Raw genomic sequence first — 223,684 nt, 5'->3', positions numbered from 1 at the left:
ACAAAAGAAAGGAGAAAAATCATCCAATGGTTCCTCACATTGATATCGTTATGGTGTCAGTGGGTAGCACTCGCCTCTGAGTCAGAAGGTCGTGGGTTCAAGTCCCACTTCAGAGACCTGAGCACATAATCCTGTCTGACCTCACAGGAGGATAATTAATATCCCACGGCACTATTTGAAGAGGAGCAGGGAAATTCTCCCAGTGTCCTGGCAAATATTTATCCCTCAACCAACATCATCACAGATTATTTGGTCATTTATCTCTTTTTTTTGTGGAATCTGGCTGTGTGCAATTTGACTTCCCTACATTATAACAGTGACTAGGAGTGCACAGATGGTTGTCTTACCATTACTGGGGTTTATTGGGTTATTCTTTTTGTACAGCTTAAGAGGAAGGGTAGTGTGCTCTCATTTTCAGAATCCCAACAAAACAATGTCTCTTTTAAAGAAGATGGTTTAGTATTCAAATTTACAAGTTCCCTCTCCCATGTGCACACATTGAAGACTATCTTTGGGTTACTTTCTCATTTAGTTCCTATTGCTGGCTCAGCACCTCAACAATTATTAAAATAACACAATCAGTCTCTTACGAAAGTGATGGAAATCTAAAGCCTCTCACGGTAGCACTGTGTGTTGAATTTCCAGTGCGTTGCTTCACAGAATGATGGGCCATGGATTCTTGCCAGCTGTTTCCCCACATGAAAAGTTTGTGATTTCAGCAGTGGGATTGGGGACGGACACCAAACTCAAGGCTAGGTGTTTCCTCTGAGCAAGGAAGGGAAAGGAGCAGCCATAGATTCTGTACTTTCTAGCAGCTGGCTTAAGAATGACTGGTTTAGATTGCTCACCACATTGGCTCGGAAGTAATGTATTTCAAGGAGATCTAAAGAGGATCTTGTATTTTGTTTGGCTAATAGGGGAGGAAGATCTTTAGGTGTATTATCTAGTCAAATGCCTATGTGGGAATAGAATCATAAGAACACAAGAAATGGGAGCAGGAGTAGGCCATCGGCCCCTCAAGCCTGCTCCGCCAGTCAACAAGATCATGGCTGATCTTCTACCTCAATGCCATTTTCCTGCACCATCCCCATATCCCTTGATGCCTTTAATATCTAGAAATCTATCGATCTCTGTTTTGAATATATTCAATGTCTAAGCCTCCACAACCCTCTGGGGTAGAGAATTCCAAAGATTCACCACCCTCTGAAGAAATTTCTTCTCATCTCAGTCCAAAATGGCCTACCCCTTATTCTGAGACTGTGACTCCTGGTTCTAGACTCTCCAGACAGGGGAAACATCTTCCCTGCATCTACCCTGTCGAGCCCTGTAAGAATTTTGTATGTTTCAATGAGATCACCTCTCATTCTTCTAAGCTCTATAGAGAATGCAGGCTTAGTCTACTCGATCTCTCCTCATATGACAATCCTGCCATCCCAGGAATCAATCTGGTGAACCTTCGTTGCCTTCCCTCTATGGCAAGTGTATCCTTTCTTAGGTAAGGAGACCAAAATTGTACACAATACCCCAGGTGCGGTCTCACCAAGGCCCTATATAATTGCAGTAAGATACCTTTACTCTTGTACTCAAATCCTCTTGTAATAAAGGCCAACATACCATCTGTCTTCCTAATTGCTTGCTGCACCTGCATGTTAGCTTTCAGTGATTCATGTACAAAGACAAGGTCCCTTTGAACATCAACATTTCCCAATCTCTCACCATTTAAAAAATACTCTGCATTTCTGTTTTTCCTACCAAAGTGGATAACTTCACATTTTTCCACATTATACTCCATCTGCCATGTTCTTGCCCACTCACTTAGCCTGTCTATATCCCCTTGAAGCCTCTTTGCATCCTCCTCACAACTCACATTCCCACCTAGTTTTGTATCATCAGCCAACTTGGAAATATTACATTTGGTCCCCTCATCGAAATCACAAATCAAAGATTGTGAATAGCTGGGGCCCAAGCACCGATCCCTGCGGTGCCCCACTGGTCACAGTCTGCCAACCTGAAAAAGACCCGTTTATTCCTACTCTCTGTTTTCTGTCTGTTAACCAATTCTCAATCCATGCTAGTACATTACCCCCAATTCCATGTGCTCTAACTTTGTTCACCAACCTCCTGAAAGGTTACAGCAAGGAAGGAGGCCTTTCGGCCCATCAAGTCTGCGCCGGCTCTATGCAAGAGCAATCCAGCTGGTCCCACTCCCCTGCCCTTTCCCGGAGCCCTGCAATTTGTTTCCATTCAAGTAATTATCCTGTTCCCTTTTGAAGGCCATGATTGAATCTGCCTCCACCACCCCCTCGGGCAGTGCATTCCAGATCCTAACCACTCACTGTATAAAAAAGTTTTTCCTCAAGTCACCTATGGTTCTTTTAATCACCTTACATCTATGACCTCTGGCTCTTGACCCTTCCGCCAATGGGAACAGTTTCTCTCTATCTATTCTGTCCAGACCCTTCATGATTTTGAATATCTTTATCAAATCTCCTCGCAACCATCTCTGTTCCAAGGAGAACAACCCCCGCTTCTCCAGTCTATCCACTTAACTAAAGTCTCTCATCCCTGGAATCATTCTAGTAAATCTCGTTTGCACCCTCGCTAAAGCCTTCACATTTTTCCTGAGGTACCGTGCCCAGAACTGGACACTCCAGTTGTGGCTGAACCAGTGTTTTATAAAGGTTCATCATGACTTCCATACTTTTGTCCTCTATGCCTCTACTTATAAAGCCCAGGATCCTGATGATTTTTAACCTCCTTTCTCAACCTTCCCTGCCATCTTCAACGATTTGTGCACATATAACCCTAGATCTCTCTGTTCCTGTACCCCTTTTAGAGTTGTGCCCTCTAGTTTATATTGCCTCTCCTCGTTCTTCCTACTGAAATGTATCACTTTGCATTTTTCTATGTTAAATTTCATCTGCCACGTGTCCGTCCCTGCCACCAGCCTGTCTATATCCTCTTGAAGTCTATCATATGAATATATGATAGACTTCAAGAGGAAAATATAAATCAGGAAATAAGGGGGGCTTGTAAAAAAGGTAATACAATAATCATGGGCAATTTTAACTTTCACATAGATTGGACAAATCAAATTGGCAAAAATAGCCCTGAGGAGGAGTTCATAGAGTGTATTAGGGACTGTTTCTTAGACCAATATGTCGGGGAACCATCCAGGGAACAGGTCATTTTGGATCTGGTAATGAAAAAGGATTAATTAATGATCTCAAAGTAAAGGATCCCTTGGGAAGCAGTGATCATAACATGATAGAATTTCACATCCAGTTTGAGAGCGAGGATCTTGGGTCTGAAACTACTGTATTAAACTTAAATAAGGGCAATTAAAAGAATGAGGGTGGAATTGGCTAAAGTGGACTGGGTAAACAGATTAGATGGTATGATGGTGGATAAGCAGTGACAAACATTTAAAAAGATATTTTATGACTCACAACAAAAATATATCCCTGTGAGGAGGAAAGACTCCACAAAAAGGGTGAACCAACCATGGCTAACTAAGGAAGTCAAGGATGGTATCAGGTTAAAAGAAAAAGCATACAACATGGCAAAGATTACTGGTAAGCCCGAAGATTGGGAAAACTTTAAAAACCAGCAAAGGATGACTAAAAGAATAATAAAGAGGGAGAAAATAAATGATGAGGGTAAACTGAAATATAAAAACTGACAGTAAAAGCTTTTACAAGTATATAAAAAGGAAGAGGGTAGCTAAAGTAAACATTGGTCCCTTAGAGGATGAGATTGGGGAAATAATAATGGAAAATAAGGAAATGGCAGAGGAATTGAACAGATATTTTGTATCTGTCTTCACAGTAGAAGACACTAATAATATACCAATAATATGAGAAAATCAAGGGGCAATGGGGAGGGAGGAACTAAAAACAATCACTATCACTAGAGAAAAAGTACTAGGTAAACTAATGGGTCTAAAGGCTGACAAGTCCCCTGGACCTGATGGCTTGCATCCGAGGGTCTTAAAGGAAGTGGCTACAAAGATAGTGGATACATTGGTTGTAATCTTCCAGAATTCGCTAGATTCTGGAAAGGTCCCAGCGGATTGGAAAACCGCAAACTTAACACCCCTATTCAAGAAGGGGGTGAGACAGAAAGCAAATACTTATAGACCAGTTAGCTTAACATCAGTCATTGGGAAAATGCTAGAATCCATTATTAAGGAAGTAGTAGCAGGACATTTGGAGACTCATAATACAACCAAGGAGAGTCAACATGGTTTTATGAAGGGGAAATCATGTCTGACAAATTTATTAGAGTTCTTTGAGGAAGTAACGGGCAGGGTGGATAACCAATGGATGCAGTATATTTGGATTTCCAAAAGGCAATCAATAAGGTGCCACATAAAAGATTACTGCACAAGATAAGAGCTCATGGTGTTGGGGTAATATACTGGCATGGATAGAGGATTGGCTAACTAACAGAAAATAAAGAGTCGGGATAAAAGGGTCTTTTTCAAAATGGCAATCTGTAACTAGTGGGGTGCCGCAGGGATCAGTGCTGGGCTCTCAACTATTTACAATATGTATCAATGACTTGGATGATGGAACAGAGTGTCTTGTGGTCAAATTTGCTGATGATACAAAGATAGGTGTGAAAGCAAGTTGCGATGAGGACACAAAGTGTCTGCAAAGGGATGTTGACAGGTTAAGTGAATGGGCAAAAATTTGGTAGATGGAATATAATGTGGGAAAATGTGAATTCGTCCACTTTGGGAGGAAAAATAAAAAAGCAAAATATTATTTGAATGGAGAAATACTACAAAATGCTGTGGTACAGAGGGATCTGGGTGTCCTCGTACATGAAACACAAAAAATCAACATACAGGTGCAGCAGGTAATCCAGCAGGCAAACAGAATATTGGCCTTTATTTCTAGGGGGATGGAGTATAAAAGCAGGGAAGTCATGCTACAACTGTACAGGGTGCTGGTGAGACCACACCTGGAGTACTGCGTACAGTTCTGGTGCCCTTATTTAAGGAAGGACATACTTGCATTGAAGGCAGTTCAGAGAAGGTTCACTCGGTTGATTCCGGGTATGGAAGGGTTGTCTTATGAGGAAAGATTGAACAGGTTGGGTCTATACTCATTGGAGATCAGAAGAATTAGAGGAGATCTTATTGAAACATACAAGATTCTGAGGGGACTCGATAGGGTAGATGCTGAGAGGATGTTACCCCTCATGGGGGAATCTAAAACTAGGAGACATAGTCTCAGAATAAGGGGTCGCCCGTTTAAGATGGAAAAGAGGAGGAATTTCTTCTCCCAGAGGGTCATGAATCTTTGGAATTCTTTACCCCAAAAATTTGTGGAGGCTGAGTCATTGAATACATTCAAGGTTGAGTTAGACAAATTTTTGATTAGCAAGGGAGTCAAAGGATATGGGGAAAAGGCGGGAAAGATCAGATCAGCCATGATCTCATTAAACGGTGGAGCAGGCTCGAGGGGCCGTATGGCCTACTCCTGCTCCTATCTTTTATGGTCTTATATGTACGAACATACGAATTAAGAGAATTTAAGCCATTTGGCCTCTCGAGCCTGCTCTCTGCATACCGTGCAGCACTTTATCAAATGCCTTTTGAAGGTTCATATGCACCACATCAACTGCATTGCCCTCATCGACCCTCTCTGTTACCTCATCAAAAAACTCTGTCAGGTTAGTTAAATACAATTTGCTTTTAACAAATCCATGCTGGCTTTCCCTAATCAATCCACCCTCGTCCAAGTGACTGTTAATTTTGTCCTGGATTATCGTTTCTAAAAGTTTCCCCACCACTGAGGTTAAACTGACTGGCCTATAGTTGCTGGGTTTATCTTTACACACGTTTTTGAACAAGGATGTAACATTTGCAATTCTCCAGTCCTCTGGCACCACCCCCCCATATCTACGGATGTTTGGAAGATTATGGCCAATACCTCCGCAATTTCCACCCTTACTTCCCTCAGCAACCTAGGATGCATCCCATCCTGACCAGGTGATTTATCTACTTTAAGTACAGCTAACCTTTCAAGTACCTCTTTATCAATTTTTAGCCCACCCAGTATCTTAACTATATCTTCATAAGAACATAAGAAATAGGAGCAGGAGTAGGCCATCGGCCCCCCAAGCTTGCTCCGCCATTCAACAAGATCATGGCTGATCTTCTACCTCAACGCCATTTTCCTTCACTATCCCCATATCCCTTGATGCCTTTAATATCTAGAAATCTATCGATCTGTGTTTTGAATGTACTCAATGACTGAGCCTCCACAGCCCTCTGGGATAGAGAATTCCAAAGATTCACCACCCTCTGACTGAAGAAATTTCTCCTCATCTCAGTTCTAAATGGCCTACCCCTTATTCTGAAACTGTGACTCCTGGTTCTAGACTCCCCAGCGTGGTTCTCACTTGTGTTATCAACCTGACATCTGTCATATGCCCCTTTTTTGCGTTTCATCTTACTCACTCTCTCTTACGTGATCCAGGGAGCTCTGGCTTTAGTTGCCCTACCTTTCTGCCTCATGGGAATGTGCCTAGACTGTACCTGAACCATCTTCTCCTTAAAGGCCACCCACTGTTCAATTACAGTTTTGCCTGCCAATCTTTGATTCCAATTTACCCAGGCCAGGTCTGTTCTCAGCCCATTGAAATTGGCTCTCCTCCAATTGAGTATTTTTACTTTAGAGTGGTCCGTGTCTTTTTCCATAGCTATTCTAAACCTTATGATACCATGATTGCTGTTCCCTAAATGCTCCTCCACTGACACTTGCTCCACTTGGCCCACCTCATTCCCTAAAACCAAGACCAGCAATGTCTCCTTCCTCATTGGGCTGGAAACATACTGGTTAAGAAAGTTCTCCTGAATACATTTCAACAATTCCTCCCCCTCTGTGCCTCTTATATTATTATTGTTATCCCAGTCTATATTAGGATAGTTGAAGTCCCCATTTTCACTACTCTGTAGGTTTTGCACCTCTCTCTAACTTCCCTGCAAATTTGCTCCTCTATATTCTTCCTGCTAGTTAGTGGCCTATAGAATACGCCCAGTAGTGTAATGGCACCTCTTTTATTTCTTATTCTAACCGAATAGATTCTGTCCTTGACCTCTCCAGGACATCCTCTCCCTCCAGTATGGAAATATTCTCCTTTTTCAATACTGCCACCCCCCTCTTTTCTTTCCTTCCCTATCTTTCCTGAACACTTTGTATCCAGGAATATTTAGTACCCAATCCTGTATTTTGAGCCAGGTCTCCGTTATCACCATGACATCGTATTCCCATGTGGCTATTTGTGCCTGCAGCTCACCGACCTTGTTTACCATGCTTTGTGTGTTTACACACATGCACTGCAAATCTGTCTTAGACTTTCTTGTACTCTCTCTTAGTCTGATCCCACCTAATACTGTACTACTATTGCTCTAGTGCTATCTTTCTCCCCTGATCCTTTGTGCCCCTTGTTTCTCCTTTCCATTGCTACATCCCACTGCCCATCCCCCTGCAAAATTAGTTTAAATCCCACCCCCCCCCACAGCACTAGCAAACCTCCCCGCGAGGAAATTTGTCCCAGCTCTGTGGAGGTGCAATCCGTCCGGCCTGTGCAGGTCCCACCTTCCCCAGAACTGGTCCCAATGCCCCAGGAATCTAAAGCCCTTCCTCCTTCTGAACCATGTCTCCAGCCACGCACTCATCTGCTCTATCCTCCTATTTCTATGCTCACTTGCACGTGGCACCGGGAGTAATCCAGAGATTACTACCTTTGAGGTCCTGCTTTTTAATCACTTTCCTAACTCCTCAAAATCTGCCTGCAGGACCTCATCCCTCTTTCTACCAATGTCGTCGGTACTGATATGGACCATAACCTCTGGCTGTTCACCCTCCCCCCACCCCCAGAATTTTCTGCAGCCGCTAGTGACATCCTTGAACCTGGCACCAGGGAGGCAGCATACCATCCTGGAATCAGGTCTGTGGCCACAGAAACGCCTGTCTGCTCCTCTAACAATAGAATCCCCTATCACTATCGCTCTCCTGACCTTTCTCCTCCCCCCCTGTACAGCTGAGCCACCCATGGTGCTGTGCACTTGGTCTGGCTGCTCTCTGCAGAGGAACCCTCTCCCTCACCAGTATTGAGAACACTGGTTCGAGAGTGAGATGCACTCAGGGCACTCCTGCACGGACTTTAAAGTACAATACCATTATGCAGAAGTAAAACCTTCAAATTCGCTGTCTAATAAAGACTGGGTATTTTGGGTCCCCTCCCTCTGAGGCACACTGGTGATGTCACTCATAGGGAGTAGTTCCCTGTATCCAGGAGTGATTCAGACTACCTTGGGAAACAGTCTGGAGTCATTTGATCCTTGGGAAATAGGTTACTGGACCGTACCTTGCTTCCCCAAAGTCAAGGTGACAGTCACATGCAAAAGCATAGTATCTTTCTAACTTTTTTAATGTTAATTTTAGTTGTCATTTCTTTAGCTGGTTTCTCTGCAACATTGAAAATAGTTAAGGATAGAGCCACCATACGGGAAGGTGGGAACAGCAGAGGCTTTGGATGTTGACCCTGTTCACCCATTTTCTTTTGCTCATACAGAAAGCTAAATTGTATTGAAGTCAGTGTTTAAGTTCAGCGGGTTTAATTTAAAAAGTTGAGTGTTAATTCTTTATTTGTCCAAAGTTGTGTACAATTCTGAACTCTTGTAAATTAAATGAGTATTAAAGGCAGAGGAAGCACAACATCATGTTAAAATGTCCCAGCCTTTGTGCTCTCTCTGTCCCACCCCCTTGGGAGCTCTCTATCCGTCCGACCCTCTGGTGCTGTATCTCTGTCCCACCCCCTGGGGATCTCTCTCTCTCTGTCCCACCCCCGGGGGATCTCTCTCGCTCTCTCTGTCCCACCTCCTGGGGATCTCTCTCTCTATCTCTCTGTCCCACCCCCTGGGGATCTCTCTCTCTCTCTCTGTACCACCCCCTGGGGATCTCTCTCTCTCTGTGTACCACTCCCTGGGGATCTCTCTCTCCATCTCTCTGTCCCACCCCCTGGGATCTCTCTCTCTCTCTCTCTGTCCCACCCCCTGGGATCTCTCTCTCTGTGTCCCTCTCTGTCCCACCCCCTGGGGATCTCTCTCTCTCTGTCCCACCCCCTGGGATCTCTCTCTCTGTGTCCCTCTCTGTCCCACCCCCTGGGGGATCTCTCTCTCTATCTCTCTGTCCCACCCCCTGGGGATCTCTCTGTCCCACCCCCTGGGGATCTCTCTCTCTATCTCTCTGTCCCACCCCCTGGGGATCTCTCTGTCCCACCCCCTGGGGATCTCTCTCTCTCTCTGTCCCACCCCCTGGGGATCTCTCTCTCTCTCTGTCCCACCCCCTGGGGATCTCTCTGTCCCACCCCCTGGGGATCTCTCTCTCTCTGTGTCCCACCCCCTGGGGATCTTTCTCTCTCCCTCTCTGCCCCCTGAACCCGCTGACCCGGGGCCGGATGTCCGTCTGGGCCCCGGTTGTTCCGCCCGAGTGTCCCTGCGATGAGCGCGGGGGAGCGGGCGGCGGGCGGCGCCTGACCGCAGCCCAGAGCGAGGAGGCCGGGCCCGGGGCCGCCCCGCCCTCCACCCCCGCGGCCCGACGCCGAGCCCGAGCAGGACGCAGGCGGATGGCGGAAAGCGGCCGGGCTTTGCTGCCCCGACTCAGGGAGCCGCATAGCGGCAACAGCCCCAACTCCAGCCCACTGTCGGGCCGCAGAACGGGCGGCCACCGGCGGCACCTGGGCCACGGCCACCGGCTCAAGAAAGTCACGCTGACAAAACCCACCTTCTGCCAACATTGTACCGACTTCATCTGGGGGCTGGGCGGCTTCCAGTGCGACCGTGAGTCCGGGGACTGGGCCGGGGGTCCGGGGACTGGGCCGGGGGTTGGGTCGGGGGTCCGGGGTTGGGTCGGGGTTGGGTCGGGTACTGGGCCGGGGTTGGGTCGGGGGGCCGGGGGTTGCTCCGGGGACTGGGCCGGGGTTGGGCCGGGGGTCCGGGGTTGGGCCGGGGTTGGGTCGGGGTTGGGCCGGGGGTCCGGGGACTGGGCCGGGGTTGGGCCGGGGGTTGGGTCGGGGGCTGGGCCGGGGTTGGGCCGGGGGTCCGGGGACTGGGCCGGGGTTGGGCCGGGGGTCCGGGGACTGGGCCGGGGTTGGTCCGGGGACTGGGCCTGTGTTTTTTGGGGGGGATTCGGTTTAATCGGGAAATCTTCAGATTTTTAATGATCCGAATTAAATGACGGTTTTTTTTGTCGCCGCATTTTGCTCAATTGCCGCAAATAATCATCGAAGAAAGAGATAGCACGGGCTGGATGGGCCGAGCGGCCAACCAGCGCCCCCATTCTCTGCGGGTATTCGCCCCCCGGGGAGTGAGTCCCGGCCCCGGCCAGAAAACACCGAGGGATCGCTGGGGGCCCCGGACCGGCCGCGGGGTCACTTTATTATATTTATATTCCGGCCCAGTGGGTTCGGTTCCAAGTCCGGGCCGGGGCCGGGGCCGGGGGTTGGGCCGGGGCCTGGGCCGGGGGTCCGGGGGGCCGGGGACTGGGCCGGGGCCGGTTTTGTGTGAATTGAGTCCAGGGCGCGCCGTGATTTCGGAGCGATGGTCAGGAGCGGGAGCCTCTCTTCACTTTGCACTGAGGTCGGGCCTCGACTCCCGATTTATTGACATGAGTTTAGTGTCGGTGCAAACTCTAAAAAGCTTCACACCGACGCCAGGTTTTTGTTCAAAGGCTCTGTGAAAATGGCGGAAAAAGAGACGCGAGCATTCGGCCCTCAGCATTCTGTCACAGCAGTTTTGTAAATTCTGAACCTAATTCTGGATATTTTGTTGTCTGCAGGCTTCATGCCAGAGTTAGTGACTTTTGATTCTTTAAAAAAATTCATTCATGGGATGTGGGCGTCGCTGGTGAGGCCGGCGTTTATTGCCCATCCCTAATTGCCCTTGAGAAGGTGGTGGTGAGCCGCCTTCTTGAACCGCTGCAGTCCGTGTGGTGACGGTTCTCCCACAGTGCTGTTAGGAAGGGAGTTCCAGGATTTTGGCCCAGCGACGATGAAGGAACGGCGATATATTTCCAAGTCGGGATGGTGTGTGACTTGGAGGGGAACGTGCAGGTGGTGTTGTTCCCATGTGCCTGCTGCTCTTGTCCTTCTAGGTGGTAGAGGTCGCGGGTTTGGGAGGTGCTGTCGAAGAAGCCTTGGCGAGTTGCTGCAGTGCATCCTGTGGATGGTGCACACTGCAGCCACAGTGCGCCGGTGGTGAAGGGAGTGAATGTTTAGCGTGGTGGATGGGGTGCCAATCAAGTGGGCTGCTTTGTCCTGGATGGTGTCGAGCTTCTTGAGTGTTGTTGGAGCTGCACTCATCCAGGCAAGTGGAGAGTATTCCATCACACTCCTGACTTGTGCCTTGTAGATGGTGGAAAGGCTTTGGGGAGTCACTCACCGCAGAATACCCAGTCTCTGACCTGCTCTCGTAGCCACAGTATTTACGCGGCTGGATGTTGATGGTGGGGGATTCGGTGATGGTAATGCTGTTGAATGTCAAAGGGAGACGGTTAGACTCTCTCTTGTTGGAGATGGTCATTGCCTGGCACTTGTGTGGCGGGAATGTTACTTGCCATTTATCAGCCCAAGCCTGGATGTTGTCCAGGTTTTGCTGCACGCAGGCACGGACTGCTTCGTTATCTGAGGGGTTGGGAATGGAACTGAACGCTGTGCAATCATCAGCGAACATTCCCACTTCTGACCTAATGATAGAGGGAAGGTCATTGATGAAGCAGCTGAAGGTGGCTGGGCCATTATCCACCAAGTGATTCCTTATCACTTGGGGTGTAAAGTCTTTGAAAAACTGTGATGTTTCACGGTGCGTATTATTAACGAACACAATCAATTCTAATCAAAGGTGGAAGAGAATCTCACACACTGTGACCCAGCAGATAGGGTAATATATGGCTGCTGTGCCCCCAGTTATTCCTGCCCTTCTGTAGGCAGTTACTGTACACCAAGTATAGTCCATATGCTGAACTTGTTGATGTGTTTGTAGAGGCTTGCTTTGGTCAGTGTGTTTCCATCTATCAGAATGCTCATCACCAGTATCAATATCCAAATCGCTGGTTTGGGGAAAGTTCTGACTTGTCTGAAAATTCTGACAACTCTGATGCTCTGCAGATTAATTCCTTGGGAACTCCAGACAGTGAATTGGCAGAGTCCCCTCAGCTGTGGAAATTAAACTGAGAAACAGGTGTCCTGAGGGGAAAGCATACACTTGACCATCTACTGTATTTATTTTCTGATTTTTATCCCTTAATTTTATTCTTTTTTTTGCAATCACATATGTTATGAATCATTGAATTGTTATAGCACAGAAGGAGGCTATTCGGCCCATCGAGCCCGCGTTGGCTCTTTGTAAGAGCAATCCAATTAGTCCCATTCTCTGGCTGCATCCCCGTAGCCCTGCAAATTTTTTTCCCTTCAAGTATTTATCCAATTCCTCTTTGAAAGTCAAATGTAGGGACTTGCACAACACCAGGTTATAGTCCAACAGTTTTATTTTAAATCACAAGCTTTCGGAGCTTACCTCCTTCGTCAGGTGAGTGAAGGGTTCTAAAAACGCATAGCATATATAGGCTGGGAGACGATCACAGCAATCAAAGGTGTCGTTGGTGTTCAGACAGGTTAGCCACGGAAAACATTACATCCCAGTATACTGAATACACAATGGGTCAGATTACAAATGATGTGGAGATGCCGGTGATGGACTGGGGTTGACAATTGTAAACAATTTTACAACACCAAGTTATAGTCCAGCAATTTTATTTTAAATTCACAAGCTTTCGGAGGCTTCCTCCTTCGTCACCCTAACCACATCAAAGAGGCCATCCCTTATGGACAGGCCATGCGAATACACAGGATCTGCTCAGACGAGGAGGAACGCGATGGACACCTACAGACGCCCTTGTAAGAACGGAATATGACGCTCGACTCGTCGATCGACAGTTCCGACGGGCCACAGCGAAAAATCGCATAGACCTCCTCAGAAGACAAACACGGGACACAACCAACAGAGTACCCTTCGTCGTCCAGTACTTCCCTGGAGCGGAGAAACTACGCCATGTTCTCCGCAGCCTTCAACATGTCATCGATGACGACGAACACCTCGCTAAGGCCATCCCCACACCTCCACTACTCGCCTTCAAACAGCCACCCAACCTCAAACAGACCATCGTTCGCAGCAAATTACCCAGCTTTCAGGAGAACAGCGTCCACGACACCACACAACCCTGCCACGGCAACCTCTGCAAGACATGCCAGATCATCGACACAGATACCACCATCACACGAGGGGACACCACCCACCAGGTACATGGTTCATACTCCTGCGACTCGGCCAACGTTGTCTACCTCATACATTGCGGGAAAGGATGCCCCGGAGCATGGTACATTGGCGAGACCATGCAGACACTGCGACAACGCATGAACGGACACCGCACAACAATCGCCAGACAGGAGGGTTCCCTCCCAGTCGGGGAACACTTCAGCAGTCAAGGACATTCAGCCTCCGATCTTCAGGTAAGCGTTCTCCAAGGCGGCCTTCGAGACACACGACAACGCAAAATTGTCGAGCAGAAATTGATAGCCAAGTTCCGCACCCATGAGGACGGCCTCAACCGGGATCTTGGGTTCATGTCACGCTACATGTAACCCCACCAGCGAAAAAAAGTTATCTGTTTTTAATACAACTGGACATTCTCTCTCTCTCTCTCTCTCTCTCTCTCTGCCTTTCGGGTCTCTTTCTCTCTCTGTCTTTGTAATCTGACCCATTGTGTATTCAGTATACTGGGATGTAATGTTTTCCGTGGCTAACCTGTCTGAACACCAACGACACCTTTGATTGCTGTGATCGTCTCCCAGCCTATATATGCTATGCGTTTTTAGAACCCTTCACTCACCTGACGAAGGAGGTAAGCTCCGAAAGCTTGTGATTTAAAATAAAACTGTTGGACTATAACCTGGTGTTGTGCAAGTCCCTACATTTGTCCACCCCAGTCCATCACTGGCATCTCCACATCTTTGAAAGTCATGATTGAATCTGCTTCTGCCACCCTTTCAGGCAGCGCATTCCAGATCATAACTATTCGCTGCATAAAGAAGTTTTTCCTCATCTCGCCTTTGGTTCATTTGCCAGTCACCTTAAATCTGTGTTCTCTGGTTCTCGACCTTTCCGCCAATGGGAACAGTTTCTCTTTATTTACTTCATCTAATCCCTTCATGATTTTGAACACTTCTATCAAATCTCCTCTCAACCTTCTCGGCTCTAAGGATAACAACCCAAGCCTCTCCAGTCTATCCACGTAACTAAAGTCCCTCATTCCTGGAAACATTCTAATCTTTTCTGCACCCTCGCTAAGACCTTCACATCCTTCCTAAAGTGCGGTGCCCAGAATTGGACACAATACTCCAGTTGTGGCCGAACCAGTGTTTTATAAAGTGCAACATAATTTCCTTGCTTTTGTACTCTATTACTCTATTTATAAAGCCCAGGATCCCGTATGCTTTTTTAACCGCTTTCTCAACCTGCCCAGCCACCTTCAAAGATTTGTGCACATATACCCCCAGATCTCTCTGTTCCTGCACCCCCTATAGAATTGTACCATTTAGTTTATATTGCCTCTCCTCATTCTTCCTGCCAAAATGTATCGCTTTGCATTTCATCTGCAACGTGTCCGTCCATTCCACCAGCCTGTCTATATCCTCTTGAAGTCTATCACTATCGTCCTCACTGTTCACTACTCTTTCAAGTTTTGTGTCATCTGCAGATTTTGAAATTGTGCCCTGTACACCCAAGTCCAAGTCATTAATAGATATCAAAAAAAGCAGTGGTCCCAGCACTGACCCCTGAGGAACACCACTGTATACCTTCCTCCAGTCTGAAAAACAACCATTCACCACTACCCTCTGTTTTCTGTCCCTTAGCCAATTTCGTATCCATGCTGCCACTGCCCCTTTTATTCCATGGGCTTCAACTTTGCTGACAAGTTATGTGGCACTTTATCAAACGCCTTTTGAAAGTCCATATACACAATATCAACTGCACTGCACTCATCAACCTGCTCTGTTCCCTCAACAAAAAAACTCAATCAAGTTAGTTAAACACGATTTCATAAAATGATAGAAATTTATGGCACAGTAGGAGGCCGTTCGGCCCATCGTGTCTATGCCAGCCGAAAGTTCTATCCAACCCAATCCTACTTTCCAGTTCTTGATCCGTAGCCGTGTAGGTTACGGCACTTCAAGTGCATATCCAAGTACTTTTTAAATGTGATGAGGGTTTCTGCCTCTACCACCCTTTCAGGCAGTGAGTTCCAGACCCCCACCACCCTCTGGGTTAAAAAAAATTCTCCTCAACTCCCCTCTAATCCTTCTACCAATTACTTTAAATCTGTGCTCCCTGGTTATTGACCTCTCTGCTAAGGGAAATAGGTCCTTCCTATCCATTCTATCTGGGCCCCTCATAATTTTATACACCTCAATTAAATCTCCCCTCAGCCTCCTCTGATCCAAAGAAAAAAAACCCAGACTATCCAGTCTCTCCTCACAATTTGCCTTTAACAAATTCGTGCTGGCTTTCCTTTATTAATCCATACTTGTCAAAGTTACTATTAATTTTGTTCTGGATTATTGTTTCTAAAAATGTCTCCACCACTGAGGTTTATCCTTACATCCTTTTTTGAACAAGGGTGTAACATTTGGAATCCTCCAGTCCTCTGGCACCACCCCCATATCTAAGGAGGATTGGAAGATTAAGGCCAGCACCTCCGCAATTTCCACCCTTAACTTCCCTCAGCAACCTTGGATGCATCCCATTCAGACTGGGTGACTTATTTACTTTAAGTACAGCTAGCCTTTCTAGTACTTCCTCCTTATCAATTTTTAGCCCATCCAGTATCTCAACTACCTCCTCTTTTACTGTGACTTTGGCAGCATCTTCTTCCTTGATAAAGACAGATACAAAGTACTCATTTAGTACCTTGACCATGCCCTCTGCCTCCATGCGTAGATCTTTTTGGTCCATAATCGGCCCCACACCTCCTCTTACTGCCCGTTTACCAATTAGAATCATAGAAGTTTACAACATGGAAACAGGCCCTTCGGCCCAACATGTCCATGTCGCCCAGTTTATACCACTAAGCTAGTCCCAATTGCCTGCACTTGGCCCATATCCCTCTATACCCATCTTACCCATGTAACTGTCCAAATGCTTTTTAAAAGACAAAATTGTACCCGCCTCTACTACTGCCTCTGGCAGCTCGTTCCAGACACTCACCACCCTTTGAGTGAAAAAATTGCCCCTCTGGATCCTTTTGTATCTCTCCCCTCTCACCTTAAATCTATGCCCCCTCGTTATAGACTCCCCTACCTTTGGGAAAAGATTTTGACTATCTACCTTATTTATGCCCCTCATTATTTTATAGACTTCTATAAGATCACCCCTTAACCTCCTACTCTCCAGGGAAAAAAAGTCTCAGTCTATCCGACCTCTCCCTATAATTCAAGCCATCAAGTCCCGGTAGCACCCTAGTAAATCTTTTCTGCACTCTTTCTAGTTTAATAATATCCTTTCTATAATAGGGTGACCAGAACTGTACACAGTATTCCAAGTGTGGCCTTACTAATGTCTTGTACAACTTCAACAAGACATCCCAACTCCTGTATTCAATGTTCTGACCAATGAAACCAAGCATGCCGAATGCCTTCTTCACCACCCTATCCACCTGTGCCTCCACTTTCAAGGAGCTATGAACCTGTACTCCCAGATCTCTTTGTTCTATAACTCTCCCCAACGCCCTACCATTAACGGAGTAGGTCCTGGCCCGATTCGATCTACCAAAATGCATCACCTCACATTTATCTAAATTAAACTCCATCTGCCATTCATCGGCCCACTGGCCCAATTTATCAAGATCCCGTTGCAATCCCAGATAACCTTCTTCACTGTCCACAATGCCACCAATCTTGGTGTCATCTGCAACCTTATATGCCTATAGAAGACTTTTGGATTTCCTTTTATGTTAGCCGGCAGTCTATTCTCGTACTCTGTCTTTGCCCCTCTTATTTCCTTTTTCACGTCCTGGATAGTTTATGTAGTCACTATATTTTGAATTCTTTTTGCTGCTGCTTAATGCAGAAGCCGAGGATAAAACTGGCTAAGAACAGAATTGGAGCAGGAATAGGCCACACAGCCCCTTGAGCCTGCTCCGCCATTCAGTAAGATCACGGTTGATCTTCGCCCTCAATTCCACTTTCCCGCCCAAAAGGCGACCAAAGGACAGGAGCAGTTGGAAATAATGGCCATTTGTTGTAACCTTCCTCCTCACTCTTGAAACCACATTTGCATAAATACAACGCTGGCCCAATCTGGTGTAAAGTTCATGCAGCGTCCAGTACCAAGCAAAATTGGTTGTAATATGTTTTCCATTTGCTGCATGTCCAAGGCTGTATATGAGGATAGATCCTGCTGGTATCAGTGGACTGAGTCTGGTTGTGAACTGGTCAGTGGTGCAGATTCTCTGATAAGTTGTTTATTTCATTTAATGGTTCTTTATGCAAGGCTTTCCTTTATTCATCTTTCCTATTTCTCAGTTTAATTTTGGCGCAAATAGAGATAAATGGGTTTGATCTAATAGCCATTACAGAGCCATGACCAAGGTTGGAAACTAAATATTCCAGGGTACTTGATGTTTCGGAAAGATAGGCAGAATGGAAAAGGAGGGGGTGTAGCCCTGATAATAAAGGATGAGATAAGGACAGTAGTGAGAAAGGATCTTGGCTTGGAAGACCAGGAAGTAGAATCAGTCTGGGTGCAGATAAGAAATAACAAGGGGCAGAAAACACTGGTGGGAGTAGTTTATAGGCCCCTGACAGTAGCTATACTGTTGGACAGAGTATTAATCGAGAAGCTTGTAACAAAGATAATGCAGTAATCGTGGAGGACATTAATCTTCATATAGACTGGGCAAATCAAATTGGCAAAAGTAGTTTGGAGGACGAGTTCATGGAATGGATTTGAGACAGTTTCCTAGAGCAATACGTCATGGAACCAACCAGGGAACAGGCTATTTTAGATCTTGTATTTCGTAATGAGGCAGGGTTAATTAATAATCTCATTGTAAGGGATCCTCTGGGGAAGAGTGGTCATAATATGATAGCATTTCACAATAAGTCCGAAACTAGAACCTTAAACTTTAATAAAGCCAATTACATAGGTATGAGGGGCGAGCTGGCTAAGGTAGATTGGGAAATTAGAGTAAAGGGTTTGACGGTAGAGAAGCAATGGCAAACATTTAAAGAAATATTTCATAATTCTCAATGAATATACATTCCATTGAGAAATAAAAATTCCATGGGAGAAGTGATCCATCCATGGCTAACTAAAGAAGTTAAGGATACTATTGGATTAAAAGAAGAAGCCTATAATGTTGCCAAGAAGAGTAGAATGCCTGAGGATTGGTAGAGTTTTGGAAACCAGCAAAGGATGACCAAAAAATTGATAAAGAGGGAGAAAATAGAATATGAGAGTAAACTAGCAAGAAATATAAAAACAGATTGTAAGACCTTCTACAAGTATGTAAAAAGGAAGAGAGTAGCAAAAGTAAACGTTGGTCCCTTAGAGGCTGAGACAGGAGAAATTATAATGGGGAATAAGGAAATGGCAGAGACATCAAACAAATATATTGTATCTGTCTTCACAGTAGAAGACACAAAAAACATACCAGAAATAGTGGGGAATCAAGGGTCTAATGAGAGTAAGGAACTTTAATATTTGTAAAGAAAAAGTACTGGAGAAATTAATGGGACTAAAAGCCGACAAATCTCCTGGACCTGATGGCCCACATCCTAGGGTTCTAAAAGAGGTGGCTGCAGAGATAGTGGATGCATTGGTTTTGATCTTCCAAAATTCCCTAAATTCTCGAACGGTCCCCGTGGATTGGAAGGTAGCAAATGTAACCCAGCTATTCAAGAAATGAAGAAGAGAGAAAACAGGGAATTACAGGTCAGTTAGCCTGACATCAGTCGTTGGGAAAATGCTGGAATCCATTATTAAGGGAAGTAGTAACAGGGCACTTAGAAAATCATAATATGATTAGGCAGAGTCAACATGGTTTTATGAAAGGGAAATCGTGTTTGACAAAACTATTAGTTTTTTGAGGATGTAACTAGCAGGCTAGATAAAGGGGAACCAGTGGATGTAGTATATTTGGATTTCAAAAGGAATTTGATAAGGTGCCACACAAGAGGTTGTTACACAAGATAAGGGCTCATGGGGTTGGGGGTAATATATTAGCATGGATGGATGATTGGTTAAAGGACAGAAAACAGAGAGTCGGGATAAATGGGCCATTTTCAGGTTGGCAGGCTGTAACTAGTGGGGTGCTGCAATCTATATTAATGACTTAGATGAAGGGACCGAGTGTAATGTATCCAAGTTTGCTGACGTTACAAAGCTAGGTGGGAAAGTAAGCTGTGAGGAGGACACAAAGAGTCTGCAAAGGGATATAGACAGGTTAAGTGAGTGGGCAAGAAGGTGGCAGATGGAGTATAATGTGGGGAAATGTGAGGTTATTCACTTTGGTAGTGAATACCTCACCCTGGGATGAGAGGGTTGTCCTATGAAGAGAGGTTGAGTAGAATGGGCCTTTACTCTCTGGAGTTCAGAAGAATGAGAGGTGATCTCATTGAAACATATAAAATTCTAAGAGGGCTTGACAGGGTAGATGCTGAGAGGCTGTTTCCCCGGCTGGAGAGTCTAGAACTAGGGGGCATAATTGCAGGATAAGGGATTGGCCATTTAGGACCGAGATGAGGAAAAATTTCTTTACTTGGTTGTAAATTTTTGGACTTCTCTACCCCAGAGGGCTGTAGATGCTCAGTCACTGAATATATTCAAGGCTGAGAGCGATAGATTTTTGGACTCTAGGGGAATCAAGGGATATGGGGATCGGGCGGGAAAGTGGAGTTGAGGTCAAAGATCAGCCATGATCATATTGAATGGCGGAGCAGGCTCGAGGGGCCATATGGCCTACTCCTGCTCCTATTTTTTATGTTCTTATGTTCTTTAGTCAGTAAAGTCAACAAAATTAAAATTCCCAGGAAAGTTTTGAATAATGAAAGAGAGGAGCCAATCATGGCCCTGTTCGAACTGCCAGATATGCTATTTATTTGTATGCTAATTACATATATATAAATCCAAGCAAGTTTAGTTTCTCAAATTGCACTTTAAGTTCAGTTTCTGTTGAATCTGTATTTTGGATTCATGGGATCCCCTTCTGTGTTTAACTTGCTGATACATGGAGCACTGGGTCACCTCCTGTTAAACATTTCAAAATGCAAACACTGTCATTTTGAAGTTTTGTGTTCCTGACACCAGTGATGATTTCAAAGTGCAGGTTTCTTTGCCTCAATTTCATTCAGTGCTGGTAGAAGATCAGGTCTCTTTAAGACCAAGTATTTTTGAATCACAAATTTAAAAAGTCGTGTTTTATTTTCATGTAAAGCCATTATTTAAGATTACATGGCTAAGAAGTCATTTTGCATTGATCAGAATATTTAAATCTACTTGTAAAAAAATCCTTAATTTAGTTGCAAAACTCGCAATTGAGCCATGTTCAGGGGGAACGGAGAGACAGATAGAGAGAGAGAACACCAGGGGGTAGGACAGAGAGAGTGTGAGAACACCAGGGGGTGGGACACAGAGAGAGAGAGAGAAAACACCAGGGGATGGGATAGAGAGAGAGAGAGACAGAGAGAACGAGAACAGCAGGGGCTGGGACACAGAGAGAGAGAGAGAGAAAACACCAGGGGGTGGGACAGAAAGAGAGAGCGCACCAGGGGGTGGGGCAGAGAGAGACAGAGAGAGCACTAGGGGGTGGGGCTGAACGAGAGAGCACCAGGGGTGGGGCAGAGAAAGAGAGAGCACCACGGGCTGGGACAGAGAGAGCACCAGGGGGTGGGGGAGAGCAAGAGAGCACCAGGGGTGAGGCAGAGAGAGAGTGCTTGCCTGCAAGAATCATAAAGATTTACGGAACAGAAGGAGGCCACCCAGACCATCGTATCTGTACCGGAAGTGTTCTAAAAACAAGCTGTTACTTGCATTGCGTCCGAGAAACCTGCTGTTGCCCAGGAAGTTATAGTTTCTGAAGAATAGGAGATGCTAACTGGGATTAAGCCCAGATAAGAATGTGAGACTAGTTCCTGTACATTTGTGATTTTGGTCCAGGGCTAAGAGAATTAATGTTTTGGCAGCAGTTGTTGTCCAACTATCTCTGTAACCTCCTCCAGCCCTAGAACCCTCCCATTCTGCTACTTGTCCCCTGACTCCACGTGCTCTGACCTTAGCCATGAGTCTACAATGCGGTACCATATCGAAGGCCTTTTGAAAATCCAAATATATTACATCTACTACATTACCCTTGTCTACTTTTTTTGTTACTTCTTCAAAGAATTCAGTAAGGTTGGTCAAGCATGACTTTCCCTTCAGCTTGCTCTGAAATACTGTATAAAAATATGGTTTTCTGCTCATAGCAGTGTTGCTGGGAAGATGCAGCATTGAGTGTGGGACTGTTAGAAACACATCTGTGATGAAAAGGTCCCGATCTGGATGTCATCACTCCTCATGTTTTTATATACGTACGTGCGCGCACCCCCCCGCGCACCCCCCCCGCGCACGCCCCCGCGCACCCCCCCCGCGCACCCCCCCCGCGCACCCCCCCCCCGCGCACCCCCCCCGCGCACCGCGCACCGCCCCCCACGCACCCCCCCGCGCACCCCCCCGCGCGCACCCCCCCCCCGCGCACCCCCCCGCGCACCCCCCCCGCGCACCCCCCGCCTCACACCCCCCCCGCGCGCCCCCCCGCGCGCGCCCCCCCCCCCACGCGCACCCCCCCCCCCCCCCACGCGCACCCCCCCCCCCCCCCCACGCGCACCCCCCCCCCGCGCACACCCCCCCGCACACCCCCCCGCACACACCCCCACACACCCCCACACACCCACACCCACACATATATAAATGACTACCCACCACCGGTACCAATTCAGATTTGGAGAGAAGTCGATAACTATTGAAAGGGACCCATTCTGATATAAAGTTCTCCTACAGCTAGTAATAGTCTCACCGTTCTCCCTGCTGTCCTGAATCAAGGAAGGAACTTCGTCTTTAAAATAATTTATGAAAAGAGGAATGAAAGTGTTGGGTTTGGTAAGCAGCTAATAGAATAGCTGGACATAACTTCCGGACAAAGTCAAAACGAAATTTTAAAATGTTTTAAAAAGGTGGAATTCATGGCTGTAAAATAATGAACTCTCCTTTCTTCAGCTGATTGAAGATCTTGGCATGTGATAGCTGGCCGTTATAATTCATTGGTGATTGCCTGTGGATTTTCCTATTCTCCCCGTGGGAAATGGCTTCCATCTCCTGACACTGCTGCCAGTGGGCATTGCCCGGGAGAGGGTCCCCTGTGGGCATTGCCCGGGAGAGGGTCCCCTGTGGGCATTGCCCGGGATAGGGTCCCCTGTGGGCATTGCCCGGGAGAGGGTCCCCTGTGGGCATTGCCCGAGAGAGGGTCCCCTGTGGGCATTGCCCAGGAGAGGGTCCCCTGTGGGCATTGCCCGGGAGAGGGTCCCCTGTGGGCATTGCCCGGGAGAGGGTCCCCTGTGGGCATTGCCCGGGAGAGGGTCCCCTGTGGGCATTGCCCGGGAGAGGGTCCCCTGTGGGCATTGCCCGAGAGAGGGTCCCCTGTGGGCAATACCCGGGAGAGGGCCCCCTGTGGGCAATGCCCGGGAGAGGGCCCCCTGTGGGCAATGCCCGGGAGAGGGTCCCCTGTGGGCATTGCCCGGGAGAGGGTCCCCTGTGGGCATTGCCCGGGAGAGGGTCCCCTGTGGGCATTGCCCGGGAGAGGGTCCCCTGTGGGCATTGCCCGAGAGAGGGTCCCCTGTGGGCAATGCCCGAGAGAGGGTCCCTTGTCGGCAATGCCCGGGAGAGGGTCCCCTGTGGGCGGGGCCCGGGAGAGGGTCCCCTGTGGGCGGGGCCCGGGAGAGGGTCCCCTGTGGGCGGGGCCCGGGAGAGGGTCCCCTGTGGGCGGGGCCCGGGAGAGGGTCCCCTGTGGGCGGGGCCCGGGAGAGGGTCCCCTGTGGGCGGGGCCCGGGAGAGGGTCCCCTGTGGGCGGGGCCCGGGAGAGGGTCCCCTGTGGGCGGGGCCCGGGTGAGGGTCCCCTGTGGGCGGGGCCCGGGTGAGGGTCCCCTGTGGGCGGGGCCCGGGAGAGGGTCTCCAGTGGGCAATGCCCGGGAGAGGGTCCCCTGTGGGCAATGCCCGGGAGAGGGCCCCCTGTGGGCAATGCCCGGGAGAGGGCCCCCTGTGGGCGGGGCCCGGGAGAGGGCCCCCTGTGGGCGGGGCCCGGGAGAGGGCCCCCTGTGGGCGGGGCCCGGGAGAGGGCCTCCAGTGGGCAATGCCAGGGAGAGGGCCCCCTGTGGGCAATGCCCGGGAGAGGGCCCCCTGTGGGCGGGGCCCGGGAGAGGGCCCCCTGTGGGCGGGGCCCGGGAGAGGGCCCCCTGTGGGCGGGGCCCGGGAGAGGGCCCCCTGTGGGCGGGGCCCGGGAGAGGGCCCCCTGCGGGCGGGGCCCGGGAGAGGGCCCCCTGCGGGCGGGGCCCGGGAGAGGGCCCCCTGCGGGCGGGGCCCGGGAGAGGGCCCCCTGCGGGCGGGGCCCGGGAGAGGGCCCCCTGCGGGCGGGGCCCGGGAGAGGGCCCCCTGCGGGCGGGGCCCGGGAGAGGGCCCCCTGCGGGCGGGGCCCGGGAGAGGGCCCCCTGCGGGCGGGGCCCGGGAGAGGGCCCCCTGCGGGCGGGGCCCGGGAGAGGGCCCCCTGCGGGCGGGGCCCGGGAGAGGGCCCCCTGGGGGAAATGGCTCATGTCAGCGAACTTGTGTGAGAGGTTTCATTTATGAACCTGCTCTGTACCACAATGTGTAGCTTTTTTTAAAACAAAATTAACGTGTAGCTCAAATGATAGAATTGTTTTCAGCATTAAATCTTTTTGGTCATAATTGACAAACTTGCTAAACTAGTTTTTGAGTGAAAAGCAACTCAAGGGTCGGCTTTGGGTCGCCATGTAGTGCATCGAAACGGAAACTCACCGAATGTGATGGTACAAAGAGATCTACTCTGAACGGGGCTGTTACACAACTTCTCTGGAGGAAGGTTTCATTTGCTTGAGTTATTTCACACGATCTCTTGAGTACGGCTACACCTGTGACATATGGTGTCGTTTTCCATTGAGTAACACGGGTTTCATTCTTTGTTATTTGTTGTGCGTGCTGGCTGTGGCAACACTAATAATAGTGAAACACAAGGAAAGTGATATTCACTCTTTCTCAGAGCTGCCTTTCCCAAATCTGCCATGGCTGAGTGTCGGGTTGTTTGGATTTTGCTTACTGATTTTGCACCATTTAGTTTATTGGTTTCCCAAAACCTAAACAATCAGTGCCCTCCCCTTCTCAGCCCCCTCCCCCCTTCTCTGTCTTTTTAACACACGAGCTCTGTTTTTGCATTGCTCATCACTTCAGTGAGGCTGTTTGGTCTTCCTGGCTAATCCCAGGGTCCTCCTTGCACAGTATTCCAAAACCATCTTCAGCGTGGTTTCCATAGTCAGTTCAAAAACTTTGAGAGGGTGTGTGACGACCTAATGGGTAAAGAGATAACCAGGTGTAACACTAAACCAGATGAACCAGAAGGTCCCTACCTGTACTGAGTTAGCTCATTTCAGCAGAAACTGAGATTGGCCTCAGCAGCTGTGGGCTGGGGAGAGGAAGGGAAACTCTGCTCCTGATCGCTATCCAGTGACTCCTGCTACAAAGTGTATGTGGATATCGGCTGAGGGCTTGATTGCAAGCAGCTTAGATTTCCTCCATGGATGAATGTGGTATGACTCTATGTTGAGAAAGTGCCTTCAGGAGAGGAGCCATGGAAAAAGCTAATTTCACAAAAAGAAACACTTGCACTTGGAGTATCTCTCTTTCCTGGACATACAATTCCTAGGTATACTTCTAATTCCCCATCAGTGTCTTGTTATTTCTTTCATTCTTCTTCCTCCTGAGATCCTTCTTGGTCTTTACGAAGTCAAAATTGAAATTCACTTCCTTCCTTCACCACCCAAGCTTGTGTATCATCAGGATCCAGCAATAAGGGCAGCATCACGGCTTTCCCTAACACCTCTGTTCTTAGCATCATTGATGTCTCTAGTTCTCATTGCCTCCTTTGTGATATACTCCGACAGAACTGAATGAGGTGGGTCATGATAGACTCCTGTCTTCACTTCAACCATCTTGACAATTTCCCTCCAATCACCACTTTAGTCTCTCCAGCCATTCACTGGAGTCCCAGCAAATCCCAAACATTGTTTCTTTACATTGAGTTGTATGTGTGCTCAGAAAAAAGTGTGAGAGTAAATTCCACAATAATCTGTGAATAACTCATTTGTTTTCATTCTCTTGGTAAAGGAGGGACAGTTTTGTCTAAATGGTGCCAGCAGATGTTGACTCAGTGCTAATGGTTGTGGTGTTGGAGCAGGATTCTTCCTTTACCTAAAGGGCACGCTCCATCATTTTGTGTCTTTTGGCCCACTTTGAAGAGAAAATTTATATTGGGAAGTGTAGGAAAGACCCGGCTGACTTTGGGAACATTTCCTGAGAGAACAGTTTTCGATTGTATGATGGTTCATTATTTTGAAACAAGGACTGTGAGTGAAGTGAAGTTCTGCAACCAAGTGAAACAGATTCCATAATGGCCAAAATGGAAGCTGAAACAAAATGGAACTGACTAAGGAAGAAAGAGTGTTCCAGTGGAAGCAGGAAGGAGAGGCCAAAGCCCATGTTAGAAATTCTTACATTTCTGCAGGGGTTCTCCCAATCTCTTGTAACACTGTTTAACACTATTACCTAATTAAAAAAATCTCTAGATGCTGTGACTAAATTATATCCCAAACTCCTGACATTGAGCAAAGGCTTTCTGTGCAGTAAACTGCTAGGCAGCTTTGGCTTTACAACACTTCACATCTCTGCTATTTGTGAGATATGGTGGTCACAACATCATTTTTTTTATATATATAATAATTTTAATGCCATTTGTTGTTATCAGTGTGAGTTAGTATTGTGCATGTGGTTCAGAGCAAACTGATACATGCAGGGTTTTTATTTGTTCTTGGGATGTGAGTGACACTGGCAAGAGAGAATATGTTGTTCATCCCGAGTTACCCTGAAGGTATTAATAGTCAACCACATAGTGTGGGACTGGAGTCAAGTAGGCCAGACCAGGTGGGGTAGGGTAAGTTCTTTTCTCTGAAGAACCTTAGTGAACTAGTTGGGTTTTTATGACAATCCAGTAGATTTTATGGTCATTTTCTGGTGCTAGCTCATAAAATTACCAGATTTATTGAATTCAGTTTTTCAACTTGCCATGATGGGATTTGAACTCATAACCTTTGGGTTGCTAGTGTGGCCCTGGCTATTTATGGAACTGTCGTGCTCGTATAGAATCATAGAATGGTTACAGCACAGAAGGAAGCCATTCGGCCCATTGAGCCCATGCCGGTTCTTTGTAAGAACAATCCAGTTAGTCCCAGTCCCCCGCTCTTTCCTCGTAGCCCCGCAAATTTTTTCCCTTCAAGTATTTATCCAATTCCTTTTTGAAAGCCACAATTGAATCTGCTTCCACCACCCTTTCAGGCAGCGCATTCCAGATCATAACTACTCGCTGCGTAAAGAAGTTTTCCCTCATGTCGCCTTTACTTCTTTTGCCAATCACCTTAAATCTGTGTCCTCTGGAGCTGGAACATATTGGGTAAAGTTGGGTGGAAAGTTTGATAAAACTCCCATTAATGACTATGATGGTGTTTTTGTCGGAGGTTGTGTGATCAGGGTTGACACAATCCAGTAAAATAATCATAGTTAAACATTCAAGGCAAAGAATAGGCATCTTTGGCATTTTTATGCAAAGTGATTGATGTGTACACCTTTTTGGAAGTTTGAATTCTACCAATTACTCAGGTGACACATTCAACAGGTCCAAAGTTTATTCCATCTGCATGTAACCTTGATAGTTAATTTGTAGTAGTATCCCAGTGGATGCAAATTGCTACCAAATCCCAATATCAGGTTGTCCAAGGTGTGGCCCATTCGCCACATGTAGCACCCAAGCCCTGGTAATTTGGCCATCCAGGCCCAGGCAGCTGTCCTATTTGCATTTATATTTCTTTTTTGCTGGTTTGTCCTGTTTTCTGTTCTTTCTAGTTTATCACATATAATCAGATTCTGCTATTTGCGTGAAATATTTATCACTGCTTACTGCGTATCTCAAAGTTTATGTGAATAGTGAATTAAAATTTTTTTAAAAATATGTATGCGTTTCAAAATATTAATTGAAGTATAATGATTAGTGTGAGCTAAATGGGGAGAGTTTCCACTCTGACAGGGGCAACGCAAAATCTCCTCCTCATTGCACTTTTACAAAAATCACTCAATCCCTAATTATTGGTACTTCCGCCTTTGATTATCATTTATTTCTTTTTTGTTTCTGTGCCTGGTTAAATGTTTTGTGTGTGCCTCTGGGACCTTTACATTTTCACTAGTAAAATCTAGTTTTGGATATGTTTTTGTTTAAAAAAAAGATGTTAGCAGAAATGGCTATATTTCATCTTATTTATCCTTTCACAGTTTGTAACTTCATGTGCCACGAGAAATGCCTGAGGAATGTGAAGACCCTTTGTTCATGTTTGGCACCAAACCTGGTAAAGGTAAGTGAATTCAGTGATTTTGGGGATGTAAAATTGGTTTAAGTCCTCTCAAAGCCTCAGTGCCCATTGGAGAGAGAAGTAGCATGTCATGTTTCATGGTCAGTGGCTTCAGAGCTGCAGTGACGCTGTCGCTGTCCGTGCCAATTGGATTATTGTTCATTTGCTGAATGTAAAAAAACAAACATCTTTCTGATGGGTTCATTCTGTTAAGCGCTTGTTAGAAGATAGGTTAGTGTTGCTGAAATACTTGTACATTATGGTTATTTTAAAAAAATGGATGTCCTATAAAGTACAATAAGAACATAATTCTGTGACTACTTATGGGAAGTGTTGCTGTGATATTATTTAAATCTATTTCATTTGCTGTTTTAGACAATTCTGAAATAGGTAACCACAAACACCCACACACTTTGCAGAATGTGTCTTGAAAACTAAAAAAATTCAAATCAATATTCTTTGAAGAATGGAAAGTAATACGACTGAAGTTGTAGTTTCAGTTAAGAGAAGGGAGCAAGGAAGGCTGATGCACAGCAACCTTCCAGAAATCAAATATATACAAAGAATTCTCTTGACGCTGACATTCTTTTTGTTTTTGTGATATGTTAGGTTTTTAATGAATAGTTTTGTTGAAACTGTGCATGCTGTGGGTTTTTATTGTGGGGAGCTTGGTAGAGATATTAGGACAAACATTCAGGTCACCATGGGTGATATTAGCAGGGCAGAATGGCGGCCGGAGAGCCAGATGGATTCTCATATTAACGATCTGTGCTCGTTCTGCATTGTATACAATCTTGTAGCCAGCCTAAAGTCCTCGCGCACCAACTGGGGAGAGCTTCATTTATATATTATAATGGTGTGATTTTCCATCCACTTAGGATGGGATTGGGCTGTGCAACGCGTTCGCCCATCAACAAGAGTGAACAAAAGAGGGGACAGGAAAAGAGGCTCTCACAATACAAACTTTCAGTGGTGCTGAGGGACTGATGAGGACTCACAGTTCAAACTGCTGTGAAATAATATATTCAGTGCACTTCAAAATCAACCTTTGGAATTCTTTACCCCAAAAAGCTGTGGAGGCTGAGTCATTGAATACATTCAAGGTTGAGTTAGACAAATTTTTGATCAGCAAGGGAGTTGAAGGATATGGGGAAAAGGCGGGAAAGTGGAGTTGAGGTAAAAATCAGATCAGCCATGCTCTCATTGAATGGTGGAGCAGGCTCGAGGGGCCGAATGGCCTACTCCTGCTCCTATCTCTTACGGTAACCTGCACCATTCATTTTAACTTGATATGCCAACTGCCACAGCTTGTGCCCCACCATGTCTATAGCCCACAAATAATGCTACTTGGCTCAGATTTGCCTGGAATCATTCAGAACACTTAATGCACCGTGTATTTGTGGAACGTAGAGTCCCATCAGCCACCCACTGGTTCCTCACTTGTGCTCACCATTTGTTTTTAATTTGTCGATGGTTCATAATTATTAATTTAATTCTCTTCTGCTTGGGATGTTCCTCTTTGTTTCTTTGCCACCGTATCTCTACCTGTTCAATTATATACTTCTTGCTGTTGAGGCCATTTCATGATTATTTTCTCAATTACTTTCACTCCCCATTAGAATCATAGCATGGAAGGAGGCCATTCGGCCCATTGAGTCCGTGCTGGCTCTATGCAAGAGCAATCCAGCTAGTCCCGTTCCGCGGCCCTATTCCTGTAGCCCTGCAATTCTTTTCCTTTCAAGTACTTATCCAGTTCCCTTTTGAAAGCCATGATTGAATCTGCCTCCACCACCCCCTCGGGCAGTGCATTCCAGATCCTAACCACTCACTGTGTAAAAAAGTTTTTCCTCATGTCACCTTTGGTTCTTTTGCCAATCACCTTAAATCTATGTCCTCTGGTTCTTGACCCTTCTACTAATGGGAACAGTTTCTCTGTGACCTATTCTGTCTAGACCCTTCATAATTTTAAATACCTTTATCAAATCTCCTCTCAATCTTCTCTGCTTTTCTTGATACACTTGGGTGTACAGAGCACAATTTCAGAATTTGCAGATGACTCAAAACTTGTAAGGGTAGTAAGCAGTGAGGTGGATAGTGATAGACTTGAAGAGGATATAGACAGGCTGGTGCCATGGGTGGACATGTAGCTGATGAAATTTAACGCAGTAAAATGTGAGGTGATACATTTCAGTAGGAAGAACGAGGAGAGGCAAATAAACTAGAGGGTACAACTCTAAAAGGGGGACAGGAACAGAGAGATCTGGGGGTATATGTGCACAAATCATTGAAGGTGGCAAGGCAGGTTGAGAAAGCGGTTAAAAAAGCATACGGGATCCTGGGCTTTATAGTGGCATAGAGTACAAAAGTATGGAAGTCATGATGAACCTTTATAAAACACTGGTTCAGCCATAACTGGAGTATTGTATCCAGTTCTGGGCATCACACTTTAGAAAAGATGTGAAGGCCTTAGAGAGGGTGCAGAGGAGATTTACTAGAATGATTCCAGGGATGAAGGACTTGAATTATGTGGATAGACTGGAGAAGCTGGGGTTGTTCTCCTTGGAACAGAGAAGGTTGTGAGGAGATTTGATAGAGGTATTCAAAATCATAAAGGGTCTAGTCAGAGAATATAGAGAGAAACTGTTTGCATTGGCAGAAGGGTCAAGAACCAGAGGACATAGATTTAAGGTGATTGGCAAAAGAACCAAAGGTGACATGAGGAAAAACTTTTTATACAGCGAGTGGTTAGGATCTGGAATGCACTGCCCGAGGGGGTGGTGGAGGCAGATTCAATCACGGCCTTCAACAGGAAACTGGATGAGTACTTGAAAGGAAAAAACCTGCAGGGCTATGGGGATAGGGCAGGGGAGTGGGATCAGCTGGATTGCTCTTGCACAGAGCCGGCGTAGACTTGATGGGCCAAATGGCCTCCCGTGCTGTAACCTTTCTACGATGCTAAGGAGAACAACCCCAGCTTCTCCAGTCTATCCACATAACTAAAGTCCCTCATTCCGGGAATCATTCTAGTAAATCTTTTCTGCACCCTCTCTAAGGCCTTCACATCTTTCCTAAAGTGCGGTGCCCGGAACTGGACACAATTCTCCAGTTGTGGTCGAACCAGTGTTTCATAAAGGTTCATCATGACTTGCTTGCTTTTGTACTCTGTGTCTCTATTTATAAAGCTCAGAATCTTGTATGCTTTTTTAACCGCTTTCTCAACCTGCCCTGCCACCTTCAATGATTTGTGCACATATACCCCAGATCGCTCTGATCATGTAGCCCTTTTAGAATTGTGCCCTGTAGTTTATATTGCCACTCCTCGTTCTTCCTACCGAAATGTATCACTTTGCATTTTTCTGCGTTAAATTTCATCTGCCACGTGTCCGCCCTTTCACCAGCCTGTCTATATCTTCTTGAAGTCTATCACTATCCTCCTCACTGATCACTACACTTCAAAGTTTTGTGTCATCTACTAATTTGGAAAAGCAGTGGTCCTAGTACCGACCCCTGGGGAACACCACTGTACACCTCCCTCCAGTCCGAGAAACAACCAGGTTCACCACTACTCTCTGCTTCCTGTTACTTAGCCAATTCTGTATCCATGCTGCTACTACCCCCTTTATTCCATGGGCTTCAATCTTGATGATAAGCCTACCGTGTGGCACTTTATCAAATGCCTTTTGAAAGTCCATATACACCACATCAACCGCTTTGCCCTCATCTACCCTCTCTATTACCTCATTAAAAAACTCTATCAAGTTAGTTAAACAAGATTTGCCTTTAACAAATCCGTGCTGGCTTTCCTTAATCAATTCACACTTGTCCAAGTGACTGTTAATTCTGTCCCAGATTATCATTTCTAAAAGTTTCCCCACCACCGAGGTTAAACTGACTGGCCTGTAGTTGCTGGGTTTATCCTTGCACCCTTTTTTGAAAAAGAGTGTAACATTTGCATTTCTCCAGTCCTCTGGCACCACTCCCATATCTAAGGATGTTTGGAAGATTATGGCCAGTATCTCTGCAATTTCCACCCTTATTTCCTTCAGCAACCTAGGATGCATCCCATCCCGACCGGATGACTTATCTACTTTAAGTACAGCCAGCCTTTCTACTACATCCTCTTTATCAATTTGTAGCCCATCCAGTATCTCAACTACATCTTCTTTTACTGAGACTCTGGCAGCATCATCTTCCTTGGTAAAGACAGATGCAAAGTACTCATTTAGTACCTTGGCCATTCCCTCTGCCTCCATGAGTAGATCTCCTTTATGGTCCCTAATCGCACCCCCCCTTTTTTTTATTCGTTGATGGGATGTGGGCGTCGCTGGCAAGGCCAGCATTTATTGCACATCCCTAATTGCCCTTGAGAAGTCTGTGCCTTACTACCCGTTTAATGTTTACATGCCTATAGAAGTTTTGGATTCCCTTTTATGTTGGCCGCCAGTCTATTCTCGTACTCTCTCTTTTGCCCCTCTTATTTCCTTTTTCACTTCCCCTCTGAACTTTCTATATTCAGCCTGGTTCTCACTTGTGTTATCAACCTGACGTCTGCCCCTTTTTTCTGCTTCATCTTACTCTCTATCCCTTTTGTCATCCAGGGAGCATTTAGGGATGGGCAATATATTCTGCCTTGCCAGTGTCATGCACAGCCCCAAGAAAAAATGGAAAAGAAAACCCAGTCTTTCATATTGATTTATCTTATTCCATATCCTGATCACTGGCCTCCTTCACCAGCCACCATTGGCAATCAACGCAACTATATGTTGACTATATAACTATATGTTTCGCTTCACACCACCTAACAGTCTTGTTGTTACAAACAACAACTTATATTCATAAAGTGCCTTAAATGTAATAAAATGCTCCATAGCGCTCACAGTTTAGGGTTGAACCTAAGCAGATGGGGAATTTGGGGAGGTAACTGAAAGTCAGTTGAGGACATTGGTTTTAATGAAGTTTTTGAAGGTGGGGAGAGACGTAGCAAGGGCGAGGAGTTTAAGAAGGGGGTCCCAGAACATAGGTGAGTGTAGGTTCTGCCACTGATGGTAGAGCAAGGGAGGGCGAATGTGGAGTAGGGAAGGGTTAAAAGAGTGGAGAAAGCAAGCATGGATATAGGGCTGGAGGAGGTTGTAGAGGTGGGGTAGAGCCCAACATCGGCATGCGCAATGGTATCAGAGATCCAACAATAATAATATAATCAGCAACAAAATTAATTTTAAAGAAAAATTTGAGCACCCAACAGCAGTGGAACTGACAATGATTTCATGAGTTCAGGATTTCGAATTGGTTGGAAGACCACCTTGACTAGATTTTCTCAAACTGCCTTGGGTACATCTGCAACCTCGCGAAGCCATCCTTTTAAGCTTAAAAATTTGCCCAGGTAACCTTCCGGATTCCTCTTAAAGTTTCAGTGTTATTAAAGAGCCGAAGACAGTTTGTCTTTTTATCAGCGTTAATACTTACAGTTTCGGACCTGAGGAAACAAAGTTCCATACATGTGATTAACAACACTTGCTTAGAACCCGGCATTTACCGATTTAACTGCAGTGCATGCAGGGCAGTATAACTCATTGCTACCAGCTCACACCATTCTCTAAATCTGTACTGGTGTCAAATAAAGGTGCCTCCCAGATTGGCAGTGTCTCTCGGGGAGATCGGAATGATGGCTGGTGTGAGAAATGAAAAAAGCCCACAGGTGCAGCTAAGGCACATTGGGCTGAAATTCCTCCTGACAATTTCTGACACAAAAATCAGCCTAAATACCAAACAGAATTTCCTTTTTTATACTAGGATTACTCCCAGTGCCACGTGCTAGTGAGTATAGAAATAGGAGGATAGAACAAATGAAGGTGTGTCTGGAGAGATGGTACAGGAGGGAGGGCTTCAGATTCCTGGGGCAAAGGCTTTTGACAAGGTCCCACGTGGCAGACTGGTCAAAAAAGTAAAAGCCCATGGGATCCAAGGGAAAGTGGCAAATTGGATCCAAAATTGGCTCAGTGGCAGGAAGCAAAGGGCAATGGTCGACGGGTGTTTTTACAACTGGAAGGCTATTTCCAGTGGGGTTCCACAAGCCTCAGTACTAGGTCCCTTGCTTTTTGTGGTATATATTAATGATTTGGACTTGAATGTGGGGGGCTTGATCAAGAAGTTTGCAGATGATACAAAAATTGGCCGTGTGGCTGATAGTGAGGAGGAAAGCTGTAGACTGCAGGAAGATATCATAGAATCATAGAATCATAGAAGTTACAACATGGAAACAGGCCCTTCGGCCCAACATGTCCATGTCGCCCAGTTTATACCACTAAGCTAGTCCCAATTGCCTGCACTTGGCCCATATCCCTCGATACCCATCTTCCCCATGTAACTGTCCAAATGCTTTTTAAAAGACAAAATTGTACCCGCCTCTACTACTGCCTCTGGCAGCTCGTTCCAGACACTCACCACCCTTTGAGTGAAAAAATTGCCCCTCTGGATCCTTTTGTATCTCTCCCCTCTCACCTTAAATCTGTGCCCCCTCGTTATAGACTCCCCTACCTTTGGGAAAAGATTTTGACTATCGACCTTATTTATGCCCCTCATTATTTTATAGACTTCTATAAGATCACCCCTTAACCTCCTACTCTCCAGGGAATAAAGTCCCAGTCTGTCTAACCTCTCCCTGTAAGTCAAACCATCAAGTCCCGGTAGCATCCTAGTAAATCTTTTCTGCACTCTTTCTAGTTTAATAATATCCTTTCTATAATAGGGTGACCAGAACTGTACACAGTACTCCAAGTGTGGCCTCACCAATGCCCTGTACAACTTCAACAAGACATCCCAACTCCTGCATTCAATGTTCTGACCAATGAAACCAAGCATGCTGAATGCCTTCTTCACCACCCTATCCACCTGTGACTCCACTTTCAAGGAGCTATGAATCTGTACTCCTAGATCTCTTTGTTCTATAACTCTCCCCAACGCCCTACCATTAACGGAGTAGGTCCTGGCCCGATTCGATCTACCAAAATGCATCACCTCACATTTATCTAAATTAAACTCCATCTGCCATTCATCGGCCCACTGGCCCAATTTATCAAGATCCCGTTGCAATCCTAGATAACCTTCTTCACTGTCCACAATGCCACCAATCTTGGTGTCATCTGCAAACTTACTAACCATGCCTCCTAAATTCTCATCCAAATCATTAATATAAATAACAAATAACAGCGGACCCAGCACCGATCCCTGAGGCACACCGCTGGACACAGGCATCCAGTTTGAAAAACAACCCTCGACAACCACCCTCTGTCTTCTGTCGTCAAGCCAATTTTGTATCCAATTGGCTACCTCACCTTGGATCCCATGAGATTTAACCTTATGTAACAACCTACCATGCGGTACCTTGTCAAATGCTTTGCTGAAGTCCATGTAGACCACGTCTACTGCACAGCCCTCATCTATCTTCTTGGTTACCCCTTCAAAAAACTCAATCAAATTCGTGAGACATGATTTTCCTCTCACAAAACCATGCTGACTGTTCCTAATTAGTCCCTGCCTCTCCAAATGCCTGTAGATCCTGTCCCTCAGAATACCCTCTAACAACTTACCCACTACAGATGTCAGGCTCACTGGTCTGTAGTTCCCAGGCTTTTCCCTGCCGCCCTTCTTAAACAAAGGCACAACATTTGCTACCCTCCAATCTTCAGGCACCTCACCTGTAGCGGTGGATGATTCAAATATCTCTGCTAGGGGACCCGCAATTTCCTCCCTAACCTCCCATAACGTCCTGGGATACATTTCATCAGGTCCCGGAGATTTATCTACCTTGATGCGCGTTAAGACTTCCAGCACCTCCCTCTCTGTAATATGTACACTCCTCAAGACATCACTATTTATTTCCCCAAGTTCCCTAACATCCATGCCTTTCTCAACCGTAAATACCGATGTGAAATATTCATTCAGGATCTCACCCATCTCTTGTGGTTCCGCACTTAGATGACCTTGTTGATCCTTAAGAGGCCCTACTCTCTCCCTAGTTACCCTTTTGCCCTTTATGTATATCAATGGACTGGTCAGGTGGGCAGAAAACTGGCAAATGGAATTCAATCCAGAGAAGTGTGAGATGATGCATTTGGGGAGGGCAAACAAGGCAAGGGAGTACACAATAAGTGGGAGGATACTGAGAGGTGTAGAGGAACAAAGGGATCTTGGAGTGCATGTCCACAGATCCCTGAAGGTAGCAGTACAGGTAGATAAGGTGGTTAAAAAGGTAAAGAGGATGCTTTCCTTTATTAGCCAAGGCATAGACTATAAGAGCAGGGAGGTTATGCTAGAACTGTATAAAACATTGGCAAGGCCACGGCTTGAGTACTGCATACAGTTCACCACTTTACAGGAAAGATATGATTGCACTAGAGAGAGTACAGAGGAGATTTACGAGGATATTGCCAGGACTGGAGAATTTTAGCTATGAGGAAAGATTGGATCGGCTAGAGTTGTTATCTTTGGAACAAAGGAGGCTGAGGGGAGATTTAATTGAGGTATATAAAATTATGACAGGACTAGATAGAATGGATAGGGAGGACCTATCTCCCTTAGCAGGGGGGCCTGTGACCAGGAGGCATAGATTTAAAGTAATTGGTAGGAGGATTAGAGGGGAGCTGAGGAGAATTTTTTTCACCCAGAGGGTGGTGGGGGTCTGGAACTCACTGCTTGAAAGGGTGGTAGAGGCAGAAAACCTCAACTCATTTAAAAAGTAATTGGATGAGCAGTTGAAGTGCCGTAACCTACAGGGCTACGGACCAAGTGCTGGAAAGTGGGATTTTTAAAAATTCGTTCATGGGATGTGGGCATCGCTGGCGAGGCCGGCATTTATTGCCCATCCCTAATTGCCCTTGAGAAGGTGGTGGTGAGCCGCCTTCTTGAACCGCTGCAGTCCGTGTGGTGAAGGTTCTCCCACAGTGCTGTTAGGTAGGGAGTTCCAGGATTTTGACCCAGCGATGATGAAGGAACAGCGATGTATTTCCAAGTTGGGATGGTGTGTGACTTGGAGGGGAACGTGCAGGTGGTGTTGTTCCTATGTGCCTGCTGCCTTTGTCTTTCTAAGTGGTAGAGGTCACGAGTTTGGGAGGTGCTGTAAGAAGTCTTGGCGAGTTGCTGCAGTGCATCCTGTGGATGGTACATACTGCAGCCACGGTGCGCCGGTGGTGAAGGGAATGAATGTTTAGGGTCGTGGGAGAGATGCCAATCAAGCGGGCTGCTTTGCCCTGGATGGTGTCGGGCTTCTTGAGTGTTGTTGGCGCTGGATAGCTCTTTTTCAGCTGGCATAGACATGATGGGCTGAATGACCTCCTTCTGTGTTGTAACTTTCTATGATTCTATAGTGATGCTGATTTTTTCACTAAAATTCTGGGCAGGCGGGATTTCATCCTGTTGTTGGGCAGTGTAGATTGGGCTGTGTGTTGTACAACACCTGGCCTACGACTAATGTCGCAAGAGTCAAAGGTTTGAAAAGGGGGTTCCAGAGTGTGGGACCAAGATGGATGAAGGTTCTGCCATCGATGGTGGAGCAGAGGAAGGGAGAAATGCGGAGTAGATACAGTTGGAAGAGTAGAGAGTGTGAACAAGACATGGGGCTTGAGGCTATAGAAGTGGGGAGGAATCCAACTGGAAGTGTTACATGTTCTACGAGTAACAACCCTCACCTTGGTGAGCACAAAGGAAAAGCAGAGAAGAGGGGAAATTCATTTTGGTTAGAATAGAGTGCATGCAGGTAAGTCATACCTTAGCTGTCATTATTGTAAAATCAGTGTCAATATAAGAACATAGGAATTGCTAGACGAGAAAAGACCAAGATCCATCTGGTTCGCCTTCTACCACTCTGGTAGTTGTATGATACAACGATACTGGAGTTGTTGACTAATCACTGCAATCAATCTCTATCAACAAACCCAGACATGACACGAGGAAACCCCAGTGGTGGAGAGCTTTGGGAACCATAGGTCCAAAGTCACCTGTTTCCCAACCCTGCTACACTTACCACATGTCATGGTTCGAATTACTCATCTATTGTATCCCAAAATGTTATTTTCTGAAAGCAATCTATCCAATTTGCATTTGAATGAACCAACATTATCTGCTTCTACTGTCGCCCTAGGGAAGTGTTGTCCAATAGAAAATACGCTGACCAGACAAAGGTGTGGCTACAGTGACACATGCACTAATTTTAGTTGAAAACGCCTTGCACACACTCACAAAATACAGGTAATTGTATTTCACATATATTTACTCAACAAACATTTACTCCATTCAGTAACCAAGGGAGTAAAATGGAATATTTCCAAGTTTGCTGACGACACAAAACTAGGTGGGGTTGTGAGTTGTGAGGAGGATGCAAAGAGGCTTCAAGGCGATTTAGACAAGTTGAGTGATGGGGAAATACATGGCAGATGCAGTATAATGTGGATAAATGTGAAGTTATCCACTTCAGAAGGAAAAACAGAAAGGCAGAGTATTATTTAAATGGTGATAGATTGGGGAATGTTGATGTACAAAGGGACCTGGGTGTCCTTGTACATCAGTCTCTGAAAGCAAACATGCCGGTACAGCAAGCAGTTAGGAAGGCAAATGGTATGTTGGCCTTCATTGCAAGAGGATTTGAGTACAGGAGCAAGGATGTCTTACTGCAGTTATACAGGGCTTTGGTGAGACCACGCCTGGAGTACTGTGTGCAGTTTTGGTCTCCTTACCTAAGAAAGGATATACTTGCCACAGAGGGAGTGCAACGAAGGTTCACCAGACTGATTCCTGGGATGGCAGGACTGTCATATGAGGAGAGATTGGGTCGACTCGGCCTGTATTCACTCGAGTTTAGAAGAATGAAAGGGGATCTCATTGAACCATATAAAATTCTGACAGGGCTAGACAGACTGGATACAGGGAGGATGTTTCCCCTGGCTGGGGGGTCCAGAACGAGGGGTCACAGTCTAAGGATACGAGGTAGGACATTTAGGACTGAGATGAGATATTTCTTCACTCAGAGGGTGGTGAACCTGTGGAATTCTCTACCACAGAAGGCTGTGGAGGCCAAGTCACTGAATATATTTAAGAAGGAGCTAGATAGATTTCTAGTTACAAAAGGCATCAAGGGGTATGGGGAGAGAGCAGGAAGATGGTATTGAGATAGAGGATCAGCCATGATGATATTGAATGGCAGAGCAGGCTCGAATGGCCGACTCCTGCTCCTATTTTCTTTGTTTCTATGTTAAAGCATTCACAGTGATCAAAAAACACTTAGCTTTTTGTCTTTCCATTTTACCAACAAACACACAAAAAGGTTAAAGTTCACATACATGCGCTGTGCGAATGTAAGAATTCCCAATCCTGGTGCTTAAAAAAAATTACTAACAAACGCAATTGGCCACATCTGGGTTCCTAATTAGCTACATGTGGATAGTATATTGGGAGCCTGTTCCATAGACTGACCACTCACTCCCTGAAATATTGTTTCTGCAGATTAGTTTTGAATTTACCCCCTTCAAGCGCAGGCCGTGAAGCTTGTCATGGTCAACATTGTCTAGTCCCTTTAGAATCCTAAAAACAGCAAACTTATCACCTCTCAACCTTCTCTTTTCCATTGAGAACGTGCCCAATTTATGTAATTTTCCAGACTCTTACTTTGCCATATATCTTCAGTGGATGATTGCAGAATGTTGACAGTAAGAGTTAGCTATATTTGCATGTAGCACTCAGCTCTACATTTTAACTATGCCTAATCTTTCCTGATTCTTACTGCTTAGACTTGGTAAATAGTTCAAGTGTGAGCATTCCTGACTTCTTTTGCACCTTTCAGAGTCATTAGAAAGTGGAAATTCTTTTTTATAGGACAATTAATTCTGCTATTCATCACAAAGTAAATTTTCATTTTGGTTTATTTGTATTTTGTTTATAAATAAATTGAAGCTCAGCGGCGAACTCGATAGTGGATATAGGAAATGGAAGTGGTCAGTGACATCAGGTGATTTTCTACTGATTTGTTTTTCCATGAACAATTGGCCACCTAGTCAGTGAAAGAATGCAACCCACACGGAACCAAATAACACGCCCACGACAGACTATTGCAGAACTGACTTTGAGGTTAGGAATGAGTGGGCAGTGTTCATAATCAACCATGGCAGTTTGTAGAGCTGTCTGATACAGTAATTCCAAGAACTAAAAGGGCTGGGTGACCCACAGTGCATTTGTGCAGTGAAGGCACAGCTCAGTTGTGTGTTGTTCTTTGGGTTGTATGAGGTCACATGATGAAGGGTTGATAGCAAGGAAGACAGGGCTGCAGTTTTAATTAGAAGAAGGATTGGGGGAAAAAAGGCAAGTGAGTAAATCATTGAAAAAGTAAAATTGAAATGGATTTTGGGAAAGAGCAGGGGAGTCGGACTAATTGGATAGCTCTTTTAGAGAGCCGGCACAGGCACGATGGACTGAGTGGCCTTCCTCTGTGCTGTATCATTCTATGAATTTAGGTGCAGTATCTTAATTTGATTATTTTCTGGTGGTGCATGCACAAGCCTGGCACATTCAAATTGACAGCATTAAAGTTTTACAAAAGTGAGAAGTGCTGCCAATGTGAAGACAGATTGCAAGACAGATGTGCTGCCAATGTGAGGACAGATTGCTTCCTAACCCCTGCCTGGAACTGTGTATTTTTATGGGCTGTTGTTTATATGACTGAAAAAAATTAACTACTCAAAAAGCTTTTATAATTTATTCAATTCTTACCTATGTGGCTCTGTTTGCACATCATGAAATGTCGTCTCTGATACAGGCTGATCGATCCAGGTCAACTACCATCTCTAAAGTTAGGAAACGCATAATTTTGTTTTGAGATACAATAAATTATCGATGTTCATACGGTAAAGATCTGAAACAATCTGATAAAGACGTTTGTACATTTACACTCCACTGCCGTGTGTCTAAAATTAGTGCTTGTGTTCTTTGGATTATTTATGTCATTTGGACTAATTAAAGAGTGCTGTTGGCTCATTATTTATTACACAATCTGGTAGATATGTGTGCATTGTCGCGCTGCTCTTAATCTATCGGACTAATTCCACGCTCCGAGTGGGAGCAGCACTTGCAGTGAAGTATCAGGACTCCAGTGGTAGGCTGTATTTCCAACCTGTGCTGCCTTCATGCTCCCCATTGCGAGTGAGGGGGTCACAGAATTAACCTTCATGCATTTCTATACAAATAATATACAGAGTTTTTAGTCAGCATGAACTTAGACATTTAATTAATAAATAACTAAAGGAATGTTGTTGCCATTTTTCCCTCCTTTAATGTGTGATATCTGCATTGGGTAGCATCTGGTCACCAAGTATATTGTAAAGCAAAAAAACTAAATACATCAGTTCTCCTCACCTCCGAAAAAAGAGCAATCTGTAGTACTGAGGGATGTAAAGATCCCATGGCACTATTCGAAGAAGAGCAGGGGAGTTCTCCCCGGTGTCCTGGTCAATATTTATCCCTCAACCAACACGTTTAAAAAAAAAACCCATGTTCTGGTCACTATCACATTGCTGTTTGCGGGATCTTGCTGTGCGCAAATTGGCTGCCACGTTTCCTGCATTACAACAGCGACTATACTCCAAAAGTACTTTGTTGGCTGTAAAGTGTTTTGGGATGTCCTGTGGTTGTGAGAGGCACGATAGAAATGCATGTCTGTCTTTCTATATATTTTTGAGATTAATTTTTTTAAATGAAAACTTATTAGTATAGCACATTTTCCTAGACTGTACAGCAAACTATATTTCTCTAGTCAGAGGTACATTTATAACATATGAAACAGAAATTATGATTTTATAGCTATGTCAAAACAGGTTCTCAAAACTTTTTAACTGATTTGGTGCATTAGGTCTTAAGACAAACAACCTTTATTCTTAACTAGCAAAGACCGTGTGGCATGTTCAGTGAGTCAGAGGCTACACTATCGCAAAGGAGGGGAGTGTGGGGGAGGACTTTGCAGTAAATGTTTTTTGATTGGTTCATGGACCACAAATGAATAGTCTTTTCTTTAACCACTGTTGGTATACAGATTGATGAATAAATACCACAATTATGTAAATAAATCTGTGTATGTAATTGGTAATCAGCTCTTTAACTTTATTGACTACCTGTTTTAGCCTGTGGCTTTTATATTGAACGCCAAAAAAGGTATTCTAGCGAATTCCGTTCTTGAAACGTTTCCAAACCATTGCAGTCGTCTTTCTTGGATCTTCTGTATAAGCGTTAATACCTGTCCAAGCCATGTTCTTATTATATCATTCTTGATTCTTTGAGTGCTGGATACAGCTAGTATTCCTCTCAAACCAACTCATCTTTGCTGTTGGTATGTTTTGTTTGTCAACTTTTCTCATGTTCCAACACTCCGATCCGTGTAATAATATCATAGAATCAAAGAAAATAGGAGCAAGAGTAGGCCATTCGGCCCTTCGGGCCTGCTCCACCATTCAAAATGATCATGGCTGATTGTCTAACTCAGTACCCTGTTCCCACTTTTTCCCCATATCCCTTGATCCCTTTAGCATTAAGAAATATATCTATCTCCTTCTTGAATATATTTAATGACTTGGCCTCCACTGCCTTCTGTGGTAGAGAATTCCACAGGTTCACCACCCTCTGAGTGAAGAAATTTCTCCTCATCTCTGTTCTACATGGCATACCCCGTATCCTGAGACTGTGACCCCTGGTTATGGATTCCCCATCGATTGGGAACATCCTTCCTGCATCTAGTCTGTCTAGTCCTGTTAGAATTTTATATATTTCGATGAGATCACCTCTCATTCTTCTAAACTCTAGTGAATATAGGCCTAGTCGACCCAATCTCTCCTCATCCCAGGAATCAGTCTGGTAAACCTTCGTTGCACTCGCTCCATGGCAAGGACATCCTTCCTCAGATAAGGAGACCAAAACTGCACACAATACTCCAGATGTGGTCTCACCAAGGCCCTGTACAACTCCAGTATGACATCCCTGCTCCTGTACTCAAATCCTCTTGCAATGAAGGCCAACATACCATTCACCTTCCTAACTGCTTGCTGCACCTGAATGCTCGCTTTCAGCGACTGGTGTACAAGGACACCCAGGTCACGTTGCACCTCCCGTTTTCCCAATCTATCACCATTCAGATAATAATCTGTCTTTCTGTTTTTACAACCAAAGTGGATAACCTCACATTTATCCACGTTATACTGCATCTGCCATGTTCTTGCCCACTCACCCAACTTGTCTAAATCACATTGGAGCCTCTTTGCATCCTCCTCACAGCTCACATTCCACCCCAGCTTTGTGTCGTCTGCAAACTTGGAAATGTTACATTTAGTTCCCTCATCCAAATCATTGATATATATTGTGAATAGCTGGGGCCCAAGCACTGATCCCTGCGGAACCCCACTAGTCACTGCCTGCCACCCGGAAAAAGACCCGTTTATTCCTACTCTCTGTTTCCTGTTTGTCAACAATTCTCAATCCATGCCAGTATATTCCCCCCAATCCCATGTGTTTTAATTTTGCACACTAACCTCTTGTGTGGGACCTTATCAAAAGCCTTCTGAAAATCCAAGTACACCACATCCACTGGTTCTCCCCTATCTACTCTACTAGTTACATCCTCAAAAAACTCCATTAGATTTGTTAAGCATGATTTCCCTTTCATAAACCCATGCTGACTTTGTCTAATCCCATTAATGCCTTCCAAGTGTTCTGTTATCACATCCTTTATAATAGACTCTAGCATTTTCCCCACTACTGATGTTAGGCTATGGGGATAACCATCGCTTCATAAGCTGTTATCTACGTTTTTACTGAAATGTCTTTAGCCTTCCATATCCTATTTAATCTCCCAAAAGCAGCAGAAACAAGTCCAATCCTTCTTTGGATGTCTTCTTCACAATTCCCATTCTCTGACACGAAGCCACCAAGAAATACAAACTTTTCCACCTGTTCTACTGCATCTCTTCTGACTGTAATCTGTAGATCTCCCTGATGCCTCACAAATGACATGACAGTTGTCTTCTTTATGTTATTGTGTAATCCAAATTTTCTACTCTTCACGTACACCTTGTCTGTTAGTCTCTGCAAATCTGTTTTAAACATTGCTATAAAGTCAATGTCATCAGCAAATCTGAGATTGTTTAAAGCCTGCTTCTACTAATGGTTTGTAAATAGTATTAAAGATATTGGATCTGACGCTTGTACTTTCAATATCAGTAAGGTGTATAATATTTTTATCTCATCAGTCATGTGATGTACTGCTTTAGTAAATTTATGGGTGAACTTTTTTCATGTTTAGCCTGCATAGGATTCCGGTAAACATCAGAAACCCCATTCAGGTCCTTGGCTTCCCATGTGAGCTCCTAGTCACTGAGAAATTGTTTACCATGGTCCCCAGAATGAAAACAAGGAGCATGGGATTGAGCTTAGACGAGTTAAGGTGAATGCACAGATCAGATATCATAACTTCATACATAGCCAGGTGATGGTTTGACATGTTCTGTCCAGGGAGTCAATCCAGACTGAAAACATTAAGGGGGCTTGAGCAGGGATTTGGTGGGAAAATCAATTGAGGATGTAGACAGTGAATGGTGTATTCTGTTTTTGAACTCTGGAACTGTCCAGATGAATTGAAATTGTTTTTTCCATTCCTGTACATTCCTGTGTTCCTAGGTAGTATAGACACGATGGGCTGAATGGCCTCCTCCTGGGCTGTACAATTCTATGATATACACTTAATATCAAACTCTATGGATAGTGAGAAGATCCAACTAGATTAGAGCAAACATCATTTTCTAACTTGTGGGGTCCTATCAGTAAAGTTTGATTATGTGAATGATATATAAATATGGAGAGGCACTCCATCAAGTATTCCCATCCGATTGATCCAACTGGAATAGTGGACAGTGGGTGAGTCTCTCGTGGCTGAGATGCACGTTGTTAAACAGATGGTGCAGCCGGGAGTGCTGGTCTGGGCGCTGGAATGTGCACCAACACCTGAGCCTTGGCTCAAGACATGGAGCAAAAATGTCTGTTCTAATAAGGAGGCTGACCAAGATGAGCAATTTAAAAATATTGGTTTCTCACCATGAAATGAATTAGATTTAAAACCTGACTAGTGCGGCATCACTGTTACAGCCTCACCTGCATTCCATCCTACCTCTGGCTCTGGGCTCCGGCCCTGGCCCCTGGCTCTGGGCTCCGGCCCTGGCCCCTGGCTCTGGGCTCCGGCCCTGGCCCCTGGCTCTGGGCTCCGGCCCTGGCCCCTGGCTCTGGGCTCCGGCCCTGGCCCCTGGCTCTGGGCTCCGGCCCTGGCCCCTGGCTCTGGGCTCCGGCCCTGGCCCCTGGCTCTGGGCTCCGGCCCTGGCCCCTGGCTCTGGGCTCCGGCCCTGGCTCTGGGCTCCGGCCCTGGCCCCTGGCTCTGGGCTCCGGCCCTGGCCCCTGGCCCCTGGCTCTGGGCTCTGGGCTCCGGCCCTGGCCCCTGGCTCTGGGCTCCGGCCCTGGCCCCTGGCTCTGGGCTCCGGCCCTGGCTCTGGGCTCCGGCCCTGGCCCCTGGCTCTGGGCTCCGGCCCTGGCTCTGGGCTCCGGCCCTGGCCCCTGGCTCTGGGCTCCGGCCCTGGCCCCTGGCTCTGGGCTCCGGCCCTGGCCCCTGGCTCTGGGCTCCGGCCCTGGCCCCTGGCTCTGGGCTCCGGCCCTGGCCCCTGGCTCTGGGCTCCGGCCCTGGCCCCTGGCTCTGGGCTCCGGCCCTGGCTCTGGGCTCCGGCCCTGGCCCCTGGCTCTGGGCTCCGGCCCTGGCCCCTGGCTCTGGGCTCCGGCCCTGGCCCCTGGCTCTGGGCTCCGGCCCTGGCCCCTGGCTCTGGGCTCCGGCCCTGGCCCCTGGCTCTGGGCTCCGGCCCTGGCTCTGGGCTCCGGCCCTGGCTCTGGGCTCCGGCCCTGGCCCCTGGCTCTGGGCTCCGGCCCTGGCCCCTGGCCCCTGGCTCTGGGCTCTGGGCTCCGGCCTCTGGCCCCTGGCTCTGGGCTCCGGCCCTCCGACTCCAGCCCCCCCCGGCTCCGGCTCCAGCCCTGGCCTCCGGCTCCGACCCCCTGACTCTGATCCTTCCCCCTCCCACCCCCCGGCTCCGGCCCTCAGCTCTTTGGCTTTTAGACTAGACTCTTTTCATTAGACTGCACAGATTATAAGAAGATCTGATAGAGGTGCTCAAAATTATGAGGGGTTTTGATAAAGTCAGTTGAGAAAAACTATTTGCAGTAGTCAGTGAGTCACTAACTAGAAAGCATTCATTTAAAACCATCACCAAAAGAGCGAAGCGATAGATGAGGAGGATCTTTTTCTGCAGAGAGTTGTTCGGATATGGAACACTCTGCCAGTAACAAATGTGGTAGCAGAATCCAGAATAGCTGTTAAAAGGGAAGTGAATGTATTTTTGGAAAAGAAAAATTAAAAGGGTGCTGGGAAGAGCAGAGGGATGGGACTAAGTAGATAGCTCTTTCAAAGAGGCAGCATTGGCCCATGGATCGAACAGCCTCCTTCTAACTTGTGAAACTCCAGCAGCTGATCTCGTCACACGTCTTCACTACATTCATTCTAATCCTGACCTTTCATTGTGACCTGTTCAAGTTTGGATGTACCTGGGCTCCTTTCTTACAAACAGCTGTACATGGAGGTGAAACCAGAATCCCATACTATTTAGTTATTTTCTGTGTACAGGTAAAGTATTGCTGAATAAAATGATGCATTCTATAATGTGCTGAGTTTTATTTCAAAAATGTTTTGTCAAATTAAATGTCTTGCAAAGCCATACATTATTAGATGATGTCATCAAGTCTTGCAAGCTACATCTTTGTTCTGCTGAAACATGATGAATGAAAGTCTCTTGTGTATAACCAAACTGAACTGGGGAGAATGATTCCCGACAAGCTTGGCCTGTCTAGCCAGAAAGTTGCTTAAAAACTCAGACCAAAATCACTTCCTGACTGGTGAATGTAGCCTTGGTTCACTTGAACCTGTACCTGTAAAGCTGTCACTACTTGTGTCGCTCATGTAGGTTATTTCTCAATGTTATGAGTTTTATCTCCCTGTTCATGTATCATTCCCCGGGTAGGAGAACCTGCTACCTGCTCTCTGCTAATGTTCCTTTCTATTATCGATTCATAGACATTACAGCAGAGAAGGAGACCATCAGCCCATCATATCTCTGCTGGTGGTAGTTCTTCAACTGGACTATCTACTCTGATCCAATTCCCTGCTCTTTTCCCGTTTCCTTTTATATTCTTCCTTTTGAAATACTAATTCTGTTCTGATGGGAATGAATGCGACCTCCTGGCTGGAATCTGCCTTCAACTTATTTTCTTTGGCCACTATTTATAGGCAAGTACTTTGACTCCAGTCAATTCATTTTCTGATGAACCAGCGGAGATTGGAAATGGACAGTGTAGCAAACACTGGGCACTAACCTGTGTCCTAACACCTGTTCCCCATCAGCCTCATTAACACCCTGCCTCAACCCATAAATCTGATTAACTATTGCCTGTAGTGGTGCTGAATTTTATTGGCTTGACACATTAATTTAGGTGCTTCCATGTTGCGTGTCACTGAGGGAGGTTGAATGTATACTTAGTTATACAATGGCGACTGATTGATATTCTCATTTTTCTAGATTCCTGTGGCACACTGTCTTGGAGCTCCTGCACAATACAAAAAGAAGTTTTGCTCTGTATGTAGAAGGCAGTTGGAGGAGAGTCCCGCAACTCGCTGTGAAGGTACAGAGAAATTCAGAATGACGAGTAATTTATCAGAATAGAATATCCTGGAACAGTAGTCTGTAAATGTGATGGATACGTAGGGAATAAAATATAAAACAGCCATCAAAAATGCAGACAGGTGATTAATTTCTGGTTTGTCATTTGTGAAGATTGATATTGTCAGAGCCAGAGACTAACACTCGATGAGTACCAACACTTTGAATCAAAGTGAACTTTTATTGCAGTTATTCAACAACAAGTGACACATTGCAGGATATTGTCAACATACGGAGATATAAATAAAACGACACACTATCTGCTTTGTGAATAATATAACCCAAGAAGTATGCTCTATAAGTGAATGAGTTGCTGATTCATTTATTTATTGTGAGATGTTTTTCTCCCTTTTACCCCTGATGTGTCTCTGCACCATTCACCTTCTCTGGTCAAGAAGTTGGTTTAGAGCCTTGATCCAGGACATTTGCCAGTCCTGCTTTATAACTGGGTGTTGAGAGAGGAGATTAAAGTTAGGGGATTCAATAATAGAGCATACTTCTCGGGTTATATTATTCACAAAGCACAGATGGTGTGACGTTCTATTTATGTCTTTGTATGTTGAAGATATCCTGCAATGTGTCACTTGTTGAGTAACTGCAGTAGAAGTTCACTCCTTAAGGTTCCTGGACTACCCACAAGGATGGCTAATTTCAGGGGATGTTCTTCTGAGGCCTGGTTTAAGGCAAACTGCTGAATCCTAGTTCCATTTTTATTATAAAATTGCAACAGGAAAGTGGTTCACCTTTGTATGAATAAGTCTGCTCTGTTCCACTTACGTTTGCTGCAGCGTTTCTCATCTGTGAAGCTTCACTAAGAGGCCAGAGCAGCATCAATGGAACACTTGATCTCCAGGAGAACTTAGCTAACACGGGGGAGTAGAATATTTGTGGGGCACAGGTTAATATTTTATAAACAGAAATTTTTGAGGAGGCAACAAGGAGGATCGATGAGGGGGTGCATTGGATGTAGTCTACATGGATTTTAGCAAGGCTTTTGACGAGGTCCACATGGCAGACTGGTCAAAAAAGTACAAGCCCATGGGATCCAAGGGAGTGCGGCAAATTGGATCTAAAATTGGCTCAGTGGCAGGAAGCAAAGGGTAATGGCCGACGGGTGTTTTTGTGACTGGAAGGCTGTTTCCAGTGGGGTTCCGCAGGGCTCAGTACTGGGTCCCTTGATTTTTGTGATATATGTAATGATTTGGACTTTTTTTTTATTCGTTCATGGGATGTGGGCGTCGTTGGCGAGGCCGGCATTTATTGCCCATCCCTAATTGCCCTTGAGAAGGTGGTGGTGAGCCGCCTTCTTGAACCGCTGCAGTCCGTGTGGTGAAGGTTCTCCCACAGTGCTGTTAGGAAGGGAGTTCCAGGATTTGACCCAGCGACGACGAAGGAACGGCGATATATTTCCAAGTCGGGATGGTGTGTGACTTGGAGGGGAACGTGCAGGTGGTGTTGTTCCCAAGTACCTGCTGCTCTTGTCCTTCTAGGTGGTAGAGGTCGCGGGTTTGGGAGGTGCTGTCGAAGAAGCCTTGGCGAGTTGCTGCAGTGCATCCTGTGGATGGTATACACTGCAACCACTGTGCGCCGGTGGTGAAGGGAGTGAATGTTTAGGGTGGTGGATGGGGTGCCAATCATGCGGACTGCTTTGTCCTGGATGGTGTCAAGCTTCTTGAGTGTTGTTGGAGCTGCACTCATCCAGGCAAGTGGAGAGTATTCCATCACATTCCTGACTTGTGCCTTGTAGATGGTGGAAAGGCTTTGGGGAGTCAGGAGGTGAGTCACTCGCCGCAGAATACCCAGCCTCTGACTTGCTCTTGTAGCCACAGTATTTATATGGCTGGTCCAGTTAAGTTTCTGGTCAGTGGTGACCCCCAGGATGTTGATGGTGGGGGATTTGGCGACGGTAATGCCGTTGAATGTCAAGGGGAGGTGGTTAGACTCTCTCTTGTTGGAGATGGTCATTGCCTGGCACTTGTCTGGCGCGAATGTTACTTGCCACTCATGAGCCCAAGCCTGGATGTTGTCCAGGTCTTGCTGCATGCGGGCTCGGACAACTTCATTATTTGAGGGGTTGCGAATGGAACTGAACACTGTGCAATCATCAGCAAATATCCCCATTTCTGACCTTATGATGGAGGGAAGGTCATTGATGAAGCAGCTGAAGGTGGTTGGGCCGAGGACACTGCCCTGAGGAACTCCTGCAGCAATGTCCTGGGGGTGAGATGATTGGCCTCCAACAACCATTACCATCTTCCTTTGTGCTAGGTATGACTTGAGCCACTGGAGAGTTTTCCCCCGATTCCCATTGACGTCAATTTTACTAGAGCTCCTTGGTCCCACACTCGGTCAAATGCTGCCTTGATATCAAGGGCAGTCACTCTCACCTCACCTCTGGAATTCAGCTCTTTTGTCCATGTTTGGACCAAGGCTGTAATGAGGTCTGGAGCCAAGCGGTCCTGGCGGAACCCAAACTGAGCATCGGTGAGCAGGTTATTGGTGAGTAAGTGCTGCTTGATAGCACTGTCGATGACACCTTCCATCACTTTGCTGCTGATGGGGAGTAGACTGATGGGGCGGTAATTGGCCGGATTGGATTTGTCCTGCTTTTTGTGGACAGGACTTAAATGTAGGGGGCATGATTATGAAGTTTGCAGATGATGCAAAAATTGGCTGTGTGGTTGTTAGTGAGGAGGAAAGCTGTAAAGTGCAGCAAGATATCAATGGACTGGTCAGGTGGGCAGAAAAGTGGCAAATGGAATTCAATCCGGAGAAGTGTGAGGGGAGGGCAAACAAGGCAAGTGAATACACAATAAATGGGAGGATACTGAAAGGTGTAGAGGAAGTGAGGGACCTTGGAGTGCATGTCCACAGATCCCTGAAGGTAGCAGAACAGGTAGATAAGGTGGTTAAGAACGCATATGAAATATTTTGCTTTAGTAGCCGAGGCATTGAATATAAGAGCAGGGGGTTTATGCTACAACTGTATAAAACACTAGTTAGGCCACAGCTTGAGTACAGTTCTGGTCACACATTACAGGAAAGATGTGATTGCACTAGAGAGGGTACAGAGGAGATTTACGAGGATGTTGCCAGGACTGGAGAATTTTAGCTATGAGGAAAGATTGGATAGGCTGGGGTTGTTCTCTTTGGAGCAGAGGAGGCTGAGGGGAGATTTAATTGAGGTGTATAAAATTATGAAGGGCCTAGATAGAGTGGATAGGAGAACCTATATGCCTTAGCAGAGAGGTGAATAACGAGGGGGGAAAGATTTAAAGTGATTGGTAGAAGGATTAGAGGGGAGCTGAGGTAAAATGTTTTCACCCAGAGGGTGGTGGGGGTCTGGAACTCACTGCCTGAAAGGGTGGTAGAGGCAGAAACCCTCAACTCATTTAAAAAGTACTTGGATGAGCACCTGAAGTGCCGTAACCCACAGGGCTACGGACCAAGAGCTGGAAAGTGGGATTAGGCTGCGTGGCTCATTTTCGACCAGCACCTACACAATGGGCCGAATGGCCTCCTTCTGTGCTACAAATTTTCTATGATTCTATGAAAAATGGCAAAACCCTCACCCGGCAAGATAAGTGTGCACAGATTCTTATTTTTTTTGATTATATGGCTTCTTTTGGGGAAAGATGGCCGTAGCTTTTGAGCTGTGCTGTTTGCAATCATTCCATCCCTGCCAATCTTTACATAGTGAATTCCACCTCTCTCATAGTTAAAATGCACTCAAGTATTACTCCAGGCTTTGCACCACTGAATGGTGAGAGGCAGAGGTTGTGAGATGTGAGACATGGTGTGAGATACGGTGTGTTCTAATCCACGCCAAGGTATTACTCAAAGATAGAAATAAAAACCGTGAGTGCTTGAAACACTCAGCAGGTCAGGCAGCATCAGTGGAGAGAGAAACAGATTTAACGTTTCAGGTGGGGGAGGTGTGGGGGCTGGTGCTTGGGGTGGGGGAGGTGTGGGGGCTGGTGCTTGGGGTGGGGGAGGTGTGGGGGCTGGTGCTTGGGGTGGGGGAGGTGTGGGGGCTGGTGCTTGGGGTGGGGGAGGTGTGGGGGCTGGTGCTTGGGGTGGGGGACGTGTTGGGTGTGGGGACTGGAGCTTGGGGTGGAGGAGGTATGGGCAGGTGTTGGGGGAGTAAATCCCCTATCGGTCCACGGCCGGTGGGGGGTCGGGGTGGGGGGTCCACACTACTGGGGTCTACCCACCTTTGTCCACCATTCCCAGGCCATGGGAACTTTCTCCTCTTTGCCAGATTTCCCGGGCTTCCCTCCCCCTCTGCTATTCTGCTGTAACCATCTACCTCCTCTGGACCCATCTTTTGTTTCTTTACTTGTCCCATTACCATCTTCCTTGCCTTGCACCATCATCCCTTTTGTCATTTAATCACTCCTGCCACCCAGCCTTTGTTTTTTTCCCTGCCCCACGTTCCCAGGCTCTGAATTTGCTTAAAAGCTCTCCCTTCTTCCAGCCCCCACACCTCCCCCACCCCAAGCTCCAGCCCCCACACCTCCCCCACCCCAAGCACCAGCCCCCACACCTCCCCCACCCCAAGCACCAGCCCCCACACCTCCCCCACCCCAAGCACCAGCCCCCACACCTCCCCCACCCCAAGCACCAGCCCCCACACCTCCCCCACCCCAAGCTCCAGCCCCCACAACTCCCCCACCCCAAGCACCAGCCCCCACACCTCCCCCACCCCAAGCACCAGCCCCCACACCTCCCCCACCCCAAGCTCCAGCCCCCACAACTCCCCCACCCCAAGCTCCAGCCCCCACACCTCCCCCACCCCAAGCACCAGCCCCCACACCTCCCCCACCCCAAGCACCAGCCCCCACACCTCCCCCACCCCAAGCTCCAGCCCCCACACCTCCCCCACCCCAAGCACCAGCCCCCACCTTCCCCCAATCCTGGTGCCTCTGGTGCAGACGAGTTCCATTACCAGAACCTGCTGTCTTGAGAAAATGGCAGTGGCAATTAAGATCTAAAGTTGTTAAACTCAAAGAATTAGTCAAATATCGAATTGATTTAATTCTTGAGGTGGTACCAGAGGGAGCTGTCCTCTGCTTTTGGTCAAACTGCTACTGATCTGGAAGTTTATGGTACAGAGACTGAGGGGCAAAGGTGGTAAAGTGTTCATTTCCCCCACACTTACCTTTAGCACAAAGGTTACCAGGAAAATGAGAGACTTCCTTTTAAATAATGGTGTTCTCCATGCTAGAGATAAGCATTAAACGTGAAACGAATGATGAAAGCCTAGCTTTCAGTGTCCGGCAGTGAACTCATGATGCGGTCATTCTGTTCACAGCATGTGTTGGATGACTGCCTAGACTGCGAAACTTTGTTTTTCTCGTTGTAACTTCCCTGTCCACATACTTGTAAAACCATCAAGGTTCAGTCTTGGGTGTTGAATATAATTTATGTAATATGTATGAAAGCACTGTGCTATTTAGCAAGTTCTAGCTTGTCTGCTAAACTCACCAAACAAGCTGAGCATATCTTGCTACTGTTATTGCTGTTCTAAAGGCATCAGTACTTAGTCGCCTATTCCCGTCACTAACAACTATTTCTTTGTTTTTTCCCATTTTAAAAAATATTTCCACAGCATAATTCAACAGTATTAGAATGTGAATGGATGAGTGAAGCTGACAAACCTGTTTTGACTATCCAAGATGTGTTTAAAACTCAGACCAGGGGACTTGTAGGAATTAAATGTTGCTCTAACTTTTCTGAAGTACGTCGAAAGGCGGTTTGTGTTCACTGATAGCCATTACCTGTGAATAACTAAATGCAGCCACAAAGATAAGTACAGATGAGGAGGCCACTCTTACAATGCTCATCCTTCCATAGAAATCTATGGTCCCCATCACCATGTCTGTCTCTTGAAATAACTCCAGAGATTTTCCCTCCACTCCGCTCCCATTCCATGTATTAATCACTCTTTGTACCAGGTGCATCCTGACATGAGTCCTGAACTTGCCTTTTACCAGCTTGGACCCATGTTCTCTTGTCCATTTTGGATCCAAGAAAGACAAATTGGATTTTTTTTGGTGAGTGACTAGGAACTCTGGAGGAGCAAAGGGATTTGGGTATCCAGGTGCACAGGTACAAAAAGCAATCAAAAAGGCTAATAAAAAGTTGGCCTTTATCTCAAGGGGCTGGAATACAAAGGGGAGGAAGTGATGCTTCAGTTGTACAGAGCCTTGGTTAGACCCCATTTGGAGACAGCATTCAGTTCTGGGCACTGTACCTCAGGAAGGATATATTGGCCTTGGAGGGGCTGCAGCGCAGATTCATCAGAATGATACCAGGATTTAAAGGGTTAAATAATGAGACCAGGTTGCATAAACTTGGCTTGTATTCCATTGAGTTTAGAAGGTTGAGGGGTGATCTAATTGAGGTGTTTAAAATGATAAAGGGATTTGATAGGGTAGATACAGAAAAGTTACTTCCTCTGGTGAGCAAATCCAGAACAAGGAGGCATAATCTTAAAATTAGTTATGGAGTGAAATCAGGAAGCACTTTTTCAAACAAAGGGTAATGGAAATCTGTAACTCTCTCCCCCAAAAGACTGTGAATACTAGGAGTCAATTGAAATTTTCAAGGCCGCGATCAACAGATTTTTGTTGGGTTAGGGTATCGAGGGATATGGGGCAAAGACGGGTAAATGGAGTTGAGGTACAGATCAGCCAATGGGCTTTCTTATGTGCAGCTCCAGATTCTTCATCATATTGTGGAATGACCATAACCAGGATGCCTTACATACCAGCTGCCTCATAAATCCCAGTGACTAAACATGTCTCAGTGATTAGTCATTAGTTTTAATATTTAAAGTTTAATAAACCAGTAAAGCAAAAAAGAAAATGAGTGCTAATCACTGACCCAACATTTAACCCCAGGTGGGTATTAATGTGATAAGATATTTATACCAACTCCTCAATCCAGTCAGACAAAACAGACTTTACGTATAAATATTTATCACTGTATAATTACTGCACTAGGGACCCATGTGTTACACTTTGTGATGAGTCCGGCTCACTGTATAAATGTCCTGTCACACTAGGACCCTTGTGTTACACTTTGTGACGAGTATAAATGTCCTGTCACTCCAGGACCCGTGTATTATACCCAATTTCTCATGAATTATTTGCTTACAGGTGCAGGAAAAACTATAATTTTGAAGTTTGCACTTGGCCAGTGAGGTGCAATGTGGACACAAAATGCTGATTTTGGCGCAGTTAGAGAGCAGATGCTTCACTTTTTTGCAAGTATCTCAGCCCAGAGATAGGGTTATGGCTAAACAGTGAAAAGTGCAGTGTGCTGAAGCAAAGCTAGCTTGAATGAATGTGTGTCTATCAAGCAATGGGGTTAAAAATCACCCCTAGACAAGCAAGCTTGTGTTCTTTGGGTGCACCTGCAAAAACTATTAGCTTTTTTTCTCTATGCATGTGGATAACAGCTTGGAGAAAAGCTCATATAACATTATAACACTGCAAACAGTATTTAAAATAGCACCGCAGTAAGGAGGGGTATCTATTAGTTACAGCACTGCGATATATGAGGGCAAGAAAGGAGTTGGGTCTTAACTGGCCGCAAGCTATTTTCCGACTTGATCTTGTAGAAGAATGTGTTTCTCTTGTATATAATAACGATTATAACCCTCAACAGAACACCCAGCTTTATTTGTGAGCTGGAATAAATCTGTGAGAATAATGATGACTCTGTCTCTTTCTTCCTGATTGCACAGTGTGTGAGCTACATGTCCACGCAGATTGTGCCTCCTTTGCCTGCAGTGACTGTCGACAATGCCACCAAGATGGGCAGCATGATCGGGTGAGTAATGTGGCACGGTGGGATCGGGTGAGTAATGAGGCACGGTGGGATCGGGTGAGTAATGAGGCACGGTGTTGATCGGGTGAGTAATGAGGCACGGTGGGATCGGGTGAGTAATGAGGCACGGTGGGATCGGGTGAGTAATGAGGCACGGTGGGATCGGGTGAGTAATGAGGCACGGTGAGATCGGGTGAGTAATGAGGCACGGTGGGATCGGGTGAGTAATGAGGCACGGTGGGATCGGGTGAGTAATGAGGCACGGTGGGATCGGGTGAGTAATGAGGCACGGTGTTGATCGGGTGAGTAATGAGGCACGGTGGGATCGGGTGAGTAATGAGGCACGGTGGGATCGGGTGAGTAATGAGGCACGGTGGGATCGGGTGAGTAATGAGGCACGGTGAGATCGGGTGAGTAATGAGGCACGGTGTTGATCGGGTGAGTAATGAGGCACGGTGGGATCGGGTGAGTAATGAGGCACGGTGGGATCGGGTGAGTAATGAGGCACGGTGGGATCGGGTGAGTAATGTGGCACGGTGGGATCGGGTGAGTAATGAGGCACGGTGTTGATCGGGTGAGTAATGAGGCACGGTGTTGATCGGGTGAGTAATGAGGCACGGTGGGATCGGGTGAGTAATGAGGCACGGTGGGATCGGGTGAGTAATGAGGCACGGTGGGATCGGGTGAGTAATGAGGCACGGTGGGATCGGGTGAGTAATGAGGCACGGTGGGATCGGGTGAGTAATGAGGCACGGTGGGATCGGGTGAGTAATGAGGCACGATGAGATCGGGTGAGTAATGAGGCACGGTGGGATCGGGTGAGTAATGAGGCACGGTGGGATCGGGTGAGTAATGAGGCACGGTGTTGATCGGGTGAGTAATGAGGCACGGTGTTGATCGGGTGAGTAATGAGGCACGGTGGGATCGGGTGAGTAATGAGGCACGGTGGGATCGGGTGAGTAATGAGGCACGGTGGGATCGGGTGAGTAATGAGGCACGGTGGGATCGGGTGAGTAATGAGGCACGGTGGGATCGGGTGAGTAATGAGGCACGGTGGGATCGGGTGAGTAATGAGGCACGGTGTTGATCGGGTGAGTAATGAGGCACGGTGGGATCGGGTGAGTAATGTGGCACGGTGGGATCGGGTGAGTAATGTGGCACGGTGGGATCGGGTGAGTAATGAGGCACGGTGGGATCGGGTGAGTAATGAGGCACGGTGGGATCGGGTGAGTAATGAGGCACGGTGTTGATCGGTTAGGAGTGAGTGACAGCCCAGATTCCACTGAGCAGTTTAACGATGTCATAATTAGCGAGTGCTAAAATCAAACATAGATCCCATTGCCCATTTTTATATATATATATAATATATAAACAATATTGGGCTTAGATGTATTGAAGCAGTGTAATCATAACAGTTATTATCACAGCAGTTATTATCACTTGGCAGTGTGAAATCTTTCCAAATAATTAACTCCAACTGATGATGTGAGAGCTTTGTTTCACAATATGACTAATACTATGATCTACAGTTATCACTCACTGACACACAATGGGGCTGAACTTGCTCCCGAAATAACGGAGAGCTCAACAGCGTTCTCCGGTTTTTATGGCGAATCAAAGGAGCAAGTTGCCGAATTTGCACATGCGCTGTAAAATGCGGAAGTCGTGAACTTGCTCCTATCGGTTCGCCGGTGATTTGACAGCTGCAAATTAAAGGACCATTGCACACTATAATCATAGAAATCACTGAAAAATCGCAAACTTGCTCATCTGCCCAGCTGAATCGTAACTAATTATGCCACCAAAAGGTATGCTAAAAATACCAGGTCTAAACTAAGTTTTAAAAGCACGATAACACTTTATGACTGCCAAACAACTAAAAATTAAATTAAAAAAATGTGAAGTCTTATATTACTCCTTATTTTAATAGTCTTTGATCATTTAAAAAAAAAAAATTTTTTTTTTAAGTTTCCCTTCTATCTCTCTAAATTAATTCAATTATTTCTTTGGCTTTTTGTTTAAAAAAAAATAATTTTTTGTTTACAATGACTTCCAGAATACTAACTTTAAATGAATGAAGTCTGCTTGCCTGCTTGTGGGCGTGAATTCTATTCCCACAGACATTTTCATGCAAATCAACTTACCCTGCTCAGAGGCTGGGCTGATAGGGCACAATTCTTTAAAAGTTCAAAATCACGCAGGTCGATGCCACTGAGCCCTCAGTAAGTATATTCGTAAATTTATTTCGCAGGAGCTGCAGTGATAGTTGCCTCGCTGCTCTACGCAAGTTCTGTCCCAATATAGAACATACTTTTACTCAAGTTATGACAAAGATCATTCATGTGTATAAGTAAGAACTTTTAATGGTGCTTTTCATAGTGAATTATGTTGCTTGTTTTTAAAGCATTATCCTCACCTCCTCCCTAACTCTTCCCTATAGAAAGGCCAACTTCTCCAAACGGAACATCCTGTCCTGTCCCAAGTCTAATTTAACCCTCACCTCCCCAGCACCCTGCCCCCCAGTGTACCAAATTCAAAAACCCTTATCCTGTGTACAAGTCCCTCCAGGGCCTCATCCTGCACAACTCTGCTTCCTCCTCCAGCCTGACAATCCAGGCAATGGTTTTACTCTACGATCCCCTGATGCTGGGCTCCTGTTCCTGTGCGTTACACCGCCTGCCATTCCTCCCTTGTTCAGCCACCTTCTGGAACTACCTCCCTACTTTTAAAAACCTCCTCAAAACCTATCTTTTAAACTGTGCCTTCAACAAACTCTTCTAGATCCTCTACCACCTGGCCCATCTTGTTCTGTTAAGTGCCTTGAGCTGTTTTCTTACATTAAAGGTGCTATCCGAATGCAGGTTGTTTAGTTATGAAATTCATGGTTACTGCAGATTTTGCAGACACTGACCCTGTATAAACACTGTCAGTGGCAAAGGACAGGGAGGAGTTTCTACAGTGTGTCCCCGACTGCTCTCTAGCCCAGTGTGTTTTTAGTTCTACAGGAAAAAGGCGATGCTGGATCTAGTTCTAGAAAATGAAGTGGGGGAAGTAGGTAATGTAAGGTAAGGAAACATCTAGGGAAGAGCAACCATAACATAATTAGGTTCAATATATAAAAATTGAAAGAGAGAGAGAACGGTTAAAGATAAAGGTACTTGATTGAGGGGAAAAAAGCCATTTCAATGAGATAGAAAGAGAGCTGGCCCAGAAAAACTAGAATGGAAAATTAGCAAATAACATAGTGTACAAATAATAGAAAACATTCAAACAGGAGATGATTAGAGTAGGAACGAGACAAGAGGTAAAGGTGATGCAGTAAAAGCCAGAGCTCCTTTGATGAATAGAGAAATTAAAATGAGATGTTTTTAAAAAAAAAAGCATGTGACAAATCTAGGGCTAATAATATAAAAGAAAATCAAGTTGAATGTAGAAAATATAGAGGGGAAGCAAAAAAGATTGAGATGGCATGAAGAGAGACTGGCAGGTGACATAAAGGGAAATAGTAGAGGATTTTATGAATCTATAAAAAGTAAAAGAATAGCTAAAGATCAGGTAGAGCTGATTAAAGATGAAAAAGGAAATCATCTTATGGGGGATGAAGGAATGGTGGAGATACTAAATGAGTGTATGCCTTGGTTTTCACAGGAGTGTGGTAGTGGGAATGAAAGGGTGCAAGAGGAGGAGGTAGAGAAATTAGGATAACTATAGTTAAGGAAGTAAAACTTGAAAAAATTGATCGAACTCAAATTGTAAGAGGCATTGGTCCTGAAAGCTCTGAACATAACCTCTCAAACATCCTTACGTATGGAATTTGTTGCAGAGGACTGGAGTGTTGCCAATGTTATAACTTTGTTCAGAAAAGGATAAATCAGGTAATTATAGACCAATCAGCCTAACATTGGTAGTGGGTGAGTTCCTAGTAGCCGGTGTACAGGATTAAATTATACTCACCTTGAAGGACATGAGTTAATTAGCACAACCAGCAAGGATTTGTAAAAGGCATATGTGTCTGACAAATGTCATAGAGTTTTTTGAGGAAATAATGGAGTGTATTGATGAAGAAAATACAGTGGATGTTGTGTATGTGGATTTTCAAAAGATGTTTGATAAAGCGCTGCATAGGAGACTTGATAAAGTTAAGGCACACGGCATTAAAGGGAATGTGGCAGCATTCTCCCAAAAAAATGTGTGAGCGACACTGCCTGGTACAAAAGGATGGAGCATTCGTGACGTTACAGCTGGCATTAAGAATCCGATTTAAACAGCTTCCCATCGGAAACGGGCTGGTTTTTCACAGGCACACCTGAAAATTCCATTGGGCAGGCCTTGGGCATCGATGGTTTCACTGAGTCTCATTAACCCCCTCCCTCCCCAGTTTTTCAGGCCAGAAACAGGTGGCTGACAGTTGAAAATCACCCCCATTGTGTCCATTATTGTGTAGGAAAGATGTCAAGGCTCATGGAGACAGTGCAGAAAACATTCACAAAGATGATAGCAGGGGTGAGAGGCTTTAGTTATGAGGAGAAACCAGAGAATCTGGAGCTCTTTTCACTAGAACAGAGAAGGTTAATAGGGGATGTGATGGAGCTGTTCAAAATTATGAGGAGTTTTCATAATTAAATGGGGAAAAACTATTTTCACTGATTGGTGAGTCAGTAGCTAGAAGGCTCAAATTTAACATAACCACCTCAAGAACAAAGGGAGAAGTTTAGGAGAAATGTATTTATATAGAGGATTATTAGAATATGGAAAGCCTGACCAGAAACAGTGGGGAAGCAGAATCCATATTTGTTTTTAAAAGGGAAGTGGATAAATATTTGAAGAAGAAAAATTTACATGAGTATGGGAGAGGGCAGGCGAATAGGACTAAGTGGATATCTGTATCAGAGAGCTGGCACAGATGTGATGGACCATATGACCTCCTCTTGTGCTATAATATTCTATGATTCTATGTACGGGGATCCAGGAGATAGTAGTGCAGGAGCCTCAGTCTCTGCACTTGTCCAATAGATTTTAAGTTCTGGCAACCTTTGTGGACAAGTGCAGGGACTGCGGGGAGGACGAGCAAACTGACCACGGCACTGTGGTACAGGAAGCCGTTCAAGTGGGGGAAGTAAAAAGGAAGGTGGTTGTAGTATAGTTAGGGGGAGAGACACTGTTCTCTGCAGCCAGGAGCATGAGTCCCAAAGGCTATGTTGCCTACCCGGTTAAGGACATCTCCTCCGGGCTGGAGAAGAACTTGGAGTGGGAGGGGGAGGATCCAGTTGTCGTAGTCCATGTAGGTACCAACGACATAGGTAGAACTAGGAATGAGGTTCAGCTGAGAGAGTTTGAGCAGCTAGGGACTAAATTAAAAAGCAGAACCGCAAAGGTAATAATCTCTGGATTATTATCTGAGCCACGAGCAAATTGGCACAGGGTAAATAAGATCAGAGAGATGAATGCGTGGCTCAAAGATTGGTGTGGGAGAAGTGGGTTTCGATTCATGGGACACTGGCACCAGTACTGGGGAAAGAGAAAGCTGTTCCGTTGGGACGGACTACACCGGAACCGTGGCGGGACTAGTGTTCCAGCGAATTGAATAACTAGGGAGGTAGATAGGGCTTTAAATTAAATAAGTGGGGGGAGGGTCCCAGTGGAGAGAAATCTAGAATGCTAAAGCGAAAAGACAAAGAAGCAGTGCAGGAAAGTGATAGGGGTAAGGATAACCGGATTGTGTCAGGAAGGGACAGAGTGTACAAACAAAAGACAACAAATAGGGTCCGAGTAAGAAAAAGTGGTAATAAGACAAATAGGGCCATAGTACAAAAAAATGATAAAAAGACAAATCCAAAGGCACTGTATCTGAATGCACAAAGCATTTGTAATAAGGTAGATGAATTAACAGCGCAAATAGGTTAAATGGATACGATATCATTGCAATTACAGAGACATGGCTGCAGGGTGAGCAAGACTGGGAGCTGAATATCCAAGGGTATTCGATATTTATGAAGAACAGGCAAAAAGGAAAAGGAGGTGGGGTGGCATTGTTAGTAAAGGATGAAATCAGAGCAATAGTGAGAAAGGATATTGGCTCAGAAAATCAAGATGTAGAATCAGTCTGGGTGGAGTTAAGAAGCTCCAAGGGGCAGAATACACTGGTGGGAGTTGTCTATAGGCCTCCAAACAGTAGTGGTAATGTAGGGGACGGCATCACACAGGAAATTAGAGATGCATGTAACAAGGTTACGACAGTAATCATGGGCTACTTTAACCTACATATAGACTGGCCAAACCAAATTAGCAATAATACTGTGGAGGATGAATTCCTGGATGTGCATGAGATGATTTTTTAGACCAGTACATTGAGGAGCCAACCAGGGCACAGGCTATCCTAGATTGGGTATCGTGCAATGAGAAGGGGTTAATTGATAATCTTGTTGTGTGGGGTCCTTTAGGAAAGAGTGACCATAACATGATAGAATTCTTCACTAAGATGGAAAGTGAAGTAGTCCAATCCAAAACTAGGGTCCTAAATCTAAACAAAGGAAACTACGAAGGTATGAGGAGTGAGTTGGCTATGATAGATTGGGAAGCTTCATTAAAAGGCATGATGGTGGACAGGCAATGGCTAACATTTGAGGAACGAATGCATGAATTGCAACAATTGTACATTCCTTTCTGGCGTAAAAACACAAAAGGAAAAGTGGCCCAACCATGGCGAACAAAAGAAATTAAGGATAGTATTAGATCCAAAGAGGAGTCATATAAAGTTGCCAGAAAAAGTAGCAAGTCTGAGGATTGGGAGCAGTTTAGAATTCAGCAAAAAAGGATCAAGAGATTGATTAATAGGGGAAAAATAGAGTATGAGAGTAAATTTGCAAGGAACAGTGGACTTAAAAGCTTCTACAAGTATGTAAAAAGAAAAAGATTAGTGAAGACAAATGTAGGTACTTACAGTCAGAAACGGGAGAATTTATAATTGGGAACAAGGAAATGGCAGAGCAATTAAACAAATACTTTTGTTCTGTCTTCACGGAAGAGGATACAAATAACTTCCCAGAAATGCTAGGGAACCAAGGGACTAGTGAGAAGGAGGAATTAAAGGAAATTAGTATTAGTAAAAAAATAGTGCTGGAGAAATTAATGGGACTGAAAGCCGATAAATCCCTAAGGCCTGATAATCTGCATCCCAGAGTACTAAAAGAGGTAGCCATGGAAATAGTGGATGCATTAGTTGTCATCTTCCAAAGTTCTATAGATTATGGAGCAGTTCCTGGAGATTGGAGGGTGGCAAATGTAACCCCACTATTTAAAAAAGGAGGGAGAGAGAAAACAGGGAACTACAGACCGGTTAGCCTAACATCAGTAGTATGGAAAATGCTAGAGTCTATTATAAAGGATGTGATAACAGGACACTTAGAAAATATCAACGGGATTAGACAAAGTCAACATGGATTTATGAAAGGGAAATCGTGTTTGACAAACCTACTGGAGTTTTTTGAGGATGTAACTGGTAGAATAGATAAGGGAGAATCAGTGGATCTGGTTTATTTAGATTTTCAGAAGGCCTTTGATAAAGTCCCACATAAGAGGTTAGTGTGCAAAATTAAAGCACATGGGATTGGGGGTAATATACTGGCATGGATTGAAAATTGGTTAACAGACAGGAAACAGAGTAGGAATAAATTGGTCTTTTTTGGGGTGGCAGGCAGTGACTAGTGGGGCACCGCAGGGATCAGTGCTTGGGCCCCAGCTATTCACAATATATATCAATGATTTGGATGAGGGAACCAAATGTAATATTTCCAAGTTTGCTGAAGACACAAAACTAGGTGGGATCGTGAGTTGTGAGGAGGATGCAAAGAGGCTTCAAGGCAATTCAGACAAGTTGAGTGATGGGGAAATACACGGCAGATGCAGTATAATGTGGATAAATGTGAAGTTAACCACTTTGGAAGGAAAAACACAAAGGTAGAGTATTATTTAAATGGTGATAGATTGGGAAATGTTGATGTACAAAGGAACCAGGGTGTCCTTGTACACCAGTCACTAAAAGCAAACATGCAGGTGCAGCAAGCAGTTAGGAAGGCAAATGGCATGTTGGCCTTCATTGCAAGAGGATTTGAGTACAGGAGCAAGGATGTCTTACTGCAGTTATACAGGGCCTTTGTGAGACTAAACCTGGAGTATTGTGTGCAGTTTTAGTCTCCTTACCTAAGAAAGGTTATACTTGCCACAGAGGGAGTGCAGCGAAGGTTCACCAGACTGATTCCTGGGATGGCAGGGCTGTCGTCTGAGGAGAGATTGGGTCGACTCGGCCTGTATTTACTCGAGTTTAGAAGAATGAGAGGGGATCTGATTGAAACGTATAAAATTCTGACAGGGCTAGACAGACTAGATGCAGGGAGGATGTTTACCCTGGCTGGGGGGGTTCCAGAACAAGGGGTCACAGTCTCAGGTTACGGGGTAGGACATTTAGGACTGAGATGAGAAGAAATTTCTTCGCTCAGAGGGTGATGAACCTGTGGAATTCTCTACCACAGAAGGCTGTGGGCTTGTTCAACACTAAATGCTTCACTAGTTCTTAGACAGCGCTGTGTGCAGTGTCACCAGACTCCTGATTCTTTTAGAAAATGGGTATGTGGAGAGGGTGGAGGGCTGTTGATCTTTTAAGGTATTTTCTCCTTTCCCTCTGTCTCGAGTCCTTGTACATCAGTTGAGAGCGTAAGGGGACCTGTTCACAGCCCGACTCAGAACCATCTGCATGAGGAGCACAGGGTGACTCTCCTGTTTCTCCCTCCTTCCCCATGGGAAGCTCTTGCAAGTCTGGAGTCTCCCACAGTGACTGATGCTGCTTTCAGATTGATTTCAAGCGACATGAGGGCCTTTATCTCCTCACGTGAAGCTCTCAGGCAGTGGTCAGCAACACAAAAGTGAACATGCTGACCCACCAAGGCCGGGAAAGCCCATTCTTTCACTGGGTCAATGCAGGCCGTAGTAAATTTGGCAGCTTTACTTTGATGTTGCCTGCAGCCTTGCAAGACCTGTGCACTAACACTACACTAAACCAATGGAGGAGCACCTAAAGATCAGAAACTCAGAGTGTGGGTACCGTGAGTGAATCTTTATCCTGCTCCTGGGTGACACAATGTGCTGTGCTATGCCCACTAAACACTGATCTGTTAGCTAATAGATCAAAAATCCTTTGGCGGTTAGTTTTGCATACTAATATAGTCCATTTTACATATTCTGATAGTTAATTATTTTGTAGTTTACATAAGCCAAAGTAATGCTAAGTGCTCACACCAGGTGAAGTTTACAGTCTGGGTAAAAATGCTAGAAACATACAGCAGGTCTATCAGCGTTTTGAAGGAGAAAGGAATGCTTAGTATTTTGGGCATGATGTGGAGATGCCGGTGATGGACTGGGGTGGACAAATGTAAGGAATCTTACAACACCAGGTTATAGTTCAACAAATTTATTTTAAAATCACAAGCTTTCGGAGATTATCCCCTTCGTCAGATGAATGTGTGAAAGGTTCTCAAATCGCATATCTTATACTATGTTGGGACAGCATCACACCAATCAAAAGGTGTCGTTGTTATTCAAACAGGCCAGTCACGGAGAACAGCACGTCCCAGTACACTGGATATACATTGTGTCGATTACACAGGCAGGCAGAAAGAAACTCAAAATGGCAGAGAGAGAGAGAGAGAGAATTTTAAAAAACATATAATTTTTTCCCCCCTTTTTGCTGGTGGGGTTACGTGTAGCGTGACATGAACCCAAGATCCCGGTTGAGGCCGTCCTCATGGGTGCGGAACTTGGCTATCAACTTCTGCTCAACTTCACCTTCGATAACCAGTTCTTTACCCAAACACACGGAACAGCCATGGGGACCAAATTCGCACCCCAATACGCCAACATTTTCATGCACAAGTTCGAGCACGACTTCTTCACTGCACAGGACCTCCAACCAACGCTAAACACCAGATACATCGATGACATTTTCTTCCTATGGACCCACGGCGAAGAATCAGTGAAGAGACTACACGATAACATCAACAAGTTCCATCCCACCATCAAACTCACCATGGACTACTCCTCAGAATCGGTTTCTTTCTTGGACACACAAATCTCCATCAAAGACGGGCACCTCAGCACCTCACTCTACCGCAAGCCCACGGACAACCTCACGATGCTCCGCTTTTCCAGCTTCCACCCCAACCACGTCAAAGAGGCCATCCCCTATGGACAGGCCCTGCGAATACACAGGATCTGCTCAGACGAGGAGGAACGCGATGGACACCTACAGACGCTGAAAGACGCCCTCGTAAGAACGGGATATGACGCTCGACTTGTCGATCGACAGTTCCGACGGGCCACAGCGAAGAATCGCATAGACCTCCTCAGAAGACAAACACGGGACGCAACCAACAGAGTACCCTTCGTCGTCCAGTACTTCCCTGGAGCGGAGAAACTACACCATGTTCTCCGCAGCCTTCAACATGTCATCGATGATGACGAACACCTCGCTAAGGCCATCCCCACGCCTCCACTGCTCGCCTTTAAACAGCCACCCAACCTCAAACAGACCATCGTTCGCAGCAAGTTACCCAATTTTCAGGAGAACAGCGTCCACGACACCACACAACCCTGCCACGGCAACCTCTGCAAGACATGCCAGATCATCGACACGGATACCACCATCACACGAGAGGACACCACCCACCAGGTACATGGTTCATACTCCTGTGACTCGGCCAACGTTGTCTACCTCATACGTTGCAGGAAAGGATGCCCCGGAGCATGGTACATTGGCGAGACCATGCAGACACTGCGACAACGGATGAACGGACACCGCGCAACAATCGCCAGACAGGAGGGTTCCCTCCCAGTCGGGGAACACTTTAGCAGTCAAGGACATTCAGCCACCGATCTTCGGGTAAGCGTTCTCCAAGGCGGCCTTCGAGACACACGACAACGCAAAATCGTCGAGCAGAAGTTGATAGCCAAGTTCCGCACCCATGAGGACGGCCTCAACCGGGATCTTGGGTTCATGTCACGCTACACGTAACCCCACCAGCAAAAAGGGGGAAAAAAATTATATGTTTTTTAAAATTCTCTCTCTCTCTCTCTGCCATTTTGAGTTTCTTTCTGCCTGCCTGTGTAATCGACACAATGTATATCCAGTGTACTGGGACGTGCTGTTCTCCGTGACTGGCCTGTTTGAATAACAACGACACCTTTTGATTGGTGTGATGCTGTCCCAACATAGTATAAGATATGCGATTTGAGAACCTTTCACTCATTCATCTGACGAAGGGGATAATCTCCGAAAGCTTGTGATTTTAAAATAAATTTGTTGGACTATAACCTGGTGTTGTAAGATTCCTAGTATTTTGAATGTAAAGCTTCATCAGAACTGGTCTCGCACTAACTGATTTCCTGAGGTGTCCCTCTTTCACTATGGGGTTTCGTGGGTACTGCTCATCTCTTACCTTTGTAATTGAGGCACTGGTTTATTTCACTATTGAATCAATCCTGGGAAAAGACACTTCATTCAACGTAATACTGTAACAGGATACAGTGTTCACATCTCATTTATAAAGGTAGTGATCTGATCGGGAGACTTAATGCACTATATTCATGTGTGGATTCTGATTGGAAATCATTAGGCATTTTAACACTTAATTGCATCTTTCAAAGTGTGAGATTAAATTTGTTTCATTTATCTTGTTCATTTGACAGGAGTCTTATCACCATCACTGGAGGGAAGGGAATCTCTCGTCCGGTGCGCGCTGTGATGTCTGTAAGAAGTCCTGCGCTTCTTCAGAAGTGTTATCGGGCATTCGATGTGACTGGTGTGGGACGACCGTAAGTAACGAGTTTGATTAGTTGCTAACTGCCTGCTTTTTATATGTCATAAAATAATGCAGAAACTGATGGGTGACTGGGTAAATGTATCTCTTGGAGTGAGTGCATAAAAAGCCACACCGACCATGATAGGTCACTGGACTCAGCCACTGTTCCCATCATCCAGTGACTCCCACTAAAAATAAATGATCCAGACGGTAATCTGTGAATGATGAATGAATTCTCATGATTCTGACTTGTAAATAATGATCTCTCCAACCTATAAATAAATAAATAATTCTCCAACTCATTTAATAATTGATGAATTTTCCTGATCCTGACATGCAAATAATTAATAAATTCTCCCACCTTTCGTAAATAATTAATGAATTCTCCCAAACAGTAAATAATTACTGAATTATTCTGAGTCTGACCTGTAAATAATTCATGAATTTTCCCAACCTGTAAATAACCAATGAATTCTCCTGACCTTGAACATTAATTTAACTTTTAATTTTGAACTTTAAAAAAAAATTAATCTAAGTTTGAATTTCTTCATTTTACTATGAGTTCTTTTTGCCTCCCCATTTATTTAATTATTTGATTTGCGACAAACCATTTCCCGCCATAGATTGTTTTTATTTATTTAATGTCAGGAAAACCCATTCTTTGAGGCCAAAACCACTTTTATTTTCTCTGTCTGTTTGGATCAACTATTTGATCCTGCACCTTATTAGAGCAGTGACGGGCTTCAGGAACGTGAGCAAACTCACAGAACTTCAGCTTCAGCTTGTTTTTAAACTCAGGCTACATTATTATCTAAAAAGTGTGACAAAGAAATGTCTTTCTCCCTCACAGGTTCATGCCGACTGCTACAGCAGCCTCACGCCAGAATGTAATTTTGGAAGATTGCAGAACATGATACTCCCTCCAAATTGTGTGCGTGTGTGTGCGCGCAATTTCAGCAAGTTCCAGTGTTTCCGTATATCAGAAAGTGCACAAATAGAACAAGGTAAGTAGGAGAAACAATCGAATTTCTGGTTATTTCTGTATTAAAACCATTACAATAAACAGTGGTAATATAATACTGGATGCTAATGCCTCATTGGCCATTTCTGGACATGACAAAATTATTCTTTAAACATTTCAGAGTTTGATTTTGAGAAAAATTGAATAACAAGTTTAAAACATGAGGAAACTTAGTAAAGGTTCTGAAGTGTTACTTCAGCGAAAGCTAAATAGATCAGAAAAGCTGAATTGCTCATTATTGGTGATAAGTCATCATTTTTCAAATTTAGATTTACTTCACAAGTCAGTTTTGTGTCGTGGCTGTTATTTCCCAGGTGTGTGCTTGTGTGTGAGCAGCTTTTTTTAAGATATGATTCTGTTTCATGTCCAATTTTTTTGTTCAATTTTTAAAAAACATTTCTGATTTTATTTAAAAAGCACGTGTAATGGCAAAAAAAATCTATAAGATTTGTTTTTTTTAACTAATCCAAGCTGTTGATTAAAGTGACAGAGGTCTCCTTCCTATATGTTACAAAGTAAATGGGGCCCTGCAGCCTGTTGCTCATCCTGATGGTTGGATCCCTGCTCATGTTGAAGAACTGAAGACCAGTAGGTTTGCCAGACATTGTCCAAGTTCTAGCATGTGCCTTTGGGCATGTGAAATGCAGTCTGCCGAAAGTAATCTCGCTGTGAAAGCCTGTGGCTGATGTGACTTTCTTTCCATAGTTGATTATGATGGTGATGATGATGATGTTGATACTGGATCATATAAAGATACACAGTCCCCTTCCACAACTGATTCAGGTAAATGACTACAGACACTATAATCCGATCTGATTGCTTTTGTTGAGATATACGTTTGAATCTCTTATATAAGATTAATAAGCCCTGACCAGACACAGCTAATTCCTTGATTTAAGAATAGTTAATGAATCATTCCCTGGGATCACACGATTCAACTCACAATAATGGCGTATCACAAATTCTGAAATGAAACCTATTTACCTGTTGTCAAATTGGTCCGTAGATGTGTACATGTGAAATCAATTTAGTGCTTCAGGTGGAATTTCATAGTAACAACATGATAAAATGATGCTCACTCATTATGCTTCACAAACCTGTCCCTTTAAGAGAATCCCTTTAACCGTTTTTTTGTTCTGATTATATATCCCTACGTAGGCATCATCTTTAGATGTTTTGCTCTCCCTGTTGGCATCAGTCAATCTCTGTGCTGATCTTTTGCTGACCACGGCTCCCCGCAGCAGCGACCGGCAGATTTGAACCTGTGCAGTGTCACATGGTCAATATCTCAGTGTTGGAAAGTTTTCCAACTGATTGTTCCAGCTTTGGCTTTCCCACAACTGACAGTAACACTATGGGCACTGCAGGCCTCTGACTGGCCACGGTCTTATGGTTGCAAATTTTGCCAGAACAAATATTCAGAATTATATTTTTCCAAGTTTTCTGCTCTTTTCTTTGCTCCTTTTGAAGACCCTAACTCATGCTAATGTGAAGCATTGGATAGGGTAGTGCCTTTGAAAAGGTGCTTGATTATAGAAATATTCTCCTTCTTTGACAACATGAGATGTTGAGGTAGGCCTGGATCTTGGAACTGATCTGACTCCTTCCTGCTACGTTTGGTATGTGTGTAGATGAGTTGTTTGTGGGAAAGTGAATTATTTCTTGATCTTCTCTGCCATGCATTTCCAGGATTCAGAGACCATATTGGCTATTTTGGATTTAACTAAGGCAGTTACTATGGTGCCTCAGGTACTGGCCCATTCTGATCAGAGAGCATTAAGTACAGGTCAAATGACTGCAGCTAGAAAATGCATATGTGTGGATTTATGTTAGAGTTAGGATCAGGCTTAACTGTCACACTTCCCAGGATTGGGCAGCTGCCAACACCCTCTGTATGGGCTCACGTGAAGACTAGCCCCTTGGGCAGGGTATCAGAGAGCTGCCAACACCATGGACCAGGTCGAGAGCCAGAGCTCAGATTAGGAGTAGAGGAAATTGGGAGGAAGTGAACGATAAGATGTGTTAGAAGCTGATTCATTGATATCTTCCACTCTTCATTAGTTTACAAATGATGTATTTATAGTTTTATGAAAATTGATGTACAGCAGGAAATATTGGGGTTCATGTTTTACTGCTTTAGAACTAACCCCTTAACAAGTTTTTCCCAAATTTTCTATTTAAATATAAGGGTAAACCAACCCCACCTCTGTTTTTCAATCTGGCTACACAACATCTATGATCTAAGGACAGTGGCAGGTGACTGTTCCCTAATCATTTCTGTGTGTTGTTTTGAGTTCTAGTAACTGATTTTACATAGGGTGGCACAACTCACACTTACTGACTGATCGGGGCTCCCCTTAATGCTCTGATTTCAGTAAGTTAACTGAGGTGATGCATGAAAGTGCTGTCAGACCTTATTAATGTCGAATTTTATTAATAGTGAAACTGCTTTTAGTGAATTTTCATTTATCAGAGCAAGTGCAAATCCTAGATGTGAGATCTTGGTTCCTTGGTCTAAGTCCAGAGTCAGTTCCCCACCCCCCTCCCCGTCCCCCCACCCCCTCCCTCGCCTTCCCTCCTCACCACTCAACCTTTCTCGCTCACCTCCTCTCCCCAATCCCTCTTCCCCTCCTTCTCCCTCTTCCCCATCCTTCTCCCTCTTCCCCATCCTTCTCCCTCTTCCCCATCCTTCTCCCTCTTCCCCCTCCTTCTCCCTCTTCCCCCTCCTTCTCCCTCCTTCCCCCTCCTTCCCCCTCCTTCCCCCTCCTTCCCCCTCCTTCCCCCTCCTTCCCCCTCTTTCTCCCTCCTTCTCCCTCCTTCTCCCTCTTTCTCCCTCCTTCTCCCTTTCTCCCTCCTTCTCCCTCTGCCCCCTCCTTCTCCCTCTGCCCCCTCCTTCTCCCTCTGCCCCCTCCTTCTCCCTCTGCCCCCTCCTTCTCCCTCTGCCCCCTCCTTCTCCCTCTGCCCCCTCCTTCTCCCTCTGCCCCCTCCTTCTCCCTCTGCCCCCTCCTTCTCCCTCTTCCCCATCCTTCTCCCTCTTCCCCCTCCTTCCCCTTCCCCATCCTTCTCCCTCTTCCCCCTCCTTCCCCTTCCCCCTCCTTCCCCCTCCTTCCCCCTCCTTCCCCCTCCTTCCCCCTCCTTCCCCCTCCTTCCCCCTCTTTCTCCCTCCTTCTCCCTCTGCCCCCTCCTTCCCCCTCCTTCCCCCTCCTTCTCCCTCTTTCTCCCTCCTTCTCCCTCCTTCTCCCTCTGCCCCCTCCTTCTCCCTCTGCCCCCTCCTTCTCCCTCTGCCCCCTCCTTCTCCCTCCTTCTCCCTCTTTCTCCCTCCTTCTCCCTCTTTCTCCCTCCTTCTCCCTCCTTCTCCCTCTGCCCCCTCCTTCTCCCTCTGCCCCCTCCTTCTCCCTCTGCCCCCTCCTTCTCCCTCTGCCCCCTCCTTCTCCCTCTGCCCCCTCCTTCTCCCTCTTCCCCCTCCTTCTCCCTCTTCCCCCTCCTTCTCCCTCTTCCCCCTCCTTCTCCCTCTTCCCCCTCCTTCTCCCTCCTTCTCCCCCTGCCCCCTCCTTCTCCCCCTGCCCCCTCCTTCTCCCCCTGCCCCCTCCTTCCCCACCCCCCCCCCCCCCAGTTATTTCCACTTCCTCGAACTACCCTGAGGTATAGTTTATTGATCCTGGAGATTTATTGGTTTCCAATCCCTTGAGCCTGTTCACTGCTTCGGTTTAGCTAATGTTAAACCCCGGAAGTTAACATGATGTGTGTTTGGTGAATGGTTTAATGCTCATGTCCTACCTGGTTCTAAAAAACTTCAAGAAGTAGTTGCTTGACAGGGAGATGACTATCACTGTATCATCAGCCAATGACTGCTTCCTTTTAGGAAATAACTTGTCTAATTCAGCAGTTGACTACACTTGGCAGGGCAGCTTGTCGATGAGTCTGTGAACTGGATCTTACTGAATACTTGTGAATTTTTAAGCAAAATATGTGGGATGATACTGTGACTTTACACCACAAATAGCCCCAGTTAGGGACCTTCACTCTGCCACTGATCTTTGCAATTTTAATACCTCCTCTAAAACAACAATTCCTACCGTGATGGTGAAAGAGAACATTTGGTGTTGGTGAATCTGAAATAGTTGGCTGACAGAATCATGCAGACCCAGTAGATGTGTATGTGGAAAATGGAGAACTGTTGGGTAAATGTTCCAGCTGTGCTGCTGTTGTGGAGCCTCTCCAGCGGGTGCATCTACCAGGAGAATCATGAGTTGCAGCCCAGGGCTTTCCATCCATTACCTTTGTATTTAATGAAAATAGGTCTGCCAGATATTTCTTTTATTTGGGGAGGGAGCTGAGATCCATAGACTTTTATTTGATTTCTCAATGATTGGAGTGTGATTTTATAGATAATTTTCAATACAGCATATTAGACAACTAGATGTTTTTTGTGTTTAACAAGACTTTTGATGGTTTTTATGTTGCTGTTTCATATCCTTTATGTTATGTTAATTCTTCTCAGGTAAACAGACCTTAAAGATATTTGATGGGAACGACACCGTGAAACGGAATCAATTTCGACTTATTACCGTTCCACGAATTTCAAAAATAGAAGAAGCAGTGGTGAGTGGATTCTTTTCAAAATCCCAAACTAGGAACAAAACCTCAAACTAAAGTTGAAATTCTGATTAAAACTTGGATTTTTTTGATCACATAACCTATGTAATAGATCATGTGACTTCCACATTGTGTCACCTGCAATGTTCATAATGGACTTCCCAAAAGCACGGCTGCGACTCGTCTCTTAGTGACTATCACTCACCAACTCGTTATTTCTGATCGTAGCCCTAGTCCTAACAGAGCTTTTGTGTAGCACCGATGGAATGTTCCATCAGCCATGTTCCTGAATTCTAGCAGTACCAGTCATACTGGCCAGTGGACTTCATGAGGGTAACCTATTGTGTACAACAACTACAATTTGCATTTATATAGCCTCTTCAACATAGAAAAATGACCCAGGTGCTTCACAGAGGCATAAGGAAAATGAACACTGAGCCAAAGAAGGAGGCTAGGAGTGATGACCAAGAGCTTAGTCAAAGAGGTAGTTTTAAGGAGGGTCTTAAAGGAGACGAGAAAGGATTAAAGAGGGAATTACGAACAGTTGGACTTGGGTGGCTAAAGGCACAGCCGTCAATGGTGGAGCAAAGAAGGGCAAGTTGAACAAGAAGTCAGAGTCAGTGGAACAGAGAGTATGGGGAGTTTTTAGGACAGGTGTAGGTTACAGAGATAGAGAGGCGAGGCCCTGGAGGGATTTAAACACAAGGATGAGGATTTTAAGTTTGAGGCATTGAAGGGCTGGGAGCCAGTATAAGTCTTAGGATGGGTATAATGTTGCAGCATAGAGGGGTGGAGGATGGGCGGCCGGTCAGGAGATCACTGGACTATCAAGCTTGGAGGTGACAAAGCCATGAATGAAAGTTTCAGTGGCAGGTGGGCTAATGTAGGGACAGAGGTAGGCAATGTTGCAGAGGTGGAAGTAGACATTCTTTGTCGTGGTCAAGATATGGGATTGGAAACGCAGCTTAGATTGGAACAGTGGCCGGGGAAGGAGAGGGAATTGGTAGCAAAGGTAGAGTTTGTGGCAGGGGCCGAAGATAATGGCTTCACTGTTCAGTTACGGCTCATCGAGGATTAGATGTTGGATGAGCAATCGGGCAGTATAGAGGCAGTGGAAAGGCGGAATGGGTGTCGCCAGCATTCATGTGGAAGTTGACCTCATGCCAAGGGTCATTGTGTAGATTAGGAAAAAGAGGGGGCCAGCCAAGGATGGAGCCTTTTGGGACACCCGAGGTTATGGTGCGTAGTGAGAAGAGAAGCCATTGGTAGAAAGGCCCTGGCTATGATTGGATAGATAGGAGTGGAACCAAGTGAGGGTAGTTCCACAGACCTGGATAGAGGTGGAGAGGCGTTAGAGGAATATAGTGTGATCCACTGTCTCAAGGTTGTAGATAGTCCACAAAAGATGAGGAAGGATAATGTACCACCGTCACAAAGAATGTCATTCGTGACTTTAGTTAGGGCCATTTTGGTGCAGTGGGAGGGGCGAAAACCTGAGTGGAGGGATTCAAACGTGGGCTGATAATTAACAGGTAACATTCACATTAAACAAGTGCCCAGCCACCTCCCCATGATCTTCAGTGGCACCATTGCTAAGTTTGCCACCATCAACATCCTGGGGGTCACCATTGACCAGAAGCTGAACAGGACCAGCTAAATCAACACCATGCCTACAAGCCCAGGGCAGAGCATGGGTACCCTGTGATAAGTAGCTCACCTCCTGATCCCTCAAAGCCTCTCCACCATCTACAAGGCCTAGGTCAGGCGTGTGATGGAATATTCACCACTTGCCTGGATGGTGCAGCTACAACACTCAAGAAGTTCAACACCAGCCTGGACAGAGCAGTGGCCCCTGCCATCAGACTCAGTATCCACCCCCTCCATCACCAGCACGCTGTGACTGCAGTGTGTATGATCTACAGGATAAACTGCAGCAACTCACCAAGGTTCCTACGACAGCACCTCCCTCCTCTGCCACCTCACAACCCAACTGAAATCTCCATGATATTCAGCAGTCCTCGAACCACTGCTCTCGCCGCTTCCCGAGATCCACGCTCAAGGCCATGCGCTGCCACATGCCTGCTCTGAACCTCTCTAGCAGCACCAACTCATTCTACTTCAGAGTTGTCCTGTTCCACGGTTCCATTTCATCCTTAGCCTCATCCGGCAATTTAACAAAAAACTTTTCTTTTTCCTTTCAGGTGTCAGGGACCACAAGCTTCAACAACTCTTAGATACCAACACTCTCCTGATCCTTCTTCCCCTTCACTTTCCTCTGACCACATCCCTCCCTCCAGTCTCACCCTTTGTCGTGTTTTTACCATTCCCTCTGACCTTCCCCTCTCTGATCCCGAATGATCAGTCCTCAGCAAAGGCCTTCGCTTCATCCCCTCACACCCCACCTCAATGGATTTCGAGCTCGACACGATGCTGAGCTCTTCTTCTGTTGCCTTCGCCTCCGCGCCCACATCTTTGCCAGGAGTCTTCCTCCCGCACAGTGGACCCTTTCTCCCATCTTCAGAATTCTCGTTCCCTGACTCCCTCCCTCTGGCCTGTTACCCTCACTTGATCTTTTCGTTACGAACTGCCGGCGTGACATTGGCCATCTCAATTTCTCTGCTCCCCCCACTCACTCTAACCTCCCTCCCTCTGAACTTGCAGCACTCCGTTCTCTCCGGTCCAACCCTGACATTGTTATTAAACCTGTGACAAGGGCGGAGTCTGTTGTGTGGCGAACGGACCTCTACCTTGAGGAGGCTGAACGCCAACTCTCTGACACCTCCTCCCACCTCCCCCTGGATCATGACCTCACTGCCGAATATCAAGCCATAGTTTCCCAGACTGTCACTGACCTCATCTCCTCACGGCCTCCTCCCCACGGCCTCCAACCTCATAATCCCCCAACACGCAAAGCCCACTTCTACCTCCTTTCCAAGATCCACAAACAGGACTGCCCCAGGAGACCCATCGTTTCAGCCTGTTCTTGCCCCACGGAACTTATTTCTTCCCATCTTGATTCTTTTTTTCTCCCTTTGTCCAGTCTCTTCCGACCTACATCCACGATTCTTCCGACGCCCTCCGCCACTTTAACAGTTTCCAGTTCCCGGCCCTAACCGTCTCCTTTTCACCATGGTCGTCCAGTCGCTCGACACCTCCATCCCCCACCAGGACAGCCTGCGGGCCCTTTGCTTCTTCCTTGAATGGAGGCCCAACCAATCCCCATCCACCACCACCCTCCTCCTCCAGGCTGAACTTGTTCTAATGTTGAACAACTTCTCCTTTGACTCCACTCACTTCCTCCAAATAAAAGGTGTTGCTATGGGAACCTGTATGGGTCCCAGCTATGCCTGCCTTTTTGTGGGATACATGGAACATTCCTTGTTCCAGTCCAACTCAGGTCCCCTCCCTCACCTCTTTTTCTGGTACATTGATGATTGTATCGTTGCTGCTTCCTACTCTCTGGAGATAGGCTGTCAACCAATATCTACTTACAGCTACCTTGATTACACTTCCTCCCAACCCGCTTCCAGTAAGGACTCTATTCCCTTCTCCCAGTTTTTCTGTCTCCGTCGCATCTGTTCTGACGATGCCACCTTCCACACCAGTGCTTCCGATATGTCTTCCTTTTTCCTCAACTGAGGATTCCCCTCCACTGTAGTTGACAGGGCCCTCGACCGTGTCCATCTCATTTCTCGCACTTCTGACCTCACCCCTTCCTCTCCCTCCCAGAACCATAATAGGGTCCCCCTTGTCCTCACCTTCCACCCCACCAGCCTCCACATTCAGTGGATCATAGAATCATAGAAAATTTACTGCATATGAGGAGGCCATTCAGCCCATCGTGTTCGTGCCGGCTGAAAATGAGCCCCCCAGCCTAATCCCACTTTCCAGCACTTGGTCCGTAGCCTTGTGGGTTACAGCACTTCAAGTGCATATCCAAGTACTTTTTAAATGAGTTGAGGGTTTCTGCCTCTCCCACCCTTTCAGGCAGTGAGTTCCAGACCCCCACCACCCTCTGGGTGAAAAAAAAATTCCTCAGCTCCCCTCTAATCCTTCTACCAATTACTTTAAATCTATGCCCCCTGGCTATGGACCTCTCTGCTATGGGAAATAGGTCCTTCCTATCCAGTCTATCCAGGCCCTTCATAATTTTGTACACCTCAATTAAATCTCCCCTCAGCCTCCTCTTCCAAAGAAAACAACCCCAGCCTATCCAATCTTTCCTCATAGTTAAAATTCTCCAGTCCTGGCAACATCCTCGTAAATCTCCTCTGTACATCCTCCGCCATTTCCGCCACCTCCAGCGCGATCCCACCACCAAACACATCTTCCCCTCCCCTTTCAGCATTCCGAAGGGACTGCTCCCTCCGCGACGCCCTGGTCCACTCTTCCATCACCCGCACTCCTCCCCACGTCACCTTCCCGTGTGAGGGCAGGAGATGCAACACCTGCCCTTTCACCTCCTCCCTTCCCACCGTCCAGGGCCCCAAACACTCCTTCCAGGTGAAACAGCGGTTTACTTGTACTTCTTTCAATTTACTATACTGTATTCGCCGCACACAATGCGGTCTCCTCTACATTGGGGAGACCAAACGCAGACTGGGTGATCGCTTTGCTGAACACCTCCGCTTTGTCCACAAGCATGACCCGACCCTGACCTGCCGGTCGCTTGCCATTTTAATTCCCTGTCCCACTCCTGGTCTGACCTCTCTGATCTCGGCCTCTTACGCCGTTCCAATGAAGCTCAACGGAAGCTCGAGGAACAGCACCTCATCTTTCGTTTAGGCACTTTACAACCTTCTGGACTCAACATTGATTTCAATAACTTCAGATCAGAACCACTGCTCCCATTTTTTCAGACAGCAGGTGCTGGTAATGGTTCTGCTGTTGCCATTTACAGCTACTCTTGACTCATTTTTTGTTTCTTAACCTGTCCCGTTACCACCTTCCTTGCCTTGCACCATCATCCCTTTTGTCATTTAATCACTCGTGCCCTCTACCCTATCATAAACCTTCCCTTTTGTTCTTTCCACCCCTCCCCTCCCCCCTTTCCCTGGCTCTGCACTTGCTTAAAAACTTTAACTCTTAACATGTTCCAGTTCTGACGAAAGGTCTTCGACCTGAAACATTAACTCTGTTTCTTTCTCCACAGACGCTGCCTCACTTGCTGAGTGTTTCCAGCATTTTCTCCTTTTATTTCAGATTTGCAGCATCTGCAGTATTTTGCTTTTGAGAAACCCACCAGCACCGCCCTGAGTCTGGAAGCCCATCACTCAGGCTATCTTTGCAATTCTGTTTCTCAGATGGCAACAAATTGCGATCGCTTAAAAAGCATTAGTCGGAAGGACCCCCCGGTCTTAATCTGATTGTCTACCTTCAAGTATGTAGCCCCCAACAAAATCCCGTGTTACTCTGACCATCCGTTCACTAAGTCACACAGATGTGCAACTCATAGACCACTAAAAATAACATTTGCAATATCTGTAACTTGTTCATTTTCCATTTTAAAAAGTCACGGTGAAATTAAACAAAACACTTTTTATGAAGAAAAGTGATGACTAGTGTACCAATATGTGAAAAAATCTTAGAATTTTACAGCACAGAAGGAGGCCATTTGGCCCATCGTGCCTGTGCTGGCGCTCTGTCAGATCTATCCCCTAGCCCCATTCCCCTGTCCTTTCCCCATGCTATTTAAAACATATATTTTTCAAATAGTTATCCAATTTCTTTTTAAAAGCTAGGTGTGAAGGCTTAAACTTCACCATGTTACGTTTAGGTAAAATGGATTGACTATAGCCCGCGAACTTAGAGTTAAACCATTTTTAGTTAGGATTTTACTTTGAAGTTTTCTAGTTTGATCAGTGTTTTGTGGCAATGATGAGGAAGTGATGTGGGTGGATTATAAGTCTGTGGTTCAATGATATATGTTTATGTGGATTTAACTGCAATCCCATTTTAATAGGAGGCTGCTCTGAGAATATACTATGTCCCAGATGATCCTCAGGATTATGAACTCCAAACATTTACCCAGGAAGTTCTGTACAGTGACGATATTATCAACCGAAATGGAGGCACCATGGAAAGCAAGAACCTTTCCGTGTTCCGGGACAGTATACCGGAGGCTTGGGTATTAAGAGCAAAGCCAAAAGATTGTGAAATAGTCAAAATTTATCCTGGATGGTTGAAGTGAGTTGCTTCTTACAGAGAAATGAAAGTATGAAATAATGTAGAAGGTGTTTGGTGATATTACTATACACAGTCAAATGGATAGGGTAATAGGTGGTGCACAGGATTAAGCAGTAATCTTTCACCTCTAGGACCTGGATTAAATCTAGCCCAGACTGGGCTTTACATGAAAGCTCAAGCAAATTCCTGATGGGCAGGTGCTCATAAAACAAAGTTGCCCCTAATTTTACACTGGTGGTAATCTCACTCAGAGAGGCTGATTGGTGAGTGAATTGGAAAATGTCTAACTGGTGCAGTGGGGAGAACTTTCTGAGGCTGGGACTGAGACACATTGTTGGGTTAGAGTAGAAGGAGATATAATTGGATCTAATGGTACTATACCTTGTCACTGACACTGGGTACCTGATAAGGGGAGATTTCCAGCACTAACATAAAGTAAAATTCAAAAATAATGTGAAGATTTCTTAGAATGATCATGTCTGACTAATTTGATTGAATTTTTTGAGGGGGTGACTAGGCGTGTGGATGAGGGTAACGCAGTGGATGTGGTATACATGGATTTCAGTAAGGCCTTCGATAAAGTCCCCCACAGGAGACTGGTCAAGAAGGTACGAGCCCATGGAATCCAGGGTGCCTTGGCACTTTGGATACAAAACTGGCTTAGTGGCAGAAGGCAGAGGGTGATGGTCGAAGGTTGTTTTTGTGACTGGAAGCCTGTGGCCAGTGGGGTACCACAGGGATCGGTGCTGGGTCCCTTGCTGTTTGTGGTCTACATTAATGACTTGGATATGAATGTAAAAGGTATGATCAGTAAGTTCGCTGAAGATACAAAGATTGGTAGGGTGGTAAATAGCGAGGAGGATAGCCTCAGTCTGCAGGACGATATAGATGGGTTGGTCAGATGGGCGGAACAGTGGCAAATGGAATTTAACCCGGAAAAGTGCGAGGTGATGCACTTTGGAGGGACTAACAAGGCAAGGGAATACACAATGAATGGGAGGACCCTAGGCAAGACAGAGGGTCAGAGGGACCTTGGTGTGCAAGTTCACAGATCCCTGAAGGCGGCGGAACAGGTAGATAAGGTGGTAAAGAAGGCATATGGGATACTTGCCTTTATTAGCCGAGGCATAGAATATAAGAGCAAGGAGGTTATGATGGAGCTGTATAAAACACTGGTTAGGCCACAGCTGGAGTACTGTGTGCAGTTCTGGTCGCCACACTACAGGAAGGATGTGATCGCTTTGGAGAGGGTGCAGAGGAGATTCACCAGGATGTTACCAGGGCTGGAGCGCTTCAGCTATGAAGAGAGACTGGGAAGATTGGGTTTGTTTTCCTTGGAGCAGAGGAGGCTGAGGGGGGACATGATTGAGGTGTACAAAATTATGAGGGGCACAGATAGGATGGATACTAAGGAGCTTTTTCCCTTCGTTGAGGGTTCTATAACAAGGGGACATAGATTCAAGGTAAAAGGCGGGAGGTTTAGAGGGGATTTGAGAAAGAACTTTTTCACCCAGAGGGTGGTTGGAGTCTGGAACTCACTGTCTGAAAGGGTTGTGGAGGCAGGAACCCTCACAACATTCAAGAAGCATTTGGATGAGCACTTGAAATGCCATAGCATACAAGGCTACGGACCAAATGCTGGAATATGGGATTAGAGTAGACAGGGCTGATGGCCGGCGCGGACACGATGGGCCGAAGGGCCTCTATCCGTGCTGTATAACTCTATGACTCTATGACTCTAAAAATACAGGTGTTTGGTGGCTCGGAATAGAGCGGGGAACTACTGTGAACTGGGCCCTGAGTCAAATTAATTCCAAATGGGAAACTTTAACTGGTTCTTGTGGTGCTTGGAGGAGAGGGAGAGGTTTGTGGTAGTGCAACATTTCATTTTCTTCTGTCAGGGTGACAGAAGTCAGGGCGAAGCTGTCACTGAAAGTACAGATCTTGTTAATGCAGAGCAGCACTGCCGGGGCCAGTGAGCAGCAGGTTCACCCAAACCTCGCAAATGGAAAGCAGGGAGTGGGTGGAGGTGGCATAACATTATTGTTACAAAGATAAAACCCCATCCTTACTAGCATGTACGTTATTACAAATGGACTGCAGTATTTTAAAGTTAAAGACTGTATTTTTGAATGTAAGGGATTCTTGAGTGTTCTGCTACATTGATATCATTTAGATTACAATGTAGAGATGACTTTGTTTCATATTTTAAAAGATTTGATTTTAAAAGCATCTCAAATTTGAAAAAGCCAAGAGCTGGTTTAGATTTTATTTTATACATTTAAACTTAAATTCCACTGTTATCACTTTTTGTTTAAAAAAAGAAATAGACTGCATATACATTAAGTTTTCCAAGAAATTCTGTGATTTCAAAGAGACAGCTAATATTTCTTTTTTTCGTATGTTGATCTACATGCGTTTCCATGTTTCAGGTTTGGAGTGGCCTATATCTCCCTTCCGATAAATATTGAGACTACAGTCAAAGCAGTTGTCCAGGAAGTTCTTCTACAACTGGGGCGTCAGGTCAGTTCCAATTACAAATGCTTCGATATTGACTTTGCTTAATGTCATTGATGAACAATGTACAGTAACTGTGATCAGGATAATCTAATGTGCTTTGTTTCTTTGCTGTAAGTACAGTGGTATATTGGTACCACTGAATCTCTCAGTCCATAAACTACAGGGATCCTTGTTATGTATTAGAGAGAACCAAAGGATATTCTTGTAACCTAATTTTGGCGTTATAGCAAAGCTGTACCATTATGAACTACATAATGTATAATAATAAATGTGTAGTTTTGACTCCCTGATTTGGAAAGGATATTAAATTTTGGGGACATGCAGAGAGAGCTACTAGTTTAAATCCATAGGGGACAGAGATAGGAGGAGAGGTAAACCCCCTGGGTGTCCTCTTTCTTAAAAAATAGAAGTCTGAAGACTAATTTAATAGAAGTTTTCAGATTCTGAAGGGTTTTGGTATGGATTCAGAAACGGTTTTCTGGTAATGAAAATGGTAAATTCAGGCCATTTTTCAGAAAAAGGCTAATAAACATGTGGAACAGATGTCCAGCTAGTGTGGTGGAATAAACTACTAGTAAGGGTAGTGAAATAGATTACCAGGGAATAGACTCCCAATAAGGATGGTAGAATGGACAACTAGCAGGGATAGTGCATTGGTCTGCTGGCTCCTAACCTTTGGATGGGTCCAAATTGTGGCTCTGTGTTTACAGCTTTTAACCAATTTTTACTGAAAATTACTGTTTTTCCCCTGACCCATTTTTTTAATAAAAATTTTTCATCTGATTATTCATGTTTTTAGGACATTACTGGGCTCTCAGTAAGCCCACCAGACACACGTTAAGGCCAAGCAGTACCTGTGCCTTCAGAAAGCAGGGCCGCAAGTGAGTCCCATCACAAAGAAAGGGAAGGGCAGTCCATCCCAAGTGTATCGATTGGTGTTTGATTTGGGGACCTGTCAGTGTTGGAGCAGCTCCTTAGATTATTGCAGCCAGAAATCTTCGGCCCAACCTCACTCTCCTCCCTTCAAACAGCAGAGTTCTGTTCTGAGATTTACGTTGCTCCATGGGGTTGGTGCCCTGTTGAGTCCCTATTTGCACAGGTGCCTGCACCTGTTATGGTAACGATCCTGACCTGCCATTTGTGATGGGGCTACGTGTCATTGAAAATTCTATCCTTAAATGTCCAAAGCTAACTTCACTTACCTGTGTTGGCATTAGTTTTATTTTAGAAGCAAATTAGAGGACAGCTTAACATTTTGTGCTTGAACGTGACATTTAAACTGTTTGCTTTTGCAGGATGAAAAAATTGAAGATTTTGAATTAGTTGAAGTGCTTATGGGTTGTAAACAGGGTAAGATTTTAACAAAATTGAATTTTTGCAACACTGCACAAGGTGGAGAAGGTGGTTCCTTGACCTCACTGGCCTCCCTCTATATGTGTATATCTGCCTTTCTGTTCAATGCCTGCATGTGAAAGTTCCTTCTGTACTTTTGGCATTGTCAGCAATAATATATTGTCCCTGCTAGATGGGAATTGTTTGTGTGACACCAGATTGTGGACAGGTTAACTTCAGACTCCACACCAATGACCACTTTGGAAAGCAAAATTAAACTTTAAAACAGTGAATGAGTCACTGTGTATCCCACAATTTACTTTCCTTCTGTCTGGTAGATTGATAAAGAGAAAAGATAAGGAAGTAGTACAGGAAAGTGATGGGGGTAATGATAAACAGAGTGTGTCAGGAAGGGACAGAGCGCACAAGCAAAGGGGGCCGGGGTAGGAAAGAATGGTAAAAAGACAAAATTAAAGGTTCTTTATCTGAATGCGCGCAGCATTCGTAATAAGATAGATGAATTGACGGTACAAATAGAAACAAATGGGTATGATCTCGTGGCCATTACAGAGACGTGGTTGCAAGGTGACCAAGCGTAGGAGCTAAATATTCAGGGTTATTTAACATTTCGGAAGGATAAGAAAAAAGGTAAAGGTGGTGGGGTAGCTCTGTTAATAAAGGATGAAATTGGTATAATAGTGAGAAATGATCTTGGCTCAGAAGATCAAGATGTTGAATCAATTTGGGTGGAGGTAAGAAATAGCAAGGGAAAGAAATCACTGGTGGGAGTAGTATATAGGTCCCCTAACAGTAGCTACACTGTAGGGCAAAATATAAATCAGGAAATAAGGGGGGCTTGTAAAAAAAAGTAATGCAATAATCATGGGCGATTTTAATTTTCACATAGATTGGACAAATCAAATTGGCAAAAATAGCCCTGAGCAGGAGTTCATAGAGTCTATTAGGGACTGTTTCTTAGACCAATACGTCGGGGAACCAACCAGGGAACAGGCCATTTTGGATCTGATAATGGGTAACGAAACAGGATTAATTAATGATCTCAAAGTAAGGGATCCCTTGGGAAGCAGTGATCATAACATGATAGAATTTCACATCCAGTTTGAGAGCGAGGATCTTGGGTCTGAAACTACTGTATTAAACTTAAATAAGGGCAATTAAAAGAATGAGGGTGGAATTGGCTAAAGTGGACTGGGTAAACAGATTAGATGGTATGATGGTGGATAAACAGTGGCAAACATTTAAAAAGATATTTTATGACTCGCAACAAAAATATATCCCTGTGAGGAGGAAAGACTCCACAAAAAGGGTGAACCAACCATGGCTAACTAAGGAAGTCAAGGATGGTATCAGGTTAAAAGAAAAAACATACAACATGGCAAAGATTACTGGTAAGCCTGAAGATTGGGAAAACTTTAAAAACCAGCAAAGGATGACTAAAAGAATAATAAAGAGGGAGAAAATAAATGATGAGGGTAAACTAGCAAGAAATATAAAAACTGACAGTAAAAGCTTCTACAAGTATATAAAAAGGAAGAGGGTAGCTAAAGTAAACATTGGTCCCTTAGAGGATGAGACTGGGGAAATAATAATGGAAAACAAGGAAATGGCAGAGGAATTGAACAGATATTTTGTATCTGTCTTCACAGTGGAAGACACTAATAATATACCAATAATATTAGAAAATCAAGGGGCAACGGGGAGGGAGGAACTAAAAACAATCACTATCACTAGAGAAAAAGTACTAGGTAAACTAATGGGTCTAGAGGCTGACAAGCCCCCTGGACCTGATGGCTTGCATCCGAGGGTCTTAAAGGAAGTGGCTACAAAGATAGTGGGTGCATTGTTTGTAATTTTCCAGAATTCACTAGATTCTGGAAAGGTCCCAGTGGATTGGAAAACCGCAAACTTAACACCCCTATTCAAGAAGGGAGTGAGACAGAATGCAGGTAACTATAGACCAGTTAGCCTAACATCTGTCATTGGGAAAATGCAAGAATCCATTATTAAGGAAGTAGTAGCAGGACATTTGGAGACTCATAATACAATCAAGGAGAGTCAACATGGTTTTATGAAGGGGAAATCGGATCTGACAAATTTATTAGAGTTCTTTGAGGAAGTAACGGGCAGGGTGGATAAAGGGGAACCAATGGATGCAGTATATTTGGATTTCCAAAAGGCTTTTGATAAGGTGCCACATAAAAGATTACTGCACAAGATAAGAGCTCATGGTGTTGAGGGTAATATACTGGCATGGATAGAGGATTGGCTAACTAACAGAAAACAAAGAGTTGGGATAAAAGGGTCATTTTCAAAATGGCAATCTGTAACTAGTGGGGTGCCTCAGGGATCAGTGCTGGGGCCTCAACTATTTACAATATATATCAATGACTTGGATGAAGGAACAGAGTGTCTTGTGGCCAAATTTGCTGATGATACAAAGATAGGTGGAAAAGCAAGTTGCGATGAGGACACAAAGTGTCTGCAAAGGGATATTGACAGGTTAAGTGAATGGGCAAAAATTTGGCAGATGGAATATAATGTGGGAAAATGTGAAGTCATCCACTTTGGGAGGAAAAATAAAAAAGCAAAATATTATTTGAATGGAGAAATTCTACAAAATGCTGCGGTACAGAGGGATCTGGGTGTCCTCGTACATGAAACACAAAAAATCAACATACAGGTGCAGCAGGTAATCCAGCAGGCAAACAGAATATTGGCCTTTATTTCTAGGGGGATGGAGTATGAAAGCAGGGAAGTCATGCTACAACTGTACAGGGTGCTGGTGAGACCACACCTGGAGTACCACGTACAGTTCTGGTGCCCTTATTTAAGGAAGGACATACTTGCATTGGAGGCAGTTCAGAGAAGGTTCACTAGGTTGATTCAGGGTATGGAAGGGTTGTCTTATGAGGAAAGATTGAACAGGTTGGGTCTATACTCATTGGAGTTTAGATGAATGAGAGGAGATCTTATTGAAACATACATGATTCTGAGTGGACTCGATAGGGTAGATGCTGAGAGGATGTTACTCCTCACGGGGGAATCTAAAACTAGGGGGCATAGTCTCAGAATAAGGGGTCGCCCGTTTAAGACAGAAATTAGAAGGAATTTCTTCTCCCAGAGGGTCGTGATTCTTTGGAATTCTTTACCCCAAAAAGCTGTGGAGGCTGAGTCATTGAATACATTCAAGGCTGAGTTAGACAAATTTTTGATCAGCAAGGGAGTCAAAGGATATGGGGAAAGGGCGGGAAAGTGGAGTTGAGGTAAAAATCAGATCAGCCATGATCTCATTAAATGGCGGAGCAGGCTCGATGTGCCTTCTCTATTGTAATCTCGACAACTTTGAATTTTTATTCATGATTCCGGTGATTTTTAAAAAAAATCTCATTTTAATAGTGTGGCGTGGCACTAGAGGAGTTAATGATGAATGCTGTAACAACAGATTCGAAGTTTCGCGCACTGGCGGTTCAGAACAAACTACAAGTTATGCATTCAGAACAAACTACAATTTGCATAAGCAGACATTCATCGTACTGAAGTGTTTGAATTAGTTTCACTCATACACCTCTCGTGTGTGGCTGTCTGTGCCATCCATTTAGTTCATTAAACTGAAAAGCCAGACTCACTGAGCTGATGCCATCCAATGACATCCACTTGGAGTCATGATGTGGAGATGCCGGTGATGGACTGGGGTGTACAAATGTAAGGAATCTTGCAACACCAGGTTATAGTCCAACAGTTTTATTTGAAAATCACAAGCTTTCGGAGGCTTTCTCCTGCCTCACCTGACGAAGGAGAAAGCCTCCGAAAGCTTGTGATTTTCAAATAAAACTGTTGGGCTATAACCTGGTGTTGTAAGATTCCTTACATCCACTTGGAGTATGCTTGCTCCACGTAAGAACATAAGAAACAGAAGCAGGAGTAGGCCATACTGTCCCTCGAGCCTGCTCCGCCATTCAATCAGGTTATGGTTAATCTTTGACCTCAACTCCACTTTCCCACCCGATCCCCATAATTCTTGATTCCCCGAGAGTCCAAAAATCTATTGATCTCAGCCTTGAATGTATTCATCGACTCAGCATCCACAGCCCTTTGGGATGGAGCGTTCCAAAGATTCACAACCCTCTGATTGAAGAAATTCCTCCTCATCTCAGTCTTGAATAGGAACATAGGAACAGGAGTAGGCCATTCAGCCCCTCGTGCCTGCTCCGCCATTTGATAAGATCATGGCTGATCTGTGATCTAACTCCATATACCTGCCTTTGGCCCATATCCCTTAATACCTTTGGTTGCCAAAAAGCTATCTATCTCAGATTTAAATTTAGCAATTGAGCTAGTATCAATTGCCGTTTGCGGAAGAGAGTTCCAAACTTCTACAACCCTTTGTGTGTAGAAATGTTTTCTAATCTCGCTCCTGAAAGGTCTGGCTCTAATTTTTAGACTGTGCCCCTTCTAGAATTCCCAACCAGCGGAAATAGTTTCTCTCTATCCACCCTATCCGTTCCCCTTAAATTCTTATAAACTTCGATCAGATCACCCCTTAACCTTCGAAACTCCAGAGAATACAACCCCAATTTGTGTAATATCTCCTCATAACTTAACCCTTGAAGTCCGGGTATCATTCTAGTAAACCTACGCTGCACACCCTCCAAGGCCAATATGTCCTTCCGAAGGTGCGGTGCCCAGAACTGCTCACAGTACTCCAGGTGCGGTCTAACCAGGGTTTTGTATAGCTGCAGCATAATTTCTGCCCCCTTGTACTCCAGTCCTCTAGATATAAACGCCAGCATTCCATTAGCCTTATTGATTATTTTCTGCACCTGTTCATGACACTTCAATGATCTATGTACCTGAACCCCGCATTCCCTTTGGACATCCACTGTTTTTAACTTTTTACCATTTAGAAAGTACCCTGTTCTATCCTTTTTTGATCCAAAGTGGATGACCTCACATTTGTCTACATTGAATTCCATTTGCCACAGTTTTGCCCATTCACCTAATCTATCAATATCGCTTTGTAATTTTATGTTCTCATCTCCACTGCTTACAATGCCACCAATCTTTGTGTCATCGGCAAACTTAGATATGAGACTTTCTATGCCTTCATCTAAGTCGTTAATAAATATTGTGAATAATTGAGGCCCCAAGACAGATCCCTGCGGGACTCCACTAGTCACATCCTGCCAATGTGAGTACCTACCCATTATCCCTACTCTCTGTTGCCTTTCGCTCAGCCAACTTCCTTGAATGGCCAACCCCGTATCCTGCGATTATTTTTTTTATTCGTTCATGGGATGTGGGCGTCGCTGGCGAGGCCGGCATTTATTGCCCATCCCTAATTGCCCTTGAGAAGGTGGTGGTGAGCCGCCTTCTTGAACCGCTGCAGTCCGTGTGGTGAAGGTTCTCCCACAGTGCTGTTAGGGAGGGAGTTTCAGGATTTTGACCCAGTGACAATGAATGAACGGCGATATATTTCCAAGTCGGGATGGTGTGTGACTTGGAGGGGAACGTGCAGGTGGTGTTGTTCCCATGTGCCAGCTGCCCTTGTCCTTCTAGGTGGTAGAGGTCGCGGGTTTGGGAGGTGCTGTTTAAGAAGCCTTGGCGAGTTGCTGCAGTGCATCCTGTGGATGGTACACACTGCAGCCACGATGCGCCAGTGGTCAAGGGAGTGAATGTTTAGGGTGGTGGATGGGGTGCCAATCAAGTGGGCTGCTTTGTCCTGGATGGTGTCGAGCTTCTTGAGTGTTGTTGGAGTTGCACTCATCCAGGCAAGTGGAGAGTATTCCATCACACTCCTGACTTGTGCCTTGTAGATGGCGGAAGGGGTTTGGGGAGTCAGGAGGTGAGTCCCTCACTGCATAATACCCAGTCTCTGACCTGCTCTTGTAGCCACAGTATTTATATGGCTGGTCCAGTTAAGTTTCTGGTCAATGGTGACCCCCAGGATGTTGATGGTGGGGGATTTGGCGATGGTAATGCCATTGAATGTCAAGGGGAGGTGGTTAGACTCTCTTATTGGAAATGGTCATTGCCTGGCACTTATCTGGCGCGAATGTTACTTGCCACTTATGAGCCCAAGCCTGGATGTTGTCCAGGTCTTGCTGCATGCGGGCACGGACTGCTTCATTATCTGAGGGGTTGCGAATGGAACTGAACACTTTGCAATCATCAGCGAACATCCCCATTTCTGACCTTATGATGGAGGGAAGGTCATTGATGAAGCAGCTGAAGATGGTTAAGTGAGTTGCCCATTCACCTTAACCTGTCTGCATCCCTTTGCAGACTCTTTGTGTCCTCCTCACAGCTTACTTTCCCACCTAGCTTTGTATCGTTAGCAAATTTGGATACATTACACTTGGTTCCTTCATCGAAGTCATTAATAAAGATTGTAAATGGGTGAGGCCCAAGCACTGATCCCTGCGGCACCCAACTCGTTACAGCCTGCCAACCTGAGAATGACCCGTTTATTCCTACTCTCTGTTTTCTGTCCTTTAACCAATCCTCTATTCGTTCTAATATATTACCCCCAACCCCATGAGCCCTTACCTTGTGTAACAACCTTTTATGTGGCACCTTATAGAATGCCTTTTGAAAATCTAAATACATCCACTGGTTCTCCTTTATGTACCCTGCTAGTTACATCCTCAAAAAACTCTAATAAATTTGTCAAACACGATTTCCCTTTTATAAAACCATGTTGACTCTGCCTAATCATATTATGATTTTCTAAGTGCCCTGTTACACTTCCTTAACAACAGAGTAAGTGCATTAGTCTCTCTGGATAGTGTGCTTGTGTATGTATATACGTACGTACATGATTGTGTGTACGTACGTATGTACGTGCGTGTGTGTGTCTAGTATGCATAGAAGAGAGGAGCTTGTGTACTTCTCTGCAAGATTTTAAATGTCCCGACACCTATCTGATACCAGAAAGAAACAAGTGCATCTTCAGCATGTAACTTGTAAAAGTAAATTTTGCTTCACGCTTCCTGACATCACCTCTGAACGGCCTAGCTCTAATTTTAAGGTTATATCCCCTTGTTCTGGAGTCCCGCACCAGGGGAAATAGTTTCTCTCTATCTACCCTATCAAATCCTTTAATCATCTTAAACACCTCAATTAGATCATTCCTTAATCTTCTATACTCAAGGGAATACAAGCCTAGCCTGTGCAACCTGTCCTCATAATTTAACCCTTTTAGCCCCGGTATCATTCTGGTGAATCTGCCCTGCACCCCCTCCAATGCCAATGTATCCTTCCTGAGGTGTGGTGTCCAGAACAGAACACATTACTCCAGGTAGGCAGGTAGTGCAGGAGTCCCCTGAGGGCATCTCACTCTCCAACCAGTATTCAGTTCTGAATACTGGTGAGGGAGAGGGTTCCTCTGGGGAGTGCAGCCAGAGCCAAGTCCACAGCACCATGGGTGGCTCAGCTGTACAGGGGTGGGGTGGGGGGGGGCTGGTGTGGAGGAGAAAGGTCAGGAGAGCGATAGCGATAGGGGATTCTATAGTTAGGGGAGCAGACAGGCGTTTCTGCTGCTGCAGGCGTGATTCCAGGATGGTATGTTGCCTCCCTGGTGCCAGGATCATGAACGTCACTGAGCGGCTGCAGAACATTCTGTGTGGGGGGAGGGTGAACAGCCAGAGGTCGTGGTCCATATCGGTACCAACGACATAGGTAGAAAGAGGGTTGAGGTCCTGCAGGCAGAGTTTAAGGAGTTAGGAAAGAGATTATCAAGCAGGACCTCAAGGGTAGTAATCTCCGGATTACTCCCAGTGCCAGGCGCTAGTGAGTATAGAAATAGGAAAATAGAGCAGATGAATGCATGGCTGGAGAGATGGTGCAGGAGGGAGGGCTTTAGATTCCTGGGGCATTGGAACCAGTCCTGGTGGAGGTGGGACCTGTACAAGCCGGACGGGTTGCACCTCAACAGGGCCGGGACCAATATCCTTGCGGGGAGGTTTGCTAGTGCTGTTGGGGATGGTTTAAATTAACTTGGCAGGGGGATGGGAACCTGAGAGGAGATACAGAAGGGAGAGTAACAAAGCTGGAAGTGGAAGGCAGAAAAGTAGTAAGTGAAATTGGAAGGCAGCGGAAACAAAGGCCAGCAGCAAATAAGGTCAAAATAGGAAAAAATGTTAAAAAGGCAAAATTAAAGGTACTTTACCTGAATGCACGCAGCATTCGCAACAAGGTAGATGAATTGACAGCACAAATAGAAGTAAATGGGTATGATCTGATTGCCAGAACCGAGACGTGGCTGCAGAGTGACCAAGGCTGGGAACTGAATATTCAAGGATATTCGACATTTGGGAAGGAGAGGCTAAAAGGAAAAGGAGGTGGGGCAGCGCTGTTAATAAAGGATGAGATCAGTACAATCGTGAGAAAGAATCTTGGCTCAGAAGATCAAGATGTAGAATCAGTTTGGGTGGAGCTAAGGAACAGTAATGGGCAGAAAAATATTGGTGGGAGTTGTTTATAGGCCACCAATCAGTAGTGGTAATGTAGGGCACGGTATAAAGCAGGAAATTAGAAGTGCATGTAACAAGGGTGATACAGTAATCATGGGGGGCTTTAATCTACATATAGATTGGGCAAACCAAATTAGCACTAATACTGAGGAGGACGAATTCCTGGAATGTAAACAAGATGGTTTTCTAGATCAGTATGTTGAGGAAACAACCAGGGAACAGGCTACTTTAGATCTCGTATTGTGCAATGAGACATGGTTAATTAATAATCTTGTTGTAAAGGAGCTCTTAGGGAAGAGTGACCATAATATGATAGAATTCTTCATTAAGTTTGAAAGTGATGTAGTTCAATCCGAAACTAGGGTCTTAAATCTAAACAAAGGAAACTACGAAGGTATGAGGCGCAAGTGGGCTGTGATTGATTGGGGAACGACATTAAAAGGTATGATGGTAGACAGGCAATCGCTAGCATTTAAAGAATTAATACATAATTTGCAACAAATTTATATTCCTTTAAGGCACAAAAACCTAACAGGAAAAGTGGTCCAACCGTGGCTAACAAGAGAAATTAAAGATAGTATTAAATCAAAGGAAGAGGCAGATAAAGTTGCCAGAAAAAGCAGTAAACCTGAGGATTGGGAGCATTTTAGAATTCAGCAAAGGAGGACCAAGAAATTGATAAAGAGGGAAAATAGAATGAGAGTAAACTAGCGAGAAACATAAAAACAGACTGTAAAAGCTTCTATAGGTATGTAAAAAGGAAAAGACTGGTGAAGGCAAATGTCAGTCCCTTACAGACAGAGACGGGAGAATTTATAATGGGGAATAAGGAAATGACAGAGAAATTAAACAAATACTTTGTGTCTGTCTTCACGGAAGAAGACACTAAAAACCTCCCAGAAATACTAGAGAACCAAGGGTCTGGCAAGAATGAGGAACTGAAAGAAATTAGTATTATTAAAAAAAAGAGAAATTAATGGGACGGAAAGTTGATAAATCCCAAGGACCTGATGATCTACATCCCAGGGTTTTGAAAGAGGTGGCTATAGAGATAGTGGATGCATTGGTTGTCATCTTCCAGAATCTGCAGAATTTTGGAACGATTCCTACAGATTGGAGGGTGGCAAGTGTAACCCCACTATTTAAGAAAGGAGGGAGAGAGAAAACAGGGAACTTACAGACCTATTAGCCTGACATCAGTAGTAGGGAAAATGCTTGAATCTATTATAAAGGAGGTGATAACAGGACACTTAGAAAATAATAATAGGATTTGGCAGAGTCAACATGGATTTATGAAAGGGAAATCATGTTTGACAAACCTATTGGAGTTCTTTGAGGATGCATAATAGGGGATAGATAAGAGAGAACCAGTGGATGTGGTGTATTTGGATTTTCAGAAGGCTTTCGATAAGGTCGCACACAGGAGGTTGGTGAACAAAGTTAGAGCACATGGAATTGAGGGTAATATACTGGTATGGATTGAGAATTGGTTAACAGACAGAAAACAGAGAGTAGGAATAAACGGGTCTTTTTCAGGTTGGCAGACTGTGATTAGTGGGGTGCCGCAGGGATCAGTGCTTGGGCCCCAGCTATACACAATCTATATCAATGATTTGGATGAGGGGACCAAATGTAATATTTCCAAGTTTGCTGATGACACAAAACTAGGTGGGAAAGTGAATTGTGAGGAGGATGCAAAGAGACTTCAAGGGGATACAGACAGGCTAAGTGAGTGGGTAAGAACATGGCAGATGGAATATAATGTGGAAAAATGTGAAGTTATCCACTTTGGGAGGTAAAACAGAAATGCAGAGTATTTTTTTAAATGGTGAGAGATTGGGAAATGTTGATGTTCAAAGGGACCTGGATGTCCTTGTACACGAGTCGCTGAAAGCTAACATGCAGGTGCAGCAAGCAATTAGGAAGGCAAATAGTATGTTGACCATTATTTTAAGAGGATTTGAGTACAGGAGTAAAGATGTCTTACTGCAATTATATAGGGCCTTGGTGAGACCGCACCTGGAGTATTGTGTACAATTTTGATCTAACCTAAGAAAAGATATACTTGCCATGGAGGGAGTGCAACAAAGGTTCACCAGACTGATTCCTGGGATGGCGAGATTGAGTAGACTAGGCCTGTATTCTCTAGAGTTTAGAAGAATGAGAGGTGATCTCATTGAAACTTACAAAATTCTTACAGGGCTCGACAGGGTAGATGCAGGGAGGATATTTCCCCTGGCTGGTGAGTCTAGAACCAGGGGTCACAGTCTCAGAATAAGGGGTGGGCCATTTAGGACTGAGGAGAAATTTCTTCACTCAGAGGGTGGTGAATCTTTGGAATTCTCTATCCCAGAGGGCTGTGGAGGCTCAGTCATTGAGTACATTCAAAACAGAGATCGATAGATTTCTAGATATTAAAGGTATCAAGGGATATGGGGATAGTGCAGGAAAATGGCGTTGAGGTAGAAGATCAGCCATGATCTTATTGAATGGCGGAGCAGGCTCGAGGGGCCGAATGGCCTACTCCTGCTCCTATCTCTTACGCGGTCTAACCAGAGCTCTGTACAGCTTTAACATAACTTTAGCATAACTCTAGAAAAGAGAAGGCTGAGGGATGACCTAATAGAGGTCTTTAAAATTATGAAAGGGTTTGATGGAGTAGATGTAGAGAAGATGTTTTGTCTCATGGGGGAGACCAAAACTAGGGGCCATAAATATAAAATAGTCACTAATAAATCCAATAAGGAATTCAGGAGAAACTTCTTTACTCAGAGAGTAGTGAGAATGTGGAACTTGCTATCACATGGAGTTGTTGAGGTGCATAGCATTGATGGATAGATAAATACAGAGGGAGAAAGGAACAGACGGATATGCTGATAGGGTTAAATGAAGAGGGGAGGGAGGAGGCTTGTGTGGAGCATAAATACCGGCATGGACCAGTTGGGCCGAATGGCCTGTTCCTGTGCTGTAAGTTCTATGTAAACGGATATGGGGAAATGGGATTAGAGCAGATAACTTGGTGAAGAATGAGCACAGGCATGATTCCATGAATGTGAGATTTCATTAAAATTACAGAAAATTTACTACTGAACTGATGTGGGTGGGAATGGAGGAAATTGATTGAGTTAACTAGTCCAATTTGGTGAGTTTAATTTAATAGGTGTGGAAAATAAATATTTTTCCCAAATAGTAAGATCTCATTGAGTTAGTATTTGGGCACATGCTATAGAGATCCTCGTTTGGAGAAACGGATTTATTGCTTTACTTAATTTTTTTTCCTTTTTGACACATTCCTTTCTAGTTCAGCGAGTGGTGCTACCTCGGTTTGAACTCTTGCTGAGCAGACTTCAGGATATTAGGAAGGTGAGAAATTTATTAAATGTACATTTCTGTACAATTTGTATCCAAGCAATTTTTTAATTCATGAAGGTGGTTAATATTAAGATCTTTATCAATTGAACAATCTCATTTATGCAGCTTTCTCTGATAAGCATTGTAATGAGAATTTCCGTGAAGATCTTTAATAAACCGAAACCTGCATTTTTACTCTGCGTGTGCTGCTGAGTTGACATAACCCTGATCTAACGATGAACCCCGGTGTAACGATGAACCCCGGTGTAACGATGAACCCCGGTGTAACGATGAACCCCGGTGTAACGATGAACCCCGGTCTAACGATGAACCCCGGTCTAACGATGAACCCTGCTCACAGTAATTTGGTTATGGAGAATGTGGAAGATACTCACTGCATCTCCTGTCAATCTGTAAGGCAGAAAACGTCACACTGGCAGACCACTGTTTTTAAAGGCTAAAAGTACTGATCAAATTTCATTACAGTTTAAAAAAAAAGTTTACAGTAGCAAATACGATATAAATATGCAAAATAGGTAACAATCAAGGAGGGATTACTCTACCTTGTTTGGCTGTCTGCGGTTAAATTTAAATCAGTACAGCAATGCTCTTTTAGCTTTTTTTTTTACAGTTCTTTGAAATGAAACAGTTTCTTTGAGTACTGTTTACCAAGAATTCAATCAGAGGATGAGGTGTTGCAAGTGGACATCCATAGGTTTGATGTATTCTAGACTTCATAAGTGGCCACTAAAATGATTACTTAAAAAAAAACTCGTCATGTATTTTGATTTCTTTGAAAACAGTGCTGTAAATGAAGCGCGATCGAAGGAACGTTTTAGACACCTGCAAAATCAAACCACACTAACATAGGAACAGGAGGAAGCCATTCAGCCCATCGGGCCTGTTCCACCATTCAGTTAAATCATGGCTGATCTGTACCTTAACTCCATTTACCCACCTTCAATCCGTATTCCTTGATACCCTTACTTAATAAAAATCTATCAATCTCAGTCTTGACAATGCCAAATGCCCCTCCAGCCTTTTTAGGGAGAGAGTTCCAGATTTCCAATCCCCTTTGTGAGAAAAAGTGCTTTTTGATTTCATCCCTGAACAGCCTGGCCCTAATTTTAAGGTAATGCCCCCTTGTTCTGAACTCCCCCACCAGAGGAAAAAGTTTCTCTATCTACCCTATCGAATCCTTCTATCATTTTAAACACCTCAATTAGATCACCCCTTTATCTTCTAAATACAAGCCTAGTCTATGCAACCTGTCCTCATAATTTAACCCTTTAAGCCTCCAGTATCGTTTTGGTGAACATGAAGACAGACCCCATGGATTGCTAATAAGAATTTAAACACCTGTTGTCAGAGACACAGCCTTTGCCAGAATAGAATTCGATTCACAGTCTTTATCTTAATTAATTCCTGATGAACCGGAATTTGCTTTTTTCTTGCAGTATGACTGTCTCCAATCCTCTACTTTAAGCCTAATTTCCAGCCTCCATCTTAAAACTGAATTGCTTTTAAAATATATTTAAAACAAGCAAGCCCACCATTCTGTTGGGTTACATTGCTGTTCCCTGGTCATTTGGGGAGGTTTTCCAGTAACTTGTGCAACTGAGCTTCTTTATCCCACTTGCCTTCAACTCTCTTGTGATCACTACATATGTGACACCACTAAAGTGTCTGGAGATTCTGATTGTTGTGTGGATAAGGAGGTATGAGTTGTACTTTCTCATGCTGCTTGTGCACTTGGATTCAGTAATTTAAGCAGCTGGTTGTAGGAGAGCTTCAGTTTCATACTTTGACTTCTCAAAGGACTCATTCTCACTGATGATGCCTGAAGTGAGGAAAGTCTTAGGAATCCAAGCTAAAAAAAGGAACACTTTCCCATTGCGTTATTTAACACGTGACATAGATTTTAATTTTTTTTCCTGGGATGTTGGTGACACTGTCAAGGCAGTATATATTTCCCATGTCTAGTTACCCTCGGGGCATAAAAGTAAACCATATTGTGTGGAAATAGGGTAGATAGAGGGAAACTATCAGTTCCCCTTGATATCTTGAAAACTTCGATCAAATCACTGCTTAATCTTCTATGTTCCAGGGAATACAACCCTAGTTTGTGTAATCTCTCCTTGTAATTTAACCCTTGGAGTCCAGGTATCAGTCTAATAAATTTACGCCGCACTCCCTCCAAGGCCAGTATATCCTTCCTAAGATGCGGTGCCCAGAACTGAACACAGTACTCCAGATGTGGCCCAACCAGGGCTTTGTATAGCTGTAGCATAGCTTCTACCCCCTTGTATTCTAGTCCTCTAGATATAAAGGCTAGCATTCCATTAGCCTTTTTGATTATTTTCTGTCCGTGACATTTTGATGATCTATGTACTTGGACCCCCTAAGTCTCTTTGGACCTTCACTGTGTAGACCAGACTGGGTAAGGACGGCAGGTTCCCTTCCCTGAAGGACATTAGTGAACCAGTTGGGTTTTTAACAATGATCTAGTAGATTTCATGGACATTTTCTGGTGCCAGGTCACAAATTACAAGATTTATTGAATTCATTGTCACAACTTGAAATGGTGGGATTTGAACCCACAATCTCTGGATTGCTGGTCCAATGTTATAACCAGTAGGATACTGTAAATGGCAGATATGGCACCTTGGGGGTGAAATTGGTCTTCAGCAGTGATGCCAAACCGGCCCTATCGAAACAGACTGATTTACACCCCACCAATTTTCCTTTCCGTTGGGCCTCGTGTAAAACGGGCGGCTGATTCATTATCAGCAGTTTCACAATGCCGCCTGTACCCAGTTTTACCCCCTAGTGATTAGTCAGATACCTGGTTCTGTGGTTCACTGAAGATTTCTGTTTTTAAGGATTAATCACAGTATAAATTGGATTGTATTGAAACATGTCATTATGATGAAAACATGCAGGAATCTTCTGGTACCTTTCCTTTCCCTACCTAAAAAGTGCCAGTTTTGTGATGAAGATGGAGCCCCTTTAATGTGACCTTAATTCAGACAAACTTTCACTTCGGGTCTTTGTAGTGCCTTGTAATTCTGCTTTGATGCTATCTCTCTGCTTTGTGTACATATTGAATGGTGATGTGTTGTCTCCTCTTGTCTTCCTGTCCTGTAGATTTCAGTTCGACAAATGAACCAGACGCGGTTTTATATCACAACGAACCTGAACTCTGTGGTGCAGGTGAATCTACTGCTCATGGCTCTTCCACTTCAGCTGTCTCAGGATGAGTACCTCTCACTCCTAAAGAGTTACTTAGAGATCAAAAGTAAGTAATGAGGTACAAGTGCTGAAAGTTACAGATAAAAGAATCAAGGATTTCATTTATTTGCTTGATTGGTTTTACCACAAATTGTTTTTATTTTTGATATATTTGACTGGAATTGACTGGTTGAGTTGGATCAAGTTGGCGTCTGAACCATCTCCTCTTTAAAGCCGCCCACTGTTCAATTGCAATTTGAAAAAGAATGATAAGAATAAACTTGTACTTATATAGTCGCTAATCATGTCTTCGGGCAGTCCCATGGTGTTTAAGATCCAGTGAATTACTTTTAGTGCAGTTGCTATTGTTATGCAGGTAAACATTGCAGCTAATTACTCCCCACAGAACAGTGGGGATGTGCCGTGGACTCTCAGCAACAAGCAATGTATTGATTCAACTTCTCGCAAAAGGAGCTGGAGAAATTTGCTTGGGACTGGGATTGGAGGTACAGGGATAGGTTTAGACTGAGATCATTAGATATCCACAGAGCACAGTGCTTTGTATATTGCTGGGAGGGAGGTTCTCTGTGGGGAATTGCAGGCCAGGCTTGAATAGTGGAGGTGTTGGGTATTTTATTTGATTACTGTTGGGGCCAGGAAGTATTTGTACAGTTTTCCTGCAGGAAATGAATCCTCAGATTGCCTGTTGCTCAGGTACAGTCTTGTCTGTCCTTGACTAACTGTCTTTTACTTACACTGTAACACTAGAAACACACAATTCAGCTTTGCAGCAGTAAAACCACCAAGCATCAGAGAGAGCTCCAGTACGGTAATATAACACGACTGAATTACAGTTCTCGTTACCAGTCATCTCATTGGATTTGTATCCATTTGGAGCAACTGAAAGTGAACAGGACAAAAAAGGCACACAAAGTCTGCTCGTAAAATTTGACACAGACCCCAACATTTTGTGCTATACTTATTACAAATCCTGTGTTTGTCAAGCACTCCAATATAAAATCTAAAATCTGTTTATCTTTTTTAAAAAAATTATATAAATTACCAAAAGATTTTAGGGATGATTCAGCAATCCCATGATTCCAAGGAAAGTTGTGCTTGTGATGAGTGTGGGCCAGAGAATCGGGACTACGTTGCGTAATGTTATCGCTGATCTGTGCTCCTGCCCAGCCAGACTTTCCCAGTCGGAGCACAGGATCGCAGAATTAACCCTTCCATCACTTCACCACTAAGAGTGCATTATTTGTCTCTGTCTCTGGTTCCATTTGTCTCCACTGATTTTCCAATTTATGGTGTTGCAGTTCCTAATTTAAGTCCCTTTTTGATGGTATCTGTGACTTTTGTCCTTTGTGCAGTACATGTAACTTATAAACAATGTATATGGATCAAAAACTGAGAAAGCTCAGTGAAGAAAGTAAACCCACTCCTTGCCACAAATGGTTCTACTGGTACGGTCATTAGCACGGAAACATTAAACACTTGTGTCAGACATTGATCTAAAATAAATAATGCTTTTTGTGTGACTATTAAACAAAACCCTGGTCAGTACTTCAGTGGATCGGAAAGACAAAAAAGTTGCATATGAACCAAACTTGAATCTAACTTTGTGTCTGTAATAATGAGAACCAGTTATCAGTAGCAAGTTGTGTTTATAGTCAAGCCCATTTCTAAGGTGATGTTACAAGAACATACGAAGCCTTTAAGCAAAATCCTAATTGTGATTGTTTGTTGAAACAGCTTTACCATTCTGTAAGTGTAGGAGCAATTTTCAGAATAATTGTAATATTATAAATGTAACAATGGTGATTTTGCTGCTTAGAATCTTAGTAAGAAGGATTCAGCAATTTCATAAGAACATAAGAAATAGGAGCAGGAGTCGGCCATCCGGCCCCTCGAGCCTGTTTTGCCATTCAACAAGATCATGGCTGATCTTCTACCTCAACGCCATTTTCCTGCTCTATCCCCATATCCCTTGATGCCTTTAATATCTAGAAATCTATCGATCTCTGTTTTGAATGTATTCAATGACTGAGCCTCCACAGCCCTCTGAGGTAGAGAATTCCAAAGATTCTCACCACCCTCTGAGTAAAGAGATTTCTCCTCATCTCATTCCTAACTGGCCTACCCCTTATTCTGAGACTGTGACCCCTGGTTCTAGACTCCCCAGCCAGGGGAAACATCCTCCCTGCATCTACCCTGTCGAGCCCTGTAAGAATTTTGTATGTTTCAATGAGATCACCTCTCATTCTTCTAAACTCTAGAAAATACAGGCCCAGTCGACTCAATCTCTCCAGTCTCAATGACAAAAAAGTTCTAATGTTTTTATCGTTCGTATTATTGGAACTCTGGAGTATCTGATAATTGCCACAAATTTGTTTATATCTCAATTTTATGTTTGTGGTTTCTGCTGTATAAAATATTCAATATGGATCTATACAAAAATGAATTGAAATAAATGTGTTTCTTTCACCAGGGAATCTGGTATCCCTTAGCTACGTTTACGCAGATCAAGGTAAGTTGACCTTTTATTTTAAATACCAAAAGAAGCCAAGGATTAATAGAAGTTATTTAATTGAAGTTTAAATAGTGAATTGCAATAGAGCTCTCATTCTTGGTACTTAATTACACTGTACTTTAGTTGTTTAATGACCGTGTTTACTGAGTGTTAGTGGCAGAGTTCTGCATTCTTCTTCCTTCACATTTACTGTCTCCTCTGTATTGGAGACCAAACGTGGAGCAGGTTTGATCAGTGTTAGTGGCCGTATTAATCTCCTCTGTATTAGAGACCAAACGTGGAGCAGGTTTGATCAGTGTTAGTGGCCGTATTAATCTCCTCTGTATTAGAGACCAAACGTGGAGCAGGTTTGATCAGTGTTAGTGGCCGTATTAATCTCCTCTGTATTAGAGACCAAACGTGGAGCAGGTTTGTTGAATATCTTTGCTCTAATTGGAAACACAATCCTGTCTTCCCGTCTGGCTTGTCATGTGATAATTTGATCTCTCGGTCTGTAGCCTCCTACAATTCTTTGACTGCCTGTGTTTTTGCTGATGGGTGCCTGGGCTCACCATGTTTGGTAATATTCACAACAGAGTATTGATGATGTAGGAGCTAGTGTTGGGAGCTGGATTTCCTGTAGTGTGTACATGTTGCACCAAAAATGTTATAAGTGTTAGTGGTGTCCTGACCCTAATTTGCTGCTGTTTTTCTCAGGTGCTGCTGTGCTGGAAATCTCATGTTTTGCTGAAGCAGAGAGGATTTATGCGCTAGTTAAAGATACTACTATCAATAACAAACAACTCACAACTGTTATAATCCCTGACATTCAGGTAAAGGCCCAAGAACGTTTTTATAAAAGGAGTTGGGGTGGAAGGTAGATAGAATGAGTGACTCCAAGACAGATCGCCTGGGTTTCACACAGCGTAGAAAATAAGATTAAAATCACTCTGCCCATTGAATGTAAGGTTCAGTGGATAGACTGTTGGATGAATGTGAACAAGGAGCAATTAACTAGACTGTCCTCACTTCCCTCTACAGTAATTAACACGATTACTAGTCTAGTAATTAACTAGACTGTCCTCACTTGCCTCTGCAGTAATTAACACGATTACTAGTCTAGTAATTAACTAGACTGTCCTCACTTGCCTCTACAGTAATTAACATGATTACTAGTCTAGTAATTAACTAGACTTTCTTCACTTGCCTTTACAGTAATTAACATGATTACTAGTCTAGTAATTAACTAGACTTTCTTCACTTCCCTCTACAGTAATTAACATGATTACTAGTCTAGTAATTAACTAGACTTTCTTCACTTGCCTCTACAGTAATTAACATGATTACTAGTCTAGTAATTAACTAGACTGTCCTCACTTGCCTCTACAGTAATTAACATGATTACTAGTCTAGTAATTAACATGATTACTAGTCTAGTAACTAACTAGACTTTCTTCACTTGCCTCTACAGCTCCCCTTTAGAAAGAAAGGAGAATGAACGTGCATATCTAGAGCACCTTTCACGACCTCATAAGAAGATAAGAAATAGGAGCAGGAGTAGGCCACATGGCCCCTCGAGCCTGCTCCGCCATTCAATCAGATCACGGCTGATCTTCAACCTCAACTCCACTTTCCCGCCCAATCCCCATATCCCTTGATTCCCCTAGAGTCCAAAAATCTATCCATCTCAGCCTTGAATATATTCAATGATTTAGCATCCACAGCCCTCTGGGGTAAAGAATTCCAAAGATTCACAACCCTCTGAGTGAAGAAATTCCTCCTCATCTCAGTCTTGAATGGCCGACCCCTTATCCTGAGACTATGTCCTCTAGTTCTAGACTCTCTAGCCAGGAGAAACAATCTCTCGGCATCTACCCTGTCAAGCCCGCAGGACATCCCAAAGTGCTTTACACCCAAATTTAACTGGAAATCTGAATTGAATACATCACAGCGAGGTCTGTCAGGAATCAGAAGTGACGCAGACAGAAGTCAGAACATTGAGGCTGCATTTCATTACTTGTTAATTACTTGTTTCATTTGAGGTGTAAAAGCTATTGAAATCTCAATTTATCTAAACAAAAAAGTGAGTTTATGCGAACGGCAATTAAATTATGTTCCCTGAAGCTGGTTTAAAAGGGCTGATAAACATTCACCAGTGGTAAAAGTGACTCTCTGGTGTTTTATAGATGTTTATTATTTATTATTTTTAAGTCTAAGTGGCAGTGGTGTGAAACTGGCTTAAACGCAGGAAAATAACGATCGCCATTGATGTAAATGAGGGGTGGAGTTATGATTACCTCCTATTCTTGGTTCGGGCAAAAGTCCCAGGAAAGTATGGAGTGTCATAATTAACATAATTCACTTACTCAACAATTTCCTCTTCCGCGCTGTTCAAGGGTCCCTACACTGTAGAGGTCCCCAGGAAAATCTGTGCCAATCTGTTTTTAATGGCTGAGGGATAAATGTTGACCAGGACACAGAGGAGAACTCCCCTGCTCTTCTTTGAATGGGATCTTTTATGTCCACCTGAGAGGGCAGGCGAGGCCTCAATTTAACATCTTATCCAAAAGATGGCACTTCAGACAGTGCAGCATTCGTTCAGTACTGCACTGGGAGTGTCAGACTGGATTATGTGCTCAAATCTCTGGAGTGGGACTTGAACCCACAACCTTCTGACACAGAGGTGAGAGTGCGACCCACTGAGCCACGGCTGCCACTTCAATATGTCCTTAGTATGTTAGTATTGTATTGTACCACTAGAGGACAGCACAGCACTGAGGAAAATCTTCCCTGAAAGTATTAAGTTGTGTGGGTGGCTGGAGTGGGCCCACAATGTGAAAGGTCACAAAAAGGGACAAACTCCTGTAAGATATCTTCTGACACCAAGAGAAGCCGGATATGACCATTTGTACTCATGCAGTGTGTGAAAGTGAGCCCATTTTTCCGAGCTTGCTAAAATGTTTAACAGTCTTGTGCAAGTACTCCAGAAAGTTGCTTGAAAAGAGGAACATTAAAGTTACGGGCAGTGAGCAGGAAAATGTGATTAGACTCTGTGGCTCGTGGAAGAAAGAACTGACACCAATTTGATGGTCCTGTTTCTATGCTGGTACATTCTATGATTCGATGTTTTTTTTATAAAATCTTTGTTGCAAAACTTGTAGAATCTTCTCCAGATAAATGTTTAGTCATCTTCATCTTTATCAGCACAGTCCTTCAAAATTCATCAAATTATTTTCATTGTCTTCAAAAAAAATAAGTTTCTTCGATTTAAAAAAAAGTCTCCACTGTGTGGGTTTCAGGCACAGTGTGATGAGCTCTCGTGCATTAACCATAGAAGGTTACCACACAGAAGGAGGCCATACGGCCCATCGTGTCTGTGCCAGCTCTAATCCCACTGCCCTGCCCTCTCCCCATTGCCCTGTATCTTCCTCTGCTTCAAATAATTATCCAATTTTTCATTAAATGATGCAATGGTCTCTGCCTGAACTTCGTGTGACAAAGCATTCCATGCACCTTCTGCATAAAGAAATTTCTCCTAACTCTCTCCTCACTCTCTCTTAATGACAATATTAAATTGATGATCATTATCACTAACTCCCCAACTATAGGAAATAGTCTTTCCCTATTGAATCTATCAGAGCCTTCATAATTTTAAAAACCTTTGATTAAATCTTTTCTTGGCCTTCTCTGCTCCAATGGGAATAGTCAATTTCAAGAGACTGGGAATGTTACCCATTGATTTCAATAGATTATAGATAGGGCATAGTCGCAGGATAAAGGGTCAGCCATTTAGGACTGAGATGAGGAGGAATTTCTTCACTCAGTGGGTTGTGAATCTTTGGAATTCTCTACCCCAGAGGGCTGTGGATGCTGAGTCATTGAGTATATTCAAGGTTGAGATCGATAGATTTTTGGACTCGAGGGGAATCAAGGGATATGGGGATCGGATGGGAAAGTGGAGTTGAGGTTGAAGATCAGACATGATCTTATTGAATGGCGGAGCAGGCTCGAGGGGCCGTATGGCCTACTCCTGCTCCTATTTCTTACGTTCTTAATGGGAGCGTTACCCATTGATTTCTATAGACTTCAGCTCACCCAAAGCTCTGCTGCCTGTATCCTGACTCGCACCAAGTCCCATCACCCATTATCCCTGTACTCGTTGACCTACGTTGGCTCCTGATCCGGGAATGCCTCGATTTTAAAATTCTCATCTTTGTTTTTAAATCACTCTGTGACCTCGCCTCTCTGTATCTCTGTAATCTCCTCCAGCCCTATAACCCTCCGAGATCTCTGCACGCTTTCAATTCTTGCCTTTTGCGCATCCCTGATTTTCATCGCCCCACCAGCTTTCAGCTGCCTAGTCCCTAAGCTCTGGAATTCCCTCCCTAAACCTCTCCACCTCTCTATTTATCTTTCCTTTAAGATGCTTCTTAAAACTTACCTCTTTGATCAAGCTTTTGGTCACCTGTCCGAATATCTCCTTATGTGACTCGGTGTCAAATTTTGTTTTATAAACAAAAGCAAAATACTGCGAATGGTGGAAATCTGAAGTAAAAACAGAAAATGCTGAAGAAGCTCAGCAAGTCAGGCAACATCTGTGAAGAAAGAAACAGAGTTAACGTTTCAGGTCGAAGACCTTTCATCAGAACTGGAAGATGTTAAAAGAGTTAAAGTTTTTAAGCAAGTACAGAGCCAGGGAAAGGGGAGGGGAGGGAGAGGACAGAACAAAAGGGAAGGTCTGCGATAGGGTGGAGGGCACCAGTGATTAAATGACAAAAAGGGATGATGGTGCAAGGCAAGGAGGGTGGTAACGGGACAGGTTAAGAAACAAAAGATTGATCAGGAGTAGCTGTAAATGGCAGCAGCAGAACCATTACCAGCACTTGCTGACTGAGAAAATGGGAGCAGTGGTTATGATCTGAAGTTATTGAAATCAGCGTTGAGTCTGGAAGGTTGTAAAGTGCCTAAATGAAAGATGAGGTGCTGTTCCTCGAGCTTCCATTGAGTTTCATTGGAACAGTATAAGAGGCCGAGGACAGAGAGGTCAGAGTAGCAGTGGGAAGGGGAATTAAAATGGCAAGCGACCGCAGGTCAAGGTCGGGGTCACACGTGCAGACAGAGCGGAGGTATTCAGCAAAGCGATCACCCAGTCTGCGTTTGGTCTCCCCAATGTAGAGGAGACCGCATTGTGTGCGGCGAATACAGTATAGTAAATTGAAAGAAGTACAAGTAAACCGCTGTTTCACCTGGAAGTGTTTGGGGCCCTGGACGGTGGGAAGGGAGGAGGTGAAAGGGCAGGTGTTGCATCTCCTGCCCTCACACAGTAAGGTGCCGTGGGGAGGAGTGCGGGTGTTGGATACATTAACTCGGTCGCATCATCTAAGTCATTAACATAGATTGTAAATAGCTGAGGCTCAAGCATTGATCCTTGCGGTACCCCACTAGTTACAGCCTGCCAACCTGAAGATGAGCCATTTATTCCTACTCCCTGTTTTGTGTCCATTAACTAAGCCTCAATCCATGCTAATATATTACCCCCAACCCCGTGAGCCCCTATCTTGTGTAACCACCTTTTATGTGGCACCTTATTGAGTGCCTTTTGAAAATCCAAATATACTACATCTACTGGTTTCCCTTTGTCTACCCTGCTAGATACATCCTCAAAAAAACTCTAATAAATTGCCAAACACGATTTCCCTTTCATAAAACCATGTTGACTCTGCCTAATCATATTATGGTTTTCTAAGTGCCCTGTTACCACTTCCTTAATAATGGATTCCAGCATTTTCCCGACGACTGATGTCAGGCTAACTGGCCTGTAATTCCTTGTTTTCTCTCTTCCTCCTATCTTGAATAGTGGGGCTACATTTGCTACCTTCCAATCCACTGGGAACATTCCAGAATCTAGGGAATTTTGGAAGATCAAAACTAATGCATCCACTATCTCTGCAGCATTCTCAAGGGGGAGGGTGAGCAGGCAGAGGTCGTGGTCCACATTGGGACCAACGACATAGGTAGGAAGGGAGATGAGGTCCTGCATCAAGAATTTAGGGAGCTAGGTAGCAGATTAAAGAGCAGGACCTCAAAGGTTGTAATCTCTGGATTACTCCCAGTGCCACGGGCTAGTGAGTATAGAAATAGGAGGATAGAACAGATGAATGCGTGGCTAAAGAGTTGGTGCAGGAGGGAGGGTTTCAGTTTCCTGGATCACTGGGCCTGCTTCTGGGGAAGGTGGGACTTGTACAAGTCGGACGGGTTGCATCTGAACCAGAGCGGGACAAATATCCTTGCGGGGAGGTTTGCTAGCACTGTTGGTGGGGGTTTAAACTAACTTGGCAGGGGGATGGGATACAGAGTGGAGCTACAATAGGGGGTGATGTGCAGCCAAATATTGAGAAAAAAACAAGTCAGCTTGGAAGACAGGGCAAATATGTAAGGGCAAGGCTGGATGGCATCTATTTTAATGCAAGGAGTCTTGCAAATAAGGTGGATGAACTGAAGGTGTTGATAAACACATGGGAGTATGATATTGTTGCTGTCACAGAGACATGGCTGAGGGAGGGGCAAGACTGGCAGCTCAATATTCCGGGGTACAGAATCTTCAGGCGAGACAGAGGGGGAGGTATAAGAGGAGGGGGGGTCGCAATATTAATTAAAGAATCAATTACTGCCATAAGGAGGGATGATATATTAGCAGGTTCCTCAAATGAGGCCATATGGGTGGAGCTTAAAAACAAAAAGGGGGCAAGCACTTTGATGGGAGTGTACTATAGACCCCCAAACAGTCAGGGGGAGATAGAGGAACAGATATGTAGGCAAATCTCAGAAAATTGTGCAAATAATAGGGTAATAATAGTGGGGGATTTCAACTTCCCCAATATTAACTGGGATACTCAGAGTGTAAAAGGCTTAGAGGGTACAAAATTCTTAACGTGCATCCAGGAGAGCTTTTTGAGCCAGCATGTAGAAAGTCCTACAAGAGAGGGGGCGGTACTGGACCTAATTCTAGGGAATGTGGCCGGCCAAGTGGAAGAAGTGCTAGTAGGTGAGCACTTTGGTGACAGTGACCATAATTCGGTGAGATTTAAGGTGGTCATGGAAAAGGACAGGGAGGGGCTGGAAATAAAGGTTCTAAATTGGGGGAAGGCCGATTTTAATAGGATAAGGCAGGATCTGGCCAAAATGGACTGGGATCAGCTGCTTGTAGGAAAATCCGCATCGGAGCAATGGGAGTCTTTCAGAAGGGAGATTGAGACCATACAATGGCAACATGTTCCCGTAAAGGTCAAGGGTGGTTCCAAGAACTCCAGGGAACCTTGGATGTCAGGGGATATACGAGAATGGATTAGGAAAAAAAGGAGGGCTTTTGGCAGATACAAAAGGCTAAGGATGGAGGAAGCCCTAGAGGAGTACAAAAAGTGCAGGGGGATACTTAAAAAGGAAATTAGGAGATCAAGGAGGGGCCATGAAAAAACACTGGCGAGCAAAATAAAGGAAAATCCTAAGATGTTTTATAAGTATATTAAGGGTAAGAGGATGACTAGGGAAAAAATAGGGCCCATTAGGGACAAAAATGGCAATCTGTGTGTGGAGCCGGAAGATGTAGGAGGGGTTCTAAATGAATTTTTTGCATCTGTTTTCACTATGGAGAAGGACGACGTAGACATAGAAATACGACAGGGGGACTGTGATATACTCGAACATATTAACATCGAGCGGGAGCAGGTATTGGCGGTATTAGCAGGCCTAAAAATGGATAAATCCCCAGGCCCGGACGAAATGTATCCCAGGCTATTGTGTGAGGCAAAGGAGGAGATTGCGGGGGCTCTAACACATATATTCAGAACCTCTCTGGCCACAGGGGATGTGCCAGAGGACTGGAGAACCGCTAATGTAGTACCATTATTCAAGAAGGGGAGTAGGGAAAAACCGGGGAACTACAGGCCAGTGAGCCTAACATCAGTGGTAGGAAAATTATTGGAAAAAATTCTGAAGGACAAAATTAGTCTCCACTTGGAGAAGCAAGGATTAATCAGGGATAGTCAACATGGCTTTGTCAAGGGAAGATCATGTCTGACTAATTTGATTGAATTTTTTGAGGGGGTGACTAGGCGTGTGGATGAGGGTAACGCAGTGGATGTGGTATACATGGATTTCAGTAAGGCCTTCGATAAAGTCCCGCACAGGAGACTGGTCAAAAAGGTACGAGCCCATGGAGTCCAGGGTGCCTTGGCACTTTGGATACAAAACTGGCTTTGTGGCAGAAGGCAGAGGGTGATGGTCGAAGGTTGTTTTTGTGACTGGAAGCCTGTGGCCAGTGGGGTACCACAGGGATCTGTGCTGGGGCCCTTGCTGTTTGTGGTCTACATTAACGATTTGGATATGAATGTGAAAGGTATGATCAGTAAGTTCGCTGATGATACAAAAATTGGTAGGGTGGTAAATAGCGAGGAGGATAGCCTCAGTCTGCAGGACGATATAGATGGGTTGGTCAGATGGGCGGAACAGTGGCAAATGGAATTTAACCCGGAAAAGTGCGAGGTGATGCACTTTGGAGGGACTAACAAGGCAAGGGAATACACAATGAATGGGAGGACCCTAGGCAAGACAGAGGGTCAGAGGGATCTTGGTGTGCAAGTTCACAGATCCCTGAAGGCGGCGGAACAGGTAGATAAGGTGGTAAAGAAGGCATATGGGATACTTGCCTTTATTAGCCGAGGCATAGAATATAAGAGCAAGGAGGTTATGATGGAGCTGTATAAAACACTGGTTAGGCCACAGCTGGAGTACTGTGTGCAGTTCTGGTCGCCACACTACAGGAAGGATGTGATCGCTTTGGAGAGGGTGCAGAGGAGATTCACCAGGATGTTACCAGGGCTGGAGCGCTTCAGCTATGAAGAGAGACTGGGAAGATTGGGTTTGTTTTCCTTGGAGCAGAGGAGGCTGAGGGGGGACATGATTGAGGTGTACAAAATTATGAGGGGCACAGATAGGATGGATACTAAGGAGCTTTTTCCCTTCGTTGAGGGTTCTATAACAAGGGGACATAGATTCAAGGTAAAAGGCGGGAGGTTTAGAGGGGATTTGAGAAAGAACTTTTTCACCCAGAGGGTGGTTGGAGTCTGGAACTCACTGCCTGAGAGGGTTGTGGAGGCAGGAACCCTCACAACATTCAAGAAGCATTTGGATGAGCACTTGAAATGCCATAGCATACAAGGCTACGGACCAAATGCTGGAATATGGGATTAGATTAGACTGGGCTTGATGGCCGGCGCGGACACGATGGGCCGAAGGGCCTCTATCCGTGCTGTATAACTCTATGACTCTATGACCTCTTTTAGAACCCTCTGATGTAGGCCATCAGGTCCAGGGGATTTATCAGCTTTTAGTTCCATTAGTTTTTTCAGTACTTTTTCTTTACTGATACTAATTACTTTAAATTCCTCACTCTCATTAACCCCTTGGTTCCCCACTATTTTTGGTATGTTTTTTGTGTCTTCTGCTGTGAAGACAGATACAAAATATTTGTTTAACGGCTCTGCCATTTCCTGATTCCCCATTATAATTTCTCCTGTCTCAGCCTCTAGGGGACCATTGTTTACTTTTGCTACTCTCTTCCTTTTTATATACTTGTAGAAGCTCTGATAATCTGTTTTTATATTTCTTGCTAGTTTACTTTCATATTCTGTTTTCTCCCTTTTTATCAATTTTTTGGTCATCCTTTGCCCGTTTCTAAAACTCTCCCAATCCTCGGGCTTACTAGTCTTCTTCGCAATAGTATAGGCCTCTTTTAATCTGATACTATCCATAAATTCTTCAGTAAGCCGCAACAAATCACTTTTCCCGTGGAGTTTTTAGTTCTCAATGGAATGTATATTCGTTGAGAATATTGAAATATTTCTTTAAATGTCAGCATTGCTTATCTACTGTCATACCTTTTAACCTGATTTCCCAATCAACCTTAGCCAACTTGCCCCTCATACCTATGTAATTGGCTTTGTTTAAGTTGTGTATAGGCCCCCTGGTAGCAGCTGTGAAGTGGCAGAATGTATAAATGCAGAGATTAGACAAGCATGTAGCAAAGGCAGAGTGGTTTAAATGGGGGATTTTAACTTTCATATAGATTGGGATAAGCAGATGAGCTCATGTTAGAAAGGTAATGAATTTCTTGAGTGTGTTCAAGACAGCTTTCTGCAACAATATGTCCTAGAACCAACAAGGGAACAGGCCATATTAGTCATAGAGTTATACAGCACGGATAGAGGCCCTTCGGCCCATCGTGCCCGCGCCGGCCATCAAGCCCTGTCTACTCTAATCTCATATTCCAGCATTTGGTCCGTAGCCTTGTATGCTATGGCATTTCAAGTGCTCATCCAAATGCTTCTTGAATGTTGTGAGGGTTCCTGCCTCCACAACCCTTTCAGGCAGTGAGTTCCAGACTCCAACCACCCTCTGGGTGAAAAAGTTCTTTCTCAAATCCCCTCTAAACCTCCCGCCTTTTACCTTGAATCTATGTCCCCTTGTTATAGAACCCTCGACGAAGGGAAAAAGGGGGAAAAAAAAATAAATAATGAGCAATGAGCCAGATTTTGTTAACAGCCTAATGGTGCATGAACAGCCTAATGGTGCATGAACATTTATCTAATAGTGATAACAATATGATCAAGTTCAACATTTTGTTTGAAAGGGAGAAACCCGTATCAGCTACTAAGATTTTAATTTAGGTAAGGCCGACTTCGATGTGATGAGATAGAGACTGTCCACAGTAAACTGGGCAAATCTGTTAATGGGTAAAACAACAGAAGATCAGTGGGAGGTTTTCAAAAAAGAATTAACGTGATGCAGAACCAGTTTATACCTCTAAGGGGCAAGAGCTCCACTTGCCAAAAAAAAACAACCATGGACGACGAAAGAGGTAAGGGACAACATAGAAATAAAAGAAAAAGCATACAAAAATACAAAGAATAGAACAGATCCTGCTGACTGGGAGAGATACAAAGAACAGCAAATGGTGACAAAACAAATAGTAAGAGCTACAAAAAGGGAGTATGAAAAGAAACATGTAAGGGATATCAAAATCAACACACATAATTTTTACAATTGTATTAGGAAAAAGAGGATGGTCAAGAGCAGTGTGGGCCCCTTAAAAACTGCTAGTGGTGATACTGTAAATGAAAATAAGGAAATGGTGGACATGTTAAATAATTACTTCGCGTCAGTATTTACAGTAGAGGAAGAGCATGCCGGACACCCAAGGAAACTAATTTTGAATCAGGGACGGGGACTCAACACAATTAATGTAAGCAAATTAACAATGAAGAAAATAATGGCACTAAAGAGTGACAAATCCCAAAGACCAGATGGTTTCCATCCCAGGGGTTTAAAGGAAGTAGGTGAGCACATTGCAGATGCCCTAACTATAATCTTCCAAAGTTCTCTCAATTCAGGAACCGTTCCTTTAGATTGGAATATTGCACATGTCATTCCGCTATTTAAGAAAGGTGAAAGAGGGAAACCAGGGAATTATAGTTGAGTTAGCCTAACATCTGTTGTTGGGAAATTAATGGAGTCTATAATTAAGGATAGACTGAACACCTTGAAAATTTTCAGCTGATCAGAGAGAGCCAGCATGGATTTGTAAAGGGTAGGTCATGCCTGACGAACTTGATTGAATTTTTTGAAGAGGCCACTAAAGTAGTAGTGAAATTGATAGCCAAGTTCCGCACCCATGAGGACGGCCTCAACCGGGATCTTGGGTTCATGTCACGCTACACGTTACCCCACCAGCGAACAAATGTTATCTGTTTTTAATATAACGGGTCAGTTGCTGTCTTTTCTATGTTTCTACCTCTCTATCTCTGTTTTTTTTTTTTGTTTGTTGTTTTTTTTGGTGATTTGTATATTCTGAGACCTGGCAGGTAACACCTGTCTGTCTGCACACTGATTGCCTTGGCAACGGGCAGTTGAAAAAACTGTCTGTTATCACCAGCATTGTTCTGTGAATTATAAATGCGACTTCATTTCGAGGACTTCATTTCCGCATCGTTCACCTGAGGAAGGAGGTAGCCTCCGAAAGCTTGTGAATTTAAAATAAAATTGCTGGACTATAACTTGGTGTTGTAAAATTGTTTACTAAAGTAGTAGACAGGGGAATGTCTACTACTATGGATGTTGTTTATATGGACTTCCAGAAGGCATAAGAGATGGATTGATTTCAATGGACTGGGCGTGTTATCCATTGATTTCAATGGTCTGGGAGTGTTATCCATTGATTTCAATGGTCTGGGAGTGTTATCCATTGATTTCAATGGTCTGGGAGTGTTATCCACTGATTTCAATGGTCTGGGAGTGTTATCCATTGATTTCAATGGTCTGGGAGTGTTAGTCATTGATTTCAATGGACTGGGAGTGTTTTTTTATTCGTTCATGGGATGTGGGCATCGCTGGCGAGGCCGGCATTTATTGCCCATCCCTAATTGCCCTTGAGAAGGTGGTGGTGAGCCGCCTTCTTGAACCGCTGCAGTCCGTGTGGTGAAGGTTCTCCCACAGTGCTGTTAGGAAGGGAGTTCCAGGATTTTGACCCAGCGACAATGAAGGAACGGTGATATATTTCCAGGTCGGGATGGTGTGTGACTTGGAGGGGAACGTGCAGGTGATGTTGTTCCCATGTGCCTGCTGCTCTTGTCCTTCTATTTTTGCCCTTATCCATTGATTTCAATGGACTGGGAGTGTTATCCATTGATTTCAATGGACTGGGCGTGTTATCCATTGATTTCAATGGACTGGGAGTGTTATCCATTGATTTCAATGGACTGGGAGTGTTATCCATTGATTTCAATGGACTGGGAGTGTTATCCATTGATTTCTACAGACTGGGAGTGTTATCCATTGATTTCAATGGACTGGGAGTGTTATCCATTGATTTCAATGGACTGGGAGTGTTATCCATTGATTTCTATAGACTGGGAGTGTTAGGATCCAAAGCACATTTTTACCCCAGTATCTCTGTGGATGAAATTCCTTTTGTCGATAATTTTACTGAAAAAAACTTCAGCACACATGCAAAGTGGGAAATATGAAAATGTTGACTTTTTCACTAAAATTATTGGTGGGAGAATTGGTTTTGGAAATGAAATGTAGGACATTGTCTTCAACCAGGGAGTGCATTATCTGCAGGAACGCCTAACTTCTAGTAAATACTCTCGAGACTCGAAGCAGGATCCCTAATTGAATGTTACAGGTGACTGGGAAATAATGTCCAATATATTCCCAGGAGACAAAGGAATTTTTATTTAAGGTACAGTGCTAAAACGTTACAATATTGAGTGTGACATTTCTTTTCTTTGTTCTGCCAATTTCTATTTTTGTCACTAGCTGCTTTCCCCAGAAACACCAGGTAAGTGTTAGTTGTAGAACATAGAATAGGGAGCCACGTACAGCCCTAGTGTCTGTCTTACCCCATGTGTGTCGAAGATGTATGCCCTCTGCCTTTCCTTTATTGCATACTGTATCTGTATTGTATCTGTGTACATGGAGCCACCTGTAACACTCTTGAAAAAGGCTGGACAACTTCGGCTTCAAAAGATTAAACGTTTGTATCTGAAGTGCCTCCAACATACAAGGATAAATGATAAATTCAATTAGGCTCCCCCTCTTTCCCCCCCCACCACCCCCCCAACCCTTGCAGATCGGAGAATTGGACCTGGAGAATCTCTGCCCCTGAGCTGCAGTTCTTTAACGATCTGAAAATTGGAAGTAGCACAAATCAAGCTGCTGACTTCCTCCTGCAATTCTCCAATCGGCACTCCTGCTGAGCAAAGCTCTGCACTAGAAACGGATTTACTTCATCGTATATAATATTATCAGCAGCTTCCAACAATATCTGAAACGATGTAAAAACAGTTAAAAGTATTTAAAGATATACTACTGCATTAATGTGCATTGGATTGATTTCCTCCTGTTTCTGTATTATGTGTTTGTGTTATATAATTGTGCTTAATTGTAAAGGAATTTGCATTTTGTGAAAGATTATTAAATGTGTAAAAAGATTATTTATATCATGCTGGAACATGAATGACTTTCAGCAGAATTTGCTCCATCTAAACATTTAAATTATGTTAATACACAGTGCACTAAATTGGCAGTTGAATTGGCTGGTGTGCATATTAATCCCTTCTGTATTTGCAAAATACCACCGTGTGCACTGATTCTGCTAAGAGCTGCAAAATAAGAACATTTTAATCAATTCTGGTTATGAACCCTTGGTTAGGATGCTTTTGCTGGGTTTCTGCCCCTGTTCCAGTGTGGAATCCTTACCTGCACAGTCTGAGGCTGATGTCACTTTCAGGCTTCAGGTGAGGCCAAATTACCTGTCATTACCAAATATCATATTTAGCTATAATTGAGAGCTCAATAACACGGATTAGCAGCAAATCCTTGTGTTGGCAAACTCATTGTGTCATTAAAATCTCCTTTGTTATAGCTTTTACATTTAGATAAATCCCCAGAATACCAAGAAAAGTGAATGATAAGAGTTGTATTTTTTATTTATGACTAGCGAACAGTATTCTCTGATAGTTAAGGTTAAGATTGTGTTCACCTGTTGTCACTCAGTAGGATCTACGTAGGTAAGACATTGCACTGCTCTTGATCAAACAACTGGCTCGGCATCAAGGTACTGAGTGCTATGGGCCTAACGATGGAATGCATTAAGACGAGCATAAGCATTCTATGTGGAAAGGAACATTGCAAAAAGCTGAAATGGAATATACCTGACACAAATTGCGTGTCGTTAGTTGGTTATGTCCACTGCTTCTGATATATATTGAGTGTCGTTAGTTGGTTATGTCCACTGCTTCTGATATATATTGAGTGTCGGTAGTTGGTTATGCTTGCTTTCCTAATATATATATCGAGTGTTATTAATACCTGACACATATCACATGTTGTTAGTTAGTTGTGCTCACTGTGTAGTCTTGTAATCAGTCAGTGTTTCTGGCTGTGTTCATTAATAACTTATTTAATTTATTTTTAATGTCAGGTCAAACATCTGCCACAGGATTCCTATCCTCTCCTTCTGTTTGTGAATCCAAAGAGTGGGGACCTTAAAGGGCGAGAACTTCTGTACAGCTTCCGGAAACTTCTGAATCCTCATCAGGTCTTTGACCTTTCTAATGGAGGGCCTCTATCTGGGTAATGTGTCATTTTGTACATGATAGATTTTGCAAACAAAGGATTACCATTCAGTGCAAGAATATTAATTTAACTTCCACTGAAACTCATTGCATTGTGGCCTACTTTTTAGGCTTTTGGTGTCCCTGTAGCTCACTGCTTATATGGGGCCGGAGCAGCTCCAGCTTATTTCTTGATGAGGCTTAAGAATGTTACATGACTTTCCAAGAACAGAAAAACTTGTATAAAATGGTGCAGTTGGAAATAATGCAGAAAACACGAGTCTGCTGGGGTAAAGATCACTCTGTCTCTTTACAAAATGTAATGTTGATGTCTTCAGAAAAATTTGACTTGTGGCTGTGGTGCTGATATAAGGTTACATCTAACATTCTAACACTAGGCTTAAAGAAAGAGCCTCAGAAATATATTGATGACAAATTAATGTAGTTCCACTTAAAATTTGCTCTTTCAAAATATAACTTGAAAATTCACTATTTTAACTGAAGTTGTTTTTAATGTGCATTAAACCACTTGTGCCTAATGGGTTTCCCGATTTAGTTATCAGCTCCTGCGATCCAACTAATAGTCTGTGTAGGCTGACACTTAATATGAATTCATCTCACCCACACAAAAGTCATGGCTCAGACAAGAGAACAAAGCCAGTATTGTAAATGAATGTAGAAGGACTGCACTTTTCAGCACTGTGTAATACACGGCACACACTGGCTTCTCAAAAAAGAAAGTCCAAGCTAGAGGGAGAGGTTCATTTTATTGAAATGAATTGAGCCTTTAAATAAAGCACAGGGATTCAGTGCCCTGCAGTACCTGTTTCTCTCAAGCTGCGAGTGGAGGTGTGATTCCAGACAAGGAGAGTCGTAAGGAGAAGATTGTCCCAGATAATACAACCCAGAGCACCCATAGGGAGAGAAGAGAGAGAGTGTGTGAGAGAGAGAAAGAGTCTCCCCTACTGGACAAGTCAATAGTTATAACACATGATACAGATACCTATGTGTATGAGGAACTTGATACGTAGATTGTTTCCTCAAATTCACGTACACAAGTCTTTGATGGTGGCAGGACAAGTTGAGAAGGCTGTAAAAAAGACATACAGGATCCTGGGCTTTATAAATAGAGGCATAGAGTACAAAAGCAAGGAAGTTATGCTGAACCTTTATAAATCACTGGTTAGGCCTCAGCTGCGGTAATGTGTCCAATTCTGGGCACCGCACTTTAGGAAGGATGTCAAGGCCTTGGAGAGGGTGCAGAGGAGATTTCCTAGACTGGTACCAGGGATGAGGGAATTCAATTATGAGGAGAGACTGGACAAACTGGGATTGTTCTCCTTAGAGCAGAGAGGTTAAGGGGAGAATTAATAGAAGTGTTCAAAATTATGAGGAATTTTAATAAGAGTACATAGGGAGAAACTGTTTCCACTGGCAGGCGGGTCGATAATGAGAGGACACAGATTTAAGATAATTGACAAAAAATCCAGGAGGAAAATAAGGAGAATTTTTTTCCGCAGCGAGTTGTTCTGATCTGGAATACACTGCCTGACAGGGCAGTGGAGGCAGATTCAGCAATGACTCTCAAAAGGGAATTGAATTAATACATAAAAGGAAAGATTTTCTGGGCTCTGGGGAAAGAGCAGGAGGAGTGGGACTAATTGGATAGCTCTTTCAAAGAGCCGGCAGAGGCACGATGGGCCGAATGTCCTCCTTTGCTGTATGATTCTATAATATGTCGAAGCTTGAAAAGCTGCCCCTGTAAGGTGGGGACTCCTCCGATAGAGCTCTGTGATCTGGTGAGACATGTCCTGTTGCTACTATTTATAAACCTTTGCCCTGGAAGATGCAACTTTGTCAAGCCAGGGATTTCACAGGGAGCATTTGAATTGTATAAAATACTAGCTGCCAGAGTAAGTAATAAAATATTCAGGGATGGGCAGGAGGAACTCGGGTAGTTTATACATATTTCATAGCACGAGGGAGCCTTGGGACTAGATTCCAGGAGCAGAAAATTTCCCTCAACTCATCCTGTTTTTTTTTTGCTTTAAATTATTCAGTGGGTGTTATATAAAAAATAAACCTGTGCCTTACTGCTTCATCTGCTGCACATATAGCTCACATCCCAAAGAGGAGGAATGTAGCAGCGCTGGCAACCCTTTGGAGTGGAACATCTTAACCTGTTTTTAAAAGTTTTTTTTAAGTACTTTGTATGGGAGCGACGACAAGAAAATTTGCCTGCTGCAGAATTGAAGTTCATTTAGGTATTTTATACATTTAAATGAAATCTCCACTGACACCAGCAGAGAGAATGAGTGGGTAGTACAGTAAACCAGTATCATTTGCCACTCTGAACTAAATCCCTTACATATAATCTTAAATCTATTACCATCTACAGAAATTATTTAAAGCTATACTGTCTCCGCATCTTTCCTTTTAAGTTTGAGTTCATGTCCCCTGGTTTGTGGCAATCTTTTACATATTATCGAGTTATCTGTTTCTTTAAGGATCTTGACTACAGATTCTGCCAGTCTGTTGGCTGTAATGTGCTGATGAACTAATGTGCTGGACCATTTATTTCGCTCTTACGTTCTTATATCTCTTTGCCCACCTTCGCCTACAGACTGCACACGTTCCGGCAGCTTCCATATTTTCGAATGCTGGTTTGCGGAGGAGATGGAACAGTTGGTTGGGTTCTGGGTGTTCTGGAAGAGATTCGATGCAAGCTGAACTGTCCAGTGCCCCCTGTCGCTGTGTTACCTTTGGGAACAGGTGAGATAGATGCTCTCCACCATTTTAACCAGACTTTGCGCAGTTTGATGTAGCCTGTAATCCTTCATCATGTTTATCACTAACTCCGGTCATTGAAAAATAAAGGAAGACTTGCATTTTTACAGCTCCTTTCACAGGAGGTTTGGGTCTGAGGGGACGTGGTGAGGGAATGTGGGTGGGGGTTGGGGGGGTGTCTTCATCCAATTTTCAAATTCGAGTGGCAGCTCCAGAGCTTCTGCCGACATAGAATGTACAGCACAAAAACAGGCCATTCGGCCCAACAGGTCTATGCTGGTCTTTGTGCTCCACACAAGCCTCCTCCCACCTTACTTCATCTCACCCTATCAGCATATCCTTCTATTCCTTTCTCCCTCATGTGTTTATCTAGCTTCCCCTTAAATATATCTATGCTATTCATCTCAACTACTCCTTGTGGTAGTGAGTTCCACATTCTCACCACTCTCTGAGTAAAGAAGTTTCTCCTTAATACAGATAAAGTGGAAACTAGAAGGCGTAAGGCGATTAACGCAGCATCAAAGCTGAAGGTCAGGCTAGGGTGTGTGGCCCAACTGAGAGTTCTATATACAAATGCACAGAGTATAAGGAATAAATTAAATGAACGACAGGTTCAAATTCAAATTGGAGGGTATGACATGATAGCTATTACTGAGACACGGCTGCAGGATGGTCAGGATTGGGAACTAAATATACCGGGTTATAAGGTCTACAGGAGAGATAGGGAAAATGGAAGAGGGGGAGGAGTAGCCTTAGTGATTAGAGATGAAATCACTTCAATGATAAAGGGGGATATAACGAGAGGTAAGCAGCCAACAGAGACCTTATGGGTTGAATTGAAAAATAGGAAAGGATCTACGACTATAGTGGGAGTTGTGTATAGAACATAAGAACATAAGAACATAAGAAATTGGAGCAGGAGTAGGCCAATCGGCCCCTCGAGCCTGCTCCGCCATTCAATAAGATCATGGCTGATCTGATCCCAACCACAAATCTAAAGAACACAAGAAGTCGGAGCAGGACCCGGCCACATAGCCCCTGGGCCCTCTCCGCCACCCACAGGGCATTGACCGATCCGAACTCAGCTTCATGTCCAATTTCCTGCCCGCTCCCCATAACCCCTAATTCCCTTTACTTCTAGGAAACTGTCTATTTCTGTTTTAAATTTATCTAATGATGTAGCTTCCACAGCTTCCTGGGGCAGCAAATTCCACAGACCTACCACCCTCTGAGTGAAGAAGTTTCTCCTCATCTCAGTTTTGAAAGAGCAGCCCCTTATTCTAAGATTATGCCCCCTAGTTCTAGTTTCACCCATCTTTGGGAACATCCTTACTGCATCCACCCGATCAAGACCCTTCACAATCTTATATGTTTCAATAAGATCGCCTCTCATTCTTCTGAACTCCAATGAGTAGAGTCCCAATCTACTCAACCTCTCCTCATATGTCCGCCCCCTCATCCCCGGGATTAACCGAGTGAACCTTCTTTGTACTGCCTCGAGAGCAAGTATGTCTTTTCTTAAGTATGGAGACCAAAACTGTATGCAGTATTCCAGGTGCGGTCTCACCAATACCTTATATAACTGCAGCAATACCTCCTTGTTTTTATATTCTATCCCCCTAGCAATAAAAGCCAACATTCCGTTGGCTTTCTTGATCACCTGCTGCACCTGCATACCAACTTTTTGATTTTCTTGCACTAGGACCCCCAGATCCCTTTGTACTGCAGTACTTTCCAGTCTCTCGCCATTAAGAAAATAACTTGCTCTCTGATTTTTCCTGCCAAAGTGCATAACCTCACATTTTCCAATATTATATTGCATCTGCCAAATCTCCGCCCACTCACCCAGCCTGTCTATATCCCATTGCAGGTTTTTTATGTCCTCCTCACTCTCTACTTTCCCTCCCATCTTTGTATCATCTGCAAATTTTGATATGTTGCACTCGGTCCCCTCCTCCAAATCGTTAATATAGATTGTAAAGAGTTGGGGACCCAGCACCGACCCCTGTGGAACACCACTGGTTACTGGTTGCCAGTCCGAAAATGAACCATTTATCCCAACTCTCTGCTTCCTGTTTGATAACCAATCCTCCACCCATGCCAGAATATTACCCCCAATCCCGTGATTTTTTATCTTAAGTAATAATCTTTTATGTGGCACCTTGTCGAATGCCTTCTGGAAGTCTAAATACACCTCGTCCACTGGTTCCCCTTTATCCACCCTATACGTTATATCCTCGAAGAACTCAAGCAAATTTGTCAGACATGACTTCCCCTTCATAAAGCCATGCTGACTTTGTCCTATTAAATTATGCTTATCTAAATGTTCCGTTACTGTCTCCTTAATAATAGACTCCAAAATTTTACCCACCACAGATGTTAAGCTAACTGGCCTATAATTTCCAGCCTTCTGCCTACTACCCTTTTTAAATAACGGTGTTACATTAGCAGTTTTCCAATCTGCCGGGACCTCTCCTGAGTCCAGGGAATTTTGGAAAACTATCACCAAAGCATCCACAATCCCTACTGCCACTTCCCTCAAGACCCTAGGATGGAAGCCATCAGGTCCAGGGGATTTATCCGCCTTGAGTCCCATTATTTTACTGAGTACCATCTCTTGAGTGATTTTAATCGTATTTAGCTCCTCCCCCCCGAGAGTCCCCTGTTTGTCCAGTGTTGGGATATTCTTAGTGTCCTCTACTGTAAAGACTGAAACAAAATATTTGTTCAGCATTTTTGCCATCTCCATGTTTCCCACCATTAATTTCCCGGTCTCATCCTCTAAGGGACCTAAGTTTGCCTTAGCCACCCTTTTTCTTTTTATATAACTATAGAAACTCTTGCTATCTGTTTTTATATTTTTTGCTAATTTCTTTTCATAATCTAACTTCCCTTTCTTAATCAATCCTTTAGTTACTTTTTGCTGTCTTTTGAAGAATTCCCAATCTTCTATCCTCCCACTAAGTTTGGCTACCTTATATGTCCTTGTTTTTAGTCGGATACTATCCTTGATTTCTTTACTTAGCCACGGGTGGCTGTCATTTCTTTTACACCCTTTTTTCCTCAGTGGAATATATTTATTTTGAAAGTTGTAAAATAACTCCCTAAATGAACACCACTGCTCATGTACCGTCTTACCCTTTAATCTATTTTCCCAGTCCACTTTAATCAATTCCGCTCTCATACCATCATAGTCTCCTTTATTCAAGCTCAGTACGCTTGTTTGAGAATCAACCTTCTCACCCTCTAATTGGATATGGAATTCAACCATGTTGTGGTCGCTCGTTCCAAGGGGATCCTTAACTAGGACATTATTAATTAATCCTGACTCATTACACAGGACCAGGTCCAAGGTTGCCTGCCCCCTTGTAGGATCAGTTACATACTGCTCAAGAAATCCATCCCTGATGCACTCAATGAACTCGTCCTCAAGGCTGCTCTGCCCAATTTGATTTGTCCAGTTAATATGATAATTAAAATCCCCCATAATTATGGCTGTTCCCTTATTACATGCCCCGACTATCTCCTGATTAATACTTCTTCCAGCAGAGTTGCAACTATTAGGAGGCCTATATACTACGCCCACTAATGTTTTTTTTCCCTTATTATTCCTTATCTCCACCCAAACTGTTTCATTATCTTGATGCTTTGTCCCAATATCATTTCTCTGTATTACAGTGATTCCTTCCTTTATTAACATAGCCACCCCACCTCCCCTTCCTTCCTGCCTGTCCTTCCTGATTGTTAAATACCCTGGCATATTTAATTCCCAGTCGTTGTCACCCTGCAGCCATGTTTCTGTAATGGCCACAAGATCATACCCATACGTAGTTATTTGTGCCGTTAACTCGTCCATTTTATTACGAATGCTACGTGCATTCAGATAAAGAACTTTCAAATCTGTTTTGTGACGCTTAGTTCCTGCTTTTTCCTTTTTTAACACTTTACCTATTACTCCATACCTTCTGTCCCTTCCTGTTACGCTTTCCTCTCTCTCCCTGCTCAGGTTCCCAACCCCCTGCCACTTTAGTTTAAACCCTCCCCAACAGCACTAGCAAACACTCCTCCTAGGACAGCGGTCCCGGCCCTGCCCAGGTGCAGACCGTCCGGTTTGTACTGGTCCCACCTCCCCCAGAACCGTTTCCAGTGTCCCAGGAATTTGAATCCCTCCCCCTTGCACCATTCCTCTAGCCACGTATTCATTTGAAATATCCTCCTATTTCTACTCTGACTAGCACGTGGCACTGGCAGCAATCCTGAGATTACTACCTTTGAGGTCCTATTTTTTAATTTACCTCCTAACTCCCTATATTCTGCTTTTAGGACCTCATCCCCTTTTTTACCTATATCGTTGGTGCCTATGTGCACCACGACAGCTGGCTGTTCGCCCTCCCCCTCCAAAATGTTCTGTAGCCGCTCCGAGACATCCTTGATCCTTGCACCAGGGAGGCAACACACCATCCTGGAGTCTCGGTTGCGGCCGCAGAAACGCCTGTCTATTCCCCTTACAATTGAGTCCCCTATCACTATAGCTCTGCCACTCTTTTTCCTCCCAGCCTGTGCAGCAGAGCTACCCGTGGTGCCAGGAAGTTGGCTGCTGCTGCCTTCCCCTGATAAGTCATCCCCCCCAACAGCATCCAAAGTGGCATATCTGTTTGAGAGGGGGATGGACACAGGGGACCCCTGCACTACCTGCCTGCATCTCTTACTCTTCCTGGTGGTCACCCATTCACTTCCTGCCTGTATACCCTTTACCTGCGGTGTGACCAACTCGCTAAACGTGCTATCCACGAGTTTCTCTGCATCGCGGAGCCCTGGCAGCAGCTCTGAAGTGCTAGATTGTGTAAATGCAGACATTAGACAAGCGTGTAAGAAAGGCATAGTGGTCTTAATGGGGGACTTTAACCTTCACATAGATTGGGAAAAGCAGACTAGCAACTGTCAGAAAGGTAGTGAATTTCTTGAGTGTGTCCGGGATAGTTTTCTACAGCAGTATGTCCGAGAGGCAAGAAGGGAGCAAGCCATACTAGATTTAGTAATGAGTAATGAACCAGATTTAGTTAACAGCTTAACTGTGCGTGAACATCTATCCAATAGTGATCATAACATGATCGAATTCAATGTAATGTTTGAAAGGGAAAAAAGTGAGTCAGCTGCTAAGATTCTAGACTTGGGTAAGGCCGACTTCAATGGGATGAGACAGAGACTGTCCACAGTAAACTGCGAAAATCTGTTAATGGATAAAACTACTGATGATCAATGGGAAATGTTTAAAGAAACATTTAACGTGATACAGAATCGGGTTATACCCCTGAGGGGCAAGAACTCTACCTGCCAAAAAAAACAGCCATGGACAACTAAAGAGGTAAGGGACAGTATAAAACATAAGGAAAGGGCATACAAAAAGGCAAAAAATGACACAGATCCTGGCGAATGGGAAAGATACAAAGATCAACAAAGGGTATTCTGAGGGACAGAATCTACAGGCATTTGGAGAGGCAGGGACTAATTAGGAACAGTCAGCATGGTTTTGTGAGAGGAAAATCATGTCTCACGAATTTGATTGAGTTTTTTGAAGGGGTAACCAAGAAGATAGATGAGGGCTGTGCAGTAGACGTGGTCTACATGGACTTCAGCAAAGCATTTGACAAGGTACCGCATGGTAGGTTGTTCCAGAGGGTTAAATCTCATGGGATCCAAGGTGAGGTAGCCAATTGGATACAAAATTGGCTTGACGACAGAAGACAGAGGGTGGTTGTCGAGGGTTGTTTTTCAAACTGGATGCCTGTGTCCAGCGGTGTGCCTCAGGGATCGGTGCTGGGTCCGCTGTTATTTGTTATTTATATTAATGATTTGGATGAGAATTTAGGAGGCATGGTTAGTAAGTTTGCAGATGATACCAAGATTGGTGGCATTGTGGACAGTGAAGAAGGTTATCTAGGATTGCAACGGGATCTTGATAAATTGGGCCAGTGGGCCGATGAATGGCAGATGGAGTTTAATTTAGATAAATGTGAGGTGATGCATTTTGGTAGATCGAATCGGGCCAGGACCTACTCCGTTAATGGTAGGGCGTTGGGGAGAGTTATAGAACAAAGAGATCTAGGAGTACAGATTCATAGCTCCTTGAAAGTGGAGTCACAGGTGGATAGGGTGGTGAAGAAGGCATTCAGCATGCTTGGTTTCATTGGTCAGAACATTGAATGCAGGAGTTGGGATGTCTTGTTGAAGTTGTACAGGGCATTGGTGAGGCCACACTTGGAGTACTGTGTACAGTTCTGGTCACCCTATTATAGAAAGGATATTATTAAACTAGAAAGAGTGCAGAAAAGATTTACTAGGATGCTACCGGGACTTGATGGTTTGACTTACAGGGAGAGGTTAGACAGACTGGGACTTTATTCCCTGGAGAGTAGGAGGTTAAGGGGTGATCTTATAGAAGTCTATAAAATAATGAGGGGCATAGATAAGGTCGATAGTCAAAATCTTTTCCCAAAGGTAGGGGAGTCTATAACGAGGGGGCACAGATTTAAGGTGAGAGGGGAGAGATACAAAAGGATCCAGAGGGGCAATTTTTTCACTCAAAGGGTGGTGAGTGTCTGGAACGAGCTGCCAGAGGCAGTAGTAGAGGCGGGTACAATTTTGTCTTTTAAAAAGCATTTGGACAGTTACATGGGGAAGATGGGTATCGAGGGATATGGGCCAAGTGCAGGCAATTGGGACTAGCTTAGTGGTATAAACTGGGCGACATGGACATGTTGGGCCGAAGGGCCTGTTTCCATGTTGTAACTTCTATGATTCTATGATTCTATAAACACTGGGGGTGAGAGAGAGGGAAACACTGGGGGGAGAGAGAGAGAGAGAAGCACTGGGGGTGAGAGAGAGAGAAACACTTGGGGGAGAGAGAGAGGGAGAGAGATGGTGAAACACTGGGGGGAGAGAGAGGAACACTGAGGGGAGAGAGAGAGAGAGACACTGGTGGGAGAGAGATGGAAACTGGGGGGAGAGAGAGAGAAACACTGGGAGGAGAGAGAGAAACACTGGGGTGAGAGAGAGAGAGAGACACTGGTGGGAGAGAGATGGACACTGGGGGGAAAGAGAGAGAGAAACACTGGGGGAGAGAGAGAGAAAAACACTGAGGGGAGAGAGAGAGGGAGAGAGAGAGAGAAACACTGGGGGGAGAGAGAGAGAGAGAAATACTGGGGAGAGAGAGGAACACTGTGGAGAGAGAAAGAGAGAGAAACACTGGGGGAGGAAAGAGAGAGAGAGAGAAACACTGTGGGGATGGAGAGAGACAGAGCAACACTGGGGGGAGATAGAGAAACACTGGGGGGAGAGAGAGAGAAACACTGGGGAGAGACAGAGAGAAACACTGTGGAGAGACAGAGAAACACTGGTGGGAGAGACAGAGAAACACTGGTGGGAGAGAGAGAATAACACTGGGAGGAGAGGGAGATAAACACTGGGGGGAGAGAGAGAGAAAAAATGGGGGGAGAGAGAGAGAAACACTGGGGGGAGAGAGAGAGCGAAAAAAAAAAAAAAAAAAAAAACAGATAGTAAGAGCTACAAGAAGAGAGTATGAAAAGAACCTTGCAAGGGATATCAAAACCAATACAAAGAACTTTTATAGTTATATTAGGAAAAAGAGGGTGGTCCCTCTTGGCCCCTTAAAAACTGAAAGTGGGGATATTGTCAATGACAATGGGGAAATGGCGGACATGTTGAACAATTACTTTGCGTCAGTATTTACAGTTGAAAAAGAGGATAGCATGCCGGAAATCCCAAGAAAACTAATATTGAATCGGGGACTCGATAAAATTAACATAAGTAAGGCAACAATTATGAAGAAAATAATAGCACTGAAGAGTGACATATCCCCAGGACCAGATGGTTTCCATCCCAGAGTTTTAAAGGAAGTAGGTGAGCACATTGCAGATGCCCTAACTATAATCTTTCAAAGTTCTCTAGATTGAGGAACTGTTCCTCTAGATTGGAAAATTGCACATGTCACTCTGCTTTTGAAGAAAGGAGAGAGGGGGAAACCAGGGAATTATAGACCAGTTAGCCTAACATCTGTTATGGGGGAAATGCTGTAGTCTATAATTAAGGATAGGGTGATTGAACACCTCGAGAATTTTCAGTTAATCAGAGAGAGCCAGCATGGATTTGTGAAAGGTAGGTCGTGCCTGACAAACCTGATTGAATTTTTTGAAGAGGTGACTAAAGTAGTGGACAGGGGAATGTCAATGGATGTTATTTATATGGACTTCCAGAAGGCATTTGATAAGGTCCCACATAAGAGACTGTTGGCTAAGATAGAAGCCCATGGAATCGAGGGACAAGTACGGACTTGGTTAGGAAGTTGGCTGAGCGAAAGGCGACAGAGAGTAGGGATAATGGGTAGGTACTTACATTGGCAGGATGTGACTAGTGGAGTCCTGCAGGGATCTGTCTTGGAGCCTCAATTATTCACAATATTTATTAACGACTCAGATGAAGGCATAGAAAGTCTCATATCTAAGTTTGCTGATGACACAAAGATTGGTGGCATTGTAAGCAGTGTGGATGGAAACATAAAATTACAAAGGGATATTGATAGATTAGGTGAATGGGCAAAACTGTGGCAAATGGAGTTCAATGTAGACAAATGTGAGGTCATCCACTTTGGATCAAAAAAGGATAGAACAGGGTACTTTCTAAATGGTAAAAAGTTAATAACAGTGGATGTCCAAAGGGACTTAGGGATACAGGTACATAGATCATTGAAGTGTCATGAACAGGTGCAGAAAATAATCAATAAGGCTAATGGAATGCTGGCCTTTGTATCTGGAGGACTAGAGTACAAGGGGGCAGACGTTATGCTGCAGCTATACAAAACCCTGGTTAGACCGCACCTGGAGTACTGTGAGCAGTTCTGGGCACCGCACCTTCGGAAGGACATATTGGCCTTGGAGGGAGTGCAGTGTCGGTTTACTGGAATGATACCAGGACTTCAAGGGTTAAGTTATGAGGAGAGGTTACACAAATTGGGGTTGTATTCTCTAGAGTTTCGAAGGTTATGGGGTGATCTGATCGAAGTTTATAAGATATTAAGGGGAACGGATAGGGTGGATAGAGAGAAACTATTTCCGCTGGTTGGGGATTCTAGGAGTAGGGGGCACAGTCTAAAAATTAGAGCCAGACCTTTCAGGAGTGAGATTAGAAACATTTCTACACACAAAGGGTGGTAGAAGTTTGGAACTCTCTTCCGCAAACGGCAATTGATACTAGCTCAATTGCTAAATTTAAATGTGATATAGATAGCTTTTTGGCAATCAAAGGTGTTAAGGGATATGGGCCAAAGGCAGGTATATGGAGTTAGATCACAGATCAGCCATGATCTTATCAAATGGCGGAGCAGGCACGAGGGGCTGAATGGCCTCCTCCTGTTCCGATGTTCCTATGAATTCCCTATTGGATTTATTAGTGACTATTTTAGTTTTGGTCTCCCCACAAGTGGAATCATCTTCTCTACATCTATCCTATCAAACCCATTCATAATTTTAAAGAACTCTATCAGGTCACCTCTCAGCCTTCTCTTTTCTAGAGAAAAGAGCCCCACAGCCCCAACCTGTTCATAGAATGGTTACAGCACAGAAGGAGGCCATTTGATCTATCGAGCCTGTGCTGGCTCTTTGTAAGTGCAATCCAGTTGGTCCTATTCCCCCGTAGCCCTGCAAATTTTTTCCCTTCAAGTATTTATCTAATTCCTTTTTGAAAGCCACGATTGAATCTGCTTCCACCGCCCTTTCAGGCAGCGCTTTTCAGATCAGAACTACTCACTGCGTAAAAAAGATTTTTCCCCTCATGTCGCCTTTGGTTCTTTTGTCAATCACCTTAAATCTGTGCCCTCTGGTTCTCGACCCTTCCGCCAATGGGAACAGTTTCTCTTTATTTACTTTATCCAAACCATTCGTGATTTTGAACACTTCTGTCAAATCTCCTCTTAAATACTCTGCTCTAAGGAGAATAACCCCAACTTCTCCGATTTATCCACGTAATTGAAGTCCCTCATCCTTGGAACCATTCTAGTAAATGTTTTCTGCACCCCCTCCAAGGCCTTCACATCCTTCCTAAAGTGCGTTGCCCAGAACCAGACACAATACTCCAGTTATTGTCGAACTAGTGTTTGATAAAGGTTCAACATAACTTCCTTGTTTTTGTACTCTATGCCTCTGTTTATAAAGCCCAGGATCGCATGTGCTTTTTTTACCACTTTCTCAACCTGTCCTGCCACCTTCAAAGATTTGTGCACATATACCCCCAGATCTCTCTGGTCCCGCACCCCCTTTAGAAATGTACCATTTAGTTTATATTGCCTCGCCTCATTCTTAAGAACGTAAGAAATAGGAGCCGGAGTAGGCCATTCGGCCCCTCGAGCCTGCTCCGCCATTCAATAAGATCTTGGCTGATTTTCGCCCTCAACTCCATTTTCCCGCCCGATCCCCATATCCCTTGATTCTTCTAGAGTCCAAAAATCTATCGATCTCAGGCATGAATATACTCAATGACTCAGCATCCACAGCCCTCTGGGGTAGAGAATTCCAAAGATTCACAACCCTCATTGAAGAAATTCCTCCTCATCTCAGTCCTGAATGTCCGACCCCTTATCCTGAGACTATGTCCCCTAGTTCTAGACTCTCCAGCCAGGAGAAACAACCTCTCGGCATCTACCCTGTCAAGCCCCCTCAGAATCTTTATATGTTTCAATATGTTCAATCTGTCCTGATATGAAAATATATCAAGGATTCTAGCTGGTAAATTGTTTATTATACCACATAGATACTTTACTGAGAGGCTGCTGAATTATTTTATGTGCCCATAATGTGCCCACATTACTGGGGGACGATGGGGGTGGGAGAGGGATGCAGTTTATTAGACACTGGTCTTTCACCTTGGACCTGGGTCCAAATCCAGCCCAGAATGAGGCATTGAAAGTCTCCTCTGGCTGTCAGAGTCCTATTTTGAATGAGTTTGGGCTGTCTCACTCTAGTCCCTAGAGAGCATTGGCTCCAGCATAAACTGCCCCTGATTCAGTACTGATTGCTCACAGGATGGTTGGTGTGGACAATGGAGAAAATGGCACAGTAGTGCAGGAGGAATCTGTCTGAGGCTGTTCCTCAATTGCCCAGCACCAACATCCCTCACATTGATCAGAACAAAAACATGGAGGGAAAATCCATGCTATCTGTAAAGTATTACTGTTTTCATTTTACACAGTATAGTGTAGAAAGATAAAAGATCCTTCATATGGACAAGGTTTTACCACACTTGAAATCTATAAATCTTCACATTGTATGGAGGTAGAATTATATTACACAGAATAATTTAAAGTACTTTTGATAAACCTCATTGAATTCTTTGATGAGGGAACAGACATGGTGGATGGAGATACAGTGGATGTTGTGTACATGGACTTTAGGAAAGCCTTTAATAAGGTACCACATAGGAGATTACTAGAGAAGATTAAGGGGCATGGAATTAGGCAGAGGATAGCAAACTGGATTAAGAATGAATTAGAAGTGAGAAAACAAGAGTACGAGTTAAGGAATTGGGTCGTGGTGTCCCACAGGGTTCTGTTCTGGGGCCACTTCTATTCACTGTGTATATCAATGATTTAGATATAGGCCCAGAGGGAGTGGTGTCAAAATTTGCATCTGATACCAAAATAAGAGATATAGTTAATTCTTTAGAAGACGAAAGGAAGTTGCAATGGGATGTTGCTAAAATGGGGGAATCAGCTTAAAACTGGCAGATGGAATTCTCTATCAGTGAGTGTGAAGTGATGTATTTTGGTAACAAAATACCAGCAGCAATGATACTGTGAATGGCAGTAGGCTCAGTGATGTAGAAGAGCAGAGGGATTTGGTGGGGGGACAGGTTCACAGGACATTAAAGGCAGCTCCTCACGATAAGGCTGAATAAAAAAAGTTAATGAATTCTAGGTTGCATCACGAGGTATAGAATATAAAAGCCCAGAGGTAATAATGAACCTGTATAAAACCTAAATAAGACCTCAGTTAGAGGACTGTGTGCAGTAATTGGGCTCCACCCTATAGGAAGCGTATTGAGGCTTTAGAGAGGGGACAACACTCGGATGCTGCCTGGTGTGAGGAAATACAAATATGCAGAAAGACTTGAAAAATGGTTTTGTTAGAACACAGATTATGGGGTGATATGATAGAAGTGCATAAAATGATGGAAGGATGGGACAGGGTAGATGGAGGCAGACTGTTTGCTGTAGTTGAGGGTTTAGAATGAGGGGCCATAGATAGAAGATTAAATGTAAGCGATTTAGAACAGAGGGCAGGAGAAACAGGGAGTTGTGAGGCTGTGGAATTCACTTCCAGGGTTAGTGATTGAGGCAGAGACTACGTCAATATTCAAGATTCGACTGGATAGGTGGATGAAGGAAAATGGGATAATAGGGAACAGGGAGGGTTAATGTGATTGGAATTATTTGCTTGTGTGGAGGGTATGGACTGATTGGGCCGAATGGCCTGTTTCCTTGCTGAAACTTCTAACTATTTCTATAGATATATTTATATGAAAATTAACAATACAATCTTCTCTGCTCAAAAATGAAAGTCATAATTTTCAATCTTGAAAAATATCATAATTCTGTTATCGATATATTAAAAGATTAAGCAGGTGCCAGAATTTACATCTGCAAATTTCATTAATGATAAAATGTTCTGTTTTTCTTATTTTAACTTCACTTTCCATCATTTCAAACTAATATGTTCTACACTAGTATTTCTTTAAAAATTAATTGTAGACAGTTTCTTGACTGTTTATCCCCCCTGTCTTGTTCTGTTGTCCATTTAGCCGCTGATTGTCTGAAAAATGGTTTAAAAGGTCAGTTTTTCAGCCATTTCGAGCCTCTCAGTCTGAGGATTGTCAGGGTAATTAATGGTGTGACCAGGGTCAACATTTGATGTAATTTTACCCATTAAGTACAGGAGTGTGTTTGCTGCAGGAGTTATTTAGGCTTCCTCCTTAACAGCATTGTGGGAGAACCTTCACCACACGGACTGCAGCGGTTCAAGAAGGAGGCTCACCACCACCTTCTCAAGGGCAGTTAGGGATGGGCAATAAATGCCGGCCTTGCCAGTGACGCCCACATCCCATGAACGAATAAAAAAAAATCTGACAAACCAGGTGAGATAACAGTTTACTGTTTAATTTTTCCTTTCACAGCAGACTCCATCCATTGGGAAAAATCCTTCTCCAATATCTGTTGCCCAGGCAAAGTGCTCACCCATAATGTCTTTACGTTTTACTGAGTGCCGTATAGGTGTAAAAACACTGGGTACCTGTGAGTTCTAAAGGGTTTAACCACCTCAGCAAGCATGAAATGGGCCGTATCTCTCAGCTGTTCACACAGAAGTGCCCACTGTTGTCACAGAAGATGAAATCCCAAAGTAGGCTGAAACTTCAGACCATCCACGTGTCCCATTATGTTGCCATTCGGTGTCAGTGCAAGCTACAGATGGAATGTCGCTGGCATTTAAAGAATCTTCACTACACTGACCCAATGTCTCACTACTTTCTTTCTGAAGGCAATGATCTGGCGAGGGTGTTACGTTGGGGACCTGGTTACAGCGGAGAAGATCCCTCCTCCATTCTGGTGGCAGTTGATGAAGCAGAAGAGGTCCTTATGGATCGCTGGACAATCCTTCTTGATAGCCCAGAGGTTGTTGATTGCACAGAAAACGGTGTCCCCGAGCTAGAACCACCAAAGGTACACTGGAATAGGAGCTGGTACGATGGTCACAGTAGTGTGTTCATATTCTCATTGGTATTAGATGGATGAGAAAGACTGAGGGCTTCTGACCGAAGGCATGATTTGGGTCCCTTATTACTGTAGGTCAAGTCAAGGTCACTTGCTTATGTCCAGCTGACAGGATGTACCTTATTTTCTTCTGCCTAGTAAGCTCCTTAAAATCATCTTAAATTTCAACCCGAGAATATAGTCAAAGCAGTGCTCTTAATCTAAATGTGCTGATGCGTGATGTAAATCTCGATTAGAATTATTCTGCCTCTTTCTTTCAACCTGGTTGTGGGATGAGTGCTCTGCAAAAATTACAATTATTATTAGAAGCATTTTTAGCTGAAATTTGATACTGTAGCTGAATGATTCGACTAACACATAAAACAGATGCTCTCAGCAGTCTGGGGGAGTCCTGGGACAGAGAGACCCAATTAACATGAGCCCTTTCTATTTGCATTGTAGATGTTGCACTGATGATAGCTCTGGTCCCAAATGTCATGGGGCAGAATATGATGTTATCACAGGAAAACACACATCACAGTGATTGACAGTTGCTGTCCACTAGCTCACAGTAACACACTTCTCTTTCCTTTGATTCCAAAAAATTTGCATCTATAAAATTACAGAACTGTAACTTTTTTTGTCTGGATCACATTATTTTGAATTCTGGTTATTAAATAATTTAAATGTAATAATAATGTTCTTTTTGAAGTGTCTGCACTGACTGCCCCAAAGCATCAGTCAGTGACTATCAACAGTCAAATGCAATATTATTCGGTGCCTCACAAATGAAAAGTTGACTACATTACAGTGCTAATTAAAAAGTAAAAAGTTAGACTGACCAGTATGAACACACTCTGCTGCTGCCCAAAGATTGTTTCTTGGGATTTTCTTCACTGTCCCTTCAAAAGTACCAATGGTGCCAGGTTTTTGGATATTATAGTTCATTGGATAGCTCTTCAAAGAGTCAGCACAGACATGATGGGCTGAATGACCTCCTTCTGTGCTGTATGATTCTATGATAGTAGATTCTAGAAATGTTCGGCCTACTTTCCATCTTACCACCAGGAGCTCCCATGGCAGTCTGATTCTTCAGGAATTAGTGGCTGTCCATCTAGTGTTGGGGTGAGGAGCTCAGTCCTGTCAGCCCCTGGTTGATGGTTATCATGACAAGTGATTGCGCCTGGAGCTGGCAGAGAGCATCAGATTCCTGTCCTCACTGGGTTTATGACCACCTGGATGCAACAGATGCTTACTTTGCTTCTTGGGATAGAGGCAGATGGGCCTTTTTGATTTGGAATCCCAGGAAAAGACTCTTCTCCTTAACCAGAGTCCTTATTTACACTCTTCAACTTTTGATGCATCTAGCTTTGAAGATCATGGGTTTCGAGGAGTCTGCCCAGGAGGTCTTAGGACAATCTCCCAGAAATGATGGTCAGTGAGATAATGTAAATATCGGCCGGTTCCTCTCACTGTAGTTTTCTGACATACTGGTTGAGATTTTGGAAGGAGTATCTCTCCCATCATAGATTGGTAACATTCATCATCATAAAGGAGGTCTAATTGCTATCAGTAACTGCCCACCTAAAGTTAATGGCTTAACACCTGACTGGTGTCCCTCAAATGCAGTTGGTGTCACATAAACTGGACAAGGAATTTCACACCAGGTTCTTTAGGCCTATTCCATGGTCTGAACAGCCCAGGTATGTGTTAAGAAACTTCCTTCAGTTGGTGGCGGATCGGATCCGGACCTTTTTACAGTTTGCCGATTGCAGGCCAGTGCTCTTAGCTGTGAATGTTGGCTCTCCCAGCACAATCTTCTTGTACTTGACCAGAACACCCTTTTACTGTTGGCAGATCGTACAAATGAACAACTACTGTGGGATTGGAATTGATGCTGAGCTGAGCCTAGAGTTCCATCAAGCAAGAAAAGAAGATCCAGACAAGTTCAGCAGCAGGTGAACAGTCCACTAATTTAAGACTTTCATTGCATGCAAAATTAAACCAGATTGGTCTGTATTTGGTTGACGATACTGTATAGGTGCCAACCTAGAAAACCAGCAAAAGCTGAGACACTGCTTCAAAAATCTGGCAACTCAGGATTGGTCATAATTCTAGGTCTATAATATGTGAAAACAAGTAGTTACTCAGGCTTTGCACCGGAAGTGGTGAGACACACAACATTCTTACACTTGTATCGGAAGAAATACAACTTAAGTACATGACAGCCTGAAGGGGAAGATCTGACTGCTGAAGGCACGGGATTGATGGCATATTTCTGGGGGAGATCTGAGGGACGATTCCCCCATAAAACGTTGAATTTTACACTAAAATACGCTATTCTGGTTAGTTTTAAGCCCTTCTGTATTTTACAAATAGATTTTGTAATCTAAAAAGGTGGCTTTTGAGTCAGAAGGTTGTGGGTTCAAGTCCTACTCCAGAGACTTGAGCACATAATCCAGGCTGACAGTACTGAGGGAGTACTGCACTGACGGAGGGGCCGTCTTTCGGATGAGACCTTAAACCGAGGCCCCGTCTGCGCTCAGGTGGATGTAAAAAATCCCATGGCACTATTCCGAAGAAGAGCAGGGGAGTTCTCCCCGGTGTCCTGGTCAATATTTATCCCTCAACCAACACCAATAAAGCAGATGACCTGGTCATTATCACATTGCTGTTTGTGGGACCTTGCTGTGTGCAAATTGGTTGCTGTATTTCCTACATTACAACAGTGACTACACATCAAAAGTATTTCATTAGCTGTAAAGCGCTTTGGGACTTCTTGAGGTTGTGAAAGGCACTATATAAATGCAAATCTGTCTTCCTTTTGGATTTTCAACAGACCATCACTTCCCCAAAAGTTGCCTCAACAGTGATATATCTAACCCCGTGCTGCCCAGTTCACAGAGATACTGTACCCTTCTAGAACCCTACACTTTCACAGAGACACTCTTCTCCAGGTACACAGAGGTGTTTAACTCAAGAGTTACCCAAATCTCAGTATACTGGATCCAAGGGTCCCCAGTGTTATTCACAGACTCGAGAGTGTACCTGTGTATAACATGCTATTCACAGACTTGGTGGCTTTTGGCCAGGACACCTCCTTTCAATAGTGCCATGGGATCTTTTACATCCATTTGAACAGGTAAACAGGGCCTCAGTCTAACACCTTATCTAGAACAAAGAAAGAAAGAAAGACTTGCATTTACATCGCACCTGTCATGATCTCAGGATGTCCCAAAGTGGTTTACAACCAATGAAGTATTTTTGAAGTGTAGTTACTGTTGTAACGTAAAAGACGGCACCTCTGACAGTGCAGCCCCTCTCAGTACTGCACTGGAGGGCCAGCCTAGATTACATGCCCAAGTCCTGGAGTTGGGGCTTGAACCCATAACCTTTGGATTCAGAGGTGAGATTTCTACCAATGTGACAACTTTCTCTTGTGTTACTGACAAACACTAGGATCAAATTTATGAGATACTTGACCTTGTTATAATCATCTCTGGGAGCATCTTGCTGCTAAACCTTCTAACATACCAATTAAAAAAAATATTGGCTGTAATAAAAGATCTTTATGCCCTACATTTTCTTCATTTGAGTCTTTGAGCCACCAGCCAATAAAATTCATCAAAGTATTGTAGGAATGGATTGGCAGCGGGGAACGTCAGTAGTTCCGATTCACTGATTGTTCTGTTTTATATTTGTCCAACCTTCAAAAATACAGGAGATGGAATTGGGATTTCTCTAACAATATTAATGCATTGATTCCTTAGGGGTTTGGTGATTCACTGCTCAGATAAAGATCTCCACTGACTTAACTATAAGACCATGGCCGAGAAATTCGTTAGGGCAGTTTTCAGGCACCAAATGGGCACAGGGAACGGTCCCTATGCTCCAACATGGAGGCCTGAGGATTGCAAGGAATTGGCCCTTGGGCCTCGTCTCAATAACTGTAGAAGGTTTCCAGCGCCTGACCTGGTTCCACAGGCAGCTCGCTCGACTCGAGAAGCATATTTCGGGCCACCTGCCTCACCAGCAGAGCCTCTCAGGTCCATCGGGGCGGGGGGGAAGAACAGCATGGGGCCTTGGGAGGGCTTTGGAGCAGGAAGAATCACTCCTCATCCTCCTCCCCCCACTCCTCCTCCTCCTCCCCCCACTCCTCCTCCCTCCACTCCTCCTCCTCCCCCTCCCTCTCCTCCTCCCCCCACTCCTCCTCCCTCCACTCCTCCTCCTCCTCCTCCTCCCCCTCCCTCTCCTCCTCCTCCTCCCCCCACTCCTCCTTCTCCCCCCCACTCCTCCTTCTCCCCCCCCACTCCTCCTTCTCCCCCCCCCACTCCTCCTTCTCCCCCCCCCACTCCTCCTTCTCCTCCCCCCACTCCTCCTCCTCCTCCCCCCACTCCTCCTCCTCCTCCCCCCACTCCTCCTCCTCCTCCCCCCCACTGCTCCTCCTCCTCCCCCCCACTGCTCCTCCTCCTCCCCCCCACTGCTCCTCCTCCTCCCCCTCCTCCTCCTCCCCCCTCCTCCTCCTCCCCCCTCCTCCTCCTCCCCCCCTCCTCCTCCCCCTCCCACTCCTCCTCCCCCTCCTCCTCCCCCTCCTACTCCTCTTCCCACTTCTACTCCCCCTCCTCCTCCTCCCTCCTCCTCCTCCTCCCCCACTCCTCCTCCCCCTCCTGCTCCTCTTCCCTCTTCTACTTCTACATCTCCTCCTCCTCCTCCCACTCCTCCTTCTCCTCTTCCTCCTCCATTGGAACTTTTTTTTATATCATTTTTTAAAGTCTATCTTTTGTTTGTTTAGGCTACAGAGGTTGCTAAAGAATCCTGAGTGGAGAATAACTCAAGGCCAGATCTGCTCATCATTGACCAATTTAGCAGAGGGGGCCTGAAACGGGTGTTAGGCCCCTCATTTCATAGAATACCGTAGCAAGAGTAGTCCATTCGGCCCTTTGGGCCTGCTCCGCCATTCCAAATGACCATGGCTGATCGTCTCGCTCCGTTCCCTGTTCCCGCTTTTTCCCCATATCCCTTGATCCCTTTAGCATTTACATATGTAAGGGGCCTAACGCCTGTTTTAGGCGGCTGAAGGGAAGCCTGAAATATTGCCTGACCTAATTTTGGGTGTGGCGCTTTTCAGGTGTCCTTGAGGTGTAGGGCTTTGGTCCCCGAAATCTTTCCTCATTGTGCCCGTTTTACGCCTGTGATTATCTGGAGATAATATGCAGATAGAAGATCCATCTTACATCACCTTTAGGAGTGGGTCAAAGATGCCAGGTGCAATATAACCTCCGTAATCAGAGACAACCTGTTAACTCCATATCCTGCCTACAAGTGTTGCTGAGGGAGGGCACTCAGATTAAACTGAACCAAAGGCATGCTGGTAGCTAAATGTGGGACTTTCCTCTGTCATGTTACCAAATTGAACCTCTGCTCTGTCTATATTATGAGCAAATATTAATATTATACAGGTTGTGTGCACAGTACTATTTTAAGTGGCCTTCCGGTCCTCTTTGGAGAAATTTTTGAGGAAAAGTTGATTTTTTTTTTTGCTTGACTGCATGTTGCACAGATGATTTATGTTGAGACTATCACCTCTATAACATCCATAAAAAAACAATTAGGGGCGTAGGCCTGAGTCAGAGATATTGTAATATGAGATGGCATCTTCAGAACACTATTTTCATTTATAATCCCACAGCAGCAACTTTAGTGACAGAGGTTTGCCTCCTCCTTTATATTGTTCTTCACTAATCTGCCTCCATGGGCTTTGATATAAGCTTTAGGATACATAAATAAAATATACAGTGATAGCTGTATTTCTGCCATTATGTATTTTTATATTCTATGTGATAAAATCTAATTATAAAAAGTTTTTTTTAAGTGGTACCTTTAAAGATCAGTCTTATCATCTCCTTCACTCCAACTCAAAAACATATCAGGCTGGAAATTGGTGTGAGCAGCAAACGACCCCACTCGCCTCTCCTTACATACGAACTTACCCACGTTGTATCCGCGGCCTTTACTGCGGGAACTTCCTCTAATGCGAACCTGGAAAGAGTTCAATGTTAACTCCCGGGAACCTTAGGACCAAGTGGCTCACGAGAGGAGTGCTCTGTCCCCTCGACCAGTCAGACTGCAGCATCGTTAACAAGCTGCAAATAATCAAAACCAGGAAGTGAAAGTTACAACAGTAAAATCACTGTAAAACCAGTTAGAGACAGTGAAATAAAGAGAGGGTAAGAAAAATCGAATTAAAAGACAGAGACAAATGAGATAAATAAAAAGTTAAAAAATTAAACTTTCAAAATTTTTTTAAAAAGTGTCCAACAGCTGTTAAAATTGCAATGAATGAGACTCCATATTTTTAAAGTTTAATTTTCAGTGCCAGAGAGGTTGTTTGGCAGTCACAAAGAGCTCGAATTTAATAATGTTAAAACATTAAATACCTAGGTGTAATATTACATACGATGTCAGTGGAGCACATCTATCATGGGAATGGTATCTGTTAACATAAGGGTGCATTTTCCATAGGAACATAGGAACAGGAGTAGGCCATTTAGCCCCTCATGCCTGCTCCGCCATTTGATAAGATCATGACTGATCTGTGATCTAACTCCATATACCCGCCTTTGGCCCATATCCCTTAATACCTTTGGTTGCCAAAAAGCTATCGATCTCAGATTTAAATTTAGCAATTGAGCTCGTACCAATTGCCGTTTGCGGAAGAGAGTTCCAAACTTCTACCACCCTTTGTGTGTAGAAATGTTTTCTAATCTCGCTCCTGAAAGGTCTGGCTCTAATTTTTAGACTGTGCCCCTTACTCCTAGAATCCCCAACCAGCGGAAATAGTTTCTCTCTATCCACCCTATCTGTTCCCCTTAACATCTTATAAACTTCGATCAGATCACCCCTTAACCTTCTAAACTCCAGAGAATACAACCCCAATTTGTGTAATCTCTCCTCGTAAATTAACCCTTGAAGTCCGGGTATCATTCGCTGCACTCCCTCCAAGGCCAATATGTCCTTCCAAAGGTGCGGTGCCCAGAACTGCTCACAGTACTCCAGGTGCGGTCTAACCAGGGTTTTGTATAGCTGCAGCATAACTTCTGCCCCCTTGTACTCTAGTCCTCCAGATACAAAGGCCAGCATTCCATTAGCCTTATTGATTATTTTCTGCACCTATTCATGACACTTCAATGATCTATGTACCTGAACCCCTAGGTCCCTTTGGACATCCACTGTTATTAACTTTTTACCATTTAGAAAGTACCCTGTTCTATCCTTTTTTGATCCAAAGTGGATGACCTCACATTTGTCTACAATGAATTCCATTTGCCACAGTTTTGCCCATTCACCTAATCTATCAATATCGCTTTGTAATTTTATGTTTTCATCTACACTGCTTACAATGCCACCAATCTTTGTGTCATCGGCAAACTTAGATATGAGACTTTCTATGCCTTCATCTAAGTCGTTAATAAATATTGTGAATAATTGAGGCTCCAAGACAGATCCCTGCGGGACTCCACTAGTCACATCCTGCCAATGTGAGTACCTTCCCATTATCCCTACTCTCTGTCGCCTTTCGCTCAGCCAACTTCCTAACCAAGTCCGTACTTGTCCCTCGATTCCATGGGCTTCCATCTTAGCTAACAGTCTCTTATGTGGGACCTAATCAAATGCCTTCTGGAAGTCCATATAAATAACATCCATTGACATTCCCCTGTCCACTACTTTAGTCACCTCTTCAAAAAATTCAATCAGGTTTGTCAGGCACGACCTACCTTTCACAAATTCATGCTGGCTCTCTCTGATTAAAAGAAAATTCTTGAGGTGTTCAATCACCCTATCCTTAATTATAGACTCCAGCATTTCCCCCATAACAGATGTTAGGCTAACTGGTCTATAATTCCCTGGTTTCCCCCTCTCTCCTTTCTTCAAAAGCAGAGTGACATGTGCAATTTTCCAATCTAGAGGAACAGTTCCTCAATCTAGAGAACTTTGAAAGATTATAGTTAGGGCATCTGCAATGTGCTCACCTACTTCCTTTAAAACCCTGGGATGGAAACCATCTGGTCCTGGGGATTTGTGACTCTTTAGTGCTATTATTTTCTTCATTACTGTTGCTTTACTTATATTAATTTTATCGAGTCCCTGTCCCTGATTCAATATTAGTTTTCTTGGGATTTCCGGCATGCTATCCTCTTTTTCTACTTTAAATACTGACGCAAAGTAATTGTTCAACATGTCCGCCATTTCCCCATTGTCAATGAAATACCCCCACTTTCAGTTTTTAAGGGGCCAACACTGCTCCTGACCACCCTCTTTTTCCTAATGTAACGATAAAAGTTCTTCGTATTGGTTTTGATATCCCTTGCAAGTTTATTTTCATACTCTCTTTTTGTAGCTCTTACTATGTTTTGTGACCCTTTGTTGATCTTTGTATCTTTCCCATTTGCCAGGATCTGTGCCATTTTTTGCCTTTTTGTATGCCCTTTCCTTATGTCTAATACTGTCCCTTACCTCTTTAGTTGTCCATGGCTGTTTTTTTTGGCAGGTAGAGTTCTTGCCCCTCAGGGGTATAACCCGATTCTGTATCACGTTAAAAGTTTCTTTAAACATTTCCCACTGATCATCAGTCGTTTTACCCATTAACAGATTTGCCCAGTTTACTGTGGACAGTCTCTGTCTCATCCCTTTGAAGTCGGCCTTACCCAAGTCTAGAATCTTAGCAGCTGACTCACTTTTTTCCCTTTCAAACACTACGTTGAACTCGATCATGTTATGATCACTATTGGATAGATGTTCACGCACAGTTAAGCCGCTAACTAAATCTGGTTCATTACTCATTACTAAATCTAGTATGGCTTGCTCCCTTGTTGCCTCTCGGACATACTGCTGTAGAAAACTATCCCGGACACACTCAAGAAATTCACTACCTTTCTGACAGTTGCTAGTCTGCTTTCCCCAATCTATGTGAAGGTTAAAGTCCCCCATTAAGACCACTATGCCTTTGTTACACGCTTGTCTAATCTCTGCATTTACACAATCTAGCACTTCAGAGCTGCTGCCAGGGGTCCTATACACAACTCCCACTATAGTCTTAGATCATTTCCTATTTTTCAATTCAACCCATAAGGTCTCTGTTGTCTGCTTACCTCTCGTTATATCCTCCTTTATCATTGAAGTGATTTCATCTCTAATCACTAAGGTACTCCCATCCCTCTTCCATTTTCCCTATCTCTCCTGTAGACCTTATAACCTGGTATATTTAGTTCCCAATCCTGACCATCCTGCAGCCATGTCTCAGTAATAGCTATCATGTCATACCCTCCAATTTGAATTTGAACCTGTAGTTCATTTAATTTATTCCTTATACTCTGCATTTGTATATAGAACTCTTAGTTGGGCCACACACCCCAGCCTGACCTTCAGCTTTGATGCTGGGTTAATCGCCTTACGCCTTCCAGTTTTTACTTTATCTGTAGTGCCTAAAGTACACTTTCTTTCTGCTGCTCTACGCTTTTCCCTTTCACTTGTTCTTGAACAACTGTTTGTACTATTTGTATTGTAAATTTCCCCTGGGTCTCCCCCTCTCTTGCTGCTCTCAACTTTACTCCCTTCTGACTCCCTGCTCAGGTTCCCATCCCGCTGCCACTCTTGTTTAAACCTTCCCCAACAGCACTAGCAAACACCCCCGCGAGGACATTGGTCCCGGTCCTGCTCGGGTGTAACCCGTCACGCTTGTACAGGTCCCACCTTCCCCAGAACCAGTCCCAATGTCCCAGGAATCTAAATCCCTCCCTCCTACACCATCCCTGCAGCCATGCAGTTATCCTGTCTATTCTCCTGTTCCTATACTCACTAGCACGTGGCACTGGTAGTAATCCTGAGATCACTACCTTTGAAGTCCTGCTTTTTAATTTATCTCCTAACTCCTTAAATTCACCTTGCAGGATCTCATCCCTTTTTATTTACCTATGTCGTTGGTACCAATATGGACCACGACTACTGGCTGTTCACCTTCCCCCTCCAGAATGTCCTGCAGCCGCACCGTGACATCCTTGACCCTAGCACCAGGGAGGCAACATACCATCCTGGAGTCACGTTTGCGGCCGCAGAAACGCCTATCTGTTCCCCTTACAATTGAATCCCCTATCACTATAGCCCTGCCACTCTTCTTCCTCCCCTTCTGTGCAGCAGAGCCACCTGTGGTGCCACGAACTTGGGTCTTGCTGCTTTCCCCTGATAGCCATCTCCCCCAACAGTATCCAAAGCGGTATATCTGTTTGAGAGGGAGATGGCCCCAGGGGACTCCTGCTCTACCTGCCTAGTCCTTTTACTCTGCCTGGCGGTCACCCATTTCCTTTCTGCCTGCGTAATCTTACCTGCGGTGTGACCACCTCACTGAACGTGCTATCCACGATCGTCTCAGCATCGCGGATGCTCCACAGTGAATCCACCCGCAGCTCCAGCTGGTCCTTGTCCACTGGATACTGGGAAAATCCTGGGCAGTGTGTCTGATACAAGCTGGGGTTGGGCAAGGAATAGAAAATCTGCCCTATAGTGTAACCTTTATACTCATTTGAGAAATGAGATTATGAATTTTGCAACCTTGACGTCCTATTTGATCGTGAGATGAGCTTCCAACCACATATCCGCTCCATCACCAAGACCGCCTACTTCCACCTCTGTAACATCGCCCATCTCTGCGTCTGCCTAGGCTCATCTGCTGCTGAAACCCTCATCCATGCCTTTGTTACCTCTCGACTTGACTACTCCAATGCTCTCCTGACCGTCCTTCCATCTTCCACCCTCTGTAAACTTGAGCTCACCCAAAGCTCTGCTGCCCGTATCGTAACTCGTACCAAGTCCCATTCACCCATCGCCCCCTGTGCTCACTGACCCCAATTGGCTCCCGGTCCGGCAACGCCTCGATTTTAAGATTCTCATCCTTGTTTTCAAATCCTCCATGGCCCGCCCCTCCCTATCTCTGTAACCTCCTCCAGCCCTGCAACCCTCTGACATCTCTGCGCTGCTCCAATTCTGGCCTCTTGCGCATCCCTGATTTTACCCGCTCCACCATTGGCGGCCATGCCTTCAGCTGTTTAGGGCCTGAGCTCTGGAATTCACCCCCTAAACCTCTCCGCCTCTCTACCTCTCTCCTCCTTTAAGTCACTCCTTAAAACCTACCTCTTTGACCTGTCCTAATATCTCCTTATGTGGCTCGTGTCAAATTTTGTTTGCTAATTGCTCCTATGAAGCGCCTTGGGACATTTTACTTCAAAAACTAGTTTAACACTGGCCTTATGTTATTTGTTCAGAAAATTCCGTTGTTTAAATGCCACAGTGATCATTTTAACTGAGAACTAACAAATCGTTCATGGCTCTGTCTATGGTCAGAGCTGATGAACCTGGACAAAGAGAGGGAAATAATTGTGCTGTTTTTCTGAAGCAATTTCTGTACTGTTAATTACACGCTTCAAAGTTTACTTCCTGCTCAACCCACATGTGCCCCGTCTGGAGAGGGTATGAGAATAGACTAGCAGACAACATAAAAGGGAATCCAAAAGTCTTCTACAGACATGTTAACAGTAAACGGGTAATAAGAGGAGGGGTGGGGCCGATTAGGGACCATAAAGGGGATCTACTCATGGAGGCAGTGGGCGAGTCTGAGGCACTAAATGAGTACTTTGCATCGGTCTTTACCAAGGAAGAATATGCTGCCGGAGTCTCAGTAAAGGAAGATATAGTTAAGATACTGGATGGGTGAAAAATTGATAAAGAAGAGGTACCAGAAAGGCTAGCTGTACTTAAAGTAGACAAATCACCCGGTCTGGATAGGATGAATCCTAGGTTGCTGAGGGAAGTAAGGGGGGAAATTGTGGAGGTACTGGCCATAATCTTCCAAACAGCCTTAGATACGGGGGTGGTGCCAGAGGACTGGAGAATTGCAAATGTTACACCCTTGTTCAAAAAAGGATAAACCCAGCAATTATAGGCCAGTCAGTTTAACCTCAGCGGTGGGGAAACTTTTGGAAATGATAATCTTTTGTCTCATGCGCTTAAGCCTGTGCATACGCTTCTTGGTCGAGTGTGGATTGATTCGGGGATACTAGCACGCATTTGTTATAAGCAAATCTGTGTTTAACCAACTCGATAGAGCTTTTTGATGAGGTAACAGAGAGGGTAGATGAGGGCAATGTAGTTGATGTGTATATGAACTTTCAAAAAGTGTTTGATAAAGTGCCACATGGTAGGCTTGCTATTAAGATTGCAGCCCATGGAATAAAGGGGGCAAATGCAACATGGATATAAAATTGGCTAAATGACAGGAAACAGAGAGTAGTGGTGAATGGTTGTTTTTCGGACTGGAGGGAGGTGTACAATGGTGTTCCCCAGGGGTCGGTGCTGGGACCACTGCTTTTCTTGAGGTAAATTAATGACTTGGACTTGGGTGTACAGGGAACAATTTCAAAATTTGTGGATGACACAAAACTTGGAAGGGTAGTGAAGAGTGAGGAGGATAGTGATAGACAAATATAGACAGGCTGGTGGCATGGGCGGACACGTGGCAGATGAAGTTTAACGCAGAAAAATGTGTGGTGATGCATTTCGGTAGGAAAAATGAGGAGAGGCAATATAAACTAGAGGGCACAATTCTAAAAGGGGTACAGGGGCAGAGGGATTGTTGAAGGTGGCAGGGCAGATTTGGAAAGTGGTTTAAAAAGTATACAGGGTCCTGGACAGTCCATCACCGGCATCTCCACATCATTATAAATAGAGGCATAGAGTACAAAAGCAAGGAAGTCATAATGAACCTTAATAAAACACTGGTTCTTTTTTATTCGTCATGCGATGTGGGCGTCGCTGGCAAGGCCAGCATTTATTGCCCATCCCTAATTGCCCTTGAGAAGGTGGTGGTGAGCTGCCTTCTTGAACTGCTGCAGTCGATGTGAAGGTTCTCCCACAGTACTGTTAGGAAGGGAGTTCCAGGATTTTGACCCAGCGATGATGAAGGAAAGTGATATATTTCCAAGTCAGGATGGAGTGTGACTTGGAGGGGAACGTGCAGGTGGTGTTGTTCCCATGTGCCTGCTGCCCTTGTCCTTCTCGGTGGTAGAGGTCGCGGGTTTGGGAGGTGCTGTTGAAGAAGCCTTAGCGAGTTGCTGCAGTTCATCCTGTAGATGGTACACACTGCAGCCACGGTGCGCCAGTGGTGAAGGGAGTGAATGTTTAGGGTGGTGGATGGGGTACCAATCAAGAGGGCTGCTTTGTCCTGGATGGTGTTGAGCTTCTTGAGTGTTGTTGGAGCTGTCTTCATCCAGGCAAGTGGAGAGTATTCCATCACACTCCTGACTTGTGCCTTGTAGATGGTGGAAAGGCTTTGGGGAGTCAGGAGGTGAGTCACTCGCCACAGAATACCCAGCCTCTGACCTGCTCTTGTAGCCACTGTATTTACGTGGCTGGTCCAGTTAAGTTTCTGGTCAACGGTGACCCCCAGAATGTTGATGGTGGGGGACTCGGCGATGGTAATGCCGTTGAATGTCAAGGGGAGGTGGTTGGACACTCTCTTGTTGGAGATGGTCATTGCCTGGCATTTAAGTGGCAAGTAACATTCCCACCACATATCAGCCCAAGCCTGGATGTTGTCCAGGTCTTGCTGCATGCGGGCACGGACTGCTTCATTATCTGAGGGGTTGCAAATGGAACTGAACACTGTGCAATCATCAGCGAGCATCCCCATTTCTGACCTTATGGAGGGAAGGTCATTGATGGAGCAGCTGAAGATGGTTGGGCCAAGGACACTGCCCTGAGGAACTTAGAACATAAGAAATAGGAGCAGGAGTAGGCCAATCGGCCCCTCGAGCCTGCTCCGCCATTCAATAAGATCATGGCTGATCTGATCCTAACCTCAAATCTAAAGAACACAAGAAGTAGGAGCAGGACCCGGACACTCAGTCCCTGGGCCCTCTCCGCCACCCACAGGGCATTGACCGATCCGAACTCAGCTTCATGTCCAATTTCCTGCTCTGTCCCCGTAACCCCTAATTCCCTTTACTTCTAGGAAACTGTCTATTTCTGTTTTAAATTTATTTATTTAATGATGTAGCTACCAAAAGTGGCCCACCAGGCACTTGCATTCCACGCCCGGCTCCAAGCCAGCGAGTCGGGCTTCTTCCCCATTTAAAGTTTGAGAATAGGCTGAGATCGTTTCGGCCCCAGACCTCTAATCATTCGCTTTACCAGATAAAACTTTGAGAGCAATGTCCTGGGGCTGAGATAATTGGCCTCCAACAACCACTACTATCTTCCTTTGTGCTAGGTAAGTTCGGCTTCAACTGGAGTATTGTGTGCAGTTCTGGGCACCGCACTTGAAGAAAGATGTGAGGGCCTTAGAGAGGGTGCAGAAGAGATTTACTGGAATGGTTCCAGGGATGAAGGACTTCAGTTACGTGGATAGACTGGAGAAGCTGAGATTGTTCTCCTTGGAACAGAGAAGGTTGAGAGGAGATTTGATAGAAGTGCTCAAAATCATGAAGGGTCTAGACCGAGTAGATAGAGAGAAACTGTTCCCATTGGCGGAAGGGTCAAGAACCAGAGGACATAGATTTAAGGTGATTGGCAAAAGAACCAAAGGTGACATGAGGAAAAACTTTTTTACACAGTGAGTGGTTAGGATCTGGAATGCACTGCCCGAGGGGGTGGTGGAGGCAGATTCAATCATGGCCTTCAACAGGAAACTGGATAAATACTTGAAAGGAAAAAATGTGCAGGGCTGCGGGGAAAGGGCAGGAGAGTGGGACTAGCTGGATTGATCGCGCATAGAGCCGGCGTGGACTCGATGGGCCGAATGGCCTCCTTCCGTGCTGTAACTTTTATGTGATTCTATGATTCTGCCCCCCGCGTGCCCCGGTCTACCCCCCCCCCCCCGCGTGCCCCGGTCTTCTACCCCCCCCCCCCCCCCCGCGTGCCCCGGTCTACCCCCCCCCCCCCCCCCCCCCCGCATGCCCCGGTCCACCCTCCCCCGCGTGCCCCGGTCTACCCCCCCCCCCCCCCCCCCCGCGTGCCCCGGTCCCCCCCCCCCCCCCCCCCCCCCCCCGCGTGCCCCGGTCTACCCCCCCCCCCCCCCCCCCCCCGCGTGCCCCGGTCCACCCCTCCCCCGCGTGCCCCGGTCTACTCCCCCCCCCCCCCCCCACGTGCCCCGGTCCACCCCCCCCCCGTGCCAGTCTGAGCTTACTGGAATGTTGTGAAAAACTATATTAAAAAACAACAGTTGCAGTTCCTGGTGATCTGACAGTGACCAGTGATTGGTCGGTTGATTAACTCTCTCTCAACAAGTAGTTTGTAGCAGGCTGATTGGGGGACACAATCACCGTAATATAATGTGAAACTACAAACATAATTAAAATGATTCACTCAATCACAGTAAATATATTAGATTTCCTTCAAAGTGTATATTTACTGACAAATATGTCTTATTTTTCACTTCAGATTTCATAACAAAGGAGTTTATGTAAAAGTTGGTTTGCAGAAGATTAGCCACACACGGTATCTGCACAACGATTTAAAGCTTCAGGTGGATGATCATGAAGTGGAACTTCCAAATATTGAAGGCCTCATCTTTCTTAACATTCCCAGGTAAACATTTAGAAACAAGGCTGGTTTCTCATTTTCCTACTGCGATGTTATCTTGCACCATTCTTCTCTTCTCCTTTCAGGTCTAATTAAGGACATTGAAATTGGACTAGATTTTCCAACTTGTTTCATGTTTAAGTATCTCTATAACTTCCTCCAATCCTACAACTGCCCAGAGTCCTCCACTGCCTCTGATTTTGTCCAATTAAACATTGGGAAGACTGAAGCCATTGTCTTTGACCCCTGCCACAAACTCCGTTCCCTAGCTATCGTAACCATCCCCCTCCCTGGCCACCGTCTCAGGTTGAAACAGACTGTTCGCAAGCTCAGTGTCCTGTTTGACCCTGAGCTAAGCTTCCGACCTCATATCAGACAGGTTAACACGTAGCTGGAGAAATGGTGGGGGAGGAAAGGCTTCAGTTTCCTGGGACATTGGGACCAGTAGTGGGGCAGGAGGGATCTGTTCAAGATGGACGGGTTGCACCTTGACAGAGCTGGTCCAATGAACCCGCGCGGAGTTTCATTGGTGCTGAGGGGGAGGGGCACCAGAGTGAAGCATTAGAGAGGAGAAACAAGGTGCACAGAGGACTGGGAGAGACGTACAATGTTAAAACAAAAATAGTTCAGAAATAGGAATCAGACAGGGTGGAAATGCGAGGCAGTCTAAGATGAGATTGGAGTGCATGTGTGTAAATGCAAGGACCGTGGTAAATAAGGTTGGTGATCTGCAGGTTCAAATTGCCACATGGGATTATGATATAGTGGCAATAACCTGGTTCAAAGAAAGAGAGGATTGGACACTTAATATTCCTGGCTACAACATAATCAGAAAAGATCGGGAAGAAAAGAGCGTGAGTGGCAGTATTGATGAAAAGACACTGTTACAGCACTAGAAAGGGATGATGTACTTGAAGATTCAAAGACAGAATCTATTTGATTAGAATTAAGGAACAAAAGAGGAGCTGTTACGTGGCTGGGTGTATTCTATAGGCCACCAAATAGTGGGAAGGAGATAGAGGAGCAAATTTGCAGGCAAATTACAGAAAGATGCAAGAACTTTAAAGTAGTGATAATGGGGAACTTCAATTATGCCAATATAGACTGGGACAGTAATAGTGTAAAAGGCAAAGAGGGGGAGGAATTTCTGAAATGTTTATAAGAGAACTTTCTTGATCAGTGTGTTTCCAGCTCAAGAGGAAGGAAGCAGTGCTGGATCTAGCTCTGGGGAATGAAGTGGGGCAAGTGGAGCATGTTTCATTGGGGGTGCATTTGGGAAACAGCGATCACAATATCATTAGGTTTAGAATAGTTATGGAAAAGGACAAGGAAAAATCAAATGTGAAAATACTCAACTGGAGGAGGGCTAATTTCAGTGAGTTAAAAAGCGATCATGCCTCGGTGGATTGGAATCAAAGATTGGCAGGTAAAACAGTAAATGAGCAATGGGAGGCTTTCACAGGGAAGATAGTCCGGGTACAGAGTAGACACAGTCCCACGAGAGGAAAAGGAAGGGCATCCAAAGCTAGAGCTCCCTGGATGACCAAAGGTATAGTGATTAAAATAAATCATAGAATGGTTACAGCACAGAAGGAGGCCATTTGGCCCATCGAACCTGGCCAGCTCTTTGCAAGAGCAATCCAGCTAGTCCCACTCCCCCAGAAACAGAAAAAGGAGGCTTATGATAAAGATCAGGTTCATAATATAGTAGAGAACCAAGCTGAATACAAAAAGTACAGGGGAGAACTGAAAAAGAAAATAAGAAGGGCAGAGAGAGTGAATGAGAATAGATTAGCGGGTAACATAATAGCGAACCCAAAGGTCTTTTATAAACGTATAAGGTGTAAACGGGTAGTCAAAGGAAGCGTGGGGCCGATTAGGAACTAAAAAGGAGATCTTCTTGTGGAGGCAGAGAGCACGGCTGAGGTACTAAATGAATACTTTGCATCCGTCTTCACTAGAGAAGAGGATGCTGCCATTGTAGCAGTAAAGCAGGAGGTAGTAACGATATTGGATAAGATAAAAATAGATAAAGAGGAGGTACTTTAAAAAAATTTGCAGCGCTCAAAGTGGATAAGTCACCTGGTCCGGATGCGATGCATCCTAGATTACTGAGGGAAGTAAGGGTGGCCACAATCTTTCAATCCTCCTTAGATATGGGGGCAGTGCCAGAGACGGCATCAAACCTGGCAGCTTCCTGGTCTTCATTCCCAATTGAGCAGGTGCCCAAATTATTAAATATTTGTGATGCTATTGCTTGAAAGATGAATGTACAGCGAACTCCCTGTCTCTTTAACAATCTCAACTGATCCAGCTCAGTAATTACATCACACTCTAGCTAACAGTCATAGTGATTGTTCCCACTTGGTGCTGGAATGAGAGACTTCACGCTCATTAAATCATCCTGCTGTTAACTTACTTTAATTGCCTCTATATTTTTTATTCCATTATTTTGAAAGAAAGTCACGAAATGCTTACGCCTGAATTCTCCATATGTCCTCCCAGTGGCCAGACTTTGTATCAGGCGCATAGTTTCATAAAATTATTCCTAGTGTTCCTTCTGCTCACTTCCATTGAACAGTATTTTGCAGATACTTTAAGCAAGAATTAAAAATAATTTCTCCTAAGTCATGGCAGTGCTTTAGTATGACTGAGCCAGGCTATGACCTTATAGTGCCCTTGCACAGTAAAAGTAATCTGGGTTTAGTTACAGTGCAATGCAGTGTTATATGTCTGTCTTGTAAATAACTGCAGTGGCCCAAACTGCATGAATGTAGTCCTGCATTCTACCTAAGAGGAGTCTCCAGCATTTCATAAATTTAAAATGAATCTGCTGCAGTGAAAAATATTTCTGCTTGAAACTCCAATTTTAGTTCATTCTTTGCACTAAGGATTCAGACAATAACAACAGCTGCGAGGAGCTAGCCATAAAATATTTGAAAAGCCGACTATTCAAAAGGAATATCACCACAGTGCAGGCACGCTTTACATTAGGCTAAAGGCAGAATACATTTGGGGTAAATTTTGAGTATTTTGTGCAAAGATGTGTTTCCAGAAACAGAATAGCATTTCTTTTGGATCTTTGTGATCTGAAAGGGCCATACATATTAAGTCCATTATGTTTACACATAAAAACTATGACAGATGTGTTTTATTTCAGTAATTGGATGGTGTTAACTGTTTGTTTGTGTGATCATTTACAGCTGGGGATCTGGAGCAGATCTGTGGGGATCAGACAATGACAGTCGTTTCGACAAACCCCAGATTGACGATGGGATGCTAGAAGTTGTTGGGGTTACTGGTGTGGTTCATATGGTAAATACGAGACCTTTCATTGTGGTGATGGATAGTTATAGAAATTCTATTAAAGTGCAAAATAACTATCTGAGAAAAGGCATCTACTTGTACTTGTCCAAAGATAAATGCTTGGAATTGTCAGAAATCTATCCCGAGGAGTCGAATTTGAAACTCTCTAATGCTGATTTTCTTGTCCCTTGCCCTTGAGAAATGCCCAATTCCCCTGGGGCAAGGGTCAGGATAAAGGGGTGAAAGTCTCGAGCTTGACCTGCGCCTCCAGGAGGGGTGTTCCCAACCTGCCTGCAACCTCACTTATCCGTCCGCACATTGGCTCTGCTCAGCACGTGTCTCTGTCACCTGCCCCTGGACTCGTGCTAATCACAGGCCCAAGAATACAGGTACGACTATTTTTTGTGTTCTAGTTTCTCCCCCCGCACCCCCAACCCAAACCTTGCCCCCCCCCCATGCCCCCGCACGCCCCCACCCCCGCCCGCACCCCCAACCCCAACCTTGCCCCCGGCCCCCCCCCACCCCCGCACTACCAACCCAAACCTTGCCCCTACCCCCTCCCCCGGCCCACCCCTCCCCTCCCCACCCGCACCACCAACCCAAACCTTGCCCCCCCCCCGCACCCCTTGCACCCCCCCCACTCCCGACCCACCCCCAACCCAAACCTTGCCCCCGCCCCCGCACCACCCCCGCACCCCCAACCCAAACCTTGCCCCTGCCCCCGCACCCCCAACCCAAACCTTGCCCCCACCCCCACCCCCCGGCCCCCCCACTCCCGACCCACCCCCGCCCCCGACCCACCCCCGCCCCCGCACCACCCCAGCACCCCCAACCCAAACCTTGCCCCCCCCCCCCCGCACGCCCCCACCCCCGCCCGCACCCCCAACCCAAACCTTGCCCCCAGCCCCCGCCCCCCACCCCCGCACTACCAACCCAAACCTTGCCCCTGGCCCACCCCCGCACCCCCCCACCCCTGCACGCCCCCACCCCCGCCCGCACCCCCAACCCAAACCTTGCCCCCTGCCCCCCCCCAGCCCCCGCCCCCCACCCCCGCACTACCAACCCAAACCTTGCCCCCGCCCCCGCACCACCCCCGCCCCCCACCCCCGCACTACCAACCCAAACCTTGCCCCCGCCCCCGCACCCCCAACCCAAACCTTGCCCCCACCCCCCCCCCCCCCGGCCCACCCCTCCCCTCCCCACCCGCACCACCAACCCAAACCTTGCCCCCCGGCCCACCCCCGCACCCCCCCACTCCCGCCCGCACCCCCGCACCACCAACCCAAACCTTGCCCCCCCCGGCCCCCCCGCACCCCTCGCACCCCCCCACTCCCGACCCACCCCCACCCCCGCACCCCCAACCCAAACCTTGCCCTTGCCCCCGCCCCCGCACCACCCCCGCACCCCCAACCCAAACCTTGCCCCCACCCCCCCGGCCCCCCCGCACCCCCCCACTCCCGACCCACCCCCACCCCCGCACCACCAACCCAAACCTTTAGGAAAGGTAATACTTCATTCTTCTTCACTATCAGGTCAAGCACATAGATTCAGACCCAAACCAGTAGAAGCTGCCTGATCCTTTTAAACGTGGCATTTGAGAGCCCTTCGATCATTTGTGCGATATCATACATAGCTTGAGACAACCTAAGGACCTGATAAGGCACCATAGAAATGCAAGTTCTTTCTCTTTCTTATAACATCCTCCTGCATTATTTACTTATATTTAGAACTTATTGGTTTAGTGTACCTCACAAATAGTTCAGAAGACACTTTAGAAATGATAGTTAAAGTATATAAATTATCTTGCTTTCAAGGTGGGAATCTTTAGTCAAGGGTCAGCCTTAAAGAGGTGGCTCATTTACAGCAGCTTGTCCCAAAACAGGCAGTTCAGTTATGATCAGAGTCCATTTCTTTCTGAAGTCTACAGAATGTGGAGAAAAATTAGAAGCAAATACATGACCCTAGGAGGAGAGCTGATTTCTGGTCACCTGCCTGCACAGATCTCCAATTTACTTACCTGTGGTTCTGTGCTGATTCTTCCCTTGAAGCATGTCGGGTAGCCTGATAACACAACAGATTTATATATTTCTGTTGTGTTACATCTCTGACAGCAAGAAAATACTAAATGTCAAAAACTGCTGAGAAAATGTGTATTTGAAATGCTTTTAATCAGTAGCTATTGGTCGTGAGCCCATTAGTTTGGATTTCCACCTGTTCACAGCCAATGGATACAGGAAATAGCCCTGTATGTTTTTATACATTAACGGTGTGTCTTCTGAATGTTTAGGGCCAGGTGCAAGGTGGGTTACGTTCGGGGATCCGTATTGCGCAGGGGATGTATTTCCATCTCACACTCCTCAAGTCAATTCCTGTGCAAGTCGATGGGGAACCGTGGATTCAGGCACCAGGACATATCATCATATCTGCTGCTGGCCCAAAGGTAAGTAGATATAAGACATGATTTAGAGAATAAAGGAGCATTGAGTAATATAATGCATTTTTTTTGAGAAACCTAGGTGAAGGTCCAAATTTCAGAATATGAACATGATTTAAAAGAGTGGAAGGAATTCCAGGTAAATCTGGAAATGATGTAGGCAATTTAAGCTTGGATTTTCAAAGTCTGTAGATTGTAACAAGGATGGAAAACTGGCCAAAGAATTTAGCCGTTGCAATTGTGTTTAAAAAAAAAGGTTCTCCTGCTCCCTGTCCTAAATCATAGACTGTGCAGCACAGAAGGAGGCCGTTCGGCCCATTGTGCCTGTGCCGGCTCTTTGAAAGAGCTATCCAATTAGTCCCACCCCTGCCCCCCCCACCCCGCTCTTTCCCTGTAGCCCTGCAAATTTTTCCTTTTCAAGTATTTATCCAATTCCTTTTTGAAAGTTATTATTGAATCTGCTTCCACCGCCCTTTCAGGCAGCGCATTCCAGATCAGAACAACTCACTGCGTAAAACAAATTATCCTCATCTCCCCTCTGGCTTATTTCTCCTGCCATTGGAAACAATTTCTCCCTATGTACTCTATCAAAACCCCTCATAATTTAATCTCATATCATTTTTCCAAATTTGTGTCAATGAAGCAGGGAGTGTTTTTTGACTTGGACATGGGCTTGTGACCTGGACAATCATCGTAATCCTGTTCATCTTGCTGAATCTGCTCAATCCCAGAACCTTGGTATCGCTGTGTTGTGTTTCGTACTTTAGCTATAGTGACACATTCCTCAGATCGCATCTATCGATCTCTCCTATTAAAAGAATTTACCTGAACTGAAGTTGGAAAAAGCTCAGCAAAAAAGGGTTGAAAAATGCACTCATTTTTAAAAAAAAAAAATTTTTTTTTAGATATAACCAAGTAAAGCCTTGATGCAAATAGCTATACAACAAACGTAAAAACCATCTGAAGGAACCTCACACATTGGTGTAATGAAAACGGAGCCAGAAAGAGATTATGCAGAATGACCAAAAGCTGGTAAAGAGAAGTATTTTGAGGAGGTTTTTTGAGGTGGGGAGAGATGTGCAGAAGCAGAGAGGTTTAGGGAGGGAGTTCCAGAAAGTGGGGCCTAGGCAGCTGAAGGCATGGCCGCCAATGGTGGGGTAAAGGGAAGGAGACACTCAGACGGTCAGAGTTGGAGGAATAGAGCGTTCGGGAGGGAATACATGGCTGGGGAGATCGCAGAGGTTGGTAGGGCGGGGCCATGGAAAGATTTATACACATGGACAAGGACAGTGTTTGTCTTGCCTCTGTGGGCAGGGGTAACGTTGTACCTCATACCGTCAGAGCATCACATGCAAAGTATCAGGGGCAAATAATTCTGCATTAGACATACCGAGGGCGGGGGAGGCAGCGACCGAGGGCGGACGAGAGGGGGGCGAGAGAGCGACCAAGTGTGTCTGAGGAAGACAGAGAGTGGCCGATATAGAGAAGAAAGAGCAAATAGTAAATGAGAATAGCTGGAGACAAATAGAGAGACGCAGAGTCAAGAGAAAGTTTGTGAGAGCTGTACAAAGAAAAAGAGAATAAGAGGGAGGAAGTAAAAAGAGAAGACACACAAAAAGACTGAGAGAAGCAGCCAAGTGATAAGAGTGCAGTTACAGGGAGATGGAGACACATTGTGTAGTGAGCAATATCGTAGTATTGGGCACACAGGCCTGAGTCCAGTCAGCACTAAAGATACTGGGATCCTGCGCACAAACTATTAGTAAGTCTCCCCATATGACTATTTCTTACATGTGAGTGGAGCATCTACACATTGGCCAAATAAAATAAAGTATAACTTGTTTTCCTGAGCGGCCCTCACTCTTCCCTCGGGTTCCCCAGACTCTCTTCTCTCTGTTTGAAGCTGAAGTTCTCAACTTTTGCCATTGTCCCTCCCTCCCTCCCCCATTTCCCACCCCCCCTCCTCCACCCTTCCACTCCCTCTCTCCTCCTCCCTCCCTCTCCTCCTCCTGTGGTGCAGGCGCTCCGAGGTTCTGCTTCGTGACTCCTCAGGAACTCCCATATTACACCAAGTTCCGGGAGTGCAGGCAAATATTTAAGTAACCTGTCGCTGTAATATGGTGGGCTCTCAGCTCACAGAGCAGAGCAACAACAACAACTTGCATTTATATAGCACCTTTAACATAGTAAAACGTCCCAAGGTGCTTCACAGGAGCGATAATCAAACAAAATTTGACACCGAGCCACATAAGGAGATATTAGGACAGATGACCAAAATCTCGGTCAAAGAGGTAGGTTTTAAGAAGCATCTTAAAGAAGGAGGGAGAGGCGGGGAGGTTTAGGGAGGGAATTCCAGAGCTTAGGGCCTAGGCAGCTGAAGGCATGGCCGCCAATGGTGAGGTGAATAAAATTGGGGATGCGCAAGAGGCAAGAATTAGAGGAGTGCAGAGATCACGGAGGGTTGTAGGGCTGGAGGAGGTTACAGAGATAAGGAGGGGACTGGCCATGGAGGGATTTGAAATCAAGGATGAGGATTTTGAAATCGAGGCGTTTCTGGACTGGGAGCCAATGTAAGTCAGCGAGCACAGGGGTGATGGGAGAACAGGACTTCGTGCGAGTTAGGATACGGGCAGCAGAGTTTTGGATGCGCTCAAGTTAATGGAGGATGAAGAAGGGAGGCCGGCCAGGAGAGCATTGAAATAGTCCAATCTGGAGATAACAAAAGCATGGATGAGGGTTTCAGCAGCAGATGAGTTGAGGCAGGGGCGGAGACAGGCGATGTTACGGAGGTGGAAGTAGGCGGTCTTGGTGATGGAGAGGATATGTGGTCAGAAGCTTATCTCAGGGTCAAATAGGACACCAAGGTTGCAAAGAGTCTGGTTCAGCCTCAGACAGTAGCCAGGGAGAGGGATGGAGTCGGTGACCAGTTTGAGGTGGGGACCAAAGACAATGGCTTCGGTCTTCCCAATATTTAGTTGGAGGAAATTTTTGCTCATCCAGTACTGGATGTCGGACAAGCAATGTGACAAATAAAAGATAGTGGGGGGGGTTGAGGGAGGTGGTCGTGAGGTAGAGCTGGGTGTCAACAGCATGCATTTGTAAGATTTTTTAAAATTTTTATTCATTCGTGGGATGTAGGCAAGGCCAGCATTTATTGCCCATCCCTAATTGCCCTTGAGAAGGTGGTGGTGAGCTGCCGCCTTGAACCGCTGCAGTCCGTGTGGTGAAGGTTCTCCCACAGTGCTGTTAGGAAGGGAGTTCCAGGATTTTGACCCAGCGATGACGAAGGAACGGTGATATATTTCCAAGTCGGGATGGTGTGTGACTTGGAGGGGAACGTGCAGGTGATGTTGTTCCCATGTGCCTGCTGCCCTTGTCCTTCTAGGTGGTAGAGGTTGCGGGTTTGGGAGGTGCTGTCGAAGAAGCCTTGGCGAGTTGCTGCAGTGCATCCTGTGGATGGTACACACTGCAGCCACAGTGCGCCGGTGGTGAAGGGAGTGAATGTTTAGGGTGGTGGATGGGGTACCAATCAAGCGGGCTGCTTTGTCCTGGATGGTGTCGAGCTTCTTGAGTGTTAGTGGAGCAGTACTCATCCAGGCAAGTGGAGAGTATTCCATCACACTCACCTTGTAGATGGTGGAAAGGCTTTGGGGAGTCAGGAGGTGAGTCACTCGCCGCAGAATACCCAGCCTCTGACCTGCTTTTGTAGCCACAGTATTTATGTGGCTGGTCCAGTTAAGTTTTTGGTCAACGGTGACCCCGAGGATGTTGATGGTGGGGGATTCGGCGATGGTAATGCTGTTGAATGTCAAGGGGAGGTGATTACACTCTCTCTTGTTGGAGGTGGTTATTGCCTGGCACTTGTCTGGGCGAATGTTACTTGCCACTTATCAGCCCAAGCCTAGATGTTGTCCAGGTCTTGCTGCATGCGGGCATGGGCTGCTTCATTATCTGAGGGATTGCGAATGGAACTGAACACTGTGCAATCATCAGCGAATATACTCATTTCTGACCTTATGATGGAGGGAAGGTCATTGATGAAGCAGCTGAAGACGGTTGGGCCTGGGACACTGCCCTGAGGAACTCCTGCAGCAATTTCCTGGGGCTGAGATGATTGGCCTCCAACAACCACTACCATCTTCCTTTGTGCTAGGTATGACTCCAGCCACTGGAGAGTTTTCCCCCTGATTCCCATTGACTTCAATTTTACTAGGGCTCCTTGGTGCCACACTCGGTCAAATGCTGCCTTGATGTCAAGGGCAGTCACTCTCACCTCACCTCTGGAATTCAGCTCTTTTGCCCATGTATGGACCAATGCTGTAATGAGGTCTGGAGCCGAGTGGTCCTGGCGGAACCCAAACTGAGCATCGGTGAGCAGGTTATTGGTGAGTAAGTGCCGCTTGATAGCACTGTCGATGACACATTCCATCATTTTGCTGATGATTGAGAGTGGACTGATGGGGCGGTAATTGGCCAGATCGGATTTGTCCTGCTTTTTGTGGACAGGACATACCTGGGCAATTTTCCACATTGTCGGGTAGATGCCAGTGTTGTAGCTGTACTGGAACAGCTTGGCTAGAGGTGCTGCTAGTTCTGGAGCACAAGTCTTCAGCATTACAGCCAGGATGTTGTCGGGGCCCATAGCCTTTGCTGTATCCAGTGCACTCAGCTGTTTCTTGATATCACGTGGAGTGAATCGAATTGTCTGAAGACTGGCTTCTGTGATGGTGGGGATATCGGGAGGAGGCCGAGATGGATCATCCACTTGGCACTTCTGGCTGAAGATGGTTGAATAGGAACAGGAGTCGGCCATTTAGCCATTAGCAGATTTGCCTAGTTTACTGTGGACAATCTCTGTCTCATCACATTGAACCTAAATTTAGAATCTTAGTAGCTGTTACGGGTTTCTCCATTATATTCAAGGCTGACATAGATAGATTTTTGGACTCTAGGGGAATCAAGGGATATGGGGATCGGGCGAGAAAGTGGAGTTGAGGTCGAAGATCAGCCATGATCTGATTGAATGGAGGAGCAGGCTCGAGGGGCCATGTGGCCTACTCCTGCTCCTATTTCTTATGTTCTTATGTTCTCCCTTTCAAACACAACGTTGAACTTGATCATATTGTTATCACTATTAGATAAATGTTCACGCACTGTTAGGCTGTTAACTAAATCTGGCTAATTGTTCATTATTAAATCTAATATGGCCTACCCCCTTGTTGATTCTAGGACATATTGTTGCAGAAAGCTGTCCTGAACACACAAGAAATGAGGGGGTGGACATATGAGGAGAGGTTGAGTAGATTGGGACTCTACTCATTGGAGTTCAGAAGAATGAGAGGCGATCTTATTGAAACATATAAGATTGTGAAGGGGCTTGATCGGGTGGATGCGGTGAGGATGTTCCCAAAGATGGGTGAAACTAGAACTAGGGGGCATAATCTTAGAATAAGGGGCTGCTCTTTCAAAACTGAGATGAGGAGAAACTTCTTCACTCAGAGGGTGGTAGGTCTGTGGAATTTGCTGCCCCAGGAAGCTGTGGAAGCTACATCATTAGATAAATTTAAAACAGAAATAGACAGTTTCCTAGAAGTGAAGGGAATTAGGGGTTACGGGGAGCGGGCAGGAAATTGGACATGAAGCTGAGTTCGGATCGGTCAATCCCCTGTGGGTGGCGGAGAGGGCCCAGGGGCTGAGTGGCCGGGTCCTGCTCCTACTTGTGTTCTTTAGATTTGTGGTTGGGATCAGATCAGCCATGATCTTATTGAATGGCGGAGCAGGCTCGAGGGGCCGATTGGCCTCCTGTGCTCCTATTTCTTATGTTCTTATGAAATTCATTACCTTTCCTACATGAGCTTGTCTGCTTATCCCAATCTATATGAAAGTTAAATTTCCCCATTAAACCACTCTGCCTTTGCTACATGCTTGTTTAACCTCTGCATTTATTGTGCCACTTCACAGCTGCTACCAGGGGGCCCATACACAACTCTCACTACAGTCTTAAATCCTTTTCTTAATTCTACTCATAAAGTCTCCACTGCCTGCACACCTCTCATTATATCCTCTTTTATTATTGAAGTAATTTCATCCCTAATCACTAAGGCTATTCCTCCCCCATCACCAGTTTCCCTCTCCTTCAATGGACCTTATAACCTGGTATATTCAGTTCCCAGTCCTGACCGTCTTGCAGCCATGTCTCAGTATTGGCTGCCATGTCGTACCCTCTAAGTTGAATTTGCATCTGCAATTCATTCAATTTGTTCCTTATACACAGTGTGTTTGTATAAAGAACGCTTATTTTGGCCACACACCCTAACCTGTCCTTCTGCTCTAATGTTGTTTTTCTCAGACATTTCTTATTTCTCTCTCCTGATTTAATTACTTTACATCTTTTAGTTTTCCCTTTACTATAATGCCTAAAGCACAATTTCTGACTCTCACTCCACTCGCTTCCTTTTCGTTTGTTTTAGAATTATTATTTATACTACCTTTTCCACCTGAGCCCCCCGTCCCCCTTTCCCCCAGTCAGCCTAATGTCAGTGGTGGGGAAACTTTTAGAGACAATAATCCGGGACAAAATTAATTGGTACTTGGAAAAGTCTGGCCGAATAAATGAAAATCAGCACGGATTTGTTACAGGAAAACTGTTTTTGAGTAACTTGATTGAGTTCTTTGATGAAGTAACGGAGAGGGTCGATGGGGGAGTGCGGTTGATGTTGTGAGTATGGACTTTCAAAAGGCATTTGATAAAGTACCACATAATAGACTTGTTAGCAAAATTAAAGCCCAAAGGGACAGTGGCAGCGTGGATACAAAATTGGCTAAAGGACAGAAAGGAGAGAGTAGTGGTGAACGGTTGTTTTTCAGACTGGAGGGAAGTATACAGTGACGTTCCCCAGGGGTCAGTATTAGGACCACTGCTCTTTCTGATATATATTAATGACCTGGACTTGGGTATAGGGGGTATAATTTCAAAGTTTGCAGATGACACAAAACTTGGAAATGTAGTAAACAATGTGGAGGATAGTAACAGACTTCAGGAGGACACAGACAGACTGGTGAAATGGGTACACACATGGCAGATGAAATTTAATGCAGAGAAATGTGAAATTATACATTTTGGTGGGAAGAATGAGGAGAGGCAATATAAATTAAATGGTACAACTTTAAAGGGGGTGCGGGAACAGAGAGACCTGGGGGTGCACATACACAAATCTTTGAAGGTGGCAGGACAAGTTGAGAAGGCTGTTAAAAAAGCACATGGATTCTTGGGCTTGATTAATAGAGGCATAGAGTACAAAAGCAAGGAAGTTATGCTAAACCTTTATCAAACACTGATTAGGCCTCAGCTGGAGTATTGTGTTCAATTCTGGGCACCACACTTTGGGAAGGATGTCAAGGCCTTAGAGAGGGGGCAGAAGAGATTTACTAGAATGGTACCAGGGATGAGGGACTTCAGTTATCTGGAGAAGCTGGGATTGTTCTCCTTCGAGCAGAGAAGGTTAAGAGGAGATATGATTGAGATGTTCAAAATCATGAACGGTTTTGATGGAGAAACTGTTTCCAGTGGCAGAAGGATCAGTAACCAGAGCACAAAGATTTAAGGTGACTGGCAAAAGAACCAGAGGCTACATGAGGAAACATTTTTTTACGCAGCGAGTTATAATGATCTGGAATGCGCTGCCTGAAAGGGCGGTGGAAGCAGATTCAATAGTAACATTCAAAAGGGAATTGGATAAATACTTAAAGGGAAAAAAAATTACAGGGCTACGGGGAAAGAGCAGGGGAGTGGGACTAATTGGATAGCTCTTTCAAAGAGCCGGCACAGGCACGATGGGCCGAATGGCCTCCTACTGTGTTGTACCGACTATGATAGTGTGATATCAGCTTGTGAGTTGCGTGTGAGACTTAAGTTGCGCAGCAGTGTTGCAAACACTTGGCTACCTCTTCCCAGTCTGTCCTCACGTGTTCTCTTATGCTGTATGGCTGATTCACACTTTGTGTCACACTGCCCAGTGAGACTGTTTGACACTTAGGAACATAGGAACAGGAGTAGGCCATTCAGCCCCTCGTGCCTGCTTCGCCATTTGATAAGATCATGGCTGATCTGTGATCTAACTCCATATACCTGCCTTTGGCCCATATCCCTTAATACCTTTGATTGCCAAAAAGCTATCTATCTCACATTTAAATTTAGCAATTGAGCTCGTACCAATTGCCGTTTGCGGAAGAGAGTTCCAAACTTCGACTACCCTTTGTGTGTAGAAATGTTTTCTAATCTTGCTCCTGAAAGTCTGGCTCTAATTTTTAGACTGTGCCCCCTACTCCTAGAAACCCCAACCAGCGGAAATAGTTTCTCTCTATCCACCCTATCCGTTCCCCTTAATATCTTATAAACTTCGATCAGATCACCCCTTAATCTTCGAAACTCCAGAGAATACAACCCCAATTTGTGTAATCTCTCCTCGTAATTTAACCCTTGAAGTCCGGATATCATTCCAGTAAACCTATGCTGCACTCCCTCCAAGGCCAATATGTCCTTCCGAAGGTGCGATGCCCAGAACTGCTCACAGTACTCCAGGTGTGGTCTAACCAGGGTTTTGTATAGCTGCAGCATAACTTCTGCCCCCTTGTACTCTGGTCCTCTTGATATAAAGGCCAGCATTCCATTAGCCTTATTGATTATTTTCTGCACCTGTTCATGACACTTCAATGATCTATGTACCTGAACCCCTAAATCCCTTTGGACATCACTGTTTTTAACTTTTTACCATTTAGAAAGTACCCTGTTCTATCCTTTTTTGATCCAAAGTGGATGACCTCACATTTGTCCACATTGAACTCCATTTGCCACAGTTTTGCCCATTCACCTAACCTATCAATATCCCTTTGTAATTTTATGTTTTCATCTACACTGCTTACAATGCCACCAATCTTTGTGATGTGGAGATGTCGGTGATGGACTGGGGTTGACAATTGTAAACAATTTTACAACACCAAGTTATAGTCCAGCAATTTTATTTTAAATTCACAAGCTTTCGGAGATTTTCTCCTTCCTCAGGCAAATGTTTCAAGAGCTCCTTGAAGCCTACGCATTTATACATATAGAACAATACATGGTGTTTACAGACTGCCCCTGCAACTGCCCGTTGCCAAGGCAATCACCGTGTTCAGACAGAGAGGTGTCACCTGCAGAACCCCCGAATACACATTCAACAAAAAAACAAACAGGGAAAAAAAACAGAGAAAAAAAACACAGAGAGAGGCAGAAACATCCGGAAGGCAGAGAGAGCCAGCAAATGACCCATTATATTAAAAACAGATAACATTTGTTCGCTGGTGGGGTAACGTGTAGCGTGACATGAACCCAAGATCCCGGTTGAGGCCGTCCTCATGGGTGCGGAACTTGGCTATCAATTTCTGCTCGACGATTTTGCGTTGTCGTGTGTCTCGAAGGCCGCCTTGGAGTACGCTTACCCGAAGGTCGGTGGATGAATGTCCATGACTGCTGAAGTGTTCCCCGACTGGGAGGGAACCCTCCTGTTTGGCGATTGTTGCGCGGTGTCCGTTCATCCGTTGTCGCAGCGTCTGCATGGTCTCGCCAATGTACCATGCTCTGGGGCATCCTTTCCTGCAACGTATGAGGTAGACAACGTTGGCCGAGTCACAGGAGTATGAACCATGCACCTGGTGGGTGGTGTCCTCTCGTGTGATGGTGGTATCTGTGTCGATGATCTGGCATGTCTTGCAGAGGTTACCGTGGCAGGGTTGTGTGGCGTCGTGGACGCTGTTCTCTTGAAAGCTAGGTAGTTTGCTGCGAACGATGGTCTGTTTGAGGTTGGGTGGCTGTTTAAAGGCGAGTAGTGGAGGTGTGGGGATGGCCATAGCGAGGTGTTTGTCCTCATTGATGACATGTTGAAGGCTGCGGAGAACATGGCGTAGTTTCTCCGCTCCGGGGAAGTACTGGACGACAAAGGGTACTCTGTTGGTTGCGTCCCGTGTTAGTCTCCTGAGGAGGTCTATGCGATTTTTTGCTGTGGCCCGTCGGAACTGTCGATCGATGAGTCGAGCGTCATATCCCGTTCTTACTAGGGCGTCTTTCAGCGTCTGTAGGTGTCCATCGCGTTCCTCCTCGTCTGAGCAGGAACCTTACCTTCGGGTAAGCGTACTCCAAGGCGGCCTTCGAGACACACGACAACGCAAAATCGTCGAGCAGAAATTGATAGCCAAGTTCCGCACCCATGAGGACGGCCTCAACCGGGATCTTGGGTTCATGTCACGCTACACGTTACCCCACCAGCGAACAAATGTTATCTGTTTTTAATATAATGGGTCATTTGCTGGCTCTCTCTGCCTTCCGGATGTTTCTGCCTCTCTCTGTGTTTTTTTTCTCTTTTTTTTCCCTGTTTGTTTTTTTGTTGAATGTGTATTCGGGGGTTCTGCAGGTGACACCTCTCTGTCTGAACACGGTGATTGCCTTGGCAACGGGCAGTTGCAGGGGCAGTCTGTAAACACCATGTATTGTTCTATATGTATAAATGCGTAGGCTTCAAGGAGCTCTTGAAACATTTGCCTGAGGAAGGAGAAAATCTCCGAAAGCTTGTGAATTTAAAATAAAATTGCTGGACTATAACTTGGTGTTGTAAAATTGTTTACAACCAATCTTTGTGTCATCGGCAAACTTAGATATGAGACTTTCTATGCCTTCATCTGAGTCGTTAATAAATATTGTGAATAATTGAGGCTCCAAGACAGATCCCTGCGGGACTCCACTAGTCACATCCTGCCAATGTGAGTACCTACCCATTATCCCTACTCTCTGTCGCCTTTCGCTCAGCCAACTTGAAAACCAAGTCCGTACTTTTCCCTCGATTCTATGGGCTTCTATCTTAGCTAACAGTCTCTTATGTGGGACCTAATCAAATGCCTTCTGGAAGTCCATATAAATAACATCCATTGACATTCCCCTGACCACTACTTTAGTCACCTCTTCAAAACATTCAATCAGGTTTGTCAGGCACGACCTACCTTTCACAAATCCATGCTGGCTCTCTCTGATTAACTGAAAATTCTCGAGGTGTTCAGTCACCCTATCCTTAATTATAGACTCCAGCATTTTCCCCATAACAGATGTTAGGCTAACTGGTCTATAATTCCCTGATTTCCCTCTCTCTCCTTTCTTAAAAAGTGGAGTGACATGTGCAATTTTCCAATCCAGAGGGACAGTTCCCGAATCTAGAGAACTTTGAAAGATTATAGTTAGGGCATCCGCAATGTGCTCACCTACTTCCTTTAAAACCCTGGGATGGAAACCATCTGGTCCTGGGGATTTGTCACTCTTTAGTGCTATTATTTTCTTCATTAATGTTGCTTTACTTATATTAATTTTATCAAGTCCCTTCCCCGATTCAATATTCGTTTTCTTGGGATTTCCGGCATGCTATCCCCTTTTTCTACTTTAAATACTGACGCAAAGTAATTGTTCAACATGTCCGCCATTTCTCCATTGTCAATGACAATATCCCCACTTTCAGTTTTTAAGGGGCCAACACTGCTCCTGACCACCCTGTTTTCCCTAATGTAACTATAAAAGTTCTTCGTATTGGTTTTGATATCCCTTGCAAGTTTCTTTTCATACTCTCTTTTTGTAGCTCTTACTATCTGTTTTGTGACCCTTTGTTGATCTTTGTATCTTTCCCATTTGCCAGGATCTGTGCCATTTTTTGCCTTTTTGTATGCCCTTTCCTTATGTCTTATACTGTCCCTTACCTCTTTAGTTGTCCATGGCTGTTTTTTTTCGCAGGTAGAGTTCTTGCCCCTCAGGGGTATAACCCGATTCTGTATCACGTTAAATGTTTCTTTAAACATTTCCCACTGATCATCAGTCGTTTTACCCATTAACAGATTTGCCCAGTTTACTGTGGACAGTCTCTGTCTCATCCCTTTGAAGTCGGCCTTACCCAAGTCAAGAATCTTCGCAGCTGACTCACTTTTTCCCCTTTCAAACACTACGTTGAACTCGATCATGTTATGATCGCTATTGGATAGATGTTCGCGCACAGTTAAGCCGTTAACTAAATCTGGTTCATTACTCATTACTAAATCTAGTGTGGCTTGCTCCCTTGTTGCCTCTCGGACATACTGCTGTAGAAAACTATCCCGGACACACTCAAGAAATTCACTACCTTTCTGACAGTTGCTAGTCTGCTTTTCCCCAATCTATGTGAAGGTTAAAGTCCCCCATTAAGACCACTATGCCTTTCTTACACGCTTGTCTAATCTCTGCATTTATACAATCTAGCACTTCAGAGCTGCTGCCAGGGGTCCTATACACAATTCCCACTATAGTCTTAGATCCTTTCCTATTTCTCAACTCAACCCATAAGGTCTCTGTTGTCTGCTTACCTCTCGTTATATCCTCCTTTATTATTGAAGTGATTTCATCTCTAATCATTAAGGCTACTCATAGAATCATAGAATCCATTTTCCCTATCTCTCCTGTAGACCTTATAACCCGGTTTATTTAGTTCCCAATCCTGACCACCCTGCAGCCGTGTCTCAGTAATAGCTATCATGTCATACCCTCCAATTTGAATTTGAACCTGTAGTTCATTTAATTTATTCCTTATACTCTGTGCATTTGTATATAGAACTCTTAGTTGGGCCACACACCCTAGCCTGACCTTCAGCTTTGATGCTGGGTTAATCGCCTTACGCCTTCTAGTTTTCACTTTATCTGTAGTGTCTAAAGTACACTTTCTTTCCGCTGCTCTACGCTTTTCCCTTTCACTTGTTCTTGAACAACTGTTTGTACTATTTGTATTGTAAATTTCCCCTGGGTCTTCCCCTCTCTTGCTGTTCTCAACTTTACTCCCTTCTGACTCCCCGCTCAGGTTCCCATCCCCCTGCCACTCTCGTTTAAACTTTCCCCAACAGCACTAGCAAACTCCCCCGCGAGGACATTGGTCCCAGTCCTGCTCGGGTGTAACCCGTCCCACCTTCCCCAGAACCGGTCCCAATGTCCCAGGAATCTAAATCCCTCCCTCCTACACCATCCCTGCAGCCACGCATTCATCCGGTCTATTCTCCTGTTCCTATACTCACTAGCATGTGGCACTGGTAGTAATCCTGAGATCACTACCTTTGAGGTCCTGCTTTTTAATTTATCTCCTAACTCCTTAAATTCACCTTGCAGGACCTCATCCCTTTTTTTTTTACCTCTGTCGTTGGTACCGATATGGACCACGACTACTGGCTGTTCACCCTCCCCCTCCAGAATGCCCTGCAGCTGCTCCGTGACATCCTTGACCCTAGCACCAGGGAGGCAACATACCATCCTGGAGTCACGTTTGCGGCTGCAGAAACGCCTATCTGTTCCCCTTACAATTGAATCCCCTATCACTATAGCCCTGCCACTCTTCTTCCTCCCCTCCTGTGCAGCAGAGCCACCCGTGGTGCTCCGAACCTGGGTCTTGCTACTTTCCCCTGATAAGCCATCTCCCCCAACAGTATCCAAAGCAGAATATCTGTTTGAGAGGGAGATGGCCCCAGGGGCTCCCTGCTCTACCTGCCTAGTCCTTTTACTCTGCCTGGCGGTCACCCATTTCCTTTCTGCCTGCGTAATCTTACCTGCGGTGTGACCACCTCACTGAACGTGCTGTCCACGATAGTCTCAGCATCACGGATGCTCCACAGCGAATCCACCCGCAGCTCCAGCTCCAAAATGCGGTTTGCCAGTAGCTGCAGCTGGACACACTTCCTGCACACATGGTCGCCAGGGACACTGGTAGTGTCCATGACTTCCCACATAGTGCAGCAGTTGCTGTGCTGCCATGACTTGCCTTAGATTTACCCTGCGTTCACCTCTCAGACTCCCCTCCCGCTCTCGGACTCTCCTTTTATACTGTGCTTACCTCTCGGACTCTCCTGCCTCACCTGTGACGTCACACAGTAATTTTCTCTTGTTGCAGGTCTGCTGCTGCTTTTATCCCCACTCTCAGTCTTCTGCTGCTCAGGTCTGCCGCTGCTCTGCGGAAAAGGTTAGGAAAAGCAAGGCAAAGCAGCACCTCCTTCCCCCACTTCACCAAACTCCCACACTCAACAAACTCTCAGCTGACCACTCTGTGCTCCGTTGCACTCAGTGCTGTTGCATGATCAGGCCCCTGTATTTCTACAGCTTGTGACTCAGATGAGTCAGGCCTGCTCCACCTTCAGGACACTTTGTATCACACTGCCGAGTGAGGCTGATTCACACTTTGTATCACACTGCCGAGTGAGGCTGATTCACACTTTGTATCACACTGCCGAGTGAGGCTGATTCACACTTTGTATCACACTGCCGAGTGAGACTGATTCACACTTTGTATCACACTGCCGAGTGAGACTGATTCACACTTTGTATCACACTGCCCAGTGAGTCTGATTCACACTTTGTATCACACTGTCCTGTGAGTCTGATTCACACTTTGTATCACACTGCCGAGTGAGGCTGATTCACACTTTGTATCACACTGCCGAGTGAGACTGATTCACACTTTGTATCACACTGCCGAGTGAGTCTGATTCACACTTTGTATCACACTGTCCTGTGAGTCTGATTCACACTTTGTATCACACTGTCCTGTGAGTCTGATTCACACTTTGTATCACACTGTCCTGTGAGTCTGATTCACACTTTGTATCACACTGTCCTGTGAGTCTGATTCACACTTTGTATCACACTGTCCTGTGAGACTGATTCACACTTTGTATCACACTGTCCTGTGAGACTGATTCACACTTTGTATCACACTGCCGAGTGAGGCTGATTCACACTTTGTATCACACTGTCCTGTGAGTCTGATTCACACTTTGTATCACACTGTCCTGTGGGTCTGATTCACACTTTGTATCACACTGTCCTGTGAGTCTGATTCACACTTTGTATCACACTGTCCTGTGAGACTGATTCACACTTTGTATCACACTGTCCTGTGAGTCTGATTCACACTTTGTATCACACTGTCCTGTGAGTCTGATTCACACTTTGTATCACACTGTCCTGTGAATCTGATTCACACTTTGTATCACACTGTCCTGTGAGACTGATTCACACTTTGTATCACACTGTCCTGTGAGTCTGATTCACACTTTGTATCACACTGCCGAGTGAGGCTGATTCACACTTTGTATCACACTGTCCTGTGAGACTGATTCACACTTTGTATCACACTGTCCTGTGAGTCTGATTCACACTTTGTATCACACTGTCCTGTGAGACTGATTCACACTTTGTATCACACTGTCCTGTGAGTCTGATTCACACTTTGTATCACACTGCCGAGTGAGGCTGATTCACACTTTGTATCACACTGTCCTGTGAGTCTGATTCACACTTTGTATCACACTGTCCTGTGAGACTGATTCACACTTTGTATCACACTGTCCTTTGAGTCTGATTCACACTTTGTATCACACTGCCGAGTGAGGCTGATTCACACTTTGTATCACACTGTCCTGTGAGACTGATTCACACTTTGTATCACACTGCCCAGTGAGACGGATTCACACTTTGTATCACACTGTCCTGTGAGACTGATTCACACTTTGTATCACACTGCCGAGTGAGACTGATTCACACTTTGTATCACACTGTCCTGTGAGTCTGATTCACACTTTGTATCACACTGTCCTGTGAGACTGATTCACACTTTGTATCACACTGCCGAGTGAGACTGATTCACACTTTGTATCACACTGTCCTGTGAGACTGATTCACACTTTGTATCACACTGCCGAGTGAGACTGATTCACACTTTGTATCACACTGTCCTGTGAGACTGATTCACACTTTGTATCACACTGTCCTGTGAGTCTGATTCACACTTTGTATCACACTGCCGAGTGAGGCAGATTCACACTGCCGAGTGAGGCTGATTCACACTTTGTATCACACTGTCCTGTGAGACTGATTCACACTTTGTATCACACTGTCCTGTGAGTCTGATTCACACTTTGTATCACACTGTCCTGTGAGACTGATTCACACTTTGTATCACACTGCCGAGTGAGGCTGATTCACACTTTGTATCACACTGTCCTGTGAGACTGATTCACACTTTGTATCACACTGTCCTGTGAGACTGATTCACACTTTGTATCACACTGCCCAGTGAGACTGATTCACACTTTGTATCACACTGTCCTGTGAGTCTGTTGTTGTCCAGTGATCCTTTCCCTTTCTCAGACAGATATTTAATGTGGTGTATTGCAGATCCCAAGACTGCTGTGAGAATCTGGAGAGTCAATTTTTTCATATGTCAGCTCCCTTAAATCAGACAATTATAAAGGTTTGAGGGGCCAAAGAGCAGTTGTTTCTCAGAGAGTTATGAGATTGAGGTGAAATTTGGAAGGCAGATCACTGCACTGCTTATAATTTTCCTTTTAGATTGGACGCGTTGTGTTAATGCTGCAGCAGCAGTTGGCAAATTGCAGGACTACCAATAACTGGAGTTCTGCGATGACCAGTCTGTAAATGTCCTCATGCATTGATATTTCAGAAGCTGTGTTGTTTTATCAATATTAAGTGAGAGGGATTGTGTGCAGCTATTTTGACACATTGAATACGTCTATATTATGAGAACAATAATTGACATTCTTAATATAGATTTACTCAATATGATTGATAAGAAGAAAGCAGAACAGATTCACCCACATGTATAAAAATGTCCAAATCCAGGTACAATTGAGGGAGGTTTTATTGATTTGAATCCAATGGGTCATTTACAATGCTTGAAACAGAGAGCTCATGTTTTATTCAAACTTTCTAATGGGTCTGTATTGGTGCAGATGACGTCAAGTTATCCCAGAGCGATGAGCTCTTGGTTATTTAAAGTAAGTTGTGGTTAAATATCAAAGGGACACAACCCTGAATGCAGTTTTCTTCCCTCCATCCAGTCGCTTTCCAAGACCACATCTTTCACCATTGTCAACTTCAAACCCATTCATCAGTCCTTGACCATCCTGGGTCTTGATTCCTCCAATACCATCCTTGCCCCTCCCACTCCATGCACACCACACACTACAGTACACTCAGGATGTCACGATGTGCAGCATCACTCACTCCAGACGCCCCTGTCTTTGCTAAACTCCACTGTGACCAAGATTTCAACATCTAACCTTCAAATCATCCCATGGTCTCGATGATCTCCTTGCCTACATGCATCTCCCACTCCTCATTCCGCACTCCCTCCACTCCCCCATCAGTGCCCACTCATTCACTCCGTGAAACTCCCTCCCTTCTTCCCACAATTTCCCATCACTGTCCGTACAACTTGTGTTAAATTCCCTTTAACTTCCATGTTTCCTAAAAGTCAAAGATAAATCCATTAAAATGTTCTGAAAACTTGTGACTAGCCTATTTAAAATATTATCCAAATGGACGTGATCCTGGTTGAGCTCGTTTAGGGATCTGAGGGAAGGGTCCTCTATTTTCTGTTAAAATCTGTGTTTTTTTAGGTGCATGTTGGTTGAGGGAGTGGCCCGAGAATGACCACCTCACGGGGTGGCCCGAGAATGACCACCTCACGGGGTGGCCCGAGAATGACCACCTCACGGGGTGGCCCGAGAATGACCACCTCACGGGGTGGCCCGAGAATGACCACCTCACGGGGTGGCCCGAGAATGACCACCTCACGGGGTGGCCCGAGAATGACCACCTCACGGGGTGGCCCGAGAATGACCACCTCACGGGGTGGCCCGAGAATGACCACCTCGCAGGGGATGGCCCGAGAATGACCACCTCGCAGGGGATGGCCCGAGAATGACCACCTCGCAGGGGATGGCCCGAGAATGACCACCTCGCAGGGGATGGCCCGAGAATGACCACCTCGCAGGGGATGGCCCGAGAATGACCACCTCACATGGTGGCCCGAGAATGACCACCTCACAGGGGATGGCCTGAGAATGACCACCTCACAGGGGATGGCCCGAGAATGACCACCTCACGTGGTGGCCCGAGAATGACCTTCTCACAGATCTCTACTGCTACGTTATTGATAAAGGGGTTGCCTGGCTAAAATTGAGAAATCAATGAGAGAAACTTGTGGCCTTGCATTGATTCACGCACCAAGCAGCCTTGCATTCTGCACGTGTTTAGTTTGCAGCAGAACTTCTGTAACAGGTCATCGAATGGAGTTGTCCCAATTTCAGAGTTTCAGCAATGATATTGACAGAGTTCTCTGATACGCCAGGTACTGAATGACTGATATCGACATAAGATACTGAGTTCAGGCCAAAGAGCAAAGGAAGAGGTTAGGAGAATTTTTTTTATGCAATGCCCTACCGATGTGTCTAAACATTTTTAAAAAATGGCTCGTGTGAGCAGCTCGGAGGAAATTGGAGCAAATGAAGAATCAAGTTAATTGATACCAGCTGGAGATAGGAGTTTACGTGGGCTGCTCACTCCCACACAATCGTCTTCAGTTTGAATAACCTGAGCTCCACCTTCCGATGTTACCAGGCAACTGATGATTCAGTTAACGTGAGTTGGGTTCTGCCAATTCATCTTTCCTTTAACAATATAACATCTGTCTTCTAATCAGAGGGGTAGACTGAGCTCTAACCAGAGGGGTAGACTGAGCTCTAACCAGAGGGGTAGACTGAGCTCTAACCAGAGGGGTAGACTGAGCTCTAACCAGAGGGGTAGACTGAGCTCTAACCAGAGGGGTAGACTGAGCTCTAACCAGAGGGGTAGACTGAGCTCTAACCAGAGGGGTAGACTGAGCTCTATCCAGAGGGGTAGACTGAGCTCTAACCAGGCTCACCTCGGGTAATTCAAGTAACATTGCCCTGTTCTCAGCAGTACACAGTGAATGTACTGCAGGGAATGTAGAACACGCTCATTTCTTGAGTACCATGGAAATTGGTTTGGTTCAGTTTTTCACCTGTTGTGAGCTGCTGCTGGTTTTTATGTTTTGCAGGTTCACATGTTGAAAAAATGCAAACAGAAACAGAAGAAGCAAACTGGGAGTTTCAAAGATACAAGAACAGAGAGCATGACCACCTCGGATCTGGGCAACTGAGACCAGATGTGGCAGCACCAACTTGGAAAAGAAAATTCCCATTTCATCTAAAGACTTGCAGTGTGACCACGTAAATCAAGAGATTATTTGATGATGACTATAAAAGTTTGCAGCAGTTTGCAATTCATAGTTTTTGACACATATTTGGCCATTTTCACTGGAACGTTATCTGTTGTTTGTGATATCCTAACACAGGTGTTGAATTAACAATTAAATGATTTAGCCAAAATATTTCTCCTTGAATCTGAAACGTAGAATTGTAAACTGAATTGTAAAATTGTTACCAAAATGGTCACTGATCAATGGAGAGGCACCTTTTACTTGTGTACAGGAAACGCCTCATCCTTTCCCACTTTAAGGACCTGTTCTGGACTGAAGTGGACTTTGAAATTAGTGACTGTTCTCACTGATTTCAGTTCTGACTTACTCCACTTGTGCCACTTACCTCACAGTGTTTGAGCAGTGGGTCAGGAAGATAAATTAATGATACAAGGAGCTGATTGGGCAAACATTAAGATATAAAAAGGGCCGGGAACATGGGTATTCCAAGTTACCACAGCTTGTCGCTTATTTTGAATCATTTCCCAAGTCAGTTCTGAAACTGTTATAATCTAGACTCAAACATAATCCCTTTAAAAGATTGTAAGATTCTTACAAATATTCACGGTTGACATCTTTCAGTAGAAAGACATTCCAAGTTTCGAGTATTTGTTTACCTCTTTGATGTTTTAAGTTAGTGCAGTGAGCAGACAAAACCAATTCTATGTTTGAACTTATTAACGCTGAACTTAAGTAGAGCTACATTGTACTTTGAAAAAGAAATCTTTTTAGAGAGAAAATAGTTTTATGCAGAAATAATATTTATGTTTGTGGGTGATGGAACGTTCAGGGATACATCGTTAAAGTGGATACCACAACAAATACTTCTTATTGGTCAACCTTTCTACCAGATCCACACACTTGTGACAGAATGTAATCCTGTAAAACAAAAAAGATGGATTTAACACACACATTGTTGTATCCTTTGATAAAATTAATGGGAGAACCAGAAAAATGGTGAATTATCCCAAAAATACACTTGATGAAAATGTGCAGGTAATCTCTGTGCCCCTGCCTTTTTAAGGATTTTGAATCCATTCCAATTTAAGGGAAGCCTAAATTTTCTCCATGTTGTATTTAGAGCAAACAAATCAAATTAAATGTAATCATTCCGAACAGCTATGTGTAAAACATTTCGTGCCTCAGCTGAGGAATTTTTTGCATGCTTAATTTTTTGCAATTTTGTAAATTATAATTAACTGGGGTTAAGTCTCGAATCACAAGTTGTTATGCAATCTCTACCCAGCCTTGTACAACAACATAGGATAGCATCATTCTGCAATGGAGACCAAGTTTTACTCATTCTTTATAGCCAGTGCCTCCCTTCTCCACTTGCATTTTGCAGGTCAGTAATCACTGTTATTGGACACCTGCCTTGCAGTTCACTACTTTATAAATGAAATGCCATTCTATAATAGTTAATAGTGATATTTTACCTCACAGAAATTCAAGTTGGACAAGGCCAATTTTCTCACTTAATATCAATGGTGTAGCTTTACAAATACCACATAATATTTACCACATCTGTTGAGAGTAAAATAATCTAAACAAACCTGTTTCCATTATTTTATGAATGAGAACTTTGCTAGTTGCACCTTTCCTGACTGGGGATCTTGCCAGTGAAAATGTTACTGAATAGGGACCTTGTTAATTACACATCTACTGAGTGGGAACATCACTGGTTATACCTTTACTAAATGAGGACCTCGACAGTGAAATCTTTGCCTAGTTAAATCCAGCGTTAGTAAACAAAAGGCAACTTTTTCTACTGATAATATTGTGCCTAAAGTATTACCAAGCATCTAGATATATGTATTGATCTTACAAGTTGCATTGTGTACTCGTGAATCAGAATCAATGTAGCTAACAGCACCCAGGATGGCATTTTGAAAAGCTAATGTTAGGTTCTTTGTTCTTTGTGAACAGGAAGCCTATGAAGGAAAACAGGAACACACACATTGGTGTGTAGCATTAAGGGGTCCAAATTTCTGGTTGTATCAATGCATGACATTGAATTCAGAATAACATTCAGTTTGGGAGCTTTGAGCATCTGTTGGATTTGTACTTGGTGCATTGTCTGCAGTGCACCACGGTGGCAAACATCACCATTTCCACAATTAACATTCCTCAGGCTCTCTTTTGGGGGGAAGTGTAAAGGCCATTAAACTATGGTCATACCAGTAATAGGTATCTTCATTCCAATTTGCAAGGTGCAAATATTAATAAGACAGTCCTGCTTAATTTAGTTTCCAGACAGACAGAACTCCATCTACATTAATAGACAGCCTATTTCTTACAACTAATTTAGTTTAGCTCCAGATTCCTGCCTCAGCTTAATTTAGGTTTGTCCAGCTGTAGGAAAGGATATGTTAAGAATAGATTTTCGTCTAAATCTTACGATACAGTATGGACTGTGGTGTCTACGCCCATTGAAATTGGTTTCATTTTAAAATTTAAAAAATTGTACGTTTGAATTAATTATTTTTTCTCTCTATAAACCTTCATGTATATGTTTAAATTAATCAAAATTAATTCCTTTGCTGGGTGTTACTGGAGTGGGTTAATCCGAGTTAACAGTTTATACTAAATCCAGTGTTTTTAATGCTTTAAAAACTTTTCACAGTAGCCATGAGGAAAAAGTTACAAGAAGTGGAGGTTTTCCTTTGATGAAACCAAGTTTTAGCATTTCTGTTCACTGTAGTATTTCTACTGAATAGGGAGCTGAAGCCAATTGGGAAACGGAAAACTATTTCTCAGTCCCAAAATGTTTACAGTTTGAAATTCTAGAGTTGTATTTTGATAATGCACATGCATTTTGAAAAATATTGATTACATATTTGTACCTTTTGATTTGACAGAGGCAGTTTTATTTTGATATGCTGTTGAAAGCTTTGTGGATTGATATATGCTAATATGTTGAGTTTCCTGGGAATAACATTTGTGTAGCAACTTAAAAAGAAATACTTTTTGTAGATGCAGGCGCAAAGATATTGATTGGTTTGCTAGTTCATAACACAGCACATCATGAATTCCAACATACATTTTTGTAACCACAAACTCAACAAGTCACAGTTTGATTTTGTATATTGGGTATTTATTTATCTCCTCATTCAAAGTCTTACAGGATTTGCACATTTCTCCTGGAGATGGAGAACAAATGTTTCCTCCTTTTACCAGTCAATAGGAGGGGCAGCTCTCAGTGTGTTAAAGCTCCTTTTCCCTTTAATTGAGACTGTTATTACACTGCAATATTTTATAATTTCACTAAAAACTCCTTTCAATTTACATTCCATTGGCCCTTTTGTGCAAGTGTTGCTTTTACCGATGGCATGAGAATGAAGGGGGCAGGGCTCTTTAACCAGGATTCATTTAGTTCAGACTAAATGAAAGCTTGGGAACCAGCCTGTTAGTCAATGAAGTAGAAGTTTGTAGTTACTATAACTGGCTGTTGAGCAGACAGCAATTTTGGGAAGTGTCTTGTTAGTGGTTGCTGGTTTCCTGGATGAGAATGATACTTGGCATAAGTAAAGTCATAAACAAAATGCCAAGCTTATAACATCATCCAGTGACACCTACCGACCTGAACACCAGTCATTGAAAAGGCCACAAGAGTTAAGAAAGTGAGTGAGACAAACCATCTTATCTGGTCACCCATGTACTATTTCAGGACCTGACTGCTTTCCATCACACTTTTTTAAATGACTCACCTTCTACATAGTTGGGTGTAGCTTTATTATTGAAAGATGTTTGCGTCAACATAAAGTTGCTCTTTATTATGGTCCAGCATTAAACTGTAAATACAAAGCTCTTTCTACATTGTTGCCAGTAGCGGTCACCATTCTTTGAAAATTGTTACCATTGTCTTGTGATGGTTGTTTTGGAACGTTAGTCTCTGGTGGGTAATTGTAGATTTTTTTTAGTGGACTTTTAATGTAATGTCACACTTTACAAAGAAGCTGTAATAATAACCTACTCATTTGTCAGTTTTCTACACTACTCCATCAATGGGATTGGAACTGAATTACGCTTAAAACAATCCAAAAACTAAAAGGAAATTGAAAACGGTTAAACAGAACAATTCTCTGATCAAAGTACCAGTGTTTTATGTAATCAAATAATCCTGGAGTCAGAAAAATGAGTAATTTATATACACTGCAGACTTTTGTCAGGTTAGATTGGTAGCAAATTCATTTTTGTTTTCTTAGGGTGCTGGAATCCATTTTAACTACAGACTTGTTCAGTTTATGGGTTCAAAATGTCTGTGACCACGAGTGTGGGATGTGCAAATGTATTTACTCACTTGTTTACCTGTGATTATTTTTTGTTTCTAGTTTGCCTTGTATAATGTTAGTTTTCAAATCTCTGTTTTGTAGATCAAAACCAGTGGAAATGTTTCTTGTTAACAATTTGTGTTGTGTTCAATGTGGCTCATATACTGTAAATTTATTGACCTAACTCACAGGATTCACATCATTCCACCATCTACTGATCCGAGCTAGAATTTCCATCATTTGATGTTAATTGCATCAGTTGTGTATATTTTGAAATGATAGAGTAAATGGGTTGCTGTTGTGTTGTAAAAATTTGCACTGATGTCACATATAATCACTTCTTTTGAATATAATTCTGTGTTCAATGAAAAACCTATGGAAAGAATAACATCTTCAACTAAATAAAACTGGGAATTTCAGTGAAATTGCCTGTGTCGTTTTATAAAAAGGGAAGTAAGTAGTTAGTGACAATGCAACAGTGATATTGAGAGGCAGTTTAAAAGAACATAGGAACAGGAGTAGGCCATTCAGCTCAGCCCCTCGTGCCTGCTCCGCCATTTGATAAGATCATGGCTGATCTGTGATCTAACTCCATATACCTGCCTTTGGCCCATATCCCTTAATACCTTTGGTTGCCAAAAAAAAGAGCAGTAGAACTTCATTGATATGTCTGTTGCACATATCGAGTCTTCAAATATACATCGTCAGAAACTTCCATTATCAGTCTACTTTCCAAATCATAGTAGCTAATCATACACAAGTACCACTGCCAAAGATTGCCTTAAATGTAACACCGCTATTCAAGAAAGGAGAGAAGAGAGAAAACAGGCCAGTTAGCCTGACATCAGTAGTCGGGAGAGTCTAGAACTAGGGGGCATGGTCTCAGGATAAGGGGTCGGCCATTTAGGATTGAGATGAGGAGAAATTTCTTCACTCAGGGATGTGAATCTTTGGAATTCTCTACCCCAGAGGGCTGTGGATTCTCAGTGGTTGAGTATATTCAAGGCTGAGATTGATCGATTTTTGGACTCTAAAGGAATGAAGGGATATGGTGATCGGGCGGGAAATTGGGGTTGAGGTTGAAAATCAGCCATGATCTTATTGAATGGCGGAGCAGGCTCGAGGGGCCGAATGGCCTACTCCTACTTATGTTCTTATGTTGTGCCTTCCCCGTTAGAATTGGCTTTGGGGGAAAAAAGGGCAAGGGATGAACCATCAAATTCTAGACCTGTAAACCTTACTTCCACCGTTTGGATAGTGTTTGAAAATATTATGAGGGATAAGATAAGGGAGCAGCTTGAGGGGCATGAGCTAATCTGAGACACAGGGTTTAGGAGTGGGTGCTCTGTTTCCCCCCCCACCCTCCAAAAAAGTATCCTGTCCCAACACCTGCTGCAACAGTGAATAAAACGACCAAACCAGTTCTAACAGATGACCAAACCAGTTCTAACAGATGACCACACCTGTCTCCAGTTTCTATATTCACAATGAAGGAGAGCTTTATGTAAAATAAGAACCAAGAATCCCATTTAACCGTAGATTAGAAACATAACGGGACTATAGCAGATTATTAGCACCTTTTAGTATAAAATGCTTCATTAAATACAGTCTGGTTCCCAGATTAAATTTGAATATAGTCTTATTTCATCTACATCATTAATCAGACAGCAAAATTGCCCAAAATTCACAGTAAGATAACCCCCTCCCTACAGCACAAACTCTGGAAATCCCAGCATGAAATAATTCCAGGAGGGGAGGTTTTACTGTTAGCTCTGGCCAGCAGTAAAGTTATCAATAAAGATTGAGCTTGCATTTATCGAATGGCTTTTACTACATCAGGATGTCCCAAAGCGCTTTACAACCAATTTTTTAAAATATTCGTTCATGGGATGTGGGCGTCGCTGGCGAGGCCGGCATTTATTGCCCATCCCTAATTGCCCTTGAGAAGGTGGTGGTGAGCTGCCGCCTTGAACCGCTGCAGTCCATGTGGTGAAGGTTCTCCCACAGTGCTGTTAGGAAGGGAGTTCCAGGATTTTGACCCAGCGACAATGAAGGAACGGCGATATATTTCGAGTTCGGGATGGTGTGTGACTTGGAGGGGAACGTGCAGGTGGTGTTGTTCCCATGTACCTGCTGGCCTTGTCCTACCAGGTGGTAGAGGTCACGGGTTTGGGAGGTGCTGTCGAAAAAGCCTTGGCGAGTTGCTGCAGTGCATCTTGTGGACAGCCACGGTGCGCCGGTGGTGAAGGGAGTGAATGTTTAGGGTGGTGGATGGGGTGGCAATCAAGCGGGCTGCTTTATCCTGGCTGGTGGCGAGCTTCTTGAATGTTGTTGGAGCTGCACTCATCCAGGCAAGTGGAAAGTATTCCATCATACTCCTGACTTGTGCCTGGTCGACGGTGGAAAGGCTTTGGGGAGTCAGGAGGTGAGTCTCTCGCCGCAGAATATCCAGCCTCTGACCTGCTCTTGTAGCCACGGTATTTATATAGCTGGTCCGGTTAAGTTTCTGGTCAACGGTGACCCCGAGGATGTTGATGGTGGGGGATTTGGCGATGGTAATGCCATTGAATGTCATGGGGAGGTGGTTAGACTCTCTTGTTGGAGATGGTCATTGCCTGGCACGAATGTTATGTGCCTGGATGTTGTACTTGCATGCGGGCTCATCCAATATTACAAATTCAGTCCATTCCACAAAAAGAGACCCTACTTTTCTAGACTAAATGTGGGGCTCTTTGATGCTTGGACTCCCAATTACTAAACTTTCAGTATCGAAGCACAGATAATATCCCACCTTCTCACTCTTGCCTCATCTCAGCCTTCTCCACTCAATATTCAATAGTTAGTGAGAACGTTTTTTTTTTGTTATCTTAGCTGCAATCTTTGAATCACTCGTAGCATACAAGAGTTGGGCTGACATTAGCTATGTTCGCCTCAGTACAAATGAGGCCGTTTCACAAACAGGAAAAGTGTTTTAGTTTCAGCCCCTGGGCTGTGATCTGCTGGAGTGGATCACCCACCCTTCAAAGGACCCACCAGATTTTCATTCCAGTGATTTCAATGGTCTAAGGCAGGTGATTTACTCCTTCAGATCACTAACCAGGGTCAAGGTGAAAATCTAACCCAGGGTCTCCAAATGTTCAGAACCCTGATTAGATCTTCAGTTTTCAGGATATATGGCGTATTAAATATATCCATGCCTTTGTTCCCTCTAGACTGGACTATTCCAATGCGCTGCTGGCCGGCCTCCCATCTTCCACCCTCCATAAACTTGAGCTCATCCAAAACTCTGCTGCCTGTATCCTAACTCGCACAAAGTCCTGTTCATCCATCACCCCTGTGCTCACTGACCTACATTGGCTCCCAGTTCAGCAAAACCTCGATTTTAAAATTCTCATCCTTGTTTTCAAATCCCTCCATGGCTTCGTCCCTCCCTATCTCTGCAACCTCCTCCAGCCCTACAATCCTCCGAGATCTCTGCATTCCTCCAATCTTGGCCTCTTGCGCTTCCCTGATTTCATAGTTTCACCATTGGCGGCCGTGCCTTCAGCTGCCTAGGCCCTAAGCTCTGGAGTTCCCCCCCCCCCCCCCCCCCCCCCCCCTCCCCCCCCCCCCCCCCCTAAACCTCTTTTGAGATGCTCCTTAAAACCTACCTCTTTGACCAGCTTTTGGTCACCTGTCCTAACATAACTATAATGGCTTGGTGTCAAACTTTGTTTGATAGTCCCAAGGCGCTTCAGAGGAGCGATTATGTTAAAAGGCACTATATAAATGCAAGTTGTTGTTAACATTTTAAGTAGCCAAATAAACCCAGCTGAGAGCTATGGCTGCTTTCTATTAGCTGAAAGGAACTGGTTTGACTTCACTGGTCCTGCTACACTCTTCAGAGGATCAAGGCACACACAGACTTCAGTGAGCTATGGCAGACAGTTAATTTTTCAAAATATAATTAAATATACAAAACATGACGAGTCTTCATTGAAAAAAAGTTTAATGATATTACAGAGCAATGATAATGAAGTGGTGATTAAAGACTTTTAAATCCAAGACAAGATAGCATTAAAAGCAAATTTCTATTCGTACTTTATCCCTTAGTTTAATGTCACACTCCAAATTACCTGGCGTGTTTCCCTTTCACTTCGATCAGCTCACTGCAGGACTGGGAACAATAGTTTATCACTCTCTGCACAGATAAACATCAGGACTGGGAACAATAGTTTATCACTCTCCGCACAGATAATCATCAGGACTGGGAACAATAGTTTATCACTCTCCGCACAGATAAACATCAGGACTGGGAACAATAGTTTATCACTCTCCGCACAGATAATCAGGACTGGGAACAATAGTTTATCACTCTCCGCACAGATAATCAGGACTGGGAACAATAGTTTATCACTCTCCGCACAGATAATCAGGACTGGGAACAATAGTTTATCACTCTCCGCACAGATAATCAGGACTGGGAACAATAGTTTATCACTCTCCGCACAGATAATCAGGACTGGGAACAATAGTTTATCACTCTCCGCACAGATAATCAGGACTGGGAACAATAGTTTATCACTCTCCGCACAGATAATCATCAGGACTGGGAACAATAGTTTATCACTCTCCGCACAGATAAACATCAGGACTGGGAACAATAGTTTATCACTCTCCGCACAGATAATCAGGACAGGGAGCTTTGACCCTGAATTTGCTCTTAAAATAACGACGATGCTAACACGGCTCACTGTTATTTCAGAGCAAATTGAAGAGCAAGTTCCAGCGAGTGCACATGTGCAGTCAAACGCGGAAATCCAGAAGTTGTTGTACCAGATTCCCTGCTCCTCTGAAGGCTGTGCGGGAAGGACAGATCATCAGCTGGATTCCTGTTGAAATGAATGGACCAGCGTGAAGTTACTCTCCTTCCCAGCTAGATACCAACTAATCTACATTGAAAAAGGTACACTCTTTTTTTAGATCTAAGCTAACTTTGGACAGTGTGGTAAGTCTAAATGACTGCCAAACAACCTCTCTAGTGGGAAAATTAACTTTTAAAAATGTGGCGTCTCATTCCTTCTGATTTTAATTACTGTTGGATAATTTTAAAAATGTAATACTTCTTTATCTCTTTTTAATTCAATATTTCTTACTGCCTCTTTATTTCGCTTTCTCTAACTGATTTTACATTGAATTTATTGTTGTAACTTTCATTTCCTGGTTCTCACTCATCTCATATATATATAAAAAATACAAATAATACATAGATAGATAGAGATCACTATGGGATTGTTTCCTCCTTCAGACCTGGGGTGATAGTTTAGACTTTGAGATCTCAGGTTGCTAGGATGCATTTATCTATCTCTATCTATATATAAAATCGAATCGCGAACAGGGAGCATTCAATTGTGTCACACTGCAGAGGAAGTCTGCGATTCCCTGTTGTATTCCTGTGAAGGCTCGACTACCTGGTGCTGGACAATTGGAGAACACTAACATCCTATGAACAAATGGCCAATTAATTAGGCCCCACACCAGGTCTAAAAGAATTTGCATCAGGATTCCCACGAAACACTGCAGCAAATTAGACTCACTGTCAATTCTGGAAATCCTTCAGAATTATAGCCCAGGTTAGTTGGATTGACAAGAAGTTCAAATTATATGGGAAAGGTCAGGCTCTTTCAAAACACACATCAGGCACGGTGACATTTCAACAAAAAAGCTTTCAAAAGGGAATCAGATATATACTTAAAAAGGAAACATTTACAGGGCTATGGGGAAAGAGCAGGGGGAATGGGACTAATTGGATAGCTCTTTCCGAGAGCCAGCACAGGCACGATGGGCCGAATGGTCTCCTTCTGCGTTGTATGATTCTGGTCACTTGGGGGAGATGCTGGAGGACAACCGCCACCGATAGAACTGTATCCAACAAGCAGGTGACACCTTCGGGAGGAGAACGGGTGGCAACCTGGGTTGTTAAAGAGAGTGAACCTACTTCTTGCTCAGTCCATTAATTACACCATCTTGAGAAGCAGATCGTAGACACTCACTGCTCGTCGAGAAGCAGATCGTAGACACTCACTGCTCGTCGAGAAGCAGATCGTAGACACTCACTGCTCGTCGAGAAGCAGATCGTAGACACTCACTGCTCGTCGAGAAGCAGATCGTAGACACTCACTGCTCGTCGAGAAGCAGATCGTAGACACTCACTGCTCGTCGAGAAGCAGATCGTAGACACTCACTGCTCGTCGAGAAGCAGATCGTAGACACTCACTGCTCGTCGAGAAGCAGATCGTAGACACTCACTGCTCGTCGAGAAGCAGATCGTAGACACTCACTGCTCGTCGAGAAGCAGATCGTAGACACTCACTGCTCGTCGAGAAGCAGATCGTAGACACTCACTGCTCGTCGAGAAGCAGATCGTAGACACTCACTGCTCGTCGAGAAGCAGATCGTAGACACTCACTGCTCGTCGAGAAGCAGATCGTAGACACTCACTGCTCGTCGAGAAGCAGATCGTAGACACTCACTGCTCGTCGAGAAGCAGATCGTAGACACTCACTGCTCGTCGAGAAGCAGATCGTAGACACTCACTGCTCGTCGAGAAGCAGATCGTAGACACTCACTGCTCGTCGAGAAGCAGATCGTAGACACTCACTGCTCGTCGAGAAGCAGATCGTACTCATTGCTGGTCACGAAGCAGATCGTACTCATTGCTTGTCACGAAGCGGATCGTAGATACTCACTCATTGCTCTCCCAAAACTGGAGGCTTTGGAATTAACTACAGATTTGCAGTAAGACTATAAATCTAATACATCACGGGCTACAACTCAGCTGACCAATAACAAGGCATATAGTGAAGCACTGAAGGAGTTGTGGGGACTTGAAGGTACATAGAAACAGGCCATTGTTACCCCATATAAAGTGGGACATCTACCAATTTGCCTCGAGAATGGCCTCAGAGATGTAATGGGAGCAGTTGAAAATTTCCCCTGGCAGTCTGTAAGAACAAAGAGTGGTTCACCCCAGGGAAAGAGAATGATCAAGACACCTCACATTGAGCAACACAGAAGAGTAATTAGTGTCAAGCAGGTAAGTGCAGATTCTTTCTAATCTATGCTCCTACACAGTTCAATTCTATCTTTAAGAAAAAAGATCAAAGCCCCAAAGACAGCATAGGGTTTAGGACCATGGATTTTGACTTGGTCCAACAGATTTTATACCTCAATTGTCACACTGCTCAATATACACCAACAAAACACTGTCTGCAGGCAAGATTTTACAATCATTTGCTTTTAACACCCTTAATGTAATAAACGTCCCAGATGCTTCACTTAGAACAAACATTATGCCTGACCTGTTAAATAGAACCATGAATATGAGCATATATTCTGACGCCCAAAGGCTTCATTGCAAGGATGTGCAACAATGGGGAAGGAGAGTCCTGCTGAGCCCCTCGAAGACAAATCAAGGTTAGACACGGGCACTCCAGCTAATGAGAATCCAATCAAAGGTCAGCCTCCACAAACCTTCCAAAGTAACCGCTATGGGAGGGAAGCTCTGGTCATGATCATAGAAATCTTTCTACGGTTAAGAGTCTCCAAGTCAAGCTACTGAAAAATCTATATCCACCAGCAGTTTCGGTTTGTCCAGTATGGAGTCCACACTCTCCCCTGGTAGGGACACCCTCACGTACCCAAGTCCAGAGACCTTAGGTTTAAAGAACACAAATGCATGCAGGGATATTTGCTGGATTTTAACCAGCTAAAACTGCGCCGTTTACCAGGGATGCCCCCACTACTTGCCCAGTTCGGACCCCCTACCTGAGTTTACCAGAGATGCCCCACTACTTGCCCAGCTCGGACCCCCTACCTGCAGTTTACCAGAGATGCCCCACTACTTGCCCAGCTCGGACCCCCTACCTGAGTTTACCAGAGATGCCCCCACCACTTGCTCAGCTCGGACCCCCTACCTGCAGTTTACCAGAGATGCCCCACCACTTGCCCAGCTCGGACCCCCTACCTGCAGTTTACCAGAGATGCCCCACCACTTGCCCAGTTCGGAACCCCTACCCGCAATTTCCAAGAGATACCCCCTGCTACTTGTCCAGTTCGGACCCCATACCACACTGGTGCAGTGTCTTGCAGGTTCCCCAGACTAGGGTGAGAGAAAGTGGGTCACAGTTCACACTCCTAATCACTATCCCCATAAGATTAAGCTTTGCTGTGATGCTTTCCATGGTTCAATAGCAAACCCATTTGATTAGGCAGTGTAGAGCTGTTGTCACTGGTGAATCTATATGGCAGCTGGAGTCATTGCCTTCAGGGCAGGAGAGATAAAGCAACAAAACTGGAGAGAAGAAAAGCACAGCACAGTAGTCAACACTGCCTGTTCTCAAACACAATCAATCAGGTTCCATGCAGGGATGTGGGAGTTATTTAAAAGTTTTCTTTATCCTTTCACGGTGTGTTGCTCCCCTATCCAAGCATTGAATCTCATCAATATGCTAGTCGTTATATCCAAAAACCTGCAATCTATCCCATCGGTTTTTGGCCACCAGCATTCTGTCGGAAAGGACACACAGTTAAAGCTACAAACTCCTCCACAACCCATATAAAGAAAGATGTTGCATTTACATTGCACTTTATCATGTCTTCACGGACAATAAATTACTTTTGAGGTACAGCAGCTATTCTGCAGTCTCACAAACAGCAATGAAATGAATGAAAGGTCAGTCTGTTTTTTGGTGGTGTAAGATGACGAAGGAACGTGGGGCAGAACACAATAGTGGGGCCTTTAACGTCCACTTGAACCATCGAAAGTGCAGACAGGGCCTTGATTTAACGCCCCATCTGAAGGAAATGATAAAATGACCCTCTTTCACTCTTTAGCCTTGTACGTGCTCAACGTCCAAAGTGGGGTTTGAACCCACAACCTTCTGACTCGAGAGATATATACTACCAGCTGAGCCGAGCTGACATTTACATTCTCCACATGATGTTCTGGTGCAGATGCAAAAACACCAGCAACTAATCCAACAAAGATCTATTACAAAGTAATAAGGAAAAACATTTTGTAGGTGCCAGCGAGATAAAAGTCACTATTTTGCTGGCTCTTTGCTTGTGATATGACCAGCACCTTCCATTCTAATTTATTCATTTATTAATAATTATTTCAATTGGGTCCTCCATCTTTAGTGCAATGTTTTTGTTGAGGGAACCAGGGCTTGGCCTGGCTTCAGGTGGTTCTCCTCTACCACCCACAGACCCTCTCTCACTTCTATTTATACCTAGAGAGAGCTCTGAGCTATCGGTAGTTATGCTCTTTCTTACCCTCTGAAGGTTTAACAGAAGTAGATAGGCATGAAAGTTACCACAATACACTTCAAAGTGTTTTTGATCCTATTAAGTGACAGCAAGTGCAGTAGGGGCCCAGAACACATGGCTACCAAGCTTCTCACCCCTTTCCCATTACCTCTGAGGCCTGTCTACATTATTGCCGACTGCTTACTGCTTCAGAATTCTCTGGGAGCCTCACAGAAGTGAGCAGAGGTGCCTCTCTCAAATTCACCAGTTGCTAATTCCTATTTTTATTCCCCACTAGTTAATTTTAGTACAAGCACTTGTCTGTTTCCTTAGGCTCGTGCTTACTAGTCACTTTCCAAAATTGTGGCATTGGTCCTTCTACATTCACTGCTTTGTTAGGAGTCCTCGCGGGGAGGTTCACTAGTGCTGGGGGGGGGGGGTTAAAACTAATTTGGCAGGGGGAGGGGCACCAGGATGTAGCACTGGAAAAGAGAAACAAGGTGCACAAAAAATTGGGAGAGGAAGATAGCACTAGAGTAAGAAATAGCACGGTGTTAGATGGGATCAGACCAAGGGAGAATACAAGAAGGTCTAAGGTAGGTTTACAGTGCGTGTGTAAACACACGAAGCCTGGTAAACAAGGTCGGTGAGCTGCAGGCACAATTAGCCACATGGGAATATGATGTTGTGGTGATAATGGAGACCTGGCTCAAAAAAGGGCAGGATTGGGTACTAAATATCCCTGGATACAAGGATCAGGAAAGATGGGAGGGGGGGGTGGCAATATTGACTAAGGAGAATATTACAGTGCTGGAGGGAGGGGATGTCCTGGAGGGGTCAAGGACAGAATCTATTTGGTTAGAGTTACGATACAATAGAGGTGCCATTACACGACTGGGTGTATTCTATAGGCCACCAGCTAGTAGGAACGAGACAGAGGAGCAAACTTGCAGGGAAATTACAGAGAGGTGCAAAAGCTACAGAGTAGTGATAACGGGGGACTTCAACTATCCTAATATAGACTGGGATAGTAATAAGGGGAAAAGAGGGGAAGGAATTTTTGAAGTGTGTCCAGGAGAACTTTCTTGACCAAAACATTTCCAGCCCAACAAAGAATGAAGCATTGCTGGACTTGGTTCAGGGGAATGGCGGGCCAAGTGGAGCAAGTGTCAGGGGGGAAACATTTAGGAACCAGCGAGCATAGTATCATAAGGTTTAGAATAGCAATGGAAAAGGACACGTACCACTCTGAAGTAAAAATACTCAATTGGAGGAGAGCCAATTTCAGTGGGATGAGAACTTCATCGTTGTTCCTTCATCGTCACTGGGTCAAAATCCTGGAACTCCCTTCCTAACAGCACTGTGGGAGAACCGTCATCACACGGACTGCAGCGGTTCAAGAAGGCGGCTCACCACCACCTTCTCAAGGGCAATTAGGGATGGGCAATAAATGCCCGCCTCACCAGCGACGCCCACATCCCATGAACGAATAAAAAAAAACTGATCTGGCCCGGGTAAATTGGAATCAAAGGTTGGCAGGCAAAACTGTAATTGAAGAATGGGTGGCCTTTAAAGAGGAGACGGTTCGGGTACAGTGGGCACATTCCCACGAGGCAGAAAGGAAGGACAACTAAAGCCAGAGCTCCCTGGATGACAAAAGAGATAGAGAGTAAGATGAAGCAGAAAAAAGGGGCATATGACAGATGTCAGGTTGATAACACAAGTGAGAACCACACAGAATATAGAAAGTTCATAGGGGAAGTGAAAAAGGAAATAAGAGGGGCAAAGAGAGAGTATGAGAATAAACTGGCAGCAAACATAAAAGGGAATCTAAAAGTCTTCTGTAGGCATGTAAACATTAAATGGGTTGTAAGAGGAGGGGTGGGGCCGATCAGGGACCAAAAAGGAGATCCATTCATGGAGGCAGAGGGCATGGCCGAGGTACTAAATGAGTACTTTACCAAGGAAGAAGATGCTGTCAGAATCTCAGTAAAGGAAGATTAGGTGAGATACTGGATTGGCTAATAATTGATAAAGGAGGCACTAGAAAGGCTGGCTGTACTTAAAGTAGATAAGTCACCTGGTCCGGATGGGATGCATCCTAGGTTGCTGAGGGAAGTAAGGGTGGAAATTGCAGAGGTACTGGCCATAATCTTCCAAACATCCGTAGATACGGGGGTGGTGACAGAGGACTGGAGAATTGCAAATGTTACACCCTTGTTCAAAAAAGGGTGTAAGGATAAACCCAGCAACTATAGGCCAGTCAGTTTAACCTCAGTGGTGGGGAAACTTTTCAAACTGATAATCTGGGACAGATATAGACAGACTGGTGGAATGGGTGAACATGTGGCAGATGAAATTTAACGCAGAAAAATGCAAAGTGATACATTTCAGTAGGAATAACGAGGAGAGGCAATATAAACTACAGGGCACGATTCTAAAAGGGGTACAGGAACAGAGAGATCTGGGGGTATATGTGCACTAATCGTTGAAAGTTGCAGGGCAGGTTGAGAAAGCGGTTAAAAAAGCACAAGGGATATTGGGCTTTATAAATAGAGGCATAGAGTACAAAAGCAAGGAAGTCATGATGAACCTTTATAAAACACTGGTTTGACCACAACTGGAGTATTGTGTCCAGTTCTGGGCACCGCACTTTAGGAAAGATGTGAAGGCCTTAGAGAGGGTGCAGAAAAGATTTACGAGAATGATTCCAGGGATGAGAGACTTTAGTTACATGGATAGACTGGAGAAGCTGGGGTTTTTCTCCTTGGAACAGAGAAGGTTGAGGGGAGATTTGATAGAGGTATTCAAAATCATGAAGGGTCTAGACAGAATACTGAGAAACTGTTCCCATTGGTGGAAGGGTCAAGAACCAGGGCATAGATTTAAGGTGATTGGCAAAAGAACCAAAGGTGTCATGAGGAAAAACTTTTTTACACAGGAAATGGTTATGATCTGGAATGCACTGCCAGAGGGGGTGGTGAGGCAGATTCAATCATGGCTTTCAAAAGGGTACTTGAAAGGAAAAAACTTTCAGGGCGACAGGGATAGAGTGGATGAGTGGGACTAGCTGGATTGCTCTTGCATAGAGCCAGCACGGACTAGATGGGCCGAGTGGCCTTCTTCCGTGCTGTAACTTTTCTGTGATTCTAAGTTAAAAAGTGACCTCCTATTGAACAGTATTTCATGTGGATACAGGAGTAACTGTGAATACAACACCCTAACCAGGTAAATAACAGGTGGAGAGATTTCTGGGCACTAACCTCGGTCAGATTATAATACTCACTGCTGGGTGATCAATTACCATCAGTAGTTGTGGACAGTTGCTCAAACTAAGAGCTAGAGGAGCTGTCCACTGAATCATTAATTATCTCATTACAATCACTTACAATAATCAAAATGTATTTTCAAATGATAACAGGAATAAAATCTGGCTTTCCTGGTTACAAAAGATGTGTTTTTTTTTAAAAACTCTCTTTACATATATGAAAATATGTAAAAAGTAAATTAGAAAAATCAACCATAAAAAATACCTGGCAGCAAATGTGGTCTCTGATTGGGAATTAAAGTGTGCTTCAGTGTCCACTTACTCATAAAACCTTAGACCGGTTCTATATATATATATATATATATACACACACGTATAGACACACACTTTATAAAAACATCTCATAAAATATTTAAAAAATAAAATGGCTCTTCTGGCCCTGTAGAACAGGCATGGTCCCTCTGTACGTGGAATCATTCAGTTGCAATTCCATCATGACCAGCAGCGATATCCTCATAGTCTTCAGCACTGATTCGTCTGTACTCCGTATGGAAGAAATGTGCAAAGCAGCAGGCCTCCAAACTACAGATACCAGCCATCACCAACGTTGGAACTATTAAATAAAGAATATTTTAAATGATTATTTCATCAATTATGTGCTAGTATAAACACAATTAAAAAGTTTCATGTCGTATGTGGAGTAGACCAGGAGAGTCCAACCTGCATAATTTGATCCACTCCCTGCCTGCAGCCCTAGCAATTAGATCCTCGAAGCCTACCAACTACATCCTATTGGGGTTTATACTGTTTTATTTGCTGGTTTGCCCTGTTTGAATTCTGTGGATCTAGAGGTTTGGAAAGGACGGTTTTCAGTATTGTGGCCTCATTGATGGATAAAACCTAAATCAGAACACCCAGGATCCATTAGTACCAACAACTTGAGATGTATCCAAATTAATGACAACATGGGTTTAAACTTTATACATGGCCCCAGCACTCCATGACACATACCCATGTTATTCACAAAGACAAAAACTTGGACACCCTGCAAGTAGACCTTCATTAAAGGGTGGATATCTGAGAGTGATGTCAAGACCAGTATCCAAATTCAGGGGTTCAAATAATAAACTGCAAGAGCTTATAAATATCAAGTGCTTCAAAACCAATGCTAAAGGCAAGGTCATAAAAGTTCTGGAAACATTGCTAACTACCACCACATTGCTAACTACCACCACATTGACTCCAATCTATCCAATAGCCTGGCTATTTAATGCTACTTTATCAGCTATCTAAAGAGTATAAGCAAAGTAATCTTTCACACTGATCTCAACTATAATTTATAAATCAACAAACCAGTTAATGCTGAACTACTGTGACATTACTGAACTGCTTTGATGACCTGTTATTCATTTCTTTAATCAACCATATCTACTAATTATTTGAACACTCAATGTTTAAGTCTAATTATGATTCTGAAGTTAGTAAACAGTTATTGCCTCACATTGTCTTTGATGATTTGGCAGGAAAGGGTTAATTCATTCAGCAGCTTGTGTGTATCCTATTTGGAGGTTGGCAAGGTAAATATAATTTCAATCGGAACTAGTTGATGCAAGAATTCAGCGAGCTGAATTTAGGCATCATTTATCCCTAGGTGTAGGCTGGGTGGTAAATTGCAGATGGTCCCTTGACGAGGAGGTAGAGTGAAAGGGTTAAGAATTTGTCACATTCCAATCTGTGTTATTACAATGCAATGCATTTGTAGATATGACAGCAGAGGTTTTGCCCTTAGTCCGATCGATCTCAAATACATCTCATTTTCTGCATCACGCAGCAGTCTGATCACGATATCCTCTAGTGTGGCATTCACCATTTTCATTAAGTACAGGAGTCCTGACATCAGTCTGATGCACAGATAACCGTGATCACTGACACTCCACAAGAGACCTTTTCCCTTTCTTTCCACCAAGACCAAAATAATATTTACATTTCACACAAGTTTTCTATCCAACCACCTGGTGAATTCCAGCCAAGTAAGAGATTTATTGAACAAAGTTGAAATTTAAGTTTGAATTTAAAAGGACCTCTTGCTCCCCAACATATAACTGTATGAGTAATTAGCTTTGGATTCTTGAGTAAGAGGCAAAAAGCCGCACTAACTTGTCCAATCGAGTGCCGCCCCCACTCCAACTTGACACGCTGAACCATCACTAGTGACCGGCCGAGCCAGCGCTGGTAGAAGCAGAATAAACAAAGCTCCTTGGAGCTGTCTGTGAGGAAAAACAGGAGAGATTAGTCCTTGTGTGGAGGTGTAAACAAACACTTGCTTGCAATTGGGAGAAAACAAAGCTTAAGGAATTTTGATATTATATTGCACAGCAGAAACTCTGAAACCAAGCCAAGCAACCTATTGCTGACTCGCTGGTACTGGGCCAATTAACAGGCTCACTGAGTTTTCAAAATCAGTATCCCTGATGAGAAATACAACCTAACCGATCGAAAATTGGCCTCAGCATCAAATCTCCATACCACTGATTTTGGCAAAGAAATTTAAGTGACTTTATTCAGGTAATGGGTTAAACTTGAGTCAAACTAGTCTGGAAAAAATCCGACTACTGCTAGTTTCCTCACCCTTTGGTATTTATCACTTGAGGATGATATTGTAACCTAAAATTAAATGCTGGATAACTGTAACCTACAAGAAGAATGAAGAGGGAAGTTAGAAGAATTTTTACCACACAAAGGGTTATTGCAACATGGAATACTTTACCACAAATGACTATTGAGGCAGAGACTATCATTTAAAAGGGATTTGAATAAGTGTGTATAAAAGGAAGAATATAAAAGGATATGGGGCAAAGCCAGGAAATTGGGATTACAACAGATGTCTGCAGTTGAACAGCTGGGGTAGAGGCAGAATGGACTGAATGGCCATCTGTGCTGTAATTTCTGATCTATGATAAGAAGTGAAAAGTCACTGCGAAAATTTGAAGAAAGTCAAATGTAATAAAGATGAATTACCCAGAGACAAAGATTAAGCCAGCAGAGGTTGCTTCCCCCACCGGATACGAACACTCCACACCAAGTTCCATGCCCACTGGATAGATCGAAAACCCAAACAGCCCAAAAAGTGAACATACTATAGCCAGTCCGTATGGCTGATCTCTTATTCGGGATACCTGAAAGTGCAGAATACCAAGTTAGTGGCATGGTTTAAATCTGTTTTTGAGTTTCCTCAAGTATTTTTACATAAAAATTCAAGTAAAACCAGACAATTCTCTACACAATCTGCTTTACCAATCCAGTCAGAAAAATCTAATTCATCCTTTCACCTCCAGACAAGGCAAACCATCCTGCAAACAACTGGCAGCTCACTACCAGTTACCTTCCCCTCCCACTGTTTAACAGTCATTGTAGAGGTATTCATACCACTTGGCCCCGAGGAAACCCAAGATGGCATGCCCAGCAATCGACATCTTGAACCTACTGATCACACTCACTGATCCAGTAACTGAAACAGGAAGGTCCACACTATTCCAGAGGACAGCTGACAATGAGTTACTTTCCTCCAGTGTCGTGCTGATTCTTTGGGAGTCTGTGACACATGGAGACCAAACATAAGAAATAGGAGCAGGAGTAGACCACACGGCCCCTCGAGCCTGCTCAGTCATTCAATCAGTTCATGATTGATCTTCAACCTCAACTCCACTTTCCTGCACGATCCCCATATCCCTCGATTCCCCTAGAGTCCAGAAATCTGTCTGTCTATCTCAGCCTTGAATATATTCAACGACTCAGCATCCACAGCTCTCTGGGGTAGAGAATTCCAAAGATTCACAACCCTCTGAGTGAAGAAATTCCTCCTCATCTCAGTCTTAAATGGCCGACCCCATATCCTGCGACTATGCCCCCTAATTCTAGACTCTCAACCACCACAAACTCTGTACCCTCTCCCTCCCTGGCCACTGTCTCAGGCTAAACCAGACTATTTGCAAGCTTGGTGTCCTATTTGACCCCATATCTTCTCCATTGCAAAGACCGCCTACTTCCACCTCTAACACTGCCTACTTCAGCCCTTCTGCTGCTGAAACCCTCACCCATGTCTTTGGCCCTTCCAGGCACGACCATTCCATTGCTCTCCTGGCCAGCCTCCCATCCTCCACCCTCCATAAACTTCAGCTCATCCAAAGTCTGCTGCCCGTATCCTAGCCCACATCAAGTCCCGCTCTCTGATCATTCCTGTACTCACTGACCTATATTTGCGCCTGGTCGTCCAATGCCTCAAAATTAAAGCTCTTATCCTGTGTTGAGATCCCTTCGTGGCCTCGCCACTCCCCATTTCTGGCTTTGTGGTTGCTAAGTGTTGCTCCAAAGACCCTGGGACCAGTGCAAGAAACACAACCTCTGCCAGTTGGTTTCATCAAGTAATGTAGAAATTACCAACGGGACAGTCAGAAAGAGAGGAAATAAAAGGGCAAATGATTCCTGGAGCTGCCCCTCTCCTGTAATCTTTAACATGGTGTGAAAATGTAGTGGTGACACTGTAGAAATACTTACCAGCGCAAAAGCAATGCTGGCAAAAGCAGTCAAACAAAAATTAATTTTGGTGGTTTCCATAAATTTCTTTGTTCTGTCCACGTATAACCCAAGTGCGAAGGCACCCACAATCCCAAATACAATAAACAAGGCCCCACACAGTCCAGCAAAACTCTGCAACAAAGAGAGAGATTACATCGGACAAACTACACCATGAAAGCCAATACTTGTGGTCAGGAAACGATGACAAAATGATGATGTAACCAGAGCACATTTCATACACCTTAGTGTAATAGTCAGCATATTTACAATTTGGGGGGGAAAGAGAGGCACAGTGAGTTTGTGAGCATTCACAATTTGGGGATTTTTTTTGGAAGCAGGAGGTATAAGAGGAAGAGAAGGATTGCGAACACAATTACTCCTGCTAGAAGCTAGAAGAGGTTTAAGAGGGGTCAAACCTACGGAAAGGCAATTCAACCAAGTTTTTAAGCACTTTAACCTGAAGGAGGTTATAGATCTCATCAGTGCCAGGAAGTCTCACCGGCATTGGGGGGGGGCCCCACGGGGCACTCCACACAGCGCCGGCAACGGGGGGGGGGGCCACGAGGCACTCCACACAGCGCCGGCAACGGGGGGGGGGCCACGGGGCACTCCACACAGCGCCGGCAACGGGGGGGGGGGGGGGGGGGCCCAACGGGGCACTCCACACAGCACCGGCAACGGGGGGGGGGCCCACGGGGCACTCCACACAGCGCCGGCAACGGGGGGGGGGGGGGGGGGGCCCAACGGGGCACTCCACACAGCGCCGGCAACGGGGGGGGGGGGGGCCCACGAGGCACTCCACACAGCACCGGCAACGGGGGGGGGGGGCCCACGGGGCACTCCACACAGCACCGGCAACAGGGGGGGGGGGGGGGGGGGCCACGGGGCACTCCACACAGCACCGGCAACGGGGGGGGGGGGGGGGGGGGCCACGGGGCACTCCACACAGCGCCGGCAACGGGGGGGGGGGGGGGCCCACGGGGCACTCCACACAGCACCGGCAACGGGGGGGGGGGGGGGGGCCACGGGGCACTCCACACAGCGCCGGCAACGGGGGGGGGGGGGGGCCCACGGGGCACTCCACACAGCGCCGGCAACGGGGGGGGGGGGGGGCCCACGGGGCACTCCACACAGCGCCGGCAACGGGGGGGGGGGGGGCCACGGGGCACTCCACACAGTGCCTACAAAGGCACAACACAATGACGCAGGTTGTGCCAAAATTGGCACAATGTCCCCCTTCCAAAAATGAAGAGGCTCTTTTCCATTCCCAAAACATAAAAGGTTGACACTATTTTTCATGAAAGTGCAGCCACTTCAAAGAAAGGGAACAAAGAAAGGGAAAGTATAAAATGTGGTCTTACATTCGAGTACCCCCGGACACACATGATCTGCTGCAAAAGTGCAGAAAAGGAGGTGAAAATGCCGACTCCTCCCCCGAAACAAACCATCAGAATGAGGTAGGCCTTGTTCTTTAATAACTGGAATTTAAAAAATCAAATCACAAGTTAGAACATGCCAACAAACTCACATCTTGGAATAGTATAGCACATGTTTTAAATTAGCATGACAGTCACTGCTTGTTCTGCGATTAATCTCATCACTATAATCTCACAAAAACACTTCACCTAAATTATTTGGTCTCTGTGCACAATGAACAGACAGTTGACTGTGGTTTCTGCGAAATATCAGCATAAAGCTGTTAAAGCAAGTCCCCATAGCTAGAATAGCAAATTCCATGAACTGGGGCTGTAACTATTTTTGGAGGAATCAATTCAAACTTCAAATGCCGTGGTTCTCACATCCATGATTATATGCAGCCAAAATTCAAATAAAAACATGTTCCATTTTGTGATCAACCGCAAACCAAAATTAGAGTTCAGGGAGGACAGAAAAAGCAAGGACACATAAAGTCCCCTTTATTAATGTTAAAGTTTAGACTCAGATTCATCTGAGAGCAAGAATACAAGATTCTTTTTGTAAATTCAGGCTTTCAGGTATTACTGACAGTCAGTGGTTGCAGTTAACTGCAAAATGCTTTTATCATCAAATTTGGAGAGAGAAGTAAAATCCAGCATAAAGTCAATAGATTCACCCTAATTCTGCCAATAGTTCAGGTGGCAGTGAGGCGCATGCACCATTAGCAAAGGTGTTGCAAAATCAGAGTATCGAGCCTCCTGCAGCAAGTCTGATAGTGCAGCACTTGCACATCATATGGCAATTCATTAAATAAACCCCAGCATCAGAATCTTAAGTAATCCTGTTTCCATTTCTGCTGTAGCTGTATTGTAAAAGGATGTGGGGCAAAGGCAAATAGCAGTTCAAGAGCTAGCAAGATGGGCCAAATGGCCTCATTCAGTGATGTCTCTTTTACCACTCCACCAGGATGCTGTCAACACTGCATCTATTGCCTATCCTAATTACCCTGAACAACTGAGTGGATTGTTCGTCCACTTCAGAGGATATTAAGACTTAACCACATAATGTGGACCAGTGTCTCGTGTAGGCCAGACCAGTTAGGGGAGTTGGGAGCAGGTCCCTTCCCTGAAAGTGATTAATTTACCAGGTCCCTCTAAGGAGGAGACATGTTGCTTATGTTGGAAATAAATGGTTAATTCATCTTCACACCCCGTGAGTTTAGTGTCTGTATCCGAACTTACAGTATCAAGTCTAAACAATTGCTTTTCTGCATTACTGCATTACAGTGTTATAAAAAGGAAAACTGTCCAATGGATATATTAGTAGATGCAACCTGTACCTATCTATTTTATCCGAAGATATTTACTTGCCTTTAAGGGTTTCATTTTGACTCATTCATGATGTATCTTCCATGTTTTGGCACGTCTTTCAATAACTAGGATGGGGATTTCTTCATTGTGAACTGTGATGGACCTACTGTCTGCTCATAAACTACAAATTCCTGGAGACACACTGGTTCCATCTACATCACCTATATGTGACATGTTCAGCCTGCTGAGAGGCAGAGATTGCTGTGCACAAACTACCAGGCACAAAGACATAAAACTTTGCAACAGAAGCACTGGCATTTGTCAAAGTAAATTCCAAGAAACCGAAGGTTTTGTAAAACAGGTATCAGCCCCAGAAAAACACAAGTGCTATTCATTACTGTGATGATCTTCCTGAAGGAAAGAAGCCTGTTGTAGTTAACAATCAATCATTCAACACCTCTTAAATGACATTTTTTTTGAGTTAAGGGTTTTTTGATTTATTCTACACTGGATCTGAAAAGTGCTTACCCCCAACATGTACTCCAGGAGGACAGGAGAGATCTAACCACTTTCATTACTCATGAAGGACTTTTTGAATTCTGCGGTATGCCCTATCAGCACCAACACCCTTGCAAAAAAATGATGACAATATTACATAGGTTACAAGGCATAAAGCATGAACCGAACCATGACCAGAACCCAAAAAGAATGATTGGTGCATCGCATGATAGCAAGCTGCACTTGGTTATCTGGGTACAGTACATGGTTCACAACCCAGTCAAGTTCATAGAGTGGCAGTTATGCATCACTACTTCTGGATAATGCATGACTACACTCTTCTGCAACTTACTGCATAGTATAGTCAATTTATACCCAAGAATGTAGAACCTGTGGGAGTTGTTGGTGTGGAAGTGAAGTATTTAAATAGACTGATGCTGCTCAGCATTAACAAGATCAAAAAAAACTGCAGTCTTGCTTTAACTTTCTACTTCATTGCTTCACGCTACTGTGCCCACAGATGTTTCAGATTACGGGCTTGATGTACTTACTCAGTCATGAGGATGGGTCTGAAACATGCAGTTGCGTTTGGGCTCCTGCAACCTAACTGAAGGAGAAAGGAAATACTCTGTAGAAAAAAAAACTGTTGCAAGGTCGTGGACTGTAAGAAGTTCACCATGCACACCAATCGGATTATTCTACTTACAACAAACGGGAACAGTCACACTGGACCACAATTGGTGTCCTGGCCACTCACTCACTCAAACTCAGCTACAAAGATGAACAGCGAACAGGAACACAGTGCTGTGGACTGTTTATTCAAATTATTTCCCCCCCATTTGAGGTTCATTTGCTTCAAATAACAGAATTTGTTACTATGATCACTGGTAAGTTTGATACATATTCAGAGGAGGGATTTTCAAATCTGTTTTTCATCAGGTCCCCGCCAATTTATAGATACACTGAAATAGGTATCAAGTCACAAGCAAGTGCATTCAGAAGTACAGCCTTACTGGGTTTGTGATAAACTTGCAGTTTAGGGTTAGTACAGTTGGTGCTGTGATCATCGGCTAAGAACATGGTGACAGAAAAGAGTCAGCATATGTCAATTAGTGTTTGAAGATATATTCATTGACATTGCAGTAGTATGCCTTTGAGCATATGTTTTGAAACTGGAGTCCCTAGACCATAGGACGTCTACGAGATAATCAGATATATAGACTTTTCTGTATTTGTTAACTTATTTATGTTGCTGTAAACTAATAAAACCATTTTAGCACTATTTTCCTTTGGGTAGTTGACACCATCTCAGGAGTTAGGACAGGGAGTATGTTAATATTTGCAGGGGGCTCCCAGGAATATACATGTATAACATTTTATAACACAAAAGGTCATTTGACTCATCATGCCTGTGCTAACTCTCTGAAATAGCGATCCACTTTATTCCATATCTTTTGTAATTTTACTTTTTCAAATATCTATCCACTTCCCTTTTAAAAGCTGTTATGGATTCTGGTCCATCACTTTCTGGCAGTGCACGGCCTAAAAACTCTCTCCATAAAAAAAAACTGTCCTTTCCTTTTGTTCTTAGTGATAATCATATCAATGCCCTCCAGTTACCATCTCACCAACCATTGGAAATAATCTTTCCCTATTTATCTCATCAAAACCTTTCATAATTCTGAACAACTTTATCCAATCTTCTCGGAACCTTCTCTGCTCTAGTAAAGAGAGACTTGGTTTTTCTAGTCTCATAACTAAAGCTTCTCACCCCTGGTATGTTTGATAATCGCCTTGGGACAGTTTACTATGTTAAAGGCGCTATATAAATGTACGTTGCTCTTCTTGTTTAACGTAACTTTTTGCTTTTGTACTCTGTACCTCTTTTTAAAAAAAAATAAAACCTAGGCTCCCATATGCTATTAAAAAATAGTTTTATCAACTTGTTGTCAAGACTGATGTATCTGAAACAAGTTTCTGCTCCTCTTAAAGTTTGACCATTTAATGTATATTTCCTCTGTTGTTCTTCCCAAAATGTATCACTTCACATTTCTCTGCATTAAATTTCAATCTGCTCAATCTACTAAGCTGTCTCTGTCCTCCTAAAGTCATTTACAGTCCTCGACAGTTAACCACACTACCCATTCTTGTGTCATCTGAACATTTTAATATTGTGTCTCCAACACCCAAGTCCAGATCATTTATATAAAAGAAAATTTTAATGGTCAATATTTGTAGGGAGTCCCCCACAGAAAAGCTTGAAAACCTCTGCTTTTGAGAAACAGGAAAAATGTGGCTGTGTCATTCAAATGAAAATGCTGCAATAACCAGACGACCCCAATGGTTGCACTGCTCACAAGTCTCGAGTGGAATTTGGGGTCAGCTTGTGTTGTCGTTTGTTTGCAGAATAAAGCTGGTGTTGACTGAATTCATTTTGGGATACAGTGGATGAGTAATTTGAGTCATGACACGTGGTGAGTGCAACAGGCTCAGGAGAAACAGGTGACTTTGGACCTATGGTTCCCAAAGCTCTCCACTACTGGGGTTTTCTTCACCTCATGTCTGGGCCTGTTGAAGATTAATTGATAGAGATTGATCCCTATGATTAGTCAATAACTCCATTATTGTTGTATCGTGCAACTACCAGGATGGTAGAAGGCGAACTAGATGGAACCTTGGTCTTTTTTCATCTAGCAATTACTATGTTCTTATGAATCCTATACTTGCCTGATTTCACTTAATACTACTTAACATTGGGATTAGGGAGGCTGTTTCAGATAGCCCTGGGAACTGAATACTTGTAACTATAAGATCATTGGGATTTCTTTTTATTTACTGGATACCTAGATCCCATTCTCCCTTGAGCACCAACTGGGCAACTCTCCCAGCAGGCTTGAGTGAGGAGGTCAAATTTATAAATATGGACAGAGGGAGAGGAGATGAGGATACAAGAAAGCTGCAATCCATAAGGTTTTATTTTATTTATCTATAACACCACATTAATTCCTTTCTTGACTAGCATCCTGCATGACTTTCTCTCTCTTGGTTCCTTGTTCCATATCATTGTCTTATGTTTGTCCACAATGAATTGTCTCCTGTTGCATTAGATAACTAAAGGATCCAAATCCTTTCAATATGATTGTAGTGTTCCTCATTATTTGCTATCTGCAGACTGTGATTCACCAAATCTGAATTGCAAGGTGATCCAGGGTCTGCAACTACCACTAAAATGTTCTTAACTTCAATAAAAAAGGCATTAGCAGAAGGACAGAGTATAAGTCAAGAGGCTGGAATATTGTACACGGCATTGGTGTATTGTGTGCAGCTGTGGTTGCTGAATCACTGGAGGTATATTATCGTCTTTGATACGCTACAAAAGGTGGGCAACGTATTCCTGGTATCCAGAATTATGAGGAAAGATTAAACAAGTTGGACTTCATTCTTTGAGAGAAAGTTGACTGTAGGAAAACTACCTGCAGTTTTCAAAATTAGGAAGCAGAGTGACAACGTTTCATGATGCTGCACTTTAAGAATCCTAAGGCAGCAAGTTGATCAAAAGATCTTAGAAATATGGACAATTCTATTCTGAGCCGAAGAAGGAATTATTAGGAGGGTTGACCAAAAGCTGGTCAAAGAGATGAGTTTTAAGGAGGATCTTAAAGGAGGAGAGGTGGAGGGGTTTTAGTAGAGAATTCTGGAGATTGGGGCATAAACAGCTGAAGACATGGCTACCAATGGTGGAGCAAAATGGAAGGACAAGAGCAGCAGGCACATGGGAACAACACCACCTGCACGTTCCCCTCCAAGTCACACACCATCCCGACTTGGAAATATATCGCCGTTCCTTCATCGTCGCTGGGTCAAAATCCTGGAACTCCATTCCTAACAGCACTGGGAGAACCTTCACCACACGGATTGCAGCAGTTCAAGGCGGCGGCTCACCACCACCTTCTCAAGGGCAATTAGGGATGGGCAATAAATGCCGGCCTCGCCAGCGACGCCCACATCCCATGAACGAATTTTAAAAAAGGAGTTTGATGCACAAGAGGCCAGAGTTAGAAGAATGGAGAGTTCTGAGGGGGGTTATAGGGCTGTAGGTGGTTACAGAGATGGGGAGGGGTGAGGACCTGAAGGGATTTAAACATAAGGATGACAATTTTAAATATGAGGCGTTGGGGAACTGGGAGCCAATGTAAGTCAGCAAGTGCAGGGGTGATGGATGACTGGGACTTGGTGTGGGATAGGATACAAACAGCAGAGTTTTGGCTGAGGTGAAGTTTACAGAGTGTGGTGGATGGGAGGCTGTCCAGGAGAGCATTGTAATAGTCGATCGAGTCTGACAAATGCACGGATGAGGGTTTCAGCAGCAGGTGGGTGATGTTGTGGAGGTAGGGGTAGGCAGTCTTTGAGATAGAGAAGTTATGGAATCAGCTCAGCTTTGATGACATCCACTCATATCAACTGTCTCGGAAGGATCATTGTCTCATGCAGGGAAGGTAAACAAGTTCACCTGATTTTTGAGCAGTTTACACTCACTGGCTTCCAATGTAGGGAATACAAGATTATCTTTGGTTTCATAATACATCAATGCCTGCTTTTCAGTACTCCTAGCAGGTACGAATGAAAATGAGCCCAACAATTGTCTTTACAAAAGAACCCATTAGCAGAAAGAGTAAGAATGAGTTGCCGGTATAAATGGCTTATTAATTCAAAATCACGGTCAAAGCAGCCATTGGGCACTGTGATTCACTTCAGTGCCCTAACCTAGAGTGAAGGAAACCTGCCCAGAAACTTAGCTGGAAAGGTCTGCGCAGAGCAATGTTGGGTAAGGACAGGATTAGACTCAGCTGTGATGACTCCCACAGGCGAACAGTCTGCCAACACTGATTGTCTAGGTTCATGCTTGGAAAATGGCTATTTGGGTGAGGTAGCTGAGAGCTGCTGGAACCCATGGGTCTGGACCCGAAGTAGTGTCAGGCACTGCACTGTCACCTTAGTGCTTGTCAACTCTCATGAACTTATATTGTCATACTCTTAGCTTTCAGTGGGATACAGTTTTCGAGAATTACAATTTTCAAGAATTAAGTCATTCAGATTGTCCATCAAATATTGAAAACTAATGTTACCAGAAATGTTTGAATTTGGATATAGGGGAGGATCCACAGGGTGCTACTTTAAATTCTTAATGAGGAATAAGGGCTTGGAATACTTCCAAGGTGATGTTGTAGAGGTACGTTTGAGCATCTGAAGCTGTCAATCTTCGTAATGAGCTGATTAGGCATAGAAAATCATTTGATTCTTAGGCAACTTTAGTTAGAAACACCTGAAGCAAGCAATTGGTGGAAAATTTTGTGCTTCGCCCAGTTGGATGATGGGGTTATCCTGAGGTCTGTGGAGGATGAACACAATGAAGTGAAGAAAAAGGACAAAGACAAAATATTGTGCAGAGGATTCTCATACATGGGTGAAGCACAAATTGTGACTGGCAGGTGATGGGGAGAAAGTGAATAGAAACAGCACAGTATGCAAGAAAGAGGACCTGATATGTAGGAGAACTGCATGCACTTCTAAAGGAATTTTCAGAACAAGTTTGTTTTCACATCAGTTTACAATGCAGTGAATTTTTTCTATTTTTCTTAACTTAAAAGATTAATGTACAGCAAGTATTGTGAATTTATAGCATGAGCAGTCAGAAACATTCATACAAAACTAGAGCTAACGATTTCTTACCATCTTCATTCCTGTGATAAAAGGCTCCGAGGTAGAGTTGGCTGCACCAGCAGATGGAGGTGTTGGTGGCACCTTGTCACGAATTCCCACTGTTGTAAGAAGACAAGCGACCACTGCAGGGACTGCGTACACTCCCAGCTGAAAATACAACAAAGCAGAATATATTCCCTCTGGTATACAACAGGTGCACTCCAAATAATCTGCATGTGCAACATAACTCAAGTTTTTGGTATGTCCTTACCAACATTGGCACTGAAGATGGTTCCTTCACCAGCATAGGAGAAAGTATATTGGCGAAGAGAATACCCAATGGATTGGCTAGATTGCCGGGGAGATGAAACAAAGACCAATTATTATGTTGTCAATCACTGGTAATACTACAGTTGCCACATCACTTCAATTTATTATATGGCAATATCAGCGGACAAATGCTTATCGTATTTGCTTGGAATTTTACTATCTGCTTTTTAATTGAGGCATTAATCCAGTTAAATAAACCTATTAATGCCAGTGTTAAAATAGCAGAGAATGGAATGCTGTTTAAAAAAAGATTATTCTCTTAAATATAGGGCTTCTCATTGCTCAAATAAACTTATATATTCACCCAATGTTCAAGCACAGAGACACATCACTTAATACACTTTCAGCTGGAACAACCATAAGTTCTCATTCTCACACTTTGCATTAAGCACCTGTGGGGCCTATTTGGTTTCTTTTGACCAAAGTACCATAAGGTGAAGTGAGGAGTAGAATTCATAACTCTATTTTGGGGCTAAAAACAGGGAAGAAAATAAAGAAATTGAATGGCATGGTGGCTTTGTACATTGTCTTTTCATCTCCGAGACCTAGATTTGAATCCAGATCACACTGATGGGGTGAAGGTGTCCTCTTTCTCTCTCTTTTGGTTGTAAGGGTCCTATGTGAAATAAGCTTGATTAGTCTCAACCCAACTCCAATTGAATGCAGGCTCCCAGTACAAAACTGCCCATAACTTGGAACAAATTTGCAATCTGAGAGCTAGTAAGAACAGCGGATATAGGAAATTACAGACTGACGCAGTAGAAGGTGCGGGTCTTAGTTTCAGTTTAGGATACTTTTAAGCAGCGTAAAATATTTGAGCGAGGCATCAGTTCTATAAAATCCCCACTAGTCTTATCCAAGACAGTTGGCTAGAACATATAGTAGCTTAATGGTAGATGTCTTCCTTGTAGCACTTGCATAAAAACTTCAGATGTTAGTTTGGCTGTTGTATTAAGCCAGACATTTCAGTTGTTTATTACACAAGAGGCCTTCTTGCAGTGAAAGCAGATGTTTATTTATTAATTCCCATCATAATGAGGGATGAGAGTGCTGGAAAATGGAACTCTTCCCATTTTAGGCGCCCTTGGCAGCATCAAGTACCTCCCACGTTAGGTATAACACATTCAGCTGCAGAATAAAACTCCCTATACTCTGCCCAAAAAATGTACTGTAGTACGATGCCCAAGAACATCACCTACTGTACCAGTGAGATATTTTTTCCATTTCCCACATCAACCATCCATATACATCGCTTGAAGATTGCCAATTATTGTTGAATTAGAAGCAGTTTTTTTGCTATAGGCCCATGCCTAATCGGAACTGGATTGAGACTGTCCCAGACTTACTTCATTTAGAACCCTTGCAGCCAGCAGAGACTTTCTGCACTCTCTCCAAGGCCTTGACATCCTTCCTAAAGTGTGGTGCCCAGAATTGAACTCAATACCGCAGCTGAGGCCTAACCACTTCCTTGCTTTTGTATTCTATGTCTCTATTTATAAAGCCCAGGGTCCCAAATGCTTTTTTCATTCCGGTAGGAAATAGGACAGGTATCCTAGTGTTTTCCCCTGGTGGATGACATCTATATCTTTTACATAGTCCATAGTGGAAACCAAATGAAGAACCACTGATGTTTTTTGAAAGATGAATTGGCACTCATTCTAATCCAGCAACTCACCCATTGATGAAATCATGTTTGCTGTGGCTCTCTGTTGTTCCGGAAACCAAAGAGCAGCCAATTTTGTTGGAGAAAAGAGAACCAAGGGCTGTGCCAATGCACCGAGAGTCTGACCCACCATCAGGAGAGGATATTTCCAGTTGTCATGAGGTATGAAGAAAGCAACACTCAAGTATTGCACTGCACAGCCAGCCAAGTTCAGCCACGAGCTCAGAATCAACTACAGTGGGGAAGATCAGAAGGGATTATTGAATTGTTAATACAATTTTGAACAAAGTAGTAGATATCCTTAAAATCCACACCTGTTCAAATTATATTCCATTGGTTGATTTTACAACCTCTAATAATCCAGAGCCATCTTGGGTCTTTCAAAATAAACTAGCTTATAATTAATAGAAGAAATTGCAATAAGTCAGTCATGAATGGTATTCAGGACCTATGTAACAAATTCCAATAAAGGCCAATATAATTCATTTATTTTAATAAGCACATTCAAATGCTGCACTAATAAAGACATGGAGATTATTTCAAACAAAACTTACTGAAGTTTTAAGTCCAAGCGTGTCCAGTATCCATGTTGTCCCAAAACCAAAGGGAACACCAACGACAAGGTAGATCATCGATAGCCAATTGACTCGATCCATGGAAATGTGGAAATACCGGGCTGTCTGATCAGCAACTGGTGCAAAGGTCAACCAGCACTGAAATCAATAGAAATAGTTACACACACTTTTACTAATGAAAAGTGCAAAAGACATTTCACAAAATTAATGAGTGAAAACTATAGTATTAAAACACATTTTCAGAGAATTATAAAGCATTAAAATACAATTTGCCAAAGAGGCAGATTAGATATTGCCCTTGAATCAACATTAGCAGACAGGTGGTCAGGTATTATACTGGTTCACATACTGACTGTATTGCCTACAGTTATAGATTATTGCCTGAGGGTTACAAAAGTTACAGACCGTTATAAGCAATGTAAAACTCAAAAGCAATTTTTGTGATATGATGGGCCTTGAAGCTGGAAAACTACTGAAATGGAAAAATGCTACACTGTTATACAAAGGTTACATAGAATTATATAGAATGTACAGTACAGTAACAGGCCATTCGGCCCAACAGGTCCATGCTGGTGTTCATGCGCCACACGAGCCTCCTCCCTCCTTCATAGATTATGGAACAGTTCCTGCAGATTGGAGGGTGGCAAATGTAACCCCACTATTTAAAAAAGGGAAAGAGAAAACAGGGAACTACAGACTGGTTAGCCTAACATCAGTAGTAGGGAAAATGCTAGAGTCTATTATAAAGGATGTGATAACAGGACATTTAGAAAATATCAACAGGATTAGACAAAGTCAACACGGATTTATGAAAGGGAAATCATGTTTGACAAACCTACTGGAGTTTTTTTGAGGATGTAACTGGTAGAATAGATAAGGGAGAAACAGTGGATGTGGTTTATTTGGATTTTCAGAAGGCCTTTGATAAAGTCCCACATAAGAGGTTAGTGTGCAAAATTAAAGCGCATGGGATTGGGGGTAATATACTGGCATGGATTGAAAATTGGTTAACAGACAGGAAACAGAGTAGGAATAAATGGGTCTTTCTCAGGACGGCAGGCAGTGACAAGTGGGGTACCGCAGGGATCAGTGCTTGAGCCCCTGCAATTCACAATATATATCAATGATTTGGATGAGGGAACCAAATGTAATATTTCCAAGTTTGCTGACGACACAAAACTAGGTGGGATTGAGAGTTGTGGGGAGGATGCAAAGAGGCTTAAAGGCGATTAAAACAAGTTGAGCGAGTGGGCAAATACATGGCAGATGCAGTATAATATGGATTATTGTGAAGTTATCCACTTCGGAAGGAAAAACAGAAAGGTTGAGTATTATTTAAATGGTGATAGATTGGGAAATGTTGATGTACAAAGGGACCTGGGTGTCCTTGTACACCAGTCACTGAAAGCAAACATACAGGTGCAGCAAGCAGTTAGGAAGGCAAATGGTATGTTGGCCTTCATTGCAAGAGGATTTGAGTACAGGAGCAAGGATGTTGAATCATTGAATCATATAGCACAGATGGAGGCCATTCGCGCCTATGCCGATTTTTAACAGAGCTATCTATATTGAGGGCTTACCGCTCGGCAATTTTTTTTGCCATTTTAAACCCATTATTGTCTCTGGACTTTCAATTGTCTAACTTTTTTTTTTACAAAAAAATTAAATTGAAGTAAAACCGGAACATTTTATAGTAACTGTTCTGGTGGCATTGGTATGGGGGGGGGCGGGCAAGCGATTTATTAACCTGCACAGAAAGCTATCAGGAGCTGATGGAATAATCTCGTCACTGAAAGAAACAGAATATTCTCCCCTGTAATACCAACTGACAGTTTGGGTTTCTGTCTTTCAGTTTATTTCTGTGAGGTTTTTTTAAAAAAGTCTGTTACTAAAATTACCCATGACTCCAAATTTTTATGTTTTATTGGTTAAGACAGAAAAATTAACTCTCAAAACTTTATGGCAGTAATTTATTTTTTGGGGTGGCAGCGATTTTGTCCCGAATTCCATATCATCTCTGAAGCTGGCGGTTAGTTGTTGGAGTAAGTTGCAAACAAATAGGATTATTTTATCCAAAGTGTAGGATCTTTCGGCAGATCTTATTGGTGTATTTTAGGATTGTATGAGATTACAAACAATTCAGTGCATTTGTTGCAGTTTCCCCTCATCTTAAAGATTTAACATTGCTTTATTTAATTTAAATCAATATAAAATAATAATTATTAGGAGAATCTATTTCATTTTCAGGGTTATGAATAGTAAAGGTAAACAGTGAAAGATAGTTTCCACTACAGCTTGGTGAATCGGGAACGTGGGCATAGACTCAGGATTATTGCTCAAGAACAAAAGGGAAAGTTAGAAGAAATTTTTTCACCCAGAGGGCTATCAGAAAATGGAAAATCTTCACACTTGACTATTGAGGCACTATCTATAATATTTAAAATATAAAAGAATATGGGGAAAGGGCTGGGAAATGACATTAGAGTAGATGGTTCTGGTTTAAGAGCTGGCACCAGCACAGGTGCAATGAGCTGAATGACATCCTTCTGCACTGATGAGCTCCAACAATAGGGACAACAGAGCCTAGAAAGAAATCTCAGCTCTGGAATCAGAGCAAACTGATTTTCCAAACACCGACAGATTCAAATCAGTTCTGAGGCCAGCAAAAGTTATGGGTCCCACGGCTTTCAACGGAGCCATTCAGGCTGTGGGTATAGTTCCCAACACAAAGCTGCCCCGAGTTTGGCCCAGGTCAGTACTAAATTTGGAATTTCAGAAAAACCACAAGGAAGCCTGGTGAAATAATAGCTACTGCTGTGAGACCGTGGAGTGCACATGTTGCCGACCGAGTGGAGGTAGTTTGCTCAGTATCTGGGTATACTCTATATGGGTACTAGGTACCCAAAATTGAACTATCCTACTCCCCATTACTGGCACAAAAAGATAAATTTCATCAAAACTAATGAAAAATGACTGTAGTCTACAAAATGACAGCAAATTTTAATGTGTTCTGGGAAAAGCAATAAACCAGCACTATGGTGGAATATCATATTAAAATAGTAATTGTTGCTTCTTCAATGAGTCAGTTTTTAGGTGGAGAGAATATCACAATTGCATTGTAACCCTTGTAAACTGTACTTGAAGAGAGATTACATGAGTAATCTCTCAGTGCTTCAGTATGCATCAATGGAAGTGCACACTTTAACTGATACAAGTTCAACAAAGGCTCCTTATGTCATAGAATAGAAACAGAAATTTTTAGCACAGTAGACGACCATTTAACCTCTGCAGCTGACATTTAATTTAGACTTCCTCTGGGCCTGATTTTGCATTGTCCCATTTTCCTGCTTTCTCCTCATACCGCTTCATATATGCCCTCTAATTTTCCAGCATCTTTTGAATGCTATAATCAATTTAGCGTCAATCACTCCACATTCTGATAATTCTGCCTGAAAAGTTTCTTCTAATTTGCGGTCCCGAGACCATGGCCTCAAGAATTGAATCTACCTTCACCTTGTCTGTTCCTTTCAAAAAATTGTGAACACCTTTATCCAACCCTCCCCCCCAGTCTTCTCAATTCAGAATACAGCCCTAGGTGCTCTAGGCTTTCCTCATAACTCAAATCCCTCATTTCTGGTACATCTGTGTTACACTCAAATCAGGGCTATTAATTCCCTCCGTTAGCATGTCAGTCACTTTTAAGGTTTTATATATCTGAACATCTTGTTCCCATTTAAGGAATATTTCCATTCTCTAGTCTTGCTCCCAAAATGTGTCACCTCACATTTTCTATAATAAGCTGCATCTGTCACCTAACCTGTCCTCTTGTAGTTATCTGTATTCTTCCTGGCTACTCCTTCCAGTTGGTATCAGCATCCTGAAAGGTTGAATCACAGCAGACAATATGGTGACAATCTAGCTCAATATAAAATCTGTCTACGACATTAACCAATTGCAGCATTGTACCATATTTAGTGAAAATTCAAATATTTTGTTGAATTAGTGACAGGCTAAACTGTCAAACACTAATCTGCTTCGCCAGAGTTAATGAAAATCCATCAATTAAAAGAGTAAGTTTCTGCCCCTTCTAACTTCACGAGTACCTTTACCCAAAGTGAGGACTCAGGCCAGAATGTTAAATCTCACGGGATCCAAGGTGAGGTAGCCAATTGGATACAAAATTGGATTGACGACAGAAGACAGAGGGTGGTTGTAGAGGGCTGTTTTTCAAATTGGAGGCCTGTGACCAGTGGTGTGCCTCAGGGATCGGTACTGGGTCCGCTGTTATTTGTTATTTATATTAATGATTTGGATGAGAATTTAGGAGGCATGGTTAATAAGTTTGCAAATGACACCAAGATTGGTGGCATTGTGGACAGTGAAGAAGGTTATCTAGGATCGCAACGGGATCTTGATAAATTGGGCCAGTGGGCCGATGAATGGCAGATGGAGTTTAATTTGGATAAATGTGAGGTGATGCATTTTGGTAGATCGAATCGGGCCAGGACCTACTCCGTTAATGGTAGGGCGTTGGGGAGAGTTATAGAACAAAGATCTAGGAGTACAGATTCATAGCTCCTTGAAAGTGGAGTCACAGGTGGATAGGGTGGTGAAGACGGCATTCAGCATGCTTGGTTTCATTGGTCAGAACACTGAATACAGGAGTTGGGATGTCTTGTTGGAGTTGTACAAGACATTAGTAAGGCCACACTTGGAATACTGTGTACAGTTCTGGTCACCCTATTATAGAAAGGATATTATTAAACCAGAAAGAGTGCAGAAAAGATTTACTAGGATGCTAGCGGGACTTGATGGTTTGACTTATAGGGAGAGGTTGGATAGACTGAGACTTTTTTCCCTGGAGAGTAGGAGGTTAAGGGGTGATCTTATAGAAGTCTATAAAATAATGAGGGGCAGAGATAAGGTAGATAGTCAAAATCTTTTCCCAAAGGTTGGGGAGTCTATAACGAGGGGACATAGATTTAAGGTGAGAGGGGAGAGATACAAAAGGGTCCAGAGGGACAATTTTTTCACTCAAAGGGTGGTGAGTGTCTGGAACGAGCTGCCAGAGGCAGTAGTAGAGGCGGGTACAATTTTGTCTTTTAAAAAGCATTTGGACAGTTACATGGGTAAGATGGGTATAGAGGGATATGGGCCAAGTGCAGGCAATTGGGACTAGCTTAGTGGTATAAACTGGGCGACATGGACATGTTGGGCCGAAGGGCCTGTTTCCATGTTGTAAACTTCTATGATTCTATGATAATGTGCGTACAACATAGATTTAATTACCTGTTAACCCAGCATATAGTCAGAGAAGGTATAAATATATCAGAACACAAGAGCCAGCATTTGCCCTTTTGGATCAGCACTCTCACATAAGGTTAAACTTGTCTGGATGTACTGGAACCATTTTTACAGAAATAGGTTTGATCACAAGTTCACACTTATGCCCACTTTATAAAGAATATAAAATGACGTTTCAACTTTTTTATAACCATCCACCAATTAAACATAAGCAAGCACAGCACAGCTCAAGCCGCTCCATGGCAGGCTCAACAGCATCTTTCCCAGCCTGGAATTACAATAACGTCCATGAACCGGCACTGACCAGTACCCGCGGCGTAACGGCACTGACCAGTGTGCAATGGGCCACAGGGTGATAAGCAGAAGTCGTACCTCCCACATTAGATAGGGAACAGGCTGGAATCTTAAACGAGTGGAAATGGAACTTGTCTTAAGAACAGTAAAAGGAAAAAGGTATAAATTGCATTTCACAGAAGGAGAGACAGCAACGAGCCTACACTTTACAGGGCATGGAAGCATAACAGTGCGGGGAGGATAGTGGCAGCTCCAGCACCTGAGGTCAGCAGTGCCATGTGCCCTACAATGGGCATAAGCAAGCCCCTATACCCACAGCACAATCCTTATCCTGGCTGAAGTTAAAATTTCCTCCTTGAATGTCAAGGCTCTGAATTACCCAAATAGGAAAAAAAAAATCTGTTCTAGTAAGGATGACATTGAGAGATGACCGTAGCAAAAGGTGGCTTAAATGGAATTGAATTCCAATGATGTCCCGTCACTATTGTATGCCCCAGGGTTCTGTGCTGTGTCCTCTCCATGAACAAAGTAAAAACTCTAGAGGCCCTGGCAATTATCAGCCTATCAGCATGCTGAGCTGTCTAGGAAAGTTAACAAGTACCATCTCCAAAATCACTGCAGGCATTAACTTCTTCAACTCAAACCCAGCACAGTTTAGGAGTGGAAGCACCATCGGTGACTGTCAGGGCACATCCTCCGAGCTTCAACAAGAAGGGTGCACACTAGCACTGTTCCTGGGCGTGGAAAAGATTTTGGACAAGGTTTTTCCCTCCCTGAGCCTCTTCGCCTCTCTCTCCCCGTTAACACCGACTTCTTTGACCAAGCTTTTCGTCACCCCTCCTAATACCACCTCCTTTTGCTCAGTGTCAATTTTTGTCTGATTCTGCTTCTGTGACATGCCTTGGGACATTTACCTATGTTAAAAGCGCTATATGCAGGTCCCACTGTTTATCGCGGGCGCGTTCACGCAAACGCGATTCACCCGCTTTACACGATGGCTGGTATAACATGGAAGCGCATTTAAGAATTTAAAAAAAAATCTATTCAATTCCAATTTTTAAAAAGCACGGAGGGAATCGTCACCCACTGTCTCTCCATTTCCCGCTCCGTGTACATTTACAGTGCCGTTGCCTAATGCCACTGTACCCAGACTCTATATTCTCCTTGAGAAAGTTGCCCCTTCACTCCCCTCTTAGCTGCTGAGATATTGATGTGAAAATGCGCTAAATGACAACAAACACACCACGGTAATGATCCAAACAGTGCAGTGCATGGGTGTAAACACATGAAGCATGGTAAACAAGGTTGGTGAGCTGCGGGTGCAAATAGTCACATGGGAATACGATGTCATGGTGATAACGGAGACCTGGCTCAAAAAAGGGCAGGATTGAGTACTAAATATTCCTGGATACAAGGTGTTGAGGAAAGATAGGGAAGGAAAGAAAGGCGGGGAGGTGGCAGTATTGTTTAAGGACAATATTTCCGTACTGGAGAGGATGTTCTGACGGGTCAAGGACAGAATCTATTTGGTTAGAGTTAAGAAACAACAGAGGTGCCATTACACTACTGGGCGTACTCTATAGGCCACCAACTAGTGGGAAGGATATAGAAGAGCAAATTTGCAGGTAAATTACATAGAGGTGCAAAAACCATACAGTAGTGATAACTGGGGACTTCAACTATCCTAATATAGACTGGGATAACAATAATAATAAGGGGCACAGAGGGGCAGAAATTTTTGAAATGTGATCAGGATAACCTTCTTCCAGTGCAATGAGGAAGGAGGCATTGCTGGACTTGGTTCTCGGGAATGAGGTGGGCCAAGTGGAGCACGTATCAGTGAGGGGATACAGGGCTCAGATGAACTTCAACTTACCGCAGCTGGCCGCCTGACTAGGGGGAGCTCCTTAGAAGCCCAATCCCACCTGCCATGTGGCCCGGACACGGACCCCCGGGGCAGGGGCGTGGGTGCAATCAGACCCCCCGGGGGCGGTGCGGGTATAATCGGAGCCCCCGGGGTTTGGGGGGGGGGGGGGGTATAAACGGAGCCCCCGGGGTTTGGGGTGGGGGGGTATAATCGGAGCCCCCGGGGTTTGGGGTGGGGGGGTATAATCGGAGCCCCCGGGGTTTGGGGTGGGGGGTATAATCGGAGCCCCCGGGGTTTGGGGTGGGGGGTATAATCGGAGCCCCCGGGGTTTGGGGTGGGGGGGTATAATCGGAGCCCCCGGGGTTGGGGGGGGTATAATCGGAGCCCCTGGGGTTGGGGGGGTATAATCGGAGCCCCCGGGGTCGGGGGGGGGTATAATCGGAGCCCCCGGGGTCGGGGGGGGGTATAATCGGAGCCCCCGGGGTCGGGGGGGGGTATAATCGGAGCCCCCGGGGTCGGGGGGGGAGGGGGGGGGTATAATCGGAGCCCCCGGGGTCGGGGGGGGGGGGTATAATCGGAGCCCCCGGGGTCGGGGGGGGGGGGGGGGTAATAATCGGAGCCCCCGGGGTTTGGGGTGGGGGGGTATAATCGGAGCCCCCGGGGTTGGGGGGGGTATAATCGGAGCCCCTGGGGTTGGGGGGGTATAATCGGAGCCCCCGGGGTCGGGGGGGGGTATAATCGGAGCCCCCGGGGTCGGGGGGGGGTATAATCGGAGCCCCCGGGGTCGGGGGGGGAGGGGGGGGGTATAATCGGAGCCCCCGGGGTCGGGGGGGGGGGGGGGTATAATCGGAGCCCCCGGGGTCGGGGGGGGGGGGTATAATCAGAGCCCCCGGGGTTGGGGGGGGTATAATCGGAGCCCCTGGGGTTGGGGGGGGTATAATCGGAGCCCCCGGGGTCGGGGGGGGGGTATAATCGGAGCCCCCGGGGTCGGGGGGGGGGTATAATCGGAGCCCCCGGGGTCGGGGGGGGGGTATAATCGGAGCCCCCGGGGTCGGGGGGGGAGGGGGGGGGGTATAATCGGAGCCCCCGGGGTCGGGGGGGGGGGGTATAATCGGAGCCCCCGGGGTCGGGGGGGGGGGGTATAATCGGAGCCCCCGGGGTGATTGGCAAAAGAACCAAAGGTGACGAAGAAAAACTTTTTTTTTTAAACACAGCGAGTGGTTAGGATCGGGAATGCACTGCCCGAGGGGATGGTGGAAGCAGATTCAATTATGGCCTTTAAAAAGAAACTGGATAAGCACTTGAAAGGAAAAATTTGCAGAGCTACGGGGATAGGGCGGAGTGTAGGACTAGTTGGATTGCTCTTAGAACCATAGAAAAGATACAGCACAGAAGGGGGCCATTCGGCAAATCATGTCTGCGCCGGCTCAAAGAACAACCAGGTGCCCATTCTAATCCCACCTTCCAGCACCCGGTCCGTGGCCCTGCAGCTTACAGCACTTTAGGTGCAGGTCCAGGTACTTCTTACAAGAGTTGCTCCAAGGAAAACAACCCCAGCCTATCCAATCTCTCCTTGTAGCTGCAATTTTCAAGCTCTGGCAACATTCTTGTAAATCTTCTCTGCACTCTCTCCAGAGCAATTACGTCCTTCCTGTAATGTGACGACCAGAACTGCGCACAATACTCCAACTGTGGCCTTACCAGCGTTTTATACAGTTCCATCATTACATCCCTGCTTTTCTATTCTATACCTCAGCTAATAACAGAGAGTATGCCGTATGCCTTCTTCACAACCTTATCTACCTGTACTGCCACCTTCAGGGACCTGTGCACATGCACTCCTAGGTCTCTCACTTCCTCTATCCCTCTCAATATATTCCCGTTTACTGCATATTCCCTTTTACTGTTTGTCCTCCCTAAGTGCATTACCTCACACTTCTCCGGGTTGAACTCCATTTGCCACTTTTCCGCCCACTCCACCAGCCCATTGATATCTTCTTGGAGTCTACAGCTATCCTCTTCACTATCAACTACACGGACAATTTTTGTGTCGTCTGCAAATTTGCCAATCATGCCCCCTACATTCAAGTCCAAATCATTAATATATACCACAAACAGCAAGGGACCCAACACTGAGCTCTGTGGCACACCACTGGAAACGGATTTCCATTCACAAAGACATCCATCGACTTTTACCCTTTGTTTCCTGTTACTGAGCCAATTTTGGATCCAATTCGCCACATTTCCCTGTATCCCACGGGCTTTTACCTTTCTGACCAGTCTGCTGTGTGGGACCTTGTCAAATGCCTTACTAAAATCCATGTAAACAACATCCACTGCACTACCCTCATCAATCCTCCTTGTCACTTCCTCAAAGAATTCAATCAGATTTGTAAGGCATGACTTTCCCTGAACAAATCCATGCCGACTATCCCTGATTAAACCATGCCTTTCCAAGTGACAGTTTATCCTAGCTCTCAGTATTGATTCTAACAGTTTGTTCACCACCAAGGTAAGACTGACCGGCCTATAATTGTTCAGCCTTTCCCTCGTACCCTTTTTAAACAATGGTACTACGTTTGCAGTCTTCCAGTCCTCCGGTACCTCCCCTGTATCTAGTGAGGATTGGAAAATGATCCTCAGAGCATCCGCTATTTCCTCCCTGGCTTCCTTCAATAGCCTAGGATACAATCCATCCGGCCCTGGTGACTTATCAACTTTCAAGGATTCCAGTCCCTCTAGTACTTCCTCTCTCGTTATGTTTACCTTATCCAATATTTCACACCTCTCCTCTTTAACTACGACGTCTGGATCATTCCTTTCCTTTGTGAATACGGAGACAAAATATTCATTTAAAACCCTACCCACATCCTCTGCTTCTACACACAAGTTACCCTTATCATCCCTGATAGGTCCCACTTTTTCCTTAGCTATCCTCTTGTTCTTAATGTACTAATAAAGCATCTTTGGGTTTTCTTTAATCTTACCAGCTAATATTTTTTCATGCCCTCTCTTTGCTCTCCTTATTTCCTTTTTTACATCATCCCTATACTTTCTATACTCCTCTAGGCTTTCTGCAGTGTTTAGTTTTCTGTGAGTCATAAGCTTTCTTCTTCTGCTTTATCTTGCCCCGTATACTTCTAGACAACCAGGGGGCTCTAAATTTGGTAGTGCCACCCTTTTTCTTTGTGGGGACGTGTCTGCATTGTACCCGTAGAATTTCACTTTTTAGTGCCTCCCACTGGCTTGCCACTGATTTCTCTTCAAGTAGTTGTGTCCAGTCCACTGCTGCCAAATCAGCTCTTAATTCTGTAAAATTTGCCTTCCCCAATTTAAAACGTTAACTCCTGATTTAACTATGTCCTTTTCCATAATAATGCTAAAACTAACTGAATTGTGGTCACTATCCCCAATATGGTCACCCACTTGCCCATCTTCATTTCCCAGGACTAAATCTAGAATTGCATCCCCTCTTGTTGGGCTTGTCACGTACTGGCTAAAAAAGTTCTCCTGGACGCCGATCAAGAATTTTGTGCCCTCTGTGCCCCTCCCACTGTTTGAATCCCAGTTGATGTTCGGGTAGTTGAAGTCCCCTACTATTATTGCCCTCCTATTTTTGCACTCAGAAATTTGCCTACATATTTGTTCTTCTATCTCCCTTTCGCTTTTCGGGGGTCTATATTACACTCCTAGTAGTGTGACTGCCCCATTTTTATTTCTTAACTCAACCAATATGGCCTCGATTGATGATCCATAGAGCCGGCGCGGACTCGATGGGCCGAATGGCTTCCTTCCATGTTGTAACCTTTCTATGATTCTTCTATGAACAGGAAATTGATCTATTCACAAAAATGAGCCCATCTGAGCACTGTGTACAGTTCTGGGCACCACACCTTAGAATGGATAGACTGGCCTTAGACGGAGTACAGCGCAGTTTCACCAGAATGTTACCATGGCTCAAAGGGGTAAATTATGAGGGGAGATTACATAAACTAGGCTTGTATTCCCTGGAATATAGAAGGTAAAGGGGTGATTTGATTGAGGTTTTTAGGATTTTGAAAGGAATTGATAGGGTAGAGAAAGAGAAACTTTTTGTGCTGGCGAGGGAGTCTAGGAGAAGGAGACATAACCTTAAAATCAGAGCCAGGCCATTCAGGAGAGAAGTTGGGTAACATTTCTTCATACAAAGGGTGGTAGAAGTGAGGAACACTCTCCCACAAAAAGCAGTAGATGCTAGCTCAATTACTAATTTGAAATCTGAGATCCATAGAGTCTTGTTAGGCAAGGATATTAAGGGATATGGAGCCAAGGCGGGTGGCTGGAGTTAGGATACAGATCAGCCATGATCTCACTGAATGATGGAACAGGCTCAAGGGGCTGAATGGCCTACTCCTGTTCCTATGTTCCACTGTCAGCTCCTCAGCAACTTGGGCTGGAGATTAAAGACCTGGATCCGTTTAAGATGTGGTCAGACTGTGCCAGGAGCAGACAGAAGGTGTCCGTACACTTTTTTCTTACACTTGTCAGTACAGACTTATAAATTCCAGAATATCTTCGAAATAAAAAGAATGTGAAAGATAAAAAAACACACACACCCCCTGGGCCATTCTTAGCAAGCTCCCAGTATGACTAGTATTACATAACCCTTCTTTCCCTTCCCCTTTCACTCTTTCCTCACTCCCCTTTGAATTTTCCACTATATTTTCAACAGAAGCTCTAAATTTTAGATTCTGTTTAATTACTGATAAACAGATAAATGCATTTCCTCAAGTGACAGAACTTGCGCAGTTCGCTGTTCCTTTGCCACACATTTAGAAATTTACTGAGTGTTGTTTACATGGTTTCATGATCTCAAACTTGCTTTTCATTTCACTTCCTATTCTTTGTTTGAAAGATTGGGGAAACACTCTCAGGTTTTGCCCTTGGCATTTCCATGTAGGAAAGCTTGTTTTTGAATGATACAACCAATCAAAACTGAAAGAAGATGCTGAAAGTATACAAAAATCCCCCCAAAATTAGAACCAGCAAATGCCTGAGACAAAAGGACATGCAACACAAGGTGACCACAGTAAAAAGAGAGCAGTCAGTGTTTAGTCTGTCGGGATAAGAACTGCAACCGTGCAACATAGCAGGTCAGAACTGGTGCAAAAGCAAATCTAATGGCCTCAATAACCTTCGCTCAGTTATAAATAGAATGGCTTGTCTCCTGTATGGGGATCAGCGACCAATCACTTGGTTAAAATACACGAGAGCAGAAATCCAGTCATACCAAATAGGTAGAGACAAAGTCTACTTGAATCCAACAGACAAGCAGCAAGATGAACATATCACAACTCAATCCATCTCTACCACAGGAAATAAGTCAACAAATACATAATCTGTAGGATTACAATCAAATTTACTGGTTAATGCCATTGTCCATGTAAATATCAGTGAAACCACCCATCAATTAGCTCCCTGCAGCAACACCCCACCGGAAACCAAAAGTTCCATGTATTGGACTAATGGGGATAACGATTTATTTATTAAGCACCTTAGCAAAACATCTCAAAACACCAGAGGTGAAGTGAGAGTGACTGCCCTTGACATCAAGGCAGCATTTGACAGAGTGTGGCACCAAGGAGCCCTAGTAAAATTGAAGTCAATGGGAATCAGGGGGAAAACTCTCCAGTGGCTGGAGTCATACCTAGCACAAAGGAAGATGGTAGTGGTTGTTGGAGGCCAAGCATCTCAGCCCCAGGGCATTGCTGCAGGAGTTCCTCAGGGCAGTGTCCTAGGCCCAACCATCTTCAGCTGCTTCATCAATGACCTTCCCTCCATCATAAGGTCAGAAATGGGGATGTTCGCTGATGACTGCACAGTGTTCAGTTCCATTCGCAACCCCTCAGATAATGAAGCAGTCCGAGCCCGCATGCAGCAAGACCTGGACAACATCCAGGCTTGGGCTGATAAGTGGCAAGTAACATTCGCGCCAGATAAGTGCCAGGCAATGACCATCTCCAACAAGAGAGAGTCTAACCACCTCCCCTTGACATTCAACGGCATTACCATCGCCGAATCCCCCACCATCAACATCCTGGGGGTCACCATTGACCAGAAACTTAACTGGACCAGCCATATAAATACTGTTGCTACGAGAGCAGGTCAGAGGCTGGGTATTCTGCGGCGAGTGACTCACCTCCTGACTCCCCAAAGCCTTTCCACCATCTACAAGGCACAAGTCAGGAGTGTGATGGAATACTCTCCACTTGCCTGGATGAGTGCAGCTCCAACAACACTCAAGAAGCTCGACACCATCCAAGATAAAGCAGCCCGCTTGATTGGCACCCCATCCACCACCCTAAACATTCACTCCCTTCACCACCGGCGCACTGTGGCTGCAGTGTGCACCATCCACAGGATGCACTGCAGCAACTCGCCAAGGCTTCTTCGACAGCACCTCCCAAACCCGCGACCTCTACCTCCTAGAAGGACAAGGGCAGCAGGCGCATGGGAACAACACCACCTGCACGTTCCCCTCCAAGGCACACACCATCCCCACTTGGAAATATATCGCCGTTCCTTCATTGTCGCTGGGTCAAAATCCTGGAACTCCCTTCCTAACAGCACTGTGGGAGAACCGTCACCACACGGACTGCAGCGGTTCAAGAAGGCGGCTCACCACCACCTTCTCAAGGGCAATTAGGGATGGGCAATAAATGCCGGCCTTGCCAGCGACGCCCACATCCCGTGAACGAATAAAACAAAACTTGACATAAGTCCCGTGATGTAGGCAAAACAGTTCCAAAATGCTCATCTATGATTGATTTTTAATAGATAGCTGCAAACATATTTTATACATCTCCAAGGCTTTTACATGCAGCCCAGTAACAGATCATATTGCCAATTTCTACATAATTGCTTTATGTAACAATTTGCTTTGCTGTACTTTGTAGGTGTAATATTTACTTTCATAAATTAGAAACATATGTAAATAGTGACACAGGGGTTCTGATGAAAGGTCATCGACCTGAAACGTTAAACTGTTTCACTCTCCACAGATGCTGCCTGACCTGCTGAGAGTTTCCAGCATTTTCGGTTTTTATTTTTGTAAATGCTGTAGTGTAATACCAAATACCAATTGAATTTCAAAATCTAATTACTGTATGAGCATTCATACTGTTCTAATATAAACGTACTCAGCATAGGAGTTTATAACACACAAGGAGGGCACTCAGCCCATCGGGATAGAGTTTCTGCTTTGGGCGCAATCAGTAAATTGTGCCTAAAATGCACTTGAAATTGCACTGGTTTGGTTACAGTTCAAGTTTCTGATAAAATTCATTTGCATAATCACAAATATAAAATCTTCCATGATCCAGCGCAATCGGTCAGTGTATAGAATGTAACTGTTTCTTTTTTCTCTTTCCATTAAAAAGTATTCCTTGATGTATTTAATTTTACAACACCAAGTTATAGTCCAGCAATTTTATTTTAAATTCACAAGCTTTCGGAGGCTTCCTCCTTCGTCAGGTGAACGATGTGAAAATGAAATCCTCGAAATGAAATCGCATTTATAATTCACAGAACAATGCTTGGTGAGTACAGACAGTTTTTTCAACTGCCCGTTGCCAAGGCAATCAGTGTGCAGACAGACAGGTGTTACCTGCCAGGTCTCAGAATATACAAATCACCAAAAAAAACAACAAACAAAAAAAAAGAGATAGAGAGGTAGAAACATTGAAAAGACAGCAACTGACACCTTTTCTATGTTTCTACCTCTCTATCTCTGTTTTTTTTTTGTTTGTTGTTTTTTTTGGTGATTTGTATATTCTGAGACCTGGCAGGTAACACCTGTCTGTCTGCACACTGATTGCCTTGGCAACGGGCAGTTGAAAAAACTGTCTGTACTCACCAAGCATTGTTCTGTGAATTATAAATGCGATTTCATTTCGAGGATTTCATTTTCACATCGTTCACCTGACGAAGGAGGAAGCCTCCGAAAGCTTGTGAATTTAAAATAAAATTGCTGGACTATAACTTGGTGTTGTAAAATTGTTTACAATTGTCAACCCCAGTCCATCACTGGCATCTCCACATCTTGATGTATTTAGGAGTGGTAACCTGGTCCACTTTTATTAATGCAGCTGAAAACAGGTTTCACACAAAAAATAAGCATTTTTTATAAGGGTGTCCAGTTCCCCACTTGTGCGTAACCTTATTTTAAATCACTGAAAATGACTTAGAAACTATACTGAACCATTTTACAGTTTCATTGGTGCACACTAGTTAGTTTCTTTGTAAATTAAATATTTTTTTATGATGAAAAAAACTTTAAAAACGTGCCTACTGGTCCCTGTGCGCTCAAGGAAATGAATGCAATTTGAACCAGCACAATCGGCAGAAATTCGCAATGTCGACCTGGGGATGTGGCCAGTTTTGTGGGGAGGGCCTGATTTGGCTGACCTGATCTTGAACCTGCTTAAAAGATCATGGCAACTCGCGCATGAATGGTGTTGGGTGTAACTCACTCACGTTTAAAATTCCCTGATCATCTGATTTCGCCCGGATTGCACTGATATTACTGGCGTAGAGGGGAAACTCGGCCCCTCTGTGTCTACTCTTTCATCGGGCAATCCTAAACTAATCCCATTGCCCTGTCCTCGTCTCACAGCCCTGCATCTTCCTCCTCTTCAAATGTTTATTTACACGTCCCTTTAAAGATGCAATGCTGTCTGCTTCAACTACTCTTAATTTAACTGGCTGTTTTCAAATCAGCACTGACACTGCACCTTAAAAAAATCCTGAGCGACCACTAATAAGGACTAAACACCAGATCTCCATTCCACATTCTTATGCTGAATCACCAATCCTTGTGCTTAAACTCAAGTCTCACCTGGTATGGAACTTTTGATTTGCATTTGAAGACTGAGGTGGTCATCGAAAGAGGGGCAAATTTGTTTCAGAACTGTTCTGAAATTTCTTAAAAGCAAAGCCAAATCTCCATACACTCTTTGTTAACGTCACTCTGCAATTTAGTGAATTTTACATCCAACTATCTTTGACAATTACTAACTCTTGCAATTTTTTTTGAAGTTTGCACTGCAATGACTCATGCACATGACAATGAAATGTTCACCATACCAATGCACAACTTACGAAAGCACATTTATTTTAAAAGTTAGCACCATCGTTCATACTGCTATCAAAAGATTTTGTGCAACTCAAAAGCTCTTCCAGAAAATGTACGGCAGGTTCATTTTTGTCATGAACAGAGAACCTCCTGACAGGACCAACAGAATGATACCGGACACAATGGCTTCGTTTGTGTCAACAATGGGCATGTCTGCTTCAGTAAAATTCCCCCAGCCAGTCAGCACAACTTGTAAGGGGGAGGGAGAAAGAATCATCACTGTTTTGTACAGTCACATTGCTGCGAGTCATCATAAGTGACGTCCCATAAAAGCAATTCAATCGGCATTTTACAACAAGATATTTCCTGCAGTAAACAATTACCAACTTTAACAAGAGAAACCATGAAGGGATAAGTCACGCCCTCAACCAATGCCACTTTAAACCATATCCCTTTAACCCATTCCTCTGTATAACCTGCCCCTTTAAACTGTACCCTCCAACCCCCTGCCCTTGTGCCCCCGGCCCCTCGCGGCTCCCACCCGGTCCCGGGCCCCTCACCCGGTCTCGGGCCCCTCACGGCTCCCACCCGATCTCGGTCCCGCCCGCCGCCCGCTGACCGGAGACCGGAGACCGGAGACGGGCACCGGGCGCCCTACCCGCACATACCATGGCATTGGAGCAGCTGAGGGTGCAGGTGGCCAACAGAACGAGCCAGCGCCGCCTGTAGCTCCGGTAGGCGAGGGTCGGGCCCAGGATCGGGGCCAGGATGCCCGCCTCAGGAAGCGCCCGGCCGCCCGCTTCAGCCGGCTCCATCCCGCCGCCCCGCCGCCTCCAACCGCCGCGCCTGCGCACTGGCGCCCCGCTTCCCGCTCCTCCCATTGGCCAACACGCCGAGCCCCCGGCAGCCAATCGGAGCGGAGGGGCGATTCCGGCAGTCCCGTGACCAGCGAGGGGAGTGGACCCGGACCCGGAATACCCGGACCGGATCACCCGGAATACCCGGACCGGATCACCCGGACCTGGCATACCCGGCCCCACACCAACCGGACCGGATCACCCGGAATACCCGGACCGGATCACCCGGCCTGGATCACCCGGAATACCCGGACCCGGATCACCCGGACCTGGCATACCCGGCCCCACACCAACCGGACCGGATCACCCGGAATACCCGGACCGGATCACCCGGCCTGGATCACCCGGAATACCCGGACCCGGATCTGGCATACCCGGCCCCACACCAACCGGACCGGATCACCCGGAATACCCGGACCGGATCACCCGGCCTGGATCACCCGGAATACCCGGACCGGATCACC

The 223,684-nt window shown here is 44.6% G+C and overlaps 2 protein-coding genes across 2 annotated transcripts; one reads left to right on the top strand and one right to left on the bottom strand.

The window, feature by feature from the left end:
* The first annotated feature begins 9,343 nt into the window (after nucleotides 1-9,343).
* Nucleotides 9,344-177,582, top strand: LOC137331248 (diacylglycerol kinase theta). The gene is made up of 23 exons (XM_067994908.1): nucleotides 9,344-9,859; nucleotides 27,767-27,846; nucleotides 47,526-47,628; nucleotides 55,420-55,505; nucleotides 67,239-67,364; nucleotides 68,202-68,355; nucleotides 69,078-69,155; nucleotides 72,874-72,974; nucleotides 78,931-79,154; nucleotides 81,587-81,677; nucleotides 82,970-83,024; nucleotides 94,800-94,861; nucleotides 97,997-98,147; nucleotides 100,572-100,610; nucleotides 101,310-101,425; nucleotides 115,633-115,784; nucleotides 118,389-118,537; nucleotides 132,154-132,335; nucleotides 134,223-134,323; nucleotides 147,852-147,998; nucleotides 151,196-151,307; nucleotides 153,586-153,738; nucleotides 172,692-177,582. The coding sequence occupies exons 1-23, from the start codon at nucleotides 9,478-9,480 to the stop codon at nucleotides 172,791-172,793; spliced, it is 2,946 nt and encodes a 981-aa protein (XP_067851009.1). The 5' UTR covers nucleotides 9,344-9,477; the 3' UTR covers nucleotides 172,794-177,582.
* Nucleotides 177,583-182,384: 4,802 nt separating this feature from the next.
* On the bottom strand, nucleotides 182,385-223,191 carry slc49a3 (solute carrier family 49 member 3). Its single transcript, XM_067994894.1, has 10 exons — nucleotides 223,032-223,191; nucleotides 205,766-205,924; nucleotides 205,224-205,443; nucleotides 203,490-203,566; nucleotides 203,249-203,386; nucleotides 195,656-195,772; nucleotides 194,274-194,426; nucleotides 192,738-192,895; nucleotides 191,877-191,986; nucleotides 182,385-190,332 (listed from the first exon to the last, which is right to left on the bottom strand). Exons 1-10 carry the CDS (start codon nucleotides 223,176-223,178, stop codon nucleotides 190,193-190,195), a joined length of 1,419 nt encoding a protein of 472 aa, XP_067850995.1. The 5' UTR covers nucleotides 223,179-223,191; the 3' UTR covers nucleotides 182,385-190,192.
* Nucleotides 223,192-223,684: the final 493 nt, after the last annotated feature.

The sequence above is a fragment of the Heptranchias perlo genome, chromosome 1 (assembly GCF_035084215.1).
Source record: "Heptranchias perlo isolate sHepPer1 chromosome 1, sHepPer1.hap1, whole genome shotgun sequence".
In the NCBI taxonomy this organism is placed as follows: Eukaryota; Metazoa; Chordata; class Chondrichthyes; order Hexanchiformes; family Hexanchidae; genus Heptranchias; species Heptranchias perlo.
This window is presented reverse-complemented; position numbering and strand designations above follow the sequence as displayed.

Excerpts from the sequence above, each read along its gene's own strand:
- LOC137331248 (XM_067994908.1), top strand. The coding sequence starts at position 9,478 with ATGTCCGTCTGGGCCCCGGTTGTTCCGCCCGAGTGTCCCTGCGATGAG. Across the intron at positions 79,155-81,586 it reads ATTTATCCTGGATGGTTGAA|GTTTGGAGTGGCCTATATCT; the intron begins GTGAGTTGCTTC and ends TCCATGTTTCAG. Across the intron at positions 134,324-147,851 it reads CCAGACAAGTTCAGCAGCAG|ATTTCATAACAAAGGAGTTT; the intron begins GTGAACAGTCCA and ends TTTTCACTTCAG.
- slc49a3 (XM_067994894.1), bottom strand. The coding sequence starts at position 223,178 with ATGGAGCCGGCTGAAGCGGGCGGCCGGGCGCTTCCTGAGGCGGGCATC. Across the intron at positions 203,567-205,223 it reads AAACATGATTTCATCAATGG|CCAATCCATTGGGTATTCTC; the intron begins GTGAGTTGCTGG and ends CCGGCAATCTAG. Across the intron at positions 195,773-203,248 it reads TTATCACAGGAATGAAGATG|TTATTAAAGAACAAGGCCTA; the intron begins GTAAGAAATCGT and ends TTTAAATTCCAG.